Source organism: Cervus canadensis, chromosome 30, assembly GCF_019320065.1.
Source record: "Cervus canadensis isolate Bull #8, Minnesota chromosome 30, ASM1932006v1, whole genome shotgun sequence".
In the NCBI taxonomy this organism is placed as follows: Eukaryota; Metazoa; Chordata; class Mammalia; order Artiodactyla; family Cervidae; genus Cervus; species Cervus canadensis.
Window position 1 is genome coordinate 4349434 of NC_057415.1, and position 288358 is coordinate 4637791.

General features: G+C 45.2%; 4 protein-coding genes and 1 non-coding gene across 11 annotated transcripts; 2 read left to right on the top strand and 3 right to left on the bottom strand.

Annotated features, from left to right (window-relative positions):
* Positions 1-1267: 1267 nt before the first annotated feature.
* ENTPD4 (ectonucleoside triphosphate diphosphohydrolase 4) lies at positions 1268-118175 on the bottom strand. 5 transcript variants are annotated; one of them, XM_043453809.1, is made up of 14 exons: positions 37327-37520; positions 36222-36290; positions 28763-28856; positions 27439-27636; positions 26726-26931; positions 20378-20528; positions 19766-19869; positions 15048-15107; positions 14615-14769; positions 12886-13052; positions 9939-10263; positions 7409-7494; positions 6393-6554; positions 1268-5234 (listed from the first exon to the last, which is right to left on the bottom strand). In XM_043453809.1, exons 3-14 carry the CDS (start codon positions 28768-28770, stop codon positions 5006-5008), a joined length of 1851 nt encoding a protein of 616 aa, XP_043309744.1. In that variant the 5' UTR covers positions 28771-28856; positions 36222-36290; positions 37327-37520; the 3' UTR covers positions 1268-5005. The 5 variants fall into 5 exon arrangements, with proteins under 5 accessions (XP_043309744.1, XP_043309746.1, XP_043309745.1 ...); XM_043453811.1 differs by lacking the exons at positions 36222-36290; positions 37327-37520 and adding an exon at positions 118153-118175; XM_043453810.1 differs by lacking the exon at positions 36222-36290 and having other exon boundaries at positions 28763-28851.
* SLC25A37 (solute carrier family 25 member 37) lies at positions 117384-163999 on the top strand. Of its 3 annotated transcripts, XM_043453813.1 has the most exons (4): positions 117384-117737; positions 156824-157052; positions 159215-159271; positions 161141-163999. In XM_043453813.1, the coding sequence occupies exons 1-4, from the start codon at positions 117528-117530 to the stop codon at positions 161659-161661; spliced, it is 1017 nt and encodes a 338-aa protein (XP_043309748.1). In that variant the 5' UTR covers positions 117384-117527; the 3' UTR covers positions 161662-163999. The 3 variants fall into 3 exon arrangements, with proteins under 3 accessions (XP_043309748.1, XP_043309749.1, XP_043309750.1); XM_043453814.1 differs by lacking the exons at positions 117384-117737; positions 156824-157052 and adding an exon at positions 157138-157659; XM_043453815.1 differs by lacking the exons at positions 117384-117737; positions 156824-157052 and adding an exon at positions 157138-157539.
* A 24012-nt stretch (positions 164000-188011) lies between these two features.
* Positions 188012-188118, top strand: LOC122432184. Its single transcript, XR_006266788.1, has one exon. It is a non-coding gene; the product is annotated as a U6 spliceosomal RNA (small nuclear RNA).
* A 43055-nt stretch (positions 188119-231173) lies between these two features.
* NKX3-1 (NK3 homeobox 1) lies at positions 231174-236598 on the bottom strand. The gene is made up of 2 exons (XM_043453447.1): positions 236218-236598; positions 231174-233947 (listed from the first exon to the last, which is right to left on the bottom strand). Exons 1-2 carry the CDS (start codon positions 236525-236527, stop codon positions 233541-233543), a joined length of 717 nt encoding a protein of 238 aa, XP_043309382.1. The 5' UTR covers positions 236528-236598; the 3' UTR covers positions 231174-233540.
* Positions 236599-268481: 31883 nt separating this feature from the next.
* Positions 268482-272889, bottom strand: NKX2-6 (NK2 homeobox 6). The gene is made up of 2 exons (XM_043453215.1): positions 272613-272889; positions 268482-269107 (listed from the first exon to the last, which is right to left on the bottom strand). Exons 1-2 carry the CDS (start codon positions 272887-272889, stop codon positions 268482-268484), a joined length of 903 nt encoding a protein of 300 aa, XP_043309150.1.
* Between the last annotated feature and the right edge of the window lie 15469 nt (positions 272890-288358).

Below are 288358 nucleotides of genomic sequence, written 5' to 3' on the forward strand. Positions count from 1 at the left end.
GGGGAAAGGGTGCTCCTAAGCTCCTGTGTCTTTGATGACTTTCGGTTAGAAGATACTCTGTCTTAGACAGAGATGACATTCCCGGCTCCCAGGACAGTGAGAGCACCACAAACCCCTCTGTGCAATCCATTAGCATTTTGGGATCTCGGGGTGAGGGGCTGGCGCAGGGAGGATCTACTTGTGCATTTCAGACTCAATGGGGGAACAGAAACAGATGAAAAACCAAAACCCAACTGTTGCCTTGCAGGTCTGTTAACAAGGGCAGTCTGTTGGAAACAGGCACTTATTTCTCTTCCAAGAAGTGGAATAAAATGTAGACATCTCTAGAAGGCTTTGATATAATTTAATGTGCTTACCCTCAGGCATAGAGGCCTGTATTCACTGCGTTGCCTCAAGAATTATTTAAGCAGGTTTCAATGTTACTGTTCCTTCCTGTGGTCAGTGGCTGGGGTCCCCTGCCCTGCACTCACTGCCCTCCACACATTCCCACTTGGTTCTGCCTCCCCCGAACCTGCCCTGCTTTTATTTTTGTTATTCTTAACAGCCGGTCCCCTTCCTTCCCATCTGTCTTTATCATCTATTTTCAGGTTATGGCTCAGGCCCTTCCTCCTGGAGCCCTATTTAGACATTCTCAAACAGCTGAAAGAGAAGGGCAGCTTCTAATAGTTGCTGGCAGCATTAATAATGGGATTCATGATTCTCTGGAAATAAGCCAATGGCTCAAACTTAGATCTAATTGCAAAATGGTGTCATATAAGGTCAGCAATTATTTTACTGCTTATAAGACAAAAATACATAAAGTTTGATCATTTCTTTTCCTTTTATGTATATATATATCTAGTTAATATGTGTTTTAGTTGCTCAGTCGTGTCTGACTCTTTGTGACCCCATGGACTGTAGCACACCAGGCTCCTCTCTCCATGGGAATCTCCAGGCAAGAATACTGGAGTGGGTTGCCTTTCCCTTCTCCAGGGGATCTTCCTGACCCAGGGCTCGAACCCAGGTCTCCTGCATTGCAGGCAGATTCTTTACCATCTGAGCCGCCAGAGATACAGTTAATGGGTGCTTTAAAATGACAATGTTATAAACAGTAGCTTTTCAATGGCCTTTATTGTTGATGAATGGCTTACACCGTATTACACCGTGGTGAATGTCTCTCCTCATGAAATATTTGTGTTTCCAGCTGAAGGACACCGGGACCCCTCCCTCCGCCACACACAGCAGAGCCTCACTATACGTGCATCAAATACAGCAAACGCATGGAGTGTGTAGTCAGACTCAGACAATTTATTTTCACTGAATTGAGATTCAAGTTCAACTAAGCATTCTAACCGGTAACAAGATTCAAACATCAGAGAAAAATCTCTTTAAAAAATCACAAGCAAGCAAGCTCACACATCTATGGACCGCAAGATGAACTTCCATTTTATTCTCAACACCCATCCATGTGGAGGGTCGCAAGGTGAGGTTGCCAAACACAGAAAATGATACGACACCACAATTCCCCGAGGGTAATTATTCTTTGAATGGAAAACATCATTTAAATCAAAAACATTTAGAGATGCTCCTTTAGTTTATTAATTCCTAACCTCGAAATAAAATCTTAGTAACAGAACACAGAATTCTCCTTGGTTGGTCACCTCATTCACTATGGAAGAGGACAATCAATAAAAATCATAAAAAAACAAAACCCTGAAAGAGAAATAAATAACTAAATAATTTACTTATAGGTAGTTCTGCTGCACTCATTGCACGTAACCACACAAAATTCTAAAGCTGATTTTTTTTTTTTAAAGTTTGGAAAATGCAGTTGCCTGTTTGAGTTTCTTGCTAAGTGGTGCATGCTTCTTAGAAGGAGAAGTATCCTATGTAGGCCTGAGCTTCAGATTCAAACACCGGGTACTCCAGACCTGCCTGGGTGCACAGATGTGGTGACAGGACAGCAAGGGGTCTCCCCGGCTTCCAGGGTCGGGAGCCGCAAAGCCAGTGGTTTAGGGTGAGAATGTGCAGAAACCACCGAGACCAATCAGTCTGTCTGTACTTTTAATGTGATGTCCTTGCAGGGACTATAAAATCTTCAACAACATTCTCTGGAGGTTTAAAAAGGAGCAGCACAGGTAGGACGATGAACGTTTACTTGAGGAATCTTTCCACCAAACAGAGAGCTAACACAGAACACTGCTCTTTGCGAGGCTTTCAGCCAAGTTCCCTCCCACCCATCCGATTTCTCCTGCTTTCTGTCACTAAAAGCGTTCACACTTTACTGCCTTCTTGGCCAGCCTTTAATTGACATTATTTCTTTGCTTCCTGAATTAGGGCCCTCCCATGCCTGCAGATGTCACAACAGGGCAGAATGAGTGCACCCCCCCACCCCCCGCACCCCCTCAACAGCATGTTTTAAATTTGGGTGGGGGGAGGAGGGAAGATGTTACCTGGTTTATTAGAAAACCAATCTTGAAAAGAACCTAGAGAAAAAGATGAGTGAGATTCTGGTGCATACACAACTGTTTTCAGATTGCAGTTTGTCATGTCTCTGGCCCTTCTTTCTGTGCTCACGCTGGTCACAGGTACCTCCCTGAATAGAGAGAAGGCGCTGGATATCTGTTCTTGAACGGACCGTCTGTGGAGGCTCAGCAGCGTCCTCTGTAAAGGGACACTGAGTTAAGTGTCTGAGTCTCTGTGTGTACTAGTTACTTTGCTTTCCTTTAATGACCTTAAAAAAATTGAAAACATACTCTAAGCTCAAGAGTCTCCCAGATTTTCCCTGTGGGTGATGGCTTGCCAAGCCTCTGCTGGGAGTTCTTTGATGGGGTACACAGCTCCGAACTGTGCAAAGTACAAGGCCACTGTGCCTTGGGACCCTAATCTGGGGGACTTCTTCTGGAGACTGAGATAGGTCCTGGCAGACAGATGTCAAGCTTGGATCTTCCATGCTGGTCTCTGCTGCACTCCCCAAACGTACAGAGCTGGACCACATTAGCATCCTTTATCTAAAAAGTGGCTGTTTACCGTAGGTCTTAATTTACACTCATTTAAACCTGTACCTGTGCTAGCTTACTCTTGCTGTGGTCTGAAAGGCAAAATCACATGTTCCAGGTGCTGGGAAATTTTCATCCTGCAGGTTAGGGCCTTACTACTCCACATGGCTGGTGGTAGAAAAGCTAACGTGTAAACTTACTTCTTGTTCACCACTAATGCCACCTACAGTCCACAGGGCAACCCCTCTAAGAAGTCAAGGAGAAGCATGCCAGCTCTCTACCCCAGGGTACTCATGACAGCTCATGTATGGCTGCGTCTTGAGAAAGAACAGTGTTTACCAGGAACCAAGGAATTAAAACAGCTGGAGATCAGCACTTCAGAGGCTGGATTTTTTTGAGAGATACCTGTCTCCATCCTCTCTGAGAGAAGTCTCTCTTCTTAGCATCATGAGATGCTATGACACCATCTAGCTCCTCCAACGTTCTTGATATCTGAGAGGCAAACTTTCTACCAACAATTTTTCTATCATTAGAATATTCACTTTGAAGAGCAGAATCAGAGATTTGCATTTCTTTCATAAATCTGTAAACTTTTAAGTTATCAACATATAGTATGTCAGGTTTTTAAGTAATTACTAGACAAGATGAATATCCAAACTTTTTTTCTAAATTAAGGGCTTAAGAACCTGAATTCTTTCTCTCATCAGTGATTCTTTTAAAAAGCAGCTCTCAAAATATAAATCTGTTACCAACTAGATGGATTTAGCTGCTCTGGAGTTAAGAAACAGTCTAGGGGCGTGCATGCATGTGTACGCACACGCACGCACACACACACACACCCATCATCTAAAAAACTATGCATGAGAATGTCCAAAGTTTCTGAACTAAATGAATAGGTGAAAAACCACCCATCTCAGAGACACCAATCCAGCTGTCCTTTTTCTGTTTTTGTTTGAAATGTCAAACTTGTTTTCCTCAAAATGTGAGTTGATTCTTCTTTCTCTTAGTCCTGTGGCTTTACAGTGGCCCTGCCAGCACCACCTCGACCACAACAGTCAAGCCAAGTCTCTGAAATACGAGGGCAGGAGGGATACCAACTTGAAAGTGGAAGAAACCAGAGCACAATTAAATAACCACAAATGAATGAGAAACACGGACATGCCAGCTGGCAGACACCAGCTCCAGTTCTAACGTTAAAACCAGTGAAACTATGTATTTTCCAACTCAGTCAAAAACATAGTGTTCTAAGGGCACTGAAAGATGGGATGAAGGAAGTAATTGCCTGTGGTTGGTATCGAGGACTGATTTTTTTCTGAATGAAATGCAATGCAACAGTAGACGCTGAAGCATGTGCTTTTAAAAGTGACGGCACTGCACCCCCCCACTCTCTCCCACTGGTGTTTCACACACACACAGCACTCTGGTCGTTTTCACATTTTTTCAGGTCTCTTCCTGTCAATTTTAAAAACTGTTACCTCTTGGTGCCTATACCTATCTACTGTGGATATAAATGGTTCTGGCTTTTTAAACCTGCAAAGCAAAGAAACAGTAAAAGCCCTGAACAATAAATAAAACTAAGCATCTCCCTCTTTAGGTGAGAGCTTTCAAGACAGAAACAGGGATGACCGGTCCAGTGAGAACGTGTTCTGGTTCTGTGAAAGAGTCACCCCTCGGTTCCACCTCCCCCGACAGAGGACAGCCTGCTGTTTTCCTCCAGTATCAAAGTGCATCTGTTTAAAATCGAACATGCCTTAGAGAACAACCAAAAATTGTTGCAATTTTTGGCAGATATTCTACGCAGCAAAAATGAAGTGATGCTCCCTTTGCCTGACTCCTCCGTTTAAAGCTTACACAGAAGAGCTGGACGCAGTACTTCCAGGACAGCGGAATCTGCGAACAGTGGGGTTTGGTTTTGTCTCCAGGAACAAAGGGGGAAAAGAAAAACAAAACTAAGTGAGAATGAAGAGGAGAAACCCTGAGGCGAAAATGGCTTTTCCTGTAGAGTTTCCGGGGGCTCGGAGCCCGGCTCACAAGGTACCAGCGATCTTCTGGGACGGAAGGCCCTCCTCCAGCCAGACGGCGGCGGCTGAGCCGCTGCGCGGGGCCCGCCGGTGGATGCGCCGCAGCCGCAGCAGGTAGAGGAGGATGGCGAGCAGGACCACCAGGAAGCAGCCGGAGAACAGGTAGTGGTTGTACACAAAGGAGAAGCCGCGCCAGTGCGCGTGGCTGGCCCGGAACGTCTCCTGCTGGATGTCTCTGCCCCGGGAACAAGAACAAACAGGACGGCTAACGAGGCAGGCAGCAGATGCAAGGTGACCGCGCCCAGGGACATGACGGGGGCCTGGTTTAGGACTCGGCTCTGCAGACTGAAACCGTCACCTCTGTCTCCCAGACCCGGTTCCCTCACCTCTAAAATGCAGGATGATGTGGCCCAGCAGAGGGTGGTTCTGAGTATGAACACGGAAACACATGAAAGTGTATTCATGAGTCTGTAGCTGTAACTAACACTCAGGTTTGGGTAACAAAAATCAGAGAAAGTTAGAACTGTGCTTCACTAATACACAGAAGCCAGTGTGGAATCAAAGCACATGTTTGTGATCACAACACCTAATTCTCAGTGTCTGCTGTTGACCCAGCTAATGTGCTGCTGGGAGAGGCTTGATTAAATGAAGGGAAAAACAAAACCAAAACCAGCGAATCCCTCACTTATTTGTGAACCAGGGTTCTGATGTGGGGTCAACTGAGAGCCAGGTCTGAGTGTGACGGGGAAGGAGACACGTCTGTATTTATGGCTCTGGCTGCAATGCAGCATTTCCACGGAATGTGAATGTAGACAAAAACCACTACAGTGTCAGCAGGACGTGTGAGTCTGTTCCTAGTGCGACTCACAGATCTTTTACATCACGCTGGGGTGTTCTGCAGATGCCTCAGAATACTACCAACAGCTATCACTACACTGAGATTCCAGAAGGTATGAATTCTGCTGCCAGGTCTTGCTATCTAAAGTGCTAATGAGGAAGAACATACACTACAAACCACAAGATCGTCTTCTGTAATGTTAGGTAAATATATTGCAATATAACAGTTTCCTCTATAAACTTATGCATTTATATTAAGCACTAAAAGCAAGATTTCAGGAAGGGGTCCAAGGCCATAAAGGTTAAGGACCCTGGAATGGACCCCTCTGTGTTGGGGCCAGGGAACAGACAGCTGATGACAATGGGAGGGGAGGATGCACCCGTGAGGAACACCAAGTCAGACGCCCCCCTCCCCACCCCCTCAACCCCGCCATGCTCCCAGTCTGCCCACAGTCAGCATTAACAACACCCCAAATACCCACACCACGGCTACCAGGATCCCTCAGATGCAGAGAAGCACCTTCGGCTAGATTTGTTACCAAATTCCCAGCCCTACCTCAAAGGTAAGAAGCGGGTCCTGTAGAGGATTGCTCCGAGGGTCCACTGCACCTCCTTGTCGTAAACTTGCAAGGCCGTCTTTAAACTTCTGTAGTTGACGGGAAACGAGAAGCCCCTGTGGAACACCTCGAACATCCAGGCGGACTTGAAGCACTGATACCTACAAGCGGCACAGACGTGAAGGGGACTGAGTCACTTGTCCAGACGCCCCTGTGTGGCCAGTCTCGCCCTCTGTGACTGACGCAGGCGTCGGGGCTGCATGTGGCTGGTGCTCTGAGGGCTGGATCAGCATCTCCAGCTGATTCGCTTGGTTTACACCCCTTGTCCCATATCTTTCACCTGTCAAATTGATTTGCCCATGAAACCTGATCTCTACATAATATGTGGTGGCCATGAGAGGTTTCCCCTTGGGCTTTCCATCATTTAACTCCTTTCTGAATAAATACTGAACAAGAGGGACCTTCTTTGAACTTCAGTTTCTTTTTTATATAATGAGAACATGGGAGGGTCCTTTATGGCTCTGATAGTCTATGATTTTAAATATTCATCAGAGGCTTGCTTTTTGCAAAGTGCTGGGCTAAACAAGTAATACGATATCATCATAAATAATAACACAGCCAATGTGGTTAAGCAAAGGATTTTTAAAAATCAACAAATACCTATAAAACAAAACAGAATATGATAAATGTGCCAGAGACATAATGAGGGCTCTGGAGACTTGGAGAGAGGGATGGAGCCTGGCTGAGTGGACAGAGGAAAACAGCTCTGACCTCTGACCTCTGGGCAGCGCATCAATGGCAAAAGATGCACAGGAGAATCCCAGGTGGAAGGAAGACCAAAACAGGGCCCAAGACTGTGAGACATGTTTGGGCGAGTCTTTGCTATCCATCTGAAAGGACCCCGGGCAGATGCGGAAGAGCAGGGACCACCAATGAGGATGCAAAGGCAGACTGGGGCCAAGACTGGACACAAGAGTTCCTTCATCGTACCCTGGGCTCTCTGTCCATGACTTACTTGAGCCTGTGGAGGTCGGCGTGAGAGGCATACAGTCCTCGGTCAAAGCGTTCCCGCAGGATCGACCACTTCGTGGCACAATAATCCTGAAAGAAATGTCACCCCAAGTATACCCCTAGGAAGTTTATTAAATTTTTTTCATTTAAAAAAAGTGTTGACCAAATTCACATTCATAACGAACATATCCTTCCAATTAGGAAACACAAGCTTAATATATGTCTGTATCCCACGAGGACACGACACACACACTCCGTGAATCTTCACTGATGAGAGGGACAATGCTTGCTTTTCATTGTAAATTTTGGTCAAGGTCATTGTTAAAGAGAGTTTCCCTGCCCACAACCAACCTCTTCCAAAGCTGCTGAGTTTCTCTCCCCGTGACTGCACATGACTGGCAAAGATTTCTGGAAAAGTGAAGTTGTACCTCCGCTGGTTCAGACTGAACACCTAGGTCCATGGCTACATGGTACTCTGGGAACTCAGTATGTGCGTTCAGTTGCCCAGTCATGTCCGAGTCCTTGTGACCCCACAGACTACAGGCTCCTCTGTCCATGGATGCTCTAGGCAAGAATACTGGAGTAGTGGGTAATCATTTCCTACTCCAGAGGGTCTTCCTGCCCCAGGGGTCAAACCTGGGTCTCCTGAGTTTCCTGCATTGGCAGGCGGATTCTTCCCATGCGAGCCACTAGGAAAGCGCCTGGGCACACAGGGGTGATTACAAGAGACGGCAAGAGGCGCCCCCTTTTCCTGACGTCACTTGTACGGAGGTGTGTATCAAGAGCTAAGACTTGCTGAACACTGAGTCAGCACCTTCTCTGAACGTAATGCTTAAAACAGCTCCTTGACATGGCTGCTACTCTAACCTGTTTAAAGGGTGAAGGACCTGAGGCTCAGAGAGGCAGTGACACTCAAGGACAGGGACACAGAAAATACGGTGCTCAGCCTGGGTGAGGCGTGAGGACACCTGTCACCAGAGGAGACACCACGGCCAAAGACAGGATGGAAGGGAGCGCTGACGGGAGGGAGACAAACAAATCTCTCATATGATCAGAGCGTGAAGTGCTGGGGGGGGGGGAGATGAGGCTCAGAGAGGCAGTGACACTCGGACAGGGACACAGGAAATGCGGTGCGCAGCCTGGGTGAGGGGTGAGGACACCTGTCACCAGAGGAGACACCACGGCCAAACACAGGATGGAAGGGAGCGCTGATGGGAGGGAGACAAACAAATCTCTCATATGATCAGAGCGTGAAGTGCTGGGGGGGGAGATGAGGCTCAGAGAGGCAGTGACACTCGGACAGGGACACAGGAAATGCGGTGCGCAGCCTGGGTGAGGGGTGAGGACACCTGTCACCAGAGGAGACACCACGGCCAAACACAGGATGGAAGGGAGCGCTGATGGGAGGGAGACAAACAAATCTCTCATATGATCAGAGCGTGAAGTGCTGGGGGGGGAGATGAGGCTCAGAGAGGCAGTGACACTCGGACAGGGACACAGGAAATGCGGTGCGCAGCCTGGGTGAGGGGTGAGGACACCTGTCACCAGAGGAGACACCACAGCCAAACACAGGATGGAAGGGCGTGCTGACAGGAGGGGAACAAACACATCTCTGACATGATCAGAGCGTGAAGTGCTGGGTGGGGAGATGAGGCTACAGGGTGGGGGGGTGGCGGTGGGACACACTAAGGTATTTAAAATTCATCCTGGAGGCAAGAGGAAACGCTGAAGACTCTGAAAAGGAGACCAGGGGGCTGCACTTGCGTTTCAGAACACTGGGGAGCGGCGTGGAGAATGAATGATGGGAGGGAGACCAGGGCAGGAGGACCAGAGGGAGGCTCCTGCAACGGGGCAAGTGAGAGTCCAGGACTGGGAGAGTGAGCGTGGGACGGAAAGGAGGGACAGCAGGGGCCGCAGAGGTATTTCTGACGTATAACAATATGCTTAATGACTGCTATTACGGGGTGTACGGGAAGGGATGGATGAGTGACAGGGGGAGGGGAGGGGCGCTGGAGGGCTTGTGATGCCATGACCGAGACAACACAGCAGAAGAGAGTGGGGAGACAGGAGGGGCTGTCTGGAGCTGTGACAGCTCGCAGGCACTGGGCGGGGTCACATGTGGAGCCTCTTCCTGGGAGGCAGCAGCAAACCATGAATTCAGATGAGACCAGCCAAGAACCTACAGGTCAGAGGACCAAGGGAGGAGACAGCCTAGGCTTGGAGCCTAGGGGGCTGTCAGGAAGGCATGGAGAACGAGAGAAGAAGGGTGCTGGCAGCAAAGGGCAGGAAGCTGTGAGGAGCTGTCGGACCAGAATCACACTATTACGTGTGGGAGCCATGATGGTGGTGCAGTCCCTGCCGTGGGGCAGAAACTGGCTCACGGCGGGTGCTTTGGCTTCTGCTGTGACTATTCCTCTCCCCTAACCAAGGCCCAGCCAAGGCTGCTAAGGCGCTGCGCATGGCCTTCTGCCATCTCCCGTGTCCTGCTCCTGTCTGGGCCCGGCGCTGCCTACACCAGCTCCCCAGACAGTTACCTTGGCGGCTCTAGTAAATGCTGCAGCGTCGTAGTCCCCGCCCATCCGTAACACATCTTCCGTGCAGTAGTAGAATTCAGAGAAGCCGTAGAACTCGCTGTTCTGGAAGTGAATCGGAGGCTGGTAGACCCCGTTGAGGGAGGTTTGTGTCTCGTTTGTTTTGTTCATGAAAGGTTGGATGGTCTCCCGGCATAGGTCAAAGTCCCCTGTCCCCCGCAGGTACAGCGTCTGTCCGTTTTGCTGGATTTCGTCTTTGATGTCCAGGGGTAGGCAGGGGTCCAGGTACGGAGTGTCAGGAGTCAGGCCGGTCTGTTTCCCCAGGAGTCTACAGGACCAAGAGAAACTTCATCACGAGACAGAAGACTGTGTGAAGAAGAAAGTGGCTCCAAGTCAGTGTTTCCCAAACTCTGTCCCGCGGAACACGAAAGGGTTTCAGGAAAAATCAAGTTAGAAAAACACAGACTTGAGCCCCTTCTGGAGGTTCATAACACACGCCTGAGTACAACAGACACCTAAACCGGGGCCAGTGACAGCACGACCTGGCCAGATCTCGGATGCTTCCTGTGCCCTGTGACAGGCTGACGTCCTTGGCCGTTGAGGGCACACAGTTAGTAAGCTCTTCCGTGTCTCCCGTTCACTGCGGTCCAACGCCCACTCACTGTGTTATTCCCAGCCCCATTTTGGCCACAAATGCCTGTCATTTTCATTATATATAGATGAAATGTGACTGTAAAAAGAAGGCGCTGGTCCTGTGAAAGCTGGATCAGATGCCTTAGAAAAATATGATAAAGGCAAACTGCTAGAAAACTGGTGTCAAATTAGGTATTAGCAAGATTATTTTAAAAAGTTTGGAAAAATCAGTAAAAATCTAGACAGAAAATAGTATCAAACTGCTTCACAGATGTCTTTAAGGCCTTGGTATTCTTGAAAGATAGCCAAAACGGTATCAAGAGAGGGTGCTGTGCCTGCCAGAGAGATGACAGATGCAGCCTAAGAAAAGCTTTTAGTCCAGAGCTAAAGACTGGCAACTGAATACACAAGTTAGAACAAAATGCTTGAGGTTGATTCTATTTTTACGAGTCTCTGCTCTAACTGAGTTTTTTAAGTTAACCAAGTATTGATCCCAACTACAACAGATAACAATTTTACTGTACTATGGGCTCTGAGAAGTCCTGTAGAAATCTTAACATTGTTTACTGAAGCACTCTACACTTACTGCCTCCCAATGAAATGTCCAGATCTGTCATCCTACCGTGTGTCTGCACTGCTAAAGAAAAGCTCAAGTTATGTTACTGTTTGACACCAGGAAATCCCATGGGCCTAAAAGGTGTTTAAGTATTAGGAGGGCACCTGAATTTGACATTCAGTCACTGAAATTAAGTCAAGTTTTTACCTGACACTCAACTGACCTAAGATCAGGGCAACTCAAAATGGATGTGCACGTAATAAATTAAGGTCTTTGCCATTAATTTAAAATATTTGAGTAATTTAAAAATCAATCATCATTACTAATGGCAGAGATGAATATGCACTTGAAGGCTCAATTCATGACATATGTAGTAAGTGATGACTAACATTTATAATGATTATATAAATCTAGGATGAGCTAAATGTGTATTTCATGCTACAGGTTTTACTTGCTCTATGTCTAAATTAAGAAGTACCACTCCACGGCCCACTATACAACCTTCTTGACATTAAAACCAATTAGTAAAAATTAGGGCTGCAGAAGAAGGTATTTCTCCAAAGTTCTAAATTAAATGTCACTTATAAAATATTTCTATTTTAAGACTATTATTAAAAATAATTTTACCAAAGTATGCTATGACATTTTTAAAAAGAAACTGGGACTACTTACTATCTCTTACCTAACACTATCCAACTAACACCTAGAACAGACAAAGAACAAGTTTTTACTGCTTTTCCTATTCACACATGTGAGTTTCTGGAAAATGAGGAGCTAAATGGCTATGATTTGGACTTTCTTAAAGTTTAGGCCTCCACAGGATTATTAAGATTAAATTGTAGTCAATATTTTATAATAACTATAAGTGGAGTATAAACTTTAAAAACTGTGAATCACTATGTTGTACATTTGAAACTTATATAATATTGTACATCAACTACACCTCAACAACAACAAAAAGGTCAAATTGATCAAAGAAATACCCTATCATTTAGCTCTATAAATCAGGACTTTTCCCCTCAAAATTGTTACATCAAAACAAACAAAACAGAGCATAGTAATTAATAACTCTTTACATAAAAGCCCAGATTTCAGAGTTTTTTAATTCATCCAAATGGCTTTTCTGTTCTAATGGACTAATTTTAAATAAATATTTGGTATATACTTAAACATAAAATAAATTTAAATTGATAAGGTGTTTTTGATATTTTCTATACTAGAAATCTTCATAAACTCATTTTTAAAAGTTTTACTGCTAAAGATGCTTAAAATGACAAACCTTGACTTCTGGATCATTTCTTTCTTATGAATAACTTCCTTCCTACGGTCGTATTTAGCACATAACCGCCCAAGCTGCTTCCCACGACATCAGGCCATCTCATAACTCAACGCCACCACTGCATCCTGTGGGCCGCCAGGAAATCCTAGTGGCCCCGGTGCTGAGTTTCCCCGGGACTTGGCAATCTGGAATAGCACCACCCAGGGCTTAGAAGTGTTTAATGTCCTGAGAGTGAGACCTCTGACCCAGCAGTGAAGCCCTGGGTCTGACAGCGAGAGCCCCCTTCGGAGCCTGGTAGGCTGGGGCTGGAGGCAGGACCCTGCTGCCCTTGCATTTCTTCCCCAGCTCAGCAGGCTGGGCGGCAAGCAGCTAACAGCACTGACATTCTGCTGACTGAGGGCTCCCTGCTTCGCCTGGGTATGTCTTCTATGAAGATAGACCTAGATTTCAAAGTCATGGCTGAGCAGTGGAAGGTGCTTTACCTGTTCTTCTGAAGTGTGCTGGCAAATATTCTGTCTTCATACCTCTGTCGAGCAGCATTGCCACCAAACCCAAGAAACGTGGCCACGTAGACACGGTACACATGCTCCGTTTGGTGAATGTCACACCCCAAGTTAAATTCAGCCAGCAGGTTCTTAGCTACTTCTTCCTGCAGACGTAAGGGCCACAAGCTTAAGTATTTTAAGCAAAAAAAGTTACTTCCTTCTAAAAACAGGGATCCTGAAAGAGTCTCATCTAAAAGGGGCAAACATTTTGCTCCTGCATTTCCCAACGATTCTTCCAAGCATCTTTCCTACTTCAACATGACAACCCTGACTTAAAAAATTTCAGGTGGGCTGCACATCTGTGATACCGAAATGACTTTGTAAAAAGGACGTTAACAATGTGATCTAGTAAATCTACTTAGGAAATCCTACACTGTGAAAATAATCTTCAACATTGAAAAGTCTCTATACACAACCATGTCCAATTCTGTGACAGAAAAGACTGGATGCCACTGAAATACACAATTCCAGGGAGGGGTGAGTTATTATGGCAGCAGTTTATGGAGGAACATGCTTATGCACTGTTCAATACAGGACAAAACCCTGGACAAACAGTATGATTATAACATCCATATTTTTAAAAACTATGAAGAACTAGAAAAAGAATGAAAATAAATACACCAAAACACTATCTTTTTTTTTTGGATGATATATCCATGGGAAATTTTTATTCCTGATTTTTCAGTATTTTTTTCCAATCTTGCTTTTCTGAGTTTCTTGCTTTGAGGGGAAAATGTGACTTTTTACCAAGAGTATAATAGTTTCTAGAGGCATGCCTGGATGGGAAGTAGGAAACACAAATTGTAATACTTGAATTTACAGAGCATTTTTCTAAGGTGCTTAATAAACACATAAATAATGTTTGCTGAGTTGACACAAGGTGTCTGGCGGGGTGTTGAATATACTGTATGCGCTACCTCAGTCAGTTTTGCAATAACCCTCCGTCAGAGACACTTGCGTCACATTTGGAGAAGGCACTCGCATAAGGCCCCATGATCAGAGGCCAGGGTGACAATGTGGCCCAAGCCCGTCCAGCTCCACTCTTCTCCAGCACTCACTCTGCCCATCCTAATCCCCAGCTGCATGGAGCAGGGGAAGACACAGAGCAACTCAGGAACTCAGCGGGCCCCTCCACTCTACACAAGGCTGCCCAGCCTGCTGGGGAGCTGGAGGCAGAGGCAGGGTGCAGATAAATGACAGAGTGAGCCACAGGCTAAGAAACCCAGAGCAGTGGATCCAAACCTCAGTCTCTACCAGAAAAGTGGGAAGCTGCCTGACCACACATCCTTGCCACCCCCACATAAAAGTAATTTTTCCCAATTACAACTTAAGAAATCTGATGCTATCATATTAAGTTTTAGGATACCTACTGAGAAAAAAAGTGACTGGAAACAGAAATAAAAACTCAGTGTGGCTGACATATACACCAAAGGAAAATTCTATGTAATTCAGAAAACAAACCAGCTGACTTCAATGAACAAACACAAACGGCTTAGTGGAGGTTTGCCTTGGCTTCCTCCCGTCTCCTGTCGCCTGGGTTGAGAAGGCGGGACCCTCGGCAAGCACAGTAAAGATGTGTTCAGACTCAGGAAACAAAACAAAAATGGATGGAGACATGTTAAATGAAAACCAAACCAAAAGGAAGGAAATTTGTACAGATAATAACCTGCTGTGAGGAGGCAAAGCTTACAGTTTTGGGTACTTCGTATGCTATCTGGGTTGACACGCCTCCCATGTCTAGAATACCAGCTGTTCTTTTACGAAGAATGGCTTCGCTGCTCTCGCTACCAGGGATGTTAACTTCCACGACCGCCTCGTCATCTGAAAAGAACGAGAAACATCCACTGGAAGTGAACGAATGCAGGGAGGCACGATCTTGCAAACAGTCATCCTGCTTTCATGGTGGGATCCAGGGTATCTAGGAGCCCCAACCCGCTCCTCCCCACTAAGACCAAGCTCCCTCAGTGCCAGCACTGCCTCCCACGCTGCTCCTCCTCACCAGCTGTGTCACAAGACTCAGCTCCTTTTCTACATTTTGCATGAAACAGAAGAAGACAGAAGGTTCAGTCAGACACACTCACCGCAAACACAACACTTACCGTCTTCAATATGCTCAAAGCGTCCGAGGACAAAGTTAATGCCAATCCAAGCATAGACACCTAAAGACAGTGTAAGAAAAGTGAAGTCTAAAAACAGTGTATGTAATTCTGACCACAGAAATCTGTGCAGACATTTATTTTACCCCGACAAGCTGTGAAAACATTATCTGAAGAAATACACTTTTACCGGTGTATTTTACCTTTTCCCAGTGGTTTTCCAAGAACTCTCAACTTTTAATTTTGTAGTTTCATACCATTTGCATGTGTTGAAAACACAATTCCCTAGGCCCTAGTGTTCCTTTGAAATGTGAAGATTGTTTTGAAATACCAGAGTTTTCACTTTGAGGCTAAATCTATCAAGCGCAAGGTTTTAAAAACCAGTGAGCTCTGATTGTTCCACTCCTTTCTTCCATGCTCTCACTCAGCTCCCAGGTCTGACTCTCTTTTTATAACATTTTCTACATCCGATCCTCACCTGTTTTCATTATTGCCCTTATTTAATCTGGTAGAGAGATCTAATTGACTTTCTTGTTCCTACTCTTCCATTCCAACTCACGCTATTCTCTACTGGACTGATCTATAGAACAAAGTCCAAACTCCAGAGTCCACCAATTCAAGACCTGTCCAACTTTTCAAAACTGAATAAATTTGACATGTAACGCTGTGTAAATTTAAGTGATACAGTGTGTTACTTTGATACATTTATATATGATTGCCCGTGTAGCAATATTATCATCACATCATTACAGAACTACTGTCTCTATTCACTATACCATGCACTAACCCTCTATGGCTTATTTATCCAGTGTTACAAGTTTCTACCCTTAAACATCACTAATCTTATCTCCTACCCCCATCCCCTGGTAACCAACATTTTACTCTGGTTTCTGACTTCTTCAGATTCTACAAATAAGTGGTATCACACAGCATCTGTCTTTCTCTGACTTACCTCGCTTAGTATAACGTGCCCAATCCAACTGTGTCAAAAATAACCGGCTACCCTTCCTCCTCTCTCATGGTCACGTAAGATCTCACTGTGTCTATGCACCACATCTTTAACGTGTCTGTTGATGAACACCTGAGTTGTTGCTGCATCTTGGCTATTGTGAAGAACACTTCAATAAACATGGGAGTACATGTATCTTGTCAGAATTCTATTTTCATTTCCATTGGGCATATACCCAGAAATATAAATGCTGTGTCATATGGTACCCCTAATTTCATTGAAAGTGAAACAAAAACGAGTTTTGAAGGGCCATCCCCGTCGTAACTCGAGAATATTCCCCAGGTGAAGAGTCAGCCGTGTCCGACTCTTTGCGACCCCATGGACTGTAGCCCACCAGGCTCCTCCATCCACAGAATCTTCTAGGCGAGAGTACTGGAGTGGGCTGCCATTTCCTTCTCCAGGGGATCTACCTGACTCAGACGGTAAAGCGTCTGCCTGCAATGCGGGAGACCTGGGTTCGATCCCCAGGTCGGGAAGATTTTGCCTTAACTAACTGCTCTAGCTGGGACTTTCAATATTATATTGAATAGGAGTAAGAAGAGTGGGCATCCTTGTCTTATTCTTGATCTTTGAGGAAATGCTTTCAGTTTTTCTCCATTGAGTATAATGTTAGCTCTGAGTTTGTCATATATGGCTTTTATTATGCTGAGGTCTGTTCCTTCTATACCCAATTTATTAAGGGTCTTTTTTTTTAATCATGAAAGGATATACTTTGTCATATGCTTTTTCTGCATCTATTGAGATGAAATGATTTTCATCTTTCACTTTACTGATGTACTACATTTATAGATCTGCATATTTCCACCATACTTGTATCCCAGGGATAAATCCTACTTGGTCACACTGTATAATCCTTCTAAGGGGTTCTTTTTTAAAAACATTAATTTTATTCATGTATTGATTTAGGCTGTGCCGGACCCTCACTGCTGCACAGGCTTCTCTCTAGCTGCAGTGAGCCGGGACCGCCCTCTAGCTGAGGTTCACGGGCTTCTCACTGTGGCGGCCTCTCCTGCAGGAGGCACAGGCTCCAGGGCGTGTGGGCTTTGGCAGTTGCGGCTTCCAGGCTCCAGAGCACAGGCTCAGCAGTTGTGGTTCACAGACGTGTGGGATCTCACGACATGTGGGATCTTCCCAGACAAGGGATGGAACCCGTGTCTCCTGCACTGGCAGGCCGATTCTTTACCACTGACCCACCAGGGAAGCCCTGAGTTGTTCCTGAATGTATCTGGAAAAGCATTTCCTTCTCTTCACATCTGAAGGATAATTTTACTGGATAGAGCATTTTTGTCTGGCAGACTTATCTTTCAATACTTTGAGTATGTCATTCTACTCCTTGGCCTCTGTAGAGTTTTCCCAGAAAAATCTGGTGACAGTCTAGAGTAGGTTTCTTTGTAGATTACTGTCTTTTTTCCCTGGCTGCCTTTAAAACTTTTTTCATCACACTTTTGACAGTTTTAATATGTGTCTTGAAGGTCTTTTGTGTTGAAATAACAGTGTTTCCATTAGCTCTGTGGACTGTATATCCAGCCTCTTCCTCAGGTTTTGGAAATTCTCAGCTCTTATTTCTCTGAATGCTCTCTGCTCCCTTCTCTCTCTCTTCTCCTTCTAGGATATCCATGAGTCTTATGGTGGCTTTCCTAATGAAGTCTGATAGTTAAGGGGTTCTTCACTTTTAAAAAAATCTTAGTTCTCTCCTCTTCCACCTAAAACACTTCTATATTCTTACCCATGAGTTCATTTACTCTCTGTTCCATCTGATGTGCCTGACTTCCAATGCTTTCTAATGCATTCATTTCACTGGCTGAGTGCTTCAGCTCCAGAATTTGTTTGGTTCTTTCTCAGAATTTTAACCTCTTCGGTAAATTATTTTGTTAATTTTATTCCTGAGATCATTGTACGGTCTTTCTGAGTTTTCTTGTAGCTCGCTGAATTTCTTCCTAAAAGCTATTTTGAATTCTTTATCAGTCAGATTGCAATAGTCCATGTCTCTAAATTTAATTGCTGGAAAACTGTTGTTTTTTTTTTCCTTCTTGTGATATCACATTACTTGATTTTCACAGTGTTTGATGCAAAGTATCTCCGTCACAGCATTTGAAGTAGTGAATGACTTTCTTATTTAAGTAAAGCTTTGTTTACGTTCATTCTAACAATTCAACACATTGGTAATTTGAAGCCTTTGTTTTCTACAAGGTGGTGCTACAGCCCAGCTTTTGGTTTCTCTCACCTCAGTTGCCTCATCACTAAGGCTGGGAGCATGAACATAAAAAACAGCCAGTGGAGAGGGAAAAAAAATGGATGGTGACACAGCTGGGGAGATGTATGCTTCACACCTGGGGCTTTGGGTGTGTTAAAGAGAACAGGATTCTTGAGTGGGGGAGGACATCCCCAGAGGTCCGTGGGCTGTCTTCTTGCAAGAATCCCAGAGCAGACAGCAAGAAACTGGTCCCTTCAGTTCTTTCTGCCTTCTTCTCCTTTCTTTCTCTGCTCATAGTAGCTGTGGTCTCTCCAGCTGTACTACTCTCGGTCAGGTTAATTCACCACATCCCAACTCATCACCTTCACCCTCTACCACCTCTGCCAGAGAGGTCGTGCTGGCCCACGGCCACTCCTGCTGCTGCTGCCTCTGCAGACTCCTCTGGGGTCCAATCCACCCACTTTCTTGGGCACAGATGAACTGATCTCTTGGGTGTCCTCGTGTGCTAAGCATAGGCACTTTTTTCCGGTTATGGATGTCCGATTAGTTGCAAATCAAAGGGGAGAGAGAAAAGGAACACGTACGCCACCATGATGCTGATATCACCAAGACCCGTCTAACCTATAACATTACCATGACCTTTCAAAAGGGCCACCATCCCATCAGATTAAAGTATTTTTATTCCTCTGTCCAGGGTGCAGCTTTTCTGACCTGCATTGACTTAAATCATTTTTTCTGCCTAGAATGAGCTTCCTATCCCTCTCTCAGAGCCCTAGCCTTGCCAGGCTTTGGCACGCTGTGTTTATAACTATCCCTTGATGCTCAGTTCAAATGTCACTTTCTCCATGATGCTTCTAGCTAGGGAAAAAAAGTCTCCCTCCTTTCAATCCCCATGGTAGTATCTCCTTACTTCTGTACGGCATATAAAACTGCCTTACACAAGTAGCTGTTTACCTCACTTGTCTATAAACAGTTCAACGGCAGTATGTGAATTTCACCTAATTTTTGGCGAAATGATAGATGATTTTGAAATAAATGCTTTTTGGTCTCCACCTCTAACAAGCTATTCCCCCAAATAATTACACTGACTTGCCATTTCATTCTCAAGTAGAATTATTTCTTTGAAAACAGATTTTCTCAGTGTATCAAAGTGAAGAATAATTTCCCTTTTCTAGCAAGTAAATCAGTAGAAGGTTCCAACAGCTTGATAATTATCATAATTTCAGAAAGCTGTATAACTTAGGCAAGGAACACAAACCTTTTCTAGCAAAATGAATCCAAAATATGTTTCCTAAATGTGAAGACAAACTTAAGTTATTTTTTAATGGCTTAACATTTGGATTATAAAGACTAGTCATGTAAAAAACTAATATTACCATTTAAAAATTATATTTGAAGGCTATAGTTTCCCAAATTTTAAGATGTTAAGAATAATTTAATAAAGTGTACAAAGTGGAAGACTGGGAGGACTTACAGGAATAGCTTCCCAAATTTCAAGTTGAAGACTAATATACTAACCTTCTTGTTTCCCTGAAATTACTTCTGCATGAGAATCAGAAAACAGGAAGTCAAAGTGCACGGGGATGTCAGTCAGAAGGTCTTCCAGAATGGCTTTCTGCTGGCTGTAACACAATCCAAAAATTTACATTCGATATATTAAATCCTAAATTTTTCTGTTTTAAAAAGAAAAAACAAAAACCCAAATCCTATGGCTCTGGTATATCCTGCATGAAAAAAGTAAAATTTAAAACCAAAACAATTGGACTGAAAAGACTGTTTAAGAAGGAATTTTCAGAAGTTGTGTAAATTGTGTGATTCCTAGATGTAGAATTACAACTGCAAACAATCCTTAAACTAAGAAAATAAAAAGTCAGGTTTTTTTTTTAATGACAACCTTACAGTTTACTCTTCACAGTCATATATAAACACATTAAAAGGTGTTTTGTGAGTTCTGACTATAGGTCTGGCACTGTTCCTAATTTGAACAGAGAATTTTTAATGTCTTCCTTTTGATGACGATGATGATGGAAAAGGAAGACAAGGAGGCGGGAGAGGAGGGGTGACAAGGGAGAAAACCCACAGCCAACACCACCACTGGCCTGGCAGGCCCCACCCTCATGGGAGGATCACCTTTCAGGGAGGATTCTCATTCCAGCTGTGCAGAGAATGTAGAGAGGGGTCTCTTTGTGTTTTGCCCGTGGAACATGCTCTGCAGCAAAGTTCAAGAGTGGAGAAATGTAATCACTGACTTTCTCTGGAGACGTCGCAAACTCTGAAATGCCTACAGAAAAAGGAGAAGTCCTTTAAATTAATATCCAACATATACTGGGTTGGCTGCAAATGACAGGGATACTACAAGTTCAGTCCCATGCTCTCTTCTCAGTCATCAAATACAGACTTAACTGAGCAATTGCTACGTGTCCGATACTTGGGATCAACTGCATGTGAGCTCATTTCCGCCCCTAAGAAACATACCCACACTGGCCTCAGGCGAGTTCACTCTCTCTCACAGCTGCCATCACCATCTGTCTCAGATCTCTGAATCTTTTTAATTGTTCATACCATTCCTTTATTATGCTTTTAATGTTCATGAAAACAACAGTGATGACCACTTTCATTTCTAACAGATCTCCAAATCTTAATCGCGGCCATCCAGATCTCTTCCCTGACCTCTGATCATACTGACTTTATACTGATCATACTGAAAGTTACTGACCATACCCCTAACTTTCCATGGGACACAGACATGTCCTTGACCTCACAGCAGCATATGCAAATCCAAACCCAACTTCCACTACAATCCTGCTCTTGCCGCCTGCTACTCACCTTAGCAGCCCCAGCTGAGGGCCCTCATCCCCAACAGATGTTCTGGGGCTCACTGATCACCTATCCTTGGTTCTGCTCACATTATTTCACTTCTCACCATCTCTTCTGGGTACCACGAGCCTTGGCCAGCCTGCTGCAGCACAGCCTAATCTCCAGTCCTGGCCATCCCCAGCCACTCTCTATGCAGAAGGTGTCTCCTGCTTTGAGATCCTCCGGTGGCTCAATGCCCTCTGAATAAAGCTCAGTTCTAGAACAGCATAACACACCCTGTGCACTCACCCATGTCATCTCCTGCCACATTCCTTCCATTTGGCTCCAACTACACTGCATGACATTTCTGTAATGCTTTGTATTCCAGTCTGAGGGCCCCTGCACCTCCCCCAGGAAGAACCTGCTCTTTGACTACCCCTCCTTTCTCCCTCCTCACTGGCGGACTCCAGCTCCCCACTGAGCTACATCCTCCCTGGAAGTCCTCCCTAACAGAACCTTCCCTGATGTGAGCTCTCCTCTCATTATATTCCATGCTCACCCTCCCCTCTCGGTGTATACTCATTCCACCTCACTGAAACTCCCTATTTCCTTGTCTGTCACATTTCAGCTGGAAGTATCTCGAGGGCAGAAACTGTGTTTTGTTCAAAGTTAGTCTCAGCACCTGACACAGTCCCTGGTAAATAGGAGGTGCTCAGCAAATATTTGCTGAATGAGTACGTAAGTGTTCCAGCTGTCATTTAGCCTATAATATTAAAGCTGAGGGGGATTTTAGAAATCCAAAATTTATTTCACAAATTAGGAAACTGTGGACTCAAATTAAGTGATCTGTCAAAGCAATGAGCAGCAAGCAAACTGAAAGCCAGATTTTTTTTGGACTCCATATACAAGATCATTTCAATGGACACCAAGCCCAAAACTATCCAGAAGCTATTCAGTACAGTCGCTCAGTTGTGTCTGACTTTTTGCGACCTCATGAACTGTAGCACACCAGGCTTCCATGTCCATCACCAACTCCTAGAGCTTGCTCAAACTCATGTCCATCAAGTCAGTGATGCCATCCAACCATCTCATCCTCTGTCATCCCCTTCTCCTGCCTTCAATCTTTCCCAGCATCAGGGTCTTTTCCAATGAGTTAGTTCTTCCCATCAGGTGTCCAAAGTATTGGAGTTTCATCTTCAGTTATCAGTCCTTCCAATGAATATTCAGGACTGATATCCTTTAAGATTGACTGGCTTGATCTCCTTGCAATCCAAGGGACTCTCAAGAGTCTTCTCCAACACCACAGTTCAAAAGCATCAATTCTTTGGCGCTCAGCTTTTTTTATGGTCCAATTCTCACATCCATACATGACTACTGGAAAAAAACCACAGCTTTGATTACACAGACTTTTGTTGGCAAAGTAATATCTCTGCTTTTTAATATGCTGTCTAGGTTGGTCATAGCTTTTCTTCCAAGGAGCAAGAGTCTTTTAATTTCATGGCTGCAGTCAACATCTGCAGTGATTTTGGAGCCCCCCAAAATAAAGCCTGTTACTGTTTCCATTGTTTCCCCATCTATTTACCATGAAGTGATGGGACCAGAGGTCATGATGTTAATTTTCTGAATGTTGAGTTTTAAGCTAACTTTTTCACTCTCCTCTTTCACTTTCATCAAGAGGCTTTTTAGTTCTTCTTCGCTTTCTGCCATAAGGGTGGTGTCATCTGCATATCTGAGGTTATTCTCCTGGCAATCTTGATTCCAGCTTGTGCTTCATCCAGCCCGTTTCTCATGATGTACTCTGCATATAAGTTAAACAAGCAGGGTGACAATATACAGTCTTGACAGACTCCTTTCACGATTTAAAACCAGTCTATTGTCCCATGTCCAGTTCTAACTGTTGTTTCTTGACCTGCATACAGATTTCTCAGGAGGCAGATCAGGTGGTCTGGTATTCCCATCTCTTTCAGAATTTTCCACAGTTTCTTGTGATCCACACAGTCAAAGGCTTTGGCATAGTCAATGAAGGAAATGTAGATGTTTTTCTGGAACACTCTTGCTTTTTTGATGATCCAGCAGATGTCAGCAATTTGATCTCTGGTTCCTCTGCCTTTTCTAAATCCACCTTGAACATGTGGAAGTTCACGGTTCACGTACTGTTGAAGGCTGACTTGGAGAATTTTGAGCATTACTTTGCTAGCGTGTGAGATGAGTGCAATTGTGCAGTAGTTTGAGCATTCTTTGGCATTGCCTTTCTTTGGGATTGGAATGAAAACTGACCTTTTCCAGTCCTGTGGCCACTGCTGAGTTTTCCAAATTTGCTGGCATACTGAGTGCAGCACTTTCACAGCATCATCTTTTAGGATTTGAAATAGCTCAACTGGAATTCCATCACCTCCACTAGCTTTGTTCGTAGTGATGCTTCCTAAGGCCCACTTGACTTCACATTCCAGGATGTCTGGCTTTAGGTGAGTGATCACACAATCGTAGTTATCTGGGTCATGAAGATCTTTTTTGTATAGTTCTTCTGTGTATTCTAGCCACCTCTTTTTAATATTTTCTGCTTCTGTTAGGTCCATACCATTTCTGACCTTTATTGTGCTCATCTTTGCATGAAATGTTCCCTTGGTATCTCTGATTTTCTTGAAGAGATCTCCAGTCTTTCCCATTCTGTTGTTTTCCTCTATTTCTTTACATTGATCTCTGAGGAAGGCTTTTTTATCTCTCCTTGCTATTCTTTGGAACTCTGCATTCAAATGGTGTATCTTTTCTCCTCTGCCTTTAGCTTCTCTTCTTTTCTCAGCTATTTGTAAGGCAGAGGAATAGGACGGGGAGACCACTTTCCCCCCACAAATTTATCAAAGAATTATTTGAATGCTGAGCAACTTCTACAAAACAACTTCTGAACAGTGTCGGAGGACACCAGGCACCCAGAAATGCAGCCCATTCTCTTTGAAAGAAGGTAGGACAAAATGTAAAAGAGAAAAAGAGAGACAAAAGAGTTAGGGATGGAGACCTGTCCTGGGGAGGGCATCATGAAGGAGGAGAAGTTTCCACGCAGTAGGAAACTCTCTCACAGGTGGGTCTGCGGGGAGTTCTGGAATCTCAGAAAGCAACATAACCAGGAGGAAAAAGACCCCACAGAATACACGCCTAACCGCAAGTGCAGAAAGGAGAACTTTCCTGCGAAAGGCTCTAACATAACAACCTAATAGGCACCTGGCCTGCTCACAGAACAAAAGAGAGGGAATACCAAAGGAGAGCTAGCAGGCTGCCTACCAGCCCCTCCCAGCCCAGAGGCAGAGAGGCAGGCTTGTAACAGCCAGAGCTGGAAGGCAAGGGGCTACGACAATCTCAGTCCCAGGGATGGCATCTTCCACCAAACTGTGAGCAGGCTCCTAGCTGCTAACCAGGTCTTCCTGAGATCCCGGATGGTTGACATTCGCCAGGAGGGTCGTAGCCTGAGATCAGCTGTCCAGAGGAGACATACGGCACACCTGAGACGGCACTCACGCGGCACACTCGGGGAAGCCGAGCGGCCGGGACTGGGGAGGTGATGAAGACTCACGGCCCTCCTGGGACCATGCTCGCCAAGCACCTGTCGCCTGAGCTGCTCAGACCTGGCAAGGGCGCAAAATGCACACCCAGCCCACAGAGGCCGAGCCAGAACTGTGTCTGAGTGTCTCCTGTGGAGGGACGGGTCAGCAGTGGCCGGCTGCAGGGGCTATGGGTACGGCAGACCTGGTGTGGCATAAGCCCTCCTGGAGGAGGTCACCATTAACCCCACCACAGAGCCACCAGAACACACAGGACTGGGGAAGCAGACTCTTGGAAGGCACAAATAAAACCTTGTATGCACAAGGACCCAGGAGAAAGGAGCAATGACCCCACAGAAAACTGACCCCGACATGCCCATGAGCACCGAGGAATCTCCGGTGGAGGTGTGGGTCGGCAGTGGCCAGCTTCAGGGTCAGAGGCACTGAATGCAGCAGAGAGTGCATGGAACCTTTTGAAGGAGGTCGCCATAATTTTCATAGTTTGGCCTCAGGTCAAGCAACAGAGAGGGAACACAGTCCTTCCCATCAACAGAAAATTGGATTAAAGGTTTACTGAACACAGACCTGCCCACCAGAACAAGATCCAGTTTCCCCCTCAGTCAGTCTCTCCCATCAGGAAGCTTCCATAAGCCTCTTCTCCATCAGAGGGCAGACAGAATGAAAATCATAAGCACAGAAAACTAACCAATCTGATCACATGGACCACAGCCTTGTCTAGCTCAACGAAACTATGAGCCATGCCATGTAGGGCCACCCAAGATGGACAGGTCATGGCGGAGATTTCTGACAAAACATGGTCCACTGGAGAAGGAAATGGCAAACCACTTCAGCATTCTTGCCTTGAGAACACCAGGAACAGTGAAAAGGCAAAAAGGTATGATACTTAAAGATGAACTAAACTCCCCAGGTTAGTAGGTGCCCAATATGCTACTGGAGAAGAGTGGAGAAATAACTCCAGAAAGAATGAAGAGATGGGGCCAAAGCAAAAATAACACCCAGTTGTGGATGTGACTGGTGATGGAAGTAAAGTCCGATGCTGTACAGAGCAATATTGCATAGGAAATGCAATGTTAGGTCCATGAATCAAGGCAAATTGGAAGTGGTCAAACAGGAGAAGGCAAGAGTGAACATAGACATTTTAGGCATCAGTGAACTGAAATGGACTGGAATGTGTGAATTTAACTCAGATGACCATTATATCTACTACTGTGGGCAGGAATCCCTTAGAAGAAATGGAGTAGCCATCATGGTCAACAAAAGAGTCCAAAATGCAGTGCTTGGATGCAATCTCAAAAACAACAGAATGATCTCTGTTCGTTTCCAAGGCAAACTATTCAATATCATGGTAATCCAAGTCTGTGCCCTGACCAGTAATGCTGAATAAGCTGAAGTTGAACAGTTCTTTGAAGACCTCCAAGACGTTCTAGAACTAACACCCAAAAAAAGATGTCCTCTTCATTATAGGGGACTGGAATGCGAAAGTAGGAAGTCAAGAGCTACCTGGCTGCTACCGCTAAGTCACTTCAGTCGTGTCCGACTCTGTGAGACTCCATGGACTGCAGCCTACCAGGCTCCCCCATCCCTGGGATTCTCCAGGCAAGAGTACTGGAGTGGGGTGCCACTGCCTTTTCCAAGAGCCACCTGGAGTAACAGGCAAATTTGGCCTTGGAGTACAGAATGAAGCAGGGCAAAGGCTAACAGAGTTTTGCCAAGAGAATGCACTGGTCATAGGAAACACCCTCTTTCAACAACACAAGAGAAGACACTACACATGGACATTAGCAAAATCAGATTGATTATATTCTTTGCAGCCAAAGATGGAGAAGCTCTGTACAGTCAGCAAAAACAAGACTGGGAGCTGACTGTGGCTCAAATCATGAACTCCTTATTGCCAAATTCCGACTTAAGAAAGTAGGGAAAACCACTAGACTATTCAGGTATGACCTAAATCAAATCCCTTACGATTATACAGTGGAAGCGACAAACAGATTCAAGGGATTAAATCTGATAGACAGCGTGCCTGAAGAACTATGGATGGAGGTTCATGACATTGTACAGGAGGCAGTGATCAAGACCATCACCAAGAAAAAGAACCTGGTTACCAAGCAGATATTTATTGTTTACATACCGGGTTTTATTTTCATGACCACAGGCTTTCGGTTTTTATCCCTCATTTGCCTGATATCCAGCAGATCGTGAGGATTGCCATTGTGCCGTGGCCAGCAATAGACAAATATCCGAGACCCGCTGCTCCCACAGTCCACCACGATGCCATAGTTCACGTTGGGGTTATTGGTGTCTGTAGCTTCAACATCAGTAACTCGTGCCAAGTACCTTGTTTAGAGAAACAAACATACTCTTACTGAGACAGAGACTATCCATAATGTGATACACAAACACCAAGTCAGTGATTTCTAAGCTATGTGGCCCTGCCACCAGAACATTTTTACAACTGTCAAACGATCAAAAAAATCAAAAGAAAATGAAAAAGGGATCATATTAAAAGTAACCTAAACCAGATACACACTCATTATTGTTTTAAATAAGTTCAAACGAGCTCTGAAAAGCAAAACTCTGTTTTCTAACTATCAACAGTAACTGAAAAATCAGCTTTAAATGATATCACAGGAGAAGTTTATGCTCAAATCCTCTTATGATGTGGATCTGGTGGTTAATAAACAGCTTCAAACAGTTTAGTTTTTCATGCCATGCTGTATTGGGTACAAAATCCGTTTCCTCCAGCCACATGCTCCTTAAATTCCAACCTAATCCCCAAAGTCTTGAAGTCACAGGATGAAGGTATGGCATACCATCTAGAAAACACATTTTTTTTCCTCCTACCTTTGAAACTTCTTGTCTTTGGAGAGCCGTCCATACTTATTTCGGATTATGACAACAGAAAAGTATAAAAGTGAGACAGCAGCAGCCAGAAGGCTGATGACGATAATTTGGCGTAAGTTGGTGTTCAGAATTCGGGGACACCCCACTGGAGAGATGCTGAAATGCCAGGAAGCAGGAAAAAGACAGGAGATGCCAATCCTGAAAGGCCGAAAGACAGGTTTAGCTAAAGCAGTTTGCTCCACAGAGGCCTCCCCTCACCTCCACTGATCCAAATACAAGACCTTCAGCAGGAGCTGCCCCTGGTTCCCGGAAGGCCTTCTGAAGACCAGCCTCTTGCACATTGCTATTGTGCTATGTAAAATAGCAAAAATTATAAAATCAGATGGATGAGAATTAAGCCCTGATGATTATGACTTTTCTGTGTTCCCTCCCTTTCTGGGGAGTATTAGGTAGCTTTTATTTTTACCCTGCCTCATTCCAAAAATAGAATTAGAGATCGTTTATAAAAATTAAGTTCAATAAAGTAAATAAATAAATGTATAATAAAGCCAGGCTTAAGAATGATGAATTTAGAGCACAAAAAAGCATGTAATAAGGAAAGCCTTGCAAAGGTGGTTGAGCATGCTAGCGGCCAAAACTGCCCGTTACAGTGGAAACATAAGCAGTCCAGGCGGAAGCAGATTCTCTAACACTGAATTCCAAGGCCAATCTCTCCCTGGTGACTGCATGAGAAGATGGGAAATAAAACAGTATCTTTAACAACATCCCTGCAACAGTCAATAAATACGTACTCTGTGTTTTTAGAAATATTCCTGAGACATTTCTCCAAATAAACTGTCTTCTCAGTTTACATCAGGAACAGGCTTTAAAATTCTTTTTTGCTGCCTTTGGGATAAATCCTATTGCTTTACAGTTAATCGACACTCTTCCCTTTAAAGAGTGTTTCATGGACTAACATGTCTCACAGAAGGGGAGGCAGCCTGCTAACCCAGCGGGATTTTCTATTTGCAGTTTCTGGTGACCATGTGGGTTCCTGGCCACTCCGTGGAGTTTACCACCCCTTCCCACATCTCTGAGGCTGATCAACTCCTCCCGGATCCCAGCATGCGAGCCCTTTATGATAACTTACACTAAGCCCTGTCGATCCACCTGGCATGACCACTTTCCTTCTGTGACAGGCACCCCACTGGGGCCCTGGAAGAACAAAGGTGTTCAGCAGCAGCGTAACGACTGAACACGTTTCACTTGAAGTTTACGTTCTCCTCCCCTTGGAGACCTGTCTCTGGGGCACTGAAATCTCGGGTTCCACAGCGCCACCACTCACCTCCCCATGCTGATGGGTCAGAGGTCAGGCAAGGCTCTGGGAATCAGTCCTCACACCATCACCGCAGTCCTCCTGGCGTTAGAGCCCTCCTATTCTAGGAAGCGGGAAAAATCACAAAGATAGCACACTCCAAGTAAATGTCGACGTTACTTATCAAAGGAGTGCTTAACTTATTATTCTGTTTTTTTAAATTATGAAAGTATCATAACACATTTACAGGAGACTTGGAAAACACAAAACAAAGTTACATACAGTTCCCCTATATATTACAATTATTAAAAAATAAATTGTAGATAAATGAAGGGTAGATAAATTAAGATTTTCAGTTGGAGTTTCAATATCAAACTCCCAAAAATTAATAGAATGAATATACAGAAAAGTAGAAGGAAAGAGGAGACCTGAAAAGCACCCTGGACCAATTCAACATAATTAAGATTCATATAGTTTTTGCATAACAGTAGGATACAAATTCTGTTCAAGCTCTCAAAAGGGTGTTTAAATCCAAGCATACATAAACTGGTTCATGATCCCAGCATTGGAGCTCTTAGCAGAGTTTATTCCAAGCAACACACTTCTAAGTTAATTTCATGCTGTCAGAGATACAGGCCTAAATCGATAGAGATAATAACAGTCTGGCACTAGTTAATGCTTTCTACCCAAAAGCGAGTCAGTGACCCCAAAATAGGTCACCAAACAGTCTAAACTACCTAATGGTGCTGTGTGTTAAGGGAGATGAGGGGTGAGAGCAGGAGGTGGGCAGAATGACTGACTGAATGGGAATCTGAACTGTCCATGCATCTGGTTAATCCAGTAGATCCCTCTTTCATGCACAAAGTCCCAGGTAAGGCAACTCGCTCCGAGTGAGTTCTGTCACCTTCACAGTGGCTGCCGCTCCTCCACCCGAGACTCACATCACAGACGGAACACGGGTCTAAGCAAGGGCTTCCTTCCGACTTGCTGGATCCAAATGGCAAGAAACAGCGGGTCTCTTTCTTGGTCTTGTGGCCCTGCTTCACTGCTAGGCTCTCAGGACAGCTGTCTCCCCTAGTCTGCTTCTTAGCTCTTGATCAGTTCCTTCTCAGGACTCTCCACGTCTCAGTGACTCTGCACATCCCGTCTGTTCTGTTCCCCCTAGGTTTTCTGTCTTGGCTCCAATCTCCCCTAACCCTATATCTGTTACTTGTCATCTTCACTTATTGCTTCAATGATCTGATAGCAGAGAACTAACTTTTTCCACCCCAAGCCTCTTCTCTAAGTCACAGATATGTATCTTCCAGCACCTACTGATAACCCCGTCTGAACATCATGTGGACCTGTGAGAAACACTTCTGAAACTGAACCCTTCCACTGTGGCCCCATCCTGCTCCTCCCATGCTCCTCCTTGCTATCTCAATCCCCTAAACACGCAAAGCAGGAAACTAGGGAGTGGGTCTGACCCCTCCCTTTCCTTCATCCTCCAGAGCCAATTTGTTACGAAGTCCTTCCCTTTCTTTCTTTCTTTTGGAGGCAAGGAATACGACTTTATTTGGAAAGCCGGCTGACCAAGAAGATGGCAGACTAACGTCTCAAAGTCTTCGAGTCCTTCCATTTCTTTAACCTCAGTCCCTTTTCTTGTCACCTTTGCCTGAGGTCTCTATCTTCTCTCTTATTTTTACCTGGCCTATCCGGACAGCAGCCTAACTAGTCTGTCTCCCACCTGCTGTCTCAACCAGCAGCTACCCGATCCCTTGCTAATAGCTTCAGGCAGATTCTTTATCCTAAACTGACAGCCAGGTCCAGGAGCCTGGCAATCCTCCAATGGCATCCCTCCCATGTAAATAAAGGCCAAAGGCTGTACCCTGACTCTGGGTCCAATGGGACCCCCACCCGCCGCCACTCTGACCCTCCCCCTTTCTCACTCCACCCCGGCCACACTGGCGTCCTCGCTGTCTTTCACCCACGCCAGGTGCTGTCTGGTCTCAGGGTCTCTGAATGTGCTGCTCCTTCTGCTTATAAATAATCCATAAGGTTTATTTTTTTCCCTTCAGACTTTTACTCGATGGCACCTTCTCAAGGAGGCCTGCCCTGGCCACCCAATCTATAACTGCAAGCTCTCCATCCAGCTCCCATCCCTGAGTTATTTTTTCTCCTCAGCGTTTATGTATTTACTAACTTCTTATACAGTGCCAGGCCCTGTTCAAATGCTTTACAAATACTCATCTATTCCTCCTATCAATCACCAAGGTAGGTACTATTTGCATAATATTTTATAGATGAAGCAGAGAGGCTAAGTAATGTGCCTGAGGTCACATTGCTAATAAAAGTGATTATAAACAAAAGAGCTGAGATTCAGGCATGTGAATCCATACGCCTATCCACACAGCCTTCTAACAAACTGGGTGTATGTGTGTTTGCATTTCTCTTGCCCACGTGTCTCCTCCTCCAGAATGCAAGCCCCACAAGGGGCCAGATTTAGGTCTGCTTGGCTGGTGGCTGCATTCCCAGCACGGCAACTCCTAGGAAAGACCCTGGCAAGAAGTCAAGCTGCAGAGTTCTGGGATTCAAAAAGGTTACGAACTTACACGTAATCTTCCCCAAACAAGCAGGAATTATGATAACCTCCCAACTGTTCTCTCTCACTCAGGAAAATGTCCTGTCTTTAGGATGGTAAAGGCGGTCCCACCTGATCTAGCCTTATGCTGTTCCGTACAGCAGCCCCTGCCCTGTGTGGGTGAAGTAATTAAAATTAAAAACTCAATTTCTCCAGGCTCCAGATACAGAAAACAAACTAAGTAGTTACCAGTGGGGAGGTAAAAGGAGGGAGAGGCAAGAGAAGGGTAGGGAATTAAGAGGTACAAATTACTATGTACAAAACAGACAAGCTACAAGGATATATTGTCCAGCACAGGGGATACAGCCAATATTTTATAATTACTATAAATGGAGCATAATCTTTAAGAATTGTGAATCACTGTGTTGCACACCTGAAACTTACATATATTGTACGTCAACTCTATTTCAATTTAAGAATTATATACTGGGTAAATAACTGTTGTCAGTAACAATCTTTATGTGTATAGATGCTTTTTTAATGAAGTAAAATGTATTTAAAAGGGAGGGAAACAGTTCAGTCTGTCAGCTGCATGAGCCACATGTCAAGTGCTGCAGAGCCACACAGAGCCTCTGCATTAGAAGGCCTGATCTGGCCCCGTCTATCCTTCTAGTCGTATCCCCTGACTGACAGACTAGCCAGACCCGTTCCCTGTGCTCCAGCCGTCCTAAACAGCCAAAGGTCACTGGAGCACTCCCATCCTTCTGCATCTGTAGAACGGCTCTCTGGCTCTGGTCCGTCTGTCGGTGCTCCCAGGTGCTCCTCATGCTGCTGGTCCAGCATGATCCCTCTCGGAGGACCTCCCTAGTCCTCATGTCCTCAGAGTACTGACTCTGTACAGCAGTCGGCTACAATGCTACGCCTATGCTTCACTTTCTCATTACACGGTAAGCTCCTCAATGGCAGGAACAGCCTCTTATCCCTCTGTCTCCCCAGCGACCAGTGCCTGTCAACAAGTGACGACAACTATTGCTTATCTCATGGGTCGCTGGGACCACGAGACACAAAGATGAATCAGATATGGACCCAGCCCTTGAAGAATTTACAATGAGGTAGAGGAAACAAAACATACACACAGAGATGTTCTAAAATAAAAAGGATTAATAATGCCTACCTGACCAAAGGGTAAAATCACTGTAATTATTAGTTTGGGTTTTGATATGGTGTCCATATTGTACCATGCACCCTAAACTTAGGACAAACAGTATTTGTGATTTAAGAGTTCACACAAAAAGGGGAAAAATGCCAATATAAATATGTTTTATGTAATTTTATATCTACTTTTAGTATTTGAATAAGGTGAGATTACTACAGCATACCTTTTGTTAGAATACCAATGGCTCAAAGATTTAAATATCAAATAACCCACAAAAATGTAAGATGAAAATGTAGTATTTATCTAATTCCAGAATAGGTTAAGACTTTTGTTCAAGTGATAGCAATGTCTCAAACTATAAATAAAAGACATCTACTCATGAGTTTAAGACTTCTGAAAGTTAAAAATAAGCCCTTCTGAAACACACAAAGCTTGGGGAAATTACATGCGATGTACATGACACAAAGTAAATATCCCTTACATGTAAAAAAGTTCCTATAAACAAAAAAGAGAAACACTGAAACAGAAAAATGAGCAAGGGCAATTGGAGATGAACAGAGTAAGAAATCTGAATGGTTGACAGAATCTAACTTCACTGGTATTTCGAGAAATATAAATAAAAACAAGGTTTTATCACTATCAGTTGGCAAAGATTAAAGTCTGATGATACTGTGCTAACCAGTGGGAGGGGGAAAGGTTGTGAGCACCTCTGCAGAGAATTTAAACATGTACTCACCTTCTGGGGGTGTACAGGTGACACACGTGAAAATCTTAAACATGCTTACCCTCTGCTCTACCCATCACAGCAATTTGTCTTCAGGACATAATAAGATAAATTCACTAAAACACATATAAAGACGTTCATCATAGTATTATTTAGAATAGCAAAACAGTTACTGAGTGCCAAAAGTGCCTTCTGGGGGTGGGCTGCATTAAACACGGTCCATGTATGCAATGGCCTACGCTGTGACTATTAAACACGCTCACACAGAGGGAAGGAGAAGAGAGAGGACATTTCAAAGGAGAAATGCGCTGTAAGGATGCACCACAGCAAATGCAGGAAATGTTATTTAACCTGGTGTTTGTCTTAGGACTTTTTTCCCCCAAATATGTGATAACCATGAGATAAAAAGATATCTTTGTAAATCACAAAATTTGTGTTTAAAGAGAGAAAATAGGACATCTTGTAAGTTGCTGAAATAATTACGGTTATTTAGGATGATATTTATTTAGTATTAGCCAGGAGGCAACAATATGGTAATGTGATCTTCAAATGTAAACTCTAGTTGTATTTGCAGCTAAGAATCTTGGCACCACAGTTTAGGAAGGCAAACTCAGCAATATTACATAAAACTGCCATGTTTTTCAAAGGCCTAAGCTGTGTGAGACCTATCACCAAAGAGATGCATTAACTCGCATGATTTCAGCTGATGGGGTCCCGCTCAGCTGAACATTTTTTAACAGAATGAGGTACACTAGGTCCTGAGTCAGTCTTTCTCAGTCAGTCTCTCTCTGACAGTCCTAAAGGAAACAGTGAAACCAACACCAGTCAACTGCAAGGTGAAATGGCTCCCACGGCGAAAAATGCAGGATGCAGTGATACAGTTATTAGCAAATACTGAAATCACAGGCAAACAAAAGTGCAGACAAATGAGACTCCAGAAGAGCTAGACCTCTGAGTAAGAGGCTGAGATGACACGAGAGTGCTGCAAAAAAGAATGATATGAGTAGCAAAGGATTACAAAAGGGCTTGGAAAAATCAGAAGATCATCAACAGGCAGAATTCTGTAAGGAATGACCGTGTGAGAGTGAGAGGCCGAAGTGAAGGATGCGGTGTGGCACTTAGTTGTGGGAAAAATACATCAAAACAACTTGATTTGTTAAGAAGAATGTATGGTAACAAGTGTTGGCAAGAATGTAGAAAAAGAGAAACTGTGAGCACTGTTGGCAGAATGTATGTTGGTGCAGCCACTAAGGAAAACTGTATGGAGGTTCCTCAAAAAATACTGGAACTACCACACGATCCAGCAATCCCATTTCTGGGTATCTTTCCAAAGAGAATAAAAACACTAATTTGAAGAGATATATGCACACCTATGTTCATAGCTGGATTATCAGCAATAGCCATGATATGGAAGCAGTCAAAGTGCCCAACAGATGGATAAAACACCTATGGTGTATGTACATACAGTGAAATATTACTTGGTCACAAAAAAGAATGAAATCTTGTCATTTGTGACAACATGGATGGACATGGAGGGCATTCAACTTACATGTGAAATCTAAAACACAAATGAACAAACATAACAAAATACAGAGACAAACAGAGAGCAAACTGGTGGTGGCCAGAGGGGTACGGAGTGAAAGGAGGAGAGAAATAAGTGAGGAAGATTAAGAGGTAAAAATTCCAGTTACGAAATAAATGAGTCACAGGGATGAAATTTACATATGCAATTCAGCCAATAATATTGTAACAAATTTGTCTGGTGACAGAGGGTAACCAGACTTATGTTTTTTATGCATTTTTTGTAATGTACAGGGTTATCGAACGTACATACACAGGATTCCCTATGCTGTGCATCTGGAACTAACACAGTGTTGTAGGGCCATTATACTCTAATTTTTTTTTTAAATAAGTGGGGGGGGGGAGATTGTACATAGCTGCATTTATGATCTACATTTTCTTCATATTTATTTTACATTTTTTATTTTATTTTTCAATACCAAGTCCTAACCAACCTCTTCCTTACCTCTCACCATTCACTTGCAAACTTCTGGTCCCCATTTTAAATGATCTCTTTTCTGGTCACACTTTACCCTGCATTACCTCTGTAGTTTCCTGGATCTGCAACTCTGACTTCCTTCACGTTTCAGTTCCACATCTGGGGCTTTCCAGATGTGGCTTATCGCAAACTCGTTTAGTCTAAGTTTGGGCTCACAAACCTTTGACACAAACTAATACCCCTTTCCAAATTCCCCAGGTCTAAGAGGAGTATCACCATGAATTGGGGTTACCCGGTTCTCAACTTTGATCCCCAACTATCCGTATGTTCTAAGTTGATGTCGGTCATCAGGTCCTGCCAATTCTTCCTCAAATAGTCCACACATCTAAAATGACCACAGCAGACACTACTAGCTCAAGACAGATCTCTACGTGGAATACCTTTTTTTGGAAACACTTCTTTGTAAAACACTACCTTCACAGTACGACCAGCTCAAGACTCTCCCAGAGCTTACGGGTCAACAACTTCCCTGTGTCGCATCCCTGAGACCTTTCATCATCAAAGTCTCATCTTTTTTAAAAAACAAACAAACAAACAAAACTTTTTTATATTGGAGTAGAGCTGATTAACAATGTTGTGTTAGTTTCAGGTGTAAAACAAAGTAATTAATTTATACATAGACATTATCTATTCTTTTTTCAAATTCTTTTCCCAATTAGGGTGGTATAGAATATTGAGCAGAGTTCCCTCATCTTATTTCACCAACCTGTTTTCTGCTTGCTCCAGATAACATCTCTCTACTCCAGTGATGCGGGTTGCTCCTCTCCCACATAAGCTATTCTCATTCTTGCCTTGGGCCTTAAAGTCACTTCCTACTAACTCATATGTCCTGCTCACAATATTACATTTTTCTCAAAGCTCAGGTCAATATTTTTCTTTGCCAAGATTGACTCGTAATACTTCTGTTCTCCCACACTCAATCTTCTTTGTATTTGTATGTAGTCTATTTTAAATAAACACGCTGAATAAAAATGTAAAAAATATAAATACCTAGATCAACTTTTGTTTCTTCTTTCCAGGCTATATACCCAAGGGTTGAGATCATGTAGTCCTATGAGGCTTGGAAGAATGTAAACCAAAGATTCAAAACACAAGTGATAAATCAATATTAAGGTGGACAATGAAATCAACAAACTACTTAGACAAATTAATGCTCCATTTAATAATTCTGCTAATGTGTCAAACAGAATGAACAGACCTGATACCAAGACATGATAACATTAAATGTAAGATAACACAAAGAATATGATTCTCTTCAGCCTCTCCAGGCCTAGAAATTATTTTCATTACACAAAACAGAACACACTAAAGACTTCAATATGACATTAAACTAGGGATTTGAGTCTCTCATTTAGAGTTCTTTAATAACCTAGTGTATCTTCTAGCATGGAAGTTCCTAAATTGTAAAGCATCTCTTTACTTTCCTACTAGTGACAAATGTTCTCTGAAAATGCTTCACACTGTTGTTACTCTAACTGGGGTCTGAGGAACCCTGCGGGTTCTGAGACAAACTCCAGAGAATAAGCTAACTGTCCCTTTCAAAGGTGTTCACGCATTACTCAAGTTTGAGAAACATAGGTCTTACCATCACTTTATCGCCCAATTAGCTCTATTTTCTCAATGAAGCTACTTAGATTTAGATTTTAGAGAAATCTAAAGCATGAATCGTGATAAAAGCAGAGCAAAGCAAAAACGATGCTGCCTTGTAAATGTCATGACCAGGTGGCAGGTAAGACCCGCAGGGTCCTCAGTGCAGCATCCTTCTCCCCAGCCGGGTACCATCCCCAGTGCGGGCCAACCCGCGCCCACTACGTGTCGGAGGGGAAATCAGCGCGGTCACTGGAGCGGGCGCAACAGCACGCTTGCCAGCTTTCTCCCGCCAGGGGCTGGGGGGGAAGCACCTGCAGCCCAGGGTCACGGGCGCTGACGGCGGGCGCCCGGAGGCGGCCGAGCGGTGCGGAGCCACTGGCGCGGGGAAGGCCCCCGGGGCAGAGCGGCAGGTCCGCGGCCTCGCCGCCCCGTCGGGCCGCGCTCCAACCGTCCCCACTTCGGCCGCCCACCCTCCCCCTCATCCGCGCCAGAAAGGCCGCCTCACCTGCTCGGCTACTTCCGACTCGACGGCCGGGGCTCCCGGGAGTGGGGACTCGCGGGTGGAGCGCATCACGGCCACCGCGGCGAGGCGGTGCCGGCAACGCCGACACGACTTCCCTGGGGCGGGATAGCTCCCCAAGAGCTCCGCTCCTTTCCGGTAGCGGGCCCGCCACTCCTCCGCCACCCGAGTCACGTCACCGGGAGCGCGCACGCCGAGGGGCGGGGCTTGCGCCTGGGGGCGGGGCCTGTACGCGGTGACTGGCGTCCGCGGAACCACGCGGAGTGTGCTGCGAGCACAGAATGTCAAGAGTGAAAGTGGCAACACGAAAAATAACACGTACGGTGGCTTGGATACCGCAGATCGCAGCCCTTCGGTTTTCAGCAAGTATCAGTGTGCTGATGACACATTCATCTTTCCTTTGCGCTCTTTATTATTATGGACAACAGCACTTGAAAACTTAACTGGGCACTTCTGCTCATCTGTTGACATTTTATTTTACAATTTTGCCAGTAACTATCTTTGTTTTACAGGCGGAGAAACGAAGCACAAACTCATTCAGTGACTCTCTTAATTAAGGTCCACGTAATTAGTAAGAACCAAGATTTCATTGTTGCCAGGCGTTTCATATACCAGAGCATATTCTTCTAGGTTAAACAGAGCGCCCTCAACACACGTAATGGTTTTGAGAAGAAATAGTGAAGTGAACAACACTAGTTCCTGACATTGACCCCAAGACCTGGTACTTAGGTCAAGGACACACTATTTAGCTTTCTAGCTTGAGCCCCAACCCCCTCCACCCCCCCCCCCCCCAAAAAAAAAACCCAATGCCTTGAAGTCACAGAGCTGGGGACAACCTTGAGAACTGAGGCTTAAAAAAAAGAAAAAAAAAGTGGTTTCCCTGTTGCCCAGAGATAGGAAGCGACCAGGCAGTCTAGCCACTTTAATTTGTTCTTATTGTTATTGTTCAGTCACTCAGTCGCATCCGACTTTTTGTGACCCCATAGACTGCAGCATTCCAGGCTTCCCTATTTTTCGCGATCTCCTGAACTTGCTCAAACTCAAGTCCATTGAGTCGGTGTTGTCATCCAATCATCTCATCCTCTGTCAGCCCCTTCTCCTCCTGCCTTCAATCTTTCCCAGCATCAGGGCCTTTTCTAATGAGTCAGCTCTTTGCATCAGGTGGCCAAGGTATTGGAGCTTCAGCCACTTTAATATATTTTTTTAAAATGAGAGTCCTAGAAATGTCTACTCATTGTGTCAAGTAAAAGAAGCTTAGACAAAGCTAGTAGCTATATATTTTAAGCAGAATCCTTGGTCCAGCACCTGCTTAGGTTAAATCTTGTGGTAACGTTTCATTCCTGGATTCGGATACTGTTCATGGAAGAAGGCTAGCAGTAACCAAGGAGGCTTGTGCTTTAGAAGTAATACTATCTTTTAATTGTTACTCCATACTAGAATCATAAAGCCACGGAATGTTCCAACAAAGGGGCCATAGTTACAGTCTAGAGGAAACCTCCTCCTTTTTCTGTTAGGAACGCAGAACCCTGAGAGATTGGATGTCCTGCCCAAATGCCCTGAGGCAGAGGGGGAGACAAGACCAGTTGTTCTGACTCCTCCTTCAGGGCCCTTTTATGGCAATTAGTTGTTATTTTAAAAAATGACCAGTTTGGACAGATTACACATTAGAAACCTCTGTGACTTCTACCCAAGATTTGTTTTAAGAAGCTGAGGTAGTTGGTCACGAAGATGCTGTGATTTTAGGGCCAGGCCCCCTCGAAATTATGTGCCTTTCAAAGTCCTTACAGTTTGAGATACTGGTTCTTATCACAGTAGTCTCTCTCTTAAGAAGGCCTCTACTAAAAGCCAGAATAGTATTATCACATCGTCAATACTTATTGATGGGGCTTCCCTGGTGGTTCAGGGGTTGGACTTCCAATGCAGGGACTCGGGTTTGATCCCTGGTCAGGGAACTAAGATCCCATGTGCCGGGGGACAACCAAGACCTCATGCTGCAATTAGAGAGAAGCCCATGTGCCCCAGCAAAGATTCTACAGGCTGCAATTAAAGCCCGACACAGCCAAATAAGTAAATAAAAGAAAATAAAAAATTTAAAACTAGTTCTTGATAATTCATAAACAACAATAATCTGATAAGAGCTAGGAAGGAAAAGTGTAAAGGATGAAACATAGAACATGGTTCACTAGTTTCCTAGAACTATCATAACAAGTTACCCCACCTGGGTGGCTTAAAATGATAGAAATGTATTCTTTCACAGTTTTGGAGGCTCACAGTCTGAAGTCAAGGTGTTGGCAGGACCATGCTCTCTGTGAAGAGAATAGGAGATGATCCGTCCTTGTGCTTTCTTAGCTTCTGGTTATTGCTCACAGTCTTCGGCATTTGTAGAAGCATCACTCCCATCTCTGTCTTTGTTGTCACATGAAGTTCTCCTGTGTGTCTCTCCAAACTCCCCTCTTCTTAAAAGGACAGTAGTCATATTGGGTTTAGCCCCTTTGTCCCCTCCCCCACCCCAACCAATCCAATATAGTCTCTTCATTTGTTTTCTTCTTAAGTCTTAATTGGATTTATTACCACATTGCTTCTGGTTTACCTTTTGGCTTTTTGGCCACAAAGCAGTGTGGGATCTTAGCTCCCTGACCAGGAATGGAACCCATACCCCCTGCATTGGAAGGCAAAGTCTTGACCCCTGGACCCCCAGGGAAGTCCCTAAATCTCTTCTCAACATGATTATATCTGCAAAGATCCTATTTCCAAATGAGGTCATGTTCATAAGTTCCAGGTTGACATGAACTTTTGGGGGACACTATTCAACCCAGTATACGAGAGGACCAGCCCTGTTTTGGTCATCTGGGACAGTTTCTTTGAGGAAATGATGTTTGAGGTCACACCTTCAAGATGAGTAGGAATTAATGATAAGAGGGATGAAGTCTGGGCCTATATGAAGTAGTAGGGCTTCAGGCAGTGGATACAGCAAAGAAGCTCTGCAGAAGGGAGAAACACAATTGTCAGGTGAGCCATGGACTTATTCTCGCTTATTAACAGGAGAAACAAAAAAGTAAGTTAATAGGAGCCAACTCTTACTGAGTACTTTATGCCTGCCACAGTTCTCAGGGCATTAGAAAACATTTCAGAGACTCCCCTGGTAGTCCAGTGGTTAAGAATCCACATTGCAATGCAGAGGGCTTGGGTTCCATCCTTGATAGGGGAACTAAGATCTCACATGTTGTGAGGCACAGCCAAAAAAAGATTTAAGGAAAAAAAAAAAATGAGTGACTTAAAAAAAACTTCAAATAGAATGAAAATGAAAATACAATACATCAAAATTCATGTAATGCAGCTAAAGCAGTACTCACTGAGATATTTATAGTTTTAAACTCTTATTTTAGTAAAGGGAAAAAGTTTGAAATCAATTATCTAAGTTTCATCTTAAGAATTTAGGATAAGAAAAGAAAATTAAAACCACAGCAAGTAGAAGTTTTTAAAAATAGGTTAAACAAAATTAGCAAAGCCACAAGTTGGTTCTTTGGAAATATTAATAAACTCCTAGTGAGACTGATTGGGAAAAAAAGAAAGAAAACCCAAATAATCAAAATGGAGAATAGAAGAACTTCCTTACAGAATCTACAAAAAAATTTTTTAATAATAAGAAAACATTATGAACAACTTCATGCTGTTAATTTCAATAATTTAGATGGGATGGGAAAACTTAGAAAAACACAGTTTCTCAAAATTGATGTGAGAAAAAATCAGCTGAATAGCCCTGTATCTTTTTTGGTTCCTGGATGGTTTCACTAGTAAATTTTATCAACTATTTTAGAAAGAAATCATACCAATCTTATATAAACTTTTTCAAAAAATTTAAAGAAGGGAATACTTCTTAATTCACAATATAAGTTCAGAGTAATCCTCACTCCAAGAGATTAAAAAAGAACAAAAATTTGAGGAACATCAACATCCTTTATTCTAACAAAATATTGGCAGTTCAAGCCCAGCAATATTTTTAAAAAGTAAGATAGCTTAACCAAATGAGATTTTTTTCCCCCAGAAATGCAAGGCTGGTTCAACATTTTAAATTGATCCCTGTTATTGACTACATAAACTCAATAAGAGAAATAATTCATATGAGTCATATGATCCCAATCAATGTAGAATAAAACCTTTGACAGAGTTTCACACTCATTCATATGTTAAACAAAAAAACTTTAATCAACTCTGAAGGGAATGATTTTCCTCAATTTGATACTCTATCTACAAAAGGACCACAGGTAACATGGTCACAAATTCAAAGTACCTCTTCACATGTTTGTATTTTGTATTTTGAAAGGATGAAGTGAAAGTATGAAAAGCGATGTGATGTCTGGATTGCAGAAGCCATCTAGCAACCATGAGGCAACACTGATGCAGCTAAGAAGCCAAAACTACACATGAGGAACCAGATAGAGAGAGTTGCCTAGGTCCATCACAGCATCATTAAATCACTAAACTAATACCAGCCGCTGGATGTACCTCTGACTTCTTGTTATGAGAGGATAATAAAGTCTTTTTGTTTACATTACTTCTGGCTAGATACTTCATTACTTGCCATTAGGTCTTTAAAAATATTTGTTGACTGGTTGATTAAAAACTGGAAGGTACCACAAGAAATCATATTTCCTAGCCATCTTTAGTCAGATTAGGTTCCATGTGCATTCTATAGATCAGACAGCTAAGATCTTAGAGGCAACATGACATATTCAAGTTCCTAAAACTGGAAAGGAAACAGGATGATTAAATATGAAGAGTCCTAAACTGGGAGGTAGAAACCTGGACCCCAGTCCCTGCTATCCTACTAAATGAACACATAAGCTTAGAAAAATTTAGTTTACTTCCTTGGTCTTCACCATCCATATGTAACTAAACAAAGTAAGTGGAGAGGCAGCTAGGTTGACCTCTAAGGTCTGAAATCCATGGTTTCAAAGAGGCAGAAGAGAAGGCCAGAAACAAAGTCTTCCCTTCCTCTTTCCCCTTTCTCCATCCTCTACCTCCTCTTCCTCCTTCTTATGAAATCTAACATAAGATAGAAGAACTCTTTCCTTTTTAAATTGAACTCCAGAGATTTCCCTGGCAGCCCAGTGGCTAAGACTCTGGGCTGCCAATGCAGGGAGCAGAATTCGATCCCTGGTCTAAGAACTAAGATCCCGCATGTTGGCCAAAAAAATAAAAATTAAAACAAATTGAAATCCAGATTTTTTTAAAAAACTGTGCATGTGGGAATCTTGATGAATGGATTCAGTTCAGTTCAGTCACTCAGTCAGTGAAAGCTGAGGCAGGAGGCAGATGGGCCCCTCCAGGGTAAAGCAGTTAGAGAATCGTTCTCTATTGATTGAAACTCTAAGAATAGCAGGGCAATTAAGGGAGGCAACTGGGCCCTTCTCAGACAACATATTTCTCCTTCCGGAAGTCAGGAGACCTCCCCTACCACACATGTGCAGAAAGGCTCCTTGGAGGCCAAAGGGAAGTCATGTCAAGGGATGTTCTACTCAGATGCCTTTTCAGTAAAATTCAACTTGGCTAAGAGACTCATGAGCACACATGGGAAGACCCTGAGATATACCAAATATGGACTGTGAACCAGGCAATTGTAATAACTGGCCAAAGGAAACCTAGAAGAAACACCCCATAAAAGTAATTCAAACCACCATGAGGCTACCGTTCAGGGCCTCTCCCTCTGAGTCCGCCAATGTGTCTATCCACACATACTGTACTTTGTTCTCTCCTAGTAAATACTATACTTGCTTCACCACTTTCTGTCTTTGTGGAAATCCTTTTCTGCAAAACCAAAGGTTTAGGGCCCTTGTCACTGACCACTGGTCTAGTGGCTAGGATCTAATGCTTTCACTGCCGCGACCCAGCCGCAATCTCTGGCTGGGAATCCAAGCCTCGCTCCAAGCCATTGCAGGCTGAGGCCACTGGAGATCAAAAACCGTCAATATTTAGAACCCAAACAGGATTCCCTTTTAGTTATCTTTCTGAAAAAACTCCAACATGGCCATAGCTTGGCATTTTATTGGCTTTGCTCTCCAAATGTTTTAACCCATCATTCCAGGGAGCCTGGGCTTCCCCAGTGGCTCAGCAGTAAAGAATCTGCCTGCAATGCAGGAGACACAGCTTTGGTCCCTGGGTGGGGAAGATCCCCTGGAGGAGGGCATGAAAACCCACTCCAGTATTCTTGCCCGGAGAATCCCATGGACAGAGCAGCCTGGCAGCCTACAGGCCATACAGTCACGAAGAGTTGAATAAAACTGAAGCGACTAAGGAAGCATGCATGCCAGGGAGCCTAAATTGGCAAACTGGCCCTCTTAGTAGTCTGTGGGTGTTGGGAGGAAGTTAATTGTGAGACACTGGATATCATAGAAACAAAAGAATCAAATGACCCTTGAAAACAATGAGTTCTATTGTTACCAAAAGGTGGGGTCTGGTTGCTCAGCGCTCAAAAGCCAGTGAACATGCCATGTTGGTAGAAAGAAAAGTTTGCTTTATTTCAGATGCTGGCAACTGCGGGGGAGGTCAGACATCTGTCCAAAGGCCAACTCCCCGCCCCAGCACACACACACCAACAAACAGGGGATAAGAAATTTTATAGACAGAGAGAGGGGGCTACGTGCAGAAACGGCACAGTCAGCTCTGACAGTCATCTGGAAGTTGGTCATGTGCTGGTCTGACAAGCGTCATCTTGGTTGTTTTAGGTACAGTTTATCTTCAGTTCCAGGGTTGCTTTGTTTCCATTTCCTTGAGGCCAGTTCTCAGAATTGTGGCTGCTCATGTCATGGCTACAGTCTGGTCATCATGCAGTTAACTTCTTCCACCAGTGGGGCTTCAGTATCTATAAGATGGCTCATAAGATATGACTCAGAATATTATCTATGGCCCTTGAAAAGGAACTAAAGGTCCTTGACTATGCTTAATGCGTATATTATTACTATTTGGTCTCCTTTGACTGCTTTCCTCTGTTACTGCATTTATCCTTTCTCTGATTAAATTTATTCTTTGAGTAAAGTTTTCCGCAGACAAAGGCAGGCAGAGGACATGGGGGCAAGTACTACAGTGTCTTGCTGTTTCGCTATTGCCCTCCCCCGGTCCTATTTGCCTTTCAATGCCCTCATGCATAGACTTGTTTGTGAGCAACTTGGCTAATAACCCTATATATTTATATAGCATTTGTCTTCAAGAAGATCATAGAGCTTTACAGACATGATCTCATTTATGAGCCCAGCATTCCTGAGGCAGGGAATGGGCCAGGAGAAGTCTTATTTTATAGTGCTTTGTTATGGAGAGAAAGCACTTGAGATTCAGAAAGAGAAAGGGATTTGGTCAAAGCGGCATCAAAATTCAGGGTTTCTTTCAACCTTTTCTCATCACAGCTTATGGATCTTTAAACAAACACACACACAAAGTATAGAACAAACGTGATTGTTTTGCTGCCTACAATCCATCCTTCTCTTTTTTGGTAACAGTACCTCGAATTTCCGAAGGAGAATGCCTATCTCTTGGGGCTTTCCAGGTAGTGCTAGTGGTAAAGAACCCGCCTGCCAAGGCAGGAGATATATAAGAGATGTGGGTTCGATCCCTAGCTTGGGAAGATCCCCTGGAGGAGGGCATGGCAACACATTCTAGTATTCTTGCCCAGAAAATCTCATGGACAGAAGAACCTGGTGGGTCACAAAGGATCAGACACGACTGAAGACACTCACATGCAGGCCTATCTCTCTTTCAGCCCAATTGGGCCAGGACCTTGGCCTTATTAAGCAGAATAATTTCATCCCCTGGCCATTATGACTGGCACATGAATCAAGCTGTCCTGATTAGATATAAGCTATATTCTTTTTAGAAAAATTATTTATTTGGCTGTGCCAGGTCTTAGTTGCAGCATGCGGAATCTTCCATCTTCATTGCAGCATGTGGGATCTTTAGCTGTGGATGCAAACGCTAGTTGTGACATGTGGGATCCAGTTCCCCGGCCAGGGTTCTAACCCAGGTCCCCTGCATTGGGAGTGCAGAGTCTTAGCCACTAGACCGCCAGAAGTCCCAAAGCTACATTCTTCAATATCAGATTCATCTGCAAAAAAGATGGTATTTTGATTTTTGTGCAGATTTTGTTTCATTTCTCAAACCATTCAGACTTAGGCAGGAAGCAGCAGGTTATTTATTGAATTCCTTGCATCTCAACGTTTCTGTGTTCCTTCCTCACGCCAGCTACCATATCATTCTTCTTCTCAGCATCCTTTGTTAGTTCCTCTTCCCTTCTAGGTCAGAGTTGAAATTGCTAGCAAATCAACTCTGGGAATCAGTAAGCTGGTTAGATTTTTATCGACAGATTGACCTCATACCCATCTCCTTAGCATGACACCCCAAGGCCATAATTAAATAAATCCCTTCCAGTTTTTTAAACCTCTTGTCCTAACACTTCTTCATATATTCCCTGTGTTCTAACATGCTTATCTACTTGCCTTCTCCTAGACTGTTTCTTATTTTCATGTCTCTGTGTCTTTACACACATTTCCGATGGCTGGACTACGTCCCTCTTTCTTGATTGCCTGGAAAAAAACCTTCCTACTCATCCTTCAATTTGCACCTTGCAGTTGAGTGTGGTCATTTGGTTTCTAACCTCCCCTGGTAAGAAAGTCTCTCTCCTTTATGGCTCAGCACCATCGTTCGGTGTAACCACTGCTGGTCTTTGCTGCCGTCTTATTCCTCCGTGTATTTCTGCGCCTTTTGTTCAGTTGTGGTTGGCTCTTTGCGACCCCATGGACTGTAACCTGCCAGGCTCCTCTGTCTATGGGATTTTCCAGGCAAGAGTACTGGCGTGAGTTGCCATTTCCTTCTCCAGGGAATCTTCCTCACCCAGGATCGAACCTGCCTCTTGTGTGTCTCCTGCACTGCAGATGGATTCCTTACCTGCAAAGCCTTCGGGGAAGTCCTCTGTGTAATCCTAGCCTGGAACAAACATGAATTCAATGAAAAAAACACAAGCTATCTGCCCATACCTATTCCTCCTATCCCAGCAGAACTGAAAATGTTGTAACTACCTTGCCTTCCACAGAAAGAAATATTGGGGGTTGGCCTAAAATTTCATTTGAGTTTTTCCATACCATCTTACAGAAAAACTCGTGTGAAATTTTGGGCTAGCCCAGTATATTTCACCCCCCTTCTACTGTGATGGACTTCTGCCCTAGCTCCAAATCCATCCCTGTTTGAAATCCATGGTCTGCTTTTTTAGCATAGCTTCTCAGTAATGTCTACTAGAACTGAATTGAAGAGTTCATCTTGTTCAAGTCAAGCTGAGTTTCATCTGCCAGAATCTCTGGAATTCATATTCTGCTATCCAGTTCTCTTGCTGTCCATCTTAGTTTTTTTTTTTTAACTTTCATTCCCAACACCTCCCTAAGGAGTGTTTTTTTTTTTTTTTAATTCATTTTATTTACTTATTTTTTGAGTGCTTGCCACTTGCCACATGACTTGTGGGATCTAGCTTTGCTATCGGGGTCGAACTCTGGCCCTCTGCAGTGGAAGTGTGGAGTTCTAACCACTGCATCACCATGGAATGCCCTGTCCTTCTTAGCTTTGAATAATACTTGCATAGACATATCTCATCCCTCTTATCCTCTCCTGTTAGATTGTAATTTCTTTGAAGACAGAGACTGTGTCTTCTACATCATACCCTCCAGAGTGCTTAGTATGGGGTGAGGCACATAGGAGGTGCTCAAAATATGTTTTCTAAGTGATTAATGAGTGAATGAATGACATGACTTTTCTTCTTGAGCAAAGAGAAACATTGATGAAGATTAACAGATTTTGGCAAGAGAGGTCTCTTCCCTGTTTACCACTCTTTCAGTTCCCTGAAGAGAAGGGACAGAAAAGGGAGAGAAAGCAGTGGGTGATCCAGAGATGAGCTGTCTCTGTCTTTACAAGATGCTGACTCCACTTGCCTTGTGAGCCTAACAGGAAATTTGGGAGTGTTTCTGGACTTGGATGGTGAATTTTTCATTCGTGTGATGCAGTTTGAACCCTATTTTTACATTTCCTCTTCATTTCAGTTGGAATCGGACATGAGGAGCCAAATGTGTGTTTTCAGCCTGACATCCTTCTCTGGGATGCCTTCTCTGACCCCTGTTTGTTAGGCTGGCAAGAAAGTTCATTGAGATTTTCCATCACATCTTAAAGAGAAACCAAAATGAACTTTTTGGCCAACCCAATGCAGTGGCAAGCTGTCCTCCTTGGACCTCACACCCACTACGTGTATCCCCTGCTTTCTTTTTTCTCTGTTGAACATAGATTTTCTTATTTTGCTAGTTTACTCTTCATCTCCTTATATCAGTCAGGAGGCAGAAAGCATTTAGGTTATTGAAACAGGAAAAATGTAACATAAAGAGCTGTTGACTAGTAGAAGGTGGTTAATTACTAAAAGAGGTAAAAGATGAGGTTTCACGAAGGGGTGAAGAAGAAACAGATGAGAAAAGTAGCTAGTACCTCTGGGCCAGGGTAGGGAGTAGACAGGAAGGAGCTGAGGACCCAGGGGGACAGTGTGCAGCCCACTTTCTGTTCTTATCCCCAGGCTGTGGTTCAGGCCTCTTTCAGAAGTGTGTGACTACCCCAGACTGGCTACATAACACACAGTGCGCGCATGCTAAGTTACTTCAGTCATGTTCGACTCTTCACGACCCTATTGACTGTGGTCTGCCAGTTTCCTCTGTCCATGGGATTCTCCAGGCAAAAGTACTGGAGTAGGGTGCTGTGCCCTCCTCCAGGGGATCTTCCCGACCCAGGGATCGAACCCACACCTCTTGTGTCTCCTGCCCTTAGCAGGCAGGGTTCTTTACCATTAGCGCTGCCTGGGAAGCCCTCACATAATACACAGACTCAGTGCAAAACAAAAACGCAAGGCTTCTTGCTCCACAGTTATTAAGCATTTCAAGATAGTGGCAGCAGAACGTGACATCAGTCAACGCGGGGCTTGCCTGAGTGTTAGGTCCCGTGGCTGACGGTATAATTGTGTAGTTCTCTGGTGACGGACAGCAGGCTTGAGTAGCGTGCTGGTGGCAAAGAAATTTGGCAGGGGGGGCAGGCTGGCCGGGGTCTGTGGAAGCTGCCGTTAAGGGTATGGACTGGCCTCAGCCTCTCTGCTGTGCAGAAACAGGCTGCTGGAGTGGGGACTGTGATGGTTTTTTAAAATTTATTTTTAGTTGCACTAGGTTTTCTTTGCTGCACAGTAGCTTTCCCTACTTGGGGGTGCGCAGGCTTCTCTTGATTGTGGAGGCTTCTCCTGATGAGGAGCACAGGCTCTAGGCACTCAGACTCAGTAGTTGTGGCACACGAGCTTCGTTGCTCGGTGGCAAGTGGAATCTTCCCAGACCAGAGACTGAACTCGTGTCTCCTGCATTGGCAGGCAGATTCTTATCCACTGTGCCACCAGCGAAGTCTGGGAGAGTGTGGTTTAAGGAAAGAGCCATGCCTTGACCGTTTACCAACCTTCAGGATTCTAGAAACTGTAGCTTCATACCCTTTGCCATTTTGTTGTCACAAAGATAAATTTCCAAGTTAGAACGCATTCTATTCACTCATATGCTATCTGGATTTATAATCTTGAACAGGTCTAAACAATCCACATAGTCTTACCCCCAGTCTTACAGATGTTTGTGGCAGTTCTTAAGGGGAGTGAAGAGAAGATCCAGTCCAACAGAAAGGGTGACACAAGATAGGATCACACATGCGAAAAGAAAAGTTAATATGAGGAGGGGCAGCAAAGACTTTTTTTTATTGTGGCAAAATAAACACAATGTAAAATTTACCAACTTGACCATTTTATTTATTTTATTTTTACAGTCTATGGGGTCAGACATGCCTTAGTGATGAAAAACATTTTATTTTAAAAATACCTCTTTCTTTATTTGGCGGCAGTGGGTCTTAGTTGCAGCATGCAGGACCCTTTAGTTGCAGCATGTGGGATCTAGTTCCTTGACCAGGGATCAAACCCTGATTCCCCTGTGTTGGGAGCATGGAGTCTTAGCCACTGGACCACCAGAGAAGTCCTTCAACTTCACCATTTCTAAGTGTATAGTTCAATAGTATTAAATATCTTCCTATTGTTGTGTAATCAATCTCCAGAATTTTCCTTCTGAAAAAGCTCAAAACTGAAACTCAACCCATTAAACAAGTCTCATTTCCCTTCTCCCCTGCTTCTGGCAACCACGCTTGTACTTCCTGTCTCTATGAATGTGGCCACTCTAAAAACCTCCGATAAGTGGAATCATACAGTATTTTATCTTTTGTGACCAGCTTATTTCACTTAGCATAATGTCCTCAAGTTTCATCCATATTGTAGTGTGTGTCAGAATTTCCTTCCTTTTTAAGGTTGAACAATATTCCATTGTTTGCACATACCACATTTTATTTATGCATTCATCTGGTGATGGATGGATACTTGGGTTGCTTCCACAGTTTAGCCACTGCGATGGAGAGCAGTGTACAAATATCTCTTTGAAACTCTGCTTTCAGCTCTTTTGGGTGTATACTCAGAAGCTGGATTGTTGGATTGTACAGTAGTTCTATTTTTAATTGATTTGAGGAGCCATCACACTGGTTTTTGTAAGGTTGGCACCGTTTTACACTCCCATCAACAGTGCACAAAGGTTCATTGTCTCCAAATCTTCACCAACACTTGTGATGTTTTAAAAAATAGTCATCTTGATGGATGTGAAGGGGAATCTCACAGTGGTTTTGAAAACTCCTTTTGAAATAGGAGGGAAAGAGGGTAGGGTGAATGAAAAGGAAGAGATATTTTGAAGTAAACTAGGGGGACACCGAGGTAACTTATAGCTGATCTCCATTCTTAACCACTGGACCCACCAGGGAAGTCCCTGGTAATTCTTTTTAAAGCAACTTCTAGTTTGGTAGGAGAAGGTAAATAGAGAAAGAGATGAAATCTCTATAAATGCCTTTCCCAACCACACCCTACCCTACGCATACATGTTGGACAATCAATATTCACTGTTCCTGAGTCTCTCCTTCACTTCTGTCATGTGCTCTGTGGTTGTTGGGTGGTTGTAATTTTCTTCATATTGATACCATCACAAAAGTGTCTTCAGATAGGAAGCTAGTGGTCAGGGACTGTGCCTTCTTAGGACTCAGCTCACTAAGACTAGAGCCCAGCACCGCTCCCGTGTCTGCAGCCTTTAGGAGGCACTTTAGAAATTAACAAGCCCTGACTTTCCTTGGGTGGAGCTAGTGGTAAAGAACCCCTGCGCCAATGCAAGAGACATAAGAGATGCAGGTTCGATCCCTAGGTTGACAACATCCCCAGGAGGAGGGCATGGCAACCCATTCCAGTGTTCTTGCCTGGAGAATCCCATGGACAGAGGAGCCTGGCCTTGCACAGAGTTGGACACAACTGAAGCGACTTAGCACACGCACACAGCTTTCCTTGTTCACACAAGGAAACCACGGCAGACCCAGGGGAGGTGGCTTACCTGACAGACAGCAGCATAAAAACCGTGAATAATGGATACAGCATCTGCTGGCCCAGTGAACCTGTCAGTGTCTGGGAGACAGAGAGTGACAGGTGTTGCCAACCCTCAGGATACAGCCCAGTGCAGTAAAACTCCCAGATACACTCCCAGAGGGGGTCAGGTAGGCTCAATGGTGGCCCCCTGGAACCGACCTCACTGGAAAGGACTTGTGTGTACAGCTGGATTCCTGCTGGGGAAGACCATGGCCCTCTGACCTGCCAGGCTGTTGCTTGTTATGTTTCTAAACAGCATACTCTGACCCTGCTTCTCCAGTCAGGAGCCTGCTGCAATTCCTACCCTGCATCGGGACTTTGGTCCAGAGGTTTATGCTTCTTCCTGCTCTATCCCTTAATATAATGATTATACCTGAGAAGATAAGTTAAGGAGGTTAAGGAGAATATTTACCATGCCTTACCATTGCTTTGCTTCCCTCATAGCTCAGTTGGTAAAGAATCCACCTGCAATGCAGGAGACCCCAGTTCGATTCCTGGGTTGGGAAGATCCCCTGGAGAAGGGATAGGCTACCCACCCCAGGATTCTTGGGCTTGCCTTGTGGCTCAGTTGGTAAAGAATCCGCCTGCAATGCGGGAGACCTGGGTTTAATCCCTGGGTTGGGAATATCCCCTGGAGAAGGGAAAGGCTACCCACTCAAGTAATCTGGCCTGGAGAATTCCATGGATTGTATAGTCCATGGGGTCGCAGAGTCGGTCACAACTGAATGACTTTCACTTCACTCCACCCTTGCTTTGTTTTGGGTATATCTCCTTCCATACGTACAGACCATTTTGCATTTTTGTAATCATGGCACACCTCAGTATATAAGAGCAGTATTATCTGCTTTGTGCCATGTATGTGTCTGCTTAGTCATGTCCTACTCTTTGCGCCCCCATGGGCTGTAGCCCGCCAGATTCCTCTGTCTGTGGAATTCTCTCCAAGCAAGAATACTGGAGCGGGTAACCATTTCCTCCCCCAGAGGCTCTCCCTGGCCCAAGGCCAAACCCACTTTTCTTTCGTCTCCTGCATCAGCAGGCCAATTCTTTACCACTGTGCTACCTGGGAAACCCATATCTACTTTGGCTCCCCTTAATGACTTGGTTCTTGGTACAATCCCTAGCATATAGCATGTGGTCAATAAAGGATCATTGAATGAACACCATTCTATCATATACTTCTTTCATTTCACACGATAAGACTATCTCCCTATTTGTCATAGCAAGAGTAGTTGTAATTTTTAATGGTTTGCCTAATGGCATGGAATAATTTCGACTCGTCATTTTTATTCTAATTTTTTTTTCTTTTCTTTTTTTTTAAATTTTTTTCTAATTTTTTTGTAAAAAATTTCATATACATTTTATTTAGCTTCTTGGGAATTAGCTTCAAGTAAAAGATTCCAATAGAATGATTGTATTAAAGAGGTTTGGACAACTTCATGATTCAGTGAGTATTTCTTTTTTAAAATATTTATTTTTGGCAGCACTGGGTCTTTGTTGCTGGGCTTGGGCTTTCTCTAGTTGTAGTGCCCCAGCTCCTCACTGTGGTGGCTTCTCTTGTGGATCAGGGCTCTAGAGTACACAGGCTCAGTATTCGTGGCTCACAGGCTTAGCTGCCCCGAGGCATGTGGAATCTTCTCAGACCAGGGATGGAACTCATGTCCCCTGCATTGACTAAAGGATTCTTAACCATTGGACCACCAAGGAAGTCCCAGTAAATATTCTTAAGGAGACAATGCTTCCCGGTAGAGACAATCGATTTCTGCTTTCTGTATGGTATATATTCATATTTCTATTTCTAGAGTGTGTCCTAGTCAATGATGAGGGCCACAGAAACCATCCCCAAGAGCCCCTTAATTCAGAACTCCTTGAAGAGTCTAACAACACTCATCAGAAGCTCACTTGGTGTGATAGAGTAGATCTTATGGTTTCTGAGTAGTAAAATAGTCTATTGACAGAAATGGCGCCTTTCCCCTAGGTCCTGAAACAAAACTCCAAAAAAAATATGGCTCTGATCAGAGCAACACCTTTACAGGCAACATCAAAGGAAGGCAGTCCTTGCTTTGATGCTGAATGAGACTTTGAGATCTCAAAACCTAAAAAAGTTTGTATGAGTTTTATTGCTCCTCTAACAAGTCCCCACAAAGTTAGTGGCTTAAAACCATGCAAATTATCTTACAGTTCTGCAGAAGTCTGACATGGTCCTCGCTGGGCTAAAATCCACAGGCTGCATTCTTGTCTGCAGACTCTAGGGAAAATTCTTTTCCTTGCCTTTCTCAGCTTCCAGAAAGTGAAAGTGTTTGACAGAAAAGTCACGTCTGTCTCTTTGGGACCCCATGGATTATAGCCTGCCAGGTTCCTCTGTCTGTGGGATTTCCCAGGCAACAATACTGCAGTGGGTTATCATTTCCTTCTCCAGAGGATATTTCTGACCCAGGGATTCAACTTGGGTTTCCTGCATTGCAGACAGTTTCTTTACTGTCAGAGCCACCAGGCAAGCCAGGCAGCTTCTAGAGGCTGCCCACATTCCGTGGTTTGGGTATTGACCCCTTTCTCCATGTTCAAAGCCAGTAATATCACATTTCTCCCAGACCCTTGTCCTGTTGTCATCTCTCTCTCTCTCTGCTCATAGCCTGGAAAGGTTCTCTGTTTTTAAAGAATTAAAGTGTTTAGATAGGGCCCACCTGGATAATCCAAGACACTCTTACCATCTCAATGTCTTTAACCTTAATCACATCTGTAAAGTCTCTTTGATTTGGAAAGGTAATATATTCACAGGTTTTGAGGATAAAAGATGTAGGCATTTTTGGAGGGAGGGATTATTGTGCCAACCACAAGATCTAACCTGGACATATATTTTAAAATTAAAACTATATATAGGACTTTCCTGGTGGTTCAGTGGCTAAAGACTTCACCTTACAATGCAGGGGATGTGAGTTTGATCACTGATCAAGGAGCTAAGATCCCACATGCCGCTCGGCCAAAAAAACAGAACATAAACAACAGAAGCAACATCGTAACAAATTCAGTAAATACGTTAAAACAGTCCACATCAAAAAAATCTTAAAAGAACAATATGCATTGACAGAACATGTAAGATTATTCATTCACTTATATAAGGAATGACTAAACAGGGTGAATCGAGTACAAAAGTCAGCATGAGCTTGGAGAACTCTTCATCAGCCAGTGATACTCAGAGAAAATCTTCTGGGATGCCTCTCCATCACCTCTGACACCAAGGTTAAGCCTGCATCTCTGGACCATTGAAACTGCCAGTCTCCCTTCCTGTCCACATCTAGGCTCTGCACAACCACTACACTGCTGGAAGGGGGACTGGGGCTGAGGAGCAGGGTACCAGGCAAGGGGAAGGGGCAGAGGAGTAGAAGGGAGGCTCTGAAGGGAGCCTGGTGACTTGAGTGTCTGTTGAGGATGCCCCTGTTCCCAGGGCTCTGTTTATGGGGGTTCCTTTTCAAGAACGGCACTTTCTTCCTCAGTTCAGTTCAGTTTCTCAGTCATGTCCGACTCTTTTTGACCCCATGGACTGCAGCACACCAGGCTTCCCTGTCCATCACCAACTCCTGGAGCTTGCTCAAACTCATGTCCCATCAAGTCAGTGATGCCATCCAACCATCTTATCCTCTATCTTCCCCTTCTCCTCCCACCTTCAATCTTTCCCAGCATCAGGGTCTTTTCCAAGGAGTCAGTTATTCACATCAGGTGGCCAAAGTATTGGAGTTTTAGCTTCAGCATCAGTCCTTCCAATGAATATTCAGGACTGATCTCCTTTAGGATGGACTGGTTGGATCTCCTTGCAGTCCAAGGGACTCTCAAGAGTCCTCTCCAACAGTAGAGTTCAAAAGCATCAATTCTTCGGCGCTCAGCTTTCTTTATAGTCCAACTCACATCCAAATTCGACCACTGGAAAAACCAAAGCATTGACTACATGGACCTCTGTTGGCAAAGTAATGTCTCTGTTTCTTAATATGCTGCCTTGTTTGGTCATAGCTTTTCTTCGAAGGAGCAAGCGTCTTTTAATTTCATGGCTGCATTCACCATCTGCAGTGATTTTGGAGTCCCCTCCGCCCCCAAAATAAAGTCTGTCACTGTATCCATTGTTTCCCCATCTATTTGCTATGAAGGGATGGGACCAGATGCCACGATCTTAGTGTTCTGAATGTTGAGTTTTAAGCCCACTTTTTCTTCCTTGGTGATCCTCATTCTTTTGCCTCCCCAAGCTGCTGGATTCTCCCCACCTGGATCTTGTGTTTAGGAAGAGTTCCCATGAGAGGCTTTCTGATTGGTGGCTCTGCCAATAAGTGGTGGTGGGGTGTGTGTGTGGCTGAGGAACTAGATTAACTGAGGTGGGTTGTTTTTTTCCCCTCTCTGTGTGACTAACATGAACGGAAAATACAAGCGAGAGTGTAGCAGGGAATGCAGATTGCTTTCCAGAAAGCCTGAAAGTGAAGGTGAGAGTTGAGAGGCCACTGCGTTCTGGAACACACGTCTGATGGCAAATGAGCAGCAGATGAATTTCTCTGGGGGCGCTGGGATGAGCTCTGGACCCACCTGTTACAGGGAACTCTGAATCTGAAGTCTTCAAGGATCGCGAAGGCATGACGACCCCAGATCCTTCTTTTCTGAGCCCTACAGCGAAGCTTGCGACTCACCACTAGATGGCGGGCGAGCTGCGGCTCTCCGCAAGCGGGGCCAGAACCCGATTGATCCCAGGCTCTTCCGAGGCGCTGGGCGGCGCGCGGCAGCTCGCGGAGCTCCACCTGGTAAGACACAAGCGCCTCTGTCCGTGGATTGCTGAATTTCGTCTTAGTGTCCCCCAGGACTAACCTAAGCAGTTTTTGCTCTATTCTTTGGCCCCAGTCACAGGTTTGGAAAAAATGACCCTTTCATTCCTGGGGCTCCAGAAAGGAAAAAAAATACTGTGTCCTTCTCACTGAAAACCGATTTGCCTAATAATCATGTTTTGTTTCTTTATGGACAACGTGGAGCCAGGGGGGACTTGGGTTTGAGCTTTGGCTCTCATTCTCTGGGCGATCTTTTCTGGGCTCCAGTTTGTTTGTTTGTTTTCCGACTAAAAGGAAATGAACCATCCCTGCCTGATGGGGTTGTCCCAGCAAGTGTTACAAGGATGGAGCATGTCCAGCACAGCGCCCAGCACTGAGTAGGCATTTCCCCTCCCACTTCTTTTCAGGGAGCAGGGGCCCTATCCGCCTCCCCCTTCATTGTTCTTGTTGTTTAGTTGCTAAGTCGCGTCTGACTCTCTTGTGACCCCATGGACTGTGACCCACCCGGCTCCTGTGTCCATGGGATTTCCCAGGCCAGAATGCTGGAGTTGGTTGCCATTTCCTCTCCAGGGGATCTTCCCAGCCCAGGGATCAAACCTGTGTCTCCTGCATTGGCAGGCGGATTCTTTACTGCAGAGCCACTTGGGAAGCCCCTTCACCATATTCCCTAGCTATATCAGTGCCTGGGGTGTGGATGGCAGGCATTGTGAACAAGTGGACAAGCTAGTTCATGAATAGAACTCACCTTGATTTTAATCCAATAGCCTCCTATTACTGAAATAGGAGGTGGTTGTGCAGGATTCAGAAGATTACATCATAACACTCCTGCCTGCAGATGCTAACTCTCTGACTAAAGGAGACCAAATTAACCAAAACACATTTAAGAGTGAAGACCGAAGCTAATAAATGAAAAATGATTCAGAATGTATGATACAGACTGGTTATAAATGAGTTTATAGTTCCTCCAATAGGGCTCAGTTTCTCAAATCCAGCTGTTCATGGTGTCGGTTTACATTTTCCCTGTTTGTCAACAGGAGGCTGTTTGTCAGAGCCTGAACATTTTGATGGGGAAGAGGAGGACTTACTTTGCAGCAGGGACATGATATCTAGAAAGCAGACCCAGCTGAGAATCCAGTGGGTGTCATGACAGCAGCATGGGGATGGGATGGAAGTTCCTGGAGACGGATAAAGGGAGTCAGAAAAGGGAAGTGAGAGGCTGTCAAAGGCAACAGTTAGCCATTGTACTATTTGGCTGATAATTTCTTCCGAGTATGAATTAAGTCACAGAGTTTAAATCTGGAAGCTACCTTAAAACTGTCTGGCTTGATTTCCAAAATGATGTTTGCTGTTCAGTGGCTAAGGCTTTGCGACCTCATGGACTGTAGCATGCCAAGCTCCTCTGTCCTCCACCGTGTCCCAGAGTGAGTGTTGGGGCTTCCCTGGTGGCTCAGATGGTAATCTGCAATGTGGGAGACCTGGGTTCGATCCCTGGGTTGGGAAGATCACATGGAGAAGGGAATGGCCACCCATTCTAGTATTCTTGCCTGGAGAATCCCATGGACAGAGGAGCCTGGGGGGCTATAGTCCATGGGATTGTGTCCCACTCTGTGACTTCATGGATTATAGTACACCAGGCTGCCCTGTCCTTCACTATCTCCCAGAGTTAGCTCAGATTCAATAGGAGCCTTTATATGATATCTTTGACTCAGTTCAGTTCGGTTTAGTCACTCAGTCCAACTCTTTGAGACCCCATGGACTGCAGCACTAACCCTAACCCTAACCCTAACCCTAACCCTAACCCTAACCCTAACCCGCCAGGCCTTCCCGTCCTGAGTTGAACACCAAACTCATGTTCATTGAGTCGGTGATGCCATCCAACCATCTCATCCTCTGTCGTCCCCTTCTCCTCCTGCCCTCAATCTTTCCCAACATCAGGGCCTTTTCAAATGACTCAATTCTTCGCATCAGGTGGCCAAAGTATTGGAGTTTCAGCTTCAACATCAGTCCTTCCAATGAACACCCAGGACTGATCTCCTTTAGGATGGACTGGGACTCCCAAGAGTCTTCTGCAACACCACAGTTCAAAAGCATCAATTCTTTGGTGCTCAGTTTTCTTTATGGTCCAACTCTCACATCCATACCCAACCACTGAATAAACAATAGCTTTGACTAGACGGATCTTTGTTGGCAAAATAATGTCTCTGCTTTTTAGTATGCTGTCTAGGTTGGTCATAACTTTCCTTCCAAGGATTAAATGTCTTTTAATTTCATGGCTGCCTTCACTATCTGCAGTGATTTTGGAGCACCCCCCCCCGCCCCCCCCCGCCGCCAAATAAAGTCTGTCACTGTATCCATTGTTTCCCCAACTATTTGCCATGAAGTGATGGGACCAGATGCCATGACCTTAGTTTTCTGAATGTTCAGCTTTAAGCCAACTTTTTCACTCTCCTCTTTCACTTGCATCAAGAGGCTCTTTAGTTCTTCTTCACTTTCTGCCATAAAGGTGGTGTCATCTGCATATCTGAGGTTATTGATATTTCTCCCAGCAACCTTGATTCCAGTTTGTGCTTCATCCAGCCCAGTGTTTCTCATGATGTACTCTGCATGTAATTTAAATAAGCAGGGTGACAATACACAGCCTTGACGTACTCCTTTTCCTATTTGGAACCAGTCTGTTGTTCCATGTCTAGTTCTAACTGTTGCTTCCTGACCCGCATAGAGATTTCTCAAGAGGCAGGTCAGGTGGTCTGGTATTCCCATCTCTTTCAGAATTTTCCACAGTTTCTTGTGATCCACACAGTCAAAGGCTTTGGCATAGTCAATAAAGCAGAAATAGATGTTGTTCTGGAACTCTCTTGCTTTTTCAATGATCCAGCAGATGTTGGCAATTTGATCTCTGGTTCCTCTGCCTTTTCTAAAACCAGCTTGAACATCTGGAAGTTCTCGGTTCATGTATTGCTGAAGCCTGGCTTGGAGAATTTTGAGCATTACTTTACTAGCGTGTGAGATGAGTGCAATTGTGTGGTAGTTTGAGCATTCTTTGGTATTGCCTTTCTTTGGGATTGGAATGAAAACTGACCTTTTCCAGTCCTGTGGCCACTGCTGAGTTTTCCAAATTTTCTGGCATATTGAGTGCAGCACTTTCACAGCATCATCTTTTAGGATTTGAAATAGCTCAACTGGAACTCCATCACCTCCATTAGCTTTGTTCATAGTGATGCTTCCTAAGGCCCACCTGACTTCACATTCCAGGATGTCTGGCTCTAGGTGAGTGATCATACCATCGTGATTATCTGGATCATGAAGATCTCTTTTGTACAGTTCTTCTGTGTATCCTTGCCACCTCTTCTTAATATCTTCTGCTTCTGTTAGGTCCCTACCATTTCAGTCCTTTATTGTGCCCTCTTTGCATGAAATGTTCCCTTGGTATCTAGATCTCTACTCTTTCCATTCTATTGTTTCCCTCCATTTCTTTGCATTGATCACTGAGGAAGGCTTTCTTATCTCTCCTTGCTATTCTTTGGAACTCTGCATTCAAATGGGTATATCTTTCCTTTTCTCCTTTGCTTTTGGCTTCTCTTCTATTCACAGCTATTTGTAAGGCCTCCTCAGATAGCCATTTTGCTTTTTTGCATTTCTTTTTCTTGGGGATGGTCTTGATCCCTGTCTCCTGTACAATGTCATGAACCTCCATCCATAGTTCATTAGGCACTCTGTCTATCAGATCTAGTCCCTTAAATCTATTTCTCATTCCCACTGTATATTGTAAGGGATTTGATTTAGGTCATACCTGAATGGTGTAGTGGTTTTCCCTACTTTCTTCAATTTAAGTCTGATTTTGGCAATAAGGAGTTCATGATCTGAGCCACAGTCAGCTCCCAGTCTCTTTTTTGCTGACTGTACAGAGCTTCTTCATCTTTGGCCACAAAGAATATAATCAATCTGATTTCTGTGCTGAGCATCTGGTGATGCCCATATGTAGAGACTTCTCTTGTGTTCTTGTGTGAGTGGCCGAGAGGAGATACCCCATGTCCAAGGTCAGAGAAACCCCAGTAAAATGGTAGGCGCTGAGAGATGGCATTAGAGGGCAGAGAGACTGAAACCACAATCACAAAAAACTATCTCTGACTAGAAGCATTCAAATCACCACTTAAACAGTTCTAGGCACAGGGAACTCGCTGCCTTGGAAGAAAGCCACTTCTTCCTTAGACAGTTCTGCTTGTAATTATTAGCTCAAAACCTTCCTCCCGCTCTTACACACAGCTGCTGATTTTGCTCTGGAGTCACGTAGATTACCTTGCCTCCTCTTTCAAAGGTGAGTTCTGCAACTTGCCAAGCGCCGCTATCAATCCCATGGCCCTTAACTTTTTCTCGCCACTGCTTTCAGACATTTGCAAATGACTCCCTACATCTCCTAGACCACAAACTCCCTGGAGTCCAAGGGGCAGGCCGCTGCGGGGAGGCCATTTTGTGCCTTGGTTTCCCCTGCTATGCCTTGACGCGGCGCTAGGTGGCGCCATGCCCCAGTTCCCATTCCAGTGCTCTGGGTATTCAGGCTGACGTGAAGACTGCCTACTTCCCCTTAGACGTTATCAGTGCCGGCCCCATCATGCCTCATATCCTTGTTTTCCTCAGGGGTCACAAGAAGTCCAAATCCCAGCCTCTGCAGTGATTCAGCGTCAACCTGACCCTAGGTGCATCCTGCTATCTAGGCACCCACGTGGACAGCCTGGTGAGTTCCCTGGCGGCTCGGTGGTAAAAATCCGCCTGCCAATGCAGGAGACATGGGCTCCATCACTGGGTCAGAAAGATCCCCTGGAGGAGGAAATGGCAACCCACTCCAGTACTGTGGCCTGGGGAATCCCATGGACAGAGGAGCCTGGTGGAATAGAGTCTGTGGGGTCACAAAAAGTCAGACACAGCTGAGTGACTAAACAACAGCTTGTGAAGAGCCCATGTTTTGCCATCCAGTACCCTGTCATTCTCCTCTTGACGACAGCATCGCACTCTTCCTCTGAAGAACCTTTCCATTACTCACCAACATGAGGTTCTGGTGGGTCCTGTCTACCAGGGGTGGGCAGTGGACCCAGGACCATGGCCACTTAGAGACACCCCCACATTAACCATCATGCATGGCTCAGGTTGGGATTTCACTGGTGTGGCGGGGGAGAAGCCGGCAGTGAGGACCACATCCACCTGGAGACGTTGGGCAGCCCTCTGCTCACTGGTTGGGGAGAGGCTGCCTGAGAACAGAGCCAACACAGAGGATGGAGAAGCTGAGAGGCTGAAGGGATGTGCCAGACTCACAGCAGACCGTGAACTTAATCAGTAAAGGCTGCGTGTGAGTGTTCAGTTGCTCAGTCAGGTCCGACTCTTGGCAACCCCATGGACCGCCAGGCTCCTCTGTCTATGACATTCCCCAGGCAAGAATACTGGAGTGGGTTGCCATTTCCTTCTCTAGGGGATCATCCTGATACAGGGATTGAACCCACATCTCCTGCATTGCAAGTGGATTCTTTACTGCCAAGCTAGCAGGGGTAAAGGTTGAGTATGGTATAATTGCTCCACCGACTGGCTGTTCCCCCATATCTCTCTCTCTCCTTTTCTTTTTTTTCCTTCTTCTTCTCTATCTACCCCCCCATCTGTCTCTCCCCTCCTCTTGCTCACCCCACCCTCTTCAAGTCTCCCTATTCCCTGAAACATAACTATATTGAAATTAGGCCAGTCAGTAACCCTACAATGGCCTCTAAGCATTCAAGGGAAAAGGATTTCATGTGTCTTTAAATGAAGAGCTAGAAATGATTAAGCTTAGTGAGGAAGGTATAGTGAAAGCCAAGATAGAATGAAAACCAGACCTCTCGGCCAAACACTTAGGCAAGCTGTGAATGCAAAGGAAATGTTCTTGAAGGAAATTAAAACTGGTATTCCACTGAATATATGAATGATAAGAGAGCAAAACAGTCTGACCGCTGATATGGCGAGAGTTTCAGTTGTCTGGAGAGATGGTCAAACTAGCCACAACATTCCCTTAACCAGGGCCTAATCCACAGCATGAGTTGGAGCAAACTCCGGGAGATGGTGAAGGACAGGGAAGCCTGGTGAGCTGCAGTCCACGGGGTCACGGAGAGTCAGACATGACCTAGCTACTGGACAACAACCGCAGTCCAGAGCAAGATCCCAGTTCTCTTCAGTTCTATGAAGGCTGAGAGGTAAGGAGGCTGCAGAAGAAAAGCTTGAAGCTAGCAGAGGTTGTCTTATGAGGTTTAAGAAAAGAAGCTGTTTTCATAACACAGAAGTACAAGGTGACACAGCTGGGCTGGTGTAGAAGCTACAGCGAGTTATCCAGAAGATCTAGCTAAGTTGACTAATGAAGGTGGCTCCACTAAACAGCAGATTATCCGTGTAGACAAAACAGGCCCATATTGGAAGATGTCATCTAGGATTTTCAAGGCTAGAGAGGAGAAGTCAGTGCCTGGTTCCTAAGCTTCAAAGGACAAGCTGACTCTCTTGTTAGGGGCTAATGCAGCTGGTGACAGTAAGTTGAAGCCAGTGTTCATTGACCATTCCAAAAAAGTGCTGAGCTGACTCTGCTTGTGCTCTATAAATGGAACAACAAAGCCAGGAGGACAGCACATCTGTTTACAACATGGTTTACCAAAAATTTTAAGCCCACCGTTGAGACCTACTGCTCAGGAAAATGTTACTGCTTATTGTCAACACACTTGGTCACTCACGAGCTGTGATGGAGGTGGACAATGAGATTAGTGTTGCTTTCAATCCTATTAATACAGCATTCATTCTGTAGCCCAAGAATCAAGGATGCATTTTGACTTTCAAGTCTTATTATTTAAGAAATAGATGTTGAAAAGCTATTGCTGCTGTAGAGAGTGATTCCTCCGATGGATCTGCGCAAAGGTAACTGAAGACCTGCTAGAGAGGATTTCCCATTCAAGACGCCATTCAGAACATTAGCGGGGCTTCCCTTGCTGTCCAGCAGTTCAGACTTCACCTTCAAAAACGCAGGGCATGTAGGTCCAATCCGTGGTTGGGAGGCTGAGATCCCACATGCTTGGTGACCAAAAACCAAAACATAAGGCAAAGCAATATTATAACAAATTTGATGAAGACGTTTAAAATGGTCCACATAAGAAAGAAAGAAAGGAAGAAAGAAAAGAACATAATGATTCATGAGACAAGGTCAAAATATCAATATTAACAAGGGTTTGGAATCAGCTGATTCCAAACCTCATGGATGACTTTGAGGGGCTCAAGACTTCAGTAGCAAAGTAACTGCCAAGGTGGTGGAAATAGCAGGAGAAGGAGAAATGAAACCTGAAGATGGGACTAAATTGCTGTAATCTCATGATAAAACTTTAATGGACAATGAGTTGCTTATCGATGTGTGAAGAAAGTAGTTTCTTGATATGGAATCTACCCCTGGGGAAGGTGCCATGATTTTTGAAATGATAACAAAGGATTGAGAACATTACATAAGCTTAGTTGATAAAGCAGCAGCCGGGTTTGAGAGGATTGACTCCAATTTTGAAAGAATTGTGGGAAAATGTTATCAAACAGCATTGCGTGCTACAGAAAAGTCGTTTGTGAAAGGAAGAGTCAGTTGATGTGGCACACTTCATTGTGGTCTTATTCTTAAAGAAATAGTCACAATTACCCCCCACTCTCTCCCCCAGAAACCACCACCCTGATCGGTCAACAGCCATTAACAACGGGGCCTCTACCAGCAAAATGACAACTCAGATAGTTAGTATTTTCTAGCAATAAAGTATTTTAAATTAGGGTTTCTCAGTGGTAAAGAATCTGCCTCCAATTCAGGAGATTCAGGAGACACAGATTCAATCCCTGGGTCTGGAAGATCCCTTTGAGAAGGGCATGGCAACCGACCCCAGTATTGTTGCCTGGAGAACTCCATGGACAGAGGAGCCTGGCGGTCTGCAGTCCGTGAGGTTGCAGAGCTGGACACGACTGAAGCCACGGATCACACATGCACATTTTCAGAGTGTGCACTCTGTTTTCTTGGACTGATGTTATAGCACACTTAATAGACTACAGTATAGTGTATAGATACTGTATACTATACAGCTTGTATATTGTAAAAACACAGCTTTTATACCTGGAAACCAAAAAAGTTCATGTCACTTACTTTATTGCAATATTCAGTTTATTGCAGTGGTCTGAAATTGAACCCGCAATATCTCTGAGGTCTGCCTGTATATGAGCAAATAAATTATCTTCATTCATTAATTAAATTAATTAAATTATTAATCTGGTTTGAGTTGGATCTCTGACACTTGCAACTGAAAAGTTGTAATGTAGTTACGACTACCCTGACTCACCCATCCCCTCTGGGGATACATTTCATCATGGCCTCTTAGAACACACGTTTAGTGCTCCGCAGGGTCCCCTGTATCCTCACCTCTCCCCTGAATGCCTCTTCCGCCTCCTTTTGTTGGGTGAAATGTGGCTTTCGCTCCTGCCCCTGGCCCCCACTCTCCACCCTCCACAGTGCTCTCAGAAGACAGTGCATTCCACCCCACCTCGTCTTCAAGGACCTCAGGGCATGAACTGAGCAGGAGCCCTCCTTGCCTTCTGTCACCATTTTAAAACCTCTTCTCCTTTTTCCTACTTGAAACTCTCCAGTTCTTTCAAGCTCAGTCTCCGTCAGTCCTACTGCTGTCCCTGACAGCTTGCCCGTTGCCACGCACTCACAGGGGCTTCAGCTCCAGGCTCGCTCAGGGACTTTCTCTTTGGTCCCCTCCTGGCCCCCATTTTCAGCGACCTCAACATCCACATGAATGATTCTTCCGACTCTCTGGTCGGTGACTCAGCCACCTTAGACCTCCCAATCATCAGTAATCAGAACACACCCCAGACCTCAAATTCATAACCCACTATCATTTTTTATCCTTACAACTAGCATACTCTAGCACCTCTAATGCAATAATTCTTTGAGCTTCTCACTGGCAATTCATGTGGTCCCCATATTCTGGATTCTATGGTCCATTATGATAGTATCTCTGCTGAAAATACACTAAACCTTTTGTCTCTCTTGTTTCCTATTATCCTTACCATGATGTATTTTTATATGGGTTTTTATATTATTTTTATTATTATAAAATCATATTGTTTAAATTATTTTTATTAATATAATGTTGATTATATATTATTTAATTACATTATAATATTATTCATTAATAATAATATTTTATAATATTCATATTATTTTATATGTGTTTTTGCATTATTTACACTGGAAACCATGTTTCCCAGAATCCCTTTGAATAGTTCGGGGCTAGAGCTGACCCAAAGCAAAGCTGTGTAAGAACTGGGAGGCAAAGTGAAAGAGCAGTTGTCACAGCCTGAAGGCAGTTGCGGGTCAGAGGCAGACACAAGAGTGCCGAAGGTTCACTCTGGGTTTCTTCTTCCCAACTGCTGGCCCTGCTGGCCAACGGTGACGCCAGGACACCCGGGACACATTGGTGTGAACGCCAAAGCTGTCGCCACAGAGAACCAACGATTGTGTGTGGACGTCTCTCTCAGCCCCCTTTGTAATCTGACTACAGCTGCTGGATGTGGCTAGCTTACAGAAAGCCTGCCAATGTCTACATGTCGCCAGAGCCAGAGCTGGTTACTGGCTTTTCTTTCATCCTTCAGCTCCAAATTTGGACATTTCTTCCCCAGCTCCTCCTACGGTTGTGTAAGGTCTAATTACTGTAATAGCTCCTATTCCACAGTGTTTACTTAGCTCAGTCCCAATGACCCACTTTCTCTGAGCTCGCCCCAAAGATGCTGAGTATTGCTGGAGAAAACACACAGTCCCACTGACTGGTTTCATGTGAATTCATGACCACACAGTAGTTACCTGGCTTTTGTCTGTCCAGCATCCTCTCCCTCTTCTTTGTGTAATCACATCACAGATTTCCTGGACAAAGTAGCTGTCCCTCCCTGAGCAGTCTTGATGAGACTTTTAATTAAATCATTGTTCTTGGCTTCCATCCGGCCAATCAGATGCTCTCTCCATGGGATTTCGATGCGGGGAGGATGGAACTCATCTATCCCAGGGGTTGCATTCTACAGTTGCCATCCATGTGTTCTTGCTCATGAGATCCTCCAGTGCTAAGCTAGATCCTGGTGCTCTAGCCCTTCTTTTTCTAGGAACACGTGAACCCTCTCATTCCTCCAACAGATTTTTTACTTAACTTAGTAACAGCCAATGTTTGAGGCTTGCACAGACCTCAGACGGGCACCCCACTCTGCCCAACAATCTTGCTAAGTTTCCTCAGTCAACATGTGTTCTCATATTCCAAGGAATGTATTCCATATCATTTCATCTCTTCTCAAACCTGTGTTCTGTTCTGCTCAACTTCAGTCTCATACTTCACTAGGGAAAGGGAAGCATTTGACATCTTCCTGTTACCAAATCTACAGACCTATTGGGAGCTAAACCCATATTGTCTGCTTTTTTTCCAGTTACAATGCTGTCCTTATAAGTATTTTAAATCTCTCTGTTCAAATCAAAGGCCAAGTCCTCTACCTGTGCTCTGGACCCATCTCCACTTACCATCTCACAGATTATATGCCTGAGTTTATCAACCTTCCCTCACTCCCGATCATTGCTTCCTCTTCCTCTATTGGATATTTCCCATCAGCATACAATTGTGTCCTCCCATCTTTTAAAATATAGTTGATCCTTGAACAACATGGAGGCTGAGGGTGTGGACCATCTTTGCATTCAAAAATCCGAGTATAATTTACAATCAGTGCTTGGTATCCATATTTCCTTCGTATCTATGTTTCTACGTTCTTGGATTCAGCCAACTGGGGATTGTGTAATATTTACTATTGAAAAGTATCACATGTAATTGGACCCACACAGGCCAAACCCATGTTGTTCAAGGGTCAACTGTATATCCTTCCTTGACTCTGTGCATATCATTCCATTCTGTGTTCCCTGTTCATGGCCAAACTTTGGGAGAAAGGTGTTTGTGCTGTATCACATCTCCTTCTCTCTGAAACCTTCTCCTAGCTGGGTTTCCATTTTGAGCACGCCAGTGAAAGCTGCTCTTGTGTTCTGGTCACAAACGACATCCATCGTGCCGAATTCTGCAGTTGCTTCCCTGTTCTCAGCTTCCTTTTTACAGGTGATACAATCCAATTGTATCACATGTGGAAGCAGCATCAAGGCTTTTAGATTTTTACATCTTCATTCTTATCTCTGGTACCTACTAGGTCTATGAACTTGCACTAGACACTGAGATTCTCTCGAGTGTACTGTATCTCACCAGTAAAATGGGGATGTGACTCCCAGCCACACTCAATACAACCAGTCTTTCCCTCATTTCCTAAGTTTTCTGTTTCTGTGATACAGCACACTCTTTTTTGGGGGGTGGGTACACTGTGTGGCATGTGGAGCCTTAGTTCCCTGATCAGGGATCAAATATTTGCCCCCTGCATTGGGAGCACAGTCTTCACCAAAGAACTGCCAGGGAAGGCCCCCCAAACTCTTGATTTTCCTCTACCTCATAGATTGCTCTAGAGATTATATGCAACACTCCACATTCCCCCTATATTTCAGTGTCTGTCATACTGCAGTTATTTTGCTAATTTTTTTCATATGCTATCTTATTTTCAGTCTTTCTCTATATTGACACCAGAATATAAAGCTCTTTGGAACAGGAATTTAATTCTTATTGTCTGTACTATTCAATTGGCACATAGTAGGGACTAAATAAATGTTTTTTGAAAGAAATCATGTCATGTTTCCCAGACCTTTTTATCATCCAGGTCACCTTTCTCTCTGTGCCCTCAAGTTGGTCACTATTCCTCTAAAAATGTGGCCCAATTTGGAGGCCCACAGGAGCACAATTACTTTGGTTTTTTTTTTTTTTTTAAGATTTTTTAAAAATGTGGACTATTTTTAAAGCCTTTATTGAATTTATTGTAATGTCGCTTCTGTTTCATGCTTTGATTTTTTTGGCCACAAGACATGTAGGATCTTAGCTCCCCGACCAGGGATCAAACCAGCATCCCCTGCATTGAGAAGCAAAGTCTTAACCACTGGACCACCAGGCAAGTCCCAAGCATAACTGCTTTGGACCCTGACAAAGATTTGCCCCTTGACCTAATTCTAGTCTGGTTCCCGTGAACCCTCTTCTCAACCAGGCCCTGACTTTTGGACTTCCGTGTCCACCTCTGCTTAGCAAGAATTCTGCTGTGTCAGTTTAGCGAAAATCACACTTCCTTGATTTCTGAGCAAATTCCTCATCCCCCACACTCAGTATCTTACAACCCTGGCCTGCCTTTAGCAAAATTCCTGTCGAGTTGGTTTAGGCAGAGTCCCCCTTGCCCTGAAGTTTCTTCTTAGAAATTTTCCATCTGACGACCCCATTCCTTGGCTGTAAATCTCCACCGGCCCCTGTTGTATCTGGAGTTGAGCCCAATCTCACTCCCCTACTATAAAGCCCCATTGTAGTATTTCCCTTGAATAAAGTCTGCCTTATCATCTTCTCTTGTTTGGTTTTAATTAATTTTTATTGGAGCAGTTGCTTTACAATGTCATGTCAGTTTCTGCTGCACAGCAAAATGAATCAGCTGTGTATACTTTGTTGTTGCTGATTTCCGGTCATGTCTGACTCTTTGCAACGTTATGGACTGTAGCCCATGTGTCTTATGCACACCTAGTTTTTAAATAACACAAAAAATAAGAATGTTTTCAGAAGGTAAACAATCCAGTTGTATCACATTTGGAAGCAACATCAAGGCTTTTAGATTTTTACATCTTCTTTCTTATCTCTGATACCTACTAGGTCTATGAACTTGCACTAGACACTGAGATTCTCTCGCGTGTACTGTATCTCACCTGTAAAATGGGGATGTGAGTGATTCTGGATCCAGTTACAGGGTGCTGGAGGTGTGAACCCCTTGAGGTACAGTAGATCTGTCCAGTTTATAGTTCTGTGACTCCCACTGGGATGGGGTCTTCCTCATGAAAGTGTGGCCTTTTGGCACCGCCCTAGTGCCATTTATAATAGTGAAGCTTTGGGGGGGGGGGAGCGGAATCCCAATAACCACCAATAAGATATAAAATATGATACAGACATGATGGGCCATTGTGAAAAACGGGCCACTTTGCAGTAACTAAAAATTAGGTTTTAGAAGGCTTTTTATGTAAATTATTTGTTTTCATTTTTAAATCTTTTGGTTGCACTGTGTAGCAGGTGGGATCCTAGTTCCCTAACTGGGGATTGAACCCACACCCCCTGCATTGGAAGCGTGGAGCCTTAACGCTGAACCACCAGGAAAGTCCCCCAGCAGCATTTTTAAAGATGTGAAGAAATAAGTGAAAGTAAATGAAAAATATGATTTATGTATACAAAATGATCCCAGAACAATGTGGAGGGAAGTATATGGAAATGTCAAAAGAGGCTATTTGGGGTGTTAAGATTATTATTTTTCCCATTCATTTTACTTAGCTCTACATTTTAACATTTTTATATGTGTATATATTATATATTCTGGAAGAATAAAACCAGAAAACATTTTGATAGGCCTAATATATGTATAAAAGTCATAATCATTTATGCATTTTAACTATACTAATCCCATTTTGGGGATTCAGTCTAAGGAAATAATTTAAATTACAGAATATACTGTATTCAAACATGTTAATGTGACTTTTTTCATAATAGTGTAAAATTGGAAACAGCCTAATAATGGAGAAATGATTAGCTACATTAGATGAGAACTCATCATCTAAGAGAAATCAAAGGCAGACTTTTTTTTTTCCCACAGCACTTTTTAAAAATTGGAATATAGTTGATTGACAATGTGGTATTAACTTTCAGATGTCCAGCAAAGTGATTCAGATATATGTATATTCTTTTTCAGATTATTTTCCCTTATAGGTTATTACAAAATATTGAGTATAGTTCTCTTGCTATAGAGTAGGTCTTTGTTGATTATCTATTTTATATATAGTAGTGTGTGTGTTAATCCCAAACTAACTGCTAATTTCATAATGGCCCCAAATGAAACAACTTTCAATGGATAAGTTAAATACATGTGGTCAAAGGCAGACTTTTAAATTGTGTATATAAAGTCTACCATCACCAAAGATTATGAAGTAACATTCAGTGAGAAAGTAGAGTAAAATTATATTCTTATTACAACTAGATAATTTTTTACAAAGCAAGAAATAAGGCACTAAAAATCTAGAATATAGGAGATGGTCATTTCGGGTGGTGAGACTGTAACTGTGAATGTTATCTTGACTTTTATATGCTTTCCAAATAAAAGCATGTATTACGTGTGCAGATATTTTAAACATTAAAAAACGCAACTATTTTTAAACGAATAGTATCTGCTCTAGGGGAGGGAGACTGACAACTGAGCATATCTCTTTCTGGGAGGCTCCAGGAGTTGGGTGGAGACGAAAGTAACAATCTGCTGTCCTTATTCCAAGAGCCTGAGGCCCCACCCCCAGAGCGGGGGCCCCCTGGCCCCAGTCTCTGATGGCCAGGGGGTACACACTCTCTCCCATGAAAGTCCGGCCCATGATGCGGGTCTCTCCCGCGACTGCCTGAAATCCTCAGAGATGGGGAGGGTGCCTTCTATCACTCATTCCCCAGCCTGCTCCAACTAGAAAAATCCCCCTTCCATCACTGTCACCCTCTTCTGCTCTTCCTCCTTCCTCTAGGGCACTTTCAGTAACCATGTTGATGCTAATGGATGGTGTGTCTTACCGAGTTCCTTCGACACAATAGTCACATCACGTAGAACGTTTTAGTGAATCCACAGCGAGGTCTGTACCCACTTTGAGAGATGTGGACAGTTACTGTCATTTTGGGCTTCCCTTGGTGGCTCAGTAGTAAAGAATCTGCCTGCTAAGCAGGAGACGTGATTTCCATCTCTGTCAGGAAGATCCCCTGGAGGAGGAAATGGCAACCCACTCCAGAATTCTTGCCTGGGAAATCCCATGCACAGAGGGGCCTGGCGGGCTACAGTCCATGGGGGTCACAAAGAGTCGAACACAACTTAGTGTCTAAACAACAACAACAAATCCTCACTCCTGGTCTTAGGAGGTTCAGAGAGAGGAAGCCATCTCCTTAAGGTCACACAGCTCCCAAGGGCAGATCCATTTGGTTGTTATCACTACTCCCAGTCCGTGTCCTTAACCCACATCTCTATGCAGGCTGAACGTCCAGCTGGTGCTCTCAGCTATACTGTCTCTCCTCCTCCTGCAAGGGCTGCCCCGCTACTTTCACTGGTGATGGCTTTCTTTTCTTATGTCCGTCTCCAGTCATCCTTCCTCCTCCAGCTTCCTGAGATCAGAGGCAGCAATTTCTGTAGCCTGTGTGTGTGTATGTGTGTGTGTGTATCATAGTTTCTTTCCTATTACAGCCCCCACAATGGCACTGACATGATGCAACTGAAGCTCCATAATAAAAGTTCATAAAGCTCCAGTGAACAACTTTAAACTTAAAAACACTCACAACCTGAAAGTTGAGGGTTATGCTTATTCAGTGGGAATGTTTATGACTTAAGCCCAGGAGACAGCATCTCAAGTAACCCTGAGCGAACTGCTCAAGGAGATGAGTTGGAGGGGGGAAGGAGGCGGGAGCCAAGTTATATAGAAGTTTTGCAACAAAGGGCAGGTAATCTGAACATCAGAAGACTATTGCTAGTTAAAGGAAACCAGATAACCCAAGTTAAGGAATTGCTTTTCTATGTGTGGGAAGATGCAAGAGTCTGGGTTCACTGAAATCACTCTTTTGATATGTGACTTAGTCATCTGGGGCCAGAGTCCCGAGTTTCCTCGGGGCTCGCTGTGGCTGCAGTCTGATGATTGCTAGATGGCAGATATTCCTTCCTTTCTGGGTTCCCTCTGGGCTCACCAGCTCACCATCCACGGTGGCTGCAACTGCTGATGACCGTGACATACTTCATGTACTAATTTGGCAGGAATTATTCCATTTCTCCGCTTGCCTGGTGGCTCCACGATAAAGAATCTGCCTGCCGTTGCAGGAGACACAGGTTCGATCCTTGGGTCAGGAAGATCCCCTGGAGGTGGAAATGGCAACCCACTCCAGTATTCTGGCCTGGAGAATCCCATGGACAGAGGAGCCTGGCAGACTACAGTCCACTGGGTCACAGAGAGTCAACATAGCTTAGCGACGCATGCATGCTAAGTCTTTTCAGTCACTTTGTGACCTCCCTGTAGCCTGCCAGGTTCCTCTGTGCATGGGATTCTCCAGGCTAGAATACTGTAGTGAGTTGCTATTTTCTTCTCCAGGGCATCTTCCTGACCCAGGGATCAAACCTGCATCTCCTACATCTCCTGCATTGGCAGGCAGGTTCTTTACCATTAGCATCACCTGGGAAGCCCCTAGCTTAGCAATAAACCACAACAATGGAGTGTGACTAAATAAGAGCAATTGAGTGTATCAGGCTTATTAAATCTTATTAAGTCTTCCAACCACATGGAGTAAGAACTATCATCTGCATTTCATAGTTGAAAAAATGGAGGCTTAGAAAAGTCAAGAAACGTGTCCACCATCACCTAGCTGGTGAGCGGCTCCCTGGAGCCCCCACCACACTTACCTACATGGGCCAGCTTCAGTCTGGCTCACTCTTGACAACTTTTCTCCAACTACTCTGGTGTTTCATCCATCAGTCCTCCCAAATCAGCCAGTGTCTACAAACCCTGCTCTGGAACTGGGTCCCTGAAGGGACTCAAAAAGCAGGCAAAACACAGCCCCTGCCATGGAATTACTGAGGGGACAGGACAGACACACAGAGACTGGACTTCCCTGGGGTCCAGGGGCTAGTCCAGCAACTAGATCCCACACGCCACAACTAAGACGCACTGCAACCAAGAAATAAAGATTTTTTTTTTTAAAGAAGAAAACAATAAAAGACACACAGAAACTTAACACACAACCCCTGGGTGACCCCTGCCAAGCTACTTCCCTTCTCTGAGCCTCAGTCTCCTCATCTGCACAATGAGGGAGTCACACTGCAAGGCTGCAAGTACACCATCTTCCCCATCTATGATCACCTGAGTGTAACCCATTTAATTACAAGGTGGGGATGCTAAGGCCCAGGGACTAGGGCTGTCCCAGAAAAGAGTGGAGCAAAGTCAGAAAATAAAACCCCAAGATTTGACCCTTGGAGAAACTGGCTCTGTTGCTAAGAATAGGACAAACAAGAATGAACCCAGTGGGGGCCCAGCAAGGGGAGAAGGGGTGCATTTACTGCTGCATCCTTTTGTATCTGACGAAGCCGGCGAGAGTCTCCCCGATGTGGATGTCCCCTTAGTGTCTGGGCACTCGAGGAAAAGGAAGCTGGTTGCTTCCAATCCTTTCATTTCCAGGGGACCTCAGGGTGCCCAGAGGGCAGAAAGGCTACAAAATGAGAAACTTCTAAGCCTTTCTCTTAGGAACAAGAAAGAGTGCTTGAGTGTGGAGGAGGGATGGGAGTGAGGCACCTCCAGGTTAGGAGATGAGGAGCTGAAGCGATTTGGAGGCTGCCTTTCCTTCAGGGCATCTGGGTAGGCATACTCGCAGCTCCCAGAGTGGTTGCTCTCCGGGCCATCCTACTCCAGGTGTCAGAGTGTGATCCAAACTTTTCACTGCCGATCCAGCCCCATCTTCAGCAACAGAGCGGGACACTCAGACTGTAATTACGGCTCCACCATCAGAGGTTTATCTTTGCTCCATCTCTTTAAGAAGGTGCCTATAAATCACAGTGTAGATAAGGTTAGATCAGGATTGTGGTAGGCTGAATAATGGCTCCCTAAAGAGATCCATTGGGCTTCCCAGGAGATGCCTGTCAACACAGGTGATGTGATGTGCATTTGATCTCTGGGTTGGGAAAATCCCCTGGAGAAGATAATGGCTATCTATCCAGTACTCCTGCCTGGAGAATCCCATGGACAGAGGAGCCTGGCAGACTACAGTCCGTGAGATCGCAAAGAGTCGGACACTAAACAACAACAATTTAAATATATCTTTTTAGATATAATTTATAGTAATTCACTGTAAGCAGAAAACATGATTGCTGCTCTTCACTGGTTCTTGGATATTTGGATTAAAAATTAATTTTAAAGGGACTTGTCTGGCAGTCTAGTGGTTAAGATTCCGTGCTTCCAATGCAAACGGTGCAAGTTCCATCCTAGTCAGGGACTTAAGATCCCACATGCAGCGTGGTGCAGCCAAATAAGTATAAAAATGTTTTTTTAATAAAAATTATTTTAAGTTAGTGGTGAAAGCCAAAACTATAATGAACCAGACTTGGCAAGGCCTAATTTTATATTGGTGATATGAAACTTTTGCTTTTGTATTTGAAAATTAGTTTTAAAATCTCTATATCAGACGTCTACTGATTGACACTGCCCTTCCTTCAGTGCATCTAGGAAGGAAGTATACTTTAGTAAACCCACTCCAGTATTCTTGCCTGGAAAATTCCATGGACAGAGGAGCCTGCAGGGCTACAGTCCATGGAGTTGCAAAGAATCAGACATGACTGAGCAACTGAGCAAGAACGCATGTGTCCTTTAGTATATAGGACACAAAGACTAATATATTTACTAGGCAAGGAGAAAAAATTAGCAAGTTAATTCCTCTCACCTGTGTGTTTACTTCCATCCAAGTGAAGAATTATTTATGTCCAGAGTAGGGGCATATGTATCTTTTTTGCTGCTGCTGTGACACTAACTTATCAACTTCATATGCATCATATAAACAGCTCATAATTCTGTGTCTTCTAACAAGGCAAATACACTAACCATTAGCTTTGGAACCAGATGTGTAAGTAAAAACAAAACTCATGGTTTGCTTATCATTCTTCCCTGAGAAGGAGGTAGCATGTGGATTTCAGTTTTGCAGTATGTCTTGGATAGGTTTATGCTTTACATGTCATTATTATTCACAAACATGTTTATCACATGAATTATTTGATGGGAATTATCACTGACTCTACAGATCACTATCTGGAATAATGACTGTTTTGATTGTAATTCTTCTGCTGATGAGCAAAGGTTTGAACAGTATCATATAAAAACCTAACCAGCTCAGGCTAAGGTGCAAGTCATGCTCTAGGAGGGAAGAAACTTTGTATCCTACTGTAAGATAATCACTAAAGGAATGTTGCCTATAAACTTAAGTCATACACAAAGACCATAGGAACCCTTCCCCCCAGGTAATGAGCATTAAGCTAAAATACTTTTGTTTAGCTCACAGGAAACATCCTGACCAGGCCCATCTGTGAATAGCTATAGGAAGGAAGAAATTAACACATTTCCACCAAAGTCTGGCTGGAACAAGGTCTTTACTTTCTCCCTTTAGTATAAAAGAAGTCTGAATTCTAAAAGAGAAGATGGTTTTATGGGATGCTAGTCCATCTTCTCCAACTGCTGGCTTTCTGAATAAAGTCACTATTCCTTGCCCTAACAACTCATATCTTGATTTATTGTCCTATCTTATGGTGAGCAGTTGGAGCCTGGACTCAGCGGTAACAGTGTTGTCGTTAGGTATCAACCCACTTTCTTTCGGAAGCAACTAGTAAATGTTGACTGGAGCTCACTGCATAATGAGTCAAGTGCAGAGCATGGACAGTCACTTGATACTCAGAATGGTCTTTACCATTATTTCCTGGTGACAGGACTGTTGGCTTTGTGGAGGAACCAAGATGGGGCTCAAAGGAGTATCATCTGTTCTACCCTGAAGAACGGTAATACAAACCTAAATATGAAACACAGAATATAAATCATTAACCAGTTCTGTTAATGAGCTAGTTAAAATCATTAACTAATTCTGACATACAATTGGAAGAGCAACCAGAGACATCACTGAAGGCATGAACTGGACCTCCGAAGAGAAAAGATGAACATATATATACACTACCATGTCTAAAATAGTAGGGAAGTCTGGTGCGCTGCAGTCTGTGGGGTCACAAAGAGTCAGAAGCGACTGAGCAGTTGAACTGAACTGACGTCTAACACAGATACTGATGAGATACTGATGAGAACCTACCGTGGCGCACAGGGCTCCCTCCTCGGTGCTCTGTGTGACCTCAAGGGGAAGGAAGTCCAAAAAGAGGGGATGTGTGTACACGTGCCGCTGATTCACTTTGCTGTACAGCAGAAACTAACATTGGAGAGCAACTGTACGCCAACAGAAATTAATCTAAGAAAAAGAGAAAGAACGAGGATGCCACCCAAGAGAACATATGCCACAAGTGAGAGGTGGACATGTGGGGTGGATCTGAGGCCTGCGGTTGGATCTGGCGGCCACAAGCAGCTTGCATGCTGCTGAAGTAAGTTGTTGTTGTTGTTATTCACAGTCTACATCGTGTCTGCTTTGCGACCCCATGGATTGCAGCACACCAGGCTTCCCCGTCCTTCTCTATCTCCCAGAGTCTGCCCAAGTTCACGTCCATTGAATCATCTGCTCTGTGCTATCCTCAGGGTAGAATATGTATAAACACTGCCAGGTACTGTTTTTAAAGGCCCAGCTGCTGTTGCTTGTATATGGGCGCTGATAACCTAGACTGCCCAGGCATGGTTCCGAGTATCGTCCTCGAGTTCCTTCTTTCCAAGGCACAGGATCACCCATACGGAGTGTTCTTCTACAGCCCAGGCTGGTACTCACACGCAAGGGGTGCATTTTAGGATTTGGCCCTAAATGGGGATTCTTTGGGGTCCGTGGTAATTTAGGATGAGTGTCCTCAAAGACTGTTTCCCATAACATGGTTCAGAACTTGTTGTCTGACCTGTCCTGGGTCAGTTTCAGCCCATGAAGTGAGTTTTTCCTGGCCTGGGTCCTCTCTGGACTGGGGAGCCCAGGACCACATCTCACTCTTCTGTTATATCCTCCTCCCTATCTTGCCCAGTGACAGGCCTAGAAGGATATACCCTAAACCTGAACCAAATTACAAAGTTAAATGGATGCCAATGGAAGGATTTCATGGGATTTGATTTTTTATTTATTTATGGCTGCATTGGGTCTTCATCGCTGCCCGTGGGCTTTCTCTAGTTGTGGTGAGTAGGGGCTGGTCTCTAGCTGCCGTGCGGGCTTCTTATTGCGGTGGCTTCTCTTGTTGCAGAGCACTGGCTCTATGCACCTGGGCTTCAGAATTGTGGTGCATGGACTTAGCTGCTCTGTGGCAGGTGGGATCTTCCCAGACCAGGGATCAAACGAGTGTCCTCTGCTTTGGCAGGCAGATTCTTAACAACTGGACCACCAGAGAAGCCAGTGGTGGAATTTTAATAGCAACCTATGAACTTGAGAAGCTAGGGAGTAAGGGAGAATGAGTCTTCCTACTATTCACATTGTCAGAGTTGCTCTCCTTCCGTAGACTTGCCTTGAAATCAAGGCTAGACACATTTCTTGTCTGCTGCTGCTGCTAAGTCACTTCAGTCGGGTCCGACTCTGTGCGACCCCATAGACGGAAGCCCACCAGGCTCCCCCGTCCCTGGGATTCTCCAGGCAAGAACAACGGAGTGGGTTGCCATTTCCTTCTCCAATGCATGAAAGTGAAAAGTGAAAGTGAAGTCGCTTTCTTGTCTAAAGATAGGTAAGTAACTACCCTCAAACAGACTGGGGGTGTCTCTAAAGCTGCCAGGACCATATCTAAAGTTTTAATGGCAATGAGCCACTGATTACTTTTTTGCCTCCATTCCACCTGGGGAAAAATCCCCCAAGTTGACTTTACTCTGAGGCCAATGGACAGATATATGAAGGGCCTCCAGGCCATGTGGCCTGCTGGACGTGGACAAGGACATGGACAATGGAACATCTCAGATCCGAATACATGGAAGACAGTCCAGGCTGGCTTTGTGCTCACACACAGCGCAGGACAAGGCAGAGACAGCCCACCCAGCCACAGCCTCCCTGTGTGGGGATGGCCGAGCTGGGGGCTGTTTCCTCCGCTGCAGACCTGGACGTGGCAAGTGTGACGCCATAGAAGCTGCCCTGACATTCAAGTCTGAACAGGCACAGGTGGGAAGACTAAACCACCTGCCCCTTCCTGAGGGTATTAGGGCAGACGTGCAGTTGTAATGTCCCTTCCAGTAACAAGGACACCTTCTTAACCCTTTGGTGGCATTTGCCTCTTGTAGATGGGCACTGGGGCTTTCTGGTGGCTGAGTGGGTAAAGAATCCGCCTGCCAATGCAGAAGACGCATGGGTTTGATCCCTGGGTCAGGGAGATCCCCTGGAGAAGGGCATGACAACCCACTCCAGTATTGTTGCCTGGGAAATCCCATGGACAGAGGAGCCTGGTGGACTGCAGTTCATGGGGTCACAAAAGAGTTGGGCATGACTGAGTGACTAAACAACAACAGGCAGGGCACTGCCCTGGGAGGAGCCCATGCCTTGGATCGTATAGTGGGAGTCAGCGGGGGACCCTTGGCCTGTGGCTCTAACTCCCAACTTTGCCCAGAGGGCCACCCTGCCCTAACCCCACTGGCTGTCCCTTGTGCCATCATCAGATCTAACTTCTCTTCTAGAAAGTACTATTCTCCCATTCTTCCTTTTTTTTTTTTTTCTGTCCTTGTGGTGATTTGTTTTTGTTTGTTCCTTGTTCATTTTGTTCCAGGCACACTGGTTGGGGAAGTAGACTGGGGAGGCCCAGAATCTCTGGGCTGTGCTCGGGCTGCTATCTCTGGCGCACAAGTCTCTCTGCAGGGCCTGCCCCTCCCTCGCAGCTGGCAGCTGCAGCGGGGAGATGCCTGCAGTCTGGAATCTGCAGTGGTCCAGCTGAGGGCTGGCTCCCTGCCCCTGCAGATGGTCAGGATGACGCCTTGGCCGTGTCAAGCATCCCCCATGTCACCCCCACGCATGTGGGGCCCAGCAGACCATTTCTTCTCTCCTCCCGAGGCTTCTTTTTGCTGCTCTTTGGTTGAGAATGAAAGGCTTGGAGAGTGCACCCTGTTATCACGTGACAGTCGCTTACAGCCGCAAGCTCTAAGTCAGGGGTCAGGAATGAACTCAAAAGGAGGCATCGCTGGCAAGGACTGAGCACACTGCTCTAGCTTGGGCCAGGCAGGCAGAGGTGCACGCGGAGCCCAAGAGCCTTCCCCCTTGGTCTCCTGGGCCTCAGTTTCCCCATTTGGACCAAGGTCCTCAAATGACAGAGGATGAGATGGCTGGATGGCATCACCAACTCAGTGGACATGAGCTTGAGCAAACTCCAGGAGACAGTGAAGGGCAGGGAAGCCTGGCGTGCTGCAGTTCTTGGGATCACAGAGTCCATGGGGTCACATGACTGAGCGACTGAACAACTGCAACCTCAAACAACTTACCGCTCTCAGAGCAGAATACTTGGAAAAACCTAAAGACATAAAGAAAAAATCACCCACAGTTCTCCCATTAATATCTTTCTGTTTCCATCTATTTTGCATAACTGAAGCTGCCTGCCTATACAATTATGTATCCTGCTTTTAAACAATGTATGTGTGTGTTCAGTCGCTCAGTCGTGTCTGACTCTTTGTGACCCCATGGACTGTAGCTCTCCAGGCTCCTCTGTCCATGGGATTTCCCAGGCAGGGATACTGGAGTGGGTTGCCATTTCCTTCTCTGGAGGATATTCCTGATCCAGGGATCCAACCTGTGTTCCTGCATAGCAAGCAGATTCTTCACCACTGAGCCACCTGGGAAGCCCGTTTTTAAACAATAATCTTTCCATAATGAACAAATCATTCATGTTCATTGCACAACATTCAGAAAATTCAAACACAAAGAATAAAACTGACTTTTTGTTGCTCCTTTGAGAAATAACAAGCATTAATAATTTCATGTTGTCTTTCTGGTCTTTAAAAAAACCTTTTTTTAAAGTTTATTTTTCAACTTTTTTAGCCACACCATACCTGTGCTAATGCGAACACCCAATTCTTTTCTCCGCCATCCCCTCCTCCTTGGCAGCCACAAGTCTGTTCTCTCTGCCTGTGAGTCTGTTTCTGTTTCGTAGATAAGTTCATTGGTGTAACAGCTCAGATTTCACACATAAGTGGTGCCATATGGTATTTGTCTTTCCCTTTCTGACCTGCCTACCTTAGTGTGATAATCTCTGGGTCCATCCTTGTTGCTGCAGATGGCATGAGTAGTATTCCATTGCATGCATGCACCACACCTTCTTTATCTATTCATCTGTCAATGGACATTTAAGTTGTTTCCACATCTTGGCTTTTGTGAATAGTGCTGCTATGAACATAGGGGTGCGTGTATCCTTTCAAGTTATGCTTTTGTCCAGACATGCCTAGGGATGAGATTGTTGGATTATATGGCAACTCCATTTTTAGCTTTTTGAGAAAACTCCATACTGTTTTCCATAGTGGCTATACCAATTTACATTCCCACCCACAATGCAGGAGGGTTCCCTTTTTCCACACACTCTCCAGCATTTGCTCTTTGTAGACTTTTTAATGATGCTGACTGGTGTGAGGTAGCACCTCATTGTAGTTTTGATTTGCATTTCTCTAATAATTAGAGATGTTGAGCATCTTTTCATGTGCCTGTTGGCCATCTCTAGGTCTTCTTTGGAGAAATGTCTATTTAGATATTCTACCTATTTTTCAATTGGGTTGTTTTTTTCTTTGTTGTGTTGTATGGGCTTAACTGGGCTTTCCTGGTGGCTTAGCAGTAAAAGAATCCACCTGCAATGCAGGAGCTATAGGAGATACGGGTTTGATGCTTGGGTTGGGAAGATCCCCTGCAGAAGGAAATGGCAACCCACTCCAATATTCTCGACCTGGTGAATCCTCCATGGACAGAGGAGCCTGGAGGGCTACAGTCCATAGGGTCACAAAAAGTTGGACATGACTGAAGCAGCTTAGCAAGTATGCGTATGCATGGGCTTAATTGGCTTGGCTTTTAGATGCTTGAGTCGGGAAGATCCCCTGCAGAAGGAAATGGCAACCCACTCCAATATTCTTGACCAGGTGAATCCTCCATGGACAGAGGAGCCTGGAGGGCTACAGTCCATAGGGTCACAAAAAGTTGGACATGACTGAAGCAGCTTAGCAAGTATGCATATGCATGGGCTTAGTTGGCTTGGCTTTTAGATGAGGAAGTTGAGGCATAGAGAGGTTAAGTGCTTTGCCTAAGATCACAGAGATAAGAAGTGGTGGAGCTGGTATTCTACGCCAGTTGGTTTCCAAGTCTCTGCATATAATCCTCTCTCTCTTTTTTTAAAGACTTTTTTGATGTGGATCATTTTTAAAGTCTTTATTGAATTTGTTACAATATTGCTTCTGGTTTAGGCTGTGGTCTTTTGGCTGCAAGGCATGTGGGATTTTAGCTCCCCATCAGGGATCAAGCCCGCACCCACTGCATTGAAAGGTAAAGTGCTAACCACTGGACCACCAGGAAAGTCCCTATAACTCTCTTATGAAGCCAGTCCAGCTGAGTGCAGGCAACTGGGAAATGGAGTGTAGTGCTAGGGTAAGTATGAACCATAATTTTAGTGCATTCATAGAGTCCCACGTCATGGGTAATAGGCACCTGGCCGGTGTGTATTTTGAGGGAGCTCATTAGCCTTCAGAGTCTGCATAGAAATGATTATTCAAAACGAGATGTTATCTGGGACTTGCCTGGTCGTCCAGTGATTAAGACTTCCCACTTTCAATGCAGGGGTTGTGGGTTCAATCCCTGGTGGTGAAACTAAGATCCCATAAGCCACCCAATGCCGCCAAGAAATTTAAAAAATAAAAACAACAAAAAATGAGATGTTACCTTTTAGAGGGACACTCTATATTTAGGAATGATGTGACGTGTTTGCTTCCAGATAATCCTGGTTGGGAGCAGGGTGGGGTTGCACAATGAACACATGGGGTGTAAGTGATACAAAATCAGCTGCGAGTTGAGTTTGTTGAAGTTGAGTGGTAGATCTATGAGGGCTCTTTCTTCTCTTGAATTTGCTGAAAATTTGCCATGCTAAAACATTTTTTAAAAATCTCAAATCAGGGACTTCCCTGGTAGTCCAGTGTCTAAGACTTCTTGCCTTTCAATGCAGAGGGTGCAGGTTCAATCACTGGTTGGGGAGCTAAGATTCTGTATGCTTCAGTTCAGTCGCTCAGTCTGACTCTTTGCGACCCCATGAATCGCAGCACGCCAGGCCTCCCTGTCCATCACCAACTCCCGGAGTTTACTCAAACTCATGTCCATTGAGTTGGTGATGCCATCCAGCCATCTCATCCTCTTTTGTCCCCTTCTCCTCCTGCCCCCAACCCCTCCCAGCATCAGGGTCTGTTCCAATGAATCAACTCTTTGCATGAGGTGGCCAAAGTATTGGAGTTTCAGCTTCAACATCAGTCCTTCCGATAAACACCCAGGACTGATCTCCTTTAGGATGGACTGGTTGGATCTCTTTGCAGTCCAAGGGACTCTCCAACACCACAGTTCAAAAGCATCAATTTTTTGGTGCTCAGCTTTCTTCACAGTCCAACTCTCACATCCATACATGACCACTGGAAAAACCATAGCCTTGACTAGGCGAACCTTTGTTGGCAAAGTAATGTCTCTGCTTTTTAATATGCTGTCTAGGTTTGTCATAATTTTCCTTCCAAGGAGTAAGCATCTTTTAATTTCATGGCTGCAATCACCATCTGCAGTGATTTTGGAGCCCAAAAAAATAAAGTCTGACACTGTTTCCACTGTTTCCCCATCTATTTCCCATGAAGTGATGATCTTAGTTTTCTGAATGTTGAGCTTTAAGCCAACTTTTTCACTCTCCCCTTTCACTTTCATCAAGAGGCTTTTTAGTTCCTCTTCACTTTCTGCCATAAGGGTGGTGTCATCTGCATATCTGAGGTTATTGATATTTCTCCCGGCAATCTTGATTCCAGCTTGTGCTTCTTCCAGCCCAGAGTTTCTCATGATGTACTCTGCATATAAGTTAAATAAGCAGGGTGACAATATACAGTCTTGACAGACTCCTCTTCCTATTTGGAACCAGTCTGTTGTTCCACATCCAGTTCTAACTGTTGCTTCCTGACCTGCATATAGGTTTCTCAAGAGGCAGGTCAGGTGGTCTGGTATTCCCATCTCTTTCAGAATTTTCCACAGTTTCTTGTGATCCACACAGTCAAAGGCTTTGGCATAGTCTATATCGTTAATGGTCAAAAAATCAAAACACTAAAAAATAGCAATACTGTAACAAAGTGCTGCAGTCCACCAGGATGGGACAGGACTTAGGGACTGAACAATAACAACTGTAACAAATTCAATAAGAAAGACTTTAAAAATGGCCCACATCAAAAGACTCTTTAAAAAAAATGAATCTCAGACCTAATAGGTAGCTCAAGAATGACCTTTGAAGGGACATTCTAAGCCAGAGTATAAAGGTTCAGAGTAGAATATAAAGATCCAGTTCTTTGTTGGGTTTCTAACTTCCTAATTGAAAATAATATTATTTATTTATTTCTGTTCTGATCTAAAAAGCTTTCCCAGTGTTGCTCAGTCTGCAGAAACATTCTCAAAGGGCACAGCTTCTCATTAAGAACCTGTCAAATGAGTGTTAGAGGTTTGTTCATTCAGGAACCCTTATTTTTGGAACTTCCCTGGTGGTCCAGCGGCTCAGACTCCGAGCTCCCATTGGAGGGGCCCAGGTTTGATTCCTGGTTGGGGAACTGGATCCCACATACCACAACTAAGACCCAGCACTGCCAAATAAATAAATTAAAAAAATATATATATCTTTTTTTAAAAAAGAACTGTTATTTTCCTCTTGAGCAGAGGGATGAGCTGTGAGGGAGATGGCTGCATTTGGGAGAAAAGATACATGAAGGAAAAGTTAAGCACCCAAGGTAATTGTTCGGCAAATGTTGTTTCAAACCTTAGTGGAGGCCAAGGGGTAAGGGAGGAGGGCATGGGTGTGTCCCCCAACCAAGGGCTTAGCGTTCCTGAGGATGGAGGACCAGCCTGGAGCCTGGATCCTGGATGACTCCCGTTTTCGTCACTCACATCCTTCTCATCTGACCGTCCTGGGGCTCAGGACTGTACACAGGGCTCAAGATGGAACACTTTGCAAAGAGAGATCTGCTTGCTAGCCAGCCAGACCAGGACAGGAAAGCACAGCTCAACAGAGACACAGTCACAGAGAACAGACCTGTGGACACAGTGGGGCAGGGAGTGAGTTGGATGGAGTGAGAGAGTAGCATCAAAACATGTATACACCCAGACGTAAAACAGATAGCCAGTGGGAATCTGCCGCATAGTACAGGGAGCTCAACCCCCTGTCTATGACAACCTAGGGGGTGGGAGGGAGATTCAAGAGCGAGGGGACCTATGTGTGCTAACAGCCAGTTTACACTGTTGTGCAGCAGAGACCAACACAACATTGTAGATCAATTATCCTACGATTAAATTTTTAAAAAATAAAGCATTCAACACCACCTCTTATCCTTAAATGGTGCCAAATATTCAGATAAAACCGGCAGCTGTGTGTTTTTTCAGTGACTTCACTTACCAGGAAGACTAGCAGTATATGGCATGTATGTAACATATTCCAAACTGGATTTTACCTTATAAGAGATTAGATTAATAGAAACCAGAAGTGGGATGGGCTCTGCCCACAGACAATAAGCTAGTGGAATACACGTCTGTGTGCTCTTGCTCAGGGAAGAGTCTAGGTCTCTTAGGACCACATGCTCATATTCCGCCAATGGAAGCTCCGTGAGGTTCCACCGCCCCCCTGCTCCCTCGGGCATCCGGCCTCCTCCCGGCCTGGAAAGCCAGTGTTTAGTTTCTGACGTCACTCACTACGCTGTATGCTAGGATTCAGGGCAACACAGACAGTTGAGATCCTGAGCACTGCAATTACACCTCTTCCTGGATTTCAAGTAGGGCCGATTTGTGAATACGCCAGATTTTTCCGGGTCTGGAGGCAGCAGGCAAGGGCCCATCACACGCGGCTAGGGAGGCTGCCAGTTCCCTGCTCCGCCCCCACCGCAGTGGCCTGTGTACCCCAGGGCCAGAGCTCAACGGCAGGGTCACTGCAGCCTCCTGCCTGCCCACACCTGTGCAGTTGGCTTGGGGTGTTGATGGCACAGCTCCATGGGGGAGAGAAATGGAAAGGTGAGCCCAAGGTAGGCATCTCTGGAGTCAGGTTCTCTGTGGATTCATGAGAAGCGGCCAGGAGGGCCTGATTGAGGCTCTGCAGGACTCCAAGGGTACCAGACTCTGAATAATTGGGGTCCCGGGGAGTAGTCTCCATTTTATTCAGAAAGGCACACACACTGGCATAGACAAGGCAGAGATTTAAGCTCTCCTTGCTTCCAGTCAGTACTGAGAGGCAAGACTGAAAGGCAGCAAAAAGCCAGTTTTCAAAAGCTGACTGCCTGGGCAGAGACCTGGGCCTGGAGTAAGGCACCCCCACAGGTGAGGCATCCAGGCGTTTCTTCTTTGGTGGGCAGACACCGGCTTTCCGTGGGCACTGAAGTTTTCATAGCTCCCCAAATTCCACAACATGGACTCTTCCAGCTTTGACATGGGAAGACCATTCCCCACCCCCCTTATTCTTGGCTTTAAAGACGTCTCCCAATTTCACTAAAGTCTGTTAAGAGTTCATTTTTGAGATGCAGATGTAGAGAACAAACGTAGGGATACCAAGGAGGAAGGGGTGGTGGTGAGATGAACTGGGAGGTTGGGATCGACATATATACACTAATGTGCATAAAGCTGGATAGCACAGGGAACTCTACTCAGCACTCTGTGGTGATCTAAACGGGAAGGAAATCCAGAAAAGAGGGGATGTATGTATATGTAGAGCCGATTCACTTTGTTGTGCAGTAGAAACTAGCACAGGCTTCCAGGTGGTGCAATGGCAAAAAATCTGCCTGCCAATGCAGGGGATGAAAGAGATGTGGGTTCGATCCTGGGGTCTGGAAGATCCCCTGGAGAAGGGAATGGCAACCTGCTCCAGTATTCTTGCCTGGGAAATCCCATGGACAGAGGAGTCTGGCCGGCTACGATCCATGGGGTATAGAAGAGTCAGACACAACTGAACATGTACAGACACAGAAACCAACACAGCATTGTAAGCAGCTACACTCCAATAAAAATTAAAGGAAAGAGTTCATTTCACCTGTGAGATCTGTTCTCTTGCTTAGGTGAAAAGGACCAGGGAAAGACCTTATTTTTCCCTGGAAAGGCTGAACAACTGAAGCTTGAGTCTTGTTATCTTAAACCTGAATGTAACCTGAGGTGTATCCATTTGAAAAAAATGCCAGGTAAGGAATGAAGTTCTCCCAACTTACTGCACTGGTCAGGTGCAATCTGGAGAATTGTTAACTTCTGTGTTTCACCTTTAAAAGAAATGCTGTCTGTTTTATACTTCCAGACGAGAGACCAGAATGTGGAAAGATCAAGAACTCTGTTCCAAAAGGACTGATCAGCAATGACAAGTCCAGGGAAGATAAAACTGGAGGGGACAGGAGAGCCGAGTCCAAAGCAATGAAGGCCAAGTTTGGCTCAGAAAGGCAGAATCAGGGCAAAGGCTGGGGAGAGGAAAGCTGGAAGACAGATTTTTACTTTCTAGCAGCAAGAACCTTCTAATAATTAGGCTGTTTAAACATGAGATGAGCTCGATGAGTCAGGGCCTGGTCAGGTAGCAACCAAGCAGAGGCTGGACAGCCACTCCTAGGAGAAGTGCTGCAGGGGGATTCCTGGATTGGGCAGGAAACGAACACCAAGATTCTGTTCTTCTGTAACTCTCTGAAATGTCAGTCCTATACATCATAAAGGGGACAGATACATTAGGGGACAGATAAAAAATTTCAGTGGCTTTTTAAAAACAGAGAGTTTTTGTTTATAGAAATGAAAACTGAATGATGATCAAAAAATGAAAACCATAGATCATTTTTTCAGGCTTCCTGCAGCACTTTGATTTCCTGTGTCTTTGTGTTCTTCTTAATCTCAGACTCTGTTTTCTTTCTTTTACTTCTACACATATATCCTTATATTCTCTTTAGCTCTCCTTTTACACAGAAGGTTTTCATTTATGCCATGGGTGGTAGGTCCTTGGAACATATTAGAGGAATTTAAGGTCTGGTTACTTGGAAACGGTTAGAGAGAAAAATCTATAATATCTTACCTAATCTGGTAACTGTTATACTTTTTCTCTCTTCTCCAACCACATGTTTTGGTCAGGGCCATGCTTGGGTTTCAGAAAAATCATTAATGCCCATAATATTACAAGTAAAGAAAAAAAAAAAAAAAGGAGAATTGCCAGAATGATTCTGGAGGAATATGCACAGAAGGACAACCAAACCAATCTTGACACAAAAAAAGAAAAAGAAAAAAAAGAAATAATGAGAACTTTCCATAATACTAGAATTGCCTACACTGTAATTAACAATAATTAACATAACGCTGGCAACAGAATACACATCAATTAAACAGTAAAGTCCAGAAAGAGACTCAGTAAGTATATAATTAAAGTTCCATTTAAAAACTGCTTAAGAAAAAGAGGTGACTTTCATGAAACGACTAACTCTTTGGAGAAAAAGAGAGTCCCCCAAAATTTCAAAAATGAACCATGGAAACGGATGTGACTTAGCGACTGAACAAGGTGTCAAAACCACAATAAACCACATGGGCAAATGGCAAAACAAAAAGGAAAGTATTAACAACATACACAAAAAAGACTTAATGTCATAACATATGAAAAGTTGTTACTAATCAGTAAGAAAAAAAGGAATGTCTCAATGGAGGACAGAATACAGCACAAGAATAGTAAATCAACTCAGAAGAAACTCAAGTGTCCAATGAACATGAGGCAGTTGAATCTTGGACTGATGGCAAATTAAAGCTATGAGCTACTATTTTTTAAACCTATCCAATGGACAACATAATTTTGTTCAATGTAAATATGTAGCATTGGCTTCAATTTCATACGGGCTTCTTATACTGAAATGTGTGTGAATTGATGTAGATTTTTGATAGTATACTTGGCAACACATCTCAAAAGCCTTGAAAATATTCGACCTCTTTGACAAAGGCAGTTCCCTTAAGAGAATTTTTTTCTAAAGAATTCATTAAGGTTGTATGCTAGGGTTCAGTTACAGGAATGTTTGCATTGAGCAGAGACTAGAACCAATCTAAATATCTAACAATAGTGACTCAATAGTGACCATTTAATCAATTTTGACACGTCCTGTGTAGCCATTAAAAATGTTATAGAAGACAATAAATCCTGAAGAGGATGTGGAGAAAAGGAAATCCTCCTACACTGTTGGTGGGAATGTATATTGGCACAGCTACTTTGAGAAACAATACAGAGGTTTCTCAAAAAACTAAAAATAGGGTTGCCATATGATCCAGCAATCCCACTCCTGGGCATATATCTTTACAAAACCATAATTCAAAAAGATACATGCACCCATATGTTCATAGCAGCACTATATACAATAGCCAAGACACAAAAACTACCTAGCTGTCCATTGACAGATGAATGTATAAAAAAGATGTGGCACATTTACACAATGGATCGTCCCAACCCTGGGATCGAACCTGGGTCTCCTGCATTGCAGGTGGATTCTCTACTGTCTGAGCCATCAGGGAAGCCTCTATACAACAGAATACTATCCAGCTATTAAAAAGAATGAAATAACGCCATCTGAGCAACATAGATGGACCTAGAGATCATACTAAGTGAGGTAAGTCAGAAAGAGACAAATACATGTGATATCATTTATATGTGGAGTCTAAAATACAACACAAATGAACATATCTACAAAACAAAAACAGACCCACACACATAGAGACCAAGCTTGTGGTTGCCAAGGGGAGGAGGGTGTGTGGGGGTGATGGATTAGGAGTTTGGGATTAGCAGTGCAAACTGTTACATGTAGGGTGGATAAACAACAAGGACCTACTGTATAGCACAAGGAACCATTAATATATTGGATATCCTGTGATAAACCACAATGGAAAAGAATATGGAAAAGAATGTATGTAAATGCATAACTGAGTCACTCTGCTATACAGCAGAAGTGAATATAACATTGTTAGTCAACTACACTTCAATAAATTCTTTTTAAATGTTATAGAAGAATATCTCATCACATGGAAAGTGTTCAAAGTGTATATTTCTGTTGCTGTTGTTACAATAACTCTTCTGTTCTAGTTAGTTTGTTCTTTCTTTAATGGTATACATTTTGAGTAAAAGAAGGAGATTTGGAGCTGGAGCAGAAATATGGCTCCAGGGTGGCTTGGCGACCCAAGCCATTCTCCTGGACACAACCCGGAAGCACTCCGCCTCTGGGCCGAAGAACTCCTGGCCACGCTCTGCATTTTGTGTGCTCAATGTTGGCATACATGGCATCCCAGGGCTGGAGGAGTGGACTCAGGGTGAAATACAGCGGCCCAGCCCTCCTGGCAGCTTCTCCCTCTCACGTGGCTTCTGCTCCCCGTCCTCCAGGCCTGGAGCTGTGCGAGGTCCTGGACTGTGAATCGAGTTAAATCCAAGAACTGTCCCACCCTCCAGTTTACAGTAAACATGCCGTCAGGCACGAGTGCCCAAGAGCTGGACAGCAGTACCAGGGCAGGCACCGGGGAGCCAGCATCTTTGGGGAGAGACGTGTCCTCCCCTCGCTTCCCCTCCCCTCCCCCTCCCTCTCCTCTCCTCCCCACCCTCCTCCTTTCTCTCTTCCCTCCAACCCCCTTCCTTATCCTCCTCTAGGGACAGGCCTGAGGCTAACACACTTGGGAGAGGAGAGTCTCTAAAAAAACAAGTACAAAATGACAAAATCATGTAAAGCAACTCGACTGCAATAAAAATTAATTTAAAAAATTAAAAAAAAAATGACAAAATCAAATTCAAGTACAGCACCTTGGAAAGGTTCTGTGTGAGTGAGAGGCCAGAATTTAAGCTTCATAGTCGTTGCTGTTGTTGAATCACCAAGTCGTGTCCAACTCTTTGCCACCCCACGAACTGCAGCACGCCAGGCCTCCCTGTCCCTCACCATCCCCCTGAGTTTGCAATACTGTTCTTTACAGCATCGGATTAATCCACAACTGGGTGTCATTTCCGCTTTGGTCCAGCCAATTCATTCTTTCTGGAGCTAATAGTAACTGTCCGCCACTCTTCCCCAGGAGCATGTTGGACACCTTCTGGCCTGGGGGGCTCATCTTTTGGTGTCACATCTTTTTGCCTTTTGATGCAGTTCATGGGGTTCTCACGGCAAGGATTCTGGAGTGGTTTGCCATTCCCTCCGCCAGTGGACCATGTTTTGTCAGAACTCTCCACTATGACCTGTCAGTCTTGGGTGGCCCTACACAGCGCGGCTCAGAGCTTCACTGAGTTACACAAGGCAGTGATTTCATGGTACATCCACCTTTAATTCTGAATTTGGCTTTCATCACTCGCATGTATTTCCTTTTAGTGTATACCGCTTATGTGTTCCTGCTGTTGCTGCTGCCTGGACTATGTTGAGTATTGTTTTTCATGTTGTTGAGCTTTATATAAATGGTATTCTCCATGAAATGTTTATGCAGCTTGTTTTTCTTACTCAGTGGTACATTTGGGAAGTTTATCCATGTTGATATGAATAACTTCAGTTTCTTTTAATTGCTATATTCCATTGTGTGACTCTCAGATTGTACCTACTCTATCCTGCTGCAGTTTTTCAGTAAGAGCAGCAGGATATGTGTGTGTGTATATATATATATATATATATAGATAGATAGATAGATATGCAAGTTGTAAACAAATATACAAATACACTGCAGAGCGGGTAAATCCGTGTCATTTTGTTGTAAGACTAGACTAGAACTAGGTAAAAAAAAATATGATTTAAAAAAGAATTCAGAAACAATCCTAGGAAATTAGTATACAATATAGAAGTATTTCAATTCAATACAGAAAAATGGACTATTTAATAAATGGTATTGACAGAATTGGATATATATAGATAAAATAAATAAAAGCAAATCTCTACCTTATGTGATACACAAAATTACAGTTTAGATGAATTAAAAACTTCAACCCTCAAAAATACAAATTATAAAATATTAGGGAAAAATGTATAGCAAAATATCATTATGATCCCAGGGAGAGGGAATCTTAAATAAGTCATGGAAAGCAAAACTCACACCGTAAAAGGCCTAACAATTTAAATCAAATTAAGAATAAATGTTATCTAAAGTATAAAAAAAAGACCTGAAAAATGAAAGATACCCCAACACAGAAAACAAACATGATTATCAAAGGGGAAACTCAGGGGGAAGGATAAATTAAGAGTTTTGGATTAAAATACACACACTATTATATATAAAATAGATAACCAACAAGGACCTACTGTATAACACTGGGAACTATATTTAATATCTTGCGATAACCTATAATGGAAGAGAAAAAAAGAATATATATATATAGAGTGGTTGTTTGGTCACTAAGTCCTGTCTGACTTTTTTCAGACCCCAAGGATTATAGTCTGCCACTCTTCTCTGTCCATGGGATTTCCCAGGCAAATATACTGTAGTGGGTTGTCATTTCCTATCCAGGGGGTCTTCCTGACCCAGGGGTGGAACCCATGCCTCCTGCATTAGTAGACAGGTTTTTCACCACTGAGACACCAGGGAAGTGCAGTTATATATATATATATATATAATATATATACACACATATATGTATAGCCAAACCACTTTGATGTATATTTGAAACTAACACAACATTGTAAATCAACTATATTTCAAAAAAAAAATTAAAAAAACAAAACAAAACCAGATATCCCAGCAACATGAAAGGCAAGCTGAAGACTAGGAGAAAATTTTGCAACTTATGTTTATGTAACAAAGAATGGGTATAACAGATATATGTGGGAAAACAAACAAACAAACATCCTTTAGAAAAATGAGCAAAGGATATGAATAGGCAACTCATAAAAGAGGAAAAACATGTAAGAAGATGCTCAAACACAGTTTTCATCAGGCATCTACTAATGAAAACATTGAAGAGATACCACTGTAAACCTAATATACTGAGCATTTTGAAATGTCTGGTAGGTGAAGCTTTATTGAGACTGCTGAGAAGTGGGAACTTCTAGATTCTGTTTTCATACTTCAAGATGGTGGAGCCACTTGAGAGGCAATGTGGGCATGGCCTTGGATCCACAATTTCCTCTTGTAGGACTTTGGAGTCTTGAGATACAGAAAAGACACATAGGACATTTATTGCAATGTTGTTGGAGGTAGTGAAAAATTGTTAAGAATCCTGAATATCCACTAGGGCTTTTCTGATAGTTCAGATGGTAAAGAATCTGCCTGCAACACAAGAGAGCCAGGTTCGATCCCGGGGTCAGGAAGATCCCCTGGTGAAGGGAATGGCTACCCATTCCAGAAATATTGCCTGGAAAATTCCATCGGCAGAGGAGCCTGGCAGGTTGCAGTCCATGGGATCACAAAGAATCGGACACAACTGAGCGATTAACATTTTCACTTTCAAGTATCCACTAAAAAGAGAGAGGATAATAAATAAAATATGGTAGAGTAATACAATGGAATACTACTCAGCAGTTAAAAGAAATTCACTTGGTCAATATGGCAACACAATTAGGTTCCCAAAATACTGTTAAATTATAAAATCACACCTATAGTACGATGCCTCTTACGTAAACAGAGCACACAAATACATCAGTATACAGGTTCTGGAGGGCTTCCCAAGTGGAGCTAGTGGTAAAGAACTTGCATGCCAATGCAGGAAACGTAGGAGACCTGGGTTTGATCCCTGGGTAGGGAAGATCCCCTGGAAGAGGTCATGGCAGCCCACTCCAGTATTCTTGCCTGGAGGATCCCATTGACAGAAGAGCCTGGAGGGCTATAGTCCATGGGGTTAAAAGAGAGTTGGACAGGACCTAGTGACTAAACAACAATAATATATATTTTTTTCCTAAAATTTTCACAGTATTTGCCCATCACATTTGCAATAGGAAACCAGTTATTTGTCAAAGAGTGTTGAAAGTTCAAAAACTCTTAAAAGGTTAGCTTTAGGTTACCTTTAAATACACCCTCCTTTCTTCCCCCGCCAACTTAAATACATAGCACGTGTTTGGGAAGACTGGCATGTTTTATTGCAAAATTAGGTACATTCCCTAAACTGTGGAAGTATAGAAAAAGGTTCTGGGAATTATTTAGCTTAGTTTAGGGGGATCGGGGGAAATAGCTCTTATTTTTAACTCACCGATGTCCCATTAACCAGGATACTCCAGAGACTGAAGATTTACTGACAATCAATGTTTAACCATGGTTAAACTTAGCTACTTTCTGGGGATGAAATTTCTCAGATAGCTGAGAGATTTTCATCTCTTTTACATTTTTACATTGTAATGATCTGGAGTAGAAAAATGTCTAGAATGTTTTAGGTACTTCTCTGCCTTCTTCAACAGAAAAGAGTATCGAGTTTCAGCTTTTCCAACTTTGCTATTTCTAAAGGTTGCCATATGGTACACTGTCAGGATCTGTCTTATAGCATCACTGTCTTTCCTGCTAAGGCTTTAGAAGTCAACTTCTTGGAATTGTTTGTAAAATAATCAGTGTATGGGCCTCACACGAAGAGGATTGCCTCAGATAAAAGAACACACAAACTTCCTGGCATCTATTCTGGCTTTTTCACAACCCCCTTTTCCCCCTCCACTTCTTTCTGGTTTTCAGGGACGTTCTGAAAGTGCTGGCTTCAAGTCTGGAAGATAATACAGGTAGAGAAGAAAGAACAGGATTAGTTCTTGTAAAACAGTGATCTCTATCAAGATCAAAGCTTTAGCTGTTGGCACAGGGTTCTTGCCACAGAACTGAGCTACCAACAGATGAAATGCAGGCATGTGCTAGGTTGCTTCAGTTCTGTCCGACTCGTTGTGACCATAGACTGTAGCCCGCCAGGCTCCTCTGATCATGGGGATTCTCCAGGCAAGAATACTGGAGTGGGTTGCCATGCCCTCCTCCAGGGGATCTTCCCAACCCAGGACTCGAATAATTCTAAATGAAGACGAAAACCATAACCTTATAGCAGTTGTACAGCATCTGCTAGATTTTGTGATCTTATACAAGAATTTCCCAAGACACAGCAGGGGGGATTACTAATGAAGCCTTTGTGAGTAACAGCCTTATACACACGTACATGTGTTGTGCTCAGGTGTGTCCTATCCTTTGAGACCCATGGACTGTAGATCGCCACGCTCCTTTGTCCACGGGATTTTCCAGGCAGCAATACTGGAGTGGGTTGCCATTTCCCTCTTTAGGGGCTCCTCCCAGCCTAGGGATCGAACCTGCATCTCCTGAATCTCCTGCGTTGCAGGCAGATTCTTTACTCACTGAGTCACTTGGGAATAGCCTTGTACATCTGAGTAAGGTGGGGGTCCAAGAGGGTTCATACAGAGCTGGGTCATAATCTCAGGCCTACTCTTTGCAAAACCAGAAAGGGGAAGGGAACAGAGGGTATGGAATGGAGCTACGAAACTCAGGAGTCACAGATAAGGTCTTTTCTTATGCACGTGTCGTTTTCTTCATTTTTCCTCCTATTGCAATGATCAGGCAGCAACACAGAGAAGTGATGATTCGCAACTACATTCCAAGGCTCTGAGTCAGGAAGTTAGGGCTCATTTGGTGTTATTAGTTAGCTGGGGGTGGTAGTGACCAAATCTAATAAAAACACAATGGACAGAAGTTTCAAATTTCTTTCAGAAGGATTGTGCTCACTCTAAAGAGTATAAGACCTGTGCAAATTGCTCCTGCCATATGTTCATGTGAGATAAACTCACAGACTACTGTAGCAGAGAGATGGCCTGTTCATGTATCTCATACAGGTATCTCTGTTCATCGCTGGCAGACGCAGAGCAGATGGTGGCTCTGAGTGAGTTGATATTGTTGCTCTGAAGATTCAAAGAGGATGGAGATGAAAGCATAGGAGTTAGGGACAGACGGGCTGTCTCTCCCATCTCCCTTTGCCTCAGTCCTTTTTTAGTAAATGGGGAAGCTCATCCTTTCCCAGCCTTAGAAAAGGCAAAAATAAATGATGCCTGTGTAAGTGCTTAGAGTTACTTGGAAACAAATGTGACTGTGTTAGAATGAAGTATCATATTGTCTCTCCTTGGGCTTCTCTGGTGGTTCAGTAGTAAAGAATCTGCCTGGCTCAGGAGGATCCCCTGAGGAGGGAATAGCAACCCACTCCAGTGTTCTTGCTTGGGAAATCCCATGGACAGAGAGGCCTGGCGGGCTAAAGTCCATGGGGTCGCAAAGAGTCAGACACAACTGAGCAATGAAACAACAATTGTCTCTCCTAAGAGACCTAATCCTCGTAAGGGAACAGGAGAAAGTTCTTTGGTTTATCAACTGTACCCCTTTAGGGTAAGCTCAGTCTGAAGGTTGGTTCCCATTCTAGGAGATTCAGATCAACCACAGCTTTGGGGGGATATTGTGAATATGCCTGAACTCCTAGAACACGTGTCCTGGAAAGGGTCTGAAGATCACTTCCCTCATTGTATAGACACAGAAATGAAGGCCCAGAGAGGTGAATGGACTTCTCTGAGGTCACACGGCTATTCCCAAATACATGGCTTCACTTGAGCCCAGGGCCCTTTTCACAGACTTTCTCAAAGTGAGGTCCTCTGAGATTGCATGTCAGAATCACCTGACATGTATAGGGGGGCACCAGGGAGGTATTGGTGAAGAGAGCTGATTATATGAATGCACATTCCCTGACCTGAATCACAAGCTTTGGGAGCAGTACCTGAGAATCTGTATTTTAGGATGAAACAATTCTTTTTTTTTTTTGTCTGCACTGAGTCTTCATTGCTTCATGCGGGCCTTCTCTAGTTGTGGCAAGCAGTGGCCACTCTGGCTGCAGCGTGCAGGCTTCTCTTTGCGGTGGCTTCTCGTTGTGGAGCGTGGACTCTAGGCGCATGGGCTTCAGTAGTTGTGGTGCATTGGTTTCGTTGCTCCATGGCATGTGGGCTCTTCTTGGACCAGGGATCGAACCTGTGTCCCCTGCACTGGCAAGCGGATTCTTAAGCCCTAGACCACCAGGGAAGTCAAGGATGAGGCGAGTTTTACACAGCTATGCTTTATTTCAACAATACCTTGAAGTGTTGCTTCTAAATCGCCTACGTGAAATGGCCACCCTTAAGGAATCATCTCCTAGAGAATATGGAAAGAACACATGCTATTAATTGCCACCAGACAATGCCATGTCCTCAATTAGCTACACTGTATGACAGTCAGCCTCCTGCAGGGCACCATCATCTCCTGGAATGTTCTGAACAATCAAAGCACATTTGGGAAACAAACACAGCTCATGTGGTCCCTTTAAGAGCCTCTGTTTGCCTGGGTTTGGGGGTGGGTGTGCTCTCCTTTGCAGGTCACTCCCAGCTTATCTTAGGGTCCCCGCCACCTCTCTGAGACATCTGGTTTCATACACGTGTCTCTGGCCTGAAAGTAGATAGATTCTGATACAGGGCTGAACCCACCCTTCCCTTAATCAACCCAGAGTGACTTGTCAGGTCCATGGGAGATAAATAAAGCTGAGATCGTCCCTGTAGAAGCCTCTTGAAAGGTTAAATAGGGTATGTAAACAAGTGATGGGGTTGCCAGCAGCTTCCACGTAATGCCCACGAAGGGCTCTTTGCACAAGGACATCAGCTGGGCTGGGCACGTCCAAGCAGAGTTCATGTGAAAGGGATGAAAACCTCTGAACCCAGCTGGATCCCTGGTTACTCCATAATGGCTCACGGCTTAGGGAGGATCTGTCTCTTGGGTGCTCAAGCACTGGATTTCTCCCTGCCTGCCTCCCAGTAGGTCCTTACCGGGCTTCAGAGTGCCCAGCTGGAGTCAGAGCCTGTACTACTTTCTCCTCTGCCCAGGCAGCAACAGCAAAGATGGAGCCAGATTTTAAGAGAGGCCCCGTTGTAGAGAAGCACCCATTAAAAGACAATCTTCATGTCAGCAAAACCCCAGGGTGTAACAAGGGAGAACTGCAGAGCTTTCCTTTGATCTGTACCTATTTTTTTTCCATTTATTTTTATTAGTTGGAGGCTAATTACCTTACAATATTGTAGTGGTTTTTGCCATACATTGACATGAATCAGCCATGGATTTACATGTATTCCCCATCCCGATCCCCTCTCCCACCTCCCTCCCCACCCCATCCCTCCGGGTCTTCCCAGTGCACCAGCCCCGAGCACTTGTCTCATGCATCCAACCTGGGCTGGTGATCTGTTTCACCCTTGATAATATACGCTGGTGATCTGTTTCACCCTTGATAATATACATGTTTCGATGCTGTTCTCTCTAAACATCCCACCCTCTCCTTCTCCCACAGAGTCCAATAGTCTGTTCTGTACATCTGTGTCTCTTTTTCTGTTTTGCATATAGGGTCATCATTACCATCTTTCTAAATTCCATATATATGCGTTAGTATACTGTATTGGTCTTTATCTTTCTGGCTTATTTCACTCTGTATAATGGGCTCCAGTTTCATCCATCTCATTAGAACTGATTCAAATGAAATCTTTTTAATGGCTGAGTAATATTCCATGGTGTACATGTACCACAGCTTCCTTATCCATTCGTCTGCTGATGGGCATCTAGGTTGCTTCCATGTCCTGGCTATTATAAACAGTGATGCGATGAACATTGGGGTGCATGTGTCTCTTTCATGATCTGCACCTATTTTTTTAAAAAGGTAGTTTGTAGGTTTGCGGAGAGGTCAGAAAGGGCTGTTATTTGAATTTCTCTGAAATTTGCTCTAGAAAACAAAACCAGAGGCTCCAGGGAAGCAGGGGCCTGGGGTTTCCCAAAACTCAGCTCAGTGTCTAGCAGCTAAGACAGTGCTCAAAAATATGTCAGATAACAAGCCACTATCTGGGGGTGGGGCTTCCCTGGTGGCTCAGTGGTAGAGAATCCTCCAGCCAATGCAGGAGACATGGGTTCTATCCCTGGGTGGGGAAGATCCCCTGGAGAAGCGAACGGCAACCCACTCCAGTATTCTTGCCTGGAAAATTGCATGGACAGAGGAGCCTGGCGGACTACAGTCCATGGGTCACAAAAGAGTCAGATATGGCGGAGTGATTGAACAACAATCCGAGGGTGACCACTGGGGGCACGGCCACTTCCTGCTAAATGGCATTCATTGACACACGGTGACTGAACGCACAGTCCAGCTGCAGAATTCCAGATTCAGCAGCCCTGCTTTTGTTGGTGCCTTGAGAGTATTTTGATGATCAAGGGCTGATTTGTATTTATCAGACTCCCAAGATTGATATGTGGGACTGGAATGCCAAGTTACCCAGGAATCACAGTGGGAAATAAACGTGCTGGGGCCTCACGTGTTCTCTTTCTGTGAGCTAATCCTCCTAGAAACCAAAGGATGATCAGATGGTGACCTAGTGAGCAGACAACCAGAACCAGGGAGACCAAGTGAATCAGATTTCTCAGGGCAACAAGAGAAGTAACAGGATTTTACACAACTGTCCAGCCAAAGGCAGGCTTCCCTGGTGGCTCAGAGGTAAAGAATCCACCTGCCAATGCAGGAGACACGGGTTCGATCCCTCATCGGGAAGATCCCCTGGAGAAGGAAATGGTAACCCACTCCAGTATTCTTGCTTGGGAAACCCTATGGAGAGAAAAGCCTGGCAGGCTACAGTCCATGGGGATCACGAAAGAGTCAGGCACGACTTAGCAACTAAACAACAACAATAAAATCAGCTATAGGCACCAAAGTACAGTCCTGCCATCAGTGCTCACGACTCCGATGTGCCCTGGTTTCTGGGGGGCTGTCACAGGAGTGGACATTGAGGCTTTGCAGAGGGTTCCTCTTCCGACCTCTCTGCATGGACAGGTGCTGCTGAGGTTTCCATCTCTGACTCTCCTTTCACTTCCAGATTTCAAGACCATTTCTGAACAGCCCATTATTTTATTCCCCCAGTTTTACTAGATGTAATTGACACACAGCACCATGTGAGTGTTAAGCTGTATGCTTAATGACTTGAAGTATGTATGTTGCAAAATGTTACCACAATAAGTTTAGTTAACATCCATCACCTCATACAATTACAAAATATTTTTTACTCCTGATGAGAACATTTAGGATCTATATCTCTTACTAACTTTCATATATACCACACAATGGTGTTAACTGTAGTCATCACATGGTACATTAATCTCCAGGACTTATTTATCTTGTAACTAGAAGTTTGTACCTTTTGAGTCCATCCAATTCCCCTCTCCCCCCTACCTCCCGGAAACACAAATCTGTCCCTTTTTTCTGAGTTAGGTTTTATTAGAGTCTACATCTAAATGAGATCATGTGGTATTTGTCTTTTTCTGTCTATTTACTTACAGGTGGTGCTAGTGGTAAAGAACTCGCCTGCTATGCAGATGTAAGAGACCCAGGTTCGATCCCCTGGAGAAGGGAATGGCAACCCACTCCAGTATTCTTTCCTGGAGAATCCCTTTGACAGAGGAGCCTGGTAGGCTATAGTCCACTGGGTTACAAAGAGTCAGGTTTGCAAAATATCGGACACGACTGAATGACTTAGCACCCACACATGCAATGCATTTATTTAGCAGAACGCCTTCAAGGTCCATTCTTTTTTTTTTCCCTCCTTTAATTGGAAAATTGTTACTTTCAATCCATTATCAGTCAGATTTTGGGAACCTGGGCATCCTCCCCTCTTTCAGGTGACAGCCCACCTCTGATGTGAGCAGACTGGATTTATAACACTCAGAAGGAAGTTAAAGTTCCCTCCTTGCCAAAGTGGTGAAGGGTATCGTTCTGTAGCCACCCCATGCCTCTCCACCAAGTACTGGTGTGCGTGCTCAGTCGTGTCTGACTCTTACCAACTCCATGAATTGTCGCCTGCCAGACTCCTCTGCCCAAGGAATTTTCTAGGCAAGAATACTGGAGTGGGTTGCCATTTCCTTCTCCAGGGGATCTTCCCCACCCAGGAAGAGAATCTGAGTCTCTTGCATTAGCAGGCAGATTCTTTACCACTGTGCCAGCTAGGAAGCCCTCAAGAACTAACTGACAACAGTTATAAATCATATTTCTAGATAGAAGATCAATTTAGGGATTTTTTTGTTTGTTTGTTTCACCTTTTTCTCCCCTTACCCTCTCAGTGCCACGGGTATATTATGAAGAGCTTAGATGGATGTTGGTCAAAACCTCTAATGTCAACTAAGGAGGCCACTGCGACTGAGGAATTCACTAGCATGGACTGTCTGAGCTGCCTGAGGAGTCTCTGGTTTCTTTTGGGAACAGAAATCTTCAATCTGTGAGATCCAGCACATGGCAACAGAGAAACAACCACCCAGAAGTCACAGGGAGCAGAAAACCGTAGAATCAGAAGGAAGTGATGGTCAGGGAGCACCCAGGACTGTGGGCAGTGCTTCCAGGCACTTGATGCTTGTTGACTGACTGTCTGAAGGACTGAATGAATACTTGAATAACCCAACCACCTCATTACACAGAGGAGGAAACTGAAGTCACAGGGGATGTTGATTTGCTGAGTCACAGAGCATAGCAATGGCACCTGGGACTGGCTTGTAGGGGACCCGAGTCTCAGCTCTGTGCTTGTGTTATCACAATGATGGCAACCGGAAAAATTAAGGAGAGCTGGGGTGGAGTGAAGGAAATAAGGAATCATAAAAGAGTAAAATGACTTAAAATACAGGCATACCTTGCTTTATTGCACTTTGCTTTATCAGGCTTCGCAGATATCGCCTTTTTTTTTTTTTTTTTTTTTTTTTAATGAATTGAACGTTTGTGGCCACCCTGCAAAGTCAGATGATGGTTTGCAGTTTTGACATAATGCGATGTGTGTGTGCTTATCATGTCCAGCTCTTTGAGACCCCATAGATTATAGCTTGTCAGGCTCCTCTGACCATGGAATCCTCCAGGTGAGAATACTGGAGTGGGTTATCACTTCCTAGTCCAGGGGATCTTCCCGACCCAGGGATCACCTTCATAGTTAATAGACTACAGTATAGTGTGAACATAACTTTTAAAAATTAAAAAAAAATTATATTGGAGTATAGTCGATTTACAGTGTTATATTAGTTTCAGGTGTATAGCAAAGCAAATCAGTTATGAATATACATGTATCCAGCTTTTTTAGATTCTTCTCCCAAGCAGGCTGTTATAGAGTGTTGAGTAGACTTCCTGAAACGTGCCTGGTCTAAACTGAGATGTGCTGTGAGTATGAAATATACACCGATTTCAAGGACAATATGAAAAAAGGGTAAAGCGAGCTTGTGGCACAGTGTTAAAGAATCTCCCTGCCAATGCAGAAGATGCTGGAGGCATGGGTTCTATCACTGGGTCGGGAAGATCCCATGGAGTAGGAAATGGCAACCCACCGCAGTATTTTTGCCTGGAAAATCTCATGGACAGAGGAGCCTGGTGGGCTATAGCAGACATGATTGAACAACTGAGCATGCATGCTTGAAGGAAGAATGTAAAATATCTCATCATAAATATATTGAATAAATAACATTTCTCTGTTTCTTTTGCTATTTTTAATGTGGCAACCAGAAAAGTTAAAATTACATTCATGGCACTGTATTTCTGTTGGGCAGTGCTGGCTGACTCTGCTTCAAAGCATTTAACGACCATCTCAAACACAGAGTGCAATGCTCATAAAATTAAAATGGGCATTGAGAGTATGGAAGTGGTTGTATTCTCCAGCCATTATTTATTGTCAATCACCTTTTAAGTAAAGAAACATAGAAGGGGTGACATGGGAAACTGTGATGGAAATAACAAGGTAACCTGCTTATTAATCAGAGGAATTGACCCTGAAAGACAATAATGATACAGTCAGTGTTGGTTCAGGCTTTATGCCTCTCCTAGGACATCTTGACCTTAACATCCTCAGAAGCTGTTGGGGGGGGCATTTGATGCCCCCAGGGAGGAGGAATAAAGAGTGGGGGGGCAGCATGGAGTTACTGGAAGACATAGCTAGCTCAGTGTAGCCTCATATAAGTCACCAAGCCTCTAGGTTTCATCCTTGGTGCAGTCTTTGTCCTATATCACAGTGCTGTCTCTGGAGCCCCCATCCTAAGCCTTAGAACTCGGAAGGGCTTGAGCACAAGACCGGAGATCTCTATGCCTCCATTTCCTGTTTATAAGATGGAGACTAGGACAGTGCTTTCTTACAGACTGATGGAGACTCAACAAGATAATTCATGCCTAGTGAATGCCTCCAAAATGTTAAAAACAAATAAAAACTTACAAACTGAAAAGGATCTTAAGGGCCACTCAGTCCAACTCCCACCCGAACTCACGAGTGCCCCTGTACTTCCACTCATATCTGGCCTCCCTTTGTTCACTGCCAATGGTGGGAATCCTTTTGTCTCATAGGGCAGACCTTGTTTGTTTGTCTTTAAATTTTATTTTATTGTGATTAAGTAGCATAATGCTACCATTGTCATCATTTTTAAGTGTACAGTTCTGTGGCATTAAGTACATTTCCTTGTTATATGAACTTCCCACCATCCAGCTCCAAAACTTTTTCATTATCTGAAACAGAAACTGTACCTATTAAACAATAGCTCTTCATTCTCTTGTTCCCCCAGACTCTGGTAACCATTGTTGTTTCTGTCTCTATGAATTTGACTACTTTAGGTATCTCAAGTAGATGGAACCCCATAGAATCTGTTCTTTTGTGTCTGGCTTATTTCACTTAGTGTAATGTCTTTAAGAGTCATCTACGCTGTAGCATGTGTCAGAGTTTCTTTCCTTTTTAAAATTGTATAATATTCCATGGTATGTGCATACCACATTTTGTTTATCCATTCATCTATTGATGGACACTCAAGACTTTTTTAAACTGTTTTGATGTGGATCATTTTTAAAGACTTTATTGAATTTGTTACAGAATTGCTTTTGTTTTATGTTTTGGTTTTTTGGCTGTGAAGCATGTGGGATCTTAATTCCCTGACCAGGGATCGAACCTGCACCCCCTGTATGGGAAGGGGGGGGGTCTTAGTCACTGGACTGCCATGGAAGTCCTGACCCTCAGGTTTTGAATGTCTCTAACTATCAGTTCTGCCACCAAGTAAGCTCAGTCGTGCCTTCCTGTGACCTAAACCCATCTACCAGGTCTGCCCTTGAGCGAGAGCATCAGACTGGGCCCTTGCCCACAAAAATCCCTGGATGTGAACCACCACCTCCTCAAAGACTGAGCAGTGTTTCCAAATTTCCAGACCTTCTGCCATTGTGGTTTAAGTCTTCAGATCCACTTAAGTTCTTTGGACTGCAAGGAGATCAAACCAGTCAGTCCTAAAGGAAATCAACCCTGAAGGACTGCCAATGGAAGGACTGTTGCTGAAGTTGAAGCTTCAGTACTTTAGCCACCTGATGTGAAGAGCCGACTCATTGGAAAAGATTCTGATGCTGGGAAAGATTGAGGGCAGGAGGAGAAGGGAGGAGCAGAGGATGAGACGGTTGGATGGCATCACTGACTCAGTGGACATGAATCTGAGCAAACTCTGGATAAGGATAGAGAATCCTGGCATGCTGCAGTCCAAGTGAGCACAGACAACGACACTGATATAGAGGGGCTTCCCCAGTGGCACAGTGGTAAAGAATCTGCCTGCCAATGAAGGAAACGCAAGAGACATGGTTTCGATCCCTCGGTCAGGAAGATCCCCTAAGTAGGAAATGGCAAGCCACTCCAGTGTTCTTGCGTGGGAAATCTCATGGAGAGAGGAGCCTGAGGGCTATAGTCCATAGGGTCACAAAGAGTCGGACATGACTTAGTGACTGACCATGCATACACAAAACTTCCTGATCTCATGTTCAAAAGGAATCACCCTAAACACATACATGTAGGAAGCTTCTCGTATTCAGAAGGAATGACCATAAACTGAACTGACTTATACTCTGCTCCAGGATTAACTTCCCTTTCCTTGACCCTTTGCTCACAGAGTTGAAGAATGCGTTGCCTTTTCTTGGCAGCCTTATTTCACTGACTCATTTATTGAACATGTTTTATTGGTTGGCTCGTCAAGGTGAGACAATTCAGTTAGTAGTTTAGAGCTTGAACTCGGAGGCCAGATTTCCTAGGTCAGAATCCGAGATCCATCCTTTACAATGAGTCACTGGACTTTAACTTCTCAGGGCCTTGCTTCCTTATCTATAAAATAATAATAATAGTAACAGAACTGGCCTCACCGAGTGGTTGTGAGGATTACATGAATTAGTGCCCAAACATGAGAAGAGAGCCTGGCACTCAATAAATGTGCTATTTCTCTGCACAGGGCACTGTGCCGGGTGCTGGGGTAAGCAGTCAGCCAGGCAGACCAGTTCTGGACTCTTTGTGGTTCCCAGTCTAACAAAATGGTCAGACAAGCTAACCATTACATGACAACCAGAATTTATTCATGGTTTGTTAAAGATATGTTCTTAAGTAGAAAAACACCAACTACACTACAGCGTATGAAGTCTTAGGAAAAGATTGTAGGGTGAGGTGGGGGCACAGCAGGGGGGCACCTAACTCACCCCCACTTATTCACTCACTCACTAAGAATAAATTCTTATTCGTGCAGCCTCTATGAAGAACTTATGGAGATTCCTCGGAAAACTAAAAACAGAGTTGCCATATGATTCAGCAATCCCAGATATTCTGGGCATATATTCCGAGAAAACCATAATTTGAAAAGATATATGCACCCCAGTGTTCACTGCAGTACTGTTTACAATAGCCAGGATATGGAAGCAACCTAAATGTCCATCAACAGATGAATGGATAAAGAAGATGTGATACATATTGTATATATACATATTGTGTATATATATGTATATATATACACAAAATGGAATACTAGTCAGCTATAAAAAGAAAATGAAGTAATGCCATTTGAAGCAACATGGATGGATCTACAAAAAGTCATACCAAGTGAAGTAAGTCAGAAAAAGAAAGACAAATACCATAGGATATCACTTATACGTGTCATCTAAAATACAACACCAATGAGCTTATCTACTAAACAAAAACAGACTCACAGAGAGAGCAGACTTGTGGTTACCAAGAGGGAGAGATTGTGGGAGAAGGATGGATTGGCAGTTTGGAGTTAGCAGCACAAGCTATTGTATATATGTACAGCTGAATCACTTGGTTGTATACCAGAAACTAACACAACATTGTAATTCAACTATATATAAATAAAGTAAATATTTTTTAAAAAGAAAAAACTATACTTATTGAGTTCCTACTAGTATTAGGTATGATGGCTAATTCTGGGAAGTATCTATGAACAAAACAGAAATCTCTCTCCTGGGAAGCTGACATTCTACTGATAGGAGACAGACAGCAACATAATAAATGCAACGATCAGTTCAGTTCAGTTCAGTTGCTCAGTCATGTCCGACTCTTTGCGATCCCATGAATCGCAGCACGCCAGGCCTCCCTGTCCATCACCAACTCCCAGAGTTCACTCAAACTCATGTCCATTGAGTCGGTGATGCCATCAAACCATCTCATCCTCTGTCGTGCCCTTCTCCTCCTGCCCCCATCCCTCCCAGCACCAGGGTCTTTTCCAATGAGTCAACTCTTTGCATGAGGTAGCCAAAGTATTGGAGTTTCAGCCTCAGCATCAGTCCTTCTAATGAACACCCAGGACTGATCTCCTTTAGGATGGACTGGTTGGATCTCCTTGCAGTCCAAGGGACTCTCAAGAGTCTTCTCCCACACCATAGTTCAAAAGCATCAATTCTTCAGCACTCAGCTTTCTTCAAAGTCCAACTTTCACATCCATACTTTAAATAATAATAATTAGTCTGCATGTGAAAAAATAATAAACACAACTCTACTGTCTGTTGGAGGCAGAGCAGGCATGATTCTTGATAAATTGTACATCTTACATGAGTGCCAATTAGGACTTTGGGATGACTCCAGAGCTTTCAGCTTGAGAACTAGAAGCAAAGCTGTGAGGTCAGGATGCTTCCCTGAGGAAGTGGCATCTAACTGGGGACTGGAAGGACAAACAGCCACCATCCAAGTGAAGAGAGGCAGGAAAAAAAATCAAGGGAGCTGTAGCTTGTCCTCAGCAGACAGGCAACTCCAGCATCATGTAAGGTCCTATCAGTCCAGGAGTACTCCCATCCTGCCTTATATGTCCACAAGGCTCAGGATTTAAGGGTACAGTTTTATGTTTTTAGAGATTTAAAACACAACCTTGACTTTCAGCCTTCCAAGGAGCTACTCCTCCTAGTATTGTGTCTTCTACGGGGTTGATAAGTTTGCATTCCATGACTTTTTCCAGTAGTTGATAAAAAAAAAAAAGTTGAACTGCACTTGACCAAGGACAGTGTACTATGTCACACCTCCTTTCTTGCTTATATTAGCCCTATTTATCAACTTCCTTGGGTAGCACAGCTTACAAATCAATCCAACCATAAGATAATGTTACATGGCCTGCATTTATCCATCTAACTCTACAATAACAGCTCTAAGGGTCAAATGAGATAAGATATGAGAAAGTGCATAAAAGTTCTCCACAACTGCTAAGTCGTTCAATGAATGGTAACTATCATTGGCAGGGAAAAAAAAAAAAAAAAAAAGAAAGAAAGAAAAGGAGGGGAGGGAAGGAGGGAGGAAGGAAGGATGGAGGGAAAGAAGGAAGGGAGAATGAAAGGAAGGGATAAAGAAAACTCTCCGGAGATCAACAAGCTGCTGTTGCTTAGTATGACTTGGACACCAAACTTCTGGGAATGGAGAGATTAAATGAGCACACTGCTGCCACAGCCCAGGCGATTAAAGGACAGAGCAGCCTCTCTGTATTTCCCTCTGTATAAATGTGCAACATTGTAAAAAAGGTCACACCTGAGTAAGTGCACAGCCTTTTAAAAGAAACATGCTTTACCCGGGCCAAACTGATGCATTTTGAGAGAAAGTTATAGCTCTTGAAGTGACTTTTGTGAACATGATGCAAATGGTGAGAATCTGAATTGGTCCTTTTTATGATCTTATGGGGGCTTCCCTGATGGCTCAGTGGTGAAGAATCTGTCTGCAATGCAGGGGATGCAGGAGGTGTGGGTTCCATCCGTGGGTTAGGAAAATCCCCAGAAGAAGGAAATGGCAACCCACTCCAGTATTCTTGCCTGGGAAATCTCACGGACAGAGGAGCTATAGTTGATAGGGTTGCAGAGTTAGACACAAATTGAGCGACTGAGCAGGAAGGCAAATAATTATCATATGGAAAAGAAGTCTATTAAATCAGGAGTCTCCAATCTCTAGACTCCAATGTCTGATGATCTGAGGTGGAGCTGATGTAATAATCATAGAAATAAAGTGCACAACAAATGTAATGTGCTTGAATCATCCCAAAACTACCCTCAACCCTGCCCCAAACCCATGGAAAAGTTGTCTTCCATGAAACCAGTCCCTGGTGCCAAAAATGTTGGGGACTGCTGTTAAATGTAGCAAGTTATGTTCATGCCCTGATTAAATATACTTGCACGTATCAAAAGCATTTTGATAAAAATGTTATAGACTTGCATTTTTGAAAAAAAAGTAAAGAACACTTAAAAAGCAAAATTAACTGCTGGTTAAGAGACAGAAAATCCTTAATGAACATTAGCATGCTATGAAAAAATGTCCATGGCCACAGTAAGAGCTGACAAACACTCGTCAAACATAAATGGGGAAATGACATTTCTGAATATATATATATTGTTGCCGTTGTTTAGTCTCTAAATTGTGTCTGACTCTTTCTTCCCAGGCAAGAATACTGGAGTGCGTAGCCATTTCCTTCTCCAGAGAATGTTCCCAACCCAGGGACTGAAACTTCATCTACTGCACTGCAGGCAGATTCTTAACCACTGGGCCATCAGGAAGCCCCCAAATATATTTATACATATATATATATATATATATATACACACACCCCCACATATATATATACATATAAAGCATGCTTTATATTTCTTTTTTAATCCTACAACATAGGAATTAATGTGTCCGTTTTACAATTGAGACTCTAGACCCAGAGATGCTGAGTAATTTCTCCAAGGACACACGGCTGGGTAGTAAGTGGTAAGTCAGGGCTTCTGAGGTCAACGTTCACCTTTTCTGCTATGCTCTGCTTCCTCCTCGAGTGATTAAACACAAGCTTGCTCCTCCCCTGTTATGTGCGGGAATCTGTGCTAGGTTCTGGGTCTATAAAGGAGCATAAACCAGAGATTCTGCTTTCCAGGACTTAGGATCTAGATGGGGGACTAAGGTGTATACCGAAACAAGCTATAGTACAAGGAAGTGAGTGATAAATGCCATGTAAGTGAGGTAGCACACACTCCTAGAGAAGTTCAGTGAAGCAAGCTGTGTGTGGGCTATCAGGGTCAGGGAAGGCTTCCTGGAAGAGGTGACATTTTATTAATTCATTTGCATGTATTCAGTCAGAGCCTACTTTGTGCCAGGCATGGTGTTAGGCACGGCGGACAGAGCTGTGAAGATGTGATATCCAGTGTCTCTTTCCTTGAAACTTCGTGTGTGTGTGTGCACGTGTGTGTGTGCGTGAGAGAGAGAGAGAGAGATAGAGAGCAAGAAACAGAATAATCAAATAAGATAATTTAAGAAAGTAATCAGTGCTATACATTTTTAAAAAATGATCATGAGGCTTCTGGGTGGCCCAGTGGTTAAAGAGTCTACCTGCCAATGAGGGAACACTGATTCTATCCCTGGCCCGGGAAGATCCCACATGCCGCTAGACCACCAAGCCCACGTGCCGCAACTGCTGAGACTGTGCCCTAGAGCCCATGCACTGCAATGAAGAGTAGTCCCCACTCTCCCGAACCAGAGAAAACCTGAGCAAAAGCAAAGACGGCCCAGGTCAGCCAAAACAAAAACAAATAAATAAAAAAGAATCAGCATTTTAAAAATGAGACTGTGGGACAGGTTTACATTGTTCTTCCTGAGGAAATGACCTTGGAGTTGAAATTGAAAGACCAGAATCTGTCCATGGGAAGAACGGGCCCTGGAGGTTCCAGACATGGGAATATCACCTCCTAAAGAGCTCCTCCTAAAGAGCTCCTCCGCTACGCTCAGCCATCTGGAAATATGACAGCTATGCTGCCTGGAGGATCATGAACAACAAATCCTTTACCTTTCCCAAACTTTTTAAAAATTATTTACTTTATTTCTGGCTGTGCTGGGCCTCTGCTGCTGTGTGGGCTTTTCTCTAGTTGCAGAGAGCAGGGACTGCTCTCTAGCTGCGGTGCCCGGGCTTCTCAGCGCCGTGGCTTCTCTCATTACAGAGCAGGGGCTCTGGAGTGCCAGGTCAGTACTTGCAGGGCACGGGCTCAGACACTGTGGACCCCGGGCTCTAGAGCACAGTCCTGTCGCACAGGCTTCATGGCTCCGTGTGAGATCTTCCTGGACCAGGGATCGAGCCTGTGTTTCCTGCATTGGCATGCAGATTCTTTACCACTGAACCACCACGGAAGCCCAGCAAATTCTTAATGATGGTAGGGCTTGGTTTGAAACTTCCCTGCGGAATCTGGCAAATATGGCCATGTGCTAATATGCTGTGTCATGTCAAATGCCCAGAGAGGAACATTGATGACTATTGATTTTTACCGAACAGGCCTCTGAGATAAGACTAACGACAGCAATAAAGGGTTATCAGCTTCCAGGGTTATTTCAAAAGCAGGTGAATGAAAAAGTATCGAACACCTGGGTTTTTATCCCAATTCTGCCACTATCCACTCCTGCGTTTGTGGACAAGTTATTTTACCTGTTAGATTTCTTTGGTCACTTGTGAGATGGGTTTATGTTGTTTTTTAGTCACTAAGTTCTGTCCGACTCTTTTGCAATCCCATGAACTGTAGCCTGCCAGGCTCCTCTGTCCATGGGCTTATAGGCTCTGTCATATTGCAGGTCTCTTCTACTTCTCAAGCTTTGCAAATCCACACTCCCAAGAAAAGTGTAGCACCTTCCTTTAGCATTTGTGACATGTGCTTTGGAAGAAAAGCAAATGTCCCCTTTTTCTCTCTTCTCCACCAACTTTTTGTGTTTAGAGCCTTGGGAGCTATGGTACAACATGGTTTAATTTCTTGGAGATCACAGAAGCATGCAGAATTTTAATGCTATTTTATAGGAATATGGACTTCCTTTGAAGGAAACACTTATTCCTGCAATAAATATTGACTGTTCACTCAATTTACATCCTGAAGGAATTTAAGACAATATAACTGTAAGAATAAATGGAAGGATGGGAAAGCCATGAAGGAGGCATGAAAGAGTGGTGGGGTTCCGCTCATTTCTGAGGGTCAGAGAAGGCTTCCTGGAAGGGGAACCATCTGAACTGAGAAATGAGCACCTTTGACAGGTAGAGACCTGAAGAGCCCTCCCTTTGGAGGATGTAGGACCATGGGTTTACGGAGGATGTTCAGGGATGGGTGCTTACTAAAGTATTCCTGCCTGGAGAATTCCATGGACAGAGGAGACTGGCAGGCTACAGTCCATGGGTCGCAAAGAATTGAACAGGACTGAGTGACAAACACTCCCACTTTTCAGGGATGGAAAAGCAAGGTCTGGCGAGAAGATGGTGACCATATCCTAGTTTCTCCAAAGCTACCTTTTTCTGTCCTGGTGGAATTCTCACAGATGCCCCTTGTCACTCAAAAAGTATCCCAGTTTGGATGACAAATTACAGTCACCATAGCTGTAAGGGATTTTCTATCAGAGGCCTGAATCTTCCCCTGGTTGAAAGGATCTGAAAGGAGCAGAGTCAGGAATGACTGAACTTGCAGATCTGTCACCTGGTAAAACAGAAGTAAAATGCATAGGAAAAAGTAGCACTAGAAGGAGTCGCCAAGTAGGAGGAAAGATTATGAACTCAGTTTTAGATCTGAAAGATTCGGCTGGAGGGTAATCGGCACCTCATTGGGTCCAGCCCCTCCTCTCGCAGATCGAAGGACTGGGGGCAAAGCATCCGAGTCAGGATTGGAACCCAGGCCTCTCCCCTCGGCCTGTAGCTCTAGTCTCTCTGCCTCCCTGTCCTGAGCTCAGTAGTGCCCCTCTAGCATGCATGTCTGCTGAGAACCTGTGGTCCTATTTAGAAATATCTCTGCAAATACAATCAAGTTAAGATGAAGTCATCCTGGTGTAGCATGGGCCCCTAATCCAATATGGCTGGTGTTCTAACAAGAAGAGGGAAATGGGGACCTCCCTGGTGTCCAGTAGTTAAGAATCTGCCTTCTAATGCAGGGGATGCAAGCTCTATCTCTGGTTGGGGAACTAAGATCCCACATGCTGCAGAGCAACTAAGCCCATGTGCCACAACTACTAAGCCTGCACGCCGTAACTAGAGAATCTCTGTCCTGCAATGAAACATTTGGCATGATGCAACAAAGATCTCCTGTGCCTCAACTAAGATCTGATGGAGCCAAATAAACTAATTAAATAAATAAACATATTTATGGAGCCAAATAAACTAATTAAATAAATAAACATATTTATTTATGTGTGTGTAGGGAAATGTGTGTGTAGACAAATAGGGATGTGACAACGAAGGAAGAGACCAGAAGGACACATCTAAAGCCGTGGGATGCTGAGGATTGCCAGGGAGCCATAGAAAGCGAGGAATAGGCCAGGAAGGATACTTCCTTAGACTCTGGAAGGAGCGTGGCCCTGCCAATGCCTTGACCTTGGACTTCTAGCCTCCGGAGCTGTGAGACGGTATAATGCTGTTGTTTCAAGTTGCCCATTTAGGGTGTTTTGTGATGATGGCCCTGGGACCCTGTTCCACTGTCTGAGCTAGGTATCTTAAAATTCAACATTCAAAAAACTAAGATCATGGCATCCAGTTCCATCACTTCATGGCAAATAGGTGGGAAACAATGGAAACAGTGACAGACTTTATTTTCTTGGGCCCCAAAATCACTGCAGATGGTGACTGCAGCCAAGAAATTAAGACACTTGCTCCTTGGCTATGACTAACCTAGACAGCATATTAAAAAGCAGAGACATTACTTTACCAACAAAGGTCCATACACTCAAAGTTACGGTTTTCCCAGTAGTCATGTACAGATGTGAGAGTTAGACTGTAGAGAAAGCTGAGTGCTCAAGAATTGATGCTTTTGAACTGTGATGCTGGAGAAGACTCTTGAGGGTCCCTTGGACTGCAAGGAGATCAAACCAGTCAATCCTGAAGGAAATCAGTCCTGAATATTCATTGGAAGGACTGATGCTGAAGCTGAAGCACCAATACTTTGGTCACCTGATGTGAAGAACTGATTCACTGGAAAAGACCCATCACCCTCAGTGGACATGAGTTTGAGCAAGCTCCAGGAGTTGGTGATGGACAGGGAAGCCTGGCATACTGCAGTCCATGGGGTCGCAAAGAGTTGGACTCTACTGAGCAACTGAACTGAGGTATCTGGGAGGCACAAGAAAATACGGGTCTGGCGTGTAAAGAAATGGTCAGAATTGAAAACCCAGCCAGGGTTGGGAATAGGAAAATGGAAATTGAAGCGAGGAACAAAGGCAAGAGAAGGGGCACTGAGGACATCCTATGGGGAGGAAGGAGAGGTGGAGAAGGAGGCAGAGAGCATTGTTAGAAGGGTAGGAAGAAAGTGGAAGTGAGCGAGGAATTCCAGAGGAGGCCGGGTCGAGAGGTTTGTGCTGGGAGAGGCTGGCTGATCTGGAAGTATGGTCATGGGTGACCTTTTCAAGAGCTTCTTTAGGAAGGTGCAGGAGATAGAAGTCACAGGAAGTCTTCAAGAATCTAGTGAAGGAGGGGTAGCCAGGGCGATCATTCTTTTTGGACTTCAGGACAGAAGAGAAAATAGGGCATTAGTTGAAGGTGTGGAGCCAGAAAGAGGGATTTTATTAGGCTACAGAGGACTCAGTATATTTGTGGGAAAAGGCTGAGGAGAGGGAGAGATTACAGGTGCAACCTCTTTCGGTGGGTGGCCATGCAGGGCTCAAGGTCACCATGCAAACACACTGTTCTGGCACACCCTACCGAAAATGAGCCAATACTTTGCTGCCACTGGGGCCTCGGGGCTCTTCTGCCCCCGCTCCCCCTTCCACCCCAGGGCCTTGAGACGTCCACTAGGGGATGGGCTCTTGAGAGTGGAAATGACCACAGTGCAGAGACCATGATGTGAGGAGGGGGCAGCTGGTATTGTTGGGCCTCATCCATGAAAGTGTGGGGGCAGCTGCTAGGGAGGATGGTACAGGCATCTGCAGGACGGGAGTCTGTGGACCCCACCATGTATCACAGCAAGGGGTTCCAGCCTTATCACAAGGGACTTAAGCAGCAGAGTCTGTGACGAACCGGCAGGCTCCTGGGACATTGCTATTGTTGTTCAGTCACTCAAGTCATGTCCAACCTGTGACCCCATGGACTGCAGCATGCCAGGCTTCTCTCTCCTTCACTGTCCAGTGGAACTGGGCAACACTCTTAATTCCCCGATTAAACCGCTAGCTCTGACCCTTTCTTGTCACCATCCTTTATAAAAGGAAGACCAGTAAACTGAGGCAGTGTCTTCTGTGGCCTGGAGGTTTGCCCCCACCCCTTTCTTATTGGATGGGAGGGTTCTAGAACAAGGCTAGCTTTTTGTTTCCATTTCTTCTTTGGTGTCAAGAGGAGACACATCCCTAAGGATGAATTGCAGATAGAGCTCTTAGGGAACACAGCACTGTCCTTGGGAAAGCAAGGGCTTCTGGGATGACAGGGCCAGATGTGTAAATGAGCGAGGGGTCCTGCATGTCTAGTGGCCCCTTGGCCCTCCCAGTGTATACCCTTGACTTAAAAATAATGAAAATGTGGAGGAGTGCACATTGCAAAACAAACAAAAGCAAAATGCACAGTCACACCTGGTACCCAGCACACTATCCTCTAGGAGACATCACACCATGCAGTTCCTCCATGCCCCCCTCCCCCGCCACCCGCCCCTGGCAGAGGAATTCTAGAGCTCCAGGGATAAGCACTGCGTTGACTAAATTCTGGGCAGAGTGTTAATATATACGTGTGTTGCATGAGTGGGTAAGCAGATGACAGGACTTGAGTAATTGTGAGAAAAGCAAGATTTTGGAGAAAGCCTGAATGTCTTCTCTGTGTAGTCTTAACTCCTTTCTGTCTTCCTTCTTTCAAACACCCTCAAATTATATATAATTCATTGTAGGCTTTTATTCTTTTTTTTCTGTATTTTGTTCACTGTGTGTCAAATCTAAAGGAAACCCTGAATATTCACTGGAAGGACTGATGGTGAAGTTGAAACTACAATACTTTGGCCACCTGATGTGAAGAGCCAACTCATTGGAAAAGACCCTGATGCTGGGAAAGATTGGGGGCAGGAGGAGAAGGGGATGACAGAAGATGAGATGGTTGGATGGCATCACCGACTCAATGGACATGAGTCTGAGCAAGCTCTGGGAGAGTGAAGGACATGGAAGCCTGTGTGCTGCAGTCCATGGGGTCACAAAGAGTCAGCCATGACTTAGCAACTGAACAACACAACATGTTAATCAGCAATGTTCATCATCAGCAGGTGAGGAAGCAGGCCAACCAAAAGGGCCAAATTCACTCAACTGGTCAGAGATGGAACCCAAGCTTGGACATGTCTGTGATTCCAACTCAAGTGCCATTCTCCCTACATTCTCTGTGGCTTCCTGCTTCTGAGTGGACTCCCAGTTGGGTGAAGGCAGCTGGGAACCAAAGACATCTTCAGCACTTCAACGTTCAGGAAATTTACGTAAGACTCAGCTGGAACCAGCAAGTCATCCGAGTCTCCTGGTTCACCCCGCAGGGCAGGCTCACTGCTCTGCCCCTGCATCCCTGTGATGCTCCCTTCTTGTTGGCAGTGGGGCCAGAGCACGGGTCATGGGGTCTGGGGATGTCACCCCCCTCCCGGCAGGCCTTCCGCAGAGGTTGAGCACCAGGGCTGACCACTGTATTCTGACATCCAGAGATACCTCCCTCATTATGATGCCCATTTGTTACTGTACAGAATATTGCTGAATGGGAAACCTAGGCGGGGTCTCCAGAGATGACTCTCAGACTCACAACTTGTACCTGGCTTCCTAAGGGAAGCCCCACCGAATCCGCAAAGGTGTAGGAGGCCACCTATGGAAGCTATGGTGCTTCCACCTTCCCTGTTGCCACTCCCACTGCCACAACTGCCTTTCAACATCCATGAACTTGGGGTCCAGACACTGGGATGCTATTGTAATAGGCAAGCCACTGCCCACCCCAGCTGCTCCTGACCCAAAGGTCTGGGATTTCGCCAGGCAGCATACAACAGCAAAACAGCAGGATGGTGGTCTCCATCTGCCTTCCACCTCCCAGAACTCTCTAGTTCAGCTGTCAGGATTTAAGTCATATTTAGACTCCGACTGCAAGAAATGTGTTTTAAATTTTCTGGCCACTACAGTACAAGGAGAAGTTTAAGGTATTGAGGGCCAAACCACTATAACTACCACATTTGGTGAGAAAAAAAATTGAATATTCATAATAAATATTTTGAAGATTTTCTAAATGCTTCAGCTTAACATTTAATGAAATTTTTAAAACATTGTATGTCTCTGAAGATTATGAGGATGTTCACAAATGCCAAGAGTCCTCTTAAGCAACTACGGGTTGACTTTTTTCCACCAATGCCACCACTGCAGAGTTCAGGGGTTTTCTCATCCATCGAGAGATTAAATCCTACAAAGCATGATCCACTTTCATTCTTTATATTTTTTTCAATTACAGAAGCAATACAAGCATTGTTTGTCTGAAAAATATAGTAAACGTAACTATAATCCTACATCACTATCACAATAACCGCTTCACTCTTTTTATGTGCATATTTACATCTTGGTGAATGTAGGGTTCATAGAACTCTGCTTTGTTTTCTTACCTAGAACTGCATCATAATTATTTCCCATGTTGTTGCATAATCACAATTTAATGGCCCCATAATCTTTCACTAATACAGGTATCATAATTGCTCAGCTATTCCTCTCTAGTTGAACCCTTAGCTTGTTTCCAATTATTTTACTATAAACAATGCTTTGAAGAGCATCATGTATTTTCAGAGTGTTGGTCACTGAAGTGAGATGATGAGTTACTACGTACTGGCTAAAGGGTATCCATTTTTAAATGAGTATCAACAGGTTTTGACCAATGTTTCTTGAAAATCACCTTTAGCAAAAGCAGGGAAATTTGTCTCCAGGAATGACTAAATGCAGAGCTTGTTTCTACCTATCCCATCTTTAGCACTTCTCTTGGCACCTACTGAATATTCAGAAACAGTCCCCTTGGTCTTGAAGCCTCTGTTGACATTGCTCACATCACTGAATCTCAAATCCCGGGGAGCTGTCTGGGTGACTGTGACTCGAATCTTGGGACCAGGATGAGGCCAAGAAGGAGATACAGCATCTTCAGGGTCTCCCCCACCCGTTCATATCTCAAGGCACAGCTTTCCTGACCAGAAGTCTTCTCCAGATAAGGTGCAGTAAAAGTTGATCAGCTCAAGCCAAATCTCAAGCCCAGAACATGCACATTTAGATGCACATTTCAGGGAGCCTTAGATAAACAGACAGGCTACTCCCCTAATTTTTGATTCCTCCCTCTTCCTCCCAGATGGAGAAGACATTGTTATTTAGGTTACAGTAAAATAACCTGGGTTATACTTTATTTAAGAAGATATTTAATAGCTTGGGATAGTTTATGAACTAGAATATTAGAAAGAACTATACATGCGCACTCAGTTGCTCAGTTGTGTCTCTTTGTGACCCCATGGACTGCAGCCCCCCCAGGCTCCTCTGTCTATGGGATTTACCAGGCAAGAATACTGGAGTGAATTGCCATCTCCTCCTCCAGGGGATCTTCTTGACCCAGGGATGGAACTCCAGTCTCCTGCTTGGCAGGTGGACTCTTTACCACTGCACCACCGGGGAAGCCCAGGCAAATGCAATACTGCAAGATTTTACTCTCTTCCTCACTTTCCTCTCTATTGTGAGGCCAGGCTCTTAAAGCCCTTCCTGCCCCAGGAAAACGCGCTGAAGGTGCCTATTCAGAAGGGCTTCACCTGATGACCACTTATCGTCTTCATCAGTCCAGGGCTGTGTGGCTTTAGCCCCTTGGTGAGAATAAGGAGGAATAAACTTGATGAATCACGTGTTTTCTTTTCAGAAAGAAAAACTTAAGTTTTCGCGCCAATGAAGCAGCCTGGCGCAGGATCTTGAGATCTCACTTTGTTCCCTCTACGGTACATGCTCTTGTGTTGCAGAAAAGGAGGTGCACCCCTCGTATCGCGCAGTGGGTCCTCAATTCTGGAACTCTATCCACCCCATGTGCCCCCCAACTCCTCCTCCGGCCACCATAACTGCTCCATAAATGACATTCGCAGTGCTCCAGGCCCAAGGAATGCCAAAGCTTGCTGAGCAATAGTGTTTGCAACAAAACCCTGGGCTCTGTGGGTAGACTGGCCGCTGTTCCGGATCCCCCTCCAGCCTCAAGCATTTCCCCTTCTGCGATCCGGGTGACCCTTCCCGGCAGCTGCCCCCCTGGCCTGCCCCAAGCCAGGCAGCACCACCCCACCAGGAGGTAAGACGACTTCCCGGGACACCCCACGTCCTCCTCTCGCCCCCGTCCGGTAGCTTGGAAATGTGCAGTAGACAGTGACGTCACACAGGGAGGCGGGTCCCCACTGTCCTGCACACCAATGGCGCGGCCGCAGCCCGTCCCTTCTTTTTCAGTGATTGGTGTCTCGGGCCCCTCTGCTCCACCCCAGCCCGCCATGGCGTCAGGCCCCGCAGCACCGGGGAGGTGGTTCCCACTTTAAAGAAGTGAAGTTTTTCGCCCCCTCCCCCGCCCCGCCCGCCTCCTGCAGCCTCCCGCGCCGCGCGGAGCCGGCGAATGGAGCTACGCCGCGGCGGCGTAGGGAGCCAGGCTGGGGCGCGCAGGATGGATGGGGACAGCCGAGATGGCGGCGGCGGCTGCAAGGACGCCGGGTCGGAGGACTATGAGAACCTGCCGACCAGCGCCTCCTTATCCACCCACATGACAGCCGGAGCGATGGCCGGGATCCTGGAGCACTCGGTCATGTACCCGGTAGACTCAGTGAAGGTGAGGCGCCAGGAGACTTTAGAGACGGAGCGAGCGCACGCGTGTGCTTATGCATCCCGCGCGGGAGCCTCCTGGACGCAGCCTGGAAGCAGCCCTCCGCAACCGCGCTCTCCTTAGCGCCGCGGCGCCCCCGGGTCTCCTGCGTCCCACCGGGAGCTGGCGCGCGCAGCCGGGGCGCCTGGGAGTGCGCCGCGCAGCTCCTTCCGCTGTGCGCTTGGGCCCCCGGGGGCAACCCCCCCTCCGCGCCCACGAGGGTGCCCCAGCCGGCGCCCCGCTTCGCCGCTCCCGCCGAGTTCCAGGCCCGGGCTGCTGGCGGCGCTGCCGCCGGCGAGGAGAAGGGGAGAGCACCGCTGGCCTCGGCGGTGGCGGCGGGGCTCCAGACGGAGCCGGCCGGTATGGCTTTGAGCAGTCTTACCATGTCTGGCCACGCGATCGGTGGGTTTGCGGTCCCGGCTCGTCGCGGCTCCCACTGGCACGCTGGGTGTGCGAGCCGCGGCGAGTGGCGTCAGCTGGCCGCTGCCGGGTGATCGGGGCTTCCACACACGTGCGCCGTCCCCGAGGGGCTCGCCGCCGGGAGCGCCAACCACACTCGCGCCGAGAAACGTGGCCCCGACCCGGCTGGCCCGGCCGCCCGCCCTTTGGCAGCCGAGCAGCTGAGAGGCAGTGAGGCTCACAGTGACATTTGCCTTCTCATTTTGTTGCAGGGCAGGCAGGGAGAGCGCGTGCTGTGTAGTCTTAGGGGTTGTGTAATAGCCGTTCAGTTTGCCCCGCGCTTCCCGGGTAGTTTTAAATGCATTGCTGTCAGGAGGTAGCTTTAACCAGGCGGATTTTTGCCTGAGCTGCACTAAGTCAGCTTGTTCAGGATACAGAATGACCCGGGGATAGAGTGCTATGGGGAAGCAATACTATTATTGATACATTGTACTTGTGTAGGCAGAACTCATCTTATTCCTACAGCAGACGTGGGAATTGACATGAAGAAACTGAGGCACAGAGCAGTGAACGGGATTAGCCTGCCGGTGCTCATGTGCCACTGGCATCCGCGACTCCAGCCCCGGTGTGCTTCGGAGATTTGGGGGCTTCTCGAGGTGGCAGTTATCTCCAAGGCAGACTCAACAGAGTTCCCCAACTAGCATCTGTATTTTGTTTTTGATGCTGGCCCCACATGAGCGGTGGGAAGGCCAGAATGTCTAATGCAGAGGGTGTTCCCTGCTCTGAGCAGTTCTTAGAGCTGGCGGTCAGTGGCTGGACAGACACGGGTCCAGAGAGAAGGCCACGGGCATTCACATTAAGGTGAGCCCCACGTCTTATGTTGTACTGCTGGGCCTGAGTCATCACGCCTCTGCTCTACGGCATGCCAGAGGGAGATTAAAGGAACCGTCCTTGCCTGCCAGGGTTATGGAGGCCACAGGGAGATCTTTTCTCTTAGGTTTTCAAAGTTCCTCCAAGAAAGACCCTGGACGGACACCAGGTGGCATTTGTATAGGAAATAATCCTTCACATGTAATAAAAAGTCCCCATATTTGAAGTTGTCATCTCAAGTGCCTTGGACAGAGTGTGGGAAGGTTAGGAGCCAGGAGATGTCATTTGAGCAGGCATGAGCCATCAAAGAACTAGACCACTTCTGAGGCTCTTGACCTCCGCTGTGAGTTTGGTTCAAGGCATCACTGGAGCTTGTCTTTAGGGTTAGTTATGCCTTTTGAGCTCCCTGTGACCCTCTCCTGTGTGTGCTAAGTTGCTCAGTTGTGTCTGACTGTTTTGCGATCCTATGGACTATGTAACCCATCGGGCTCCTTTGTCTGTGGGTTCTCCAGGCAAGAGTACTGGAGTGGGCTTCTATTACCTTCTCCAGGGCCTCTTCCTGACCCAGGGATCTAGGTCTCTTGCATCTCCTGCATGGCAGGTGGATTCTTTACTGCTGAGCCACTGGGGAAGCTCCTTAAGAGGGGTTAATTGCATGTGTTTGAATTGTGTGATCTATGTTTAGTTTCTTCTCTGCCCCTCCTTCTGCCCTCTAGGTATGTTTTGATCCACTTGTCACTATGTACTTAGCATTGATTTCTGTAGCAGTTTTCACTTGTGGACAGGTTAATGTCGTGTGCGGTCAAAGGAACTGGTTTAGCTGTCCTGGGCAAGTCATTTGGTGAAACTTGACTGTAAAATGAAGGCTCTGGGGACCTTCTCTGGTGGTCCAGTGGTTAACTGCACTTCCGACATAGGGGGCATGAGTTCGATCCCTGGTCGGTGAACTAAGATCCCACATGCTGCGTGGTGCAGCCAAAAAATAAAATAAAATTTTAAAAATAATAAATAAAATACAGGTTTGGGTTAGCTAAGCAGGAACAATTTCTAGATCCTGGGATTATAATCCTGGCTCTGAATAAAGACCCTTGGGGGTTCTGGCTTTGAGCATCCCGGTTTGGCTTTAAAGCACCTCTTGTTGGCTTTTTTTTTTCTTTTGCTACAGTTTCCTTGGATTACTCTTTTCATTTTGCAGTGGAGCTAAAGGCACAGAGAGAGTTAAGTGGCATGAGCCCTGCTGTGTGACTCCAGGAAGGCTGCAGTAGAGGTGTGCTAAGACCAACACAAGTGTCTGTGTCCAACATGAGATGTCAGGGACCATCCTTGCTTCAGACAGGGAAACGCTCCCCTTGGGGAGCCCTTCACTATGTTCTTCGTAAATAACAGGGATGGTGGAGACTGTGAGTAACTGAGTCAGGAGCCCTGGGTTGGGGTTCAAGCCCAGCCCCTAACTTGCTTCATTCTTTAGGCACTGTTCTGTCACTAGTAAAATGGGGGCTATGTTCAGTATTTCCTATTTTTCACCTGTCCCCCTTTCTACGAACACAGAACACTCATTGTCCTCTTTTTATGTTACTTGCAATTTGAAATAATTAATTACACTTGAAGCCCAATCAATAATTATATCTTGAAAGGAAAAAAAAAGGTTTTGTTTTGTTTGTATTCTATAAGGCACACATTTTTAACCTTGATCTTGTAACATTCAGTGAGAGTGTGGGATGGGCCTGTGTTTTTCAGTTTTTCTCTCCTGTGTGGTGTGTGGACCATGGTGCTCAGGACTGGTCACTTTCAGTTCTGAGCCCAACAAGCTGCTCTGTTGTGTGGAAACTCAGCTTGGCTAATGCTTCACATTGTAATACTGCATATACTTTTCTGTGAAATCCCTTCTACCCAATGTCACCTTAATGACTTGCATTTTTCAAAATGGGTGGTGACCATTAGTGGGAGCCACATTCTTAAAAAGCCAGGTTGGTGAGAGTACAAAATATTAACACAAGCATGTGTGGCATGCAGTAAGAAATACTGTTGCTCTGTGACAGTCTGGGTTGTGTGTCTGTGTGTTCCCTGAGTGGCTGTGCAAAATGTACCTCTGGCTAGGCCAAAAAGTCTGAGAAAACACTAAACCTCATCATCACTAACGTCTCTCGAGTTCCAGCAGTCAACAGCCTGTGATTCTTAAGTGGGGATTTAGAAGACTTTTGGCAACTTTTCCCCTCCTTCCCTTGGCCCCTCCGTGGTGGCATATGACTGCTTACTCATCTGTAAAGGGACCGGCTGCCAGGACCTTGCAGTGGTCCCACGGGAGGGCGCGAGGGGACCCTGGAGGGCTGTCACCCAGAGGTCGCCACGACGTGTTCCATGCCAGCTGGGGTTTTGCAGCCCCTCTGCCATACCCCTCGCTCTCCCTGGTGCTCCAGAGGGGTCAGCGGCGTGGTCGCCTAGACCAGCACTTGGGGTGGACGTGAGAACCCCTGGTCCGGAGCGCTCAGGACTGTGGGGAGAATGCCAGGTGGGTGGAGGAGGAAATTCCAACCAGATTAGGCACACCGCTCTCCGACCATGCCGCGCGTCCCGCGGTGGCGAAAGCAGGGGCAGAAGGAAACAGGAAAGATTTGAAGCGAGAGGACTTCCGCTGACCCTTCTCTTGCTTTGCTTCTCAGGGAAACGCAGTCCCTTTAAGCTCTGCTGGGGGAAGCCCTCCTGCCCCGCTAGGGTGCAGCCGGGTGGCAGGGCGCTGAGAGCCGGCCGAGCGGGTTGAGTCTAAGCCTTCTCTCTAGGAGCCGGTGGGTGCCGAGCCAGTTGGAAGCCTCGCTTGGCCTCGGGGGTTTCCGTCGCTGGCAGTGCTGAGCTCCGAGGAGCAGCAGCAGCGAGGCGGGCAGGTGCCAGGCAGCTCAGCGTTCTTCCACCTCTGACTTTGCTCATCTTGGTCTCCGCAGTGCCAAGTGGGCTGCTAGGGTCCTCAGTACGGGACCGGGTGAAGAAGGCAGCTGCCAGCGTCCCTCCCACTCACTCCAGTACTTTCAAAACCACGTACAGCCCAGGAGATGCCACTCTGCTTCGAAAGAGTGTGAAATCCCAAGTTGCTCTCGTTTCTTGCGACAAAAGTACAGTGATTTTTCAGTCTCCTTCCGATCCTGCCCTTCCCTTCTTCTCCATCCTCCTTCAGTGGGAAGGAGCACTTTTCTATAAGGTGGATCTGGGAGTGGCGTGGATTCCAGCGAGGAATTCTTCTTGAACTTCTGTACTGTTGTTTGTTTCATGAACGCGCAGGCCGCGTGCTGACGCCCAGGGCTGGGGTCTGCTGGAGGAGTGGGGGCAGGGATCTGGTCCCAGAGACAGCGCTTGGCCCCCACGTGGCCACTTTCCTGCCTGCCGCTGGCCCCCTCTGTCCGGAAATGGGGGAGGGCGAGGCCAGGGCAGAGGGCTTGGAGGGGAGTCCCTGAGATTACAGCGGGCAGCCAAGGCGGCCTCAGATCTTCAATAGGGCGAGGCACTGGGGCTAACTTGGAGGAGGGGTTCAATTACATTGTTCAAATCATGCCTTAGGGCGCACAAGGGGTGGGGGGCGTGCCCTTGAGGTAGGGGCTTGTCACGTGAGTCAGGGGGTGTGGCTCTGTGGAGTGGGCTTCCTGTGCCTTTCCTGGTTGCCCCTGGGCACGTTTTAGCCACCTGTGGCCGTTTCATTGATTAGGGCCTTTGTCCCCTCGATCTCTGGGGTGGTGACCAGTCTCCGGACTCGAGTCCTGCTTTCCTTTGTTTACAGGCTTGGGGTCTGGACTCTTCTGGCATTCCCTGAGGCCCTGGATGAACTGGCTTGCTTGTGTTCAAGGAAGCCTTTGGCAGTCTGTCTTGAACCTCCGAACTTTCTGGCTTTTTTCCTATCTCCCTTGGTCCCCAAGCTTTCCTGCCCAGAGAGTTTTCTTTTTGTTTTTAAATCTTGTGAGTTCTGCTTCTCCCAAAGCCTGCCCTCCTCTCCCGGCCAACACCTTGGAATGTTCACTGCTGCCATTTTTCATAGGAAGCTTCCTCCAATCACTTTAACTGCAGACCTGCCCTCAGACTCCTTTCTGAGCCTGAATTCTCACCGGCAGAGAACTGGCTTGGGGCAATTCAGATCCTAGGCTTTTGACTTACCGGTTGGGTGGGACACTTAGCTTTTCGGAGTTCTGGTAGTTTCCTTATCTATGAAATGCAGAAGCTAATTTTCTTCCTGCTTTCTCTTTCCTGAACCAGCTTTCCCTGGCTTCCTTCTTTACTTTCCCCCTGGACCCTGTGGATGTGCCTTGTCACTGACTCCTTCACATCTTCACTGAACATTCCTTCCTCCTCCCTAAGCCGATAGAAACCCAGCTCTTCTGAGGCCTCTCCCGGGTACCTCTCAGGTAGAGATGATTCCCATTAGTTTAAACCAGGCACCTTGGGGCTGCTACCCTCCCACTGTTGCTTGCTAACCCTATCAAGCTCTCCTTTCCCTTTGAGGCTCCTGCCGTCCACTTCCACCAGCGTCTGTCCCTCTCCTCCCTGTGTTACCCCTCACCTTCTACTCCCCTGGGATGGCGGGGTGGGCAGGGGGAGGGAGTCTTGAGCCACACTGTGGTCCTGCTTCCCACTTGGGTGTGACCTGGGGCAAATGTCTTCACCTCTCTGCCTGGTTTCTCCATTTATAAAAGAAGGAAAAGATGGTACTGATGTCCTGGGTGTCTGTGAGGGTTAAGTCCTTATAGCGCTTATCATTGCCTCCTGTGTAGGACTGTCCTCTGGGTGGGACCTTTCAGCTTCAGTACCATCATCATCAACAACACCATGATCCAGCCACTTTCCCTCATCCTCTGGATGTTGACATCTGGCTCACAGACTGTTCATCCATCCTGAATTCTGTTATCATCCTGAGAGTGTTCTGTTTTGGTCACCACCTGACTAACATCCAAATCCCTCCATTCTATTTTTTTTTTTTTTGCCCACTGCACAGGGTGTGGAACTTCCCCAACCAGGGATCAAACCCATGCCCCCTGCATCGGAAGCACAGACCACCAGGGAAGTCCCAAATCCCTCTATTCTTTACACCACTCAGGTCCATGGCTATTACTTCTAAAGGCCTTGTCGTGGCCCTGAACCTGTCTACCCCTGAAATCGTGCGTTCAGACGGCTCAGAGTCTGGCCACAGCTGTCTCACGGTCACACTCTTCTCACCTCTTCTCTGTCTCATCTCATCGCATCCCTGGCTTCCTCATCCAGCCTGGCCTCCACAGCCCATCACTGCAGCCACTCCCCAGCCCATAGTTTCTTTGCCTTTGCATCTTCCAACACCTTCCTGCCCACATCTGATCCCCAGCAAGCCACTGCCCACAGGGAAGCCCAGCCCTTCAGGAGAAACCCTCATATTGCGTCCACTGCTGCCCTGTGTGCCAGGCGTTTGGGGCCCCAGCCTGGCCTTCCCCGTGCTCCGGTCAGTCGGCTTCCATCCTGCTCAGCAGCTGCCTCAGACCACCTTGCTTCTCAGACTCCCACCCTTCTACTTTTTTCAGCCTCAGTGTGGCATATTGCTCTCTGTTCCTAGAGGAACCAGGACTCCATCAAATTCTTCTTCCTCTAACTGTCCTTCCTACTAGTCTGCCAACCCCTGCCCCTTCTCCTATTGTAAAGTAAGAGGGTCCTTCCTTCTTCTAAGGAGAGTCAGTGGGTTTAGCAACCACTGATGTACACCTGGGTTTGAATCCTGGCTCTCCACCTGGGCCATCTTACTTGACCTCTGTAAGCTCAGTTTCCTTGTCTACAGATTGGGAATGTGAATCCCAAGACCCAGATTCTTCTTTATTGAAAGAATCAAGTGGGCATGACGTATGTAAAGCTTTTGCTGCAGTGTCTGGTGCCTAAGTTCTCAATAAAGGTCACGGTCGTAGTTATTTTGGTCATCTGTCTCTTGAGTAACCCAGTTCCAGTATCTTGGCCTCTACCCCACCCCCACCTCCAGCCATTGGTTCCTTCTTAAGAGCATTTCTGAATCCATACTTGTCTCATCTTAAATAACAAACAAACCCCAGGCAGCTCACCTTGACCCCATGTGCCCCGAGAGTTTTCTCTCCTTAAAATAACAAATGTTGGGAAAGGATGGTTGACACTCAGTCTCTACCTCCTCCCCTTGTCACCTCCCCCCTCCCCCTAGACCTCTGGCATTTTGCATCTGTTTAGTCCCTGTCTCCTGCAGTTTGTTTAGGTTCATGTCCACTTAGTTGGTGATGCTCTCCAACCATCTCATCCTCTGCTGCCCCCTTCTCCTTTTGCCTTCGTCTTTCTCAACATCAGGGTCTTTTCCAGTGAGTTGGCTTTTCGTGTTAGGTGGCCAAAATATTGGAGCTTCAGTTTCAGCATCAGTCCTTTCTGGTGAATATTCAGGTTGATTTTTGCACCCACCGCTCTGCTGAAACCCTAGGCTGCCAGTGATTTCCTGGCTAATAGATTCAGCTACCGTTTTCCCGGTCCCTCTTGATGACAGACAGCCTCCTGGTCTTCCTCAGAGTTCTGTCCTCCACCCTCTTTTTGTCTCTCGGGACACATCTCCGTTTCTACCTGGGTGCTGACAACTCATGGGTTGCACATCTGTGTCTCTGGTCGGGTCTGTCTGGGAGCTGGGTATCTGGGTATCCTGTTGCCTTGGAGACATGTCCAGTTGGCTGCCTTAGTGTCCATCATGGACATCCTGCTCTCTCCTCTGGTCTGCCCTTTGGCCTGGGCCCCCTTCCTCAGAAGTTTGAGGATGGTCTTCAACATTTCCCCCATCTCTGCCCTCCTTGCCCTCTCTCCATATGCTTCTAAGACCTGTCCACTCCTGCCCCTGTGATACTCCTTAAATCTGTTTTCTTCTCCCTCATGCCACTCCTGCCTTGGTTCAGGGGACTCTGCTGCTGTCTCTATATTGCAGGCTTCCTTGATCACAGAGTCACAGTTGAATAAACCCGCCCTTTCTCTCCCCTCCTTTTGCTCACACTTCCCTACTGTCCAGCCCTGCTTATCTCCACAGCATGTGTTACCCTGTAACCCACAAAAAATTAATGAATTTATGTGTATTATTTACATAGTTTAGTATTTTTTTCATTTGTAATATGATCTCCATTGTTCACAGTCTGTCGTCCCTCATTCGAACGTCAGCTCCCAAAGGGCAGGAATTTTGGATTCCTTTGTTCTCTTGGGTGTTCCCTCAGAAACAGTTCTGGGCACACAGTAGGTGCTCAATTATGTTGAATGAGTGCCCACAAATCCTTCTTAGCCGATCCTGCTCATCCCCAGTTTTCTCTCCTTAAAAAGGGAAGAGTAATAATACTCATCCTACCTACCTTTCAGATCTACTTAATCGAGTCTTGGAAGAAAATGCAAGCAGGTTGGCAGTGGTCACAGTTTATAAAGCTTAAAGCCCTCTGCAGGCGCCAGGCCGTGGTATTTATTATCAAATGAGGATCATGCTACAGGGGCGAAGTTAGCCGATTGGAACTGAAAATCCAGCCTGTTCTCGCTGGTGCAGCGGAGCCTGTGAGGGGCTTGAGGGGGTCGAGCGGCAGCCCCATCGTCTCAGTTCACTTCCGGGAGTGTCTGTCTCTCCACCTGACTCCTCACGGCCCTCCCCGGGGCCTTCAGAATGAACCTGGACTACTTTGAATGGCATGCTGAGCCCCAGAGACACGTAAAGGTTTTCTGTGACTCTTGGTTGAATGAAACAGTTGTTTAAAGAGATGTGGGGTGGGGGTGGGGCAAGTGCTTTAAAACCTGCTATTAAACAAGTGCAAAATAGTTTTTATTTTGTTTTGCTTAGCGTTGTTTGGGATCCCTACTGTCCGTGGCCACACAGAGAGTCTCTCAGCCCCTTTGTCCGTTTTTGCGGTGGAACCCACAGGCCCCCGATGAGGCTGTTTATTCATCTGGCCAGCACTTCATTCGTTGCACACTGACTGAGGGCCCTCCTCACCCAGGCAACCAAAATAAGCCCTGGCTCCTAATTCCAGAGGCTGCTCCCTGTAATTAGACCCTTCCCTTAGGTCAGGAGACCGGCTCGCTTTGGGGAGAAGAATGACTCAAGTTGATATTGACTGTCATGTGGCTGCAGGGCCGGGGTGTGTGGACTCAGATGGGCTCAGGCTGCCATCTTGAAATCCTGGGGCCGGCGGGCAGTGTCATGGGGGCTTGTCCGCCGGGCACTGTTGAGCTGGCTCCTTCCCTGCTGAGAAACAGTGGACTTCAGTTGTGCTGTGCCCCACCCCCCACCACACACACACACATCCTCTTCCTCACCCCTGCGGTTGTTAGTCATCTGGAAGCTGAAATTGGCTCCCAGAAGGTACCCTTGGGAGCCACCACCCCCTGCCCAGTAATCCCAGCCTGCCGGGAAGGGCCGCTGTCTGGTCACTAAGAAGTGTTTTGGTTTCACATTCGTGCTTTCTCTCTGAAGAGAAAACAAAACATGTTGAAATAGAGCGAAATCCCAGCAGCAGCTTGCTTGAAGCAAGAGTTGCATAACAGGTTTAGGAAATGTCTGGCCACCGTGGGTCAGGTGAAGGGACTGCCACTTTGTGTCCCCGAGAGGACGTCCTCCGGGGCCACCAGCCTCCGGATCCATCACACACAAAATCCTGTGAGCGACTCAGAAAGGCACTGTCCCCTGAGGTCTGGTGGCAGAGGCCCCTGATGGATCTCTCAGTGTGGCCTCAGCCTTTGTTCCCTGGAGATGCCGCTGTGGGCAGGCGTTGGGGAGGGGGGCGTGTGTGTCAGACTTGTGCTGGCATTGGGACCCCCGGAAAGGGCCCTAGGCTGGGGGTGGAGGGGTCAGGCCCCATGAATTTAAGTCCCCATCCTGCCACTCATCAGCTTGGAAACCTGGATGAGTTATTTCTCTGGCTTGGTGTCTCCATGTTTCATAGACTATTATTAGTCGCCTGGACTGACATCATCTGTTTACCTACTGAACAGGGCTGTTGAATAGCTCAGATGGGATCACGTTTGCAGGTGGCTTGTCTCAGACGTGTCCACCTCTTTGCGACCCCATGGACTCTAGCCCACTAGCCTCCTCTGTCCATAGAATTCTCCCGGCAAAAATATTGGAGTGAATAGCCATTTCCTTCTCCAGGGGATCTTCCTGACCCAGGGATCAAACCTGTGTCTCCTGCATTGCAGGCAGACTCTTTATCCTCTGAGACGCCAGGGAAGCCCGAACCTTGACGGGCCCCACTAATGACAGATCATATCAGAGGTGATATGCTGAATGATGAAGGGCTTTTCAGGTTAACACCACAGGCTCTGAGTCCAGACTGCCTGGCCGGCGCCTGGCAAATTGCTGAAACCTCCCTGTGCCTCATTTTTCTCATCTGTGAAATGGGAATAAAGCACTACACACCTCATAGTGTGTTGCTATGAGAATGAATTATGCTACAACTAGAATGTTAAGAATAGTGTCAGTGGTAAGTGGTAAGCTCTCACTTTATATTAGCTCCTGTTATCATTTCTGAAAGCGTTATTACTTTTTTTAGACTGATTTTTTTAAATCATTGGCATCGGATCTTAATTGAAGCGCGCGGGATCTCCGTTGCATCAGGCGGGATCTCCATTGCCGAGCTGGGCTCTCCAGCTGTCGCAGGTGGGCTCAGGAGTTGTGCGGCACACGGGCTTAGTTGCTCCACACGTGGAATCCTAATTCCCTGATCAGGGGTCGTACCCACGTCCCCTGCATTGCAAGGTGAATTCTTAACCACTGGACCACCCCAGAAAGTGTTATTGCTTGAATGCTTGGTTATGCTTGTATGTTGCTGTTGTAACTGTATATTGCATTATTTTCGTGTAGTTTTAACCTATATTCTGTCACTTGATCCTCTTAGCTCTCCTTTGAAGATAGGAAGAGGCACCCACAGTTTCTCATTTCATAGGTGAGAAAACTAAGCTTCAGAACACTAACATGGCCTGGAACTTGCGCCTCTTTCTGCTATACCAGCACTGGAGGTACTGGTACAGACCTTTATACCACTGACAAAGTATAAAGCTCTCTGCAGGTGCCAGGCCATGGTATTTATTACCAAACTGGGATCGTGTTAGAGGCAAGTTGAGGAAAGGAATCGGTAGGAGCGAGCATGTGAAGTGCTGAGATGTAGACTCATGTTAATGATGGCAGCGTCCTGGAGCTGGGTTCTGAGAGGAGATTTTGGGGTCCCAGCTGCATTTTGGGGAGGGGGAAACTGGAATTGAGGAAGCTCTGGCAAAAAGTCATAGTTGGGCATGGAACTCGGAGCTCTAACATATAGGTAGGAGTTCCTTGGTCACCTATTCCAATATGTAGGGCAAGGTGATGATCACAAATAGTTATTGCCATGGGATATTTTTGGCTCTCTCTGGCTTCTTTCTCTGGAGCAAACTGCAGCTGCTATGGCACATTCTCATTTTAGCGCTGAGTGAAAGTTGGACTCAGTATAGTAACTTGATTTTGGATTAGCCTAAGGATTCCTTTCCAAAAGACAGCCTAAAAATGACCTATGGAAAGAGTACTACATCATAGTTCCTTGGTCTGCTAGGGCTGCAGTTTTCTCATCTCAAATAGGGAAGAGTGACAAGGCCCGCTGCACCTCCCTTTCAGTTCTACTTAATACGTGTGGTAAGAAAATACAGCCTGTTTTGCAGTCAACAGACTTTTATACCATTTACAGAGTATAAAGCTCTCTGCAGGTGCCAGGCCGTGGTATTTGTTATCAAACGGGGATCCTGTTAAAGGGGTAGGTTTAGCTGGTTGGAATGGAAAGTCCAGGCTCTGGTTCCGGCCCCTGCAGCTTCGCTGCAGCTGTGTGGCCATGGGCACTTAGCCTCTCTCCTTACTCGCTTGTCTCCCATCTGTTGAATAAAGACCAGGGTGGCCGTCTGCCGCCACCTCTTTCGCTGGGTAATCAGGAAGAGCCAATTACACTCTGGGGCATGCTCAGAAATACATTTAAAATTGATGATGTCGGACCAGCGATGAAAGGCCTGCATACAACTACTGTGATTAAGGCCAGTGATTAAGGATTCCTCTAGGGAGTGGGGGCCCCTCCCGTTCATCTCCGTGGGGTTATCACCTTAGAGGCTCCGTTTCATTTTGCAGGTGAGTCTGTCCCCTTGAGTGGCAGGCGGGTGAGCCTGGGGATTGAGAAGGTGGCGGGTCGTCCTGAAGCGTGACGCTGTGTCTGCTGACGCCCGCCTGCCTTCGTCCCTTGCTGCCCTGTGTGCTGTGCGTACTCACGGCCACTGATGGTTGAAAGTAAGAAGGGAAGGAGGCAGGGCGCAGGTGCCTTTGTACTGGGGTCCCTGCTCCTCCTTTCCTCACACTGCCCACAGGGAGGGGGTTTTGCTGGCACATTGCCTCGCCCCGGGCCTGGCAGATGGTGTGGAAGGTGGATGTGAGGGTGGGTGCTGGCAGCTGCAGGAAGCTCGCCAGCCAGCTTGCTAGGAATGGAAACATGCAGGGCCCTGCCTCTGACTTGCAGTGGGGAGCTCTGCTCCCCTGGAATAGAGGCTGTATCCCATGGGTGTCCCAGGGCTGTCTCCAGCCTGAGTTAGAGGAATGAGTGATTGCCTGATGATCAGATCTCAGAAGCCACACTGAAGAAGCAGGACGAAACGTTTCTACGGGAAAGGAGATGCTGGTGTGTGTGTACATGAGTGCGAACGTCTAAGGACGAGCCCAGGGCGTGTCATGGGCTGTAGAGCCAGCTCTCTCCCCTTAGTCACTGTTTCCACAGCTTGTTTGCTAAGTGTTGGCTTGCATAGGCCTGATTCATGGAATTTCTCTACCGAAAAAGAGTTAAAAGGCATGTGTAAAAGTGCAGCATCATCCCCTAGTCTTCATTTTAATGACGAAATTAATTCAGAAGTGGGAGCATGTGGGTGTGACCACATGTGCCAGGCTCTGGAAGCCTGGAGGCTTCTCGCCTGTGAGGTCCATCCCCACAGAAGTCCCCTGTCTGCCAGGAGGACGGTATCATTGAATCATCCCTGGAAGGGGTGATGAGTTTCTTCTCACAGAAACCAAACCTTGTCGAGAGCGGTCAGGAAAAGGGCCCCTGGAAGAAATAATATATCAACATGTGTATCTAGACTGAAGGAGATGTAGATGGTAGGACAGAACTGTATGATTCCCTGTCCCCTGGAATGTCACAGCCTGTCCCTGAGATGCCTGGCCATCCCCAGGACACCTGTACCCTCCCGTCCCTCTGATTTTGGGGTTCTGCTCTGAGCCTTCTGCCCACAGAATCAGCTGAGGAAGTTTTTGTGTTTGGTGTGGGGGTCACACCAGGGCCTGCCCCCTATTCTGAAATTCCTTCTTTTTCCCTCCCCCTGCATTCTGAATTTTACTTCACTCTTCGACTACCAAGTGACTGCTTGGCAGCGTCCAGGGAAGCCCAGCCTCCCCTGGTGGGAACTTTTCCTGCAGAGCTGAGGACCAAAGGAGTCGATAACACAGAGGAAGGGAGGAAAGCTGTCATGTCACGGGCGTTTCTGCTCATAATTGGCTCCTAACTGATGGGTGACGTGAGTGGCAAGTGCCCACTGGAGCAGCAGCCAGGCAAGTAGCTAAAAATTAAATACAGTCACATGATTTGGTGAGGTTTAGGGTTTGCCAGAGTAACCCAGATTACAGTTTAGAGGGTGACGAGAGAAGCGTGGCGATGACAGAGGTTCGTCTCGAGCCCCATATGGGGACCTGTGATGGATACTCAGATTCCTGTCTCATTCCTTGTTGCTTCTTTTTAATGGCATTTAAAAACTTTTTATTCATTTATTTTTGGCTTTGCTGAGTCTTCAATGCTGCATGGGCAAGTGGGGGCTGCTCTCTAATTGCAGTATTTGGGCTTCTCACTGCAGTGGCTTCTCTTGTTGTGGAGCACAGGCTTTAGGCTCACAGGCTCCAGTAGTCGTGGCTCCTGGGCTCTAGAGCACAGGCTCAGTAGTTAGAGCCCAGTGGCTTAATTGTTTCACTGCATGTGGAATCCTCTAGGACCAGGGATCGAACCTGCGTCTCCTGCATTGGCAGGCAGAGTCTTTACTGCTGATCCACCAGGGTCGCCCCCTTCTTGTCACTTTTTAAAGGAAGCTGAATAGTTGGACTTTATTTTTTTTTCCTGCTCTCTCTTTTCTTTGAGTCCTTCTGTCTCTGGTGGATCCTTCTCTAAATGCAGAGACTTCAGTTCCTGGGGCTTGTCCGTCCACCTCCAGTGATTCTGATAAAGGCTGGAAGCTGCTGGCTCTTGAGGATTTTCCTTCTGGTGCCCGTATCGGTCCAGGTTAAGAGAGAAAAGCTCCTGGATCTCCCAGCTTCTAAAAACTGAGTCCTGTTTCTCCACAAGACCAGTCCTGTGACATAGGCAAGAACTGACCGACCCCACGGCCAGCCTTCTCTTCCTGTGTCTGTGGATTCACTGGCATCTGAGGTCTTTCTTACTAAACCTGCTGGGTGTTTTGAAGAAGGACATGCATGGCCCTTTTTCAGTGTCGCTTAACAATGCCGAGCTGTGCCCCAGGAGAAACAGCTGGGGTAGAAGCAAAAGTTGGATCTGCTGGACATTAAGGCATAGAAGATGCCCTGTTGGAATAGGGGTTGTCAGAGAAAGGGTTAGTAACCTAAAATGAGCAAGAGAGACTAGAGAACTCTCTTTTAGTGTACTTGTGTTTAAAAACTGTTTTCCCTTGAATCTTGGCTTCATAGACAATCACTGAATTAATGAGTGTATTTATGCCAGGAAGTGTGAAGCGTTAAGTAAATTTATTTTGAAAATGACTGAAGATTTATAATTAGTTCTCAGAGCAGCAAGAATATCAGCTTCACTCAGACAGAGCAAGACAAATATCATATGATGTCATTTGTGGAATCTAAAAAAAATGTTACAGATGAACTTATTTACAAAACAGAAACAGACTCAATGACAAAGAGAGCAAATTTACAGTTACCGAAGGGGAAAGGGGATTGGGAAGGAATAAATTAGGAGTTTGGGATTAACAGATACACACTACTATATATAAAACAGATAAACAACAGGGACCTATTGCATTGCACAGGAAACTATATTCAAATACCTTATAATAACCTATAATGGAAAAGAATCTGAAAAAATATTATATATATAATATATGAATCACTTTGCTATACACCTGAAATTAACATAGCATTGTAAATCAGCTATAATTCAATTTAAAAAAATACCTAAAGCAAGATGAAAAATACATTGATTATAAAAGAAAGAATGTCAGCTTCAGCAATTTTTCTTTGTAAAAACAACAGAATAATAATAAGGAATACATTGACAAGTTGGAGTGACTCCTAGTTCCTTCTTTGCCTCCAAGAAAGTCTTCTGAGGCTCAGAAGGAGGTGGCGAAGGAGTGGGCGCCGCAGTTTGTCCCCGGGGGCTCTGTATGGGGACAGTTTTAAGTGGTTCTGTTATCCTTGGAGTCAGTCTGTGCCCTCCACTGGCGTCTGTGATTGGGCCAGCCGGTGACGCTTCCCATGACCTGGGGTAAAAATTCTCACTTTTAACCTTCCCTTGAATGTCTCTTCCAGGGTCTTTTGAGTTTTCTGATAATCTAATCATAAGAAAATTTCTGAAATTCCCTTTCAGAACCTAAAAAAACGAAAGTTAACTACAGAGCTGGGCTTTTACTAGAAGTGGCTTTTAAATTGAAAACAGATTTCTGATCCTGTCTGAGCAGCCAGAGTTGAAGGGGCAGGAAGAACCTTTGCCAACCCAGAGCTTGAGTATGGAGGGCAGGGAATGAAAGGAGGAAAAACACAGCAAAATGGATCCTTTCTCTGGAGACACACACGGAACGTTTAATTTGCCTTTTACGGTGAGTTATAATTAGCTTGTGATAACCAGAAGCCCACCAGCTGAGTGACTCTTAGAAAGCATTTCAGTTTTCTGTGTCTCAGTTTGTTCATCTATAAAATGGCAAAATGGAACTAAACCTATATGGTTTCTTAGGAGTTTTCTAAGGTTAGGAGGTTTCTAAAAGTTCTACTCTTTATTTCCATGGGCTGTATAACTTTGGGCACTGTCCTTTGATTGGGAGTGTAAAGTATAGACTTACAAGCACTTTGGCTTGAAGGAGGAAGCTAGGAAGATGACTCCCACCCCCTCTGACACACACACCCTGGAATTCTACCAGGGAGCTAGCAGGAAAAGAACTAGATGCCCAAATACTTTTGGGGGACCTTGTTTCCTAGAGTATCTGCCAAGAAATGGTAGTCTATTTAATTTTCTTGAAACCTTTAACTGCAACACTAGAAGACTGCGAACTGGTCATTCAGACAATTCTAGAAATGTTGAATGGCCACAGTCCCACTCTGGAATCTAGGGGAGCCATGTAGCCGATGCTTCTGGAAGGCTCTGTTTATAGCTCTCTGACTCCTTCCTGCCTGGGCCGTTTTATGAGCTCACTACCAGGAAGCTGAGTCATCGAGGGGTCAGCCGGCACGGCCACGGTCATCCAGCTTTGCCAGCAGCAAGGATGGGTGAGCCCAGACAGCTGGGGCATTTTGGGGGAACTCTGGTGGGAATGACAGGATGAAGGGGCCACTCCCATCACGGTGACGGGAACACCATCACTCCCCGTGGCTTGTGTTCAGGTCAGAACCAAAGGGACTGAAATGTTGCATAGAGGGTCAGCTGACTGTCCTCTTTTCGGGGCTCAGCACAGGCTGCGCTCTGCTCCTGGTACCCAGCTGGCTGCAGTGACATCGCCTTCCTTGGGGCCTCTGTTCACATCCCACCTGTCGCTACCTGCATCCCGAGGTGGCCCCCTTCTTCTCCCACACTTCTCCTGCGTGACTCCCCCCAGGCTTCCGGTCACTGCTTCAGAGTCACTTCCGGGACCCTCGAGTCTAACTCGGTCCCCACCTTTCTTGTCCCAGCATCTTTACCCTGCCCTTCACTTCAGGATGGTTTATTCTTCAGTTGCTCAGTTGTGTCCAACTCTTTGCAACCCCATGGACTGCAGCACTCTAGGCTTCCCTGTCTGTCCTTCCCTATCTCCTGGAGTTTGCTCAAACTCATATCCATTGAGTCGATGATGTCATCCAACCATTTCTCCCCCTTAGTTTGTAACTTCTTATTTGTATGATTTTTGGTGTGCTCTTTCCCTCCCCTCTGGACTGTAACCTCCTTGAAGGCAGGGACTCTCTGCCTACCCCAAGCATCCCCCGCTCCCCTAGCAGCACACTCTTTGTTGTTGGGAGAATCTGTTGGTAGAATGACCCTGTTTTACTAACACTAGACTCCTGTGGTCTGGCCCCTCACTTTCATCCCCAGCACCCATTCATCTCTCCTCCCTTCTGGAAACCCTTCTTGTCATTCGACTTTGGTTTAAATCATACACCTGAGCTCTGTTCCCAGGATGAGGGTTTTCATTGGTATGAAATCTCATCCAGGATCAGACGTTCTTGCCATTCTCTTCGGCATCCAGGGAAACAAAAATACCTCCCCTCGAACTTAGAAAATAATTTGTGCAGAAAGTAGTACGTGCAAGTGGATTTTGGAGACTGGAAGGTGAGCGTTCAGGATGTTACCTTTGGCGTCTTTTCTCTGAGACCCTTAGCACTTCAAGCCTGGCGGTTCTGGTCTTTTGTCCTCTTTCTCTGTTATTGTCTGGTAGGAAGGGTGTGTGAAGAAACAGGAGAACATCCCCTCCAGCTGTGACCTGGCCCCTGCCTGCACGTAAATCATTCAGCCTTACGGAGCTGATTGGACAGCAGCGTTTGTGGGAAATCTGGCTTCAGTAATGTCTGGAAAATTTCCCCGCAGCCCATCCTTCGCCCTCTGGTGTTCCCCTCAACTCTGGAGCTTGGCTCTCACGGGGCTCATATCCTGGGCTCTTATCCTGCGTGTTAGGCCCCAGAAAACATGAAGTGTCTCACTCCATGGGACATAGATGCTCAGCAAGGAGATGGCCGTTTGGGGAGGAGAGTGCATCTGGGCCTTAAAATGCCTGCTTTGTGAATGAAATACAGTGTACCTCCGAGCCCTCCTCCACTGATTACTTTTTACTATTGTTTATTTATTTTTGGCTGTGCTGGGCCTTTGTTGATGTGCAGGCTTTTCTCTAGTTGCGGTGAGTGGGGGCTTCTCTTATTGCAGTGGCTTCTCTTGTTGCGGAGCACAGGCTCAATAGTCGTGGCCCGCAGGCTTAGTTGCCCCGCGGCGTGTGGGATCCTCCGGGACCAGGGATTGAACCCGTGTCTCCTGCATTGGCAGACAGATTCTTTACCACTGAGCCAGCAGGGAAGCCCCTCAGTTCTTGAGTGTCTGTGGCAGTAAGGCACAGTGCTGGGGCACAGATCACAGCATGTGAGGCTGCCTCTTCCTTCGTGTTTCTCTCAGACTTTAATAGGAGGCAGCCGTGCAGATGCATCACCTGATTCAATTAGTAGTAGAGGAATGAGCCAGAGAAGGCTGGCGACAGGGTAGCTTTGAAAAGGTTTTTTTTTTTCCTGTGGATAATAGGCTAATCGTGGGGCTTCCTTTAGAAGCTGTGGTCTCTGTGGAAGGGTGAGGAAGCTGGTCTTGCAGAAGCTGGCAGGACCACTCTTGACTGGGGAACCGTGCATGGGGCTTGTGAGGTGCCCAGCTCTCTGAGTCTGTCCAGGGTGGATCCGGGAGAGCTGTCACCCACAGCCCTGAGGGGGCCACCTCTGCTCCCTGGCCCTGAAGGCAGGGCAGGAACCACCCGTGTGGTCACCCAGTCTCTCAGATACAAATGTGTGGCTGGTTTTTGGCAGCTACTGCCACACCTGAACAGGTGGGATACTGCTTCCTGGCATGATGGCCTTTGGGCTGGGACAGGCCTGTGTGTGCTGGGCAGGGAAGCACTGCATCGGCCAGGCCGGGGGTCGGCCTGGGGAAAAGGGCGAGCATCCCAGCTCTGCATCTTAAGCCTTTCTGTTGGGTGTGTGTTTAGCTGCTCAGTCGTGTCCGAATCTTTGCGACCCCATGGAGTGGAGCCCGCCAGGCTCCTCTGTCCTTGGGATTCTCCAGGCAAGAATACTAGAGCGGATTGCCATGCCCTCCTCCAGGGGATCTTCCCAACCCAGAGATGGAACCCACGTCTCTTGCGTCTCCTCCATTGGCAGGCAGATTTTTTACCACAGTGCCACCCGGGAAGCCCCAAAGCCTTTCTATCTTCCATCAAAGCTTCTGCCTTCGTTCCATCTTGGGTGGAATTTCCAGGTACTTCCTTCCAAGGTTGGGAATGTTACTGTGTCCGTGGGGGTTACATGGTGCCTTTGAGACCCCTGACCACCTTCACAGAACAGATAAACAAACCCCAAACTGCCCTCCCAGGTGTTCAAGGAAACTTCAGGAAATTATTGGATTGTGGCCACACTTCAGACTGATTTCAGAAATGCACGTGGAGTGAGCTATTGATTAGATGGCTAGTGTTTAAAAATTGTGGTTATTAGAAAAATTATTTTAAATTTAAAAATGTCTTATCATTTAAAAAGTTGTGGTTAAAATACACATAAAGCTTGCCATCTTAGCTTTTTGTCAGTGTGCATTTCACTACTGCAGTGTATCGACATTATTGTACAACCATCATCCCCATCCGCCTCCAGAACTTTTCTCATCTTTGCCAACTGAAACTGTCCCCATTAAATAGCATCGCCTCATTGTCCCCAGCCCCCTGGCAGCCACCATTCTACTTTCTGTCACTTTGCGTTTGACTATTCCAGATACCACATCTAAGTGCAATCATACACTGTTTATCTTTTTGTGACCAGTTTATTTCACTAAGCATCATTTCTTTGAGGTTCATCTGTGCTGTAGCACATGTCAGAATTTCTTTCCTTTTTGAGGCTGAATAGTATACCATTGCCTGGATAATATCGCCTTCTGTTTATTCATTCATCCATGGATGGGCACTTGGGTTGCTTCCACTTTTTGGCTATTGTGAAGAATACTGCTGTGAACATGGGTGTGTATGTATATATATATATATATATGTCATATATATGTCTTTGGGACTCTGCTTTCAGTTCTTCTGGATCTATACCCAGAGGTGGGATGGCTGGATCATGTGGTAGTTCTATTTTTAATTCTTTAAGGAACTTCCATACTGTTTTCCATGGGGGCTGTACTTTTTTACACTCCCACTGGCAATGCACATGGGTTCTAATCTTGGCTGGAATTCTTTTTTTTCTTTTTAAATACAGTGTTTTAAATTTTTATTTGTCTGTTTTTTACTTTTGGCTGTTATGGGTCTTTGGTGCTTTGTGTGAGTTTCTCTAGTGGTGGCGAGGGGAGCTCCTCTTTTGGGGCACAGGCCCCGCATTACGGTGGCCTCTCTTGCATGTGAATCTTCCCGGACCAAGGATGGAACCCGTGTCTCCTCCATTGGCAGGTGGATTCTTATCCACTGTGTCACCAGGGAAGTCCAATACAAGTGTTTTTAAGCCGTGGTTCTATAGTATAGATGTATCGTATCTAACGTAACGTACATTTGCTGGTGGCTCAGTGGTAAAGAATCTGCCTGCCAATGAAGGAGACGCAAAAGATGCGGGTTCAGTCCCTGGGTCAGAAAGATCCTCTGGAGAAGAAAATGGTAACCCACTCCAGTATTCTTGCCTGGAAAACCCCATGGACAGAGGAGTTTGGTGGGCTACAGTCCATGGGATTGCAAAGAATTGGAAACGACTTATCAACTGAATACACAGGCACGCATCAGATTAAACACTCCCCCTCCCAAGCATTTGTTTTCCAAAGGACTCTAGTGGTTTTATAGATTTAGAATGTTAGAAGTCAAAAAGAGACTTAGAGATCATCTAAGACTTAGAGACTGTAAGATTAAAGATCTCTAAGACTTAGAGATCATCTAAGATGAGACTAAGACTTAGTCTTAGAGATCATCTATTGACTCTATCCACCGGATGTGTGTGTGTGCTAAAGTCAGCTTTAGTCGTGTCCGACTCTGTGGACTGTAGCCCACCAGGCTTCTCTGTCCCTGGGATTCTCCAGGCAAGAATACTGGTGGGGGTTGCCATGCCCTCCTCCAGGGAATCTTCCTGACCCAGGGATTGAACTCATGTCTCTTCTGTCTCCTGCATTGACAGGTGGGTTCTTTACCACTAGCACCACCGGAGAAGCCCATTCACTGGACAGGTATTTGCAATTGTAATGGGTGAGTGACTAGACAGAGGAAATCTCCCACATCTCAGGCTTACCTGCTGGTGGGAATTCCTGTGGATACCAGCCGGGAGTTCCTTAGGGACTTGTGGGCAAAGCTGGATGGGAATTGAGGTTTTCTGACTCTCGGCGCAGGAGTGTCTCCTTTCTGTGTGAGAACATTGTGGGGGTCGCCCTTGTTTGGCAAAGAGACATTTTTGGAAACATCTGTGCCCGGCAGTACCATGTGGGTTTGCTTATGCCCAGAATCTGAGGGGCCTGAGAGCCTGCCCCGCTGCGGGCAGGGCACGGGGGAGGAAGCAGAGCCCTCACAGGGCGCCCCGGGCCCAGCCCTGTAGCTCAATGTGGCCCCGGCTGCCTGCTTCTCTGCCGTTCAGAGGGTGGCGGGTGCTCGAGCGCTGGGGCGGGCCTTCACCCTGTGGTGACCATGCAGGAATGGGTGCCAGTCAGCAGTGCCAGGGGACCTTGGCACTTCAGGGCCTTACCCTGGCCGGGGCCCTGGACTTCAGCACCAGGTAAAGGTCTGAACTGTCCTGGGCTCTTAGTGAACTTTCTGCAGCCCTTTCATCTTGGGCCCTTTGCACTGGTGTAAATTGACACTAGCTTTTCCCTCCCTCCTCTCTGACTCTCCAAGTTTCCTTCCTTACATAATCAGGATTAATGTAAGCAGCAGGTTCCATTCATTTAGAATTGGGGAGCAAAGGAAGGTAAATGTGGAAACGGAGTGGGTGGGAGGGACTGAGACCCTTAGAGGCTATTATGTGCAAATCCCCTGACTTTCCTGAGCTTCAGATTCTCTTCTGTTAAGAAAGGCAGCGAGAACAAAAGGGCTGCCCGTCACTCCCAACAATGGCTCAGGTCATCTCATCCAAATAGTGATTTGTGGGGTGTTGCTTCCAACCAAGGTGGATTCTGGGGGCATCCTTCTCTAGGAGGTAGTCATCTTGTGAAGCAATTCAAGTAAAAATGACATCTTCCTAGGAATTTGCTATTTATCTCCCCCCCCACCCCCACCAAATTGGGAATTCCCTGGTGGCTTAGGGAATCTGCCTGCAATGCAGGAGACCTGGGTTCAGTCCCTGGTTGGGAAGATCCCCTGGAGAAGGGAATGGCTACCCCCTCCAATATTGTTGCCTGGAGAATTCCATGGACAGAGGAGCCTGGCAGGCTACAGTCTATGGTACAAAGAGTCAGACACAGCTGACTGACTAACACCCCCACCAAAAAGAACCAAAAACATAAATAAAAGCCCCAGCAGCTGGATGCCAGACCCCAGGCAGAGGGCTTTTCATTCATTGTACTTTTTAATCTTCACAGAGACTAGAAGGTGGCTACTGCGATGAGCGTCATTTCCAGAGAAGGAAACAGGCTGGGAGGGATTGAGTAACTTGCCAAAGGTGCCAAGGTGGGAGGAGGAAGCTGCCGGGCTGCGATGTAGGTCACATGGTGCCCCAGAGCCTGTTCTGCTGGTCTTTGAGGGTCCGACTCCATTGGAAACCACAGGGCCACCTCCCCTTTGTCCAGCCTCTTTCTGGTCGGAAGGGGTTAGAGTGGGGATTCCATTGCTATTTATTTCTTTTTAAAAAGTATTTATTTGTTTATTTTTGGCTGTGCTGGGTCTTCATCGCTGCTTGCAGGCTTTCTCTAGTTGCAGCGAGTGGGGGCTGCTTTCCAGTTTGGGTGCGAGGCTTGTTGCAGAGTGTGGGCTCTGGAGCTCAGGAGTTGTGTTGCACAGGCTTAGTTATTCCGTGGCATATGGATTCTTCCCAGAAGGGGGATCAACCTGTGTCCCCTGCGTAGGCAGGCAGATTTCTTGCTGCTGGACCACCAGGAAAGTCCCCAGCCCTTTATTTTTATTTATTTTACCACACCGTGTGGCATGCGGGATCTTAGTTATGGGCCAGGGATCAAACCCATGCCCCCTGCAGTGGACGTTCAGAGTCCTAACCACTGAACTTCTAGGAAAGCGCCCTGTCCCTCTGTTGTGAGGTTGTAGGCACTGTGGCCTGGGGTCCTTGGTGCCCTGTGGCTGGTAGCTTCCTTCTGGGACCCTGGGCTCTCTTTAATTTCTGGCCTATCTGATTCTGTAGTCTTAATGATTCAGTTCAAGCCTGTAATGAACATCCTTTGTGCCAAACAGCCATTTATGAGCAAGCAGGGAAAAATACCCACATCTCCTATCTAGGCAAGGTTAAGCTAGTTTGGGTGGTGGTTCTTAATGATATTTCAAAGACATTTGTATTAACACAGGTGACTCCATACTTGCTGGAGCCCTTTTACAAAAACTTTCAGTAATGGTCACACTTACCAAGCACCTCCTCTACTGTGCTCGGTGGTTAATGTGCTTTTCTTGTTGTTCAGTTGCTAAGTTGTGTCCGACTCTTTACAACCCCAAGGACCATAGCACGCCAGGCTTCCCTGTCCTTTACTATCTCCAGGAGTTTCCTCAAACTTATGTCCATTGAGTTGATGATGCCATCCAACCATCTCATCCTCTGTCACTTCCTTCTCCTCCTGCCCTCAATCTTTCCCAGCATCAGGGTCTTTTCCAAAGAGTCAGCTCTTTGCATCAGGTAGCCAAGTATTAGAGCTGCAGCATCAGTCCTTCCAATGAATAGTCAGGGTGGATTTCCTGCTGTCTAAGGGACTCTCAAGAGTCTTCTCCTGCATCACAATTCGAAAGCATCAGTTCCTTGGTGCTCAGCCTTCTTTATGGTTCAACTCTCATATCCGTACATGACTCTTGGAAAAACCATAGCTTTGACTATACATAGCAAAACCATAGCTTTGACTTGCTGACCTTTGTCAGCAAGGTGATGTCCACAAAGTAATGTACTTCTTATTATATTTTCTCATTTGGGCTTCCCAGGTGGTGCTAGTGGTAAAGAATTCACCTGCCAATGCAGGAGACACAAGAGACACATATTTGTTGTTCATTTCCAGAAGCATATGAAGTAGAGATTTTCACCCATGAGGCCACCGAAAGGCAAAGAATTTTAGTAACTTTGCCAAATGTGTGCAGCTCAAAAATAGTGCAGTGGTTGAGGATGGGGCCATTACTGTGTCCCCAGATCCTAAGAACGGAGGCTGGCATGCTGTCAGGGTTCAGTATGTGATGGGTGACTGAATGGATGGACTTCGGACCCTGGGCACTGTCTGATGGAATGAAATTTCTTTGAGATTCCCTGATTGGGATTTTTATAGCAAAATAACAGTTGAAGGAGGGTCAGGTGGGCAGGATCTGGGAGTTGGAGAGCTGTCCCGTCCTGGCGCAGTGGTGACCACCTCTGGTGGCTTAGGCAAGTCACACAACTTTTTCCCCATCAGCCAGGCAGTGTTGTATGAGCTGAATGGGTGTGATGGGAGAACTCTGAAATCAGACGGAAGCCCAGAGGAAATCCCCTCCCCATCCCTGTCATGCAGAACAGGTGATGGCGGAGCTTTGGGGGCTGAAGTAGGGAGTGGGCCTGTCTGGACTCTGCTTCTTACACACACAGTCAATGTGCTGGTACTGTGAGTGTGGGGGAGAGGCGTGATCGTGTGCTCCCAGGTCACTTCCATGGGGACACTTGTATTAAACTTCTTCAGTGCACAGTGGTGGCTTAGCAAATTTGCCCAGATGCCAGGAAGACAGAACACTTGGGAGAAGGAGGTGTTTTTCCAGTTCTGCCTCTGATGTCTTGTCCTCACTTGTGGGTAGGGTGTTTTTAAGCCAGTGACACAGACAAGGCCACTGAGTCCGGGGAGGCCTCTGGGAGGCCAGGTGAGTGAAATTCTTCCTTGCAAGCAGCCTGGCCACTGGAGCAATTCGTCTTGGCGTTTTTGAATCCTGACCGAGTGCTGGACGTTCATTGTTGATCAGGGTGCCTTTCCAGCCCACAGCCTGAGTGAACAGGTGGTTCAGGGTCTTTTCCAGGAGAGAGGTGAGTTCACATTGAACTAGCTACTAGTACCCAGTTCTGTGTGAGCCTAGTGGTGAGGCTGTTGACGGCCAGAGTTGGAGAACAGTGATGCTGTGTGACCTCCAGGGGACTGGGTTCTGACGGCCTGTAAGTGTACCACCTGGATATGGAGACCTCCACCCCTCAACCCTCCGCTCCAGGCCCTTCGTGGACTTCAGCATCAAGGATCTAGGTGTCTCTGAGGCATCAAGGCTACTTGATCTTTACAAGGTTGCACTTGAGCTTGTGTACACGTGACTTAGCACGGCTGTAGAAGTGGGGAGGTGTCCCTGGGGCTCCGACGGTAAAGAATCTGCATGCTGCGTGGGAGGCCTGGGTTCCATCCCTGGGCTGGAAGATTGCCTGGAGGAGGGCATAGCAACCCACTCCAGTATTCTTGTCTGGAGAATCCCATGGACAGAGGAGCCTGGTGGGCTGTGGTCCTTGGGGGTCACAAAGAGTCAGACACTGCTGAACAACTCAGCACAGCACAGAAGCAGGCCTGTCAGAGGTGAGGGAGAAGCTGGAGGTCATAAGTGACCTTCCCGGTCCACGTTTCCAGGACGTGGGGGTCGTGTAGCCTGGTGATTAAGGGCATGGTTTGGAGCCAGTCCATCTGACTTCCAGTCCTTTCTGTACTCTGTGACCTTGGGGCCAGTTGCTTATCCTACTGTGCCTCAGTTTCTTGGTCTGTAAAATGGGGAGAGTTAGCTAGTGATGTGACTGCTTAATTAGTATAACAATCTATGTGTAGAGGCATTGCGGCTCAGAGAAGTAAGGCAGCGTGCCTAAGGCCACACAGCCCTTCAGGGCTTCCCTGGTGGCTCAGTGGTAAAGAATCCACCTGCCAATGCAGGAGACGTGAGTTCGATCCCTGGGTCGGGAAGATCCACTGCAGAAGGAAATGGCAACCCACTATAGTATTCTTGCCTGGAAAATCCCAGAAACAAAGGAGCCTGATGGGCTACAGTCCATGGGGTCGCAGAGAGTCGGGAACGACTGAGCAGCTAAACAGCAACAGCACAGTCCTTCCTGCCGCATATGGGGCTTGAACGCAGGGACCAAGCACTAGCTTGGCTTACTAGAGCCAGGCGAGGCGGGTCGCGATAACCAATGGTTCAGACTTCCCTGCACCCAGAGCTCCCTGCAACCCCCTCTCTGTTTCCCAGTGAGATCTCCAATCCCACCCGGGAAATTCCAACCTTGTTACCTGTAATCTTGGGAATTTGGCTGCCTCTAGAGCAGAGGTAATTTAATCCTTTGGGCGGGCCACCAACTAGGTGCCTCGAGCGTGTCCTAGGTACGCTGGATCTGAGCCAGGTACAGATTATTCCATCCCTCCCTCCTGCTATAGAATTTTCTCGAGAAAGGAAAGAAGCAGCAGGTTTGGCTCCCAAGATAAAGGTATGTGGGAATGGCATCCTTGGAGCCACAGGCGAGGTTGTGCTGTGAGCTGCTGCCTGGGGGTGGGGAGGGAGACCTCTGTGGCTGTGCTGTTATTGTGGCCTTTCAGCCTGTAGTGGGACATGGGGCCTGGTGGAGAGGGCTTCTGTTGCCTGGTGCCCTCTCCCAGATGTGGCAGATCCCAGCTGGCTTGCCTTCGGTGCGACTCTTGTGTCAAGTGAGGGACGTAACCATGGAAAACACTTGACTGGAAAGTAAATTCCAAACACCTTAGCAAGCTCTTCAGGCAGGGCCTCCCCTGGTCCCGCCCCGACCTGCCTTTTCTCCCAGCCAGCAAATGTGTGGTTGTTGTTTAGTTGCTAATTCTTGTCTTCCTCTTTTTCGACCCCATGGACTGCAGCCCGCCAGGTTCCTCTGTCCATGGAGCTCTCCAGGCAAGAATACTGGAGTGGGTTGCCATTTCCTTCTCCAGGGGATCTTCCTGGACCAAGGATGAAACCGAGTCTCCTACCATTGGCAGGTGGATTCTTTACTGCTGAGTCACCAAGGAAGCCCCAGCAAACGTGTATTCATCCATCATCTAGGTTTCAGCCACTCTCCTGAGTTCCGGGCTCCTTCTCCATCCACATGTTACTGCTGCATCCCCTGACACATGCCCTGTAGCCAGGCCGCCTCCGTTTCCCAGACCCACTAGCCCGTTCGCAGCTCCCTCAGCCAGAATATTCTGTTTCTCTGCTCTGTTTACATTTTGTTTTTTCAATCAAAGTGACACCTATGGCTAAGTCAAAGAATCAAATAGTGTACAGAGACTGCAGTGACAGCTCCATTTCTTGCCAGTGTGAATCCCATCCTTCTTTCCAGATGCAGCTCAACTGACCCTTCTTCTGCCACCCTTTCTGGGTCGAAGGTGCTCTGGGGTTTGTGGCCTGTTACCAAGGGAAGTCGTGTTCGATGCTGTGGCTTCTTCGCTGGGAAGCCGCTGGTTTGGGTTGTCTTGGTGGAATTTGTGTACTTCTACCAAATACGTCAGGGAAGCTCTTTACTTAGTCCTGTTTCGTTCTATTTTATTTGAAGTATCATTGACTTAAAACATTGTGTTAGTTTACTATGTAATTTACAATATTGTGTTAGTTCCAGGTGTATAGCAATATATATATTTTTTTTTTTTCAGATTTGCTTCCATTATAGGTTATTACAGGATATTATTTCCTGTGCTATACAGTAGGTCTTTGTTGTGTATCTGTTAATCCCAAACTCCTAATTTGTCCCTCTCCTCCGCTTTCCCCTTTGGGAACCATAAGTTTGTTTTCTATGTCTGTGAGTCTGTTTCTATTTTGTAAGTCAATTCGTCCGTATTATTTTTTAGGTTCCACATGTAAGTGGTATCATTGCTTAATCCTCTTGTCTCTAGAAATACCAGCACCTCTTAAGTACACTTCTAGTGGGCCTGAAACTTGCAGGATTGTGTTCTGACAATGTGTGTGAATGACAGATGACCGGGATCCTTTGCAGTCCAGGCTCTGAGCTGTAGAGGCAGCAGATAATCAGAAGCGTATGAGGCTGGTTGGTCTGATGAGAAGAGCAAGTGTGCCTTTGGTGAACATTGGGCCCCGTGGGAAATAGGTGAAAAGACAGCTTGAGGCTGAAGGTTTCCTCTTCTATGTGTGAACCTACCCTCCCCCCTGAAACCCCAGGAGGCCTGGGGCTTCCTGTAGGCGAAGCAGGGACAGTGATGCCTGATTTAGCCGATGTGTTCCCACCACCTCTCATCTCTTTTTCTGATCACCTTTTCTACCTAGTTTTCCAGTGAGCTGGCCCTTTTGCTGCTCCCATATTGTTGTTGTTCAATTGTTAAGTTGTGTCTGACTCTTTGTGACCCCATGGACTGCAACTTGCCAGGCTTCCCTGTCCTTCACTATCTCCTGGAGTTTGCTCAAACTCATGTCCATTGAGTCGGTGATGCCATCCAACCATCCCATCTTTGCTGTACCTTTCTCCTTTATTCCCAGCATCAGACTTTCCTGATGAGGCTCTTTGCATCAGGTGGCCAAAGTATTGGAGCTTCAGCGTCAGTGTCAGTCCTTTTCTGAATAGTGAATATTCAGGGTTGATTTCCTTTAGGATTGACTTGTTTAATCTCCTTGCTGTCCAGGGGACTCTCACGAGTCTTCTTCAGCACCACAATTTCAAAGCATCAATTCTTCTTTTCTCAGATTTCGTTATGGTCCAACTTTCACATTCGAACATGACTACTAGAAAATCCATAGCTTTGACCGTATGAACTTTCGTCAGCAAAATGATGTCTCCCATGTAAGGGTTCTCAGCAGAGGCTTTCAGGATGCAAATGCCTGGACCCCCCCATACACCAACCCCCACATGCTCTGATATGCAGTCCCCAGCAGCCCCCTGTTCTTTGCAGGGTGTGGGAAGCAAGGAAGGGCTGCTTTAGAGGAGTCATTCTTTCTGGTTCCTAAGTTATCCTTTTGATTAAAAAAAAACAGAAACAAAGTATATTCTCCTATGTATCCACTTTTGCCAACTTGAGAGACATAAAAAAAACACCATTTGGAATTTGAAACTTGGAAATATAACCCAGGTTCAATCCCTGGGTTGGGAAGATTTCCCTAGAGGAGGGCATGACAACCCTCTCCAGTGTTCTTGCCTGCAGAATCCCATGGACAGAGGAGCCTGGCAGGCTATAGTCCATAGGATCGCAGAGTTGGACACGACTGAAGCGACTTAGCACTCAGGCACGCACCTCAGATCATCAGGCTTTAAGCCCTAGACGTTGGGGACCCTGGTCTTACAGGATTTTCTGTGTTGCTCCGATCCTGGTTCATGTGTGGGGAGTGATGCTGGTGGTATCCTCACGCCTGAGTTTTTATGATTTCTGCACATGTTTTCAAAGGGCCAGGGCATGACTGTTGGAAGTACCACTGGGAGTCCATCCCCTGTAATGAATATGACGAGGCCACAGGTTCCGTCCGAGTCAGGACGCCGCTGTTTTGAACTCGAGTGCTAGACGTTTTACTGTGCGTTGGTTCCCTTGATGTGGTTTGGGTTTCTTCATCTGCTATACATGCCTCCTAAGGATTCTGGAAGGCGAGATAGGGCTTTCCAAGCCCTCGATGAGGTCTGTGGCTTTGCTCCGGAAGACAATCCTTTCCCCACAAAAAAGAAAAGCTAAACAAATTTAGAAAGTGCCCCAAAAAAGCCTTTCCCTCCTGGCCTGCGTGGGAACCGGCTCCTGGCTGTAGTCTCTGGCCTAGGCAGCTGTGCAAGCGGGCTGGGGTGTCCACAGCAGATAGATCCCACGCACGGTGCCGTGGATGGACCGTGGGTAGAAATGGGCTGCAGGGGGAGGCCTTGCACCCATGGGTGGGTGGCTGAAGGGCTTAGAAAACAGGGAGAGGGCTGGGGGCGGGTCTCAATGTCCAGCTTTGTGGTTTGTTGATGATGTCAGTGCTACTTGGAAACATTTGGCAGATGGGAGGGAATTACACTCACCAACTTGATTTCTAATGCTGAAACAGCCACTGGGCGACAGATGCTAACATTGTTTGGCATTTTCCTAGCACTTCCTGGGTGCTTGAACCTTCTATCCTTTCTCCGGGAAGGGGTTTGGAGCAGAGATTCCTGAGTGGCCTTCTGGAGTGCAGCCCTCGTTCCTTTATGGGAGCAGTGCCCACTCATCGTTTGTTCGTTCACACCATGAACTTGGAGCCCTGTGCATGCCCCTCTCTGCCTGCCTCCCTATCACACCTGCCTCTGGGGAGGAGCATGGCAACTGCATTTGAACGGATGGATGGATAGATTTCCCATTATCTTTTTCTGGTCCTGGAAGTGCCGCATGTTAGGGGAGGTTTTCTTATTACTTGGTTTTTATTTTTGAGGGATTCAGAAAGAAATGTTGGGAATCCCCAGCTGTGTCCAGATCAGGTGGAGGACAGTGGCCCAGAGATGCTGTGGGAGCTGGGGCCAGGCTGGGCCGTCCTTTGTGGGATATGCTGGAAGGTCCAAGGGCTCCCTCCTGGGCCCAGCATGCGGTTCTTTTCTGGGGGACACTGATCTGTGACTCGTGAGCAAGTCCCTCTCCCATTCTGGGCCACAGTCTCCCAGCAGGAAAGGCAGGTGCTGAGCTGGCTCTGCTCTCCCCCCAGCACTTGAAGTCCATGTTATACGATCCTTGGAGCTCACCTGGGACAGAACACACATTTTCCACTCCCTCCCTGCCCTCTCTATAAGCGAACAGGCCTGCAAGGAGGGTTTGTCCTGTTCTGTCTTCTTGGGGGAGAATTTGAGGAAGGGGCTTGTCCCCTCCATTGCAGTCTTGCTGGCTGGTTCAATAAATACAGTGTTTATATCACTGATGTGAACCTTCCTATAGAATTGATGTTCTAGTCCTTGGGACTGTGGGGGCAGTGGGTGGGGCCGGGTGGGGAGGGCTACTTGCTCAGATCAGATGCAGTGAGTGGCAAAACCAGTCTCCTAATCTTGGGTGCATGCTGAGTCTCATCCAACTCTTTGGGACTCTATGGGCTGTAGCCCGTCAGGCTCCTCTGTCCTTGGGATTCTCCAGGCAGGAATACTGGAGTGGGTTGCCATGCCGTCCTCCAGGGGATCTTCCCAACCCAGGGATCAAATCCGTGTCTCCTGCATCTCCTGCATTGCAGGTGGATTCTTTACCCACTGAGCTACCCTGGGACCCAGGCTCTATCCTCCATTCTGCCCTTTTGAGAGCAAAAGCAGTATGCAAATTGACATGGAGTAAGACTCTGTCCCTAGCAGCACAGGGCTTATCCTGCTCATTTGTCCCCCATCCCCCTTCTCAGATCTGGTCTTCCAAGCTGTTCCCTGCTGTCTACTCTCTGCAGGGGCTCCCCAGGGGAACCTGCTAACCCCTTGAGTGGTCTCTGCACTTCCTGCTTCCAGGGTGTTGGCCACAGCTGTGTTTTTTCTCAAGCGTATTCTGCAAGGTGTAACCCATCATTCAGAGAGAAGAGGCTTCCATGGCCAAAGACAGATATTGAAGTGCCTTGAAACAAAGCTCCACAGTCGACTTTCCTGCAGAACTTCCCAGAGTCCTGGATGCACTAATGTACGTTATGAATTTCCAAGAGAGGAGAATTAAAATACAAAGAATGGGTGTTTATGATATGGAAATAGGAGAGCTGGACAGCTAGGCAGGAATTGAAACCCCAGGATGGGAATAGCAGTTGGTGAAATTCTGTTTCTGTTTGTTTTTTTTTTAATTCTAATTTCTGCCCTCTCTCTGTGCCTCTTCATTCATTCATTTTCTTTTTCCTTGTAGTCACCCTTACCTCCTGCCCTTTTAAAAGATTGTGGTAAAATACACATAACATCAACTGTACCGTCTTACCCATTTTCAAGTGTCCTGTACAGTGGCGTTAAGTACATTTATATTGCCGTGCTCCCATCACCACTGTTCATCCACAGAACTCTGCATCTTGCAAAACCCCAAACCCTACCCTTTAAACAATAACTCCCCACATCTGCTCCCCCCTCAGCTCCTGACAGATCATCATTCTACTGTCTGTCTCTATGAATTAGAGATGTCTAGGACCTCATATAAGTGGAATCATACACTATTTGTCTTTCTGTGACTGGCTTATTTCACTTAGCATCATGTTCTCAGAGTTCACCGTGTTGTAGCATGTATCAGGTTTTCCAGGTGATGCCAGTGGTAAAGAATGTCTGCCAATGCAGGAGACACTAGAGACATAGGTTTGATCCCTGGATTGGGAAGATCTCCTGGAGGAGGGCATGGCAACCCACTCCAGTATTCTTACCTGGAGAATCCCAAGGACAGAGGATCCTGGGGGGCTACAGTCCGTGGGGCTGCAGAGAGTCGGACACGACAGAGTGACTGAGCACATGTCACAATTTCCTTCTTTTTTAAGGTGAATAAAATTCCACTGTGTGGGTGGGTCACATTCTGTTTATCCATCCATCCATTGATGGACACTCACTCCTAACCTTTTCTCCTTCTCTGGCCGACAGGTAGATAGAAAATGCCGTGCCCTCATTTGTACGTTTTATAGGCAGAGTCACAGAAAAAGAAAAATAAAGGGTGGGGGGGCTCCATTGATTATCTCCTCTCTGGCTTCAGTCGCTGCCGCCTCACTCTCCTCTGCCCACCTTGAGCTTCCCTCAGTCTCTCTTTGGAGAGGGCTTTCCTGACCTTATGGTACAAATGGTGACTCCTGCTCTCTCCTCTGAACTCCTTCTGACAATCCTTGTCATTCTTCCCTTATCTCGTACTTTGCCCGTTTATTTCCTCGCTGTTTCCAGGTGCCTGACACTGAGTGGGTGCCCCCTGCAGGCAGACTGGAGAAGTGCAGGTGCCCCAGGACTTAGGAGGCACTGGACCCAAGCCTGGCAGTGGGAGTTGACATGGGCTGAGAGGGGGCTTCCTGGGTCCTCAGTGCTCAGGGGCCACTTGCTTCTGTTCTGGGCATGGCTTATTGAACGTGGCCCCTCCTTGAGTAGTCCACCACCTGAGGACAGAGAAGTCCAATGAGTGTGCAGACACCCAACTGGCCTTTCATAGGAGGATGGTTGAACCCACCTGCCAAGGCAGGAGGTGCTGTTTCGATCTACGGTCAGAAAGATTCCCTGGAGAAGGAAATAGCAATCTACTCCAGTATTCTTGCCTGGGAAATCACATGGACAGAGGAGCCTGGTGGACTCTAGTCAAGTGACTAAACACACGCACACACACACACACGTGTGTGTGTGTATGAAACTGAATTACCTTGTTGAACACCTGAAACTAACCTCACATTGTAAATCAACTACACTTCAATTAAAAAACACAGTTTTGAATCAATTCATGTTGGGGTGATGCCCAGATATTTTTAGACATTTCCCAGGTGATTTTGATAACTAGCCACTGTTCTGATCCTCCCCTTCGTTTCCCAGTTGAAGACTCTGGAGACCAGAGAGATAGCTGCCACAGCCAAGGCCACTGGCCTTGTTGGAGCCCTTGAGGACCAGGATCCCGTCTCTTGGCTCCTCGCTGCGGTGCTGTGTGTTTTCCCACACGGCCACACCGCTGCTTGCCAGGGTCTGCTGGGACGGAGAAAGGCCATCCTCCGTAGGCTGGTCTTGCCACCCAGGCTAGACATCGTGAGGGAGGAGGCTTGGGCCGCTGCTACACACCTTCCCCAAGGCGGGTCTCTTCTCTGGGAGTGGGCATGACAGGAGCCACTTCTTATTGACAGGCTCCAGCTGGGTCCCCAGGGACAGGCTGCTTCAGCTCCCTTCTGCTTCCGAGGCTCACAGAGGCTTGAGAAATGCAGCCAAAGAGGACTTTTCATCAATGACAGGACCCTATAAAGGGTCATGGGAGGGACAGGTAATTCCGGGAAAGTGTGCTTGTATTTAGGGGTGGTAAGAGACATAGACTGGTTCCAAATAGGAAAAGGAGTACATCAAGGCTGTATATTGTCACCCTGCTTATTTAACTTTTATGCAGAGTACATCATGAGAAACGCTGGGCTGGAAGAAGCACAAGCTGGAATCAAGATTGCTGGGAGAAATATCAATAACCTCAGATATGCAGATGACACCACCCTTATGGCAGAAAGTGAAGAGGAACTAAAAAGCCTCTTGATGAAAGTGAAAGAGGAGAGTGAAAAAGTTGACTTAAAGCTCAACATTCAGAAAAATAAGATCATGTCATCTGGTCCCATCACTTCATGGGAAATAGATGAGGAAACAGTGGAAACAGTTGCTGACTTTATTTTTTGGGGCTCCAAAATCACTGCAGATGGTGATTGCAGCCATGAAATTAAAAGATGCTTACTCCTTGGAAGGAAAGATATTGCCAATCTAGACAGCATATTAAAAAGCAGAGACATTACTTTGCCAACAAAGGTCCATCTAGTCAAGGCTATGGTTTTTCCAGTGGTCATGTATGGATGTGAGAGTTGGGCTGTGAAGAAAGCTGAGTGCTGAAGAATTGATGCTTTTGAACTGTGGTGTTGAAGACTCTTGAGAGTCCCTTGGACTGCAAGGAGATCCAACCAGTCCATCCTAAAGGAGATCAGTCCTGGGTGTTCACTGGAATGACTGTTGCTGAAGCTGAATTCCAGTACTTTGGCCACCTCATGTGAAGAGTTGACTCATTGGAAAAGACCTTAATGCTGGGAGGGATTGGGGACAGGAGGAGAAGGGGACGACAGAGGATGAGATGGCTGGATGGCATCACCGACTTGATGGATATGAGTTTGAGTAAACTCCGGGAGTTGGTGATGGACAGGGAAGCCTGGCGTGGTGCGATTCATGGGGTCGCAAAGAGTTGGACATGACTGAGCGACTGAACTGAACTGAACTGAACTGAAGAGACATAGTACTGCTTTTCCCTCCTTGGTATCTGAAGTTGCGGGTGTGTTTGTTTGCTTATCCGCACATTTAACGAATATTTATTGCCCCCCTACCCCCACAGGTGGTGCTAGTGGTAAAGAACCAACCTGCTAATGCAGGTGATAGGGGTTTGATCCCTAGTTTGGGAAGATCCCCTGGAGAAGGAAATGGTAACCCACTCCAGTATTCTTGCCTGGAGAATCCCAGGGATGGAGGAACCTGGTAGGCTACAGTCTATGGGGTCACAGAGAGTTGGACACAACTTAGTGACTAAACTATGTATTAGTTTATATAGTGACAACTAAATACACACACACACACACACATATATATATATATGAAGGAAGTGGCAACCCACTCCAGTAGTGCCTGGAAAATCCCAGGGACAGAGGAACCTGGTAGGCTACAGTCCATGGGGTCGCAAAGAGTCGGACACGACTGAGTGACTTCACTTTCATATATATATATATATATATATATATATATATATAAATTGAAGTGACTTAGCATGCACGCACCCAATGATTAGACACTGTAATAGGCATTAGAGTGTGCTGTGACTCAGACACAACCCCACCTCCATGGAACTTTCTGGAACTCCATGGAACGTTCTGGAAGTCAATGTACAAGAACCATATTACTTAGCCTCTTGAACGAATCCCTTATTGTCATTAACCAGAAGGTTAGGAATAGGCATTTAATTTTCTCAGCCATTCTTTAGAAAGAGGAAGCTGAGGCTTAGCGTGGTTAACTGTCTTGTCCAGGGTCACACCATAAGTGATAAGATCAGTTCTGCCTGATAGCAGAGCTTGCCTTCTGGGCCACCTGGTTGTACCACCTCCTGCCTCAGGCTCCTGGTTTTTATCAGAGCAGTGATCAGAAAAGGCCCTGGGAAGTACAAAGCTTCATTTGCTGTAAAACTTGAGAAATTTCAAATATCCTTTAGAATTGAATGCTGGAGAACCCCTGCTGTCCCTGAAACACTGTTTCTTCCTCCTCCAAGGACGGCACTTTGCATTTTGTGTACATTATTGGCTCCCGCCAGCAGTGTGCTTTAGAGCAAGGCCTGGGTTTTGAGTCAGCTACCGCCCTGGTTGGCACACTCTCCCACTTCTTCCTTTTGTCGTCTTTGTTCATAGTGTCTCCTCCATTATTGCATGTGCGTGTGTGAGCTCAGTCGTGTCTGACTCTTTGTGACCCCGTGGACTGTAGCCGGTCAGGCTCCTCTGTCCGTGGGATTTCTCAGGCAAGAATACTGGAGTGGGTTGCCATTTCCTTCTTCAGGGGATCTTTCCAACTCAGGGGTCGAACTTGGGTCTCCTGCATTGGCAGGCAGATTCTTTACCAACTGCGCACCTGGGAAGCCTTTTGAAATGAGTTGTAGTAAAAACTCAGTTAAAAAGATACAGGGACGCTGACCCAATCCATTTTACCCTGGGAATGTGGGGCCCAAGTGTTTGGTGGCTTCTTCTGATTAGTTCAGGGTCATTTTCACTTGTCTGTGGTAGAAAAAAAGGAGAGGGAACTAGTATTATTAAAGCTAAATTTAACTTAAAGACCAATTTGGTAATCAGAAGTAGTCTTGACTTTTTTTTTTTTTTGAAGCATTAAAATTGTCTTGGGACTTTCCTAGCAGTCCAGTGGTTGCAACTTTGCACTTCCACTGGTGGGGGCAAGGGTTCAATCCCTGGTTGGGGAACTAAGATCCCTCAGGCCATGCAGCACAGCCAGAAAAAAAGAGTTCTGTCTTTTAGGAAATGATTATAAAACAGGGCAGTGGTGCCTGTTGCTTATATTGCTATTATGTTTATATCCTTTCTTGGCAAAATGAAAATTTGCCTACGGTGTGCCCATTTTCTTCATGGTTTTACTAGCTGGCAAAATCCTATGTCTGAAAATGACCACCAGTTTGGTTTCCACATTGTTCCTCTGAGCCTCAGGGTTCCTGGTGGGGGGGATTTCGGCTTTGGGGAGTGAGAGCATTTTGTCTCATTTAAAATCAGAGAGGCTCTTCTGTTTTATATATTAGTTTCTGTATGATTTTTATTTGGAGGCTGAAGGGTATTCCTATCAAAGTTTGGAGATGCTTTAGTTTAGGCTGTGCATGTGTTTGGGGGAGAGGAGTAGGGGAGAGAAGGCTGCTTTTGCAGGACTGAGCCAGTGATCTTTGTTCATAAATATTTCTTACCTGCTGTACTGGTCAGGGCTCTTCAGAGAAACAGAGCCAGTAGGGTATATGTATGTGTGTGTGAGAGAGAGTTGGTTCTCATGATTGTGGAGACTGGCAAGTACAAAATCGGTGGGACAGGCCAGCTAGGGACTCAGGGGTGTGTTGATGTTATAACCAAAGATTAGAATCAGAATTCTTTCTTCCTGGGGGACATCAGGGTTTGGTCTTTTTACGCTCTTCAGGCCTTCACCTGATTGAGTGAGGGCCACCCATGGGTGGCAGTAATCTGCTTCACTCAGAGTCTACTGACTTCAAATGTTAATCTCATCTATAAAGTGATGTTAATCTCATCTGTAAAATGTTGCTTCACAGCAGCATGTTTGACTGGAATTGGAGCCAGCCTGCATACTATGACCTTGTCAGGTTGTTGACATATAAGATTAACCATCACTCCTACTCAAGTGCCTGGGGGGTGTGATGGGGAAGACAGAGATGTGGAAGGCTGGTGTCTGCCTCCAGGAGGCAAGACTATACTTAGGAAAAAATTAACACATTATTGATCAGTGTGATGTGAGAGAGAGTAGGTTCACATGATTGTGGAGACTGGCAAGTACAAAATCAGTGGGACGTGCCAGCTGGGGACTCAGGAGTGAGTTGATGTTATAACATGTATTAAGTCTACAGGCATGAGTTTTTGCAAAAATCCTCCAGTCTTCAGTGTGTTAAGAACATGAGCATATATTTCAGTGCTAACTTGTAATGATGAAATGTAAAAAGTATTTAGAGGAGATGAGGGGGCGAGGGATGGAGGATTCCAAGGAGATTTATGGTTGAGGCTGAACAGAAACTTTAACAGCACAGAGGACTCAGATAAGTGAGGACACAGGAGTCTCGAGAACCAAGTGGGAACTCTTGGATGATAATACTTCTATTTGACTTGGTCTCTGAGTTTATTGCCACCTTCCCTGGTGGCTCAGATGGTAAAGCATCTCTCCACAATGCAGGGGACCAGGGTTCAATCCCTGAATCGGGAAGATCCCCTGGAGAAGGAAATGGCTACCCACTCCAGTATGCTTATCTGGGAAATCCCATGGAGAGAGGAGCCTGGCGGGCTACAGTCCATGGAGTTGCAAAGAGCTGGACATGACCAAGCGACTAACAGCGCTGAGTTTCTTGAGTTTTCAGACCCGTTGTTTCATTTGGTGCTTGCAGCAACCTTGTTTTTTTCATTGAGGCTCCCAAGGTCCAGAGAGGTTAGGGGATTCATCAGAAGTCACACAACTTGCATGGAGGAGGGCATAGCAACCCACTCTAGTGTTTTTGCCTGGAGAATCCCGTGGACAGAGGAGCCTGGTGGGCTACAGTCCACGGGGTCTCAAAGAGTCGGACACTACTGGAGTAACTTGGCATGCATGCGCTCACACAGCTTGCCCGTCTACTCCAAATCCTTCCCCTCATCGTTTACTCGCTTTGCTGGGTATAATGAAATCCATGTGAGTGTGTGTATGTGGGTGTGTGTGAGTGCATGTGTATGTGTGTGTAGGAGTAGAGGATTACTCCAGGAATGAGAAGAATAAAAGTTATCTTCACTCAAAAATCCTGTGAAACTATAAAAAAATGACCTGTTTTTCTCTCCCTCTCTCCCTAGATCTTCCTTTTCCCTGCTGACCAGCTTCATTAATCCTTCTCTTTTCTTTTGTCGCCCTCCCCCAGACACGAATGCAGAGTCTGAATCCAGATCCCAAAGCCCATTACACAAGTGTCTACGGAGCCCTCAAGAAAATCATACGGACTGAAGGCTTCTGGAGACCCTTGCGAGGCCTCAACGTGATGATGATGGGCGCGGGGCCAGCCCACGCCATGTATTTTGCCTGCTACGAAAACATGAAAAGGACTTTAAATGCCGTTTTCCACCACCAGGGGAACAGCCACCTAGCCAACGGTATTTGCAAGCATTTGTCTGGAGTTAGAAAGGTCTCTCCTTCAACAGACCCTTCCCCAGGGTTCTCCTCCCTGTGACCCAGCTGCCTGACGCCTCATCTCCGCCACGCTTGCTTACGAACCAAGGACTTATGTGTGTGCACACACACCCAGACACACGCGCACACACCCACACAGACACACACACATGCACGCGCGCTTTTTTTTTTTCTTTCCCCTCCTTCGCTTTCTGAAGCCTGGGGAGAATCAGTGACAGAGGTGTTTCATTCATTGTTGAGTGGGTTTTGCCTTTTTGCTTTTTTTTTTTTTAACATTCAAAAGCAATTAATGATCAGATCTAGGGGAAAAAAAAAAACCCTGAATAGGAACAAAACTTTTGAATGCTGGATTCCAAAAAAAAAGTTATGTGGACAGCTTCTTCTTTGAGACTATTTAAAAACTGACCCAACAGGTCTCTACAGCGTCAAGATCTAACTAAGCTTTACAAGGTCAAGAAGTTTTATGGCTGACAAAGGATTTGCTCCTGCGCAAAGGACCTTTCCCTCCTAAACTTCGGAGAATCTGGGAATTTCGCCCCAGTCTCTTCCGTTTGTTGCATCTCTCACCAAGCAAGGGCTGAAATAGTTTTCTTTTGTTCTGAGGGAGCCAGGCGGGCGGTGGGGCGGAAGGGGGAGTGAGTTGGCCACAGGCAACTGTTACATAGGCTTGGCTTACTGGGTTCAGCTCCTGTGGGTTTGGTTCTGGTTGGTTTCCGTTTGGGTCTGGAGCGCAACTCTGGCTGGTGGCACCAGGAGTCTTTAACAAATTTCTTTTTCAGCAACGGAGAGGTAGATGTAACTGGCAGAGCATCTTTTTTTAGCACCTTCTCCAAAGCATCCTTCCCATCAGCAAACCTTGGTAAAAATGACTCCACCTGGCTGGTTTGCAGACATTTATTTTGCTTTTTAAAAATTGGCCCCTACTTCCATTTGTCCAAATGGTCACCAAGGTCTGCAGTTTTGAGATCTCCAAGTTCATGGTCTCAGGGCCCCGCTTTTGCTAAAACTGCCTCTTTAGCTCCTTGGCACTGGACCCCGTGGAGGCGAGTTTGTGTTTATGTCAAGGTCTGCCGAGTGCAGTTACCGCTTCACTGTGGTGTGCTCTGGTTGCATCATGATATTTCTGCAGATGATCCTACGTGTGTGTGGAGGAGGGAGGGGGTTACATAAGCATTTCTGAAGCTTTAGCCTGTGTCCTTCATTTCTCCCACTTTCCAGCGGTTGTCTTGATTATTGGGCAGTGTGACCTACAGAGAGAGGAAACCCAGAGTCAAAAGCAAAATTCCAGGCTGGAATCTGGTTTTTGAAGCCAGGCCAGAGGAGACCTGGGCTTGGCCGTCCCTGAGACATGCCATCGCTTTGCAAACTAACCCGGGTAATCTGCCATCGGCAGGTCTTCTGAGCCCTTTCCCCTTGGCCATTTGCTTTAAAAAAAAAAAAAAAAAAAGCCTGGATTTTATTAAGGAATTTTCTTCAAGCTGTCTCTTTCCCCCCACTTCCTGTGTGTATGTCGTTGTTGTTTAATTGGTAAATCATGTCCCACTCTGTGACCCCATGGACTGTAGCTCACCAGTCTCCTCTTTCCATGGGATTCTCCAGGCAAGAATACTGGAGTGGGTTGCTCTTTCCTCCTCTAGGGGATAGTCCCGACCCAGGGATTGAACTGGCATCTCCTTCATTGCAGGTGGATTCTTTACCACTGAGCCACCTGGGAAGCCCCTCTGATTGTATACATGATATCGCCTTCGATTGCCCCAATTTAAGGGCAGAGCGAGTTAATCTATAGACAAAGGCCAGGGATGAGAAAGAATTAAAATTTCAGCAGTGGAAAAAGCCTCTAAAGTGTGGTAACATCCTGTGTTGGCAGGTCTAGCCTTTTCCTAGGGAAAATGAATTTCTGCTGAATTGAAATGTGAGTAACGGTGTCTGTGTTACCTTCCCCATGTTTATCCAGGATTTGCCATGATCGCTTTAGGGTTTCAGGAGTCGGTGCTCACCTGGGCGGACGGGTAGTGAGTTTTGCTTCTTAGAAAGCCAGGTCCAGGGTTCTGTCTGACTTTAGGTTCCAGGAACTTCCTGAGAAGCCCCGGTCCCAGAGGGTAATTTTCTGGAGTTTGTTTTACAGGGATAGCTGGGAGCATGGCCACCCTGCTTCACGACGCAGTCATGAATCCAGCAGAAGGTAATGTTTCATGGTCCCAGGGAGAGGCATCAGGGCCTGTGCAGAGGGGCAGGAGCAGAAGTGGGGGGCGGGGCAGAAGCTTGGGCAAGGGGACTCCTGGCCCCTAGTCGGAATACGCAGGAGAATTCTTGACCATGTTCTCAAACGCCTCGAGAAGGGAGGTCAGCGTTTAAGCTCTGGGATTCCCGTTCGCTTAAACAGAACTTCTCGGTGGAATCCGTGGACCAGTAGCAGCTATGCCTCCTAGGAGCTTGTTAAAATGCTGATTCGCAGATCCCACTCCAGACCTACTAAGTCAGTAGAGCTGCTTAACAAGTTCTCCTGGCGGTTCTTTTGTATGCTGTTGCACTACTCTGAAACCTGTGTGTGCTCACACACACACACAAACACACAGCCCGCTGGCCCTTGTTCACTGTTACCAACCATAGACAGATTTAGAAGAAACTTGTCAGAGGTCATCCATTAGGGGTTATGTTCAATTTGCTTTTTTAAAAGACATTTCACATTATTACGGAAAACTTCCAACAGGCAGATGTAGGGAGAAGAGTATGGTGAACCCCTCCCCCCCCACCATGTATGCATCATTCTACTTCATAAATTAACATTTGGCCACTTTATTGTAGCTGTCTCCTCTCATGTTGCCTTTTTTTACCCCCTTCGAATTTTGGGAGCATTATAAAACAATTCTTAGATGTGCAGATGAGTTCTGTTGGCTTTTTCTATAGCCTCACATCCTTAGCCATCTCGGGTCTGAGTAGGGAGGGGTCTTGGGGCCGGGTGCCAAGCATAGTTTCAGCTGGGTTAGTCTCTCTGTAAGATGTGGGCCTCTCTCCTGCTTCCTTCCTCATCTGGAAATGATCCCTTGCCAGAAGGGAGAATCAGAGGTTAAAAAGTGCAACATCTTAAGTCTTATAAGTTTGGTTTGTCTTCTAAGGTTACAATTTATCTGCTCTCAGCTGCCTCGTGTGCCCCATCAGACAGGAAACATGTTCTGACCTTCCAGGACGTGAGGGGTCAGATGGGGAGGCGGGCTGCTGCTTCTTCTGTGGGTTTAAGGTGATTCAGAGTCAATGAGCAGTTAGTTAGCCCATGTCAACTGGGCAAGAGTTTTATTTCAATTTTGTTTTTCAAGAGATTAAAAAAAAAAAATGAAGTTCAACTCTCCCCTTTTCTCCTTGACATTGTATCTATTTAAGGACTTTATTCCTTTAGAATTAAAGCACACTGTATGTGTTTATCTTGCAGTGCTTGGAGACGATTAGAATTCTAAGCCTAAGGGACCGCAGTATTTGTCCTTTGAACCACCAGTTACTTTTGTATTAAAAGCCTGAGTCCTCATTGGAGTTTGTCATCGAACTTGGGCTGACATCATTCGAGTGTCTCTTCCAAGAGCACTGAGACCCAGGAGCTAAAAACACTATCAGCGGGGTAGAGACCGCTGAGAATAAAAGATGGGCCAGGTGTCCAGTAGACATAGTGGGACAGAGGAGGGCAGGGGAGCCAGGAAGCAGGATTGAGATCCCCGACGTGTGTGATGCCCAAGGCAGCCAGAACCTGGGGGATCAGCTCGGGGAATCTGAAGTGGCTGCCTGGTGTGGGGGCCACCTGAACCAAGAGTCAGGCAGGAGAAACGTCAAGAAAGAGCCAGCTTCTGGCTCCTGGCACTGGGTCCCGGAGGCATGTCTTGAAACCGGGATGGCCCGGAGCTGGCCCCCTGGCGGTTTCTCGGGCTGGGGCTGGGTGTGTGTGCTAGCTGTCCATGCCCTGTTACCCGTGTCTAAACTTGCTTGTTTCTCTTTATGGCTTGGCTTCCCATCTCACTCCGACCCGGGGTGGGGCCAAACCCAACCCCCCGCGGCACGATCACAGTCGTGAAGCAACGCATGCAGATGTACAACTCGCCACACCGGTCGGCCCTCAGCTGCATCCGGACAGTGTGGGGGACGGAGGGCTTGGGGGCCTTCTACCGGAGTTACACCACGCAGCTGACCATGAACATTCCCTTCCAGTCCATCCACTTCATCACCTACGAGTTCCTGCAGGAGCAGATCAACCCCTACCGGGGCTACAACCCGCAGTCACACATCATCTCAGGCGGGCTGGCCGGCGCCCTGGCCGCCGCCGCCACCACCCCCCTGGACGTCTGTAAGACCCTCCTCAACACTCAGGAGAACATGGCCCTCAACCTGGCCAACATCAGCGGCCGCCTGTCGGGCATGGCCAACGCCTTCCGGACGGTGTACCAGCTCAACGGCCTGCCCGGGTACTTCAAAGGCGTGCAGGCCCGCGTCATCTACCAGATGCCGTCCACTGCCATCTCCTGGTCCGTCTATGAGTTCTTCAAGTACTTCCTCACCAAGCACAAGCTGGAGAATCGAACTCCCTACTAAAGGAGCAGGCTGCGGGAAGCAATGCCGGCGTCTTCGATTGTGCAAAGGCTTTCTCCCTGCCTGCGCCCGCTCCCCTGCCCTCACACCAAGATTACTGGGGCACAGGGTTGGCAGGAGGGGCCTTCCGCGCGCCCTGACCCCTTCTTAGAAGGAGGAGAGGACAGGACAGCCGTTTACACGATGGCCATCCGCCGGGACATACCAGGTGATAGCAGGTGGGGGCAAGGCCAGCGGGGCAGCGAGAAATCGCTGTTTCTCGTCCTCCCCCCAGAGTGATGTAGCTTTTCCTGCAGTGTAGCACCTCCTCCCCTAGAATCATCCATAGATCACACAGGAGGGAAGAACGTGTGCAGTGACTGAAAATATTAAAGAGGAAAAAAAAAGTTATGTATATAAAAGTTCCAGTACACAGTATAAAATAGATGGATAATGTTTATCCTTTATTTTTCTATGTAGAAGTTTTTGAATTTGAGTGTGTGCCTGTGCGTGTGTACAAGCAAGTGTTACAGCTGAGAATATAAAGCTGTTTAAAAAAAAAAAATAGTAAGAGGGCTGAATTTTTCCATTAGGTTAAGTCAAAGGGCACCACAGTAGTGCGTTGCTCCATGTGGCCTAAAATTGTGTTGAGCTCCCCATGGAAGTTCCACTTGAATGTAAAATAATAAGTATAAGGTTTATATTTTGAATTTCTCTTTTTATAAGGGAAAAAGGTACGTTGAAAAAAAATAATATTTTTAGCTACTTTTGTTTTTAATCCTTATTCAATCAGTCACCGTCCTGTGCCTTTTCCCTTTGTCTTTTGCTGGAAATTCCAGGACCAAAGATTGGACCCTGGGGCTTTTCCTCTCGCTGTGAGCTCACCCCCCGCCACACACACACACATACTGGGCGGCAGGCAAGGCTCACACTGGAACACAGTGGCCCCCGGTGGAATTCGGGTGGCTGGTCTTCCTGAAACCATTCCCTTCCCGTGTGGGTGAGGTGAAGGTACGCCTCTCAGGGCGAGCACTTAGAAGCCCTTGAAATACCAATGCTTGGCTGCTTGTTGGGCAGGCAAATAGGATCAGTCCTACCTTGATCCTTGGACTTCGTTCTCCATCCACCTTTTAACCCAGGCACTTCAGGCATTCTTGTCTGTGTTGGACAGAGTCCTGATCTCTGCTTCCCTGTGTAGTTTTAGGGATTTTAAGAAACATAGGCAGTGCATCTACAGCATTTATCTGTTTCCCCTGCCCATCACGAATGTCTCCCTTAGAGAGCCTCTCACTGTCCAGGTCCCCCTAGCAGCTGCTGAAAGGACCTGGGCCCTTGTGCACGGTCAGGATGCCTCTTGAGCCATCTTCAGCCTCGTGTGGTACACGCCTCCTGGAGACATGCCGTCTTGTTTTCTGCAGTGGCACATCTGAGCCAGGTTATCCCTGGAGCAAATACAAGCCTGTTTCCTTCAGCCACGCCTTCCCAGGCCTCTCTCCGAGACCCAGCGGCTTCACAGTTTTCTTTTAAAATGCGTAGGAAGCAACTGTTTTCATTCTGACCCAGCCTGGTCCTGACTGTGACCTTTGGCCCTTCGCCTTAGGCAGGGTCCACGTTGTGCGTTGTCACTGGGCTCAGACCCGGGCTCCTTGAGGTGCTCTCATTCTCAGGAAGAACGCGGGTGGTCCTGGGACATTAGCATCTTGAGACCTTGCACACTCTGCCTCCCAGAATAGTGTGCAAGTTACGGGGACAGCAGAGACCCATGTCAGACAGCTCCCACACATGCCCGATGAACAGGGTCTTCTCCTGGGCTGGGAGGTTTGGCTGCTGATCTGTCCCCTCTCAGAGGTAGCTCCCACCCCCATCTCCCCAGTGGAAGTCTGTTGCAACAAGCTTACGTCCCACTCAGGGATGCAGAATGCCCACGGAGATCAAGATTGTGGGGGAAGTGTTTACGTCTCTCTAAACATATCCCTAAACACACCCTCTGTTAGTGTTAACGTTTGGCAAATGGAAGAAAGGCCAGGTCGAATTCTGAAATAATTATCCAGCCTCCCCTCCTTGTCCACTTCAGATACACCACCGTGCTGCAGAATATTCCTTATTTCTTAAGGATGAGTGTGCCTGTTGAATACAAATGTACTGCTGCTGCTTAACCTGCGAGATGCATGGTGTATGTTACCGTGGTGGGCCAGTGTCGTTTCTTAAATTGCCCGTTGTAAATATCATGGTTTCTGCCTCTCAAATCATCGCCAACTCTTGGAAGAAGGGGAGAAATGTGTGTTTCTGTGTGGGGATGTTTCTGATGTGCTGCTATAGTCAAGACACTGGAGCTATGGAAAATAAAGCCTTGATCTTTGAAGTGTCGTGGGTTCTGTGGCAGGGATGTGGACATGAGAGGGAAGTGGATGGAGGAAAGGAGCCTCACTCATGGGGCTTGTGCCTCCTGCAGTCTTATGCATTAAGGACCAGGATCTATGGCTGAGATGGAGAGTACCCTTCAGCCCACTTATCAAAACTGAAGCAGGTGGCCGCCTCAGCCAGCCCAGGGATGGTCACATGAGAGGCCCAGGGCATGGCTGGGAGCCTCCGTGGGTTTTGCTCAGCTCTGCTGGGGAGGGTGGCAGCTCTTCTCTCTTTGTGGGACCATGAGGGTGAGAGGCTGATGGTAACTGCGATGCCCAACCCTCCTGGCTGCCACGTTCATGCCTGTCTTCTCTGGCTCTCTCTCTTCCTTCTTCCCTTTGGGCATGTGCTAAGTCGCTTCAGTAGTGTCTGACTCTTTGCGACCCTATGTACTGTAGCCCACCAGGATTGTCCATGGGATTCTCCAGGCAATAATGCTGGAGTGGATTGCCATGCCATTCTCTAGGAGATCCTCCCAACACAGGGATCGAACCATCGTCTCTTTCGTCTCCTGCATTGCAGGCAGATTCTTTAACAACTGTGCCACCCCTGGGGCTTCTGATTCCTTTCTAAATCCCACCTCCACCAGGTTCAGCTGCTTTCCCTCTGAGTGCCATCCTAACGTTCCTGACAATATTCCAATAGCCAGTAAGGCAGTAATTGGGCAAGTACTCAAAAATGCCCATCCCAGGCTTGTTCATGAAAGTCAAATCTGGAAGCACACTGGATATCAATCAAGAAGTTAAATGACTGGGGACTTCCCTGACGGTTCCCTGATGCTTAAGACTTCACCCTCCAATGTAGGGGGCGCAGGTTTGATTCCTGGTTGGTGAGCTAAGATCCCACATGTCTCATGGCCAAAAAACCAAAAGGTAAACCAGATGCAATCTTGTAACAAATTCAATAAACTTTCAAAAAAGGGAGTTAAATGATTTATAGAGCACCTGAGCTCTCCTGGTATTCTAGTGGGAAGGAAGGAAGTTTCGCCAGGGATCTCAGATCAGATACATTGTTTAAAAACTTGGACTTTCCAATACATTAATAAAATCTGTGAAAAAAAAAAATTTGCGAGTACTTCCAAGCTTAGCCATTTCTGTAGTGAAAGTGTTAGTTGCTCAGTCATGTCCAAGTCTTTGCGACCACATGAACCTTAGAGCCTACCAGGCTCCTCTGTCCATGGAATCCTCCAGGCAAGAATACCAGAGTGAGTTGCCATTCCCTTCTCCAGGATCTTCCCAACCCAAAGATCAAACCCAGGTCTCCTGCATTGCAGGTAGATTCATTACTCTCTGAGGCACCAGGGAAGCCCAGTCATTTCTCTAGCCTTACCTCCTAAAAGTAACGTTACTTTGGGAACATGTGAGCCCCCTTTTGTGAAGGGGTGGACATGTAATGACTCATCCATGGTTTAGAATTCCATGGTTATCTGTGGACATGGCTCCTTTAAGAAGCTCTTTACTCGTGGTTTTATTTACTGGTGGCAGCCGTAATCTTTCACTTTCCGTAGCACGTGGGCCATCCAAGGAGAATTACTAGAGGATATAGGACACAAGTGCCACCTTAGGAAGGACAGTCCAGCCCATGTCCGCTGTCATCTGAGACTCCTATCTGAGGAGAAAAATTATAAATTCGAGATCATAGTGGAGATTTTGGGGTCTCCATCCCGAGGCAGTTGAAGCTTAGGCCTCGCCTTAATGTTCTTGTAAATTTCTGTTGTTGTCAAGGACTTGCTGCTGAAAGCTCGTACTACAAAGCAGAACGCCCGTGAAGCTCAGGGCGCTGGACTGTGAACACTTGGCTCTTTGTCATTGTCACCCTGGCCCTTGGTGGCTATCTTTAAGAGGAGTGCTCACTCAGTCATGTCCGACTCTCTGTGACCCCATGGACTGTAGCCCACCAGGCTCCTCTGTCCATGGGATTTCCCCAGGCAAAAATCCTGGAGTGGGTTGCCATTTCCTTCTCCAGGGGATCTTCCTGACCCAAGGATTGAACCTGAGTCTCCTGCACTGCAGGCAGATTCTTTACCGCAGAGTCACCTGGGAAGCCCCCATACTACACTTGATCTTAGCCAAAAGGTTTTGGGAGCCTTTGTTCTCGTCATTTGTGTGTGTGTGTATGTGTCTGTGTGTGTGTGTGTAAGTAGATTCTGGCTTCTGCTGAATATTGAGAATATTCTCTTGAAGGATGCTTCTGGCGTTGGTTGACAGGTTACAGATGTATATCTCAACATTCAAGTTTTGAACTTGATGCAATCAGGTGAGTGAAACAGGACAACAAATCCTCTCCCTTTGCCTGATTAAATCTGTATAAAGTTTGGAATAAAATAATGTACACATTTTAATAAAAGTAATTATGGATACCCATATGCCATTTTTTCCTGTAGGGTTGGGATTCACAAGGTTTTAATGGATGTAGGTTTATAGTAACCACTTTCAATAACGAGAGTCCATGACAACTGAAGTTACCTGGAACTCAAAGCAATGTCCAGACTTCAAATGCCTTGGGTCTAGGACTAAAAGAGCATCACCAGTCTGGAAACTGGTGACACTGAAGTGCTAACAGCTTCTTTTGGTTCTTCCTGATTTTCTAACATCTCCAGTGGCCTTATCCATGGTTTAATTTGATAGCTAGGAAAAATCTAAACAGCATAATAAAACCAGAGACATCACTTTGCTGTCAAAGGGCCATCTAGTTAAAGCTATGGTTTTTCCAGTACTCATGTACAGATGTGAGAGATGGACCATAAAGAAGGCTAAGCAAAGAAGAATTTGATGCCTTCAAACTGTGGTGCTAGAGAAGACTCTTGAGAGTCCCTTGAACTGCAAGGAGATCAAACCCATCAATGCTAAAGGAAATCAACCCTGAATCTTTATTGGAAGGACTGATGCTGAAGCTGAAGCTAAAAAACTTTGGCCATCTGATGCTAAGAGCTGACTCACTGGAAAAGACCCTGATGCTGGGAAAGATTGAGGGTGGGACGAGAAGGGGACAACAGAGATGGTTGGATGGCATCACCGACTCATCGACATGAGTTTGAGCAAGCTCCATGAGTTAGTGAAGGACAGGGAAGCCTGGTGTGCTACAGTCCACAGTGTTGCAAAGAGTCAGACACAACTGAGCGACTGAACACAACAAAAAATTAGGAAAGTATATAGCCAGTCTGGTGGCTTAGCTGCTAAAGAATCCACCTGCCAATGCAGGAGATGCAAGAGATGGAGGTTTGATCCATGAGTCAGGAAGATACCCTGGAGAAGAAAATGGCAACCTGCTCCAATATTCTTGCCTGGAAAATCCCTCAGACAGGAGCCTGGTGGGCTACAGTCTGTGGGGTCACAAAGAGTCAGACACACCTGAGCGCACATGCACACACACACACAATCTTTAGGCAGGGGCCAGGGGCTGAGGGCCAATTATATGACTCTTCGTGTTTTCCTGCAAGCATTTGATAGTAAATTACACACTAAGAGGATCATGATTAATGGTCCTGAGATGACAATCATACTGGGAACAACAGCCAGGAACAAAGAATGTTGTTGATGGAAATACCGGGCCAAACTCAACCTGTTATTCATTGTGGCAGAAAAAGTCCCTTCACACAGCTTGGAACACGGGGTTCTAAGCCTCATGGTGCTCCAGTGAGTGGGGGTTGCCGAAAGCACGCATTCACAGAAGTTCTTGGATACTTACTCTCACGCTTCGCTAGATCCAGCTTCCTATTTTGAAGAGATTATTTTTGCTGATTTGACCTAGGCCAAAAATCTTAGTTTATTGATGCTATCTTGTAGTTCCACCTTGACCTCTGTAATTCTTTCGTTTTTATGATCAGCAAGTTTCTGAAAGCCAAATTTGGAAAGCATGTAATTACCTCACACTGAATACTAATACAAGAATAATTTTTTATTGCTGGTATAATGTAATTTATTTGCTCTGGTTCATTTTAATCATTGAATCTTAGTAGATGAGTGCAGTTCAAAGACCTGGACACTGTCCTGCGTGTGTGTGAGTCACTCAGTCATATCCGTCTCTTGGCGACCCAATGGACTGTAGCTGAACAGGCTCCTCTGTCCATGGGATTCTCCAGGCAAGAGTACTGGAGTGGGTTGCCATTTCCATCTCCAGGGGATCTTCCCGATCCAGGAATGGAACCTGGGTCTCCTGCTTCGAAGGCAGTTTCTTTGCTGTCTGAGCCATCCTGGTGGATACAAACTAGCTGGGCAATCTTGAGTGACCTTGGACATAATCATTTAATCTCTCTGGTCTAGTTTTCTCACCTGCAACATGAAAGGGTTGGGTCAGATGACCTGTAATAGTTCCTCCAGCTGTGATAGCCTATGTTCTTCTAATCCAGGCTCTATTCAGTGTCTAAGTCTGTAATTAAAGTATGATGACATGGTTTTTATATGATTCAACAAGGAGACTCTTCGCAGGCCTTTTAGCCTACCTGCCAGAAAGAATCATTCATTTATTTTGCTTTACTGAGACTCACATCTCACTTCCTAAACTACTCTACAAATTAAGTATAAAGAATCAGGAACTCAGTCCAGGAAAATGATGGATATAAATGTATTTCACACCTGTGTTTTTACTGTATCTTTAATGGCTGCATCTCTATGCAAGGTTAATTGAATGATTTGCCTGTGTCATTCTAAATTCTGAGTGAGGGCTGTTGTCTGTGTTGAACTCCAGGTCAGGTGCCTGAAACAAAATAGGTCACCTTGAGAGCCTACAGCTTCGGGAACGTGATACCAGCAAACCCTTGTTTTCACGTTGTACATCACTACAGGAAGAAGACTGAGGTCTTCCTATGGCATTTTTTAAATTGTAGAGTCTATTATGTCTAAACTTTCAAAAACGACATACTTTAATTTTTACAACAACTTTTTGGCTCACAGTAGAATCGAGGTACAGAGAATTCTCATACCTTCTGACCCTCTACATAGGCACAGTCTCCCCCATGATCAACACCCCCACCGGAGTTGAACATGTGTTACAACTGATGAACTTACGTTGACACTCGGGGCTCACTCTTTTTATTGGAGCATACGTGCTTTACCCCCTTGTGTTACTTTCTGCCGTACGAGGGAGTGAGTCAGCTATTTGTACACATATATCCCCTCCCGCCCCCCTCCCGCCCTCCCCACCCCCGCCCCACGCCCCTAGGTCTCACAGAGCACTAGCTGAGCTCCCGTTACTATGCAGCAGCCTCCCGCCAGCCGTCTGTTCTATGCCTGGTGGGGTGTATATGTCATGCCACTCTCCCAGTTTGTTCCACCCCCTCTTCTTCCCCTGTGTCCACATGTCCATTCTCTGTCTGCTCTCTATTCCTGCCCTGCAAATAAATTCATCTGTACCATTATTCTAGATTCCACATATATGCATTAATATGTGATATTTGTTGTTCTCTTTCTGACTTCACTCTGTATGACAGACTCTAGATCCATCCACCTCTCTACCAATGACCCAATTTCGTTCCTTTTTATGATTGAGTAATATTCCATTGTAGAAGCCCTCTTGCTGTTGGTGGGGATGTGAATGGGTACAGCCACTATGGAGAACAGTATGGAGATTCCTTAAAAAAACTAAAAATAGGGTTCTTTCCTGGTGTTGTGTACATTTTACGGGTTTGAACAAATGTGCAATGACGTATGTCCACTATTAAAGTTTCACTGCCCTAAAAATCCTGTGTGCTCTTCTGTTCATCCCTACTTCCCTCTAACCCCTGCAACCACTGATCAATTTGCTCCTTCATAGTTAATGACTTCTCCAGAATGTCATATAGTTGGAATTATACAGTAATCATCTTTTCAGAGTGGCTTCTTTCAATGTATTTTAATTTTCCTCTATGTCTTTTCATGGCTTGACAGCTCATTTATTTTTAGCATGGAATAATATTCCATGTCTGATTGTACCAATTTTTTAAAATTTATTTTTAATTGGAGGATAATTGCTTTACAATGTCGTGTTGGTTTCTGCCATATAGCAACGTGAATCAGCCATAAGTATCAGCCATAAGCCTCCCACCCCATCCCATTCCTCTAGGTTTTCACCAGGTTGAGCTCCCTATATTATACAACAACTTCCCACTAGCTATCTATTCTACGTATGGTAATATGTATGTTTCAGTGTTACTCTCCGCTTTGACCCACATTCTTCTTCCTCTGATGTATTCACAAGTCTATTCCAGTTTTTTTTTTTTTAATTCATTCACCTGCTGAATGACAACTTGGTTGCTTCCAAGTTTTGTCAATTATGAACAAAGCTGTGAAATACAGGGAGCCCAGTCTGGTGCTCTGTGATAACCGCAAAGGGTGGGATGGGGGGAGGGGAGGGAAGCACAAGGGGGAGGCCATATATGTGTACTTGCAGCTGATTCGCATTGTTGTAGGGCAAAAACCAACACAATATTGTAAAAAACAAAGAACAAAAGAAATTGAATAAAACTGTCATAAACATCTGTGGACTGGTTTTTTTGAGGACATAGTTTTCAACTCCTTTGGGTTGAAAGAAATGTGATTATCAAATTATATGGTAAGATTATTTTAGTTTTGTAAAAAAACTGCCAAGATGTCTTTCAAAGGGGCTACCATTTTGCATTCCCATCACAAGCAAAAATCAGCATTAATTGTGTTTTGCAAAACCCTATTGAGTTTGGAATGCCTTAGGGCAAGGGGTTCTCAACCTCTGGAATCTAATGCCTGATGATCTGAGATGGAACTGATGTAATAAAAATAGAAATAAAGTGCACAAGAAATGTAATGCACTTCAGTTCAGTTCAGTCGCTCAGTCGTTTCTGACTCTTTGCAACCCCATGAACCACAGCACACCAGGCCTCCCTGTCCATCACCAACTCCCAGAGTCCACCCAAACCCATGTCCGTTGAGTTGGTGATGCCATCCAACCATCTCATCCTCTGTCGTCCCCTTCTCCTCCTGCCCTCAATCTTTCCCAGCATCGGGGTCTTTTCCAATGAGTCAGCTCTTCGCATCAGGTGGCCAAGGTACTGGAGTTTCAGCTTCAGCATCAGTCCTTTCAATGAACACCCAGGACTGATCTCCTTTAGGATGGGCTGGTTGGATCTCCTTGCTGTCCAAGGGACTCTCAGGAGTCTTCTCCAACACCACAGTGCAAAAACATCATTTCTTCGGCACTCAGCTTTCTCTATAGTCCAACTCTCACATCCATACATGACCACTGGAAAAACCATAGCCTTGACTAGACGGACCTTTTTGGCAAAGTAATGTCTCTGCTTTTTAATATGCTGTCTGGGTTGGTCATAACTTTCCTTCCAAGGAGTAAGCGTCTTTTAATTTCATGGCTGCAATCACCATCTGCAGTGATTTTGGAGCCCCCCAAAATAAAGTAGCCACTGTTTCCACTGTTTCCCCATCTATTTGCCATGAAGAGATGGGACCAGATGACATGATCTTAGTTTTCTGAATGTTGAGCTTTAAGTCAACTTTTTCACTCTCCTCTTTAACTTTCATTGAGAGGCTATTTAGTTCTTCACTTTCTGCCATAAAAAATAATGCACTTGAATCATCTCAAAACCATCCCCAACCCTGGTCTACAGAAGAATTGTCTTCTATGAAACTGGTCCTTGGAACTGCCAAAAGGTAACCCACTGCCTTAGGGGTTAATCAACACTGGATTCAAGGTGAAATGACAACCAGTCCTGTAAATTAGAGTGGAGGAAGGGGGTCTTCAAGAAGCTGGTAAATGTCATGTGTGAATTAAGGATTATATCTGTAAGGATGTCATCAATCAGTTCAATATCTCAGTCGTGTCCGACTCTTTGTGACCCCATGGACTGCAGTATGCCAGGCCTCCTTGTCCATCACTAACTCCCGGAGTTTACCCAAACTCATCTCCATTGAGTCGGTGATGCCATCCAACCATCTTATCCTCTGTTGTCCCCTTCTCCTCCCACTTTCAATCTTTCCCAGCATCAGGGTCTTTTCAAATGAGTCAGTTCTTTGCATGAGGTGGCCAGAGTAGTGGAGTTTCAGCTTCAACATCAATCCTTCCAATGAATATTCGGGACTGATTTCCTTTAGTATAGACTGGTTGAATCTGCTTGGAGTCCAAAGGAGTCTTCTCCAACACCACAGTTCAAAAGCATCATTTCTTCCGTGCTCAGCTTTCTTTGTAGTCCAACTCTCACATCCATACATGATTATTGGAAAAACCATAGCTTTTACTAGATGGACCTTTGTTGGCAAAGTAATGTCTCTGCTTTTTAATATGCTGTCTATTAAAGTTAACCATAACTTTTCTTCTAAGGAGCAAGCATCTTTTAATTTCATGGCTGCAGTCACCATCTGCAGTGATTTGGGAGCCCCAAAAAAGAAAGTCTCTCACTGTTTCCACTGTTTCCCCATCTATTTGCCTTGAAGTGATGGTACCAGATGTCATGATCTTAGTTTTCTGAATGTTGAGCTTTAAGCCAACTTTTTCACTCTCCTCTTTCACTTTCATCAAGAGGCTCTTTAGTTCTTCTTCACTTTCTGCCATAAGGGTGGTGTCATCTGCATATCTGAGGTTATTGATATTTCTCCTGGCAATCTTGATTCCAGCTTGTGCTTTCTCCAGCCCAGCATTTCTTATGATGTACTCTGCATATAAGTTAAATAAGCAGGGTGACAATATACGGCCTTGACATACTCCTTTTCCTATTTGGAACCAGTCTGTTGTTCCATGTCCAGTTCTAACTGTTGCTTCCTGACCTGCATACAGGTTTCTCAAGAGGCAGGTCAGGTGGTCTGGTATTCCCATCTCAGAATTTTCCACAGTTCATTGTGATCCACACAGTCAAAGGCTTTGGCATAGTCAATAAAGCAGAAGTAGATGTTTTTCTGGAACTCTCTTGCTTTTTTGATGATCCAGTGGATTTTGGCAATTTGATCTCTGGTTCCTCTGCCTTTTCTAAATCCAACTTGAACATCTGGAAGTTCACAGTTCATGTAAGGATGTCACAGATTAGAGCAAAAAAGTGAGAATTAATGTGGGAACACACTGTCTCCACGTGGATAGACCATGTTACATATGGATGGAATTCTATAGTACTAATAGTTCCTTCTCAGAACAATCTCTTTTTTTGCTGAATTTCTATTTCTGACCACAAGGTGGCATCTGATTTTCATTAATACACAAGACACATCTCATCTCTCACCCTTCAAACTGGAAAGCCATGTATGTCTCAGCTTCCGGACTCCAGGTACCAGAATTTTTTCAAATGGCAGCATTTACAAAGGATATTGCATTCCTGTGGGTTTCTATAGGAGTCTTGAACTAAATCTTTTGTATCTGTAAGCCAGATCTGTATCAAGTCATGCTTATGAATTTTTATTTTTTAAATTGATCACTGTGTTGAAGATACTTCATAGCCTGGGAATGTTTCCAACATGTCTCTTTACCTTACGCCCAATGGTGGAGACATGAATGATTTTGATACGTGCTTATTATATGCCACATGCTATTTTGTTTGGGAGTGAGAGAGTACAGAGAAGTTTTTACTCAGAGATGTAACTTGCAATATGGGTCTATCCAAAGGTACATGTATGAAACAACCCTGCAGGAAAAACTCTCAAGACAAATTGTCTAAGCTGAAGACCATTATGATGAGTAAGGTCTCTAGATCTGTGAGGTAAGTGATGAAGTGTGATAGGTTCGCCGTAGTGAGACCTGCACCTCTCACAGAATCTGCAGGAGTCATGACTCAGATGAAAACTGTGAACTCTGGGGCCACAAGTGTCTGCCTGCTAGGGTGCTCAGTCGTGTCTGACTCTCTGCAACCCCATGGGCACCGCTGTCCATGGGGATTCTCCAGGCAAGAACACAGGAATGGGTTGCCATGCCCTCCTCCAGGGGATCTTCCCAGCCCAGGGATGGAACACATCTCTTATGTTCCCTGCCCTGGCAGGTGCGTTCTTTACCACTAGCGCCGCCTGGGAAGCCCTTGGGGCCACGAGTCCTAGGTTCAAAGGCCAGCTTGCTATTGGTGGGCCCTTGCACAAGTCGCTATGATTGTGCTCTGTTATCTCTCTGTTATGTTAGGTGAGGATGATAACTAACAGCTTAAAAAGATTGTTGTAAATATCGAGTGAATAATATAAATGAAACCAACTGCTGGTGGGTGTTAGGGCCCTGGGTTTCTCCTCTATACAACCACGTACAAACATCTTGAACTGTGTGTACTAAGGATTTGGCTCAGAGGTATCATTCCTATGTTCCCTTGTGCAAAGCCATTGCATCTGTTAAGCACTGTAGATTCAGCACCTTAGGAGTGCCAGCTTTACAGAGAACAATTGGGAATGTTTGGAAAACAAAAAAAAATGTATTGATTTCTGAAAATGAAACCAAAGAATCAGCATCAATGGGCATTTAATTAAATATCTATAAAATATTCTCTTAACTTAAATGCTCCAATCTCGTATGTCGCCATGTAGAAATTATATTTAACATGGATGTGAGTAAATTAAATCCTTTTTGAGTTGCTGTGGAAGGAAGACTCAGGGTCACAGGAATAAAGAGTTCTAAACAGTCTCTACTCCCTGCGGCTGGCGCAGTCACGGAGTCCTCAAGGATGACCCAGGCTAGCAAGCCAGACGAGGCAGGGCTGGTCTGGGGGCCTTTATCAGTCCTCCTGTTACCCTCCCTCAATGTCTAGATCAGATAACATAGGATGAGCCTGACGGAGGATGGAGAATGGATTGGAAAAAGGGTTCGGTGGATTCTTTCTCACTCATGGATACTTCTTGGCTTCTCAGTCATAAGGCAATTAACAATTTAGTTTTGACTTATGCTTTATTTTGAAAACCTAGCAGTATCCATCGATCCTTTCTATTTGCAGTGAGAGCCCCAGAAAAATAAAAGCTCTTGGTATATGTTGGCAATATGAGAGGACATTCATGCTATAGTCTGTTTCTTCTTATTTACTAAATGCATGTTTTATTGAAGAATATCTAGGCTTCCCTGGTGGCTCAGTGGTAAGGGATCCACCTGCTGGAGACACGGGTTTGATCCCTGGTCCAGGAGGATCCCACCTGCCATGAGGTAGCTAAGCCCATGCGCCACAACTACTGAGCCCATGCTCTAGAGCCCATGCTCCACAACAAGAGAAGCCACAGCAATGAGAAGCCCACACACTGCAACTGAAGAGTAACCCATGCTTGCTGTAACTAGAGGAAAGCTCTTGAAGCAGAAAAGACCCAGCACAGCCAGAAATAGATTAATTAGTTTAAAAAAGGAATATCTTCCCCTTGGGTTGAGTTATGCACTGCTTTCTCCTTCTGTAAAGGCAGGGAGTGCTGGATGGAGCTGAGAGATAAGCAGAAGCATCTGTGTACCATAGGAAGAGGAGGAAATGCTTCGTCAGGAGCTTGGAGCTCCCAGGAATGGCTTTAATATCCAGCAATTGAGTTCAAGCTTATGCCTCCCAGAATCACTGCATTAAAGCATCGGCAATTTAACCTGCAGGTGATGCAGGTTCAGTCCCTGGATCAGGAAGATCCCCTGGAGAAGCAAATGGCAACCCACTCCAGTTTTCTTGGCATACTGTAGCCTGTCCGTGGGAACACAGAAAAGTTGGACACACCTTAGCGACTGAACAACGACAATTTCAGGAACCCAAGAGAGTGACTACTAGGCTGCTCACCAGACAAAAATCCCACTATATGCCAATAAGGGTTTATTTGCCAGAGAAATTGGCATGTGTGTGTGTGTGTGTGTCTGTGTATGTGTGCGTGGCAGGAGGGGTGGATTAGCTTCTTTGCAAAAGGAGACCAGTGTGTAGAAGCCACACTGGTTTGCTTTACAGAGAGAAGATGTTTATACACTTAGACATCTTTATGCTCTGCGGTTGATAACAGTGAGATTTGTATCCATTATTTTTCCAGGAAGTTATTGAGCAAAGCAAGAAACACGATCCTAGGAGGCGCTAAGGCACAGCTATCTGTGATTTTTTGAAAGACTACAGAACCTGAAAGCTGGCTCAGGAAAGTGAGGCCTGAGGAACTGTGACCAGGATGTGCAAACGAAGAGCCGGGCACCTGAGCTAACTGCGGAGAAGAGCAGCTGGGACACGGTGCACGGGGCTTACCGGCTTTGTTGAACAGGTGTCATGTCTGTCATACATCACTAAGCACCAGGCTGATACAAAGGCAACTTCCTCCTTCTTGTGTTGCTCCTGTTTGCCCTTGACATCACGACTGGCAGGGTGAGAGGAGAGAGATGGCCATAATTCAGCTGAACAGGCCTCAGGACCCAGTGATCTTTAGCTAAGGTCACAGACTAAGGAAGGGCAAATCCTGGTGCAACCAGGCACCTGAGCCCTGCCTCCCAGTGTCCTCCATACTAAGTCAGAGGATGTGGGTGTCTCCAGGGGCTGATCCCAGGGACTTGAACTGCCTAAGAGTGTTCTCACTTTTTCTTCCAGTTGGGTTGGAAAGGCTGTGAGAATAACTTACTTACCCTGCCCTTGGTTAGAACTGCAGGAGAAAAAAAGAATATGCTGGAGGATCATCAGAGTTGCAGAGTCACTTCACTTTATAAGTGATGGTGATGATGGAGTTCAAAACTCTGGTTTACATAGATAACATCAAGTATCAGGTGCACTAAGGTTATTTCACAAAAAGATGTACACTAAGATTCTTTTTAAAAGCAAGCTGCTTTGGTAAATTGTTAAATACTGAAATATGCAAGAGTCCCATTTGTACTCAGCTTTTAGAAATATGGATGTTGACTTAAGGAAGGGATATGTGAAAGTGAAGAAATTAACAGACTGATGAATTTTTAAAAATTGTTTATAGATTTACATTGAGAATAATGAACTTGTTTGGTGTTCAGTTTTGAGTTTTGAGAAATGCATGGAGTCATGTCACCCTCACGATCAAGGTACAGAGTAATTCTATCATTCCCACAAACCTTCTTGTGCTTCCCTTTCATAGTCAATTTTTTCCACCAACCCTAAACCTTGACAAACTGCTCCACCACTATACTTTTGAGTTTTGCAGAAGGTCATATAAACTGTAGAACATTGTCTGTTGCATGGATGCACCTCAGCTTGTTTATCCATTCACCAATTGAAGGACATTTGAATTGTTTCTAGTTTGGTGATTGTGAATAAAACTGCTCTAAACATATGCATACAAATTTTTGTATAAACATAAATTTTTATTTCTCTAAGGTAAATATTTAGGAATGGGATTGTTGAGTTATATGGTAAGTGTATGTTTATCTTTATAAGAAGAATAGCTTTCTTTCTGCCAAATAGCTCTCTAAAATGGCTATATTATTTGCATTCTTACCAGCAATGTATGAGAATTCCAGTGGCACTAACCAATATAAAATAATTTTTGTTCTTACTGATCAGACATATTTTCAAGAATTGAAGACAAGAAAAATAGATTTTTATTCCAAGCTTTAGAATTTCTGTTGTTCTTCATCTTTCCTCCTTCCTGGAGTTCTAGGTTTTCCTTTGGTATCATTTCCTTTCAGCCTCAAGACCTTCCTTTAGCATTTCTTTTAGAACAGATTCTCTGGCAATGAATTCCTACTTTTTCTTAACCTGAAAATGTCTACTTTGCCTTGAGGAGCATATTCAGTGGGTTTAAAGTCTGGGTTGACAACTCTTTCAGCATGTTACAGGTGGCTGTTCCCTTGTCTTCTAGCCTCTATGGATCTTGATAAAAAATCTTCAGTCATTTGACTAATGTCTCATGTACGTAATGTGTCATTTTTGTCTGACTGTGTTCAAGATGTTTCTATTCCTATATGTTTTCCATCAATTTAGTTATGATGTTTTGGTTTTCACTGAGTTTGTCTTGCTTGGGATTCACTGATATTTCTGACTATGTAAATCTATCTTTCACAAAATTTGGAGTTTTTACTCTTATTTCATCAAATATCATTTCTGTACCAATAGCTCTCTTCTCCTTTTGGGACTTAAAGACAGCAATGTTAAACATCTAGCATCATATCACAAGCCCCTGAAGCTCAATTTATTTGTTTGTTTTAAAATTTGTTTTTCCTCTCTTCTTCACATTGGAAAAGCCACTATTGATCTACCCCCACATTCACTTTTTCATTTTTCATCTTCACTCTACTACTGAACTCAGGCACTGAATTCTTTATTTCAGATATAGTTTTTAGTTCTACATATTCAAGCTTTGCTTTTTAAGTTTTCTTTTCTTTGATGAGAATGTCTATCTTTATATTGTCAAAAGTATATACCTGTATCTCATGGAGTATGTTTATAATACTTCCTTAAAGTCTTTGTCTGATCATTCCAACATCTAGGTATTGCCAGAGCTGGCATCTGATAATTGCCTCTTCTTGAGAAGTGGCCACCTTTTCCTGGTTGCTGGCATGCTCAGTAATTTTAGATTGTATCCTGAACACATTGAATATTATGTAGTGAAAATCCAAGTCCCATGAAAATCCTTTGGAGAATGTTTATTCTTTTTATTCTTTTGTTTTTTTTAAGATTTTTTGATGTGGACCATTTTTAAAGTCTTTATTGAATTTGTTATAATATTGCTTCTGTTCTTAAGTTCTGGTGTTTGGCCCCAAGGCATGTGGGATTTTAGCTCTCCAACCAGGAATTGAACCCACACCCTCTGCATTAGAAGACAAAGTCTTAAACAACAGGATCACCAGGGAAGTCCCAATATTCTTTTTAAAAATTATTTATTTAGAATGCACTGGGTCTTTGTTGCTGGGCTTGGGCTCTCTCTGGTTGCAGCGCATGAGCTTCTCCTTGCAGGGGCTTCTCTTGTTGCAGAGCGCAGGCTCTGGGCGCACAAGTTTCAGTAGTTACAGCTTAGGGGCTCAGTGGCTGTGGGGCCTGGGCTTAGCTTTTCCCTTGGCATGTAGAATCTGCCCCAACCAGGGATCAAACCCATTACCCCTGCATTGGCAGGTGAATTCTTAATGATTGGACCATTGGGAAAGTGCCCAAGATTCTTTCTAAAGGAGACAAAACTATCACTCTTAAAAAACATCATGTAAACATAATGGTTTAGCTATTAATGCAAGAAAAGCAGCTAACAAGCCAACAGAATAAGGAATGAATGAATTAAAATATGAAGTTGTCCCCAAAGCACCAAGACTTAAAAGCCAGATCAATGTAACAATATAGAGAGCCCACAGATAAACCCAAGTATGAAAATAAAGGCAAAAATCACATACCAGGAGATAAAGGAAGAATCAGTCAGTTAAAACTGCTAGGCTACTTGGAAATTTTCATTTAAAAAGGAAAAAATTAAATTATATCCCTACCTCACACTCTGCATGGTATGCCAAAAATATTCAAATGATTAAATAATTCAATATAAAAGATGAAAGTGAAAAATAACCTTTAAAATCAAGGATTATTTTCTGCAAAAATTGAAAATATAAAGCAAAAGATGAATAGAGTTGACTACATGAAAAATTTTAATATATGTATTAAAAACATACAAGATTGTTAGGGGTAAATGGGAACTCTGTTACTTTTGCAACTTTTATGTAAACCTAAATAAGTCACAAAAAATGTCGCCCATATACACATACTCAGACACACAATATCTATCATAATTATGAATCTATATATCCTTTTCCACTTTGGGAAATTTATTTTCCAAATATACTTGCACATGTACAATGTAACCACTGTGACAAATCCCTGGTTCAGTTCTTGTCAAGTTATTTGCAACAGCAAAATATTGTATACAGCCTATGTAGCAATCACAAGGAACGGGATTTCCCTGTGTCTAGTGGTTACTACTCTGAGCTCTGATGCAACGGGCTTGGATTTGACCCCTGGCTGGGGAACTAAGATCCTACATGCCATGTATCACAGTCAAAAAGAAAGGAATTGTAAGGAACTACTTTAAAAATGATGCAATGAAATGCCATCCATCTATTTAAATAATAAGAAAACTTCTGATATGGAAGAGTGTCAAAGAACACCATTTTTTAAGTTAAAAAACACAGAGAAATAAAAAAAATGTGAAGAAAAACCCTCAAGCAAGGCAAAGTTTTATGTTACTTGGGGTGTGAAAGACGAGGTGAGAAAAATCTATTGATATTGCTTATCTGTTCAAAAAGAAACTCTAGAAGAAGAACCTGCCATTAGAGCCATGCTCTGTCTGTCTTTAATGCTGGGTGTTGTTTTGGAGTATTTTTCTGGGTAGAGGGTTGCTTCTAGATGCACTAGAGCTTATATTTCAATTTAATTAATTAAAATGAATGCTGCATCTACATGGTACAGACATTAAAGACATAACTTTTCAGTGTGAACACTAATAACAGGATGGTGCTAGGATATTGACATCAATTGGACAATGAAGGACAGGAGTGGGAAGGTGACATTTTATGGAAATAACTGAAGTAAAAAGCAATGGCTCTAATGGCAGATTCTCAAACATCTGGCATGGGCACATGTGGAAGAAATGTTATTTTTAAGTCCTGGGACTTCCCCTTAGTCCACAGAATCTCTGATCACACCAACACCCATTTGCTCCACCTTCCTGAAGGTTCTACTTTCACTTCTGCATCAGGCGAGTTATCTCAGATGCCATCAGAAGCAGAAACTCCAGAAGTGGTGAAATTCTCCAAGGCTTGCTGATGAGCAGTCCCACCCCGAGCCAGCCATCTACTTCTCCTAAGAAACCATTTAAGACAGGAGCAGTCCTCTGGGATTCCAGCTGTCCAGATGTGAATTGCGGTCCTCGTAAACTCAGTATCGAGTCACATACACACACCTGTGCTTCCCAAGAAACACTGTCTGGTGTTGAGTGTGTGTTGTTGTTCAGCCACTAAGTCATGTCTAACCCTTTGCCACCCCATGGACTGTAGCCCTCCAGTCTCCTCTGTCCACGGAGTTCTCCAGGCGAGAATACTGGAGTGGGTTACCATTTCCTTCTCGAGGGGATTTTCCTGACCCAGGGATTGAACCCACGTCTCCTGCACTGGCAGGTGGATTCTTTACCAATGAGCCACCATGAAGACCTACAACACTTTCTAGGTTGCATGTGTGCGGTAGAGTTCTCATATTTGCAACAAAGCAGTATTTCTTTGACGGAATCTTCTCCTCAAAACTGGATAATCCAACCTCTCATATCCTTCTTGGGTCCTTTGGAGTTTCTGGGTTGCATACGGGCTCAGGAATGTCTATCTGGATTTGCCCATCTTGTCCTCATTTTTGTTGTCTCTGAGAATTCCATCCCCAGAATCCTGCGGTGCCGCTGGGTCTCTGGATCACAAGGACCTAGAAGTGGCTTTGGGTTCCCGTGACTTTGTTACCCTTTCATTCTGTGCTCCAACAGGAGAAGGCAAAGTGTGGAATCTGCCTTCTACCTTTACAACCTTGAACTTCGGGCACCGCAAAGCTCTGTGATCCGTGTGAGCAACTGGGACCCTGAGCAACCCCAGGCTTCCAGCATCAATGCAGACCTTGGTCTATTTAAAACTGCCCACCCCAGGACTTCCCTGGTATTCCAGCGGTTAGGACTTGATCTTCCAATGCAGGGAATGTGGGTTCGATCCCTGGTAGGGGAACTATGATCCTACATATTGTGGGGCAAGTAAGCCCACCCGCCGCAACTACAGAGAAGTTCACACACTGCAATGAAGAGCCTCATGCCACAACTAAGACCCAACACAGTCAATGAATGAATTAATTAAAAAACTACCCATCCCCCATCATTAGCCATTTCTCCTAGACAGTGCTAGGATCCTCATCTCAACACACCCCACCCTGATGATTTTCATTTTTGTCCATCTGCCTGCCAGTTGAGTCAAAGGGAAGCCTTTATTTTTTATTTTTTCATTTTTATTGGAGGCTAGTTGATTGACAGTGCTGTGTTAGTTGCAGGTGTATAGCAAAGTGAATACATATACTTATCTCTGCTCTTTTTTTAGACTCTTTTCCATGTAGGCCATTACAGAGTATTGGGTAGAGTCCCCTCTGCTCTACGATAGGTCCTTATTAGTCACCCAGAAGTGATGAAGTGCAGAAGTGTGCATACGTCTGCCCCAACCTCCTAGTTTATCCCTCCCCTCCCTTACCCCTGGTAACCACAAGTTTGTTTTCCACATCTGTGACTCTATTTCTGTTTTGTAGATAAGTTCATTTGTTTAAGGTTCCACATACAAGAAATATTGAATAATATTTGTCTTTCTCTCTGACTTACTTCACTCAGTATGACATATCTCTAGCTCCACCCATATTGTTGCAAATGGCATTATTTTGTTCTCTTTATGGCTGAGTAATATTCCATTGTATATAGGTAGCACATCTTCTTTATCCATCCCTCTAGAAGCTTTAAGAATCTTGCTCCTGAGGGCTGGGAGCCAGGCTCAGAGGTCATTGACCTGCTTTCCATGGGTATCTCAACATCACCGATTTGCAGTGAAAACCTTCCCTCTGGGTCTCCATAACACACACACACTCACATCTGCAGCAGTTGTATACTTACAGAACTTGCAAAAATGCAAATAGCTTCTAATAGCATTTAGATACATTAATGGGTGCCATCACCGATGCTTGGAATGTTTTTCTTGTTTTTTCCTCCTTATTGCTTATCTCTAGATTCAGGGCTGAACCCAGACGTGGGGCTGCCCAGAGCAGACCTGTTAATTGATATCCTGTTACACTATTGTTCTTTAAATGTTTCTTTAACGTTTACATTTATGGAGAGGCTGATGGCTGCCTATGAGATCAGAGGAGAGAAATGCCAGAGGTGCCTCAGCTTCTTTTAACATCTTTAATGACAACAATTCTGCTCTTCTCAAAAACCTAACCTCATCTGGCCCTGCCTTCTCAGGAGGAAAATATGGCTATGTCTTGCTGTCTGGGGGCTTTCCAGGAGCTCAAGTGGTAAGAACACACCTGCCAATTCGAGAGATGTAAGAGACGCTGGTTCCATCCCTGGGTGGGGAAGATGGCCTGCAGGAGGGCATGGCAACCCACTCCAGTATTCTTGTCCGGAGAATCCCTTGGACAGAGGAGCCTGGCGGGCTACAGTCCATGGGGCCGCAAAGAGCTGGACAGGACTGAGTGACTTAGCGTGCACGCAGACAAAAGTGGCCTCAGACTGACCCTGAGTCCACTCAGTTTTACAGGAGCACCCTTGGTAAATTGTGTGCAAGCCACTCGGCTTCCTCTCTGGGGATGCTCAGCTTTTGAGGAGCAGCTGCAGCCCCGGCCCTGTGTTCACACTTGAAAAACCTGCCATGTGCTCTGTGTTCAGTAGCTCAGGAAATCCACCTGCCAAACATGGGATGGACTTGGAATTAACTAATATTTTCTGCAGTGGAATCTCCTGGCATAATCTGTAATATCACTATAATCATCTTAAAAATGTCTCTGCTCTCTGCCTTTTCAAATCATACTTATCCTTTGAGCCACAACTAAAACCCACTTTAAATAAATATATCGAGCATCTGCTACGTGTTAATTACTGGCTGGACCCTGGGGAAAGGTAGTTTTGCGAGAGCTGCCATCCCTGACCTCAGACATAGAGACAGGGAGGGAAGGCCATAAATGAGTACATAAGTAATTAGAATTCAAGGTTTTAGAATATAAGAATTATATACACAGGGTGACCTAATCTGGATATTTTTTTCTTTTTTCTGGCAGCACCGTAGGGGATAAGGATCTTAGCTCCTCCACCAGGGATCAAGCTTGTGCCTCCTGCAGGAAATTGCTAAGTCTTAACCTCTGGACCACCAGGGAAGTCCCAATCTGGACATCTTTGAGAGCAAAAGGAGGGATCAATTAATATATAAGCAGGAACTTCAGGTATAAACTGGGACTGTGGGACTTCCCTGGCAGTCAAGTGGCTAGGACTGCCTGCTCCCAATACAGGGGTCTTGGGTTTGGTCCTTGCTTGGGGAACTAAGATCCCACATGCTGAAGGGTACAGCCATGAATAAATAAATCAGTACCACCTCAAGCAAACTGGAATATAGGATCATCCTATTAGCTAATAAAATGTCACAAGAACTTGAAAAACAGAGTACAAACTCAGATTGAAAAGATGGTAGGAAAGCTAACTAGACAATGCAACTTGAAATGAAATTTATTTTTAAAGTATTTATTTATTTGACTGCGCTGGGTCTTAGTAGTGGCATGTGGGATCTAGTTCCCTGACCAGGGGTCACACCTGGGCCCCCTGCACTGAGAGCCTTGGGTCTTAACCACTGGACCACAAGGGAAGTTCCTGAAGTGGAACTTAAATAAATATGCTCATGGTTGTCAGATGGAGCCCTCCTGGGAGAGAGAACCCTGCAGGGACATATGCGGTGAATTCCAGGAATACGTGTAATGAATGTTTCAGTGAGATCTGAGTTCAGGATGTAAGGTAGTGACAGATAAATCAGGAAGGTTGGGTCAGGTTCTGATGGTGTGATGTCTTAATGTTTTACTAAGATTGTTGTTGTTCAGTCCCTCAGTTGTGTCCAACTCTGCAACCCCATGGACTGCAGCACGCCAGGCTTCCCTGTCCTTCACTGTCTCCCGGAGTTTGCTCAAACTCACGTCCATTGAATCGGTGATGCCATCCAACTGTTTCATCCTCTGAGACGTTTGGGCTTAAAAGTGCTGGTGAGAAGGAACCACCAACGTTTGCTTGGCATGGGAAGGAACAGATAAATAAGGTAGAAGGCAGATCAGTGATGTCAAAGGCTGGAGTCAGAGCAGCCAGTTAGAATATAGGTCAATGGTCTAATGAGCATAAGGCCCGTGAGAGTAAAGAAAGAAGGGACTTTTGACCTAGACTAGAAGGACATGAAGGACAGTAGGAGAGGCCTCTGGACCAGCTGCCCGCCTAGTGCTGCCGTCACCTGAAACGGTGAACTCTGGAGGAGACTGTGAAGCCCGATGGAAGGATGAGCTAGTGAATTGCGCCTGGTGCTTCTGTTCAGAAACTGAAGGTGAGAAGCAGTCCAGTTGTCTCCGTGGGGTTTCCATGGGGAGCTGCCCATGGGTGGCATGCTAAGGGACTGCAGGACAGCCCAGTCCCAGGACCTCCAAGTGGCTCCAGGGACCAGAGGGATGAGGCTGAATAGGACGGGACTCTTGGGAGAACAGACCTCATTGCTGGGAACTGCTGCCAGCCCTTGGGCACTGCAGCCAAAGACAGCTGCACAGAGGAGAATGGGAGAACCACTGTGAGGGCCGCAGTTGACAGGCCTCCCTGAGAAACAGCCAACAGGGACTGCTAGGGACACATTATCCGTCCGCCCCATCTCAGCTCGCTCTGTCACTAGAGGACATCCTCATCAAGGGTGGAAATAGTTGGATTTTTCACATGATCCACAGTGACGAAGCAGTACATGTGGTGGATCAGAGGTCTAGGTACTATGGGCCCCTGAGCCAGGCCTGATAGCGTAAAGATGACCCCACTCTCCCTAGTTAGTCCCGACATTGACTGAATGTCAATGTTGTTGTTCAGTTGCTAAGTTGGGTCTGACTCTTGGTGACCCCATGGACTGCAGCACGCCAGGCTTCCCTGTCCTTCACTGTCTCCTGGAGTTTGCGCAAATTCATGTCCATTGAGTCAGTGATGCCATCCAACCATCTCATCCTCCATCATCCCCTTCTCCTGCTTCCTTCGATCTTTCCCAGCATCCGGGTCTTTTCCAGTGAGCTGGCTCTTCACATCAGGTGACCAAAGTATCCGCTCTTCAGCTTTAGCGTCAGTCTTTACAATGAATATTCAGTGATGATTTCCTTAGGTTTGATCTTCTTGCTGTCCAAAGGACTCTCAAAAATCTTCTCCAGCACCACAATTTGAAAGCATTAATTCTTCAGGACTCAGCCTTCTTTATGTTTCAACTCTCACATTCATACATGACTACTGGAAAAACCATCGCTTTGACTATATGGACTTTTGTTAGCAAACTGATATCTTTGCTTATTATTATGTTGTCTAAGTTTGTCATAGCTTTCCTTCCAAAGAGCAAGCGTCTTTTCATTTCATGGCTACAGTCACCACCCACAGTGATTTTGGAGCCCAGGAAAATATACCTTCTTGCTGTGTCCTCACGTGGCAGGGAGAGAGGGAAAAAAGAGAGAGAGGGGGCCTCAGAGTACTGGTCTCTCTGCCTCTTCTTTTAAGAACATTTAGATAAGGTCATGAGGGGACCCCACCTGGTGGGTGGGGTCCCCTCATGACCTTATCTAAGTCTAATTACCTCCCAAAGCCCATCATATTGGAGGTTGTGTGAGTGATAGTCACTCAGTTGTGTCTGACTCTTTGTGACCCCATGGACTGTAGCCCGCCAGGCTCCTCTGTCTGTGGAATTGTCCAGGCAAAAATACTCAAATGGGTTGCCATCTCCTTAGGGCTTCAGTATATGGATTTTTGGAGGACAAAAACATTCAGTCCATAGCACCTTGGAACTCCTTTCAGCCTTGTATCATCGCTTGCTGGGGGGAGAGGCAGTGGGGTGATGATACTGGTAGCATCACGGCTTCTTCTGCGAAGAAGAACTTCTCTGTTAAAAAGAACTCTCAACCAAACCATCACGATTAATCCCTATCTTAAGTGTGTCTCTTAATTGCACCAAAACACACTTTAAAATGGGCAGGTCTTATCCCTGGAATGTACGCTTTGGATTAGGATCAATTTTAGACATGTCATTTCTTTAGCTAAAGTGAAGGGAAAACAAATTTTATTTGATCTTCCTTAAGATCTTTCCTCTCTTACTTCTTTTCCTGCCATCAAATTCTTACCTCAACTGAAAAGCCATGTTAAGTGCAAGGCAAATTCTTTATCTCTTTGCATAGAGATTAGCAGTCTCTGGGTGATGGAAGTCTCACGTGACTGACTGCTGCCAGTGTGAGATGTGTGACCTTATGGAAATGCCATGCTTTCTGGGTCTCAGTCCTTCATCTCTACAATCATAGGCTATCCTTGTTACTGAAAATCATGGGTACAAAATCTACTTGAAATTGGGTACAAATGTCCAAATTAAAGAGTGACAGGGACTGTATCTTGAAGAACCAACCTAAAAATCTTAAAAACAAGTTTACTTTGTATATAAAATATATTTTTAAAATTTAAACAATTTAAATAAAAATTGTTAGAATGAACCAAGAATGACGTAAATGGTCATTCCCTTTGGAAATGTGTGGTTTTTCTGGCAAAACTGTCTGTTGGCATAATACAATGGCCTTCACTTCTTGATTGAGTTTAATCTCACAATTACAAAGAGGTTAATTTTGGGGAAAATATTCAAGAACTTCATTACTTTGTTCAAGGGCTTCTATTAATTCAAAGTTACTCAGGTCATTCTTTTTGGAAATAATTTTTATGTCACCCTCTTTACGATTTTCTCTTCTTGCGTTAACCATTGTATTGCCAGCAGCTCTTCATTTATCAACTGTTTTGCATGTGATTGAGCAGTTCAACACCAGTTTGATTCAGTAAGGTTTTTTATTTTATTTTTCAACCAGTTAGCATGGTGGTTGGTATTTATAATGATCAGGGAAAGAGTAGACAACAGAGATGTTGGCCCAAAGAGTGATACTAAACACCAGCACTGAGAGAGGAGGGATGTTTGAGAGGGCACTCATTTTTAAGTGGAAAACCATTTAGTGAACATTTTCTGGCTAAAACCACTTTTGCTTCCTTATACAGCCTGTAGCTTAGTCCCCTGGATGATTGACACTGGGATAACAGGGATCCACTATAGGTTTTAGAGGGGCTTCCCAAGTGGCTCCTGCCAGTGCAGGAGACGTAAGAGATGTGGGTTCGATCCCTGGGTCAGGAAGACCCCCTGGAAAAGGGCAAGGCAACCCCCTTCAGTATTCTTGCCGGCAGAATCCAATGGACAGAGGAGCCTGGCAGACTACAGTCCATAGGGTCATAAAGAATCTGACACCACTGGAGCGATTTAGCACACACACACATAGGTTTTAAAATTTGAAACACATTATGGTCATTCTTCTTACATTTGACATGGTTAAGACAAAGTGGGAGTGCTCGCTTCGGCAGCACATACACTAAAATTGGAACGATACAGAGAAGATTAGCATGGCCCCTGCGCAAGGATGACACACAAATTTGTGAAGCGTTCCATATTTAAAAAAAAAAAAAAGACAAAGTGGGAGTTGTATGAAGAACACATCTTGCTTGCTTTTTTAACCAAAAAAAGTACTAAATAATAAATATCATGTGATATTTCTTATATGTGGAATCTAAAAAAGGGTACAAATCAACTTATCTACAAAATAGAAATACAGTCATGGACATAGAAAACAAGCATGGCTACCTGGTGATAAGGAGGGGAGGGATAAATTAGGAGACTGGGATTAACAGATACATGCTACTATATGTAAAACAGGTAACTAATAAGGACCTATTATATAGCACAGGTAGTTCTACTTAATACTCTACAAAAACCTACATGGAGAAAGAATCTAAAAGAAGAGTGGGTATGTTTATATATATGACTGATTCACTTTGCTGTACTGCAGAAACTAACATGAGATTGTAAATCAATTGTACTCCAACAAAAATTTTAAAAAATAAATATTAATCATTTTTCTAAGACCTAACTAGGAGCAATCTGCACCTACATGAATGTAAACTCCCTGAGACATTTTCCCATCTTGATAAATCCAGAAATAAGAACTCAAGTTCTTGACACAGGCCACTTGCCCAACAGATGCTAGTTGACTACAGTAAGGTGGAAGCATGAGGGGGATCCTTTCACTAAACAGTTATGTTAGCATCATAATCTTTTATTTCCCCAAAATCTCAACTGCAAAATGAAGAAACGGGACTGAAAAACCTCCAAAACTCATACACAGCTCTAAAATTCTGTGATTCCATTTTATTCTAAGATATTTAGATGAAAATCACTTTCACTGAATTTTCCAGAATCCCAGGGTAAGTCATAATATTTGTGATTTGGGAGAAAACCTTAGAGATATGAGTAGGCCAGTGAAGTAGGCAACATTAGAGTGGAAATTTATTGATTTCTTTATTAATTTTTAAAATCTAGGTGATACCAGCCCAGGTGGGATGCATGAGACAAGTGCTCGGGCCTGGTGCACTGGGAAGACCCAGAGGAATCGGATGGAGAGGGAGGTGGGAGGGGGGATCGGGATGGGGAATACGTGTAAATCTATGGCTGATTCATATCAATGTATGACAAAACCCACTGCAATGTTGTGAAGTAATTAGCCTCCAACTAATAAAAATAATTGAAAAAAAAAAATCTAGGTGATAAAAGTAATTTTTAAGCTGTGTGGAATTTGATTTTCAAACTAGAACTGCAGGTGTAAATGAGAAGATCCTAAATCTTTTTTTAAAAGATTTTTTTGATGCAGACCAATTTTTTTCTTTTATTGAGCTGAGTTTTCTTTGCTGCACGTGGGCTTTTTCTAGCCGTGATGAGTGGGGGCCACTCTTCGTTGCGGAGCACAGCGCTGGGCACACAGGCTTCAGTAATGCAACGCTTGGGCTCAGCAGTTGTACACAGGGTCAGTTGCTCCAAGGCATGTGGAATCTTTGAAGACCTGGCATGTAACTCACATCCCCTGCATTCGCAGGCATATTCTTATCCACTGAACCACCAGGGAAGTCCCGATATGGACCATTTTAAAGTCTGTTGAACTTGTTACAACACTGCTTCTCTTTTATGTTTTGGTTTTTTAGCCAGGAGGCATGTGAGATCTTAGCTCCCCAACCAGGGATCAAACCCGCACCCCCTGCCTTGAGAAGACTTTAACCACTGGACTGCCAGGGAAGTCCCAAGATTCTTAGGCTTAGAGTGAAAAGCAGCCCCCGGACCACTTCACAAAAAGAAAAAGTCACCTGGCATCCAGGTGGCAGCGCTTTTCACTGGGTGGGGAGATTTGATACGTACCCTGCACAAATAAAGTGCACGTTTTAAGAAGTTCCCAACACAAAAATGCACGACTGCTTGCTCTTCTCAGGCTGTCGTTTGTTCTCGGAGAACGGCGAGGACTTCATGTCCTCAAGACTGGGGTGTGTTTTAGTATCTGCCCAATGTTCAGGTCTAACTTAGAGTTTGTTTTGGCCATGACTCTATAGAGGTGTCAAGCCATTTCTAACCAGGGGGTAAAATGGGAAGAAAGCTTTGCAAAACCTTTAATAACCCAGCTTGTTTGAAGGTTTGGTTGCATCACAGTTGATGGGCTAACAATCCTTGTCTTCCACCTGGATCGCTGGATGTTACTGGCACAGGGAACGTTTCCTCAATGCTTGTCGTTTAACCAGCAGGTTGCTGGAATAGGGAGTTTTGCTTTTCAGACATTCTTGCATACTTTGATTAGAGTACCTTGAAGCAAGTTTGGAGGGGAAAATTCTGTAAGCTCTATTTTCTGTCCTTTGTAAAGTGCTCCCTTTGGCACTTGTTACACATGGTTTCTGGGCTTCCCAGGTGGAGCAGTAGTGAAGACTCTGCCTGCCAATGAGGGAGACGAAGGAGACGAGGTTTCCATCCCTGGGTTGGGAAGATCCCCTAGAGAAGGGCATGGCAACCGTCTCTGGTATTCTTGCCTGGAAAATCCCATGGACAGAAGAACCTGGTGCGCTACAGTCCATGGGGTCGCAAAGTGAGTATCTGTTAGTCATTCAGTCTTGTCCGACTCCGCGACCCCATGGACTGTAGCCCACCAGATTCCTCTGTCCATGGGATTTCCCAGGCAAGAATACTGGAGTGTGTTGCCATTTCCTTCTCCAGGGGATCTTCCCAAGCCAAGGATTGAACCTGAACCTGAATCTCTTACGTCTCCTGCGTTGGCAGGCTCTCATTTGCCACTGACACCACCTGGGAAGCCCTGATTGAAGTACAGCTGATTTACAATGTTGTGCTGTTTCTACTGTGTAGCAGAGTGACTCAGTTATACATATAGAGATCCGAAAAGCAGCAGTAATTTAAGTGCCTCTTAAAATGCACAAGACATTAACATCATTCATTTGACACATCAATTGAGCACCAGTTATGTGTCTGAATCTGGTTTGGGTTCTTTACCTAAACTTCACTCGTGTGAAATTGGTGCCATCCATCTTGCCGTACGGATAAAGGTGATTACATGAGCGGCAAAGAAATGTACAACTTGGCCTTCTCCTTAAGAAGCTTCAGTTTAGTTTCGAGCACAACATTTGCATATATGAAACAATGGCTAAATAAAAAATATTATAGTAAACATCAGCTTTCCAGAACTGTCAAAGGTTAAGTCATCCAGGTAAAGTAATCTAGTTTTCTGGGTATCTGAGAGATTGTCCCTTAAAACATAAGATAGTAGCATTAAAGGAAGTTAGTAACTATACTTAGTTCCAAGACAATAGTTCTCTCAAGACCTACTGGAGTACATGTATAAGACAGTTTCTATGTTAGGATCATTTGTTATTTTATTGTACCTATGTTTTATGGTTTTTCTATCTCCCCCATTGTAATTGGTTTGTCAATGTACTTTTTAATTTACTGATGACAAACTAGTAAAGATTTGAGAGCAAACGGACTGATTTTATTAGGTTTGGTTGTAAAACATGCAACAAGTTGACCCTAAGTAAGCCTATGGATTTCTTCCTTCAGGAAAATTCCCCAATCTTTGAATGGACTGCTCAGAGACCCTCTCCTCCTTGTTTCAAAACTCCTTATCTGATCCTTGTTTTTATTCTGGAAAACTGAGAAATCAAGAAAGCTGAGGTGCTAGATAAATGAGGTACATTGCATTTACTATACTGAATATGACTGAGCATTAACATGCGACAGACATGGTTATTGAAGTTATGAATAGAAAGCAGATGAACAATCTCAAGCCATGTAGTGAGAGAAGAGCAGTGATTGTGTAGACATCTTTCCTCTGGAAAGTAAGGAATCGTATTTACTGGAAGCATCTTAGGCATTATCAATCCTCATTTTTTGAAGGATATTATTGAAGCCAAGAGAAGTTAAGCAACTTGTTCACTTCTGCAAGCTCACACAGAACCAGTTGTAAAATCTGGTCATTTGATCTTAGGTCCAGATTTGGATTAGTTTTTGTCACAATAAATGAACATTTGTTTCTGAGTTGAACCAAAGAAAGTATATCTGGGGGCCCGGCCTCAGACATTTACTTATATGACAGAGGGAAAGGAAGGAGGGAGCCCATGACCACAACCACAATCCCCCACCACCACCCCACACACTCCTCTAAACCCACTAAGGAGCCTGGAAGTTTGTGCTCCACCTTCTTTTAGAGACTCTCCAAGAAAATCAGTGACCAACTCACGTTCCTGGTGGTGGCAGGCCTGGACCTTTGGACCAACCTTCCAGAGCTGACACCGTACTAAGGAATCACTAGGCTAAAGAAAGAAGGGAAAGAGGAGCCGTAGAGAAACAGAGGGATTATGGAAGTTGCTTTTGAAAACAATTTTTAAAACAGCTTTATTAAGATATAATATATATTAGATGAAATTCCTCTATTTTAAGTGTAGAGTTTGATAAATTTTGACAAATATCACATAACCACTTCCACTATCAAGAAAAGTAATATTTCGATTACACCCCAAAGTTTCCTCATGCTCCTTTGCAATCCATTCCCTTTTTCCATCCCAGGTCCAAATAGTCACTGACCTTCTTGCCACCATAGTTTTGCCTTTTCTAGATTTCCGTATGAATGGAGCCGTGCAGTACACAGTCTTATGTCTGACTTCTTTCATTAATGTGTTAATATGATGAAATATATGACTTGATTTTCAAATGCTAAACCAGCATTGAATTCCTGGGATGAACTACAGTTGGTCGTTGTATATTTTCATCATTATATTGATGGATTAAACTTGTTAATGCTTTCTAAAGGATTTTGTATCTATGTTCATGAGGGATTTGAGTATACAGTTTCCTTCTAAAGTAATGCCTTGTGATGTTCTTGTCTGGTTTTGATAACAAGGTAATGCATTTTGAATTAGGAAGTATTTTTTCCTCCTCTATTTTCTGGACAAGTTTGTGTAGAATTGATATATGCACTACTATGTATAAAAGAAATAGCTAATGAAAACAGGCAGCATAGCACAGGAAAGTCTGCTCGGGGCTCTGTGGTGACGTAGATGTGAAAGAAGTCCCAGGAAGAGGGGTACACGCATACGTGTATGTACGGCGGATTCACTTTGCCGTGCAGCAGAAAGTAACACAACATTGTAAAGCAGCTATAGTCCAATAGAAATACTGAGTCACCAAAAAAGACAATTATTGTTATATTAGGATGGTAGTGTTTTAAGGGCTGGGTTCTCTGAGTGGGGCTTCCCTTTATGGTTTCGGATGTTGCGTCAACACAGAATAAATGAGAGTGTCTCGTGTGTGCTGTGCTGAGTCTGTTCAGTCGTGTCCAGCTCTCTGCGACCCCGTGGACCACCGCCCACCAGGCTCCGCTGTCCATGGGATTCTCCAGGCAAAAATACTGGAGCTGGTTGCCATGCCCTCCTCCAGGGGATCTTCCCGACCCAGGGATCGAACCCACATCTCTAAGTCACCTGACTGGCAGGCAGGTTCTTTATCACTAGGGCCATCTGGGAAGCCCAAGAGGATCTTACAAAAAGCCAAAACAAAGTGACTTTCAATATTTTCACTACCAACGACCCATTTTATTTTTTCCCCTTCTATAAAACAAGGTTTGAGAGATATCTTATGCATCAATTACTTTTAATTAATAAAAGTTAATCTGAGACATGCCACAGCCAATTAGAGTTTCTGGTTAGCATAAACTATCTGGTTGGATTTCATATAATTTCACTGAAAGAAAAAGTCACAATGAGCACTTATCAAGCACTGGTTGTGTCAAGGCATTGTTCTAAGTGCCTTCCTTGCATCAGATCAGGTAAGCCTGACAACCATCATGCGAAGTACACACCGTGGTCATCACTACTTTGCTGATGAGGAAACCGAAGTTCGACGAGGATGAGTGGACAGGACAAGCCTCCACAGCTAGCGAGTTGTACTGCACTGAATTTAAGGCCGTCTGGCTCCAGGTTCTAAACTTTGAAACCTTTATAATGCAGAGTTAACACTTGAATTGGATCATGTGGTTACCTGAGTGTAAATAAATGAGTGATCATCCTTAGGCTTTCTTATAGCACACAGACACCCATTACTGCTTTGGGGTTACCTAAGCAGAAGTCTCTGCTTTAAAATTTAGATACTAACTAGTATCCTGAGCTTTGCCTTGGATGACTGAGTGCATATTCCACAGCATCTTTAAGGAACACAAAGAATGCTAAGAGACAACCCTGATGTGGTAACTGGTAATAAACAGAAATAGGGGCAACCTTCCCCAGTGTTCTCGTAACCTAACCAGAATTTTGTCTGAAAACAACTGGGCTTATTTTCTAGATTCCACATGTATGTGTTAATATATGATATTTGTTTTTCTGACTTTTCTCTGTTTGACACTCTCTAGTTCCATCCATGTCTCTACAAATGACCTAATTTTGTTCCTTTTTACGGCTGAGTAATATTTCCATTGTATATATGTATCACATCCTCTTTGTCCATTCCTCTGTTGATGGTCTTATTTGCAAAACGGAAACAGAGACATAGAAACAGAGAACAAATATACCGATACCAAGAGGAAAGGGGAGGTGGGAGGATTTGGAAGGTTGGGATGAACGCAGATACACTATTGACACTGTGTGTAAATAGATGAGAGCAAACTGCTCAGCATGGGGGGCTCTGCTCAGGACCTGAGCGAGAAGGAAATGCAAAGGGGAGGAGACGCCTGTGTGCGTGCTAAACTGCTGCCGTCCTGTCCGGCTCTTTGCGGCCATGTAGACTGCGGCCCACCAGGCTCCTCTGTCCATGGGGATTCTCCAGGCAAGAACACTGGAGTGGGTTGTCATGCTCACCCTCAGGGGATCTTTCTGACTCAGGGATCAAAGCTGCATCTCTTATGTTTTCTGCATTGGCAGATGGGTTCTTAACCACTAGCGCCACCTAGGAAGCCCAGATATATGTCTACGTATGGCCCATCCATTTTGCTGTACAGTAGAATTTAATACTACATTGTAAAGCAATTATACTCCAATAAAAATTAATTTTAAAAAAGAACTGGGCTTGTTTAAAAGAGAAACACCTCACCCAACGGTCTATTAACCTGCAAATATGTATTTAGGGACATTTGAAGTTGTTCTATTTACCTAATCATTACTAATGGCTACTTTGGATCTATGACAGCTCAACGTGTAAATATGGCTCTTAGACATTTCTCAAGGTATGATACTGGCCCAGTCGACCAGAACAGCTTCTTAAGAGAACAGGATTTCCTTGAAGCAAAATCTGAATATCAAACAGAGCTCAGAAGGCTTTAGGAGTTTCTTAGTGGGTCATTTCAAACTGCTTCTCCTCGAGGTAAATGCCAAAATTTACCAGGAAATTTGGGTCCCACTAAGATCTGAACATTGACAAACATGAAAGTCAAACACTGATTTTTAGAAAATGAAAACAGGGTCAGCACAATTCTTCATGGGCGATAAATAGATAATAAACAAGGAGACATAATTGAAAGAGTCTGTGCAGCCAAACCAAATAGACTACGTAGCAAAGTCATGATAGTACTGATTACTAAATAGTACACTAGAAATTGCTGATATTGTTCAGAGGGAACACAGATGTTATTCCAATATATTATAGTGTATTGAGAAATGATTAGCTTGTCTGGTGATGCTCACTGCTGACACATTTTTGGGGATCCTAACATCTTCCAAAGAGTCGCCTGCCCTTCTCTGCTATGCCAGTGAGGCACAGTTTCCATGGCCCTGCTCAGATCCTGTTGGACCAGATTCAACAAAGTGGAGATTCCCAGCTGGTGTGGTGGTAAAGAATCTGCCTGCCAATGCAAGAAATGCAAGAGATGCAGGTTCAATTTCTGGGTCAGGAAGATCCTCTGGAGTAGGAAATGGCAACCTACTCCAGTATTCTTGCCTGGGAAATCCCATGGACAGAGGAGCCTGGCAGGCTGCAGTCGATGGGGTTTCAAAGAGTTGGGCATGATAGAGCATGCATGTGCGCAAAGTACCACAAACTGGGGACCTTAAAACAACAGAATTTACCGTCTGGAGGCTGGAAGTGTGAAATCAACGAGCAGGGCTGTGCTTCTTCTGAAATCTGCAGGGGAGGCGGTTTCCCTGACTCTTCCAACTCCTGGTGTTGCCAACAGTCCTTGGGCATCCTTGGATTCAGATGCATCACTCCAGGCTCTGCCTCTGTCATCTCACGGCCTTCCCTCCTCATGTGTGTGTGTGTTGGTGTGTGTGTGTGTGTATGGGTGTGTGTGTGTGTGTGTGTGTATGGGGGGGTGTGTGTGTGTGTGTATGATTACAAGAGCTTTCTTGCCTGAATCTCCCTTTGCCCTTCTTATGAGGACACCAGTCACGTTACATTAAGGACCCACCCTAATCCAGTAAGTCCTTAATGAATTAAATCCTCAAAACCCCTGTTTCCACTTGTGCCTGTAACTCTCATCTGTTCCTCACCATATATTCTCTCCTATTATTGGCTGGTAGTAGTCTCTGTATGTCTTGCCTCCCTAATTTTACTGTAAGCTCTTCGACTGGTAAATAATTTTTACTCAAACTCAACAAAGCACTGGAAATAGTCACATGATATCAGTGGCACCTTCTAATATTAGAGCAACTTTATACTTTTCAAAATTCTTTCCTATACATCATCAAACATGATTCTGCCAATATCCCTGTGGATAGCTGGCATTATCCTAGCTTTATGTCCATAGGAATTAAGATGCACAGAGGGGTAGTGAGACATGTGGTTTGGGCTCAGCCAAGGCGCCTTTTGTTGAAAAAAGTCTCTTCCCTTCCCCTCATTTCCCTATAAATTGATTTTTAATGAGTCAAGAGTCTCTTTGGGGAACAAAAACCCTCTCCTTGGACGTTGCAAAGCAACCGAGCCCATGTTCCACAACTACGGAGCCTGTGCTCTAGAGGCAGGGAGCTGCAGCCACTGAGTCCATGAGCCACAAGTACTGAAGCCCAAGTGCCCAGGAGCCTGTGGTCTGCAGGAAGGGAAGTCACCACGACGAGAAGCTCAGGCACCGCCGCTGGAGAGTAGCCCTGGCTCGCCACACTTGGAGAAAAGTCCTCGCAGCAACAAAGACCCAGCACAGCCAATAATGAAATAAACAAAATTATATCTATAATTCTCCATACTCTGAAGGCAAAGTGAGAAAGAAAGTGAGATATGTATAAACCCAAGGTCTTCCTTTCCCACTGGCACAGCAGTTGGAAGAAAGTCGCAAAGCCACCCAACCCTCTTTCTGTTTTCTTGAGCACCTCCCACCCTTTTCCTCCAGCGTAACAATGGAAAACCTCAACTTTTCTTAGACTTTTAACCCCACCCCCTACCCTCTCAGTCTAAGAAGAGAGCTGCTCCTCCTCTGTTTTTTGTCTTATAATAATAAGCATCCAAATACGAAAAGGAATACATCAAGGCTGTATATTGTCACCCTGCTTGTTTAACTTACATGCAGAGTACATCATGAGAAATGCTGGGCTGGAAGAAGCACAAGCTGGAATCACGATTGCCAGGGGAAATATCAATACCTTCAGATATGCAGATGACACCACCCTTATGGCAGAAAGTGAAGAAGAACTAAAGAGCCTCTTGATGAAAGTGAAAGAGGAGAGTTTAAAAGTTGGCTTAAAGCTCAACATTCAGAAAACTAAGATCATGGCATCCAGTCCCATCGCTTCATGGCAAATAGATGGGGAAACAGTGGAAACAGTGTTAGACTTTATTTTTTGGGCTCCAAAATCACTGCAGATGGTGACTGTAGCCATGAAATTAAAAGACCTTAGTCCTTGGAAGGAAAGTTATGACCAACCTAGACAGCATATTAAAAAGCAGAGACATTACTTTGCCAATAAAGGTCTTCTGGTCAAGGCTATGGTTTTTCCAGTGGTCATGTATGGATATGAGAGTTGGACTATAAAGAAAGCTGAGCACCGAAGAATTGATGCTTTTGAACTGTGGTATTGGAAAAGACTCTTGAGAGCCCCTTGGACTGCAAGGAGATCCAGCCCGTCCAACCTAAAGGAGATAAGTCCTGAGTGTTCATTGGAAGGACTCATGTTGAAGCTGAAACTCCAATACTTTGGCCATCTGATGCGAAGAGCTGACTCATTGGAAAAGACTCTGATGCTGAGAAAGATTGAGGGCAGGAGAAGAAGGGGATGACAGAGGATGAGATGGCTGGATGGCATCACCGACTTAACGGACATGAGTTTGGGTGGACTCCGGGAGTTGGTGATGGGCAGGGAGACCTGGCGTGCCGCAGTTCACAGGGTTGCAAAGAGTTGGACACGACTGAGCGACTGAACTGAACTGAACTGAAAAAGTATCTGGTGGGAAGTCCTTTAGCATCCTCCACCTACCTTACAAATGGCTAGAGGTGGTAAGGATAGAAGAAAGGAGGTGGGTGTGAGCAGGAGCAGGAGTCAGTGGCCTCCTGACCATGGGCTGGTTGGCCAGCCCACGCACAAGTACTAGACGCAGGTCCCCAGTCTCCAGACCCAGGGGGTGAGCAGGGTGGAGGCCGTCCTGCCCTGAGCAGGAGGAGGGCAGACAGAGGAGCCCTGGTTCAGGAAGATGCTCTCCTACTGTGAGAGCCTGCCGTGGCCACCTGCTGCCACTGTCTTTCTCTCTTTCCTGGGACTCACACAGGAGAGCTTGAAAAATTATCATCAGCTTAGAGAAGACAAAAGGGGTCCTTCCCTGGTGGCTCAGATGGTAAAGAATCTGCGGGAGATCTGGATTCGATACCTGCGCTGGGAAGATCCCCTGGAGAAGGGAATGGCAACCCACTTCAGTATTCTTGCCCGGAGAATTCCAGGGACAGAGGAGCCTGGTGGGCTACAGTCCATGGGGTTGCAAAGAGTCAGAGATAACTGAGTGCCTAAGACTTTCTTTTCACTTTCTGGTGGGTCAGGGAGAAGTGGAGGGAGGAAGAAAAGAGACAGAGACAGAGAGGGAAAAAAGGAAAGAGATAATGAGAAAATTCTAAGTAGGAAAATTAACAGATTTCTCCAAGTGGTAAGCTCAAATGTGAGATGCACTATTCAAATGGATGCATAGTAACTAGGCTTTTTGACTCTGAATTCTCACTTTGATTCTTTTGCCTCATGACTTTCTATTCCCATAGCTGGGCACCATCAGGCAGTAAGCAGTATGAAAGGTGATTTAAAAGAGAGAGATAGAAGTTATATCAACAATAGAACAATTAAAGTTGAAAGGCTCTCCAAGTTTAGAAGGACAATCTGCATAGGTGAAGAGTGCAAAGAAAATTGGGTGAGCAGGCTAAGTCGGGGGGCTGAGGCCCTTAGAGGGAGCTTAAAACTCTAAATAAAAAGGTAAGTAGAAGATTGAGATTTCAGGCAGGGAGATTCTGTCTGCCCTGCATGCCCACACTCTGCTCATGCCTGTGCTCTGGGATACCCACAGATAAACACACATGCACTCCAAGATTCTCCAGCATTCCTAGACCTAGGGTCTAGCTGGAGTCTTAAGGACTGGAGCTCTGAGTAAGATCAAGCAGGGGCAACTTTACTGCTAGGGATCGGATAAAATCCCAGGATCCTCATTCGGAAGTGAACACAAAGTCTTTAAAAATGTGTCATAAGTCTTGAGGATTCCAGAAGCCTTAAAACTCTAAAATTAATGAGGGATTCAAGCCATGGGTCCTTGTGCTGTGCTACTATGATAAAATAGATCAGAGATAATAAAAAGTTATGAGTCTTGGACTTCCCTGGCTGCCTAGTGATTAAGACTTCACCTTCCAATTCAGGAGGTGCAAGTTCAATCCCTGGTCGGGAGTGAAGATCCCATATTTCCTGGGGCCAGAAGACCAAAATATAAAAAACAGAAGCAATATTGTAAAAAAATTAGACGACTTTTATAATGATCCACATCAAATCATCTTAAAGAAGTAAAAGGTTATTAGCCTGGAAAAGCCAGTAAAGGGCTGGAATCTAGGGACTGAAGGGCCACCCATACCTTCTCCCTGAGTAAAGTGCTGTCCTGTGCATCTCCATTTCAAAGTGTTTCTGTGCTTCCAGGCTCCAATGTGCATACAGATTACTTGGGATATTGCTAATGGAAAGATTCTGATTGAGCAGTTCTAGGGCAAACCTTGAGGTCTTGCTTTCATAGAAAGCTCCTGGAAAGCCAGTAGTCTACACAAAACCTTTGCATGAATTAGAAAAATGTGCCCATCTCTGGGGAGCCTGCAAGGGCTTTTGCAAAAAGAATCCTTCTCCCATGTGAACTGGCTAGTGATAAGTAGGTTGGATTTCAGCCCCTGAACTCTTTTGAACAGTACCTTTGAACAGTGCACAAGCTGCCCAACTGTACAGGGCCATCCTGAAACCTCATACAAGCTGTCTCCTAGACTGCCGCTAAGACAAGCCTCCTCAGGGTCCATTGTCTCCTAGACTACCGCTAAGACAACCCTGCTCAGGGTCCATTGTCTCCTAGACCACCGCTAAGACAACCCTGCTCAGGGTCCATTGTCTCTTAGACTACCGCTAAGACAACCCTGCTCAAGGTCCATTGTCTCCTAGACTGCCGCTAAGACAACCCTGCTCAGGGTCCATTGTCTCCTAGACTACCGCTAAGACAACCCTGCTCAGGGTCCATTGTCTCCTAGACTACCACTAAGGCAACTCTGCTCATGGTCCATTGGGGATGGTCTGCTACTCTCTCTCCTTAATGGCACTCACTACTCAGCAAGTTCATCAAGTCATACTTTCTAGCTCTTATTCTTACCTATTTTCCTTTGGAGACTGCCAGAATGACACGTGGGAATGAACTGATTCCTTCTCCTACTTAAGGAGAGTTTGGCCCTTTAAGGGCTCCTCACTCTCCAGTGTTCGCTTACTCAGCCTAGAGCCCTAAGCAGGGGCCATATCGTTGTTCTCCATTCACTGCTTCTGCTGGAGTGCTTGCATTTGAAGTTTTATTAATTCAGGATCTAAACAATCAGACTCCTGTGCCTATTTTCGTATGTGATTATTATCTGGTTTGCTCAAGTCTTTTGTTTCTCATCAAATATAACTCTTTCTTTATAGGAGATTGGACATAAAAGCAGAGAGCCAAGGACCTGAAATTTCACTAAGCTGTCTGTTTACCTTGGATGACCGGACCCAGCACAGTGCCGGACTCGGAAAAGTCGTCCTCGTCACGCCTCTGCCCACGTTGCCTTCTCCTGTCCTATTATTGGGGAGAAGTCCAAAATATTTGTCTACCAGTGTGGCCAAATTCTTTTCTTTATAGGCTCTTAAGGTCAGGTGAGGAGAACCAAGGAACCAGTTAGGAGGGGTGCCCTAGCAAAAGTAATCTCAGTTGCCCTGGGCTTTATTCAAAGCGTTTGGTGCTGGCTATTCACATATCTGGGTTCCCTGAAGGCTCAGTGGCAAAGAATCTGCCTGCAATGCAAGAGATGCAGGAGACACAGGTTTGAATCCTGGGTAGGGAAGATCCTCTGGAGGAGGGGATGGCAACCCACTCTAGTATTCTTGCCTGGAGAATGCCATGGACAGAGGAGACTGGCGGGCTACAGATGACAGGGTTGCAAAGGGCTGGACACAACTGAAGTGACTGAGTATGTACACACACATTCACATATCTCCTGAAAAGAAACTTTCGGCCAAGGACAGAAAATTCTAGTTTCTCTGAGTAGCAGATAAAAGAGCAACAAAGTAGGATATAAAGATCTCCAGGCTTTCTGAAGGTTTCTATTCTATTCTTTGATTTCTCTTGGTTAAATCTATGTGTATGCGTTAGTCTTCCCTGATAGCTCAGTTGGTAAAGAATCCGCCTGCAATGCAGGAGACCCCGGTTTGATTCCTGAGTCAAGGAAGATCTGCTGGAGAAAGGATAGGCTCCCCACTCCAGTATTCTGGCCAGGAGAATTCCATTGACTGAATAGCCCATGGGGTCGTAAAGAGTTGGACACGAGTGAGCGGCTTTCGCTGGCACATGTCAGTCGCTCAGTCGTGTCTGACGCTTTGCAACACCATGGACTGTAGCCCACCAGGCTCCTCTGTCCATGGGGTCCTCCAGACAAGAATACTGAAATGGGTAGCCACTGCATACTCCGGGGATCTTCAGTGAAGCAACAGAGCTACATAATGTGGATGATTACGTGTAGTTTTTAAATTGTAAGACTCTATGAAGTTTGGTGGCTTTTGCCTTTTTTTTTTCCTGTTAAGGTAAATTTATGAACTTAGAAAAATGTATTTCATATTTAAATCAGTGGAATGAATTTGGGATCTGTTGAGGTGCAGCTTTCCTAGGGCCCTTTGTGCCAGGTGCCTCATCCCTTTAACAACGCATCGCTCGGCTGGAGTGCCTCTTCCAGCTTCCTCAGCATCCTGTACTTGCTCCCTCCACGTCCTTTTTAGACTTCTGCTTGGGGAGAGCCACCCCAAGCTACTTCTGCTCCTTTTCTAAACTTCAAAATTGCCCATTCTGAGAGTTCCACAGGCTTCCTTCTGGGATCATGACTTATATAGACCCCATGTGTAAGAAAGAGTTGTTGAGAGCTGCCAGCTTCTGCGGTGGTGGAGGTTTAGTCGCTCAGTCACGTCTGACTCTTTGTGGCCCCGTGTCCTCCCCACCCCCCTCCCCTCCTACAGTAGGTGTGAACTTAGTCGCTCAGTTGTGTCCAACTCTTTCGTAGCCCAGTGGACTGCAGCTCCCCAGGCTGCTCTGTCCATGGAATTTCCCAGGCAAGAATACTGGAGTGGGTTGCCATTCCCTTCTCCAGGGTTTCTTCTCAACCCAGGGATCAAACCCTTGTCTCCTGCCCTGGCAGGTGGATTCTTTACCACTGGGCCACCTAGGAAGCCCCTTTGACTCAAACCCCCCACATAGTCTGTAGCCATTATTTACTCCTCACCCCCATCCCAACTGCCATCCAGTATCTCCCTGATCACCATGCTCTGCTATTTTCCCTCTTTGTCACTTTAATTCAGCCACAGAAGCCCTCTAGTTGTTCCACGAACTGCTAGACATTTTCCTGCTTAAAGCCTCATTTGGTTCTTTGTCTTATCTGGACCACTCTTCTCCAAGATGGTTTCTTGGCAAAACTGCCCATCCAAACCCAACGTTCTCATTTATCTTGCTCAACATTCTCTCTCACTCTCTTTTTTTCCCATAGCAACAACTATCTTTGAACATGCCATATGGTTTACTTATATATAGTGCTTATTGTTTATTGTTTGTACCATCACCATTGCCCTGCCCAAGGCTAGTAGACTTTGTTTATTCACTTATGTATCTAAACATCTAGAACATGTCTGAGACATCTTCAGCTCAGTTCATTCGCTCAGTCGTGTCCGACTGTCTGCAACCCCATAACTCACAGCACGCCAGGCCTCCCTGTCCATCACCAACTCGCGGAGTTCACTCAAACTCATGCCATCTTAGTGACTCACTATATATTTGTTAATTGAATGAACCTTTATTTTTAAAATTCCTGTAATTGAACAAAAAGTAGATGCAGAATAACTTATAAGTATAAATAGGTATCATGAATACATGTGTATCTACTACTCAGCCCAATTTAAAAAATGACATAACCTTTACCCTTGAAATCTTTCTGTGTACCTCCCTGCATATTTCCTGCCTTCTTACCACTCAGAAAGGAATCCTGCCTTTTTCCCCTTATCATTCCTTTGCTTGTCTTCATAGTTTCACCAAATATGTTAGCATCTGTAAACAACATTTTGTTCAGATTTATGTTTATTTGGTGTATATATATTATATTTACTAATCATTGATGGCTCAGATGGTAAAGAATCTGCCTGCAATGCAGGAGACCCAGGTTTGATCCCTGGGTCAGGAAGATCCCCTGGAGAAGGAAATGGCAACCCACTTCAGTATTCTTGCCTGGAGAATCCCATGGACGGAGGAGGCTGACGGGCTACGCTCCAAGGGGTCAAAAAGAGTCAGATACATCTGAGCAACTAACACTTTCACTTTTTTATTCATATTATTACAAAATGCCATAGGCATTCTTTTTTTTTAAAATTTTTTCATTAATGTCAATTTCTCTATTTTTAAAAATTATGTTAAGAACAGTGACGTGAAACCTAGTCTCTTAACAGATTTCAAATGTGCAATACAATATGATTAACCACAAGCAAATATTGCACAGCAGATCTCTAGAACTCATCCATCTTGTATAGCTGAAATTTACTTGCTTTTCTTGGTTAACATTATGTTCTTAAAGTTCAACTTTGTTTTGGCATATAACTTGTAATTCACTCACTTCTCTGCTACAAAGTACTTCACTATAAGACAATGCCGTAATGTTTTAATAATAAATCTGTTGATGAAGACTTGGGCGCTTTCCACTGTTTTTTTTTTTTTTTTTTTTCTGTTGCCGAAATGCTCCTCTCTCATTCTTTCATCTGTGTGCCCAGAGCTTGTGTGCAGAGTTTCTCTGGCTTAACAGACCTAGGAGTAAAATCGATGAGTCATACGGTTTGTACATCTTCAGCATTACCGAGGATGTCAAATTGTTTTTCAAAGTAACTACCAATTTGCCCAGCTCCCAGTGTTCTGGTTGCTCATATCTTGGTAGAAACTTGATGTTGAAAGAATTTAAAATTTTTGCTAGTCTAATAGGTGAGAAATCTCTTATCACAGTTTAAATTTTCATTTCTCATTGACTATTTTCTCATGTTTATTGGCTACTTGGCTTTTCTCTTCTATGACATGTCTGGTTGAATCTTTTACCCGTTTTTTGAATGATTTATGTTTTCCATAGTATGTAGAAATTCTTTAAATATTCTTTATATATATGTACTATATATATAATATCTTTTCTTAATTTGTGGTTTTAATGATGTCCTTTAATTAATTTAAGCTCTTAATTTTACTGTAGTCTTTTATAGTTTGTAACTGTTTCTTGTTTAAGAAATCCTTTCCTAGCCCTACATCATAAATATGCTCTCCTATATAGGCCTCTGAAAGTGTTATAGTTTTGTCCTTCACATTCAAGTCTTGAACCTACATGGAATTGATTTTTGTGAATTGTGTGAGATAGAGGTTTCGAATTTCAATTTTTCTATATGGTTTCTAATTTCCCCAGCAGACTCATTGGAAAAGACCCTGATGCTGGAAAAGATTGAGGGCAGGAGGAGCAGGGGGCGACAGAGGGTGAGATAGTTGGATGGCATCACTGACTCGGTGGACATGAATCTGAGCAAACTCCTGGAAATAGTGAAGGACAGGGAAGCTTGACACGCTCCAGTCCGTGGGGTCACAAAGAGCTGGACACGACTGAGTGAGCAACAAGAGAAGGGAGCCAAAGCTGAGTTTGCCCCTTCACTATTTTGATTCTGGGTCATAATAGGTTTGCAAAGATTAATTCTTTTTTTTAATTGAAGTTTAGTTGATTCACAACGTTTTCATTGAATAGAGAAGTGATTCAGTTATATACATACATGCACATATTCATATTCTTTTTCAAATTCTTTTACATTATTGGTTATTACAGGATTTTGAATATAGTTTCCTGTGTATATAGTACATCCTTGTTGTTTATCTATTCTATTACAATGGTGTACAGCTGTTAACCCCAATTCCTAATTTATCCCCCTCCCCTTTTCCCTTGGGCTTTCCACGTGGCACTAGTGGTAAAAGAATCTGCCTGCCAGTGCAAGAGACACAGGAGACAAAGTTTCGATCCTTGGGTCGGGAAGATCCCCTGGAGTAAGAGATGGCAACTCATTCCACAGTTCTTGCCTGGAAAATTCCATTGACAGAGGAGCCGGGCGGGCTACAGTCCACGGGGCCACAAAGAATCGGACGTGACTGAACACACAGCTTTTCCCTTGAGTGACCGTAAGTTTGTTTTCTATGTGCATAGGCCAGTTTCTTGATTGTCAATGAAGATTTAATTGCCCTCTTTTTCATTCATGTGAAATGGGTAGGACCCTGCTTGGTGAGGGAACTGAACTCTGAACTCTGATGATCTAGGTCTTCTGGGCCAGAGCACTTCCCACTTTCTGAGGCTGACTGTCTTTAATCTGATATGCACGCCAGAGTGTGCCCCAAGTGATGGCAGAACCAGAGACATAAAGGTCTGAACTGATTTTGACCCCAAGGAGACAGCAACCAAAATGTTCTCTGGGAGCAGCTGCTTTAGTGAGCTAGTTCATTTAGAGATTCGTGCCTGGCTGACCTGAACACCTGTACTCTAGTGTGTTAGAAGAAAGTAAAAGGATGGCAGTGGTTTATGCATATCAATGCTTCCACTGGCAAAAGCCTGCTGGGTAGCTTGATCTAAATTTACCAGAGGAAGGTAGGACTTTCTCTGATGATCAGCCTCTCTGGTAGGGCTTCCTGGGTCCCCCTCCTCATTTTCTCTTATTGGAAATGCAGCTCTGGGAAGGAGGTGTCTCTAAGGAAATAATCAGAGCAGTTGTTACACAGCTTATGGGTTCAAAATCATGGTTTTAACCAATAGCTTACTATTCCTAGTAATTTCTCTGTTTGGGCTTGTCTTCATTCTTAAAGTCTTCCTTTCCCGTGTTCCTTTGAAAAGGGGTTTATATGTATCGTGGCTTATGCTTTCAATTCCCCAGGTCTGCTGGGCAAATAAGACACTCTATCTCAATACGTTCACTTGGAGAAAGATTTTATTAGGCAAATACAGTATTAAGTCACCTTTTCATCAGAACGCATACAAAGATGTTTGGTCTTTTGTCGTTTTTCCTCCTTTGCCAAAGGAAATGATCCACTGACCTCCCTGAATTGTTCTTGGTGCAGATTCATAGGAGGCAGATGTCCTTAGGGGGAGGAGATGTGTCATCTGCTCAGAAGAAACTTTCAGGGTAGAGGCTTCTGGTTTTAATCTTGTTGGCTGGAGCAGGCAGCATTTCTTTGACTATAAAACTGGGTACATTTAGAGACATAAACTTGAGAATGAAAGATTGAATCAGTGCCCTTGTGCTTGATACACAGAGTTTGCTTCTGAAGTGGGATAGTCACTGTAAAAAAGGAAGGAAGGAAGGAAGGAAGGAAGGAAGGAAGGGAGGGAGGGAGGGAGGGAGGGAGGGAGGGAGGGAGGAAGGAAGGAAGAGGGAAAGAAAATCTCAGATTCCAGTGTAGGTGATGAACGGGCGACCACATGAATATGTCAAAGAGGTAAATTTATTGCTCAGTCTTTTCCAGAGACTCAGGCTGTGTGTTTTGATTATTTTTCCCTTTTAAACTTCTCTGGAAGTTCATTTAACATGATTTCCCTTAAATAAGAATATCACGGAAGCAAAGAATCAGATAGCAACATGACACAATTTTCTTCCGACTTCTGAAACCTCTTGGGGCAGGCTCGGGCCCTGATGACTCAGGTCAAGGTGGAATGGGGGAAAGAGGAAAGAAAGCAAGTCCTGGCTCTTGCTGCCTGTGCATAGAGACAGCAGAGCACATGGAGAAAGACAGAGTCTCTTCTGAAGGTATGGGCTGACCCAGAAGACCTGTATGAAGTCTTGTGGCTTATTATGTTTCCAAAGTGCTCTCAGAGCCAAGAGAACAGTGGTTTGAAAGAAAAGGAGAGTGGCTAGGAACTGTGAGCCTAAGAGGGACCACGTTAACTTCGGTAGTCCTTCTTCCCAGCCAGGGAACGTGCACACCTTTTGCCTTGGGTGACCACAAGTTTGTATTCTGTGTGCAGTTGGCTGCCCCATCCGGTGGACTTTGCAGTAGGCTGGGGAGGATGTTTTGTTAATGGAATTCAGCCTAAAGCCTGACTACTGCTTCTCCCAAGGGTAAAAGAACTCCCAAGAGCACCCATAAATTCCAATAGGCAAACCATTTTGTTTCCCTTGGTTGCTTTTCTTACTAAATGTTGCACTGTTGTTGTTTTCAAAAGGGCAGCTGTGAATAATCCTTGCATCCTTGAACCCAGCAAAGGGATGGTATTATTGAGAGCAGGTGATTGTTTAGACAGGAATCAGCAGAGTTCTCTCTGGAATGGGCTGGACAGTAAATATTTTGGGCCTTCTGAGCCATATGATGTCTTGCAACTCATCAAATAACTCAATTTGAAGTGAGAAAGCAAAAAAATAAAAAAAAAAATTTTTTTGAATGAAGTGAGAAAGCAGTCAATGTGGCTTTGTTCCAGGAAAACATTAATATTTGAACTTCACATACATTTTATATGTAATTATACTGTGTTCTTCTTTTGATATTTTTCAGCTATCTAAAACTGGTTAAACCATTCTTAGCATGACAATCATGCACATACAGATAGCAGGCTGGATTTGCCCCAGGGTCATGTAGGTTGCCGACTCCTGGTCTAAAGTAATGAAAATCGATATTTTGGAGTAAAAAAAATGCTTTATTTATTTTTTAAATTTACTTAGTTGAATTTTGTTAATTATTTATTTTTGACCGTGCTGGATTTTCATTGCTCTACATGGTCTTTCTCTAGTTGCGGTGAGCGGGCACTACTCTTCATTGCAGTGGGCAGGCTTTTCATTGCAGTGGCTTCTCTTGTGGAGCATGGGCTCTAGGCACGCAGGCTTCAGTCATTGTGGCTTGCAGGCTTTAGAGCAGAGGCTCAATAGTTATGGTACTTGGGCTTAGTTAATCCTTGACAGGTGGAATCTTCCTGGACCAGGGATCAAACTTGTGTCCGCTACACTGGCAAGTGGATTCCTATTTACTGTACCAGCTGTTCACATGGTCAACTGTATTGAAGTATACTTTGTTTACAATAAAAAGTACCCATTAAAAATTTTAGTAGACTAATTTTCAGAGCAGTTTTAAGTTCACAGCAAAATTGCATGCAAAGTACAGAGATTTCTTACATACCCCATGTCAGTACTCATGCATAGCCTCTTCCATTGTGAACAACTCCCACCAGAGTAGTGCATCTGTTACAATCAATGAACCTCCATTGACATATCACTGTTACTCAATGTCCATACTTTACATTAGGATCAACCCTTGGTGATGGACCTTCTATTGGTTTGGGCAAATGTGTAATGATATGTATCTACCATTATAACAGCATACAAAGTAGCTTCATTGCCCTCAAAATCTTCTGGCTACACATATTCATCCATCCCTCCCCATGAAATGTACCAATTTAAAATGTACAGTTCAACAATGCATCTTCGCTCAGTCATATCCAATTCTTTGTGACTTCATGAACTGTAGCCCACTAGGTTGCTCTGTCTGTAGAATTCTCCAGGCAAGAATACTAGAGTGGGTAGCCATTTCCTTCTCCAGGGGATCTTCCCAAGCCAGGGATTGAACCTGGGTCTCCTGCAGTTCAGTAAGTATTGACAATTAATCCACTCATGTAACCAGACTGTTATAATCTAGATGTCTCTAAAACCTCATGAAGTTCCACTGTGCTCTTTCCTAGCCACTCTACCATCACCTCTAGCCTCGGGCTCCATGGTCTGACTTTTGTCATTTAATGGATTAGACTTACCTTTTCTAGAAGTTGATATATAGCATGTACTTTTTTGTGTCTGACTTCTTTCACTTGGTGTGATGTTTATGATATTCGTCCATGTTGTTACATGAATCAACAGTAATTCTTTCCTTTTTAAGGCTGAATACTCTCCATTGTGAGGCGGTACCACATTTATTTATTCAGTTGTCTATTGATGGACTTCTGGGTTTTTCTTTATTTCCTATTATGAATAAAACTGCTATGAACTTTGATATACAAGTCTTGGGTTAAACATATATTTTCATGTATCTCGTGTAGATGCCTAAGAGAGGAATTGCTGCATCGGAGAAGGCAATGGCACCCCACTCCAGTACTCTTGCCTGGAAAATCCCATGGACGGAGGAGCCTGGTAGGCTGCAGTCCATGGGGTGGCAAAGAGTCAGACATGACTGAGCGACTTCACTTTCACTTTTCACTTTTATGCATTGGAGAAGGAAATGGCAACCCACTCCAGTGTTCTTGCCTGGAGAATCCCAGGGATGGGGTCGCACAGAGTCTGATACGACTGAAGTGACTTAGCAGTAGCAGCAGCATGATAAGTGTATATTTGACTTCCTAAGAAACCACCAAATTTTCCACAGTAATCGTACCATTTTACATTCTCACCAAGAGAATTCTTGTTATTCCACATCCTCACCAACACTAGTGGGGTTGCAGAGGTTTCAATTTGCATTTATCTGATGATGACAAGTAATGTTGAGCATCTTTTCATGAGTTTGTAGGCCATTTGCATAACATCTTTGTGAACTGTCTGTTCACATTTTTGCCCATGTTAAGTTGAGTTGCCGTCTTATGTAAGCTGTGAAGTCAGTATATTTTAGGTATGTGTCCTCTGTGAGATATATGTATTCCAAATATTGTCTCCCAGTGTGTAGCTTGTCTTTTCATTTCTTGATAAAGTCTTTTGATCAGCAGATGTTTCAGTTTGATAAAGTTATATTTATCAATTATTTTATGACTTGTAAGGGAAAAATGCCCTTTCAATATTTAAAAATTCCATGGATGGATCCTCATATGATGATGGGTATATTTTAGGATCTATCAATCGAGAAAATACATAATACAAAGGCTACTCCAGTTTGTCTCTTTTTAACAGCTTTACTGAGATATAATTCACACACTATAGGATTTGCCAATTTAAAGTATGAAATTTAGGGACTTTCCTGGTGGTCCAGTGGTTAAGACTCCACCTTCCAATGCAGAGCGTGTGGGTTCCAACCCTGGTTGGGGAGCTAAGAGCCTACAAACCTCATGGTCAAAAAACCAAAACATAGAAAAACAGATGCAATATGGTAACAAATTCAAAAAAGACTTTAAAAATGGTCCACATCAAAAAAATCTTTTTAAAAAAATTCAGTGTCTTTTTATTATATTCACAGATATGTGTAACTGTAACCACAGTCAACTTTAGAACATTTTCATCACCTCAGAAAGAAATCCCATACCCTTTAGTCATCACCCTTTCATCTCCCCATTGTTTTCCCCCAGGCCTGGGCAACTACTAACCTACTTTTTGTCTCTCTAGGTTTCCCTATTCTCAATATTTCATGTGAGTAGCATAATATAACAGATAACTTGTGATTGGTTTCTTTCAATTAGCACAATGTCTTTAGTGTTCATCCATGTTATAGCATAAATCAGCGCTTCATTCCCTTTTCATGGTTGTATAAGGATGGCACATTGATGGACACGTCACACTTTGTTTTTGCTTTCATCAGCTGATGGACATTTGGGCTGTTTCCATACTTTGGCTATTATTAACAATACTTCTCTAAACATTTGTGAATAAGTTTTTGTTTGGACATTTGCTTTCATTTCTCTTGGGTATACAACTAGGAATAGAATTGTTGGATCATATGGTAATGTTGTGTTTAATCATTTGAGGAACTGTCAGATTGCTCTAGAAAGTGTCTGCACCATTTTAGTTTCCCACCAGCAGTGAGTGAGGGTTCTGGTTTTTCCACATTTTTGTCAACATTTATTATTATCTGAGGGCCTCTCAGGCAGCTCAGTGGTAAAGACTCCACCTGCCAGTGCAGGAGATGCAGGTTGACTCCTGGGTCGGGAAGATTCCTGGAGGAGGAAATGGCAATCCACTTCAGTATTCTTGCCTGGGAAATCCCATGGACAGAGGAGCCTGGGGGGTTATAGTCCATGGGAGCACAAAGAGTTGGACAAGACTGAGCGACTAACAGACATACGCAGAGTGGATACGAAGAGATTCCATTGTAGTTTCGATTTATATTCTCCTGATGACTAAGGAGGTCAAGCATCTCTTGGTGGCTGGTCTTATACCTTCCATTGACAAGTCTATTTGTTAATAGATCTTTTGCCTACTTAAAAAATTAGGGTTTCATCTTTTTATTACTGAATCATAAGAATTTTTTAATTGTCTGGATAAAAGTCTTTTATATATGAAATATGAAATATATTTTCAAATGTTTCCTCCTATTATGTGAATTGCCTTTTCACGTTCTTGGTGTTGTCCTGTGAAGCCCAATAGCTTTCATTTTTGATGAGGCCCAATATATCTACTTTTTTCTTTGCTGCTTGTGTTTTTTGTATGTCATATCTAAGAACTCCATGCTAAATGCAAGGTCATGAAGATTTCTCCTTATGTTTTCTTTTAAGAATTTTATAGTTTTAGTTCTTACATTATATTTTTGCTCCATTTTGTGTTAATTATGTTTATGATTAAGGGTCTGATCTCATTCTTTTGCATGCGGCTACTCAGTTGTCCAGCACCAATTGTTGAAAAGACTGTTCTTTGCTCATTGAATGGTCTTGGTACCCTTGTCAAAAATCAGTGGAGCAGAGATGTATGGATTGATTTCTGGACTCTCAATTCTGTTCTATTGGTCTATGTGTCTATTTTCATGCCAGTACCATATTGTCTTGATTACATTGCTTTGTAGTGAGTTTTGAAATTGAGAAGTGTGAGTCTTCCTACTTTGTTCTTTTTTTCCAAGACTGTTTTGACTCTTGATGGTCTCTTGCAATTCCATATGAATTTTGGAATCAGCCTGCCATTTTCTACAAAGAGTCAGATAGGATTCTTATAGGGATTGCTTTAAATCTGTAGATTAATTTGGGAAGCATTGCCATCCTAACAATGTTAAATCTTCTGATCTGTGAACATGGGATGTTTCTCTATTTATTTAAATTTCCTTTAATTTCTTTCAACAATGTTTTAAAGTTTTCAGAGTATAAATTTGCACTTCCTTTGTTAAATTTATTCCTTAGCATTTTAATTCTTTTTGATGTTATTGTAATGGAATTGTCTCTGAAATTTTATTTTTTGGATTGTTCATTGTAAGTATATAGAAATACAATTGATTTTTATATATTGATTTTGTTTCCTGCTACATCATTGAATTTATTAGCTTTAATACTTTTTAGTGTATTCCTTAGACTTTTCTATATATAAGATAATATTATTCACAATAGAGATAGTTATATTAATACTTCTTTTCCAAACTGGACTACTTTTATTTCTTTTTCTTATCTTGTTGTCCTGTGTGGGACCCCCAATGCAATGTTGAAGAGAAGTACTGAGAACAGATATCTTTGTCTTATTCTTGATCTTAATGGAAAAGCATTCACTCTTTCACCGTAAGTGTGGTCTTAGCTCTGTGTTTTTTGCTCATGCTTCTTATCAGGTTGAGGAAGTTCCCTTCTATTCCTAGTTGTTCAGTGTTTTTATCATGAAACGGTGTTGATTTTTAAAAAATGTCTTTTCTGCATTTATTAAGATGTTCATGTGATTTTTTGTTTTTCACTCAAATTTTTAATAAATTGTATTAGTAATAACAATGACATCTACATGATCAAGAAAAATTATTTCTTCAGTGTACAGACTGACTGGTTCACAATGTAGCCTGACAAGCTCCTCAGTCCATGGAATTCTCCAGGTAAGAATATTGCAGTGGATCGCCATTCCCTTCTCTGGGGGATCTTCCCCACCCAGGGATCAAACCCAAGTCTCTTGAATTGCAGGCAAATTCTTTACCTTCTGAGCCACCAGGGAAGCCCATTAATAGCAATATCATCCACATAGTCAGGAAACATTATTTCTTCAGTGTACAGACTGGTTGGTTCACAACAGTGGATTCTTGGTTGCTTTGAATGCTGCTGTAAATCTCAATCTTGTAAGCACAAGTTCAGAACCACTTCTCAAATAGCCGGATGTATTCCTAATAACGGGGAGCGCTCAATGCCTTACTTTGTCCTGCGTGTCGGTTTACATGCTGCTGCAGAGTCCTATAGTTAGAGGAGACTTAATTGCTTAAGCTGTATTCTGCCCAATGCAGGAATCTCCTTACAGTATCCCTAACACATGGTCATCAGCTTGGAATACACTTAGTTAAGAAAGCAGATATTTTGGAAAAGGAGCAAAGGGCATTGTGTTATAAAGCTTTGGTATCATTTCACAAAGGCGCAGGTTGGGTTTTCTGTATATAGTTACTTGATATACTCAGAGTCAGAAACTCAGAATTTCAGACTTGGCCTCAACCTTGATTTGCTGTGTAACTCTAGCCAAGTCTCAGCTCCGCTAAGCCTCAGTTTCTCTCTCTGTTAAATAGCAATAATAATGATAATAATGATGATGATGATACCATCTCATTAAGTATATGCATTCGTGGTTAGTTGCTTCAGTTGTGTCTGACTCTTTGCAAGCCCATGGATCATAGCCCACCAGGCTCCTCTGTTCATGGGATTCTCCAGGCAAGAATACTGGAGTGGGTTTGCCAGTTCCTCCTCCAGGGGATCTTCCTGACCCAGGGATCGAACCTTCACCTGTTATACCTCCTGCATTGCCAGGCAGGTTCTTTACCACTAGCGCCACGTGGGAAGTGACGTTTTCATAGAAACTGGGAGGCTGAAAACAGTGATTTATATGAGGACAAATAATATAAAATGATCTTCTAAATTCTAATTAATAGTATCAGGCTACCTTGGGATTAATGTCTTTAAAAGCTAGGCACTCAGTATTCACATCAATTCCAGAAGATTTAAATTTTAAAATTTAAGATTTCAGAAGAGCAGAGCCCAGGGATTTGTTTTCTGTTGGTGTAGATGAAAAGTTCCATAGGTGCTTGGGTTGGAGTTGAAACCTAAGTAAGGCCAACGGGTGTTGGCTGAAGAACTTAATAATAAGGGAGTAGTGTGGAACACCCTAGACTCCACTCCAGGACAGAGCTCTCCTATGAAACTCCCATGGGGCCTCCTCCACACCTAGGATTTGGCAACGTTACTACAAAGAAACCATGCCCACGAAGCATTCCCAGTGGCCACATTGCTTGGGCTGCTGCATTTCAAGTCTGGAAGGAAGATTATAAATACCATTCTGACGCTAACAGAGAGTGGTTTGGAAGACCAGGTTTGTAGATTGTTGCCTTGTATTCAGTAGCTGATTTCTCCTCCTACTGACCTTACCAAGAAGCAGCTGACAAAGGGTGGAGGAGCCAACCCTTTCCTCCTAGGGCATGTAGCTTTGTTTTCCTGGTTCTTTGCATCTGAGGACTTCGTGTTGCATTTGCTCTGACGGGAAAGTAAGAGCTCTCAGAATATTTGTATTTCCCCAAGCAAACCATAAACCTCCAAATTTGTTTCTCAGATTTCCCTTTCCTGTCTCTCCCTATATAAATAAATCTCAAATCTAAGTGCCCATGGTTGTTGTTCAGTTGTTCAGTCGTGTCTAACTCTTTGCGACCCCATGGACTGCAGCACGCCAGGCCTCCCTGTCCTTCGCCATCTCCCAGAGTTTGCTCAAACTCATGCCCATTGAGTCGGTGATGTCATTCAACCATCTCATCCTCTACTGTCCCCTTTTCCTTTTGGCCATGGATTCCTATTCAATTTAGACCTTGGGCATGTAGTGCCATGAAAATATTTGAGCTAAAATCTCCCAGACAGGATCAGCATCCCTTGGTTTCCCCCTTTCAGGTGCTGTGTTCTGAACGCAAGAGCAGAGGAAATCAGATGTGAACCATGCAGAGAGCCCACGCTTCTTTCCCAGTGCCCAGGGGAGGTTCCCTGTCCTGGGAAATTACTTCTTAGTGGAGAAGAGGGCAGCAGAGAGCCCTTCTGCTTGACCATCTGCAGCAGGAGCTGGTTTGAAAATAGCAAAACAGTAGCAGTTGCTGGATTGATGCAGTCAGCTGGAACCCTTGCTCTCCTGAAGAGAGGAGGTTAGCAGTTGTGTTTGTTACTCTGTTGCTGTCCAGTCAAGCTGGAGAACAGTCCAGCATTAAAAGGACCTGGGTGCCTGGGAGCTTAGAGCTCTTAACAGGCGCTGCACTTTTTCAAAGGAGGCACAAGTGTGTTGAAAGTGGAGCACAGCCCTGCCAAGGTCCTTTGCCAGGGATGACAGATTGCATTGTCTGTTCTTTGCTACTTTGCTCTGATGGGGTAATGGGCATCTCTGAGTCCCTGGGAGGTGCTGGGGCCTTGTAAATGTAACATTTCCTGGGAGCCCATGGCTCCCACCTTCTTTTGCTGTTCTGTCCTGGTTTAAGGACCAAACCAGAGATGATTGCTTGGTTTTCTTTCCCAAACACTGAGAGTCCCGTAAGAACCCTTCAGAGTGTATACGGCTGAAGTACTTCCAGAATCTCCTGGTTCTGCCTGGCTGGCACAGCTGGGTGGAATCACAGTAACAAGGACGAAGCGCGGGTCTTTTTCATTGTGCTCCACTTAGCTTCGTGCTGTTCCATGGCCATGGGCTACACCCGCGACCTCAAACCTGGTAAAATGTCATGGATGAATGAGTGCAGATTAAATGTCTCACATGGCACCCAACCAGTAGAAGATATTTAATCTATGTTTGCTCAATGAATGAAAGCAAATCCACTAGAGAATCTTAGAATGACAACAATAAAAATTGATATTAGGGTTTCCCTGGTGGCTCAGTGGTAAAGAATCTCCCTGCCAGTGGTGAAGACCTGGGTTTGATCCCTGATCTGGGAAGATCCCACATGCTGTGGAGCAGCTAAGCCCAGGTGCCACAACTACTGAACCTGAGTTCCCAGCTCTAGAGCCTGGGAAACACAACTCCTGAAGGCTGAGTGCCGAGAGTGCATGCTCTGCAACAAGAGAAGCCACTGCAGTGAGAAGCCCACGGACCACAACAAAGAGTAGCCCCCGTCCAATGCTGCTAGGGAAAAGCCTACACAATGAAAAAGGACCCAGCACAGCCAAAAAATATATTATAAAAATAAATAAAATAAAGCAAACGAATCATTCTTAGAAAAATAAAAGAAAATCTCATTGCAAACCCAAGGTCACATAGCTTTTCTTCTATGCTTCTTCGGAAGTTGTTAGTATTGCATTTTATACTTAGGTCTATGATCAATTTTGAGTTAATTTTTTCTGAAAAGTGTAAGTCTGTGCCTAAATGCTCTCGTTTTATTTTGCATATGGATGTCTAATTGTTGCAGCATCATTTTTGAAAAGACTGTCCTTTTTGCACTGAATTTCCTTTGATGCTTCTTTGTCAAAGATTACTTGGTTATCTTTATGGGGATCTATTTCTATGCTTCCCTGGTGGTTCAGCAGTAAAGAATCCACCTGCAATGCAGAAGACGAAAGAGTCTCGGGTTCCTTCTGTGTATTGAGAGGATCCCCTGGAGAAGGAAGTGGCAACCCACTCCAATATTCTCGCCTGGGAAATCTCATGGACAGTGGCAGCCCATGGGGTCAAAAGAGCTGGACATGACTTAAGGACTAAACCATCACCACCAGTAAGTCTTGAGGCCAAGTAGAGTCAGTCCTTCAGTTTTACTCTTGATCAGTATTGTGTCAGCTGTTCTGGGTATTTTGCCTTCCTGTTGTGTTTCAAGCCTCTCTGACTCCTTGCGTCCTAGCTCAGAGCCTTAAATAATCACAAGTTCTAAGTTTATCATTCAGTTTGTCTACCCCAGGGTACAGCTAAAGCCATTTTAATATTGCTTGAAAAGATTCTTTTCTTTTTTTTTTAAGTTGTCTTAAATTTTCCTTCTGAGACTTTCTCAACACTATAAATTTTGTATGTAATGCAAATGGATTATTATTAGTACTAGGCACCAGAATTATTCTTAGAGAAAAATGTGTGTTGTTTGGGAAAATATATGAAGGCATGAGACAAGACAACAGAAGTGGTGACCATGTTCTGAGGTTGAAACAGGGAGAGAACTCACTCCGTTCTCAGGGAGAGGTTCCAGAAAGAGGGAAAGAAAGAGAAAGGAAAAAGGAATTAGCAGTTTAAAGGGGGGCCCACATTTGATGAAACAAGCAGTATAAATCCCACAATTTAAGATTAGGGACTTTCAGTGTTAAATTGGGCTTCCTTTGTGGCTCAGCTGGTGAAGAATCTGCCTGCAATGTGGGAGACCTGGGTTTGATCCCTGGGTTGGGAAGATCCCCTGGAGAAGGGAACGGCTACCCACTCCAGTATACTGGCCTGGAGAATTCTATGGACTGTATAGTCCATGGGGTAGTTTGAAAATCTTCACGTTGCTATGGTGTAACACATACTTCTGTCTCTCATCACCTCATTTTCAGTGAAGTTGACCACACTTATGAATGCTTTGGGTGAAAAGCTCTATTTTGTTTTAGGAATTCAAGAATTTAAGTTTTGCTTCTGCAGTGAAGAACAGAGATAGCAAATGTGGAAACTGAAAATAAGATGAATCCACCTAGAAATTGGTAACCATCTTACTGAATGTTAGGATTTTGATAGGGCAGGAATGGAGGTTTAAGCTAAGCCTATGCGGCTCTCAAGGGGCCAGGAGAGCCCGGCTAAGCTAGCATCGGCATTATACATATTACAGTAGGGACTCCTTTACAATTCTCAAACTACTCTAATAGTATTTTTTCTTTGACTCCATCAATAATCATGTAAAGGGAATCTTTTCTTTAGACTGTATAAATTTAACTCAACCTACATTAAACTGGACATTGTGATAAATTGCTGAGAATATGCTTGTATGACATCCTATGAAAGTTAAAAGTGAAAGTGTTAGTGGCTCAGTCCTGTCTGACTCTTTGAACTATAGGCCCAGTCTGCCACACTCCTCTGTCCATGGACTTCTCTGGGCAAGAATACTGGAGTGGGTTGCCATTCCGTCCTCCAGGGGATCTTCTTGACCCAGAGACCAAACCCAGGTCTCCTACATTGCAGGCAGATTCTTCACCATTTGAGCCACCAGGGAAGTCCATGACATGTTATATGCAAGCTTAATTTTTATGTTTTAATGCATTCAAACATATGGTAGTAGGAAAGGCCTAAGAGCTTCAAAAATAGAAGAGAAGTCATTGAATGTAGATTGACAGAACTGGAAGAAAAGTTAGGGACTATCTTACAGATGAAGAAGTTAAAGAAAAGGGAATGAACAGTTTTCCTACAGTCACACAACTTTTGAGCAGTAGGTTTACTGGATCAATTTGAAGAGAAAGTCTTATTTTCTCTGCTACAGGAATTTCTACAGTGGACCACCTCCATATAGTACTTAAAGATCCTAACTTGGCATTGGAAGAGAACTTGACCAAGTCAAGAATGTTTATGTCTTTAGATCCTTGCCTCTATTTCATAAAATAATACTGGAGGATGGGGAGGGAGGAAAGGCTCAAGAGAGAAGGGATATATATATATATATATATATAATTATTACTGATTTGCATTGATATATAACAGAGATCACCACAACATTGGAAAGCAATTATCCACTGATAAAAAATACATAAATAAAATAATACTGGAGGAAAACATAATCTACATGATCATAAAACACTGAACTTTAATTGTTTCAGAAGTACCCCCTCTCTGAGTCCAGATTTTGGAGGATATTGGTGAATGAGGTACTGGCAGGTAGTGAGGTAGTTATGTAGGCTTTTTCCCATTTACTGTATCTCCCAGGACTGAAGATAGTCAACTGAAAACCAATCAATATATGTTTCACTTTTGTTTTCTGTATAAATAGTTGTCTTATCTGAAATGACCTTTTCCAAGAGCTAATAGCCATAAATTTTTGCGGCTGGATATGTTTAGAAATGCCTCTTAGCTATTTTTGTTGATTTATTTTCTATGTCTGTATTTGTGTAGTCCAGCTTTGGGCACGGAAGCAAGCAGCCCTGGGCACTAGACCTTTACCTCAAATGATGTAAACTCAGGGAACACGGTCTCTCTCCTGTGGGAAAGACACCATTTGGAATCCCATAGAGTTATAGCTCAGCCCAGGAGAAATTACTACATGTTGGAGAATCATCTTTAGTTCCCTTTGTGGTAACTTTGGTCTGCTTCTCCCCATGCCTGTTTTGAAATCTTATCTACCTATCTACATATCTCTCTATCTTTCAATCTCTCTATCTATAATTCCAATGTCCAATAATACAGTGGTTATACATTGAAGTGAAAGTCACTTAGTCGTTCATGTCCGACTCCATGGACCCCATGGACCCCATGGACTGTAGCCTGCCAGGCTTCTCTGTCCATGGGATTCTCTAGGCAAGAATACTGGAGTGGGTAGCTGTTTCCTTCTCCTGGGGATCTTCTCAACCCAGGGATCAAACCCAGGTCTCCTGCATTGCAGGTGGATCCTTTACTATCTGACCCCCTGCCTACCAGTGCAGGGGACACATGCGTGATCCCTGATCTGGAAAGATCCCACGTGTCATGGAACAGCTAAGCCCGTGAGCTCCCTCACAAGAGAAACCACTGCAATGAGAAACCTGTGCACTGCAGCTAGAGAAAGCCTGAGCAGCAATGAAGACCCAGCACAGCCAAAAATAAGGTAAATAAATTTTTAAAATTAGTTTAAAATTAGGCTACAAAAATGAAAAGGCAAATAGTATTTGCTGTGTCACTTCATGGAAAAGCATATGTAAGATATGTTAAGTGACCATTGTATATAATTATAGTATGCAAATTTTATTTATACATTTGGGTAAAATTTGGACAATTTTCTCAAGAAAGTGGGCTGACAAATCTTTTTTAAAAAGTCTTTATTGAATTTGTTATAATATTTTTTCTGTTTTATATTTTAGTTTTTTGGGACATGTGGGATCTTAACTTCCCAACCAGGGTTTGAACTCACATCCCTGAACTGGAAGGCAAAGTCTTAACCACCGGACCACGAGGGAAGTCCCTGAGCTAACAGTTCTTGATGACTTAATATATGCTGAGTTATCTCACTTAATGCTTGGAATAACTCTGTTAAAAGGCATTATTGCCTCCATTTAAAGATGAAGAATCCAAGTCTCAACAAGGTCAAATAACTTGCCAAAGGTCAGACAGCTAATATAAAGGTACAATCAGTGTTCCAGGTTAGTCCTAAAGTTAAAATCATGCTGTTTCTACTATGCCATGCTGCACTGAGAGAAACCCAACCAATTATTGATTTAGGTAAAGAGCTTAGAATTATGACATTTTTTGGTTAAAAATTAAAATTAAAATAAATACAAAGGTATTTTTGCTCTCTGTATTCACTGAGTAACTGATTTCTGAGTGAGGCAAGGAAACATGAATGGTACCATGGAGGAAAATCATCCCTCTGTCTTTTTACTGTTACCCCTCTCTGGACATCCATTTCCCAGGCAACAATATACAGGCTCTGAGGTCTAAAGTCAAAAGGCTTCTATGAAAAGAATGCAATCATTTAAGCCCTAAACATAAGACAGAGCAATAAAGCAATCAGTATGGTCAGGACTAAACTTAGATGCAATTTAGAAACAGAATTTTTTTTTTCTTTTTAAACCTTCAGCATTCTTTCCCCTCTCTTTTATAGTGATCCATTTTCAGTATCACAAGCTGTCTCTATTGAAATTAATAAACTAATTCCAGACTTCTGAGTGCTTCCCTGAAGATAATTTGTTTTTAGAAGCTGCTATAGATCCCACCAGGCTTCCCAGGTAGTGATAAAGAACCCACCTGCCAATGCAGGAGACATGAGATATGTCGGCTTGATCCCTGGATCAGGAAGATCCCCGGGAGAAGGACACGGCAACCCACTCCAGTATTCTTGCCTGGAAAATCCCCATGGACAGAGGAACCTGGCAGGCTATGGTCCTTAGGGTCACAAAGAGTCAGGCACAACTGAATCAACTTAGCATGCATGCACATAGATCCCACCAGCTACCCTAATGAGTGAGAGGCATGCATCATAAGTTTTGAATAATAGGTTGACTCTAGGAAGAGTGAAGAAGGTTCTAGAGCTACCTTTTGGGTTCTTTAAGTTTGGCTTGGTATTAAATTTGAATTATTAAACAAGTCAGTATATTTTAAAAAATAAACATTAATATCAGGGGATAAATGATTGAAGTTTAATTCACTTATTTTCCTAAGATTATTTATATTTTAGCTGGAGATGGAACTCAGAGTTTAAGAATGAATCTCTAAGGGTGGGATTTCAGATATCAATCAGCAGGTATCAATTGATCAACAGGCCTCCATTGCTCCTGAAATTGCAAACTTGTTGGTTTCCCTTATGAATCAGACATGGGACCTGGAAAGGTGAATTGATTCAGTTCACCACCACAAGGGTTAATTGATCCATTTGACAGAGAAGTAGCTGAAACTCTGAGGAGAGATTTCCCCGCATCTCACAGTTTGTAGGTGATAAATGGGTTAAAACCCAATACCTCTTCCTATGGGGCTTCCCAGGTGGCACTAGTGGTAAAGAACCTACTGGCCAATGCAGGAGACTTTAGAGACACGGGTTCAATCCCTGATTGGGAAAATCTCCTGGAGGAGGGCATGCAACCCACTCCAGTATTCTTGCCTGGAGAATCCCATGGACAGAGGAGCCTGGCAGGCTACAGTCCATGGGGTCGCAAAGAGTCAGACATGACTGGATCAACTTAGCATGCATGCACACCTCTCCCTAGAATTATAGAACCAGAGGGCTGGCAAAGATTTCAAGTTGCAACATGCATGTCTATCCTCCTTAAGACCTCCTCACCAAATATTTGTCACCTCCCCCAGGGACAGGGAGCCTCCATCAGCCCAACGATTTTTCAGACATTGCTGTTCTGAGTACTATGCCACCTTGATGACTCCACTAGGACGACACAGGAAAAGTCTAAAATGTCTCTTCTCTTCTCTCACCTCTCTGTTTCAAATCCTTGCCTTGTCCAATTGTGCTTGTCTGAACTTGCTACAGTTTACCTCAAAATATGGTGCTCAGAACCAAACCTAGTGCTGCAGGTGAGGTCTGGACTCATTCATTCAGACCTTCATTCAACAGACATCCGTTTGATCAGTGCTAAACTTCACTCAACTCAGCACAGAGTAAAGAAGGATGCCTCACCCCATTATTCAGGGCAGGATATGGTTTTGGTTGCTATCCAAGATCAAATTCACTCTGGTTTTAAGGGTTTATGGTCAGCTAGCTCTCCTAAATTCTTTCCCATGGCCTCTTGTTGCAGCGTGTGCCTCAGTCTCTGCCACGTTGTTCCTCTGTGTGGGAAACATCCCCTATCTGTATGATAACCCAGCCTGCAACTCTGGGGCGTGTGCCTACACAGGCTTTTATAAAAGCCATTTGGATTGTAATGAAAACACCTTTCCTCAGATCCCAGTCCAACTTTTTTTTTCCTTCCTGATGCCATAGTTGACATATCCCCAATCTATCTGTGTAATAAAACCTAATCGCCAGGACTGGGAGCCATCTCTGCACTCAGGGGTCAATCAGGAGCCATGCTCACATGTACACGCAGATGCTTCTGCAGGTTGTGGAAAACTACCCATCCAGTCCCTTTCCCGTGGCTTCCCACTCTGTTATCCCTCCTTCCCTGCCATTGCTTGTCACATGCACTTGAACTGATTCCAAGCGAAAATAGGCAACAGCCCAGTAAGAGAGGACATGATTTAAGTCAAGGTCTAAATAGCATCTCTGGAGCCAGGATTCTGGAAACAGGAGGCTGCAGAGCTTTGCCATCTGTACTATCCTACCTCGCTTGTGTATTTCCTCACTCACACCATCCCTCCTCGCCCTGTTCTTTTTCCCTTCTCTATCGAAAGAGCTCCTTTCAGTGGAATCTCTTGATGATATTTCCAAATTTATGGAGGGTCTTGTCTACCCATTAATCAGATAAGCAAGATTTAAGTTCCAGAGAAATAAATCATTTGACCCCATGAACTGCTTTTAATGGTCATGCCCTTCCCTTTCCTACCTGTTGCAAGAGGAATAACAAGCTTCTCCTATCTTTATGACAGGAGGTAGTTCTGCAGCTTAGAATGAGGTTCTTACCCAGCGACACACACGTGGAGATAGGGTTGCTGGATCCTTCATACTTCTGTTTCAAAGAGATGGCTACCAGGTTCTTGACAAAGACATTCCTGAGTCATAATATTAACAAAAGGCCTGTCTAGTCTTCAAAAGGATTTATATACATTTCAAAGAAATGTTGTTAATATCTATCTTTAGCATCATTGACTCAACAGACATGAGTTTGAGCAAACTCCTAGAGATGGTGAAGGACAGGGGGGCCTGGCGTGCTGCAGCCCATGGGGTTGCAAAGAGTTGAACACAACTTAGCAGCTACACAACAATGCCAAGGACCCTGGGACTGTTGTTCTATGCTTCCATCATCAATTCACTCTTTCAGTTTGTACATTTAATGAACAGAAAGAGCTTTTCAAGAGAAAAGCCTGCACCCTCCAGAAGCACCTCCCTTCTTCAATTCAGAAGCTTCTCCCTCTTGTATCTTTGTTTTGTCGGTTCTTGTCACAGGAAGGAGGTGTGGACCTTCTAACTGAGTCTCTGCTAAAGCTAAACCAGCATCTCCTCGTGTGCACGTGCTGTGGCAAGCCTCCCAGTACCCGTTCCTCGCCTCATTGTGCAAGGCATGGGACCCGCACGTATTCACCTCTGATGAGTCAGATCTTCCTTGAAGGGCGGGGAGGTTGTCAAGAATCTCAGTACCAACAAGCTCTCAGCATGGATTGAGGGGAAGAGTCCAAACTTTTCCGTGAGAGAGAGACATTTCTTCCCCATCCTCCAAGTTCGTGCTATGAATATTCCCTGCATTCTTTTCCATAAAAGAACTCAGCAGAGCCAAATCATTTCTTTCACTTTTGTTTTCAGTCAGTTGTCATTTAGATCAAGTTTAAACTTTTCTAGTTTTCAGTTGGAGTTCTGACGCCAAGTCTTTGCAACCAACAAAGACCTACCATATAGCTCAGGGAACTCTGCTCAGTACTATGTAACAACCTAAATTGAAAAAGATTTCGAAAAAGAATAGATATAGTTATGGGCTCCCCAGGTGGTTCAGTGGTAAAGAATCCACCTGCCAATGCAGGAGATGAAGTTTGATCCCTAAGTTGGGAAGATCCCCTGGAGAAGGTAAATGGCAACCTACTCCAGTATTCTTGCCTGGGAAATCCCTTGGACAGAGGAGCCTGGGGATCTACAGTCTATGGCGTCACAAAGAGTCAAACAAGACTGAGCAACTAAACAACAACAATGTGTATATGTGTAACTGATTCACTTTGCCGTACACCTGAAATGAACACAGCGTTGTTAATCGACTGCTGTGCTTAGTCATCAGCTGTGACTTAGTTGTGTCACTTAGTCATGTCTGACTCTTTGTGACCCCATGGACTGTAGTCTGCCATGGGGACTGTAGTCTATCCATGGGGATTCTCCAAGCAGGATTACTGATGTAGGTTGTCATGCCCTCCTCCAGGGAATCTTCCCAACCCAGGGATTGAACCCAGGTCTCCCACACTGCAGGCAGATTCTTTACCATCTGAACCACCAGGGAAGCCCAAGAATACTGGAGTGGGTAGCCTATCCCTTCTCCAGGGGAACTTCCCAACCCAGGAATCGAACTGGGTCCTGAATTGCAGGCGTATTCTTTACCAGCTGAGCTAACAGAGAAGTCCATTAATCAACTATAATCCAATATAAAGTTAAAAAGTTTTTTAAATTGTGCTGTCACGAGGCATAGTGCCTTCCTCACCCTGTGAATCTTACCCACCTTATCCATCTCTGCACACACACTTTTGTAAAAAGTTTAATGTTACTGATTTGGCAGGAGGAGGTGTAAAAATTATGTCAGTGTTAAGACAGGACTTAGTCCTAGAAAATGTGTTGTCACGGAAGCATGACAGTAACTGACAGATGTTAAATGACACCCACTGTTCCCAGCAGTGCACAAACTAGGTATTTCCAGGTGAAAACTGCTCCACAGGAGTGGGGGGAGTAGTCGTCTTTCCTGTCTTCCAGGGTAGTCAGAGTGTGTTGTCAATCTCTTCTGAGTTGGAGAGGGGGTAATAAATGCTTCTGGATTACCAGGTTAGCCAAACATCCAGAAAATTTGAGTCCTTTCAGGATTTTCTAGAATTAATTTTGGCTGCACTATGTCTGCTGCCGTGTGGGTTTTCTCTGGTGGCGGCGAGCAGAGGTTACCCTCGAGTGGGGTGCTTCTTTCGTGGAGCACAGGCTCTCGGGCACGTGGTCTTGGTAGTTGCGGCTCGTGGGCTCTAGAGCTCAGGATCAGTAGTTGTGGTGCATGGGTTTTGTTGCTCTGCAGCATGTGGGATCTTCCTGTCGAGGGCTTGAACCCATGTCCCCTGCATTGGCAGGCAAATTCTTAACCACTGGACCCCTAGAGAAGTCCTGGATCCCTTCAGTTTTGAGCAAGAGGTTAAATAGAATGATCTGGGTTTTCCTGGATTACTGTAAGTCCCGTATATATGAATCTTCAAGTTGTAAACTTTCAAAGATGTGAACATACGTTAGCATGTCCAATCACCTAAGTTAGTTCGAGCGTCTGGTGTACACTGTCACGTGTAGACAAATGACTGTGTTTCTGTACTTCGTACTTACAATACTATCCAGAGTACACTCAGATAGTGTCTTTATTTCAAGCCCAGGATATCTGGAAGCAAGTGTAAAAGCAGTGGCGACATATCTGGTATTACTGTAGTTTTCAAGGTATAGTACTGTATGATTAACTATGTTTTCTTTATTTTTTGTGTATGTTTTTATGCATTATTTGTTTGAAAAGTATTATAAAACCTATTACAGTACTGTACTACAGAGCCCATTGTGTTCATTGGGTACCTAAGCTAACTTTGTTGGACTTAGAAATAAATTGGACTCACAAACTTGCTCTCAGAATGGAACTCGTTCATATGTAGGGGACTTACTCTCTCAAGGGTTTTTTTCTTTCTTTTTGGCTGCACTGTCGGGCACATGGAACTTGCCCAGTCTAGGATCGAACACGTGCCCCCTGCAGTGGAAGCTCAGAGTCGTAACCACCGAATTACCAGGGAAGTCCCCAGAGAGCCTTGTGAAGATGTCAGAAGTTTTAAGAGGAGGAGGCTTGAGAAGAGTGTGAGAAAAACTGAACATCTGTTTTCTGTAAAAAGAATAAGCAAACAAAACAAACAAAACCGATCAAGCCCCACCCCTGACTCCTCCCTTCCTGGCTGGCTTCTCCAGGTAGCTCTCCTTGTCCTGGCACCTGTGAGACGGAAAAGCGCTGCAATGAACATTGGAGTACATGTGTCTTTTTCAATTATGATTTCCTCAGGGCAGATGCCCAGAACTGGAGTGGTTGTGTCATATGGTCATTTTAGCCCTAGGTTTTTAAGGCATCTCCACACTGTTCTCCATAGTGACTGTGCCAATTTGCATTCCCACCGACAGTGCAAGAGGATTCCCTTTTCTCCACACCCTCTCCAGCATTTATTGTTTACCAACATGGATTTTTAGGCTTAAAACAATCCACGACCATCCTCTGATCATTCCAAGGAGAAAATAGACCTTTCCTCTGGCTGACACCCCTTCCTCTGTGCCCCAACACCTCCGTGTCAAGGACTGTGCCCATCACTGAATTGGCTGGAAACAGGTGAAGATGGTCCAGTTAGAAGGGGCTGCACAGGGCTCCCAACCCAGATCTGTATCCTAGATCTCTCCTAAACCCCGCATCAGGCCCCAAGTAAGCTCAGGAAATAAGTCCAGCCTGTGTCTGGAGCCTTTGCGCAGATCAGAAAAGGACACATGAGGGGAGACCAGGGTTTTCCTTTCCCTTGCTGACTTCTGACAAGCTAGACTGTCTGGGAAAGTTTGCACGAAGGCCAAGTCTATGGCTAAACTCGGAGCTCCTCACGTTCCAGGACTGTCATTCCTGACCCTTTTCTTGGACAGTAAATAACTCTTGGCTTTGACAAACCAGCCCTGGTGACACATTGGTGATGGCTGTGGGTGGGGCAGAGTCTGGGTGTCTCCAAGCAGAGCATGGTGCTCTGAGCCTAGTCTCACCCTCTCGACTCCTATTTCCTTGTTGCAAAGATGGTGGTGACTGTGGCCCTGAGAGCGACCGGGGCCGGGGTCAGACGTCTTACAGTGAATCCTGTGATGCTCCACCAAGGCTCCGATACAGGGGAGACGCAGCCCCACAGCTGCCAGGAATATCAATGGTGGTGACTCACAGCTTGTCCTCAGGGGCCAGCACCTCACCCGGAAAGGCACTGGATTGCCCAAGTTACTGCCACTTTCAGGAGGTGGCTGATCCTGGGATACGAGTGCCCATCCTTTTCTTAACCTGGGACACGCAGGCTTTGGGGCTTCTTAAAGCATGTGAGGACTCAGTCACACCTGCCTTAGGGGTCAGCTTCTCCCACTCCTCAACCATGTCATACTCACTTCCCCACAGGCAGGAGAATGTCCTGCGCTCGCCTCAACAAAACTTCTGCCTGCAGCTCTCCCACCAGGGCACTCAGACTAAGTGGCTTTCCCGGAGGGTGGGAGGGAGGCTCCCGAGGGAGGGGCTGTATGGTACATGTAGCTGATTCCTGTTGTACAGAAGAGACCAGGGCAACATTGTCAAGCAATTATTCTCCAATTTAGAAATTTTACAAGGAACCAAAAAAAGACACATGGTATGAACATCACCCCAGAAAAATGACTCCTTTTGTAGCTAGAAGGAAAAAATTTTTTTCAGATGTATATCTTTGATGTTTATTTCCCTTTCTGGAAGCTATAGGGCTTCCCGGGTGGCTGAGTGGTAATCTGCGTGCCAATGCAGGAGACGCAAGAGATGTGGGTTTGACCCCTGGGTCGGGAAGATCCCCTGGAGGAGGGCGTGGCAACCCACTCCAGCATTCTCGCCTGGAGAATCCCATGGACGGAGGAGCCTGGCAGGCTACAGTCAGGGGGTTGCACAGAGTCGGACACGGCCGGAGGACTGAGTGCGCACACACTGGAAGCTATGGCTTTCCTACGGAGGCCTGGGGAGGGCCCGTGTGACCTCCAGGGACGACGTTCCAGTGACTCTAAGAATCTGTACATAAAGTAACTTGAAAGACAGATTGAAAAGGAATTCCAAATTCCACAGACTCGCTAAGGTGAGATGCTGGAAGATGGGTGTGAGATTAGCAGAGTTTTGAAGGAAAGTTAGGAAAGTGAAAGGCAAGGGGACGTGGGGAACTATAGAGGGGAGAGATTTTTCTCTAATTTCCTGGATTACTTTTAATGGTCAAAAAAAAAAAAATCCACATCTGTTCATATACTGCAAGAGTTCTTGTAATTTGAGAGCCTTTCAGGAGAGGGGAGGATGGCTGTGGATTTATAGGGTTAAATCTCATGACATGAACACGCAATGGGAGGCCCCACCTGTGTGTACAATGTACTTAAAGGATTAGAGCAAACTTTGGAATTATGTTTTACCTGGAGCAAGTACCTTACTCTTTAAGCTGCTATTTCCTTGAAGGAGGTGGGAGGAAAGAAAACCATGAATTCTCTCAGGTACTCAGGCGCATAAGACTCTCTGCTTGTGGGATTTAATGAAGATTTAAGTGCAGGTGGATAAAAGATGCATTATTGGTATATTTTATCTTAAATCTATTTTCAATACTTGTGATTCCAGTTCCAAGGTGGTGCCTGCCTGTGCCCTGAATGAAGACATTTTCAGGGCAATACAGAGGCCAGGGGGCCAGGGAAGCACTCGTCGTCTAAGGGGCTAGTGGGGGTAGAAAGGGGAATTTTTTATTTTTTCTGTCTTGGGTTAAAACTCCATGTGTTCTTTTTTAATGTGAAATTTAAAAACTTTTTTTTTTAACTGGAATATAGTTGCTTTAAAATGTTGTGTTAGGGACTTCCCTGGTGACTCGGTGGTAAAGAATCCCCTTTAGGAGACACTGGTTCGACCCCTGGTGTGGGAAGATCCCACAGGCTGTGGAGCACCACACAACTCTATGGCCCGGGAGCCACGCCTACTGAGCCCATGTGCTGCAGCTACAGAAGCCTGCTCGCCCGAGAGCCTGTGCTTCCCAGCAGGAGAAGCCAGCACAGTGAGAACCTCAGACACCGTAACTAGAAAGTAGCCCTGGTTGGATGCATGAGACAAGTGCTTGGGCCTGGTGCACTGGGAAGACCCAGAGGGATCGGGTAGAGAGGGAGGTGGGAGGGGGGATCGGGATGGGGAATACATGTAAATCCATGGCTAATTCATGTCAATGTATGACAAAAACCACTACAATATTGTAAAGTAATTAGCCTTCAACTAATAAAAATAAATGAAAAAAAAAAAAAAGAAAGTAGCCCTTCCTTGCTGCAACTGGAGAAAAGCCTGAGGACCAAGACAGACCCAGCACAGCCCCCACCCCCAAAGATGCCGTGTTAGTCTCAGATGCACAGCAAAGTGACCCAGATATACATATACATACGCCCCCTCCTTTTTGGATTTCCTTTCCATTTAGGTCACCACAGAGCACTGGGGAGAGTTCCCTGTGCTATCCCGTAGGTTCTCACTGGTTCACTACTTTATACATTTGTTGTTGCTATTCAGCCACTTAGTATTGTCCAACTCTTTGCGACTCAGTGGACTGCAGCATGCCAGGCTTCCCTGTCCTTTACTATTTCCCCAAGTGTGCTCAAACTCATGTCCATTGAATCGGTGAGGCCAATCAGATACATACAAGCATATATATGCCAGTGAATTTCCAAAGAAGTGTTGCTTCTTTGGAAGTGGCCCCCATGTTCCCTTCAGGGTCTTCAAGAAATACAAGTAAATACTCAACATTCTCAATTTTCCCAAAGGTATCCCTGGGCTAAAGGAGGTGATTATATTTCTTTCCGTTCCAGGTGATTAACCAATAACAGAGTGTTGTTATTGTTGCTCTTTAGTTGCTAAGCTGTGTCCAACTCTTTTGTGACCCCATGGACTGTAGACCCCCCGGGTTCCTCTGTCTGTGAGATTTCCCAGGCAAGAATACTGGAGTGGGTTGCCATTTCCTCCTCCAGAGGATCCTCCCAACCCAGGAATCAAATCCACATCTCCTGCATTGGCAGATGGATCCTTTACCAGTGAGCCACCAGGAAAGCCTGTAATGGAGGGTAAACCATTTATAAAAGAATGACCATCCTCTGCTATTCACTAAACTACTAATTTCCATTATTTATTCTCCATAGATTAGTCAGGCAGGTGGAGGGTGGGAGAACACGGTAACGAGAAAGACAAAAACTCAGTAGCATGCAGTCTTTAGGAAGCAGAAAATCACACGGAAATATGTCTAAAAACGGCACAGTACTTTATTTTAAAAACACTCAGGTGTTACAAAAAAATACATAGAAAAATAAAGTTTGATTGGGGTATTTGGCTAAACTTTGACTCACAGATTTGTGTATTAACAGACTGGAGCAGAGTTCGTTATACACATGGAGAACATAAACTCTTTTATTAAATAGGATAGACACAGGTCTGGGTCCGGGGCACACCCTCCAGTGTACCCATCAGGAACAGATCTATTAGCTCTTCAAATGTTGTTCTACCAGTTTGGCTATGGCTGAGTGACTATGGGGGAAAAACAAGATGGATTCACCAAACCAAATCATTCTAAACAAAGACTTTTTTTTCCCCCTTTTTGCAACACAGTGTACATCACAGTACAATGTTTAACACTTGCAGGTTTGGGGGCTGAAAGAATTCAATGCAGAGGGAGGCAGAGAAAGGGTTCTGACCAGAGAGCGAGCACTGAATGCTTATCTTAGGACATGTAAGCAGGAGAAAGCCCGGCCTCTGGGCTTCCATTTCTGTGCAGGCAACACGTGGCATTGGACAGTATTTCAGTGTGGAGCTCCAACGATATAAAATGGGGTGAAATGAACCAACCTTCTATCAACTTTGGCAGTTTTGCCACAAACAGTAAATTGGACCTTTTTAATAGGAGGAAATTGAAAGGTTTCTCACTGAACAGAATTAAGTAGCAGGATCAAGAGATTTCCAGGGCCTGGGGTACCTCATTAGGAACTGGCTTTTTTTTTTTTTCACGCTGATGTTGCCCCTCTCCCAGGTCACCTGAGATAACAGAATAAAAAGAGAAGCATGGCCAGAGTTTTCCTGTGCCCTCTTATTCTCTCTGAGGTCACCAGGTAACTCACTTGGGGGGAACCTCCACTTTTTTGATAAGCATTAAACACAGTTCCTGAAACATCTGGACAGTTTCATTGCTTGGTGATGAAAGCTACTATAATATGTTCTGAAAACGGTTTCCTTTTTTTCTTAGCCTCTTCCAGCAAAGTGCCATCAGGCCCGGCAGCTTGCTCATGGGCGGGGCTTCCTAAGGCCGACGCCCCCTTCCTCCACATCCCGCCCCTCAGCCCTGGATTCCCACCAGACAGCTCCATGGCACCTGACCCTTCACTCTGCGGTGTTCTTCCTTACGTGTGAAAGCTCACTACCTTTTACCTCCTCTGCCTGCAGGGATCCCAGAGGGTTTTGGCTTTGAATTGTAACAGCAGAGCCACCAGAAAGTCCTATAAAAGCAGCAGTGACCTTCTGCAGCTGTCATGTCTTTAAATAGATTTGGGATTTAATGCTGTATATTTTTAAAGAAAAGACATAAGAATTGTTAGGGTTTTTTTTAAAAAATGCATGTCTTTCAGCCAATTCAGAATCTGCTCCGCCACTACTTTTTTTTTTAAAACCCAGGAAGAGATAAAGCTTTGGTGGGGGGTGGGGGTGCGGGTGGGGGAGACCAGATCTCGGAGGCTAAATAAGGAAGGTGTATGTTAGGTGCAGTCATAAAAAGTCTGGGCTGAAAAAAAGTGCTTCAGTGGGTGACTGCCATGGAAAAGGAACAAAAAATAAAACCAGGAGGGAAGGAAGGAACTTAAAGAATTATGTGATCTGTCCCACTGTAGTATAAATTATAGCCCCCAAACTCCAGGAACCTTCTTATTCTGAATTCTCAAGCCCAGAGCAAAAGGTCCAGATGAAGATTTTTTTTTTTTTTTTTTAACCTTTTGCTAAGGACTCCTCCTTAGACCACTGTCTTGGATATGCGGAGATTCTCCTGGCCTGGGCTCACCTCCTACAATAGAGTTTCGTTTTTACAGCTTGCCTTAAGGCCACAGTGAGTGTGTCTTGTTCTGCACGGGCCACTCTGTAAATACTTAAGTTGGCATATTATTTTAAAAGGAATAATCAGAAGCTTCTATTTTCATCTCCTCCTTCCCATCTCCATATCCTGTGCCAACTTGTGCTGGGCACGAAAGGTTTCTCTGTGAGGTCCTCTGTTTCTGTCTGTTCCAGAGACAAAGAGAAACCTTGGCTGTGGTCCAAGGCCAGTGAGAGGCTCTTGACCTTCAGTTTATTTCAGTAGGTGACATCCTGAGCCATCCACCCCCTCCCCTTGTGTAACTGAGTGGATGCTCAGTTACACAAGAGGATGGAGTTGGAGGAACAGAATCCTCAGAAGTGATGTGGACAGATCCTGAAAAGTCACCCCAAGTGCTAAAAAGAACACTTGGCTCTATCCCTCCCCACTTCAAGCAGGGGTCTAAAAGCAAAAACGATTCCCCCTTCTATGTTGGGGGAACAATTTGGATATGAAATCATTCCCTGTCCCAGATCTTTCATTGGCCCCCAGTGAAGAATCTGGGATTTCCACACAAACCTCCACGTGTTCTAGTCTGTCTGTCTCTCACTGCCCAGTCCTTCCTGACCCTGGGGCCCTTCCGCCTTCCAGAGGGGCCACCTAGAGAAGACAGTTCTTGATCTAGCATGGATGTCAGAGCCGGTGTTACCAGAAAGCTGGGCTCCAGCCACCCAGGCAGTAAACATAGGGGTAGTAAGGGTAGGTATTGTGCAGGGAGATGAGGGAGCCCTGTGGGAAGCCCTCCTCTTTAAGAGCTGGCAAGGAAGGGTGCTTCTCCAGGTTGCCCAGGTCTGAGGTGAGCTGCTTCCGCTTGGTCTTATAGCGTCTGTTCTGGAACCATATTTTCACTTGGGTCTCCGTGAGCTTGAGGTTCTTGGCCAGGTGAGCCCTTTCAGGGGCCGACAGGTACTTCTGATGGCTGAACTTCCTTTCCAACTCAATGACCTGAGTGTGAGAGAAGGCAGCCCGGGAGCGCTTCTGAGGCTGCTTGGTGGCTGGGGGTAGGCTGGGAGGGTTTTCACAGTCCAGCAGATAAGTCTCTAAGTGCCCATCTGGAAAGGAGAGGGGAGAAGCCGGGAGTGGAAGGAAAACGTTACATGGTAGCAGCAAAGAGAACAGAATTCTATTTACCCTCATCTCTTCTGAGTGAACAAACAGCCCAGTCAGTTTGGATACATTGCACTAAAGAACTCCTTAGTTCTTATGACCAACCTAGACAGCATATTAAAAAGCAGAGACATTACTTTGTCAACAAAGGTCTCTCTAGTCAAGGCTACGGTTTTTCCCGTAGTCATGTATGGATGTGAGAGTTGGACTACAAAGAAAGCTGAGTGCAGAAGAATTGATGCTCTTGAACTGTGGTGTTGGAGAAGACTCTTGAGAGTCCCTTGGACTGCAAGGAGATCCAACCAGTCCATCCTAAAGGAGATCAGTCCTGGGTGTTCACTGGAAGGACTGATGTTGAAGCTGAAACTCCAGTATTTTGGCCATCTCGTGTGAAGAGCTGACTCATTTGAAAAGAGCCTGATGCTGGGAAAGATTGCGGGCAGGAGGAGAAGGGGATGACAGAGGATGAGATGGTTAAATGGCATCACCGACTCAATGGAGATGAGTTTGGGTAAACTCTGGGAGTTGGTGGTGGACAGGTAGGCCTGGCGTGCTGCGGTTCATGGAGTCACAAAGAGTCAGGATATGACTGAGCGACTGAACTGAACTGAAGAGTTCTAACTCCTAAGAACTCCTTAGGAGTAAGGAACTCCCTGAGTGGGGCTGCTGGCCAGTCATGTAGATTACGTGTTAGTTTCTTAGTAGTCATCAAGTCTCCAAAGTAAGAGAGGCTAGTGCTAGAACTTCCTGCCCTACTGCCCTGTAGAATTAAATAGGGGTTCTGTATCTGTCTGGAGGAATGGGAGACGGGAGGCAAGAAAGACTGAGAAATAAGATACCAGTAAAGTAGGGCCCCCAAGGCATCCAGAGGGGCATCCAGAGTTAACATTTGGGTGACATGAGAGGGCTAGTGTGGTAGGAGAGTTCATTTTCTGGCTTTAATCCCCTTTTGCTTCCCTTGTGGCTCAGCTGGTAAAGAATCCACCTGCAATGTGGAAGACCTGGGTTCAATCCCTGGGTTGGGAAGATCCCCTGGAGAAGGGAAAGGCTATCCACTCCAGTATTCTGGCCTGGAGAATTCCATGGACTGTATAGTCCATGGGGTCACAAAGAGTTGGACACGACTGATTGACTTTCCCTTCACTTTCCCTCAATGAACTGTTTCTCTCTCTCTCTCTCTGCAGCCATGTCCAAACTCTTTGCAACCCCATAGACTGTAGTCAGGCTCCTCTGTCCAGTGGGATTTGCAGTGAGCCAAGGCCTTACCTCATAGGAAGGGTGCCTGTTGTATGGTTATGGATACCTAGACTTATTGTGGTGATTACCTTGTAGTGTATACAAAGATCAAATTATTATGTTGTACATCTGAAACTAATAACATATTATGTACCAATTTTACCTCAATTAAAAATAACTGATGGGAAAAAAAAATAAGTCTACTCGAAATGTTTCCATGAGCTTATATAGCTCCTGGAGACCAGAGGGGCTCCTTGACTTACTAGTTTGCTTTATTTTTGGCGGGGGGGAGGGGGCTTATGCGGACCATTTTTGAAGTCTTCATTGGAATTGTTACAATATTGTTTCTGTTTTATGTTTTGGTTTTTTGACTGTGATCTTAGCCCCTCTACCAGGGATGGAACCTGTACCCGCTGCGTTGGAAGATGAAGTCTTAACTGGACCCCCAGGGAAGTCTCCAAGACTTATTGTGTGTGGGACTGGGAAGCAAAGGGCATCTTTGCTGATCAAACCCTGACTTATTAATATATTATTTATCAATAACTCGTTATATGTTAGTTATTGTAATCGCCAAGAGATAACTGGGGCTGGCGAGGATCAAGGGTCGAGAGGTGGCTGGGATTGGTGTCGGGGTTTCCATCTGGGACTGGAGCGCGGTGGGCGCTGTGTGCGTGCTCATCTTTTAGCCCTGGGCGCCAAGAACCCGCTGCGCGGGGCACCCTGCGGGGCGAATCAAGTTCATGTCTAAATCCTGCGCAGCCCCGATGCCGGGGCTCAGGGTTAAGCTCCGAGGCTCGCCCGTGGCAGAGGCCGTGAAGTCCCTTCGCCTGTCGCCGCGGGGCCCCGCAACCCTGCCGCCGGAGCTCCGGGAGGTTCGCCTAGCACCCGCCCTCACGCGGTTGCAGCCCGTGGGCCTGCCCATTTTTCCTGGGGGGGCCCAACCCGGCCCAGCCCGGCCTCTCCAGCCTCGCCTGCTTACCTGGTTCGGTCTCCACCGGCTTCTCGGCCTCCTCGCTCCCGGCGCGGGGCTGGTCGCTCTGCTGGTCCTCCTGCGCCCTGCCGCCTCTTCCTCCCTCGGACTCCGGCTTCGGGTCTCGCCTCGGGTACTGCTGACGCGAAGGCTGCGGCTGTGGGCTGCCCGCGTGACCTCCGCGCCGGTCAGCGCCGTCCCGAAGGATGTCCTGGATGAGGAAGGAGGTGAGTGGCTTGGTCTGGGTGGGCGGCACAGCCGGGGGGCTGCAGCCCGCGGCCCCCACGTTCCCCGGCCATGGCTCGGGAGTCCGGAGCATCCCAGCGTCTTGGCGCCGGCGCCCGCCCTCAGGCCCCAGATGCAGCGCCGAAGCTGCGCCCGCCGCTCCCGCACCACTTTCACTTTCCGCGGCCCCGCGCACTTATAGCCCTTGGGGCGCGCCGCGCCGCCTTCCCATTGGCCGCGCGCCCGAACCGCGCAGCTGATTGGCCGCCCGGCGCTCCAGGTGAACGAAAAGGGTAGTCCCTCGCACAGTCTCGGTCCAGTCTTTACCATAAAGGATTTCTTTCACAAGTTCCTTCTTTTTCAGGATCCCGGCTCGTTTTACCAGGCTGGGAGAGAAAACCAAAGCGGATCTCCTTTGCTCCAACCCACAATATGTTCAGCTGCTTCTGGGTAATCATGATGCAGAAGAGAAATACTCTATTTAGCTCTTAGAGATTGTTAAAGTGCCTTTGCGTGCGTGCAGAGTCGTGCAGTCGTGTCCGATTCTTCGTGATCTCATGGACTGCAGCCCGCCAGGCTCCTCTGTCCACGAGGATTCTCTAGGGAAGAATACTGGAGTGGGTTGCCATGTCTTCTTCCCAGGGAATCGTCTCAATTCAGGGATGCAGCCCAGGTCTCCAGCATCGCAGGTGGAATCTTTACCATCTGAGCCACTAGGGAAGCCCAAGAATACTGGAGTGGGTAGCCTATCCCTTCTCCAGGGAATCTTCCCCACCCAGGAATCGAACTGGAGTCTCCTGCATTGCAGGCGGATTCTTCACCAGCTGAGCTACCAGGGAAGTCCAGAGTGCCTTTACTCACAAAGAAGTAGATGGGGCAGTTTCCTTCATCCCACCTTACAGATGAGAATTCTGGGTGCCCATCAACAAGGAGACATCTACTAAATCTAAGGCTGTCAAAGAGACATGACAGCTAAGTGCAGGACCTGACCCCTGGCTGGATTCTCTCTTGCACTCTATTGGGACAGTCGATGAAAGTGGTAATAAGACCAATGGCTTAAAGTGCTGAATCAGTGTTACATTTACTGAAATTACTAACAGTACTGTGATTGTATCAAAGAATAGTTTTGGGAAATAATCACTAAAGTATGTAGGGGCAAAGACCCATAATGTATGTAACTTACCATCAATTGGTTCGGAACCAATGATACAGATAAATTCTATATGATAAAGTGAATGGTTTAAAAATATTAATTGGTAGATCCAGACAAAGGCTATATCGCTGTTCTTTTGAACTATTTTTATAGCAACTTTTTTGTGGGTCCTAGTCTAAGACACCTTTCATTCAACTGAAAACTTTTCAAGATCATATGTTGTGTGTCTGGGAAGGAGGGAAAGGAAGCAGGTTATCGTGGATAAAGCAACTGCTAAAGAGAACCACACTCTACAGTAGGAAGGTCTTTGGCAAAGATAGTTTTCTTCTCTCATTTTTTCATTTAAAAAACTGTTAACGTTTTCTTTTGAAATAGTTATAAATTCCCAGGAAGCTTCACAATTAGCACTCCTAACTTCCCCCAGTGGTAAAATATTATATAACTGTAGTATAATATTAAAAAACAGGAAATTGACACTGATACACACCATTAACTAGACTACAGACCTTATTTTATTTTCACCATTTAAAAAGCCTGCATTCATGGGTGTGTGTGTTTGTGTCTGTGTGTGTGTAGCTCTATGCAATTTTATCACATGAATAGATTCTTGTAAAGCCAAAATCAAGATACAGATTGTATTTTTCCAAAAAACACCACCATACATGCACACAAAACCACTGAGATTTAGAAGTTTACCAACATTATTACTTATACATCCTCTTTTACATTAAATATTCATTTTGTCTTTTTCTGTCATACTCAAAGTTCTATTTTGACTTTATTATCTGCATATCTTTGTAAATGGTGCAACTTTGTAAATGGTGTTTGTCTTTAATTACATGATAAAAGTAAAAAAAAAAAAAGATATAGAATTGTTCCATCACCACAAAAGTACTCCCTGTGCTATCTCTTTGCTTTTGTGAACCCAAACCCCTTCTCTCCATAAGGCACCTCTGGTAACACTAATCTATTCTGTATTATTTTACTACCAGGAGAATATTCTATAAGTGGAATCAAACGTCGTACAGCATGTGACCTTATGGAATTGGGAATTTTTTGCTGAGGATGATGCCTCTGAGGCCACTCAGACTCCTGCATGTACTAATAGTCAATGCTTTTAAAAATTGCTGAATAGTATTCTATTCAGTATGGATCTGCCAGTTTGTTAATCATCCACTCACTGAAAGACAAATGATTTGTGTCCAGGGTATTTTTTGTTTTGTTTTGCTCTGTTTTGCTATTTTGAATGAAAGTGTTGTAGACAATCATGTGCAGATTTTTGTATAAACATGATTTTTCATTTCTCTCAGATAAATGTTCAGGAATGCAATTGCTGGGCCATATGGTAATTACATGTTTAGTTTCGTAAAAACTGCCAAACTATCTTTCAGAGTGGTTGTACCATTTTTTGATTTCCACCAGCAATGTATGAGTTCCACTTTCTCCACATCCTCATCAGCATTTAGTGTTATTGTTATTTCTTATTTTAGCCATTCTAATAAAAAAGAAAGCTGAGCACTGAAGAATTGATGCTTTTGATATGTGGTGTTGGAGAAGACTCTTGAGAGTCCCTTGGACTGCAAGGAAATCAAACCAGGACAATGCTAAAGGAAATCAGTACTGACTATTCATTGGAAGGACTGATACTGAAACTGAAAGTCCAATACTTTAGCCACTTGATGCTAAGAACTAACTCATTAGAAAAGAATCTGATGCTGGGAAAGATTGAAGGCAGAAGGGGATGACAGAGGATAAGGTGGTTGGATGGCATCACTGACTCAATGGACATGAGTTTGAGTAATCTCTGGGGGTTGGTGATAGGGAGGCCTGGCGTGCTGCAGTCCATGGGGTTGCAGAGTTGGACATGACTGAGGGACTGAACTGAACTGAATAAGTGTGTAGTAATAGCCCATTGGGATTTTAATTTTTAATTTGTATTTCCCAAATGGCTAGTGATGTTGAAAATCTTTTCATGTACTTTGCCTTACATATCTCCCCTTTGGTGAAATATCTGTTCAACTCTTTACACATGTTGTAATTAAATTTGGGGGGAGTTGTTGTTGACTTTTGATAGTTTTTTTTAAATGTATTCTATGTATGTCTTTGTTGAATATGTGATTACAATTATTTTCTCCTAGTCTGTAGCTTGTCTTTCCATCTTTTCAACAGGATATTTCATAGAACAAAAGTTCTTTATTTTGGTGAATTTTTATTTTACAAATTTTGTTATTGTAAGTCTAAGAACAAAGCCTAAGAACTCTTTGCTTATTCCTAAGTCTAAAGATTCACTCCTGTGTTATTGTCTAGAAGTTTTAGATTTTACTTTTAAATTCATGATTCATTTGACTTATTTTTTGCATATGATATGATATTTAGGTTGAGAGGCCTCTTTTCACTTTTAAAATTTAGAGTGGGGTGGCATTTCAAATCAGTGTGGGGAAATGTAAATTATTTAATAACCAGTACTGCCACTTGGAAAAAATAAAGTTCTATTCTTATAACAAAATAAACCCTAGATGACTCAAAGATTTAAAACATAAACAGGTACAGGAAAAAAAAATAGTTTAACCACACTCATCATTTTGGATATGCAAATCAAAACCACATTTAGATAACTTCTTTCCACCTATCAGATCAATAGAGATTAGAAAGGTGGATGATGTCTAGTGTTTGTGGGTATATGAGGAAGAGTTGCTCCCATACTGTTGAAGAGTAAGTCAGTTTTGTATATTTGGATACCAGCTTGGCAGAATCTGTCAGAATTAAAACTGGGCGTATCCTGAGACACAGATATTCCATGCTTTGAGATTTACCCTGTGCTGTGCGGGGCTGGGCTTAGTCGCTCAGTCATGTCCAACTCTTTGCAAACCCACGGACTGTAGCCCGCCAGGCTCCTCTGGCCACAGGGATTCTCCAGGTGAGAATACTGGAGAAGGTTGCCATGCTCTCCTGCAGGGGATCTTCCCAACACAGAGATGGAACCCAGGTCTCCTGCACTGCAGGCAGATTCTTTACTATCTGAGCCACCAGGAAAGCCCAAGATTTACCCTAAAAATATACAAATACACAACATACTGACTTGGGAATGTGTCCTTAATTTGGTCGGTGTGAGATTCAACTCGAAAAAAAGTTATAAACTGAACTCATTGTGTAAAAAAACAAGTAGTCACCAGTTATCCATAGAATATTTTACATTTGAGCATTTTAACATTCAGAAAATTCTGCAAGAGTATAAATATCTCAATAAAGCAGTTTCAGTTTCCTCTGATCAGTGAGATGGAGATAGCAGATTGGGAGAAGAGGAGTAGAACAGAGTGCATTTCCTTGTACTGATTATAATTTTTAAAATTAAAAACTGAGAGCCAGAACTGAGCTTGGGCTCCTTTCTTCCATCACCTCTTCCTCAGATATCAGGTGTCCCTTCAGGATGGGGACACAGCCCCAGCACTTTCTTTTACATCGCTTCACATGTGCTCCTTTGGTGCTTAGTATTTCAGATGTTTTCCTTGTTTGTATAGTGATGAGTATCCCTGCCTGTCCCCCAGGAGACTGAGGTTTGATTCCCCAACAAGGAGGCGGGAACTTCCCTGGTGGTGCAGTGGTAAAGAATCTGCCTGCCAATGCAGGAGACGTGAGTTCAGTCCCTGGGGCAGGAAGATCCCCTGGAGAAGGAAACGGCTGCCCGAGCCAGTATTCTGGCCTGGGAAATCCCCTCCTTGCTCTCGGTGCAGCTTAAACTGAGTGAAAATGACAGGCCTAGGAAGGCACAAGGCGCTGTTGCAGGCTTCTTTCGATGGAATGGAGTTCTGGAGAAGAAGAAGCACCCCCCTTCCAAGATGCCTTGATTGCAACACCTGCAAATGGCACGGGTGAGTTAAGTTGCAGATGGAATTCATGTTGCTAACCATCTGACCTTGAGATGGGAAGATTATTCTGGATTATCTGTGATCCTGTGATCACTGGGCTTTTATAAGTGAAAGAAGGAGGCGAGAGGGTCAGAGTCAAGGAGGAGAGGTGACGCTGAAGTAAGGGTAGAGTGATGGGAAGTGAGAAAAACCCAACTGGCCTTTGCTGACTTTGCAACGGAAGGCAGGGGGTATGTGAGCCAAGGAATGTGGGCTGAAATAGGCCGGGAGTTTGTTTGCCCACCTTCATGTCCTCCCTTCAGGAAAACCAAAGATTTTCTAGCCCATGTGGGAAAAGAATGGTTTGGAAGCAGTGTGTCTGAGAACCCTAAGCCCTCCGGGAGGTGAGAGGCAGAGTTGCTTTTTTGAAAAGAGGACAGTGGCTAGTAGAGGAGCTCTGGATGTGCGACCTGGGGTAAGTTATTTGGCCTTTCTGAGCGTGCCTTGGTTTCCTCATGCAAAATGGGCGCAAAAACAATTGTCTTCCCTGGTGGCTGAAACAGTAAGGAATCTGCCTTCAATGCAGGAGACCCAGGTTTGATCAGGATTGAAAAGATCCCCTGGAGGGAGAAATGCAGCCCACTCCAGTATTCTTACCTGGGAAATCCCATGGACAGAGGAGCCTGGGGGCTACAGTCCATGGGGTCACAAAGAGTTGGACAAGACTGACAGATAAACCCTTTCCCAGGGTTTATTGAAAGGAAAGGTGAGGCCTTTCACAATAGAGAACCTCAGCTGCTGGCATGCGGAGAGTGCCCAGAAATGGGTCGTTTCTGTTAGTAGGGTGAGGTTCTAGACTCACCTGCACAGTAAACCATTTTTTTAAACTTTTATTTTGTTTATTGACTTGTTTATTTATTAGGCTGTATCAGTCAGGTCTTAGTTGCAGCCCGTGGGCTCTTCCTTGTGTCATGTAGGCTCCTTCCTCGGGGCTCCATGCAGGCTCCAGAGTGCATGGGCTCAGTAGTTACAGCCCACAGGCTTAGTTGCTCTGCAGCATATGGGATCTCAGTTCCCTGACCAGGGACCAAACCTGCGTCTTCTGCATCTCAAGGGCGGATTCGTAACCACTGGATCACCAGGAAAGTCCCCACAGTAAATCAAATCTGCTCTTTCCAGGGGCACTGCACACTCCCAACAAACAGGAGCTCTGAATCTAGATGTGTCTGTGTTAGTCCATCAGTCGGTCGGTCACTCTTTGTGACCCCAAGGCTCCTCCATCCATGGGATTCTCCAGGCAAGCCTACTGGAGTGGGTGACCATTTCCTTCTGCAGGGGATCTTTCAGACCCAGGAATCAAACCTGGGTCTCCTGCATTGCAGGCAGATTCTTTACCGTCTGAGCCACCAGGGAAGCCCCTAGTAAAACTGGGGAGGAGAGTATGATGAATAAATAAACACTCCTGAGGTGTGTATATCATAAAAACCCAGTATTCCCGGATCCCCCTTGTGGCCCAATGGCTAAGACTCCACATTCCCAATGCAGGGGGCTGGGATTTGATCGCTGGTTGGGGAACTAGACCCCACATGCCACAATTAAAGATCCCTCATGCCACAACTAAGTCCAGGTGCAGCCAAATAAACTTTAAAAAAAAAAAAAAAAGTAAATAAAACTTTAAAACAAATTGATCCAATCAAATGGAACAAAACTTCAGAAATTTTGTTTAAAAAAAACTATGGCTGATTCATGCTGATGTATGGCAGAAACCAACAATATTGTAAAACAATTATCCATCAGTTAAGAAACAAAACAAAAAAAGACCAAAACAAAACCCAATATCCCAAGTCTTCATCTCGGTTTTTCAAGGTCTCCCAGGCACAGGCCTCAGCCTCCATGCCTTCCTTCCCCCGTTCCTCCCTCGGCAATGTGGTCCCTGCCTTGACTGACTCTTCCGTCACGGTTCCCCTGGCGTCCTGCCCAGCCCCCTTTCCAGGCCTCTGTGCCCACTGTGTGTTCACTTACAGTCTCTCGTTCATCGTCACCAGTTCCGCCTCCACCCAGAGACTTTGGAGACTTCTCCAGACTTCATTGCTGGCTCTGCTGCTCATTGGCGCACTTGATCCTCCAGGGCCTTGGAGGATTTCATCATTTTCTGCTTCTCCATTGTGTGGTTGGCCTTCTTGAAGGTCGGGGCTGTCTGTCAGCTCTCCTTGTGCTGCTCCCCGCAAGGACAGGGGAGAGAATTCACACGCTTTGAGCGCCCACCCTGAACTGGCTCACTATGGATGTTTCATTTGCCCTGCAACCTGGGGATCATTTTTGACCGATTAGCACATATAAGCTGAGAGAATTGAAGATAGCACACTCAGGTTCTCACAGCTAGCCCAGGCTGTTCAGGCTCCAAAGCCAATGTCTTCCCCATAAGCCACACGCTGGGCACAGAGCCGAGCTTCCCAGTGGCGCTAGTGGAAAAGAATTCGCCTGCTATGGCAAGAGACATAAGAAATGCAGGTTCGATCCCTGGGTCAGGAAGATCCACTGGAAGAGGAAATACTACCCCATTCCAGTATTCTTGCAGAGAGAATCCCATGGACAGAGGAGCCTGGAGGGCTACAGGCCATGGGGTTGCCATGACAGCAAGAGGCACCTAGCACAATCCATAGACATCTATGTTCAGGTCGCGGTGGGGCCTTCCATGGTTTCTTACAGAGTCCCTGGCTTTGTCTGCCCTGTCTCCTTGCTTCTCTCTCTCTTCTCCCACGAGAACATGATAGCGCCACCAAAAGAGGGACAAGAGGATGAATTAAACCACCCTCCACATAGTTAGCCTGGATCAGAGGCACTGCCCCGCTGCGGTTCAAGGGCATATCCTACCCCATGGATATCACTCCAGTAGTACATTTTTTTTCCCTATGGCATTTAGGTTAAAATGATTTTCCTGGGGATGTTGCTGGTGATCCAGTGGTTAAGAGTCCTTCTACCAATGCAGGAGACACGGGTTCAATCCTTGGTCTGGGAAGATCCCACATACCATGGAGAGACTAAGCCTGTGGGCCACAACTACTGAGCTTGCATGCCTAGAGCCGGTGCTCTGCAACAAGAAGCCGCCCAAATGAGAAAACTGGGCATTGCAATAAAGAGGAGCCCCTGCTCACCGCACTAGAGAAGGCCAGTGCATAGTGACAAAGACCCAGCGCAGCCAAATAAACAAACCAAAAAGAGAGAGGTGATTCTTACGTGTAAATATGAAGATGCTCTGTGAGTCTGACAGTGTAAGCTACCCTCAGTTACCCAATGGCATGATTTAATCAGACTTTTATTTTCCACTTGAAGGTTGGCAGAGCGCATAGCTACAGGGTATGAAGGATATAGCATGAGAACAGACGGCAAGGAGGCCAGCGCAGGGTCCAGAAAAACCAGCCTTGGAGGTGGTGGGGGGTGGGAATGGTACCCCTGGGCGGCTGGACCTGTGCTTCTCGGACTTTCAGGATGTAGAGAGATTATACAGGTATCTTGTTCAAAGGCACTCTGCTTTAGGTCTGGGTGGACCCTGAGAGTCTGATTTCCAACAGCTCTAACAAGTGATGCACCTGCTCCCGGTCCAAGAACCTGCCTCCTGACCACCGCCACCAGTAATGAGGACCTGAGGGCTCCGGGAGCAGTATGAGGCATAGAGGACGCGGTGCAGAGGGCGTGGAGGCCACTGTAGCCCCACAGAATCCACTCCACCGCTTTCGCAGGAACTTCTGACCTGACACGTGCCAGTGCCCTGTCTCTGCACTTTGAAGCCCATTCATGTTTCAGACGCCATACTTGCCAGAAGACCTCTCTCTCCCTCCACCCCAATACCCTTTGAAAAGGTCTGCTGGTACTTCCTGATGGTCGAATGGTTAAGAATCTGCCTTCTAAGGCAGGGGACATGGGTTTGATCCCTGGCCAGGGAACTAAGGTCCCACATGCCATGGGGCAACTAAGACTCGACAAAGCCAGCCAAATTTAGGGGAAAAATAAAAGATCTGTTCCTCCAGCTCTGTACCTATTTCTGCCAGCTTTCTCTGCAGACTACTCTATATGGCAAAAAGGATTTGGATCTGAAAGAAAGTTCGGTAACAGAGAGTGACTCAGCTTTGCTCTGCTCCCATGAGTGCTGATCAACCAAGAAAAGCCAGTAGGGAGGATTTATTGGGCAATAGGAACCCAAGAGTATTTTGCTAACGGTGCCCCTGGTCACCTGCTCCCTGCCCCCTCCATGGCTGCTTGCTTCTGGGGAGCCCAAGGCGAGTAGGGGTGTCTGCAGAAGCTTCCACGGGCTCTAACTGGGTGGCCGTCATCCCTCTGCACTTGGTCTGCTTGACAGCTTAACAAAGGCCCCCACGGGGACATGCGCTGGGAACTGTTTGTCTAGGGAAGGGGGCTGTGACCTTCTCACAGCGCTCCGGCTGCCAGAGGCAATTTGAGACTGACTCTCTCCCACTCCCAGCTCTCCGCACCCCCTTCCCCATAAAATGGGCAGGCCATCATAGATGGTGCATCAGAATGATGGTATCCAATGGGAGATGCAGACGTAAAGAATCTACCTGCCAATGCAGGAGATGCGGGAGACTTGGGTTTGATCCCTGGGTCAGGAAGATTCCCTGGAGAAGGAAATGACAACCCGCTCCAGCTTTGTTGCCTGGAGAATCCCATGGACAGTGAAGCCTGGTGGGCTACAGTCCATGCGGTTGCAGAAGAGTCTGCCATGACTTCATACACACGTATGCACACATCATCTGAGAAGGGGCAGAACCAATTTCTGAGGGTGGGATGGGTCCACATCCCCCTAGAGTGAGGGACTGGAGGCTAAGACTGTGCTTGGCTCTCCAGAGGGTTCTGCTGAGCCCCTTGACTGCACAGGGACACGGGAGACTAGCCCACAACGAAAACTCGCTTCTTCCAGAACTACCACATGGGGCTGCTCTGACAGACGTTTTTCTCAAAATCATTCAGGACAACACAGCCAGAGACCCTCTGATCAAGAAAAAAGTCACTCAGCCAGGGGTTCGTATTTGGCCTGAGACAAGTCTTGCCCAATACAAGCAAGACGGTCATGCTGTTTTCACAGTTCATAAGGGAAATGACCACCCAGGCACAGAGCGAAGGATGGGGAAGCACTTCCAGACCACCCTGCGGTGCCCTGATGCTGGAAATGCTTTAGGCATCGGCGAAGGCTTTCATCCTGTTCATATATTTATCCAAGTTTCCATTTCCTCTGACGGGGCTCAAGGAGGGGAAAGAGAGGAGATAGAGGATGAGCTGGAAGGCATGGAGGCAGGACGTGCTAGAGGGAAATGGTCAGGACCAGGACGCATCTGGCATTCCTATCTATTTATGTTTGATTGGAGGGTAATTGCTTTACAATGTTGCGTTAGTTCCTGTTGTACAACAACATGAATCAGCCCTAAGAACACATCTGTCCCCTCCCTCGGGAGCCTCCCTCCCACGCCCCCATCCCATCCCTCTAGGTCGTCACAGAGCACCGACCTGAGCTCCCTGCGCCACATAGAAGCTCACCACCAGCTATTTTACACGTGTATACATGTCAATGCTGCATTCCTATTTAAAATTCACAGAATTGGGTGTTGAGAGACCCAAGGAGTCATTTTACAAGAGTGGAAACTGAGGTTCAGAGAATCAAAATGACTCATGCAAAATCATGTTAGCGACAAAGTCAGAAAACTTTAACCCATGTCTCTTAATCTTGGGTCAGCTTTATTTCTATCTCTTAAAACATGTTATTTCTATTACAAGATGTTTTAAGGGATCAAAACATGCAGAGATAATTGCGGTCATGTAACTCATGGCAGGTTTTTGTTTTTTGTTTGTTTGTTTTTTTTTTTGAGAAATAAAATGTTATAGACACAGCCAAAGTCCCCTTGCCAGGATTTTATTTCTATGACATACCAATGGATGGTAAGACCTTTAAAAAAAAGAAAAACTATTCATGGATCCTCTTGGCAGTGCCAGCAGGTAGCTGATTGATAAGTAGAAAAACTGATGGGTCAATTCAAGCATGACATTGCTTCTCCCTGGAGACTCTGGACGGACTCCACCTGGGTAGAAGAGGCAGGGGGTGGGCTGGGGTGGGAGAGTGGGGTAGCAGGAGAAGGCCAGGCTAACCAGGTGGTCTGAGAGATGAGGCTGGGGGTGGAGGCTGCTGACCTCTTGTTGCTGAGCTTGGCTCAAGGCCCCTCAGAAACTAAGCCCTGTGGGCATGGTGGGCCCGGCGCATCCCTGATGGCGCTCTCCCTCAAACACAGACAGAAGCCACTGGTGCCATCCGTGTCCTGAGCGGGAGAAAAAGTGCGGAGAGAGTGGCTGAGGATGGGGAAGAAGTCCGGGTAAGATGCTTATCTTGATAAACAGACTTACCCACCTCCTCCAATGAGGGCTCAGCACTGAATGGGGAGACCGGCCCATCCAATGTCTAGCTGTGTTAGGACCACCCAGCATTTCATGCAGATGGCATGTAAGAGCTTTCTGAACCAGTGAGACTCAATGATACAGAAATCATTGACCTGGCACTGAAACAGTAGTAGCTAAAAGTTACCTGACATTTAAAATGTGCTATTCTAAGTATTGTGCATGCATGCTAAATGGCTTCAGTCATGTCCGACTCTTTGCCACCCTATGAATTGTAGCCCGCCAAGGTCCTCTGTCCATGGAATTCTCCAGGAAAGAATACTGCAGTGGGTTGCCATGCCCTCCACCAGGGGATGTTCCCAACCCAGGACTGAACCCTCATCTCTTATGTCTCCTGCATGGAGCAGGTTCTCTACCACTAGTACCCCCTGGGAAGCCCTCCAAGTATTGTAGTTTTCTTATTAGTCCTCACAACAATCCTCTGAATAGACACTATTTTATTTAAAATATTTGTTTATATATTCCTGGATGCATTGGGTTTTAGTTACAGCACTCTGGACCTTTCATTGTGGCTTAGAGTTCTCTAGCTGTGACGCACGGGCTCAGGTCCTCGGAGGCACCTGGGATCTTAGTTCCCAGACCAAGAGTCGAACCCGTGTCCTCTGCATTGGAAGGCAGATTCTTAACCACTGGACCACCAGGAAGTCCCTGAATAGACGAAATTTTACTTGGATGCCAAATATATGACAGATAAAGGCAAACTTGGAGCCACTGAGCAGAGGCAAGGGGCCGGTGACCCCTCCCCTCCAGACACACTCAGATCCATCTGTCTGTCCCAGTGCTGGCCTGGGAACCCTCGTGGTGTTTCAGAAGTTGCTTGGAAAACCACTCGACGAGGGGCCTATTCAACCAACTCTCAGAGACTGGCAGCTTCAGGATGGAAGGCTTCATGGAGGAGGTGGGCCTTTTAAGGAGCAGGCACATCAAGAAGAGTGGAGTAGGTAGAGCACAGGAGGAAGGGCCTGCCTGGGAAGGGCAGCAACCTCGACCACCACGCAGTTTACACCCACGGCCACTTGGGGCCTGGAGAGTCTGGAGCAGAGAGAAGTGACACTGTCAGATTTGTGTTTTAGTCGACTTCTGTGGGTGGAGGGGGATGGACCAAGTCCTGGTCTAGGTGTTCCCTCACCACCACTTGTGCAAAATCAATACTAAGACAGTCAGCAGACAACACTGAAGACCCAGAGGGTGGTGTGGGTGCCTCAGGGTATGTCCGGCTACCCTGGGGATGGTGGGTGTGTGTACACACTGTAGCCATAAGTTACGGCTTAAGCCGGTAAGATATGCTCCTGTTCATGCATATCACCCTCAGACAATTTTGATCCTTGGGAGGAGCCATGTTCTTCTGATCCTCTCATGGTCCCTCTACATCACTGCCCTATTGCTACTGCCTGCAGCCTAAGGGCAAGCTTATAGCAGCATCACAGCTTGGCCCACCCTGGAGCTTTGGGCCTGCTCTGTAGTCAGGCTAGTTTTACATCAGGAAGATCTCACACTATTAGGTAGGAGCATATGAAGGGCCCAAGAGTTGTACTGCCTCATTTCTTCACCTCTCAGATAAGGCATGCTGCTGTTAAAGGGCTGTGATTAACAGGATTCCATGAGAGGATGGCAGGTTACAAGACCCATGGATGGGGAAGATGCTGATAAGAGACAAAATCCACTTCTCCCAGAGAGACGGCGGAACATGAAGGTGGCATTAGTGGCAGGTCTTTGGCCACAAGGATGTTTTCACTGTCCCCTGTTTTCTCTTTGTTGCTTCACGGATGATATTGTGAACCCCAGAGACAGACTGAAAGGATGCAAAGTCATTCACGTCATTCTGAGAATCTGGTTCATTTTCTTTGGGTTTGTGGGAAGTCTCTTAGGCAGCAAGAAGATCAAACCAGAAGATCAATCCTAAAGAAAATCAACCCTGAATATTCAATGGAAGGACTGATGCTGAAACTGAAGCTCCAATACTTTGGCCACCTGATGATGTGAAGAGCCCACTCATTGGAAAAGACCCTGATACTGGGAAAGATTGAGATTAGGAGGAGAAGGGAGTGACAGAGGATGAGATGGGTGGATGGCATCATCGATTCAATGGACCTGAGTTTGAGCAAACTCTGGGAGATGGTGAAGGACAGGCAAGCCTGGCGTGCTGCAATCCACGGGGTCACAATGAATCGGACACTACTTAGGGACTGAACAACAGACACGTGGAAGCACCTCCTTGCACCAAGGCTGAGGCCGGGGGGTAGGGGGGGTTAACCCAACCCAACCCCACCAAATGTGCTGCCCTGCCACTCATCCTATTCCCCTGTAAGGTCTGCTCTCACAAGGAACCATCGAAATGATGGTTATAGGCAAGTGAATTGCCCTGAGGCAGGATAACCCTCAAGAAGAAGGGATTCTGCAGCTGAGGCAGACCTCCCAATGCCCTCCCATATTTGTTATCTTGCCTGGTACTCACTATGTCCTGTGATGAAGAGGAGCTGGCTTGGCCTTTCAACCTGGAGTTGGAAGGAAAATGCCATTTTGTCTCTGGCTATGCAGCTGTGAGGATGTGAACCTGAGCTGCCAGGGGCCGTGTGCTTGGCCATAATTTCAGCCAGTCCAAGATAATGAAACTGACCAGGTAGAGAGAAACGGAAGTGAGAAGTGGCTGGGGAAAGACTGGATGAACTCCAATACCTGCTTTTAGCCAGTTTCACTGTAAGCCTTCCTGCCACTCAGCTCTGGGGGTCAAGAAATTGTCTTGAATTTTTTTTTTTCGCTCAGGCTGGTGTGAGTTGGGTTCTTATCACTCACAACCCAGAGAGTCACAGATCACCACCGTTTTAACCAACTCCATTTCATCCAAGATGAAGCTGAAGCTGGAAGAGATCAAGTAACCAAGTAATTTGCCTTCCCTGGCTGAGTGGGTCAGTGGCAAAGCCAAGACAGATCCAGTAGATTTAATGACATCAATCCTTAAAGCAGTCATCAACTCAGGGAGTCAGGAAACTCTGCTGTGGGTCAAGAACTGTTCAGTGTATATACGTATCCGTTTTCCCCGCAAACCACTCTCCCATTCAGCCTGGCGTGTAACCTTGAGCAGAGTTCCCTGTGCTACAGGGTGGGACTTTGTTTTTCTATGAATGGCTGAGTCCCTTTGCTGCTCACTACCACAACACTCTTAATGAGCTATAGCCCAATACAAAATGTTTCCAGTGTTTAAAAACAAGAAAACAGTTCAATGTGAAAAGAGCCAATCAGACTAGATTCCTCCCAGGGTGTCTGGAGCCTGGGGAGAAAAGTGAAAAGGAAGACAAGGTTGCAGGCTAATCTAGTGATATTTGCTTTATCAGCCCTTCAGAGCTAGTATTCCACACCCAGACAGTTGTATTTTATTATAGATACCCAAGTTCCCTGGGCAGTTGTAAATAGAATCAGTGGGTTTATATTCAGACTCAAATTACAAACTCTATGACCTTGGGTAATTCCCTCACTTTCCCTGGTTTCCTTTATGTGAGAATAATGCTTCCGCATATGACTAATAAATGAGGCCGTTTATACGGAGGACATCTGAGCCCTGGAAAGCACCCCACAGATCTTGTAGCCACAAGTATCATAATGCTATCATAATGTTAGGCATCTTTGTCACATTGAAACCACGACCAACAGCTGGTGTCTACGGAGCCCTTAATCCTTGATTCACTGTCTCCTTCTGTCCACTCCCAACTGTCAACATCCAAACCGGAAGACAAAGGGGTTGCCGTGAAAAGGAAATCTGAAACGCTGCCTTGGAAGCAGAGGCTTTAGATGGAGGCCCGAGGAATTTGGGGAATTCCCTTTCCCCACTCCCATAGCGGGGAAACTGGAGGCAAGAGTGTCCCCTAGTGGGCAGTTCAAGCGCCGCAACCGGAGGCCGAGGGTTGCTTCCTGGGTGCTACCGTGCGCGGCGCTTACTCGCTCAGTTCAGTTCAGGTCAGTCCCTCAGTCGTGTCTGACTCTTTGCGACGCCGCGAACAGCAGCATGACAGGCTTCCCTGTCTATCACTAATTCCCAGAGCTTACTCAAACTCCTGTCCATCGAGTCGGTGATGCCATCCTATCATCTCATCCTCTGTCGTCCCCTTCTCCTCCCACCTTCAGTCTTTCCCAGCATCAGGGTCTTTTTCAATGAGTCCGTTCTTCACATCAGGTGGCCAAAGTATTGGAGTTTCAGCCTCAGCATCAGTCCTTCTAATGAATATTCAGGACTGATTTCCTTTAGGATGGACTGGTTGGATATTTTGCAGTCCAAGGGGCTCTCAAAGGTCTTCAACACCACAGTTCAAAAGCTTCAGTTCTTCCGTGCTCAGTTTTCTTTATAGTCCGACTCTCACATCCATACATGACTACTGGAAAAACCATAGCTTTGACTAGACAGACCTTTGTTGGCAAAGTAATGTCTCTGCTTTTTAATATGCTGTCTAGGTTGGTCATAGCTTTTCTTCCAAGGAGAAAGCATCTTTTTTTTCATGGCTGTAGTCACCATCTGCAGTGATTTTGGAGCCCCAGAAAATAAAGTCTCTCAGTGTTTCCATTGTTTCCCTCAGTTGTGTCTAACTCTTTGTGATTCCATGGACTATAGCCCAGCAGGCTGCTCTATCCATGGGGATTCTTCAGGCAAGAATACTGGAATGAATTGCCATGCCCTCTTGCAAGGGATCTTCCCATCGCAAGGATCGAACCCAGGTCTCCCGCATTGCAGGCAGATTCTTTACTGTCTGAGCCACCAAGGAAGCCAATTTATGCTGTTACCTCTCACACAAATGTTCTTGGATTTTTGTTGTTGTTCAGTCACTATGTTGCGTCTGACTCTTTGTGACCCCATGGGTTGCAGTGCGCCAGGCTTCCCTGTCCTTCATTGGGTTATATGCAATATTTTCTGTAATATGTCTACAGTATTGATCCTAAATGCAGATGTCCCTGGCAGACAGTAGTGCTCCGTGGGAATATCTGTGATCTCTTACATCCCAAACGTCTGAATGGGCTCCTCAGGCCAGACCTTTTCCCTCTCAGCACTCTCTCTGAGGCTGGGATGCAAATATCAGGATCAGAAAGAAGCACAGTTGCTCAGGGCCACACAGCAGCCCGGGTCGGGGAGGAATCTGGGGGAGAATGGACACGTGTATGTGTATGGTTGAGCCCCTTCTCTTTTCACCTGAAACTATCACAACATTGTTAATTGGCTATACCCCAAAACAAAATTAAAAGGTTAAGATTAAAAAAAGAAGAATCACAGTCAGTTAGAGAGCATGTGTTGGATGCTCAGTCACTAGCAAACACAACTGTATGTTTAGCTAGTCGAATAACAGTAAGTAGTCTGTAATATGTATGAAATGGTCTAGTGGTTTTCCCCACTTTCTTCAATTTAAGTCTGAATTTGGCAATAAGGAGTTCATGATCTCAGCCACAATCAGCTCCCAGTCTTGTTTTTGCTGACTGTATAGAGCTTCTCCATCTTTGGCTGCAAAGAAAATAATCAATCTGATTTCGGTGTTGGCCATCTGGTGATGTCCATGTGTAAAGTCTTCCCTTGTGTTTTGGAAGAAGGTGTTTGCTATGACCAGTGTGTTCTCTTGGCAAAACTCTATTAGCCTTTACCCTGCTTCATTATGTACTACAAGGCCAAATTTGCCTGTTACTCCAGGTGTTTCTTGACTTCCTACTTTTGCATTCCAGTCCACTAGAATGAAAAGGACATTTTTTTTTGGGTGTTAGTTCTAAAAGGTCTTATAGGTCTTCATAGAACTGTTCCACTTCAGCTTCTTCAGCATTGCTGGTCGGGGTATAGACTTGGATTACCGTAACATTGAATGGTTTGCCTTGGAAACGAACAGAGATCACTCTGTCGTTTTTGAGATTGCATCCAAGTACTATATTTCAGACTCTTTTGTTGACTATGATGGCTACTCCATTTCTTCTAAGGGATTCCTGCCCATAGGAGTAGATATAATGGTCATCTGAGTTAAATTCACCCATTCCAGTCCATCTTAGTTCACTGACTCCTAGAATGTCAATGTTCACTCTTGGCATCTCCTGTTTGACCACTTCCAATTTGCCTTGATTCATGGACCTAACATTCCAGGTTCCTATGCAATATTGCTCTTTACAGCATCAGACCTTGCTTCTATCACCAGTCCCATCCACAACTGGGTGTTGTTTTTGTTTTGGTTCCATCCCTTCATTCTTTCTGGAGTTATTTCTACATTGATCTCCAGTAGCATATTTGGCAGCTACTGACCTGGGGAGTTCATTTTTCAGTGTTCTATCTTTTTGACTTTTCTTACTGTTTATGGGGTTCTCAAGGCAAGAATACTGAAGTGGTTTGCCATTCCCTTCTCCAGTGGACCACATTTTGTCAGACCTCTCCACCATGACCTGTCCATCTTGGGTGGCCTCACACGGCATGCTTAGTTTCGTTGAGTTAGACAAAGCTGTAAAAATTGACTTAAAATTCAGGCTTAAATTGAAGAAAGTGGGGAAAGCCACTAGACCATTCAGGTATGACCTAAATCAAATCCCTTATGATTATACAGAGGAAGTGAGAAATAGATTTAAGGGACTAGATCTGATAGAACAGAGTACCTGATGAACTATGGATGGAGGTTCATAATATTGTATAGGAGACAGGAATCAATAACCTCCTCAAGAAAAAGAAATGCAAAAAAGCAAAATGACTGTCTGAAGAGGCCTTACAAATAGTTGTGAGAAGAAGAGAAGTGAAAAGCAAAGGAGAAAAGGAAAGATATACCCATTTGAATGCAGAGTTCCAAAGAATAGCCAGGAGAGATAAGAAAGCCTTTCTCAGTGATCAATGCAAAGAAATAGAGGAAAACAATAGAATGGGAAAGACCAGAGGTCTCTTCAAGAAAATTAGAGATACCAAGGGAACATTTCATGCAAAGATGGGCTCAATAAAGGACAGAAATGGTAGGGACCTAACAGAAGCAGAAGATCTTAAGAAGAGGTGGCAAGAATACACAGAAGAACTGTACAAAAGAGATCTTCATGACCCAGATAATCACGATGGTGTGATCACTCACCTAGACATCCAGGAATGTGAAGTCAAGTGGGCCTTAGGAAGCATCACTATGAACAAAGCTAGTGGAGGTGATGGAATTCCAGTTGAGCTAATTCAAATCCTAAAAGACGATGCTGTGTAAGTGCTGCACTCAATATGCCAGCAAATTTGGAAAACTCAGCAGTGGCCACAGGACTGGAAAAGGTCAGTTTTCATTCCAATCCCTACGAAAGGCAATGCCAAAGAATGTTCAAACTACTGCGCAATTGCACTCATCTCACACGTTAGTAAAGTGATGTGTAAAATTCTCCAAGCCAGGCTTAAGCAATATGTGAACCATGAACTTCCAGATGTTCAAGCTGGTTTTAGAAAAGGCAGAGGAACCAGAGATCAAATTGCTAACATCTGCTGGATCATCAAAAAAGCAAGAGAGTTCCAGAACAACATCTAGTTCTGCTTTATTGACTATGCCAAAGCCTTTGACTGTGTGGATCACAATAAACTGTGGAAAATTCTGAAAGAGATGGGAATACCAGACCACTTGACCTGCCTATTGAGAAATCTGTATGCAGGTCAAGAAGCAACAATTAGAACTGGACGTGGAATAACAGACTGGTTCCAAATAGGAAAAGGAGTACATCAAGGTTGTATATTATCACCCTGCTTATTTAACTTATATGCAGAGTACATCATGGGAAACGCTGGGCTGGAAGAAGCACAAGCTGGAATCAAGATTTCCAGGAGAAATATCAATAACCTCAGAAATGCAGATGACACCACCCTTATGGCAGAAAGTGAAGAGGAACTAAAGAGCCTCTTGATGAAAGTGAAAGAGGAGAGTGAAAAAGTTGGCTTAAAGCTCAACATTCAGAAAACTAAGATCATGGCATCTGGTCCCATCATTTCACGGGAAATAGATGGGGAAACAGTGGAAATAGTGGCTGACTTTATTTTTCTGGGCTCCAAAATCAGTGCAGATGGTGATTGCAGCCATGAATTTAAAAGATGCTTACTCCTTGGAAGGAAGGTTATGACAAGCCTAGACAGCATATTAGAAAGCTGAGGCATTACTTTGTCAACAAAATCTATCTAGTCAAGGCTGTGGTTTTTCCAGTGGTCATGTATGGATGTGAGAGTTGGACTATAAAGAAAACTGAGCGTTGAAGAATTGATGCTTTTGAACTGTGGTGTTGGAGAAGACTCTTGAGAGTCCCTTGGACTGCAAGGAGATCCAACCAGTCCATCCTAAAGGAGATCAGTCCTGGGTGTTCATTGGAAGGACTCATGTTAAAGCTGAAACTCCAATGATGCAAAGAGCTGACTCTGGGAAAGTTTTCCCAGCTGATGCTGGGAAAGATTGAGGGCAGGAGGAAAAGGGGACAACAAAGGATGAGGTGGTTGGATCGCATCACCAAGTCAGTGGAGATGAGTTTGAGCAAAATCTGGGAGTTGGTGATGGACAGGGAGGCCTAGTGTATTACAGTTCATGGGTTGCAAAGAGTCGGACACGACTGAGCAACTGAACTGAACTAAACATGTATGAAGTAGCAACAGAATATAATGGAAAGTAAATGAACTTTGGAGGCTCAGCTTCTACTCTATCTTTCGTTGTGGTGATTTGGGTAAGTTTCTTAAACCCACTCAGGAAAATGGAGGAGGTTTGGCAGGAGAAAGGTAGAGGGAGGTGGGTTTGGTTTTCAACTGAGCTGTCTGGGAAATGTTCAAATGGAGACGTCCAGGGAGTCCTGGATAATTTGGATCTGGAATTCAGGATGGAGGGTGGAGCTGCAGCTGTAGATGTGGGATTTGGGAGAAATGGTAGGTAACCTTCAGACAAGCCAAACACCATGACTATAGACACGTCCAGCCTTCAATGTCATCTCACAAAGTCCTTGGCTCTCATGTGTTTCAGCACCCATAGTCCTCTCTGCATCTGTCTACAGAGATTTCCCATGTTTTTCCTCCAGCCTTCCAAATGTGGGGCTTGTCTCAAGCTCTGTCTCTTTGACGGTACCTTCTTTTGCCTTGATTTATTTCTCCTCTAAACATTTACTACATTAGTATCAGCCAATCTTCTAATTACCTCCTTGTGTCTTCTATCAGTTAAGATACACATTCAGCTGCTATAACAAAGGTCAAAGTAACAGTGGCTTACATGAGACAAATGTTTATTTTTCTCTCATATAATAGATGGGGTGTAAGCAGATCCAAGCTGATAAGGTGGTTTCATAGTGCTGGGGACCTAGGCCTCTTCCATCTTGTTGCTCTATCATACTCTAAGATAGCTGCTACTGCTCCCACCATTTCATCTGTATTCCAGCCAGGAGGCAGAAGAAAAAGGAAGTGGAGGGAAGGTCCCTTCCATTTAAGGCTATGTCTTTAAATGTCGCACACATCACTTCTGCTTATCTCTCCTCTGTTGTTGTTGTTTGCTTACTCAGTTAAGTCCAGCTCTTCGCAACCTCATGGACCACAGTCCACCAGGCTCCTCTGTCCTTAGGATTTCCCAGGCAAGAATATTGGAGTGGCTTGCCATTTCCTACTCAGGGGATCTTCACGACCCAGGGATTGAAAGTTTGTCTCCAGCAAGTCTCCTGTGTTGCAGGTGGATTCTTCACTGCTAAGCCACCAAGACCTACATCCATTTAACCAGAATTAACTACTTGGCAACCTGTAGCTATGGAGGACTGTGGGAAATATAATCTTTAGCCAAAAGGTTTTGTGCTTAACTAAAACTCTGGGGTTCTATTACTAAAGAAAAAGGAGGAAACAGGTATTGGATGGTATCTAGAAGCCTCTACAGCATGTTCAGTGAATTGAATGATTTATATGTTTATAATGTACCTTTTCTAGTTTTTCCTATTGTATATTTGGCTGAATAGGTACTTGTCTTATCCATAGCTTTATAATCCTGACGATAAGGACTTTGTTTTCTGCATCCTTGAATTCCTCTGATTTTGTATATATTTTGAACAATGATACTGGTTGTACGTCCCCCCACAGTGTTCAACCTAATCTTCCTTGTTAGTGTTAGTTGCTCAGTTGTGTCTGACTCTTTGCAACCCCATGGACTGTGGTCCACCAGGCTCCTCTGTCCATGGGATTCTCCAGGCAAGAATACTGGAGTGGGTAGCCATTCCCTTCTCCAAGGGATCTTCCCTACCCAGTGGTTGAACCTGCATCTCGAACATTGCTGGCAGATTCTTTACTATCTGAGCCACCAGGGAAGCCCCTAATCCTCCTTAATACTTATTAATTAAAATTAAGTTGACCTACAGGAGAGTGGCTAGGATTAAACACAGGGATTCTTTTTCACCATGGCCATATCCCCTGGCTGACAGAAATTCTTAGGGTCCCTGATGTCAGAGATTAGATGATCCCCGCCAGGAGTCAGATTTCTATCCACATATAGGGGGACTTTCTTCCAGAATGTTCTCACTCCCAAGGAGCCAGGTCAGAGCCCAACTCTTTAATGCAGACTTTGTGGGGCCATGCAAGGAAGCCAGACAGCTACCATTCCTTCATTTGTTCAATCAACAAACAGTTTTGAGCCCCTTCTCTGTGACAAGCACAGGCTGTATTAGGAACACACGAGGGTCTGAGCAGACACAAGGCTGATTGTTTGGGTAGGACAAGAGGCCGAGAGTAAATGCATTATGACGGGGAGGTCCAGGATGCCCAAGGAGCAGGTCTTGGGGGACCTGAGCTACAGAGCATGTCCAAGGTAGGTGCCAGAGGGCCCAGCGAAGGGTAGGAAGCAGAGGCCACCAAAAGAAAGGCTCTCAAATCATCCTACCCTCTCCTTCTCCCACTGAGTCCAAAAGTCTGTTCTTTATGTCTCTGTCTCCTTTGCTGCCCTGCACGTGTATGCCTATGGCTGATTCATATTTAATGTATGGCAAAAACCATCACAATATTGTAAAGTAATTATCCTCTGATTAAAGTAAATGAAAAAAAAAAAAAGAGAGAGAGAGAAAGAAAGAAAGGCTCACCTTTGGCCCACTGAAGTCCTAATTTTGGATTCCAGCTTCTGGGCCCTAGGGTTTCAGGCAATTAAGCTGGGCCTGTGATGGGAGGAAGCAGAAGCTCCTGATGTCTGCGTGGGAAGGAAGCAGGTCTGACTGAGACCAGCTTATGAGGACAGCCCCAGAGGGACTAAGTCAGAAAGCGCTCTGAGGTCTGTGGCCGGACTGCGGGAATATCAGCTTTTCCTCCAGTGGAATCTGGACTGTGTCACTAAGACCGCATTCTTCTATCAGGATGACTGGGGTGGGGGGTGCGGAGGGCTTGCCAGAGTCTAAACAGAGGAAAAGCAAGGCAGAGGGACTTCCCACGGAGCTTTCTCTCTCCAGGTGGGGGGAGGTGGGAATGAGGAGAAACAGCTCGGTCTGAATTCTCTCTGTTCTCCGGAGCTGGCCACTGAAAACATGAATCAGCCTCTCTGGGGGCACAGAGTCAGAGGAAAATGCAGACAAATGCGGGCAAAGGGGTGCCACAGTCAGAGCACTCAAATATTCTGTCTGCTCACAAGTGCCTGAAAAGGCAGTTATATCTGTCCATCCACCTCCCACCTCTCTGGCATCTTGTGTCTTTTTTGCATACTCAAGTCACATCAGTTTTGCCCGATTCTTTGAGACCCCATGGACTGTAGCCCGCCAGGCTCCTCTGTTTCCAGAAGGATTTGGAAACAGGGGATTTAGAAAATGAGATTTCCCAGGCAAGAATATTGGAGTGGGTTGCTATTTCCTCCTCCAGGGGATCTTCCTGACCTAGGAATTGAACCTGCATCTCTTATCTCCCCTGAATCAGCAGGTGGGGTCTTTACCACTACCACCACCTGGAAAGCCAGCATTCTTTCTCTCACAGGTGCCAAAAAGGCAGTTATATCTCTTCATCCACAACCCACCTCTCTTACTTCATATTTATCCCCTCTGGATGCTTTAGAAAACATCCCTTTTAAGCATTTTTATTTTCAGGAAATAAAGAAAACAGTGTCACCTAACCATCACCTGGTTTGGGTGAGGACGTGAACTCCTTGTTGGGTACTCAGTGAAAGTAACCCGGGACCGGGGGAGGGGTCTGGGGTCTAGTCCCAGTTCTGTCACTAACTTAAAGGGTGGCTGTCATCTCTCTGACCCTTGGACTCTTTCTCTGCAAATGGGAACAGCAAGATGATCTGCCTCAGATGGAGGTGGTGCGTACACAGTCAACTCATGCAAAAGGTAAAAGGCTATTGTTATATGGGTAGAAGGGCTTCCTAGGTGGCACAGTGGTGAAGAATCCACTGGAGTGGAGGAGACTCAAGAGATGCCACTTCAGTCCCCGGGTTGGGAAGATCCCCTGGAGAAAGAAATGGCAACTGGCTCCAGGGTTCTTGCCTGGAAAATACCATGAGCAGAGGGACTGGCGGGCTGCTGCCCATGGCGCTGCAAAGAGCCAGACACAACTGAGCAACTGAACACACACACACACACACACAGAAATCTGTATGAAGAGGGATCCTTGCTTTGTAAAGCACAATAGTTCTTGGAAGCCAGGACCAATTCCAGCTAGAGAATATAGCAGCCATACCTGTGAGTAAAGACTGCCAGCAGGGTCCTGTGTTTATAGCAACCAGCTGGTTGCATTTTCAGTAAATAATATATTGAGGCACATACATTCAATGGGGATATAATGTAGAAATGAGAATGAGTACACTTAAATTCCACTCAACCTCACAGATAAATCTCACAAACGTCAAGTTGAAAAAAAGAAGCAAGTCACTGCAGAATGCATGCTAACTAAAAACAGAACGACTATATGGCCCAGTAATCCCATTAGTGGGCACATACCCTGAGAAAACCGTAATTCAAAAAGACATGCACCCAATGTTTCATTGCAGCACTATTTACAATAGCCAGGACATGGAAGCAACCTGAATGTCCTTCAACAGAGGAATGGATAAAGAAGATGTGGTACACATATACAATGGAATATTACTATGTTATAAAAAGGAATGGATGGACCTAGCGTCTGTCACACAGAGTGAAGTAAGTTAGAAAGAGAAAGTAAAATATATCAATGCATATAGGTGAAATCTAGAAAAATGGTACGTGTGTGCTAAGTCTTTTCAGTCATGTCCGACTCTGTACAGCCCTATGGACCATAGCCCGCCAGGCTCCTCTGTCCGTGGGATTCTCCAGGCAAGAATACCAGAGTGGATTGCAATGCCCTTCTCCAGGGGATCTTCCCGATCCCCTGTCTCTTTCATCTCCTGCATTGGCAGGTGGGTTCTTTACCACTAGTGCCACCTGGAAGCCTCGGTATCTCTTATACAAATGGTACAGATGAACCTATTTGCAGGGCAGAAACAGATGCAGACGTAGAGAATGGATGTGTGAATGGGAGGATGGAGCGGGGTAGGATGAATTGAGAGATTGGGGTTGATGTATATATCATGTGCAAAACAGCTAGCTAGTGGGACTCTGCAGTATAGTGCAGGGACCTCAGCTCCATTCTCTGTGATGACTGGGAGGGGTGGGATGGAGGTCCTAGAGGGATGGGATGTATGTATACATATAGCTGATTCACTTCCTTATATAGTGGATATATAAAGAATATAAAATATATAAGACAAAATATTTTATAGTGAATATAAAAGCCAACACAACACTGTAAATCAACTATGCCCCAGTCAAACAAAATAATACATGTATTATGAGTCTATTTATGCAATACCTACAACCAGGCAAAATTAAGCCATACTGTTGAGGGATGTTTCCAGATGAGTAAATCCATAAAGAGAAGCCTGTGAATTACTATCACGGAAGTCAGAATAGCTGGTATCTGCTTTGGGGAAGGAAGGAGGGAAGAAGTCTGAATTCTTGGAGGGCTTTGGCGAGAAGGGCTTCTGGGAGCTGGCACCCCCTATTTCTTGACTTGGGAGGTTTACATTTGTGTTTGTTTTGCAATAATTACATTGTATGTGTATGTTATATATAGTCTTCTGGATATATGATCTAACCTACAATTTAAAAAAACAGTAAAAAGCATTTGAATCAATAAGGAACCACTACAAATTAGAATAATAACTTCAGAGATCTACCTCCTTGATTTTGTAAAGAGGCTGAAGCCCATAGAAGATACAAGGCTTGCTCAAGTTCACCTAGTGGGTCTGCAGAAGACACACCTAGTCACACTGCAGAAGAATGAAGTCCAACAACTCCTTACTCGGATCCTCCATCATCCTCCGTCTCTCTGAAGAGGCCACTTTCTGGATGGTGGGATTTGGGAGCACAGCTATTATGCCTGGGAGTTAGTTCCCTTGTTTTGTGAAAAAGGAAAAGGGCAAGTTAGTGGACTGATACGGTGAAGACCTAGTATAAACTCTGATGAGTACAAACACTCTTTTAAAGGATTAACATATTTATTTATTAATTTAAAACTGTTAAACACAATACACATTAATATAATTATATTATCCCAAACAAACAAACAAACAAAACAGTTAAGAAGAGTAGCATTGTTTCACATTTTTGCAAATTTCTTCAACATTTTGTTTAATAGAAGATGGCTAGATTTTCATATCTCTGTGAATACACAGAAAACTGTACAAAAAAGGTCTTCATGACCCAGATAATCACAATGGTGTGATCACTCACTGAGAGCCAGACATCCTGGAATATGAAGTCAAGTGGGCCTTAGAAAGCATTACTACAAACAAAGCTAGTGGATGTGATGGAATTCCAGTTGAACTATTTCAAATCCTGAAAGATGATGCTGTGAAAGTGCTGCACTCAATATGCCAGCAAATTTGGAAAACTCAGCAGTGGCCACAGGACTGGAAAAGGTCCGTTTTCATTCCAATCCCTACGAAAGGCAATCCCAAAGAATGCTCAAACTACGTCACAATTGCACTCATCTCACACGCTAGTAAAGTAACGCTCAAAATTCCCCAAGCCAGGCTTCAGCAATATGTGAACCGAGAACTTCCAGATGTGTTCAACCTGGTTTTAGAAAAGGCAGAGGAACCAGAGATCAAAATGCCAATATCTGCTGGATCATCGAAAAAGCAAGAGAGTTCCAGAAAAACATCTATTTCTGCTTTATTGACTATGCCAAAGCCTTCGACTGTGTGGATCACAATAAACTGTGGAAAATTGTGAAGGAGATGGGAATACCAGACCACCTGACCTGCCTCTTGAGAAACCTGTATGCAGGTCAGGAAGCAACAGTTAGAACCGGAAATGGAACAACAGACTGGTTCCAAATAGGAAAAGGAGTATGTCAAGGCTGTATATTGTCACCCTGCTTATTTAACTTCTATGCAGAGTGCATCATGAGGAATGCCAGGCTGGATGAAGCACAAGCTGTAATCAAGATTGCCAGGAGAAATATCAACAACCTCAGATATGCAGATGACACCACCCTTATGGCAGAAGGTGAAGAGGAACTAAAGAGCCTCTTGATGAAAGTGAAAGAGGAGAGTGAAAAAGTTGGCTTAAAGCTCAACATTCAGAAAACTAAGATCATGGCATCTGGTCCCATCACCTCATGGCAAATAGATGGGGAGACAGTGGAAACAGTGTCAGACTTTATTTTTTGGGGCTCCAAAATCACTGCAGATGGTGACTGTAGCCATGAAATTAAAAGACGATTACTCCTTGGAAGGAAGGTTATGACCAACCTAGATAGCATATTAAAAAGCAGAGACATTACTTTGTCAACAAAGGTCCATCTGGTCAAGGCTATGGTTTTTCCTGTGGTCATGTATGGATGTGAGAGTTGGACTGTGAAGAAAGCTGAGTGCCGAAAAATTGATGCTTTTGAACTGTGGTGTTGGAGAAGACTCTTGAGAGCCCCTTGGACTGCAAGGAGATCCAACCAGTCCATCCTAAAGGAGATCAGTCCTGGGTGTTCATTGGAAGGACTGATGCTGAAGCTGAAACTCCAGTACTTTGGCCACCTGATGCGAAGAGTTGACTCATTGGAAACGACCCTGATGCTGGGAGGGATTGAGGGCAGGAGGAGAAGGGCACGACAGAGGATGAGATGGCTGGATGGCATCACCTACTCAATGGGCATGAGTTTGAGTAAACTCCAGGAGTTTGTGATGGACAGGGAGGCCTGGCGTGCTGCGGTTCATGGGGTCGCAAAGAGTCGGACACGACTGAGCAACTGAACTGAACTGAACTGAACTCGGTCTGTGGCAATACATTGTTTTAATAAGTATGTGAAAAAAATCTGTGCTCACATAGATATGTAGTTGTAAGAAGCAGCAATATTTTAATAACATTTCCAAACAAGTATGGACATTCCTTTTTTACATTAAACTTTTGTATTGGGATATGGCTGCTTTACAAGGCTGTGTTAGTTTCTGCTGCACATAAACCTGAGTCAGCTACATATCTCTCTCTCTCTATCCCCTCTTGTTTGGATTTCCTTCCCACTGAGGTCACACAGCACTGAGTAGAGCTCCCTGTGCTGTAAGTAGGTTCTCACTCGTTACCTATTTTACATGCAGTATCAATAGTGTATGCATATCAATTCCAATCTCCCAGTTCATCCCACCCTCTTCCCCCTTGGCATCCATACATTTGTTCTCTATGTCTGTGTCTCTATTTCTGCTTTCCAGATAGGATCATCTATACCACTTTTCTAGATTCCATATATATGTGTTATACACATTTTATATATGTGTTATACATATGTGTTATACAATATTTGTTTTTTTTCTTTCTAACCTAATTCATTCTGTGTGACAGAGTTAGGTCCATCCACATCTCTACAAATGACCCAGTTTCATTCCTTTTTATGGCTGAGGAATTATAAACACTTTCAAATGTAATCTTTAAAGCTTTAAATATGCCCCTCCATGTTTTTGGAGAAGGAAATGACACCCCAGTCAGTACTCTTGCCTGGAAAATCCCATGGATGGAGGAGCCTGGCAGGCTGCAGTCCATGGGGTCACAAAGAGTCAGACATGACTGAGTGCCTTCACTTCACTTCTCCATGTTTTATCTTCATAACGACAAAATTATGGGGAAAAAATACCAGAAATCTCTGGCCACCCTGAGGCCTACAGTTGACTCAAGCTCCATCGGATTTGCAGATAGTATCAAATGAAGCTGGCTTCAAGGGGCCAGGGTCGGGGGTGGGGGAGGAAGGACAGGGAGCCAGGAAGTCTGCAATTTTATTGACTTACCCACCTGGCCTAGGTGAGACCCTAGCCCTGGGACGGTCAGGAAAGGAACCTCTGCTATCTCTCTGAGAGCTTTTTTGTTTTGTTTAGAGGTCAATTACTTCCCATTTGGGAAACTTGTGAACATTAAGAGGTGATTGGAGTGACGGGACTGAACGATGTAGATAAGAGACTGATAGCTTACAGAGCGGCTCCCTGGTGAAAGCCCTGCCTTGGATAAGCTGCTCTCGGGCAAGACACACAAAAAGAGGCAGCTTTCAGTGTGAAGGAGAGATTACAGGATGGAAGATGGGCAGCTGATGGGGGTGGGCTTGATGAGCTGAGTGAGGGATGTGTTTTAAAGTGATCCTGACAGGATCACTTAAAGTGGGGAGATGGGAACAGAGAGTTTTCCTTTGCTCTCCTTTCCTTTTGGAAAGAAATCTTAGTGTCCTCTGAATCTCAAATTTCCAAGCTCTTATCTAAGGGAAAAATCACATGGGTTGCACATGGACAAGGTTTTGTTATGGGTTTTGCTTGTTTGCTTGGGCCAGTGAATATGCTTCCTACAGCAATCCAGACAGCAAAACAGAAAATGTCCCAGGTCAGTGGAATATCTTGGGTGTCTGTGAAAACAAGACCCACTCCTGCCTCCCGCACTCCCTCAGCCAACTGAATGCAGTTTACAAAGTCCCAGAAGCTGGCCTTGAACTGCATCTCCCACTACTAGAAGATACGAGTCAAGCTTTGGCATGTGCCCGTTTACTTTTCTTCATCCCTAAGTCCTAGAGTTTCGTCAGTAAGTAGTGTCTTTCCCCCAGTCACCAGGCGAATCCACCTCCTCTAAGCACCTTCTCTAGGCATCCCAGCTCACAGGGGATTTTCATTCTTTCTAGAGAGCTTACTGTCTGTCTGCCTTTGACATGCAGCATATCCCATCTTGTATTTTTAGATGCCTTGTTCATGTTAGTCTCTGGCATGCAATTAGATAATAAATTTCTTAAGGGCAGCAGCCAGATCTTATTTTCTCTTGTGTTCCATGTTCAGTGATGAGTGAGATACTAATGATTGAACTAAGCTCCCGTCCTCTTCACTTGCAGACTTGGGCACAGCCGTCGCTCTCCCTCTGGGCGTTTCCATGTGGCACAAAGCCTGGAGGGAGCTGGGGGGGCAAGGTCTATTCAGAACAACACTGCTGTACGCTGGAAACTAATGCAACATTGCATTGGGTTGGCCAAAAATTCCCAAACATTCTTACACACTTCTTGGCCAAACTAATACTTCAACTGTATTCCAAAAAAGAAAGAAATGAAAAGGACAACCATTTTGTGATTGGTAACCACTCCTTGGGTTGCAAGAGAGTGGAGGGTGAAGAGAATAGCATTTATTAATTTTCTACTCTGTACCAAGTACTTTGCTAGATCCATACAAGGATGACTTATATTTCTAGGTAAGAACTTAGAAGAACCAAAGAAGAACAACAAAAGAGTCTTAAAAATTAACATATAGTAGTCTAGAATCTGATCTCAGGGAAATTTAATACAACTTGATGAGCAACTGAAGGCTAGAGAGATGGGTGCTCAGTGGCAGTACTGAATTTAACTCAACTGTCATAAATCTAAGGCCAGTGTCCAAGAGTAACTTTTCCTCTTGTAAGGAATAACTCCTGCCCCCAAAGTGAAAGAAGAATGACAACACCCTGACAGATTTCTCATAATGGTGATTTTAACTGTAGTCTCTTAGTCTTAGCTTAATTGACCAAGGAGTACTTACTGAGAGTTCCTAATTTAAAATATACAGACCATACTTTTTAATCCCAGGCATATAAGACTGACTATAATTGGAAGACACCACAGGGTGGTTTCTAAACACACTTTTATTAACAGATTTTTATGGAGAAATAAAAGAGAAAAGGGATGGAAGCAAAAAGAAGAGAATGTAAGGAAATTCTAGTAAACAGAAATATGAGTAATTACACTTGTTTTTAACTTACACATAAACTTTAAGAGATACAAGCTGTCAATAGTCAGGCATAGTTTACATAAGACTAAGCAGTCCTTGTTTCCCACATTGGTAAAACACACACAGACACACACAAAAACTAGGGCAGATTCAGAAATGAGAAAATGCAGGGCTGGTGCCATTTAAATATTAGAATTTATTAAATAATAGAAGTTAACTTTTGACAAGTTAGTGGTCCAGGGGATGAAAATGCATACTTTTTCATTGTCTTAGGAAAAAAAAAAGATATCCAAGAAAACAAGAAATGAGTCTGATTTTCCTATTAATACCTACTAAAGACAACTTATTTGATACCCATGTCCTCTTTAATAAAATGAGTTTGTTTTCAGTCTTCAGTGAGCATGATTTCAAACATATTTGTGCCTGGGGGAGTTATACTTTCCCCTAAAGTTCAGGTTTCCTGCCCATTATGTCAGGACAACTGGAAGCTCCTTACCTGAGGGGAAATTTAGAAGCCTGCTACCTTCTGAAAGAACATCTATAGGAGCAGGCTGGGAAGGGGGTGGAGAGAGGTAACCCCTCCAAGAGCTGAATGCAAGTTTTGTTTCTCTAGGGAATTCGCTGTGTACTGAAGACTAGAACTTCTGGGTTTCATTTTTACTTTAATTCTAAGCTCTTCAGCAGAATTGAGAAGTGGATAAGTTCTAATGGCATATACACAACACACACACACACATATTTAGGCTGAGCTGAAAATGGGAGAAAAGATGCACTTACAGTGAGGGAAGAACTAGAGAGTGGTGGATACCTTCCAGAGAACAACTGTGGCTCCCGGAAAAAGCGCTGGCCTAGATTAACATCGAGTCCCAGGGAGTGAGCCCTGGAAGCGGGTGCGCGGCGCAGACTAGCCCCCACAGGAGCATGTGTCTCGCCCAAGTCTTCTTTGCTCCCCGGTCGTCCTCTTCCAGGCTCTTCATCCCTCTCCCCTGGCTCATCTCATTTTCTCCCTCTTGCCCCGCCTGTTGCCTTTAATTGAGGGGTCAGCAACCCCGTCATCTCGCCATCCTCCGGGGCTGCCGCACACAAATGAAAAAGCCTCGCAGCCCTTGGGTTTGAGGCTTGAAAAGTCTCCTGCCTTAGTCTACTCTGACCCCGAAACTGTCAGCCACGCTCTGCTTCTCCCCTTCCCGGTGTCGCTGGGTGGGCGGCTGGCGGAGACCTGGCATTGTGTCTTTTGGGAGGAGATCGCCCCCAGGGCCTTCAGCTGGAGGGCTGCTCCGGGGGGCAATTCGCAGTCCCAGGCACCGCTCGGGAGAGAAGTGCCATCGGGTCGCCTGCTTCCTCCTCGGCGGCGGTCCCTCATCCCGGCCGCGACCGGACAGCGGGGAGGCGGGACTGAGCCTCTGGTCAGGGTGACATCCGAGACAAGACGCCTCACCAGGCCCTGACACCCTGCAGCGCGGCGGGCAGAGGGCTCTGCGGGCTGGCGCTCGGCCCACCTGCGCCGAAGCCCGAACTGGCCTGGGGAACTGGGGGCGCGGGACCCGGGGGTGCGCCCGCGTAGCCGCCGCCGTAGCCCGCACAGTAGGGAGCGCCCGCGTAGGGGCCGTAGCAGGAATAGGGCGCAGCCGCCGCCCCGTAGGGGCCGGGGAAAGCGGGCGCGCTGGGTCCCAGGCAGGGCTTGCCATCGCGCACCAGCACGGGCACCGCCACCCGGCGCGGCGCTAGGGGGTGGCCCGCCAGTTCCAGGGACTTGTCCTGGCGCTGTCTCTTGCACTTGTAACGTCGGTTCTGGAACCAGATCTTGACCTGCGTCGACGTGAGCTGCAGCGCGCTGGCCAGATGCTCGCGTTCTGGGGCCGACAGGTACCGTTGCTGCTTGAAACGCCGCTCCAGCGCCAGCACCTGCGCCTGCGAGAACAGCACGCGCGGCTTCCGCCGGGGCCGCGCGGCGGGACGCTCTGCGCCGTCCCCGCGCGCGCCGCCGCCGCTGTCCCCCACGTGGCGCTCAGGAACCCGGGTCCCGCCGCCGGGGAACGAGGCCTCGCTGAGGACGGGCTCTAAAAGCACAGGAGGGAACACCGTCAGCGCCAGCCTAAGGCTCACCGGAGCGATTTTCCCAAGGGACGCCCCTCCTCCCTGGTAGCCTTCACCTTGCGCGCCGGTCTCTTCCTTCTGCTCACCCCTCACCCCGTCCCAGGTCGCTCTAAATGTTCCTTTCCCTCAAGTTGTCTCTTTTGTACCTGTGGTGATGATTGGTGCTAGTGGTTTAGTCCCTAAGTCGTGTCTGATTCTTGCGATCCCATGGACTGTAGCCCATCAAGCTCCTCTGTCCATGGGATTTGTCCAGGCAAGAATACTGGAGTGGATTGCCATTTCCTTCTCTAGGGGATCTTCTGGATCCAGGGATTGAATTCAGGTCTCCTGCGTTGCAGGCGGATTCTTTACCGACTGAGCCACCACGGAAGCGTAATGCAAGTTGTGACTCTCTGTGTTTCTCAGTGTACAGCCGTTCCCCCAAAGGTAGACTCTTGGTCAAGACTCTAAGCTTCATTTTCTTCTTAGAATGTCTGTATCTGGGCTGTTCACTTTGACTGCAATTCTCAGGTGTGCGTAAGTTTGGGGAAACATTTGCTGCCAGTCTATTCGATAGAGACTAACTTTAGATTGCTCTTGGTGGAGAAAGAGAGAGAGCCTGGTTATCCATTGTGGCCCTGCTTCTAACGCTCCGGGGCTCCAGTGCTATCCACCTTTACTGGCATCCTTGCTTCTTTTGTCATCAGGGACCCACCCCATGTTTCTGGAACACGATGCTTTGTAATCCAAATTAACAAAACAAAATAATTTCTGGCTCCTGATTCTTGGCTTAGAAACTAAGGTTCTCTTTGCAGGTATATAAATTTGAGATCCACATTTGGCTTTTTTTTTTTTTAAAGTGGGCTCTTTTCTCTTTCAGACCTCCCTGGCAAGCAGGTGGCATTGGCTCCTCCCTGACTTCCTGTTTGGAAGAGGCAGAGCTCCCAAAGATCACCCCAGGGCAGCTGTGCCCAGCCGGCCAAAATGCAAGCTTCCTTTGCTTTTATCCTACATCTCTCCTATTTTGGCAAAGCTCTGTTTTTACCCAAGGATAAGAAGGGAGGCTTCCCAGGTGGCTCAGTCATAAAAAATCTGCCTGCATTGCTTGCCAGTGCAAGAGACGAAAGAGACTCGGTTTCTATCCCTGGGTCAGGAAGATTCCCCTGGAGAAGGAAATGGCAAACCACTCCAGTATTCTTGCCTGGAGAATTTCATGGACAGAGGAGCCTGGCAGCTGACAGTCCATGGGGTTGAAAAGAGTCAGACACAACTGAGCCACAGAGGAAGAACAAGCAGGGAGGCAGTGCTAAAGTTTTCATGAAATTCATGAGAGGAGAAAACCGGAATGTGGAGTGGTGCATGTGTATGGTGAGGTAGAGCAGGATGCTCCTAATTAGACCCAGTGCTGTCGGAACCGACTCAAATCCACAGCCAGCTGGCACAGTCTCCTGTGGGATGGCATTTCAGACTGAGGAAACAAGACCTTCCTCCAGCGAAGCCTGTGTTCAGACAAACTGAGAACGTCTCTCCCCGCAAAGAGGAAAAATATTGACAAGGGTTTGTTTTCTTGGCAAATCAAAATGTAACCGCTGGCCTTCAGTGACTCTGTGGAGCCAGCAAGACCCCACTTGGGAGTTGCTGACCACTCAGGCCAAGGAGCTTCAGGCCACCCCAATCCCTCCTAGTCACAGTTTGGAGTCCCTGTCACCCTGTGTCCATGAAAGCAAGGTGGGGATGGAGTTCCCCAGGAATGTCCCTTCTGTGAGTGATCAGTGGCTGCCGTGGCCCCGGGCTGAGATCCTGGAGCCCGGCCCCTTCTCATTGTCTCTGCCCCAGGTGCAACAGCAGCGGACGAGCGCGCTTCTGTGTCTTCAGCTGCGAGGTGACAGCAATGGTCAGAGGAGTGTGACCCTTCTTTGGCAAAGCCGAAATCAAAGGTCAGTTGGCTGAGCAGCACTGGGGGAGTTGAGGGCTTAGAGTCTGCTGCAGAAAATTCACAGGTTTCTTTAAGAACACAGCCAAGTATGCTGTTCTCCAGGCTCCTGGCTGCTGCTGGGTTGTGTTCAGTCACACTGTGTCTGACTCTTTGCGACTCCATGGGCTGCAGCACTCCAGGCTTCTCTGTCCTTCAGTATCTCTCAGAGTTTGCTCCAACTCCACTGAACCCATGATGCCATCCAACTGTCTCATCCGCTGTCGTCCCCTTCTCCTCCTGCCCTCAATCTTTCCCAGCATCAGGGTGTTTTCCAGTGAGTTGACTCTTCACATCAGATGGCCAGAGGGTTGGAATTTCAGCTTCAGCATCATTCCTTCCAATGAATATCCAGGGTTGATTTCCTTTAGGATTGACTGGTTTGATCTCCTTGCAGTCCAAGGAGCTCTCGAGTCTTCTAACTCCAAATGAGCATCTTTATTTTCTTCATGTGGTCAGTTTGAGGCTCAAAGAGAGTGGCTGTGGCACAGCTTGGCTGAGGAGACTGGGCCTGTGAGGATCCTCCTGAAGCCCCCAGACCTGCATGAAGGCTGTGAACTGAGACGCAGAGTTTGGCAAGAGGAAGAGTGGCTTTTTCACCCCTCAGACTGTCGAGTCTCCCCTGCCAAAGCTTCCCAGATGGCAGGAGCCAACCCATCACAAGCCCTGTCCACCTCTTCCCTTCCTGCAGCTGGACGCAGATCCCTGGGTCTGTCTGCCAACGTACAGGTTGTGCCTTCAGAGACCAGACACTGAGACTCTGCTGGGATCGTCTGTCTCCCAGAGCAGCTAAAACTCGAGCTGCCCTTACTGAGCTGCAGTCTGAGGAACGACTGGGCTGGCCACTCAGCAAGCTCCAAAAAAGACTGGGCTGGGACTGATCCCAGAGCCTAAAAGAGCTTCCTCTCCCAAAGCGCCCCACTGTTTTGATGGCTACACTTTTGGCAGATGGTCTAGAGTAGAGAGAGACTAGGAGATGGCAGGGAAAGCTGGTGGTGATGAAGCACAGCTAAGATACTGCAGAGGATTTTGCTGTAAGAAAGAAGCTATGCTCTGTGATGACCTAGAGGGGTAGGGTGTGAGGGAGGTTCAAGAGAGAGGGGATATATGTGTACTTATGACTGATTCACTGTTGTTGTATGGCAGAAATCAACACAACATTGTAAAGTAATAATCCTCCAATTAAAAATCAATTTTAAAAAAGGAAGAGAAACTGGAGTTTCTGGAAACTGCCTCAGTGAGTAGGGGGGGATGTATTTCCGGGAATCATGTAGGACAGGCTGTGGAAATAGTGAAACCCCAAGATTCAGGACCTTATTTTCGTTAGGAAGTCTGGAGGGGATGGTAGAGGGGGCTGAGAGTCCAGTCCTTCTGACTCTTCGAGTGAAAAAAAATGGGGCTAGCCCTAGGAGCCGGGAAGACCAGGAGATGAGTGTCCCCCCCAAACGCCAATTGGTAATGATCCAACCCCACTCCTTGGTCTCCCTGTAGGATCCAAGGCCCCAGCTCGTACTCACCTGGCTCACCCACCGGTTCAGCATCCATCTCTGTGACTAACTCACTGGGACCCCTGGAAGGCTCCGACCCTTCCTGCCTCCTGTCTTCGCTGTCTGCGCTCCGGATGCTGGGGACCTCGGAGCCTCGCTGTTCTGGGACCGCTCGCAGGTACTGAAAGTTTTCCGGGCTCCTCCGTGTCCTCTGGAGTTGCAAGGCATCCGGGCTGAGATGCTCACGCTCTAGGCTCAGGATGTCATTGACCGAAAAGGGAGTGGAGGTGACGGGGTTCAGTAACATCCCAAAGGCGGCGGGGGCGGGGCTGGGGCGTCCCTGGTCCCCACAGAGCGGAGCGCCCAGAGCTTTCCGTTTTGTCGCTGCAGGCCCCGCAGACCCAAGATCTGCGACAGACGCCCAGCGTCCCGGATCGCGCCTTCCTCTGGACCATCCCTGCCAGACGATTGACCCTGAGAGCCGAGTGACAAAACCGCGGAATCCCATTGGTTCCTGCGGAACCCACGTGTTAACTTAGCATCTTCCCCGCCGGCCAGCCGCCCACCCACCGCAGTCCTTTCTTCTCTCGCCCTCCTAATTTCTCACCAACCTCCAGCCACTTTCCGGAAGGTTTGGGTTCTCAAAACCAAGGAAAAGGGGAGAGAGAGTGCGCGCGGCTCGCATGTAATGTGAATACATTACAAACCAGAGCTTCCGAAGTCAACCATGGGTCCCTCGGGACTCTCCTAGAAAGTGTGTGGAGATGGGGGTGGAACCCTTGCTCTACAACCCAAGTCGGTCCCTCCCGACACGGCTGGAAAACTCTAGAGCGAGATCTCTGGGCACGCGCAGGATTGGATGTGAAAGCCGGAGTCTTAGTGCGCGCACCGTCGGAGCCAAGAGGCTGGGAGCTCCTTCCAGGGAGCAGAAGCTGGACCCTGGAGGAGCGAGTCTTGACTTTCCACGGCCAAGACTGCTGTGGAACTGCCTCATTTATAGCCGAGTCGGGTGCGGGAAACAAAGATCTGTCACTTCCCAGGAGGGACCTCTCAGCCCTGGAGCTAAGAAAGGCTTTTAGGAGCTATGCCGAGGGAGATTCTGGCCTCTTTGCAGGCTATCGAGTGGGTGGAGATGAGGAAAGGAATCGCCCTCTCCCCGGTGTAGGTGCCAGACAGGGGCTCACTTTACCTTTCACGACTCTAAGTTCCTTCTTTTCCTCCCCTAATTTACCCTCCCTAAAGTTGTCTTGAGTGTGTGAGCATGCGTGTAGGAACGCGGCGTCCCATGAAAGGGTGGGAAGTTTTGACTAGCATCAGATCTTCAGAAAAGCTCCTTGGACGCAGCCAGCGTCGAATAAAGGGAGCCTGTGTGTACAGTGAAGGAAATGGCAACGAACTCCAGTATTCTTGCCTTGGTAATCCCACGGTCAGAGGAGCCTGGAGGGCTACAGTCCATGGGGTCGCAGAGTCGGACACGACTGAGCGACTAAGCGCGCACGTTGGTGTGTAGTCTTCAGGAACACGTAGGTGCAGTCCGCAGATCCGGACTCGCCCTGGAACGTATCATCTGTAGGCTTTGGGCGAAGTATTTACTCTTCCAATCTCAGGCGTAATAAAAAAAAAAAAAAAAAGGAGATAAGAATAAGCCCATAATAGGATGACTGCGAGAATTAAATGGGATTATGTGTGTGTATGAAACTGCAAGAACTGTGACTACTTATACTACATGGTTTGGTCAAACGTAATTCGAGGTCAACGGTCAGAGCACAGAATCTAAAAAATACAAAAAAATTAAACTCAAATGAGACCTCATTAGAGTTCTTTTTGGAAATTCAGATAAAATGTTTCTTAAACAAACCTTCTTTGGAGAATTGGATATTCTAAGAACTGACTGGGCATGATTATTTCCTGAAACCTGGATAAACTGTGTACATCTCCCCAGTCTAGTGGGCACAAAATTTCTTGCAAAAATTAATGCAAATTTGATGGTTCTTCCAAGAAATGATTTCTATATACTGTATCATTTGATCTTTGCATCAAAGACAGACCTGAGTGTTTTCAGTTTCTCTTTTCTTTTCTTTTCTTATTGAGGAATTGAAATCAGAGAAGCTGAGCAACTCAGGAGGTGACCCAACTCCTCAATGGCAGGGTGAACCAGGACTTCTGTTTTGCTAAAACAAAATCCTCCCACCTCCCTGAGACATGGCTTTGCCCTCAGAGATGTCAAAATCTTTCAATGACCCATAAATTTATTTAAATGTTTTTATTTTATGATTATAAAAGTCATGCACACTTTGGAAAAACTAAGGAAAAGTTGAAAAGAGCTTAAGCTCCATATAGAGATGATATTTTAGCTCTCTTAAGTATATATTTCTGCAGGTGTGAGCTCATAAGGTAGATGAAGCTTATATATTTTAAATTTACATTATAAGCATGTCTAGCTTCAATAGAGTTTTTACAGTTATATTTTTAAATGGCAATGCAATAGTCCATGTTATGGCTGGCCACCTGATTCAAAGAGCAGGCTCATGTGAGGCAGTTCATGGGGTCGCAAAAAATCGGACACTACTTAGCCACTAAACAACAGTGAATGAACCGCAAGAAACTGTTTATAATTTTAGATTATGGCGATTTGTTTTTCTGTCGCTGTGAATAATTCTTCAGAGAACATCCTTGTCAACATTTTGGATTATTTTCTCGGGATAAATATGTAGAATAAACAATGAATCAAATAATACGATCCTCTAAAATACATTTCACGACTTCCTAGAAAAACAGTATTAAGGTATCCGCCTCCTTTCAGAGGGTACAAGCGACAGGTAGGTGAATATTTACAACCACCACCAGGGCACCCAAAAGATGGAGAATTTCTTGATAGAACTTTTCCATTCAGAGCACGTGGGGTGGGCGCTCCTCCTACTTCGCTCCCACGTCTGGCTCACTCCTCGCCTTCAAAGCTCGGCTGGGAGTGGATCCTGTTTAAAAACTTTAAGCCTCAAACCTGCCAGCGCGTTATTCTAGAGTGGAGTTCTCTCGGCGGACTGCCGCCCTCAAGGAAGTCATAGAAGAAAGAACATCTTGAGAGAAATTGGCATCAGCAGCCGTGAGTTAAAATCCTGCTCTCAGGTCTCCGGTTTGCTGCGAAGGATCAACTGAGATCTGGGACATGGGAAGGATTCCCAACCCCTTTCAAGCGGTGCAAACACAAACCTTCGTTACGGAAAGGGCTCAGGCTGCCCCGGGCAAATCAGAAGAGAGGAGACCACAGCGCGCTGGGCCACCGCGGCCGCGAGAGCAGCGGGCGGAGAACCTGCATCTCAGCGCTCGGGGCTCGGCTTCCAGAGTCACCTCCGCGGCTTCGATCACCGGTTCCCGGGACATCGCGGCAAACTGGCCGAGCCTCCCCGACCCCTACCCTTTCTTCCGGATTCAGCGCCAGGGCGCTCAGAGTCGCGCCCAGGAGAGTGCAACAGATGCGCCGATCTCGTCCCTTCCCGGTCAACCTGTTGCCGCCGCGTTAGACCAGCCGGCGCCGGAGGAGAGCTCAAGCACCGGCTGTTTGCAGGAGCGCGGGAGTCCCGGAGGGGAGCGGAGGGACCAGGCCCAGCGTGGGCAGAAAAGCCTGGAGTCCCGGCTCTTATGCGCAGCCTGGTACTCAGCGCAGCGTGGATTAGGAGGTGCAGTGTGTGTGAGTGTGAGTGTGAGAGTGTGTGTGTGTGTGTGTGTGTGTGGTGTGTGTCCCTTGGGCCCGAGTGGAGCAGTCACCATCTCTGTACTTAAGATAGAGCGGACCGTGCTGGGCGGCGGGGAGTGGTGGTGACCGGGGCGGATCCGCCTTCCTCCACTCGCGCACACAGTAAACGCTCCAACAATACTACGTCCTCAGGCGTGTTCTGAGCGCCTGCCTTGCGCCAGTTACGCCCAGGCTCTGAACATAGTGAGGAAATGAGGGGTCTTCGCCTTTTAATTTTATCCCATTCTGGCAAGGGAGCACGTCTGCATGCTCTGTCGTGTAGGCTCTTGGCGACCCCACGGACTGTAGCCCGCCTGGCTCCTCTGTCGATGGGATTTCCCAGGCAAGAATACTGTAGTGTCATTGCCTCCTCCCGGGGATCTTCCCAACACAGGGATGGATCCTGAATCTCCTGCACTGGCAGACGGATTCTTTACCACTGAGCCGCCTGGGAAGTCCCCTTCAAGGGAGACAAACTCCTATACCATTCCCACAAAGTGTGATGCCTGGCACAGTCATATGGAATTCATGCACAATATTTATTGAAACTTCCCATTGGTGGTTAACAAAAGTTCTTTTGTCCCCCTATTTCAGACTTTCCCAAAATGAGGAGATTCCATCTTTAAAATTCGATACCCAACAGGCGACTTTCCAGGCTGGCACTGGGGCCCATGGGCTTCCAGGAAATCAACGGTCTCTAAGGTCTTTGATGGGAGTCCCCATGAGACCGGACTGGGTCCCTGGGTCTGTCCTCACAGCTGTATTCCCAGGCCAGTCACCAGCACAGTAGCTCTTCAATCAACTTTTGTTCCACTAAGGAACTTACCTTGTTTACCTGGAGATAGTCCCTCGGATACCCTGAGGGCTGATTCAGTGGTGTCTCTGGACTGCAGCAAGTGGGGAGACTGATCGCCACCCCCCCACTGGCCCTTTCTGCTTTGCCATGTTTTTTATGGGGTTCTTTAGCCCACAGTCTTAGAAATTTTATTTAAATATTTTATATTCTAAATTAATCCTAGAAAATATAAACTCAACAGTAAGAGTTTAGACTGCTGCAAATTGAGGTTTTCTTGGGGGGGGGTGGGTGTTGTGGTGGTACTGATGACTTTATCTGAGGTTTTGTTGATGTATAATGTTATGTAAGTTTCAAGTATACAACACAGTTATTTTTAATTTTTAAAAGTTATACTCTAGTTATAGTTATTATAGAATATTGGCCATTTAAAAATATTATCCTGGTGGCTCAGACAGTAAACAACCCGTCTGCAATGCGGGAGATCTGGGTTGGGAAAATCCCCTGGAGAAGGGAATAGCAGCCCACTCCAATATTCTTGCCTGGTGAATCCCATGGACAGAGGAGCCTGGCGGATTACAGTCCATGGGGTCGCAAAGAATCAGACACAACTGAGTGACTTAGCACAGCATAAAAATATTATAATAGCTTACTTTTGAATATGTGAAATGTTAACATAATTCTTAAAAATGTTTTTATGTGGACTATTTTTAAAGTCTTTATTGAATGTGTTACAATATTGCTTCTGTTTTTTGGCCCCAAGGCATGTGGGGTCTTACCTTCTGACCAGGAATTGAACCCACACCCCCTGCATTGGAAGGTGAATTCTTAACCACTGAACAGGCAGGGAAGTCTCGAAATATTAACATAATTCTACAAGTTAAAAGTGTGCAAAAAGAAGTGGCAAACCAACTTTATCCTTTCCATTCCATTCTCTGTCTTTCCTGGTTCCTATAAACTCCCAATCTCATTGGTTCCCCACTGTCCTCTGTTTTGTGCAAATGAGCAGCTACATTTATGTATTTTCTATTTCTCCTTCTTCCTGAGCTGACAAGGTAGCATAATATGGGGACTCTTTCTTGTTCCAAAGCAATGACCTTTATTAAGATTTTTGTGTTAATATCAATCAGTGCTTCTGATTGGTACTTGTAGATGGCTCTGCTTCATAACACAGGATGTCACAGCTGCAACAATGATATCGTGATGTCTATGCATTTTCTACCTACCTCTCCTTTGCTTCCCTGGAGAAGGAAATGGCAACACACTCCAGTATTCTTGCCTGGAGAACTCCATGGACAGAGGAGCCTGGTGTGCTACAGTCCGTTGGACACGACTTAGTGATTAACATACTCCTTTGCTGAAAATAAGCTATTCCATGTCTGCAGTATACTCAGAACACTGAGCATCTCCCACTATTTGTAACTGCATAGGTCTTTGTAGCCTCATTCTCACAGAATGCCTTATTGTAGTTTTAAAGTAAATCCTTTCAAAACAACTCAATGGGTTTTCTCTTTTTTTTCTTTAAAATAATGGTTTCTTTTAAATGATGGTTTCTCATGTTTTCTTTTTAGCTTAATTGTCTCTGTTTTATAGATAAATAACACAGATGGTCCAAAATCAAACAGCTACCAGAAGAAAATTAGAATTAAGGTTTTGTCACTAGAAATGCTGGTTTCCTTTCTGCCATATTCCAGTGTTACAAAAGACATCAGCCTTCACCTCTGCTGCCCACTTTAATTTCCTCAAGAGAAGAAAGGAAGATTTGAAAAAGAAAAACTGAGAACAATTTGACAAAAATAACTGGACTCTTTTATACAGTTTTCTTTTTTATTTTAAATTCATATTTGCATCTCAACTTATGGATTCTCAAAATAATTCTGTGAGTTGTGTAAAGCAGTTATTATTTCTAGTTTGCAAAGGAAGAAACCAAGATAGAATACAATGAAAAAACCTATTCTGAATCACCTATGTCTCCTCATTTTCAGGATGGCGCTCTTTCCTTTATAGCACAAAAACTAATATAGTTGCTTAGTTATCATCTTTTCTTAGGTTTCTTCCTAGTTCTTTGCTCAGTACCCTTAGCACACTTGTTTCTGAGAAAAATTCACTACATATTTTTAAATTTCACTGAAACTACTACTCCAATATTTTCCAAATTATTCCAATCAATTCAGTAGAATTTTTTGAGTGCCCATTACATATGGGGAAGGTAAGCACATAATCTGTCATTTAAAGCAGGACTCTTGAAAAGGAAGGATTCATTAGATGGATTTCAGGCATAAACCACAGCTGTTCCAGGTACCTGACCCAGGGATCAAACCCGGGTCCCCCACATTCTAGGTGGATTCTTTTACTGCTGAGCCATTGGGGAAGCCAATATAGTACTTTGCAAATACTCAGGACACAGAGATAAATAGTACCTTCTCCAGAATCCTCCAGGAGTAGGCAATCCAGTAAGAAAGAAGACAGGTGAACTTTTATTGTAAATGTCACCAGCACTTCTTTATCTGGTAGACTGGCATTAGTGTGTCTAATTTCACCTGACTGCTGAAGGAAAATGTTTTTATTTATAATGATATTTTCATCATCAACATCTCTGATGTAGACCTGATTACCGTATTTAACAGAGTGGTTAATACTGGTGCATGCTTTATTATACTGCACAAAGTAGGCCCACCTACAGTCACATGCCTAAGGCCCTCTTGCTGGCACAGGACTCTCCCCAGAATAGGGCTGCTCCCAGTACCCATTCCAACTAATATATACTCTTTCACAAGTTGCTTTTTTTCACTTAGCCATATATTGGTTCAAAAAGACCTACCTTATTCTTTTTTACAGTTGCCTAGTACTTCATTGTGTGAATGTACAGCATTTGTCCAACTACTCTCCATTGACCGAGCATGAATTCAGATTTCCCAGTATTTTGCAAGTACTAACAGTGTTGCAGTGAGTGATATTGCTGCCGTGTGGCTTTGTTCCATTGGAGATATTTCTTCAGAGTGCATTCCTAGAAGTGGGATTGTGGGTCAGAAGCAAATGAATAGATAATATATGTTCAATTGCCAGGTGCCCGTCTGGAATGATTGTATAGGCTTGCTTTCCGCCAGCAATGTATGAAAGTGCCTGTCTCCCCTGTAGTATCCTGGTCCAAAGAATGTGTTATACCTTTTAATTTTCACTAATCTGATAAGTGAGAAGTGGTATCTTGGTATTGTTCTAATTTGCATTTCTCTAATTATGAGTGAAATGGATCATCTTTTTATGGGATATGTATGTATGTGTGTATGTATGTACATGTATAAAAATACACCAGTATATAAACAAATACACATTTATTTGTTTGTTGTTTATTTGACCCCTCAGGTGGCATGTGGATCCTAGTTCCTTGACCTGGTGTGGAACCTGCACCTCCCAGCCCCCATTTGGAAGGGTGAAATCTTAACCACAGGCCCACCAGGGAAGTCCCAGGTACATTTAAGTTACATCTTCCATTTTCTATCTAATTTTAAGAGTTTCTATGTATGTTAATGATTTTGGCCACCTGTGCTAAATGTTACAAATATTCCCTCCTGTTTGTCAGTTATCTTTAACTTCTTTTCCTTTTTGTCAGGTATTTTAAAATGTAGTTATGTGTATTAATCTTTTCTTTTTAAAAATGTTTATTTGACTGTTCTTGGGTCTTAGTTGCAGCTTGGGGAAACTTCAACCTTCCTTGTGACATTGGGGATCTTAGTTCCCTGACCAAGGATCGAACCTGGGGTCCCCTGCATTGGGAGCAGGGAGTCTAGACACTGGACACCAGAGAAGTCCCAATCTTTTCTTTTATTGTCTCTAGATTAGAGTCGTTGTGAGAAAAGCTTCTCCTACACCCAGGTTAATCTCCCCTGCTTTCTTCTAGTATTTGTGTAGTTCCAGTTGTTTATTTTTAAATGTACTTGGAGTGCATTCCAGTGTATGGTGTGGGTTGAGGATCTAGTATTATTTTTTCCAATCAACTGTTTTGGGACCATTTAAAGATTCCTCTGCGGTGACTTTCAGAGGCACCCTCTGGGAACCTCTGAAAAATATGTACAAAAATCGCAGGGTTAGGGGAGGAATATGAGTGGAGTGAAAAGTGGAATGGGGTAAGTGATTTATCACTTGTTTAAAAAGCAAGTAGTTTTTCAACTTCTCTTCGTCATCTCTCCACAACCCCGTTTTGCTGTCTGACACAGTTATAGTCTTGCTGCCAGACCTCTGGGGCTGGACGCCCCCCTCAACCCCACCAAGCCCGGCGACCAGCTGTGGAGCGTGGGGACCCTGAGCCTCCTCCCGCCCGCTCGGGAGCAAAAATGACCGTTCCCTAGAGCCGGGGAGCGGGGTGAGGGCGGGGATGGGGACACGCCGGGGCTACTCTGCGGGGCCATTCCGCTCCCGGGAGCCCCAGGCAGGGGCCGGGCCTCGGCGATACCCTGAGCCTCTTATCTGCGGCCGCGCTTCCAGCTCCATTTCAATTAACATTCCTGCGCCCGGCCGCCCCGCCGCCTGATAGCGCCGACCACCACCCCGCGGGAGTGAGTCCCCACCCCTGGAAAAATAAACTCGGCCCCAGCGGCTCTGTATGTGTGTGTGTGAAGGGGGGAAGGGGCTGCAGAGACTCAGGTCAAATAAACAGCTCTGCCCAGAGCGAGCCGTGCGGAAGCTGCGCGGTTGCGCCGCAGGATGGCGAGTCTCGGTCGCGGTCGGGGTAGGCTCGGGTCTGGGCACCATGAAGCCGAAGAGCCGCAGATGTGCCGCAGACGTGCGCCGGCTGCTGCGCGGTCCCTCCACACTGCCTGGCTGCAGGTGCTCTTTAGTAAACTGGCAGTCAGCGGTCTTGCTGAGCCTTCCTGATACCCCTCAAAGCCCGTGAAGTGATCAAGTGCATCGCCTCGTCCCCAGGGCCCTAGAGAGAGGGACTTCACACAGACAGCCTGACCTTCGGGGTCAGACAGATCCTTTCCAGGCCGTTTTTAGTATCTGGTGTCTTGCTCAGCTTGGGCATCCATGATCTCATTGATGTCCCTTTGAGATAAGTACCTCAGATCTCAGCATCTCATTCCCAGGGATGGGGTGTTGAGGGGTAGAGTTCCAGTAACTTGTTTATAGCCATTGGCTTTCTGAGGCGACAATGACAGGTCTAGCACACAGGACTTTGGAGTCTGGCTCCAAGTTGCACCTTCCTTATGAGCTCAGGCACTGGCAAATTGCTATAAATGATATTCTAGTATTATTGTTATTCCCTGCCAATGTAAAACATTTCAACACCTCAGGGCACACTGGTGGAATTCAGAGCTGCCTGGTAACTGAGTGTATGTGTGTGGAATATCCAAAGCGGAAAACATTCTAAATGGAATATTTCTACAAAAAATTCACTGTTACAAAACATCAGAAACTTCTTTATTCCTTTAATAATTGCACTTTCTTCAATTATTTTTCCAGAACTCACCATCCAGGGGCCTTCTATTGCCCTCTAGAGCCAGCCTGGGCTTCTGAACTCGCTCTTTTAATAAAGAAAAAAAAGTATGATACAAATAAATGCCTTGTGTCTTGTGTGTTTGATTTTAAAAGGCAATTTAAGCACATCCTTTAGGGAAACTAGAAACCTGCTAAGGTGTGTTGGGTGAAGATTAGACTAGCAAGACAGTAATTGTGAAGTAAAGGGTTAGTCACTCAGTTGTGTCTAACTCTTTGCAACCCCAAGGAATATAGCCCACCAGACTCCTCTCTCCATGGGGTTCTCCAGGCAAGAATACTGGAGTGGGTTGCATTTCCTTCCCCAGGGGATCTTCCTGGCCCAGCGACTGAACCTTCTTCTCCTGAGTTGCAGGCAGATTCTTTACTGTCTGACCCACCTGGGAAGCCCACTTTGCATATAAGGACTTTAATTTGTAATGTAGTTGTGGGTTTCCATGCTTGTTAATCCTGGATGGATGCTAAAGAAAATGGAAACTCTTCTGAGATCTCTCTCCCAGAAACTTATGGATGTTTCCCTCAGAATCCAGGGAAAGGCACGTGGGCCCCTGAGCTGGGGGAGGGTCCATGGCCGAGGGAGCCGCAGGAGCAGATCCATTACTCTCTCCCCAGTGGGCACTCTCCCTGTGTAAGTGGTGGCCGAGGGGCAGCCTCCCGGACAAAGATGGAGCACACGGCACAGGCGGCTGGTGGCCCCAAGATAAATTATACTGATAACCAAGTGCGTTTTCCCTTTCCATGTCTTCCCCAGACAGTCTGACGCTGAGTAGATGCATTAGAGAGCAGGATGGCTCATTTAAAAGCCAACCTAGGGAAGGGCTGGGCTGCTGAGCAGGCCCACGTTTTGCAGGAGAATGTGCCCAGAAGCTCTCCCTCCGCCAGAGCCCTCTGACCATCTCTGCTTGCCAAGGCTCCTTCCGGCCCCTGCTGCTGTTTGATCCCCTCCAGGGCCTGGGTGCTGTAGGCCAGCAGTCCCCTACCTTTCTGGCCCCAGGGACGGGTTTTGTGGAAAGACAATTTTTCCGGGGACCAGAGTGGGTGGGATGGTTTCGGGATGATTCAAGTGCATTGCATTTACTGTGCACTTTCTTTCTTTTATGATTATTTCAGCTCCATTGCAGATGATCAGGCATTAGATTCTGGAGACTGGGGATCCCTGCAAACTGCCTTGTCTGCTTGGAACAGGGTTGGAGTGGGTCTGTAACCACAGAATCCTGGGCTTGTTTAGGGTACAGTGGAGGATGGGTGGGAAACAGAGAAGCTGGTAATACATTCTTCCTTCTCAAGCCCTGGTAATTTGGAGAGACTAGAGAACAGGAAGTTATATTTTAAAAGGATATAAAATATTTGACTTTGATCCATCAGGCAGACTGTTATACGTCCAAACCTGCAATGTTTTACTCCCCATTTCCTTTTGACCTCTCTGGGAGTGTCTGAAAATAGAGACAGGAAGGGAGGTAGTAAAACTGTGCTTGTTGTAAGACATAGGCTTGACATTTGTTCAACCACATCAACGCAGACAATGAAACTGCCAGTCCAAGGAATGATTGTTATGTGCTAATTCCAAGGAGGGTCCTTCCGTCAAAAGCCAATATTTGGCCATTAATTTACGAAACTCTAGGCATTATTTCTCAATTCATGGCAAATAGATGGGGAAATAATGGAAACAGTGACAGACTTTATTTTTGGGGGCTCCAAAATCACTGCAGAGGGTGACTGCAGCCATGAAATTAAAAGATGCTTGCTTCTTGGTAGAAAAGCTATGACCCACTTAAAAATATTAAAAAGCAGAGACATTACTTTGCCAGCAAAGGTCCATCTAGTCAAAGCTGTGGTTCTTCCAGTAGTCATATATGGATGTGAGAGTTGGACTATAAAGAAAGCTGAGCACCAAAGAACTGATGCTTTTGAACTCTGGTGCAGGAGAAGACTTTTGAGAGTTCCTTGGACAGCTAGGAGATTGAATCAGCCCATCCTAAAGTAAATCAGTCCTGAATATTCATTGGAAGGACAGATGCTGAAGATGAAACTCCAATACTTTGGCCACCTGATGTGAACTACGGACTCATTTGAAAAGACTCTGATGCTGGGAAAGATTGAAGGTGGGAGGAGAAGGGGACGACAGAGGATGAGATGGATGGGTGGCATCACCGACTCGATGGACATGAGTTTGAGTAATCTCTGGCGGTTGGTGATGGACAGGAAGGCCTGGCGTGCTGCAGTCCATGGGGTCACAAAGAGTTGGACATGGCTGAGCTACTGAATTGAACTGAGGTATTATTTTTATCAACAGCTTCCTTCTCCAAGGGATCTTCCCAACCCATGGATCGAACCCACATCTCTTACATCTCCTAAATTGGCAGGATGGTTCTTTACCACTAGTGCCACCTGGGAAGCCCTTTCTATGTTGTTATTATTTATCTATTTTTTAAATATTCAAGAAAGCCATAATCTTGGGTGAGATCACCAAAAGCATGAGTATAAACAAAGAAGAAAAGAAAGGCTCAAACCAAATTCTCATGCACACCAAAAGCTAAGAGTTTCAGAAATTCCTTGGTGATCCAATACCTAGGACATGGCTTTTTTGTGGCTGTGGCCTGGGTTCAATCCCCAGTCTGGAAACTAAGATCCCAGGAACTAAGTTTCAGAACAGGAAACATTCACAAACCAACTGATCTGAATGCTGCAAAAAAAGTCAATGTCATTTTAAAAAATGTGCTCAGTTTTTCTGTATTAAAATAAAAAAGAGACTTTATCATAAAATACATTTTGAGAACTTACTTGGGTTGGATACTGGATAAAAAACAAGCCACCAAAGACATTTTGGAGGCTTCTTTGGTGGTCCAGTGGTTAAGAATCTGCATGTCAATGCAGGGGACACAGGTTTGATTCCTGGCCTGGAAGATCCTGCCTGCCTCAGAGCAATTAAGCCCCTGAGCCACAGCTAACAGGCCCACGCACCCTGGAACCTATGCTCCACAACAGGAGAAGCCAGCACAATGGGCAACCTGTGCATCACAACCAAGAGGGGCCCCCACTCTCAGTAACTAAAGAAGGCTTGCATGCAGCAACGAAGATCCAGCACAGCAAAAAAAGGAATGAATGAATTTTTTTAAAAAAGATATTTCGGAGACAAAAGAAGGAACTTGAATTTGTTTTTTAAAAAAATCTTTTCCCCAGTTTTACTGAGAAGTTATAAATTTAGGGAATACAGCATAATGATTTGACTTGCATATATTGTGAAATGATTACCATAGTAAGCTAACATCTATCATCTCAAATAGATATCCCTCAAAGGAAAAGAAAAAAAAAATGTTTTTTGTCTTGTGATAATAATGCTAAAGATGGACTCACAACTTTCAAATACAGCATACAACAGTGTTTACTGTTGTCATAATTTTTGCCAGCGTGTATAGCACATCCCTAGTACTTACTTATCTTATAACTGGAAGCCCTGGTGGCTCAGATGGTAAAGCGTCTGCCTGCAATGTGGAAGACTGGGTTCAGTCCCCGAGTCGGAAAGATCCTCTGGAGGAGGGTGTGGCGACCCACTCCAGTATTCTTTTATCTGGAGAATCCTATGGACAGAGGAGCCTGACAGGCTACAGTCCACGGGGCTGCAAAAAGTCAGACATGACAGCGACTAAGAGCACACAGCACACCTTTGACTGCCTCCATCCAGTCCCCACCTCGACCTCATCTTTTTCTACAAGTTTATTTTGTTTTTGTTTTAGATCCCACATATAGGTAAGATCTCAGTATTTGTTTCTGACTTATTTCATTTAACATAATACCATTTATGTCCATCGATATTGTCTCAAATGGTAGGATTTCCATCTTCTCATGGCCAAGTAATATTCCATTATATATACATACCACATCTTTATCCATTAATCTGTCTATGGACATTTAGGTTACTTCCTTTTCGTAAATATTGTGAATAATGCTGCTATGGACACAAGGGTGCAGATATCTCTTCAGCATCGTGTTTTTATTTCCTTCAGATACATTCTCAGAAGTAGAATTTCTAGATCATATGGTAGTTCCCTTTTGTAATTTTTTGGAAGATCTTCCATTTTGTTTTCCCTCATGGCTGCACCAATGTACATTCCCACCAACAGTGCACAGGGGTCCCTCTTCTCTACACCCTCACCAGCATTTGTTATCTCTTTTTCATGATGGCTGTTCTAACAAGTGTGACATGATATCTCATTGTAGGATTTTTTCTTTTCCATTGTGGTTCATTTTAGGAAATAAAATATAGTTCCCCGTGCTATGCAACAGGACCTTATTGTTTATCCTTTCGATATATAACAGTTTGGATCTTCTAGTCCCAAACTTCCAATCCTTCCCTCCCTCTTCCTCTGGGCAACCACAGGTCTGTTCTCTATGATGGTGAGTCTGTTTCTGCTTCATAGATAAGTTCATTTGTGTCCTATTTTGGATTCCACATGTAAGTGATAACATAGCGTTTGTCTTCCTCAGATATTTGAATCTGCATAGGTATTAGATGATATCATAGAATGAATATTAATGTTCCTGGATGTGATCATAGTAGAATGGTTTTGTTTGAAGTGTGTGGGATGAAGAGTCATGCATGATACATGAGTTTTCAAATTTTCAAATGGTTTAGTAAAATATGTATGGAGAAAGAACAAATGTGGCAAAATGGTAATAGTTGGTGAATACAAGGATTTGGGGTTATTTATTGCACTAATCTTTCCATTTTTCTCTAAGTTTGAAAATTTTCAAAATAAAAAAGTCAGAGAATAAAAGATTGGAGGAAGAGGAAGAATCAGAAAGGAGCACAAAAGTCGGAGGGTGAGAACTGGAAACCAAGAGAAGGAAGTAGGTAAGGAGAAGGGAACACAAATGATGTAAAGCATTCTTGGGAGGTCAAGTAGGATAACGGAAATGGTTGTGGATGGAAAAACACCATCAGTGGTGACCTTGGCAGGGCCATTGGGTAGAGTCAAGGGATGACAACCAGCTTGCTGGCTCAGCCCAAAGACTGGGCCTGCTGACTCTGAAACGGGGCTTTCAGAAACCAGGACTGTGTGTGTGTCTCTATGTGTGTCTGTGTGCTTATGGTTCTGGGAACAGAAGTGGTGAGTGAACTGGGCAGCTACACTCAGGGTAGGAGGGGTCCCTGGAGAGGGCCAGGGATGGGGAGGGGTCCCCAAGCTCCTATTTTTTAAAAATTTTTATTGGAGCATAGTTGATTTACAATGTTATTAATTCCTGTTGTACAGCAAAGTGATTAGGTTATACATACATATACACGCTTTTTAAAATATTCTTTTCCATTATGGTTTATCATAGGAGATATATATAAATATATATATATATATATATATATATATATATATATTAACAATTGCTTTAGTTTCTGCTGCACGACAACGTAAATCAGCTATGTGCTATGCTCACTCACTCAAACATGTGCGACTTGTTGTGACCCTTTGGACTGTAGCCCGCCAGGCTGCTCTGTTCATGAGATTTCCCAGGCAAGAATTGCCATGGAGTTTACCTGAAAGCTCTTTTTTCTTCTTTTCTGTTAGAGATCACGCAAGATTAAAGTCCCACCAGCCTTCCCTGTGGCCTAGTGGTAAAGAATCCACCTGCTAATGCAGGAGATTCAAGAGGCATGGATTCGATCCCTGGGTTGGGAAGATCCCCTGGAGTAGGAAATGGCAGCCCAATCCAGTATTCTTGTCTGGAAAATCCCATGGACAGAGAATCTCTGTGGGCTACAGT

Bases quoted from the DNA above. Each gene is read 5' to 3' on its own strand.
- SLC25A37 (XM_043453813.1), top strand. From the start codon at position 117,528: ATGGAGCTACGCCGCGGCGGCGTAGGGAGCCAGGCTGGGGCGCGCAGG. The intron at 157,053-159,214 runs GTATTTGCAAGC...TTTGTTTTACAG, and splicing joins GAACAGCCACCTAGCCAACG to GGATAGCTGGGAGCATGGCC. The intron at 159,272-161,140 runs GTAATGTTTCAT...GCACGATCACAG, and splicing joins AGTCATGAATCCAGCAGAAG to TCGTGAAGCAACGCATGCAG.
- NKX2-6 (XM_043453215.1), bottom strand. From the start codon at position 272,889: ATGTTACTGAACCCCGTCACCTCCACTCCCTTTTCGGTCAATGACATC. The intron at 269,108-272,612 runs GTGAGTACGAGC...CTGTGCTTTTAG, and splicing joins TGAACCGGTGGGTGAGCCAG to AGCCCGTCCTCAGCGAGGCC.
- ENTPD4 (XM_043453811.1), bottom strand. The intron at 13,053-14,614 runs GTTATTATCTGT...TTACGTCTGCAG, and splicing joins GCTTTGCCTCCTCACAGCAG to GAAGAAGTAGCTAAGAACCT. The intron at 10,264-12,885 runs GTAAAGCACCTT...TTGGTCCTGTAG, and splicing joins AGCACACTTCAGAAGAACAG to ACTCCTGGGGAAACAGACCG.
- NKX3-1 (XM_043453447.1), bottom strand. From the start codon at position 236,527: ATGCTCCGGACTCCCGAGCCATGGCCGGGGAACGTGGGGGCCGCGGGC. The intron at 233,948-236,217 runs GTAAGCAGGCGA...TCTCCTTTCCAG, and splicing joins GCCGGTGGAGACCGAACCAG to ATGGGCACTTAGAGACTTAT.